The sequence below is a fragment of the Triturus cristatus genome, chromosome 5_2 (genome assembly GCF_964204655.1).
Source record: "Triturus cristatus chromosome 5_2, aTriCri1.1, whole genome shotgun sequence".
NCBI lineage: Eukaryota > Metazoa > Chordata > Amphibia > Caudata > Salamandridae > Triturus > Triturus cristatus.
In genome coordinates, this window is record NC_140588.1 from 454301063 (window position 1) to 454589420 (window position 288358).

At 45.9% G+C, this 288358-nt stretch overlaps 2 protein-coding genes across 3 annotated transcripts; one reads left to right on the forward strand and one right to left on the reverse strand.

Annotated features, from left to right (window-relative positions):
- Positions 1 to 65228: 65228 nt before the first annotated feature.
- Positions 65229 to 220535, reverse strand: PSMA2 (proteasome 20S subunit alpha 2). Its single transcript, XM_085607426.1, has 9 exons — positions 220277 to 220535; positions 219442 to 219528; positions 159739 to 159815; positions 145871 to 146003; positions 126190 to 126312; positions 100638 to 100719; positions 99205 to 99278; positions 65604 to 65661; positions 65229 to 65525 (listed from the first exon to the last, which is right to left on the reverse strand). The coding sequence occupies exons 2-9, from the start codon at positions 219483 to 219485 to the stop codon at positions 65409 to 65411; spliced, it is 708 nt and encodes a 235-aa protein (XP_085463552.1). The 5' UTR covers positions 219486 to 219528; positions 220277 to 220535; the 3' UTR covers positions 65229 to 65408.
- C5_2H7orf25 (chromosome 5_2 C7orf25 homolog) lies at positions 220527 to 226618 on the forward strand. Of its 2 annotated transcripts, none has more exons than XM_085607424.1 (2): positions 220527 to 220819; positions 225172 to 226618. In XM_085607424.1, exon 2 carries the CDS (start codon positions 225188 to 225190, stop codon positions 226457 to 226459), a length of 1272 nt encoding a protein of 423 aa, XP_085463550.1. In that variant the 5' UTR covers positions 220527 to 220819; positions 225172 to 225187; the 3' UTR covers positions 226460 to 226618. The 2 variants fall into 2 exon arrangements, with proteins under 2 accessions (XP_085463550.1, XP_085463551.1); XM_085607425.1 differs by having other exon boundaries at positions 220641 to 220811.
- Positions 226619 to 288358: the final 61740 nt, after the last annotated feature.

Below are 288358 nucleotides of genomic sequence, written 5' to 3' on the forward strand. Positions count from 1 at the left end.
CCATAAGAAGACCTCCTCGGCGTGATGACGTCAGTTCTGCCCCTTTTTTCCGTGCCTTCGAGGCACACGGACGGACTGACAGCAATATATATACACAGTATACACAGTATACAAAATGCATAGCAACACACACAGTGTGGAAAATAAGTAACAAAGCACAAGAAATAACAAAATGCCTTTGACAGCGATAAACACATTTGAAACACCATCAATAGAATCACAGGCATAGAACCACAGGTATAGAAGGATGGACAACCGGGAGACGGGTGGGTCAGTGAGGAATCCACAGGCAGATACTGTATCCACCAGAAAAAGCGTTACCGAAGGTAAGTAACTTGTTCTTCTGATGGATACATCTGCCAGTGGATTCCTCACCTTGTGAATAGATTCCACAGCAGTCCCCACTCCCGGAGGAGGGTGTCCACCCTTCTACACCAGAAAGTCCTGAAGGACGGATCGCGCAAAATGTCCGTCCCTCCTCACCTCGGTGTCCAAGCAATAATGTTTTGCGAAGGTGTGGAGGGAGGCCCAAGTTGCCGCCCTACAAATGTCCTCCACAGGAACACCCCTAGATAAAGCAGACGTAGAAGACTTTGCCCTGGTAGAATGAGCCCTCAAACCCTCCGGAGGCTCCTTACCAGCTAGGGAGTAGCAGATCTTGATGCATAGTACAATCCATCTGGACAGGGTGCGCTTGTGCACCGCACGACCCTTTCTGCAGCCAGCAAAGCCCACGAAGAGCTGATCATCAACTCTGATGTCCTTCGTCCTGTCCAGGTAAAAGCTCACCGCCCTCTTAGGGTCCAAACGGTGAAGTCTCTCCTCCTCCTTGGAAGTGTGAGGGGGAGGATATAAAGCAGGAAGGGTAATGGATTGCCGCAGATGGAAGGGAGTTACCACTTTAGGCAAAAATGCAGCCCTGGTCCGGAGCACCATTCGTTCAGCATGCACAGTCAAGAATGGGGGTTTTGAACTAAGAGCTTGAAGCTCACTTACCCTCCTTGCCGAGGTGATTGCAATGAGGAATACCATCTTAAAAGACAACAGTCTCAAGGGACATTTATGCAAGGGCTCAAAGGGAGAACCCATAAGATAAGTCAGTACAAGGTTTAAGTCCCATTGAGGTACAATAAAAGGAGTAGGAGGAAATTTATTCGTAAGGCCCTTAAGAAACCTAAGCACAATAGGTGATTTAAACAAGGACGGCTGATCCGGCAGGCATAGGAAAGCCGACAAAGCCGATAAATATCCTTTTACAGTAGCCACAGCAAAGCCTTGCTGAGCAAGAGAAAGGGCAAACTGCAGAATGTTAGACAAACGAGCCTTCAAGGGATCAATTGACCTCTCTCCGCACCAGAGAACGAATTTAGACCATCTATAGGAGTATATGGATTTGGTGGAGTGTCGCCTGGCCGATAAAATAACGTCCACCACATCAGGTGGGAGAGAGAAGGAACTCAGGTTGCCCCGTTCAATCTCCAGGCATGAAGGTGTAAGCTCTGGAGGTGGGGGTGTAGAACCTGCCCCTCCGACTGCGAGAGGAGGTCTGCCCTCAGAGGGAGACGGAGCGGAGGGCACGAGGAGAGGTGGAGAAGATCTGTATACCACACCCTTCTTGGCCAATCCGGGGCGATCAATATGACTTGGGCCCGGTCTTGGCGAATCTTCCTCAGAACCCGAGGAATCAAGGGTATGGGAGGAAACGCGTAAAGGAGTCGAGAGCCCCAACTCAACTGAAACGCATCCCCCAACGCTCCCTGCATCGGATACTGGAGACTGCAGAACAACAGACAGTGCGCGTTCTCGCGGGTGGCAAACAGATCCACCCGAGGAGTTCCCCACGTCCGAAAGACGTGACGAACCACCTCCGGATGGAGCCTCCACTCGTGGTCGGCGGAAAACTGCCGACTGAGACTGTCCGCACGCACGTTCAGAACCCCGGCCAGATGATTCGCCATCAGACAAATCTGATGGTCCTGAGCCCAGGACCATAGACGCAAGGCCTCTCTGCAGAGACAAAGAGACCCCACTCCTCCCTGTTTGTTTATATACCACATCGCGGTAGTGTTGTCCGTCAGGACCTGAATAGACTGACCGCGAAGGGAAGGGAGGAAGGCCTTGAGTGCCAAACGTATCGCCCGTAATTCCAGAAGGTTGATATGCAGCAACCTTTCCTCCGGAGACCAAAGACCTTTGATCTCCAGATCCCCCAGATGAGCACCCCACCCTAGAGTGGATGCATCCGTTATCACTGTGGTCACCGATGGAGGTAGATGAAAGGGCTTTCCTTGGGACAGATTGCCCTCCACGCCCCACCAAGACAGATCCGCTGCAGCTTCTCTGGAGATCCTCACAGACTCCCTGAGATCTCCCTTGTGCTGATACCACTGCTTGCGGAGGCACCACTGGAGTGCTCTCATGTGCCAGCGTGCATGGTTGACCAACAGGATGCAGGAGGCGAACAGACCGAGCAGGCGAAGGACCTTCAGAACTGGAACGACCGCTCCGTTGAAAAATAAAGGAATCATTTCCTGTATGTCGAGAATCCTTTGAGGAGGAGGGAATGCTCGACACACAGTAGTGTCCAGTACCGCACCTATGAACAGGTTGCGCTGAGAGGGCACCAGGTGAGATTTGGGCACATTGATCGAAAAACCCAATTTGTACAACAGCCGAGTTGTATCCTGCAGATGGAGCAGCACCTTCCCTGGCGACTCCGCCTTGATCAGCCAGTCGTCTAAATAAGGGAAAACCGAAATCCCCGACCTTCTGAGATGGGCTGCCACCACCGCCATCACATTTGTGAAGACTCGTGGTGCCGAAGTAAGACCAAACGGGAGGACCGCAAACTGATAATGTTGCGACCCTACCGTAAACCGGAGATACTTCTTGTGCGACTTCAGAATGGGGATGTGAAAATACGCATCCTGCAAGTCGAGCGACACCATCCAGTCCTCCTGATTCAGCGCCTGAAGAACCTGCGCAAGGGTGAGCATCTTGAACTTCTCTTGCTTCAGATAAAGATTCAAGATCCTGAGGTCCAATATCGGACGCAATCTGACGTCCTTTTTCGGAATCAGAAAATACCGGGAGTAGCATCCCTGACCCCTCTCCTGCTCTGGGACCACCTCTATCGCACCTTTCTGAAACAACTTCAGGACTTCCTCCTGCAGGAGAAGACGGTGGTCCTCCGAGCAAGCCCCTTGGCAAGGAGGATAATTTGGAGGGAATTCCCGAAAGGGAAGGGCATACCCATTTTCTACAAGATCTAGAACCCAGAGATCTGTAGTTACAGACTCCCAATCTTGTAGAAAATGGGTAAGCCGGCCCCCCACAGGACCAGCATGATCCGGAATGTCGAATCTAGGGCTGCTTTGCGGTGGTGGGAGGGGCTGAGGAAGAGGAAGAGGAGGAGGAGAGTTGACGGCCACGTGAGCGACCTCTAAGTCTTCCTCTATATCCCTTGGACAGAGAGCCTTGCTGCTGCTGCTGCTGTGTTGGTCTGTAGCAACGAAAACTCGCCCTTCCAAAGCCTCTGTACCTCTTAAAAGTACCCCTCGGCTGGGATTGAAGGCCCAACGACCTAGCCATAGCCTTACTCTCTTTGAAGCGCTCGAGAGCAGCATCAGCCTTCTTCCCGAACAGACCAGACCCATCAAAAGGTAAGTCCAACAAAGTTGACTGGACATCCGAAGAGAATTCGGAGGACTTAAGCCATGCACCCCTCCTGGTGGCAACTGATGACCCCATGACCCTGGCAACTGAGTCTGCTGTATCCAGGCCACTCTGTATAACCTGGCGAGCAGCCGCCTGGGCATCCGATAGAACTTCATTGAAGCCCCCTCTATCCTCCTCTGGCAGTTTTGGTGCCAACTTTTTAGCCGAATCCATAAGCGCATGGATATAGCGTCCCAACAGACCAGTCGCATTTGAAGATTTTAATGCCATACTGACTGATGAAAAGACCTTCTTGGCCGATTGGTCCACCTTCTTTGCCTCCCTGTCCCCTGGGACTTGAGGAAATGCCCCTTTCGACCGTCCAGAACAAGCCGCCTGAACTACTAGGCTTTCAGGTGAAGGGTGTGAAGATAAAAATTCAGGATCCCCTGGAGCCACCCTATACCTTCTTGCGACTACCTTGGAGACTGCAGGAGCTGAGAAAGGCTTGCGCCATACATCCAGCACAGGTTCCAAAATTGCTTCGTTGAAAGGCAACAGAGGCTCTGAGACCGCAGTTGGAGAATGTAACACCTCAGTTAAAATATTGGACTTGAATTCAGTAGATGGCAATTGAAGGTCCAACAACTCTGCAGCCTTTCTAATTACAGCATGATAGGGTGCCGCGTCTTTAGAGGGTTCATCCGATGGCGGAGTGATCTCCCACTCCGGAGACAAATCCAGACCACTTGCCTCCTTCAATTCGTCAAACACCTCATCAGATTCGACCAATTCCCCCTCTTCAGCCTCATCCATCAGAAAACGTCTCTCCTCCAGCACTCTCTGCGCCTCCCTTCTTGAACGGATCTGCACCTGCGGCGTCGGCGGCGCCGTGATCGAATCCGACGGCGCCGGCAGAGGCGTCGAACGCGGATCAGCTGGAGCAGCCGGCGTCGAACGAGGTCGAGTCGGCGCCGGCGAAGAGGGAAGCGGCGTCGATGTTCTCGGCGCCGGCATCTGCCAAGACGGCGTCGCTGGGAAGAACGGCATAAATGGTGCTTGAGGGTAAACCTGCGGCACACCCAGATTGAAAGCCATCGGACCCATAGGTGCACCAGAGGTATACATGGCCCGAGAGAACACCCCGTACATTGCATTGAGATAATGCGAGGGGTCCTGACCTGGATTAGGCAAAGCCGGATACTGGTCAGGTAACACCGGACTCGGGCCTGCCGGCGCCGACGGTGGAACTTGCGGCGCCACAGACTCACCCGGAGCCTGACAATCCTCATCCTGGGCCGGAGTCGGAGACGGAGCCCGAGGACTTGCAGGATCTGGAGATGGCACCGGCGCCGGAGAGGACGCCGGCACCGGGGATTCAGCCGGAGCCGGCGAAGACACCGGAGAAGATGGAACCGGAGGCGAAGCCGGGACAGGAGAAGGAGACACTGACTCCCTTCGACGCCGAGCAGGCGATTTCGACTTCGACGTCGAAGCCTTATGATGCGACGAATGCCTCCTCTTCTTCTTATGCTTCTTGCTCTTTGAAGCATGTCCCGAAGTCGACTTGGAAGCCGACCTCGACCTCGACCTGGATCTTCTTCTACCTCTTTTCTCCTTTTTCTTCATCCGGGCGATAAAGAGCTTTGCCTCTCTCTCCTTAAGAGCCTTCGAGCTCATTTTCCTGCAACTCGAACAACCTCCAACGTCATGGTCCGAGGACAAACACCAAACGCAATCGTCATGCGGGTCAGTGATGGACATGTGCTTGCCACATTCACGACAAGGCTTAAAACCAGACTTCCTTGTCGACATTCTCGAAGAAAGACAGAGAATCTTCAGAATAAACACAAAGTAACAGGTAAAGCTACCAGTAACGATTCCCGAAATCCGTTGGCGTCGTCGGCGCGGAAAAAAGGGAACTGACGTCATCACGCCGAGGAGGTCTTCTTATGGAGCCGGTGACGTCAGCGGAGTCGCGAGCGGAGCCGTGCCTCTGTGACGTCGTCTTCGACCTCATCGGCGTGGACTGCTACAAAAGTTTCCGAATGTTGCTGGCGCAGGGGATATTCACAAGGTGAGGAATCCACTGGCAGATGTATCCATCAGAAGTAAAATGCAGAGGTCCTTAATAAAACATACAATCATTTATGGTGTGCCAGGCAAGCCTCACCCTGCCCAGTAGTTTTGGGGTCTCACCCTCTCCAAGAATACTTTGAAAAGTGGCAGAAGATAGTATTTGTGGCTCAGTTTACATGAAAAGTGGTCAAGAAGCCACATCTGTGATCCATTCTATCTATTCTGTCCAACTTTCCTGGGCCTCATTCTCATATAAGAACTTCACTCCTGTCTTTTCCCTTCTTCTTTCTGTAATCCCCACTTTCCCATGTGCTCCATTTTACCCTTTCAATCAATATTCTTTCCTGTCTGCAACATTCTCCCCCAGTAATCACCTTTCCTTATTGCATACTGTTCTCTAGTCTGCTCTCTAACCTCTTGGTACACCATTATAACTCCATGTGTACACTCCCTAAATTGTCTCCTCCCTTCCTAGAGGACAAAACAGGAGCAAGCGCCATTTGCGTGTGGGTCCTAATGTAAACATTACCGCTAAATCAGGTGAAAATTCTTTGTGCAACTATTTTTGCCATACTTGGGTTAAAATTACCCTGGCCAAAGAGAATGCTAAAAGTTATCTCCATCTGGACTCAAAGTGTCAGGTTCCCCCGTTCTGAATCCTCGGGATGGTGCTGATGCTCAAATGGGTCCACCTCTCAACTGACCCAAGTCCGGAATATGATATAAACGTGGACTAGTGAGCTAGTTAAGCGAGGGAAGGAAAGGGAAGGAACAGCAGGGAGGGAGACCTACGGAAGACACAGAAAAACAAGGTAAGTGAACAATAGGGAACCCTCAGGATAAGTGCTACAACAGTGATTCCTAGGAGGAGTGTTCTAGAGCTCCCTACCTGTAAAGGAAACAAAGGAGATGTCCACCAGGAGAGAGGAGAGGGCGATAGCAGTTCTCTGCACAGGTCACTTGAGCTAAAGAAAGAACAGCTGTTACTAACACAACATTCCCCCTTTCGTCCTCCACCCTAATGTTGCGGCATCGCTCTGCAGTTCACATACCCTGATATGCGACAGTGAAGTCAATATACAATCTAGAGAATGCACAACGTTCTAGATATTCTCTCTCTCTCTCCCTAGGAAAATGGTGGAGAAAAACATAACGAAAAGAGATCAAAACAAAACGGTGCATAGGGTGTCTTTCATGCAGACAGTAATAATGTTTTCAATGCACCCCATGGATAGGACTTGTTGTTTTCCAGCCAACATTCATTGCTTTGAGGACAACCATGGAAGAGATTACCCCCTGCAAGCTTACCCCGGATCGCCGGGTATCGCCAACAGGAGTAAACAGAACAGTAGAGGGCGAGGCGAAGATAGATTCTCTCCCGCCTCCTGTAAGTCAAGGGATACAGTGGGGCGCGTTTACACACTCGCCCCCAGTGAAAACAAGCCAACAAAGTTCCGCTGCGTCCAGCCTTTTCCCTAGGACACAACGCTTGGTGATGCCCGTAAAGCTCCTCCGCACGTAACCCGCGGAAATAGCGGTTACAGCCAACGGAGAAGCACAGGCCAGGAGCGCCTGAGAAGGCGCGTTTCTCTTGTACGATAATTACAACGGTACTACCCCCATGAGTAGCGCAGTGCCTGCAATACTCCCCCGCACGTAACCCGCGGAAGTAGCGGTTACAACCAACGGGGAAGCACGGGCCAGGAACGCCTGAGAAGGCGTATTTATCGGGCACAGTATTAAAAACAGGATTACCCACGGTAGTAGAATGCGGTGCTGACAGCACCCTTACCGCCCGGGTCTCTCCAACCAGCAACTCCGCCACATCCGCTGAAAGCTCAAGAAACATCGGCAGCGGTCGCGGCGTCTGACGTCCCTATATCCGGGATCCGCCGTGAGTCTCATCACGTGTTACGTGCTCCTGTGAAGAACGCCGGGACATGTAGTTCCGCACGGTTCCTCTGGTGTGTTTGCGCTTTCTGGGGCGTCAGGGTGTTACCGGCCCCCAGAATCCTGACACAAAGTATATTGTCTACATTAGACAGGGAAACATCCAGGAATTTGACATTTCAACTTACTTCAGAATGCAGGTTTATTTAGGGGGTTAAATGTATTTAAATTTAAATTGCATTGGTCAGCAGGTCACAAGTTTCAGTTGACTATCAATCAAAACCTATTTACATAGCTTAGTACTGGTAAATGTGTATTAAGTGCTCTATAAAAAAGTTATTGTCCATTTATTTTTATTTATACTTGAAGTATTCCTATCCTCTGAAACGTATTCCTACTCATGGGTAGACATTGTCATTTTAAAATAGTTAAATCAAATTAATATATTACTGATTTACACCGAGGGCTCTTACTGTTTTGCACAAAATAGAAGTTTAAGATCAAACCCGGAATTAGGAAGTACTGTAGAACAGAAGGTACATGGGAGAATAGTGCCAACACACCACACTATTCCATTGTCCTAGCTTTTAAAATAAACTCAATGTACAATCATGGTTGCTACTTAAAGAATACATCTTTATTCACACATGCAGTAAAGCTATGTTATTGTCCACTCAAAAATCCAACATGCTTTGAAAGTCTTCTCAGGAATGTGAAACTGTATGATCATAGGTGATTCCAGGCTCAAAGATTTTTCACACAGTGATATTGTAGGCCAAGAAAGCTGATATATGTGTGACCACCTGCACAGCATGCCAAGGCTTTAGGGTGGAAACAAAAACCCTGGCCAGTGGGAAGAAAAATGGACAGGTGAAACCTCGAGCAGTGGACAGTCCAACTTACCAACTGGTACTGAGATAAGTTTCTAGATACCATCTCTTCCCTTCTCGTTCACTCAAGTCTGTGTCTCTGCATGTGAGTTTGCTGACAACCCTATCAGAAGACAGGATAGGATCAGGGGCTAACCCTTCTACAGCCCCACTCTATCATGGCTTCTGATAGGGCTTGGGGCTACATGGCTACAAATGCATCACCACACAAGCATACTCCTATATTTCACATGGGTGCATTTCAGGGAGCATGCACGGTTTCACTTTGGCTTGTGATAGTGTGAAGGGTGCAGAAGAATCGTAACACTGCAAACTGGCTGTTAGTTTGGGTGTTTATACTTTTTGCCTCTCAAAGATGTTGAAAGTAGCTTCTTTTTATGGCTGTTGATACTTTGCAGCTGTGCGCTAGCACCCTCTGGCACCAGCCGCCACTGGTAAAAGGATTGGGGAGAGTGGGACGGTGGAGGGCAGGGGTGGATGTAAGGGAGGAGAACAAGCAAAACAAGATAAGAGACTGGGGAGGAAAGTGGCGAAGATCAGCCCATGGAGAGGAGAGATAAATGTTATAGGGTCAAAACCAGCAAGAGGAGGGTAGAGGTGGGCGAGAGATGAAACATGATGAGTAGAGCATGGAGGGAAGAGGTGGATCTAAAGAGAGCAGAACCAGCGAAACAAAGTTGAGGCTGGAGGGAAAGGTAAAAGGTGCAAGATAGTGCATGTATGGGTGCAGCAGACATAAAAGAAGCAGAATCATGAGGAGAACTTAAGTGGCGGGCAGAGGGAAAGGCGAGAGGTGGATGTAAGAGGGCAGAATCAACAATAGCAGGTAAGAGGCTGTGTAGGGACCCAGGGGAAAAGTAACTGTTACAGGGGCAGAACCAGTGAGAAAAGATTAGAGGCTGGGGACAGATGAAAGATGAAGTGTGCAACAGGGAGGAGAGAGGGGAATGAAAGAGGAGCAGAATCAGCGAGAAAAATCAGAGTTGGGGAAGGATGAGGTAGAGTGTGGAGCATGGAAGTGGGGAATGGATGGAAGAGATTCAGAAACAGGGAGACAAGGGCTGGAGTTGAAAGTGGAGAGGTGGATTTAAAAGGGACTGATGAGCAAAAAAAGGTACAAGGCTGGAGTGAGAGATGAGAGGTGAAGGGTAGCACGTGGATGAGAGGTGGTCAGAGAGGAAAAACCAGCAGAGAACAGAAGTAAAGGGGGAGAGAGAGGGACTAGTGAGAGGCGCTTTTAAGAGGGGCAGAATCAATGGGACTCAGACAGGCAGAGAGATGAAGTGAGTGTAAAGCACCGTGGAGAGAATACTTTATTGTTTAAAGTTTACATAAAACTATAATCAATAATTACGTTACATAAAAGACATCACTAAATACTGAATAAAAAGCACAATTAAAAATCGATGCATTAAAAAAAAAAACACAAAGTTAAGTATTTTTCTCCGAGAGCTTAACTGCATGCCTCATGAACTTTACAAGGTTACCCACCACTATTATAGAACCGCCTTTAAAGCACAATAATACAACCTCAGGTATTGGTCTTATGCCCTCAGCATTAAATATTTGCTTTAAATAATTTTTCCTCATGTCTAGTAGGGTTGGGCATAGGCACATTATATGTTCAATGGACTCTTCGGTGACCTTGCATTTCCTACATGACCTGTCAGTGCAGCCTTTTAGTTTCCATTGGAATTGGAATTGGAATTGGAATTTGTGAAGTGCATTATCACCATGCGGTCTTTAAGCGCTGTGAGAGGGTGCTGCCTTAGTCCAGGTGGGGGATGGCACAAGTTACTGCGTGCCCCAAGCCTCCTGAAAGAGAACTGTCTTGAGCTTTTTCCTGAACGGGAGCAAGGAATGTTCCATGAACCATCAAAAGCCTTAAAAGAGACATAAAAAATACTTGAATCTCAGAAATGCGGTCTTGTTCTGAGGTCACAAATTAAAATCAAAGTAAGGTTGCAGTAAGTTAGAAAAGGATCTATAACAAAGCTGCTATGCTTATATCTGGAGGCTGTATCAATGTCCCTACTCAAGGTTAGGGTTTTCTCTCCCTTTTTTACCACTAATTTGTGTGCTGATCTAGGCATGAATGCCAGTGTCGCTATCAAGGGGAGCTTATATTTTTCCAGTAGCTGTTCTGTGGATAGAAGAGACCGAACTAGTAGGAAGCAGGACAATCCTGTGGGCATAGGAGAGATGGATGCAAGAGGGACAGAATACACAAGGTAAGGTAAGAGTCTGAGAGAAAGATGAGAAAAAGAGTAGAGCATTGATGGGGAGGTGGATTTAAGAGGGCCAGAATCTACAAGGAAAGATAAGACGGAAGGGGAGAGATGGATGTAAACGAAGCAGAGCAAGGAAAGAAGTTATGAGGCAGGGGGAGATTAGAGCATTGAAGGGGAGTGAATGGAGAAGATGTGTGGATGGAACCGAGACCAGCAAGGGCCCATGAGCAGACTGGAGAGAGAAATAATGATGAGGAGGATAGAAGAAAGCAGAACCACCCTAAGATGGTAAGAGGTTGGGTGGAGAGACACAGGAGTGGAGAGGTGGAAGTTAGGTAGGCAGACCCAGCAAGAGAAACTTGAAGCAAAAAAGTAAGCATCTGAAGGGGAGGTAATAATGCTCTAAAAATCTTCAGCTGGCTTAATACTTACCACCATCTTTGGGTATACGTTGTTGCATCTTTCTCAAACATCCTAGAAAAAAAAGTCAACTCAAACTTTTCATAAAAAGTAATTTACTAATTGGCATCATGCCGGTTAGCTTCTGACAACTCTACGAGATTGAAGTAGCAGTTGGTGTGCTGAGTCAGATGATTTGTGGCTGACTCTTGATCATGGATTAGAGAAACCATAATATTACTAATCCTTAGTGCCATATTTGGTACTGGTTCCCAGACAGTACTTATAAATCAACTAGTACAGCCTGGAATTTAAGGTATTCTCCTGGTGTAGCTTACCTCTATCCTATCTGGGAAATCTGAAACAATCCACTCGCCACCTATTTCTGTTACATACTAAACCTCTGGCTTGTGGATTTTATTGGGTCTCCGCTATTTAATCTTTATCATTGCCAGTAAGCCTTACTCATACAATCCTTTGGTTTCTTGCTGATATCTTGCGCATATTGATACCCAAACATAATTCCTTCAGTGGCAATCAGGTCTCTGCTGAACAATATATTTGTACGTGCATGCTAGCAGTTGATTTCTGAATGAAGACACATTCATTAAAACCTCATAGTGACAAATCAAGGGTTCTCATTTTTAAAGGATCTCATACCATATGGTTTTCTCTTTGGTGGCTGGTGGAAGTGGGTCAATCACCCACACTGGCAGAGTAAAAAAAAAAATCTTGGACTCATTTTCCAACATCTTCTCTTTTTTTCAGAACTTATTAACCATGTTTCATCCTCTTCCCTTTCCTACATCCAAGAGCAACAGAAAATCATCTCTTTTCTGCCCTCTCACTACCGTGAGGATGTTGTACTGTCAATTATGTTCTCACTAGATCATGCAAATACCCTCTTTCTTGGGCTTCCTGCCTTTTTGCGTTCAGTACCCTTCAAAACATTCAGAACCGTGCCAGGTTCCTCATCTGGGATGGCTGCATGGCTGTGCCATTTCTTCTCACCTTTCTGCTGTCTGTTGGGTTTTTGGTCCGAAACCCTCTATCTGCAAGGCACTATCCATTTGTCATTGTGCACTGCATGAAAAAGGATCTATCTTTCTACAGCACTCCTTACTTTCATTCCAGAACCCCATTCTCTGTGCCATCCTCAAATTTAGATGGCCCTGATTGGAGGCAGATCCTTCTCCTTTTTGCAAGACTGGAATTATCTCCCTCTTGAGCTGTGGTGTAACTCCAGTCTTTTCAAAAAACACTTAAAAGTGTCCTTTCTCCACATTAGTAAAGTCTGCACCTCTCCTTTGTACATCTTAGTGCCAGAATGCCCTGTTAGCTTATCACGCTCATTCATCCTATTCAATAGAATACCAGAGTTTAATCCATTTAATGTATTTCTACTTAATATAGATTTAATATCTATGTACATATTCTATTAGGATTATTAACCCTTTTGGTGCTTGCGTCGGCCAATGGCCGACGCAAACACTACCTCCCTGGTGCGGCGCATGTCCATTGGCCGTCACCAGGGAGGCCCCCCTTTAAAGCACCGGAGATTGGGGTTTTTTTTCATTCCCCCTGGGGGAGATATGGAAAGCTTTCCACGTCTCCCCCCGACCCCCTCCCGCCCATCTGTGACGTCAGCGTGCCGCGAGGCGCTCGGACGTCACTAATTTCCCCACCAGAGCAGAGGACAGCAGCAGGGGAAATCCGGCCGAAATCCGGCCGAAAACGGCCTCCCCAGCTTTCAGGGAGGCCTTGTTTGAAAGGGGAGAGTCTCCCCTTTCAAACGAAGCCTTCCTGAAAGCGTTTCCTGGCCATGGCCAGGAAACCCCACTAGACACCAGGGATGTCTTGGGGGGGAGGGAGGGGGGGTCGGCCCTCGTGGTAATGGGTGCCTCCCCCCCAGGCATATTTTGTTAAAAAATAATGTTGGCTTTCCTTGGGGGGCGCGATCACGCCTCAAAAAGTTTTTTTTTAAATCAATTAAAAAAATATGGCGGCAATATTGACAGGGGTTCGGTCCTCCTGCTCAGTGGCCGACCCCCTGTGGGGGCAATTTTATTTTTATAGTCATGAGCTTTCCGTTGGGGCCACAATCAGCACCCAGGGAAGCCATTGCTATAAAAAAAAATAGAGAAAGAGAGATATATATACATATATATATATATATATATATTCACTGAAAAAACCGTAGGTTTCAGGGGTGTTATAGTTAGCTGGACATTTCCCTCGTACAAAACCCTAGAAATTCCCCCGTTATAGTTAGTTCAGCTAACTATAACTCGCGTGCCCCCGCAATGCACTGCTGATGACGTCACATATTACATCACTCATGACATGGTCAGTGACATCACTGATTACATCACTGATGACATCTCAAATAACATCACTGATGACATCACTGATGACGTCATCCAGTGAGTTTGTGTTTTTGTAGAGTTGTAATATGTTTAATATATATAGGGAAAGACCTATGGAAGAATGAGTGGGTGTATAAGTGTGTGAATGGATGATTTTCTAGGTGTGTGACTGACTCTAAGTGAGTCATTAAATGTATCTTACTGCAGACTAGTGAGTAAACTGTGTGAATGTCTGTATCGGTCTGTCTGTTGGTGTATAAGTGGCTGCATGGTTTTGTGAATAGCTATACGAGTGTCTATATGGGTTATTGATTGGTTGAGTATCTGTATGGGTGCCTGAGTGTTTGTGTGGGTAGGGTGTGTGTGACTCTGTGCACAGATGTGTGAGTGGGTGATTCTATGGGTGCATGGTTTTAAGAGTGCATCTGTGATGGGTGTGTTAGTGATTGAATGTATATCTCAGTAGTACATGCGTGAGTAACTACATATGTGAAAGGCAGGGTATATGTGTGTAAGAGTATATAACTGGGTATATGTGAGTGTGTGATTGTGAGAGTGGCTGTATGGATGAGTGTGTGCTTGTATCAGTAATTGTATAAGAGCGTAAGAATGTGGTAGTATTTTTATGAGTACATGAACTTGTGTGTGTATAACTGTATAGGTGAGTAAATTGGAGTGTGATTAATTATTTGCATTATTGACTAGGTGTGTGAGTATGTCTTTGGATGATTGGCGGTGTCTGAGTGTCTATATAGGTGTTTAAATGCATATGATAGTCCTGTACTGAGTGACTAAGTATGAGTGACTCTACAGGTGAGTGAGTGGAGGTGTGTGTAGACCTAAGAGTCAATGAGTGTGTATGTAGATATTGGTATTGGAGTATCTATGGTTTTGAGAATGGCCGTCTGAAATTTTGAGTCGGTGTATCAAAGGTTATATTAGGGTGTGAGAAGATGCACTAATTTATTACATGGATGATGTCATCAGTGATGTCATCAGTGATGTCATTTGAGATGTCATCAGTGATGTCATCAGTGATGTCACTGACCATATCATGAGTGATGTAATATGTGACATCATCAGCAGTGCATTGCGGGGGCACGCGAGTTATAGTTAGCTGAACTAACTATAACGGGGAAATTTCTAGGGTTTTGTACGAGGGAAATGTCCAGCTAACTATAACACCCCTAAAACCTATGGTTTTTTCAGTGAATTTCTAAGGTTTTTTAAATGGCAATTCCTAACTATAACGTGCATGAAGCCTATGTTTTTTTCAGTGAATTTCAAAGGTTTTTTAAATGCTAATTCCTATCTATAATTTATCTCTAAAGCTATGATGTTTAATGATTTTCATTGAATTTCTAAATTTTTCAATTTCAGTGAGTCAATTCCTTTAATTATGTTTTTTTAAAATACTTTATCACCTTTTTTTAACTTATTTTTTCAATAAATTCTTTTAAAAATTAAAAAATATTTATTTTTATTAGGTTTTTTTAAAAACAATTGTTAATGTTTTAAAATATAGTTTTATATTTTTTTTAAAATATTTGTTAAACTATATTTTCAAAACTTTATTTTTTATTTATTTTTGCCATTTTTTTGGGATCCGCGCACCCAACTCGCTAGGAACCGCGCACCCTGCGCGCATTTCGCCGTTTAAAAAAAAAAAAGAAAAAGGGGGGCCCCCTAAGCAACACTAGAGGGTCAGAGTATTTCTACCCTGCCCCCTTTATATGTTTTAAACACTTATTTCTTCAGCCTCGCTTCTACCGAGGCAAAAAATGGCTGCCAACAGTTCCTGGTTTCGAATGTAGACAGACACTTTACAGCCAATTAGCATTCAGCGCGTGATCGGGAGGGTGCGCGCTCGGTTCGGGGAGGGTGCGCGGATCCTCCGAGGCCATAGATAGATATATCTATTTTACTCTAATTTTCTCAGGAACTACTGAACGGATTTACACCATTTATGCAAAAGGCACGAGTCTGAACTGAGGACTACCTCTTTGCCAAATTTGGTGTAATTTCGTTCAGCAGTTCGGGCTGTAGCTGCGTCAACAGGTCCTATGGGAAATTGCATGGGGAAAACACGTTTTTTCTCAGCCTCCGCTTGACGAATCACCACAAAACTTTCAGGATAGGAGCGGACCGGAGCTGGCCAAAAGGTTGGAAAATTTCACGAAGATTCGTCAACCGGCGCCAGACTTATTGGGAATAGAATGTTGCGGATTTCCTATGGAAAATAGGTCCTAACTATAACTACCTACTGGCGACCGCCAGTAGGTAATATATATAGTGAGAGAGTCTCTCTCTGTAGATGAAATATGTATATATATGTATACATTACCTAATGGCGGTCGCCAGTAGGTAGTTATAGTTAGGACTGTGTTTCCATAGGAAATCTCAAAATTCTATTTTGAATAACTTTGGCGCCGGTTGACGAATCCTCACGAAATTTTCAAAACTGATGGGGTGCTCCGCTCAGCTCCAACCCTGAAAGTTTCGGGGGGATTCGTCAAGCGGGGGCCGAAAAAAAGGGGGGTCCCAAAACGCGTTTTCCCCATGCATTTTTCCATAGGGACTTTAGTCGCAGCTACAGCCCGAACGGCTGAACAGAATTATGTGAAATTTGGCAGAGAGGTAGCCATAAGGTCCATGAAGTGCCTTTTGCAGGTTTGGTGTAAATCTGTTCAGTATTTCCTGAGAAATTAGCATTTAAATCAATATATATATCTGTACGCGCGTACCGTGCGCGCACTGAGCAAGTCCTGTGCGCGCACCTTGCCGTGCGCGAGCGCACTTCTGATTGGTTGTTAGATGTCAGTAAACATTCGAATCGGTGGAAATCAGGAAGCGGCGGCCGCCATTTTGTCTCTCGCATAAAGAGGGGGTGATAAACAAAGGGGGAGAACTTGAAACGGGGGCAGAGTGGGGAGATAATGACCCACTAGGCATTGTAAGGGGGTCACAGTAGGACCTTGTAGGGCAAAAAAAAAAGATTTATATTTTGAAAAAAAAATATCGCCGAGTGCGCGCACCCAGCGCGCACCCGAAAAAAACACTTTTTAAAACAAATAATAAAAAATCGCATTTAAGTGTTTAGATATAAGGTGGCTCTAAAAAGAGCCCTTGTGTTTGTTTGTTTGTTTTTTGGTACCTACAAGTAAGTACCGATGCAGAGTCTAAAGTTCAAGAGGAAGACTCTGTTGCCTTCATCAGTGAAGTGTACACCATCTCCTCTATAAATGTCTTGCATGTTGTAACGCAAGTTGTTGTGGTATATAGAACCCATACCATAGTCTCTGAGGAAAGCAGAAATAGATTTGTTGACGTGCTTCCTTGCTTTGTCAATCTGCGGACAAAATTGGTTGGACCAGTTCCACTTTTGCCTTTGGCATATGTTAGAATATACGAAGGCAGTTTGTGGAAAAAGCGACATCAATTGCACAAAGGTGTCCTTAACAAGCATTTCCAGACCTACCCCAGTTAAAGTGCCTAGGTCATTACCACCACAGTGCACAATAATAAGGTTAGGCTGTGGGAGATGTAGAAAGGTTTTCACCAAAGGCATTAATTGGTGCCACTTTAACCCTCTCTGACCAATCCATTTAATGTCTACATTTGGCAAAGCAAGGTCTCTCACCATACCTCTTTTTTCTGCAAATTTTTCACTCCAGAAGACATAGCTGTGACCTACAATCCACACTGTGAACATCTTCAAAGGAGATCTGGATGCACTCAGGAGGTGTCTTTCAGTAGAAAGGCAAAAAGAAATGAAAGACAGTTGAAAAATGGGGGCACATATACTTTTTTTTATAAAAAGAACTCATTGGCTGTTTCAAACCATTCTACACTAAAAACTAGGCTGTATGTTTAAATTTTAAAAAGCATGTTTTGTATTGGTTCAGAAAAATGTGTGAGCAAAGAACATTAGTTTGGATTTGCTGTTAGGTTTGAAAAGTCAAGCACTCTTGCTCTTTGGAAATGAAACATTGTCTGCTGAACTTCTGACCTCTCTGCTCACACCTGTGTTCCATGACCTGTTGCTATGGTAGCAGGCAGAAGTCAAGTTGGGGGAAGGGTACATTTGGAAAGGGGTTGAAGTTTTCAACCAATAGAAATGTGTGATTTAATTTGAAAAAAAGTGGGAAGCACTGAGATTTGTAATTAACATGTATATGTGTGAAAAAAGAGAGGGAAACTGTGCCATTAACTGGTTCTGCTGAGAGGAGAGAGGTGTTCAGCTCAGAGATTCTGGTCTGATAAACTGCTGTGTGACTGCCACATTTCTTTCCCAAATAACTAATTTTAAAGGTGAGTTATGAGTTTGAGAGGGGGTGTTTCTGGTTAATTTAGATATAAAAAAAGAATTGTGATTATTTGTTTAAAGTTGTGATTTACATTTTCTGTTTTGGGAGATATTTAACTGTCTTGAATATGTAAAATATTATGGAGTATGTTTTCACCATAAGTTAATGTGTACTGGTAACAATGAGGAATACTGTTTTGTGCCTACCATCAAACCATGAGTCTGTGTGCAGAGAAGAATTGTTGAAAGAGATTTAATTTGTGTTGCTGTTGAAAAGTAAGACTTGCAGTTGAAAGAAAAGGACAGCTTCTTTTTAATTGTGATGGTTAGGATTTAGCAGAAATCACTTTGAAAGAAAAGAGAGGAAAATGGCAGCACATTTGAAAAAAGCATTAGTTCTGTAAGAATTGATGACCCAGGAAAGGGGCAGCCTGTGCTTTGTGCCTACCAACACAGCATGAGTCTGTGTGCATATAGGAATTGTGGCCAGAGATGTATTTTGTGTTGCAGTTGATTTGTAAAACATGCACTTGCAGGAAAGGGACAGCTTGTTTTCTTCAAATGTGGTGGTTAGCACTCAGCAGAAATCCCTTAATCGCAAATTGGATGTAAAAGCTAAAAAATTTGAAACCAACAGGGTAGATTTCCCTTTCAAAATAGCAAAGGCACATGTAGATGCCATATGTTCAAAACTGAAAATAACCCTTAGCACACATGCACTGTTACATATATCTCTGCAGTATTCATGCAGTTCTGGAAGTCTCTTTGCTCATCTGTCTTGCACCAGACAATACACAGTCTTCAGAAACACACTCTTGGCACACACGCAGCAGCTTCTCCAACACTCTCATGTGTAGTACTCAGCTCTGTGTGCTGTTTCAGATAGCAATGTGTAATGCAAACACATTCAACGTCACCAAGGCCTCATTTAAATTGATCTAGTCTAATCACTCACCCTGTAACACATGGTCATGGTGTTAAGGAGCTGTTAGGACATGTGCTGTTTTCTGCTTCTGTAAATGATATGGGAAATGTGTCAGGCAGTAACAGTAATTTGGTACTATTCAGGGACACTGTTTTGTTCCAAAAAACATAGCATGAGTCTGTGTGCACACAGGAATTGTGGGCAGAGATTTAATTTGTGAAGATGTTGTTCAGTAAGAAATGCAGTCTCAGGAAAGGGGCAGCCTGTGTTATGTGCCTAAAATGATGGCATGACTCTGTGTGCACACAGGAATTGTGGGCAGAGATTTAATTTATGAAGTTGTAGTTCAGTAAGAAATGCAGTCCCAGGAAAGGGGCAGACTGTGTTATGTGCGTAAAATGATGGCATGAGTCTGTGTGCGCACAGGAATTGTGGGCAGAGATTTAATTTGTGAAGATGTTGTTCAGTAAGAAATGCAGTCCGAGGAAAGGGGCAGCCTGTTGTGTTTACACTAATTATCCCTTAGCACACATGCACTGTTACATACATTCCTGCAGTCTTCATGCAGTTCTGGAAGTCTCTTTGCTCATCTGTCTTGCACCAGACAATACACAGTCTTCAGAAACACACTCTTGGCACACACGCAGCAGCTTCTCCAACACTCATGTGTAGTACTCAGCTCTGTGTGCTGTTTCAGATAGCACTGTGTAATGCAAACACATTCAACGTCACCAAGGCCTCATTTAAATTCACTCACCCTGTAACACATGGTCATGGTCTTAAGGAGCTGTTAGGACATGTGCTGTTTTCTGCTTCTGTAAATGATAAGGGAAATGTGTCAGGCTGTAACAGTAATTTAGTACTATTCAGGGACACTGTTTTGTTCCAAAAAACATAGCATGAGTCTGTGTGCGCACAGGAATTGTGGGCATAGATTTAGTTTGTGAAGTTGTTGTTCAGTAAGAATTGCAGTCCCAGGAAAGGGGCAGCCTGTTGTGTTTACACAAATTATCCCTTAGCACACATGCACTGTTACGTACATCCCTGCAGTCTTCATGCAGTTCTGGAAATCTCCTTGCTCATGTCTCTTGCAGCTGACAATACATAGTCTGCAGAAACACACTCTTGGGACACACGCAGCAGCTTCTCCAACACTCCCATGCATACTACTCAGGTCTGTGTGTAATGCAAACACATTCAACGTCACCAAGGCCTCATTTTCTTTGCTCTACTCTAAACACTCACCCAGGTTGCAGATACTTATGGTATGAAGTAGCTGTTAGGAAATGTGCTCTTTTCTGCCTCTGTGATCTACAAGGAAAATGTGTAAGGCTGTAACAGCAATTATCACTTGATCTACCAGAGTAGTAAATGTGCTTTGAATTTGCAAATCAAATTCTGTTTTCTGGTTAGAAGCACAACATGAGGCTGTGTGCGCACAGGAATTGTGGCCACAGATATAATTTGTGTTGCAGTTGTTCTGTAAAACATGCACTTGCAGGAAAGGGGCAGCTTGTTTTTTTTCAACTGTGGTGGTTAGCACTGTGCACTAATTAGTAAATCACAAATGAGAGGCAAATGGAAAAACATTTGAAATTAATGAAAAGTAAAAAAAAATATTTTAATGAATTATAATTACAAAAAGGATTTTTTTTTAAGTTCCTTGCAGGTATTGCTGAGCAACAGTGAAAAAAAAAATGCCTTTAAGGACAAGAAAGAGGAACGAAAAGCAACAACAAGTATATCTGGACAAAACTGGGAAAAAAAATAGGAGGAGAAGCTGGTGATGGCAAAAAGAAAAAGTCTACTGGTAAGCAGAGCAGAGATTTCTTAAAAAAGATTTTCCAAAAACAAAAAAAGGGCAAAAATAACTGTAAAACAAACAGTGTTTTATGTACAAAGCAACAACACAGTCAACAGCAAAAAAAAAGCTAATGTACAATCAGAAGTATGTCAAACTGATTTAACACGAAAATTAGATTTTAAAAACATTCGTCAAAAAATGTTTCAGAGAAGAGTGATGTTAAATTTGCTAAAGGATGTGAAAAAATATAAGAAAAAAACAAAATTTATTAAGAAAAAATTTTTTATAGAAAATATTGTAAGTAAGGCTTTGGAAATAAAAAAAACTTTTTATTCTAATTTTGAATAGGATGCGTAGATTAGATGAATTACTGAATGCAATGAAGTCACAAAGCGAAAAGAGAAGTGAAAAAAAGTAACTTTTGTAAAGTGTTCTTGGGAGAATGGAAACACAGTTCAAGTACTGAACCATTTTTTAATGAAGAGAGTTATCTTCAAAGTAATAGTTTGTTGCATGCAGTTGACACCAATGGTAGAGCATATGAAGTTAAGGATGGTTGTGTGATGGAAAAAGAGAAAATGGTCCCAAGAAATGAGGAAGAAGTAATGGCTGCTGAGGCTATGGGGAGACGTCCAAAAGCCCCAGTGTACACTTGGAACTGTAGTAGTATTTGTACTGTGCGTCAGGAATCTATTGATAAATTACGTGACTTTCTAAGAGAATATAGTAAAAAGAGTGTAAAACAGAAGATGAAGGTGCTTCAAACACTAGATCCATGCAGAGTGAGAGAAAATACTGGTTTGCAGGGACATTCTCTGGCTTGTCTATCTAGAAAAGTGTGTAAAAGTGTTTTTCATCATTTTAGGATGCTGGCTGTTCATCATACTGAAATGAGAAAGTTTGTGAGAACATTGTATTTTGCTAAAAGTCCAGCAGTAAAGTTGAATGAGTTGAATAATGCTCTGTTCCGTGGATCTGTATCGGATGTAGTGAAGGTTACTGATGAGATTCAGTTTTGTTACTTTGGTCCAGAACAAGAAAGTGCAGAAAAGGACACAGTAAATGAGGAAAATGAGGAACAGAATGTAGAACTCATTATTACTAAAAATTTTGAGGATGAAATGACAAAATTTACTATCACCTCTAATGAAAGACCAAATATTACTTGTATTTGTTGCCGCAGAAGTCATTATAAAATTCAAACAAGGAATGTTGATCTGTATAAAAAAAGTGAAAATGAAGATAATTATAAGTGGAAGGATTTTGCAACATATATATTTCTTAAATTGTTTTGAATTGGGTGAAGATCAGCGTATTTGTAAATACTGTTATAACAAGTTAGAAGAAAATAGAATGCCGACCAGAGCTGTATATATTAATTTAGAATTGGATGCTATTCCTGCCGAACTTTCTGAATTAAATACATATGAGTCTATACTCATTCAATGTGTTCATCCGTTCCAGTCCATAGTACGTATGGAGCCCAAAACTGGTAAATTACCTCCTTCTGATTTACTGAGAGGTTTAAAAGGAAGAGTGGTGTATTTGCCCTTGGATTTGAAAAAAAATATGGAAACTATTGATGCAGATACATTGGAAACTGAACCATTAGTAATTCTGGTTAATGGTGTACCTACAAAGAATAAGAAGATTTGGCAGGAGCTGGTGGATGTACGAAAAGTACAAAGAGCAAATTTGTATTTGAAAAAAAATAATAAATGGTATGAATCAATTTATATAGATGAAGAAGAAGAAGATTTACAAGAAGACACAGAAACACCAACTGGTCAAATTGAAAAAGTGGACAAGTCAAAGGAAGAAGAAATTTATGAACATTTTAGCATACATCCTCTTCATTCAAAAGAAGTTATGGGAGACACTATTGATCTGTTTCAGATGAAGAAAGCAAAAGGAACTCCCGTTAGTGTATGGGAGAAGCGCTTGGAAGCTCGATGTTTTCCTCAGCTGTTTCCTACAGGAAAAGGTGGACGATACGATGAACGCCCAGAACAGATTCCTGCTTCTGAGTATCGGACTACAAGATTATATGCAAAAGATCCAAGATTTCGTCAAAGTATTCCTTATTTGTTCCATCTTTTATTTGAAAGCGACTTGTCTGCATTATCTTATGCAGTAAATCACATTTTAAAAAGTGGAGTACATTTACAAAATGTGTCTGCTAAGGATTTTATGGAGAAAGTGCAGCACCGAGATGATCATTTGGAAACACAACTGATCAATCTGATGGCTTGTCAGCGTGGGACAAATGAATATTGGTACCGGCGCCATGGTGAATTAAAATGAATGTTACGGAATTTAGGAACTCCTACATGGTTTCTAAACCTAAGCTGTGCCGAGTACGCTTGGGATGATTTACTGGATTTTCTACGAGAGGCAAATTCAAACATTAAAAACATTGAATACAAGACAGCAGGAGAACTGTGCTCATTGGATCCAGTTAATGTTTGCAGATATTTCAATCATAGATTTGAGGCTATGATGTCCTTCATCTGCAATAAAAAAAATCCACCTCTTGGAGAAGTAGTGGATTTCTTTTGGAGAAAAGAGTACCAGGCAAGAGGTGCTCCTCATATTCATATGCTGTTGTGGATCAAGGATGCCACAAAGTTTGGAACAGATGCTGATGAAGCAGTGTTATCTTTCATTGAAGAATATGCAACATGTGCTATACCTAAAAGCACAGAAGAGAAAAAGTTAAAAGAACACGTTTTACGTTTCCAAAGTCATCGGTGTGGAAAATACTGTCGACGGAAGTACAAGACCAAAGATAAATTCTACACAAAGTGTCGATTTGGATTTCCTAGACCTGTTCTTTCAAAAGGAAGAGTCAACAGTTTTATGTCAGCTGTGCGACATACTATAACCAGAAAATCTCCTAAAAATACCTACAACCTAAAAAGAAAAGAAGAGTCAAAATTTATAAATGACTTCAACCCAGTCATTTTATCCATGTGGAATGCTAACATGGATATTCAGTATGTGGCAGACAATTCTATTGCTGTTGCTCGGTATGTGACATCTTACATCACTAAATCTGAGAAAACAGAATTGAAGGAAATGTGGGAAGAGATTTCTCACGAGAAGACTGTCAGTAAGAAGCTGTACAGTTCCAGTTTAAAGATGTTATCGCATCGAGAAATTGGATCCTACGAATGCTCAGATAGGTTATCTTCTGCAAGTCTCTACTCGAAATCAAGAAGAATAATTTGGGCAAGTTTAGGCCTTGCAGCAATGAGAAATCGGGTACTGAAATCTGTTGGAGAAATTGAATATTTGGCCGAGAATGACCCAGAAAGTACAGATATTTTGAAATCAAACATGTTGGACACATATTACCCAAAGAGAAGTCATCATCTTGAGAACATGTGTCTCTATGAAGTGCTGCAGAACTACATTTTTTCACGGAAAGCCACAGAAGACATCAACAATGGAAAATATAAAGTCATTGGTGAGGAAGGATGTTTGATGAAGCAAACAAAAGGAAGTTTGATAAATCACAGGAAGCTCAGTTGCGAAACTACTGAGAAAAAGGAATTTTACTACTTGGCTCTTTTACAGCTGTTTAAACCATGGCGTTCAGAGGACGAACTACTGGGAGAATTTCAAAGCTATGAAGATTCTTTTAATGCTAGCAAAGACAGCATAGAATGCAGTATTTTCACAACTTATGTCCAAATGTTAAATGAAGAAAATGAACAGGAAGCAAAAATTGCAGCTGAAGTAGCTAGAGACACTTCTCAAGACAGCCAAAGTTCAGGAACACTTAGTCAAGATCCCCTAGGACAACCAATCATAGAAAATGAAGCTGCAGTAGCCATGACTGAAGTAGAAACGGCTATGAATCAAGCACAGGAAGATTCAATCGACTTACTAAATCTGGAACAACAACTGAATGAAGAACAAAAAGAAATTTATGAAGAAGTCACCAAAAAAATTGATCATGGATTACTACATGAAAAAGAGTGCTCATGCACATCATTTGAACCAATCAGGATGTATGTGAGTGGACAAGCTGGAACTGGTAAAAGTTTCTTAATAAAAGTCATCAGAAGCTACCTACAGCAAAAAACAGCTTCAAATTTGTCTTGTGTGGTAACTGCTCCAACTGGGTTAGCAGCCTATAACATAAAAGGAATTACCTTACATCGCTTGCTAATGTTACCAGTGGAGCATGAGAACAAAATAGAATACCACAAGCTAACTGGAGAAGCATGCCTCGAAGTTTCAAGAGTGTTGAAGAAGATGCAAGTTCTCATTATTGATGAGGTGAGCATGGTTTCAAATTTAATGCTTGCCTTTGTGCATTTAAGAATGCAACAATTTCTTAAGAGAGACTACGACGTGTTATTTGGAGGTAAACACGTCATAGTTTTTGGAGATCTTTTACAGCTCACTCCAGTTAAAGGACAACCAGTGTTTAATACTGTGACACATGAAGACACGAAGAAGTCATTAGGAAGCATTGGTAATGCGAATATTTGGTCGTTCTTTGAGTACAAAGAACTCACTACCAATATGAGACAAGCAAACGACGAAGATTATGCAAATATTCTGAAAGATATCAGAATTGGACTACTCACAGAAGTTGGCAAAAAAGCATTACAGAGTCGGTTGCTACATAAATTATTTCCAAATGAAGAAATAGTTGCAGAGAAAATATACCAGAACATTGCAGAAAAAAATACTGTAATCTGCTTAATGCCAACAATACGTGAGTGCTCAATATTCAATGAGGAACTTTTGAAATTGGAAAAGGAAGAGATTAAGAAAATGGAAGCAGAGGACAAAATTCAGCATGAAAGAATTACTTTTACATTAACAGGCAAACTGAAAAATAAATTGGATTCACTAGAGAAGAACATTTCCAAAACAGCTGGATTAGAAAAAAATCTATATGTTTGCATGAATTGTCGAGTGATTTTAAGGAGAAATTTGGATGTAGAAAAAGGTTTAGTGAATGGAGCTATGGGAAGAGTTGTGGGTTTTATTAATTATCAGAAAAAAGAAGGAATTGAATGTTTAAAAATAAAATTTGATCAGATAGAAGTTGAAGACATTTGTCGTTGTTCAGTTCGTTTCATGCTTGTGAAAGACTTATATGTGCGTAGGAAACAATTTCCGTTTTCTCTAGCATATGCTGTAACTATTCACAAGTCTCAAGGATTGACTGTAGATAGTGCTTTTGTAAACATTGGTTCTACTGTGTTCAAAGAAGGTATGGCATATGTTGCTTTGTCACGAGTGAAAACATTATCTGGTTTATTTATGATAGACTTTGATGACTCAAAAGTTAGTGCTGATACAAACTGTGTAAAGGAGTATAATAGATTAAGAAGAACCTATGCTCCTCATTTAGGTCAGTATCCTGTGATTGAAAAACATGTTGTTTGTCGGAAAAGGAGATTTGAGAATATCTGTAATGTGGATGAACAGAACAAAAAAAAAAAGGACAGTGATGTGATAGCAAGGAAAAAGAAAAAGAACAGTGTTGAAGAGGTTGTTGGTTGCCATTTTGAAAATAGCTCTGGTGTCAACTGCTATGCAAATGTAGTGCTGAATGTTGTATTTTATCTTGAAAAGTTGCTAGAACAGATAATAGTAAATCATGGAAAAAGATTGTGTTCTCTGCTGAGTCTCCTTTTTGAGAAGCTGAGTACTGATAAAACTGAAATAGAAAGTGCTTCTGATGTTAGAAATCTTTTAGATGTATGTTGTGGTTCTACACAGTTTAAAGAAAATGTCCAGCAAGATGCACAGGAATTCTTAATATATATTTTGAGTGTACTAGAAGATGAAGGAGTAGAAGTAGAAAACTTATTTGGTGTCTCTTACAAATGGGAACATTGCTGTGAAAACTGTATGAACACATGTAGTAGTAATGTTGATTCAGAAAGGTTCATATTTTTACCATTACCACAAAGTAAATCAGTGACTTTTAGTAAATTTTTTGATAAACAAATTTTTATTGTGTTTTGCGGCATAAAGAACAGCATCAAGAATGAGATACAGCAGTGCATTGAACAAGGCATCAGTAACTGCATTCGGATAAGCATCAATAAACCATTGCAAAGACCCTCCCACCCTCCCCCATCCTCCGTCCCCACCCCCTGCGTCCCCACCTTTCAAATCATGCCCCCCAGCCACTTCCCCCATATCCTGCGGAATTGTTTGGGGCAGCCCCGCGCAGCATACAACGACCGCTCCTGGGCCGCACACCAATCCACCCCTCTACTCCAGGTAGCCACTCTGGGCGGGTCCGGTTGTGACCATACTGCCGCTATGTCTCTCTTAGCCACCATAAGGGCAGTGGTGAGGAAGTACTTTTCGTTACGGGACCCGTCGGTCCCGTCCATGATGCCCAGCAGGGCCATTCTAGGCTCATGGGGAACCTCCCAACCCAAGACCTCCGCTAGCTCAGTTTCAATCGCTGCCCAGTAATCGTCTAGACGGGAACAAGACCACACCATGTGGAAAAAATCTGCCGGAGCCACCCCACAACGGGTGCAGGAGGCGTCCACACGGAGGCCCGCCCGGTACAGGCGGTCCGGAGTCAGATAGGCGGTGTGGAGGTAGTAGATTTGGATGAGCCGCAGCCTAGCGGAGGTGGTAAGCGACCGAGGGCCCATAAGGGCGTCCCTCCAGTCCGCCTCGTCCAGGGGTCCCACCCAGGCCTCCCATCGCTGTTTGAGCCCGCTCCAGTCCACCGGGGAATTGTTAATCAGGGATTTGTAAATGCGGGATATACCCCCCTTTCCCAGATACCCCAGCATCACCTGAGCTTCAGGTGGGCTATGGGGAGGCAGTCTGGAGTCTAGAGGGACGTGAGCCCGGACCGCGTGGCGCAGTTGAAGGTAGCGGTAGAATTGGGAGGGCCGCAGCGAGAAGCGGGACTGAAGCTCTTGGAAGGAACACATGCGGCTCCCACGCCATAAATCGCCCAGACAGGAGATACCAAGAAGATCCCACTGCCGAAAGCCCGCCAATCCCACCACCTCCCGCAGCCAGGTCCCGTGCCAAAGCGGAGTGAGTTGTGTGGACGTCCCCGACCATCTAGTGTGCCGCAGTGCCGCGCGCCACGCGAGGAAGGGAGCCCGCACGACGTCGGGGAGTGATAGGGGGACCGTTGTGCCATAGAGCATGTTTTGGATGGAGGAGAACCCAAGGCCTTGCACCTCGAGACGATAAGCCGGGTCGCCCCAGCCTCCCGAGAACCAGTCATGGATCACCAGTAACTGGGTGGCCAGATAATAAAGATATAGATTGGTCATGCTCAGGCCGCCATCATAGGAGGGGACCCTGCATCGATCCAAGGCCAGCCGAGGCCTACCGCCGCCCCAAAGGAATTTGGTCACCATTTTATCCAGGTCTCGGAACCACGGGCGCGGAAAAGGGCATGGAGTATTTTGTAGTATGTAAAGAAATTTGGGGAGGATCATCATCTTGTATAGAGCGACTCTCCCTAGCGGATTCAATGGGAGGGACTGCCACCGGAGCATGTCTGACCTGGTTTTGTTGACTACCGGAGCCACATTAAGGGCCCAGCATAGTTCCGGAAGGAGGGTGACCCAAATCCCCAGGTATTTAAAGGAGAGTCTCCGGAGGGGGATGTCCGACTGCCAGTCGAAACATTCCCGCGACGGGTGTAGCGGGACTAGGACGGATTTTTTGGGGTTCAGGTGAAGACCCGATGCTTGGCCAAATCGATGGAGGATCCGACGGACCCGGGGTCCCGAGGTCGCTGGGTCCGAGAGATAGAGGAGGACGTCGTCCGCGTATAGGGCGATCTTGTCGGGGGCCACATCTGGCCATTCCCATCCTCGAAGAACAGGATCCGCGCGAATCAGCACCGCCAGGGGTTCCATCGCCAGAGCGAAAAGGAGGGGCGAGAGCGGACAACCCTGGCGCGTCCCCCGGCCTATGGGAAACGGGCGAGAAAGTGCCCCATTGACCAACACACGGGCCCGCGGGTGCGCATAGAGGACCATTACCATGGCTCGGAACCGGGGACCGAAGCCCATACGCTCCAGGACCTCACCCAAGTACGCCCACCCCACGGAATCAAAGGCTTTTTCAAAGTCGACCAAGAGGAGGGCCAGATAGGGGGAAAGGCGGCCGCGGTGCGCCATCGCGAGGTGGAGGCGCCGTAGACAGTGTCTGGTCCCCCGCTCCGGCATAAAGCCACATTGGTCCGGATGGACCAGGGAGGCGAGCGATGGGCGTAACCGCTGTGCCAGGACCGTGGCATAGATTTTGAGTTCTGTGTTAATAAGGGATATCGGCCGGTAGTCGGAACAGGACTGCGAGGGAGGCTGTGTCTTGGGGAGTGCAACTATGGTTGCTGTATCCGTTTCGGGCCGGAACGAGCCCGTCTCCACCACGGCCGCAAAGAGGTCCCGAAGCCTCGGGCCAGTGTCTCGCGGTAGTGAGCGTAATATTCCTGGGGGAACCCGTCGGGTCCCGGGGTCTTCCCGGGTGCCAGGCGGCCGATCGCCTCTTCAATCTCCTGCAGCTCGATCGGCGAATCCAGGGTCTCAGAAATCTCAGGCTGCAGCCGCGCTAGTGTCGCCCCGTTTGTTCCCAGTAACTCATTCAGGGAGAGCGTGGACGGTCGGAGACGGTACAGCCGGGAGTAGTAGTCAGCGAATGCCTGGGCTATCGCCACTGAGACCGTGTGGACGCCACCTGCAGGGTCCGCGATGGCTGGAATGATCCTGCCCGCCCGGGGATAGGTCGCCAGGCGGTGGAGAAGAGTGCCGTTTTTGTCTCCCCAACCGTACACCCGGGCCACCGAGGAGCGCCATAGGATCTTCGCCGCTTCCAGGGAGTGCAGGCGAATCTCTTCCCGAAGGAAGGCCAAGCGACGAGACCGTGTGACATCGTCTAAGTTTCCCAGACCACGCTCCAGTTCCAAGGCTTGGGCCTCACAGTCCGCGAGCTTCTGGGATTGAGCCCGTCGTTGACGTTGCAGGTGCCCTTTAGCGGCGCCCCGAACAGTCGCCTTGCCGGCCTCCCAGAGGACGGCGGGGGAGACGACAGAGCCCTCATTATGAGAGTAGTAGTCGACTATCTCGCCCCCGACCGCCCTCCGAAAAGCCTTGTCGTGAAGGAACCAAGCGTTCAGACGCCATATCGGACGGGCAGAGAGGGGGGGGGGACCGAGAGCGAGGAGCACCGGCGAGTGGTCCGAAAGGCCCCTCGGAAGAATGCGTGCGTCCCGCACCCCCGCGCAGTCGGTAGAGGGCACGAAGATGAGGTCGATCCGGGCGTGGGAGTGATGGGCCGCCGACGTGTGGGTGTATTGGCGCGTCTGCGGGTGCCAGATCCTCCAGACATCGCAGAGGCCCTGGGATTCCGCCCAAGAGGAGAGTTGTTTTGCGCGGGCGACGCGGGTCGAAGAGACCGGACCCGTCGAGTCCATATGGGGCGAGTAGACAGCGTTAAAGTCCCCACCGAGTATCAGGGCACCTGCAGGAAGTGTCGGGAGGATATCCGCTGCGTGGGAAAGGGCCGACGGCAGGAGGGACGGCGCCGCGTAGAGGGACATCAGGGTAAGGGGTCGGCCCTCCAGAGTGCCACACACTACCAGTAGCATACCCTGGGGGTCCAAAAGCACCCGAGTCAGGACAAAGGGAAAGGACTTGCGAAGCAATATGGCCACCCCCCGGGATCCCCGAGCAAAACCTGAGTGCCATACCCTGTCATAACCGTAACGGCCAAGGAAGGGGCAGTTGTTACCCAACAAGTGAGTCTCCTGGAGGAGGAGTACATCGATCTCTGCCCGTTGTGCATATTTGAGGACCGCCATGCGTTTGAAACGGTCCAGGAGGCCATTGACGTTCCAGGAAAGTATGCGCATGGCGGCCCTAGGGACAGGTGGGTCAGCCATAGTCAAGGACAGAAGAATGGGCCAGTGGAGGCGCGTCCGAGCAGGTTCCCAGAGAGGAAGGACAGCGGAGCGTCGGGTGAGAGAGCGGGATAGACAGTACATGATACCTTAGCACAACAGATAAGAGGGAGTCACCCCCCACCAACAAAATCTCCCCAACAAGGAAGAAGCAACCCCAAACCAACCCCAACCCCCCACCCCCCGCCCTATACTTCAAAAACGGAAGCATCTGTCGCCCGAACCAAATGGAAGAACCACCAAACTAAAACGCTTGGGCTTGAGCGCTAGTGGACCCCTGATACACCAAAAGTCAAGCCTGATTTACCTGCCCTGGCCTAGAGCAACACTGACAGCGGGACGTTCCACCCCCGCCCAGGCATCTCCCACCCCCCCCACCCCAAAGGTAAGCAAATAAAGTCAAATGGTAGGGCTGCGAGACAGGTCCGAAGTGTCCACCAACCCGACCGGGTGGGTTGCAGGGCCTGTAAGCCGAGGTGACGCGGCCCGCTGCCCATCCGCCACGGGACTGGTGTGTGCGGCTGAGGAGGCCGATGAGGTTCTCGATCTCTGGCTTGGCCGGCCCCCAGAGCGCGTGGTGATCGCCTCCCCCGTTGTGCGCTCCCGGGGCAATGTCCGATGCCGCCGACGGGTCTTCGATGTCCGGGGTCTCCCCCGTCTCCCCCGTGGACCCAGAGGCGATCCGCGCCCAGAGCGCTGCAAGGGGTGCTCCTCCGCCAACCAGGTCCAGGCCGCCCGCGGTGTATCGAAGAAGAGAGTCTTTTGCTGGAAGACGACCCGGAGGCGGGCTGGGAATTGGAGCTGGTATTGGAGTCCCAGGGAGCGCAGTTTTTGTTTCACTTCAGTGTAGGAGCGGCGCAGCTCCTGGACTTCGCGGGTGTAGTCCGGGAAGACCATGATTTTGTGGTTCTGATAGTGGAGGGCATCCATGCGCCGGGCTTCACGGAGAATGGCATCTCGGTCACGGAAGTTCAAGAGCTTGATGATGAACGGCCGGGGTGGAGCCCCTGGGGGCCTGGGGGCCAGGGAGCGGTGGGCTCTCTCCACCACGAACGAAGCCGACAGGCTGTCCGCCGGCATCCAGGATCGGAACCAGCGCTCCATGAAGTCGTCCGCCCGGCCCGATTCAACTCCCTCCGGGAAACCCACTAAGCGCAGGTTGCTGCGTCGGGCGCGATTTTCTGCATCCTCGACCCGGCGGTGCAACTCCTTAGAGTGGGTGGTCAGCTCCCGAACCTGATCCTGCAGATGGCGGATGTCGTCCTCGGCCGTGGATATCCGGGACTCGGCTTCCGAAATGCGGGCGGTGGCGTTCCGCAGATCTTGCCGGAGAAGAGCGACGTCCACTTTGACCTCACCCACCATGCCCTCGAGCGAGGCGCGGGACGAGTTGATGGCCTGCAGGATGGCAGCCAGGTCTGCAGCAGGGGCTGGGGCCTGTTCGCCCGTGGGGCCGGGCCCCTTGTCGGAGGTTGTGAATTTGTCCATCCTGGTTTGGGTGGCCCCGGACGCCGGCTTGGCGGCTCTGTCCTTACCCATTTCTGGGCCGTCCGTCAGCGAAGGAGGGCAACTAGCCGGTGACACACCCGCGGGACGGCAACGGGCAGCCGGGCCGCCGCAGGACCAACAGGAGGCCCGTCCGGGAGGACCACCGGCCGGGAACGGCTTGGGAGCACCAGCCTCAGCGGTCAAGCCCCGCCGGGCATCTCAGCAAAGCGGGGTCCAGCAATGTAGGTCTCAGTTCCATGCCCCTGGCCGCTGCTCGGGGCCCCCCAGCCGGCCGTCGCAGGGCCGCAACCTCCGGCGCAGCCCAGGTCTCCAAGGGAACAATTAGCCGGATCTCCCCTCAGTCCCCAGGAGGGGCGAGGTGTCACTCGTCAGGGTCCGCAGCCGGGAGTCCAAGCGATGGAGGGGGGGGGGAGGAGGAGGGGGGGACAGCACGTACACCCCCTCCGGCCGCCGGTATGCGGCCCGAATCAGCGAGGGCCCCCCCGCACCCGGAGTCCGCAGCCGGTCTGGGGTCGATGGAGCCGGTTCCGCGCCGCCACCAGGAGGAGAGGGGAGGGAGAAGGGGGGGGGAGCCAGGGGCCCGGGCCCCCCGGCCGCCGACACACGGCCCGATGGGGGGGGGGCTCCCCGGACAGCCAACCCCGCAGTTGCCCCGATGAAGCGGTCGCGGCCAGCCCCACTCACCGCCTGATTCGCCGCTCTGCTCCACGCGGGGGGGGTCCGATCCAGCACCCCCGGGGCTCCGGACGGCGTCAGCGAAGCAGGGCAACACCGGGCCAGTGCCAGCAGCACCCGCGGCAGCCCCGCGGCCACCGCGTCCCTCAGTCCAGCAGTTTCAGGCCTGCACCCCTCGTGGGCGCCGCGGGCTAAATTTCTTCAGCGTGGCCGCGCCGCGGTTCCACAGCCGCCACTGCACGCCGTCGGTCTGGCTCCGCGACGGCTAGGGAGGCTCCCAGAGCCCGCAGCGCCCCAAGATTCGGTGCGGGGCGGCAGGGCAGCTTCGCGGACCCCCACACTCCGAGGGAGCCGGCCAGGGCAGTCCAGGAGAGGAGTAAGCCGGATTTGCGGGGACCGATGCCGGGAGCCTTAGTGAAAGGCGGCCATGCCGGTCAGGCGCCACCTAGCGCTCCCGACTTTTAGTAAATTAGTTAAAGATGCCAATCACAACATGGAATGTTCTGAATGTAAATCAGACATGTTTTCCACATTATTTTTACAGAAATATGGTCAGTATGTAATTTTAATGATGCAACGTTGTAGAGCTGATGGTTCAAAATTGGAAACTTTAATAAAGAAGTTTACAGTTTACAGGACAGCAATTATCAATTTCTGGAAAAACTTTTGTTACAGTTGCAATAATTTTTCATGAAGGACCTACTGTAACTTCTGGGCATTACACAGTTTATCTTAAATGTGAAAAAGGCTGGACACTGTGTAATGATTCCCAATTGATTTTCAAGCAACGTTTGCCTTATGATTTACCCAATTCTTATTTAATTTTTCTGAAACCTAAATTTTGAAAAGTAAAAACTGCATCTGAACAAAGCATTTTTTGTATTTTTAAAGGATTATAATTGAAGACATCACTTAAAAAGGATTTTAAAATTACTATTTGGCCTAAAGGAAAAGTAATAAAAACAACTGTGGACTCCTTTGACAGAAATTATTTTGGCATGTGTGCTTTTGCGACAAGGTTTAAAGACGGTTTGTCTAGAAAATTTTTATTCATCTAGAAAAGTACTTGTAATATATATGTAATATTTGTAACAAGGTATACTTTAGTGAGGAAAGTTTTAGGGCTTTTTTTAAACAATCTTTCAGATTGGTTTTTTTTTTGCCCGCTGTTAAATGATGAATACAATTGTTTTCACTATTTTAAGTGAAAATTAAAAAATTCTTAAAACAGCAAAAAAAGGGCAAAAAATTGCTTTGTAAAATATGTAAAAACATGCAATGCTTTTTGTAATGTATGATTGAATATTAATACTTTTTTTCTTTTTTGCAGAACTGGAAAGAAAAAAAAAAAAAGAAATTCTGTTCCCTTGCAAAATACTTTAAAAAAAAATTTTCCCCCCAATTTTTTTTTTTTTTTAAATAAGTGAAAAATATTTGTATTTCTCAAATCTCCCTTTTCATGCTTCCATTTCTTCACCTCTTTTTGTACATTAAATTTAAAAAAAAGATAAAAAAAAAAAATTTAAAAACCTTGGGTGCGCGCAGGGTGCGCGCACCCCCCCAAAAAAATAAAAATAAATCCCCCCAAAATATTTCTGGGATTTAGTATTTAAGTGGCTCTTAAAAGAGCCCTTGAGTTAATGGAGGGAAACAGGAAGAGAAAAACGAAAAAAAAGAAAAAACATCTATGGCCTACTGCACTCATGGGCATCAAATTTTCTCTGAATGATATCAAGACTGGTCTCACACACAGAAATAAGTTTACCACAATCAGTGCAGCGTGTGGACAACCTCGCAAAACAAGGTGGTCCAAAACGAGGTGAAGAAGAAGGCAAAGGCACCACTGCAGCTGAAGTGCTCGCCTGAGCTGCCGAAGATGTGCTCGGCTGAGCTGCTGCAGATGTCGTCGGTTGAGCAGGTGGAGGGTTTGCTCCAGATGCTCGACGAAAAGTCACTGGATGCATTTTGTCAACATGCCTCAACATAGTGTGAATGCTAAAAGAATACTTCTTGTTAGGATTCCCACGTGACAACACTTTTTGACAAAGTACACATGTAACTTTAGGTGCATTTACCTTTTTTTGTTCCTCTGGAAAAGTGAAAAACTGCCATATAAAGCTGTCTTTCTGCTTCCTGCTCCTCTGCCTCTCAAGAGTGTCCTGGTCACTGTCTGAAGATGGTTGCTGTTCAGCCATTGTCTCTCAACAACAGAATAGCTCCTTCTCCAAAGGAATCAGAACTAATAATGAGGGGAGTAGGTGTGGTTTGGGAAGAATCTGGAACTGAAAGTACTTCAAACCAATCAAAAGTGATGAATCTTGATCACATGACTAGCCATGAGGGGATTGGGTGTGGTGTTGAAACAATCAGAAACTGAAAGTAATGATAACCAATAAGAAGTGTTGTTTTATTATGCATATAATCCGAGGTGCGCGCACTGAGCAAGCTCAGAGCGCGCACCTCGTGATTACGCATGCGCGAACGCGTAGGAGCGCATGTACATACGTCATATGCGCGCACGTAACGCGCATACGTTGAACACGCGTATACGTGAACGTTATTGCGCGTAATTTATGCGGAAGTGAACCGCGTGGAGCGCGTATGACGCACACACGCATGCGTACGTACGCATACGTAATGGGTGCGCGCTCCCAGCGTGCACTAGAACGTATGTATGCGTACGTAAATTACGTACGACGGTATTCATAAAAAACTTACAAAAACGTACTAGGAGCGCGCTCAGAGCGCGCACCCAAAAAATGGATATAAAAATAAAAATGGAAAAAATAAATTGCAAAAATTAAATAAACTGTTCAACTTTATCCTAATTCAAATTTCAAAAAAACAAAAAAAAAACAAAAAAAAAAAGAATACAGATAATATATAAATCAATACATAGGATTTTTATTTATATTATAAAAAAAATATATTTAATTTTTCAAAAATTAGCATTTAAAAAACCGTACAAATCCACTGAAAAAACCAAAGGTTTCACACACGTTATAGTTAGGAATTAGCATTTAAAAAACCTTGCAAATTCACTGAAAAAACCATAGGTTTCACACATGTTATAATTAGCTGGACATTTCACTCGTGAAAAACCAATGAAATTCCCCCGTTATAGTTAGTTCAGCTAACTATAACTCGCGCCCCCGCAATGCACTGCTGATGACGTCACATATTACAACACTCATGACATGGTCAGTGACATCACTCATGACATCACTGATGACATCTCAAATGACATCACTGATGACATCATCCTTGTGGCAGACCTCCTCTCCCCCTATAACCTTTGATACACACATTCAAAAATAGAGACTAAAATTTTCAAAACAATGGACATACGAATACCAGTTACAACAACCTCTTCAGTAATTCTAAGATCCACATACACATCCACTCATTCACCAACAGTCCTATACAGTCACTCATACATGTACTCACTCATCATATGTACTCACACACCTATACATCCTGTTACACAACACCACTCATCCATAGAGTTACTCACACACATAGTCACTCATGCTAATAAAGAATCAAACATACATTTACTTGCATATACAGTTATACACACACCACCACACTTACTTCTACGGAAACTTACACATACTTAGTCTTTTAAACAAACACTTATAGAAACACATATTTATTCATACAGGAACTCTTTCAATCTCTCACTCTCACATATACTCAGTTATATACACCAATAGTCACATATACTAGTTTAAAACATATGTAGTTACTCATAGAGACACTATTGAGACAGTCATTCACTCACTAACACACCCATGCACACACTCATCCACCCATACAGTCCTGCAGACATGCTGTCTTCAACACATACAAACAGTGAGTCACTCATTCATGTACCTATGCAGTACATAATACCCCCCACCGAACCATACACACACTCACACTGATACTAAAAAAAACAACTAATAACCTATATAGACATTCATGTAGTTACTCACCAACCCATGCAGCCACTTATACACAAAGTGAGAGACTGATACAGATATTTACATATTTAAACATTACTCACTAAGCCATGTATTCACTAAGATACACTTAATCAGTCAGTTATACAATCAATTTTTCAAAAACAAATCATCCATTTAGACACTTATATACCCATTTATTCTTCCATCGTCCTTGAGATATACATATATAAAACATATTTAATTTTCAGAAAAATACACATTCACTGGATGCTGTCATCAGTGATGTCATTTGAGATGTCATCAGTGATGTCATGAGTGATGTCACTGACCATGTCATGAGTGATGTAATATGTGACGTCATCAGCAGTGCATTGCGGGGGCGCGAGTTATAGTTAGCTGAACTAACTATAACGGGGGAATTTCATTGGTTTTTCACGAGTGAAATGTCCAGCTAACTAGAACATGTGTGAAACCTATGGTTTTTTCAGTGAATATGTATATAGATACATATATATACATACGTCTACACAGTGAATGATCTATATATGTATCTATATACATATATATATATATATATATAAATATGTAGAGATAAAATCTTCTATGTAAAAAAAAAAAAGATATATATATATATTATCTACTGGCGGTCGCCAGTAGATAGTTATAGTTAGCACCGTGTTTCCATAGGAAATCCACAACATTCTATTTGGAATAACTTTGGCGCCGGTTGACGAATCCTCGCGAAATTTTCAAAATAGGTGGGGCGCTCCGCTCCTACCCTGAAAGTCTCGGGGGGATTCGTCAAGCGGGGGCTGAGAAAAAAGGGGGGTCCCAAAACGCGTTTTCCCTATGCAATTTTCCATAGGGACCTTTAGTCCAAGGTACAGCCCGAACGGCTGAACAGAATTACTTGAAATTTGGCAGGGAGGTAGTCCTCAGCTCAGGGAAGTGCCTTTTGCAGGTCTGGTGTCAATCTGTTCAGTAGTTCCTGAGAAAATCAAAAGTAAAATCATATATATATGTGGGCGGAGCCTAACCACACATCTCATCCTGAGATCTGATTGGCTGTCAGCACTTCATCCAAGAAGTGTTGGCAGCCATCTTGGGACAAATATACATGATAGCACCTCATTAAAAAGCATTGCAGTTAATAGAAGGTTTTAAGACTTTAGTTACATTATAAATCATTTGTTGATGGTACCATACTCATTTTAGGAATTGTGGTATGTTCTAAGGTGATTTCACCATGTGAAAAAGCCTTCTGCTGGGATATCATGATTGAGGGAAAAATATTTTCTCATGCTTTTCCCACAGAGGTTTGGAAGGTGATCTATAAGCTAAACTGAGAGCTTATTTTCTGTAAATTCACATTATCTTTCTCAGTCATGTGAGAATGAAGTCTGACATTCTCAGTAAAACATGTACGTCCAACAAGGGCAGAGACTGTCAGTTGATTCCTTTGTGTTCTACTGCAGCTTCCCAGAGTGTTCCAAAGAACAACTAGAGCGCTAACAGTCCTACTTATGATAAACGTATGGCACACCTGAAGCCATCTTGCTTGGATTAAAGTGGTAACTCTTAAAACATTTAATTTAAAAAGGAACAAAATGAGGGGGTTCATTTTTCCATAACAAGTATGATTAGTGCTGCAGAAAGAAAAACTAGGGCACATTTTGACTTCTGAAATCCTCTTTTATTTCATTAAAAAATTCTGACATGCAGACTGAAACATGCACTTTCAATACCAGCAGAAGTTTTCCCTGGTGAGCAGTAGCTTTACTACAGTGATCTAATGAGCAACTAGAGTGCTAACATTCTGAATTTATGGCAAATGTGTGACACATCTGAATTCCTTCTTTATGGAATCAAAGTAAAAAACTGAAAGTTTTTCCTACTGAGGAGACTGCAGTAAATGAGGAAATTAGGAAACTTCATAACAAATAAGTCTCTCAAGATGGCCACCAGAGACAAAAGAGCCCAAATGTAGCCCAAATAACACCCAGATGTAGCCCAAGTATAGCCCAATGACAGAATGTCCAGGAGTGTTCTTAAAAACAACTAGAGCGCTTACAGTCTTACTTATGACAAAAGTATGGCACACCTAAAGCTATCTTGATTGGAATAAAGTGGTAACACTTAAAACATTTAATTTACAATGGAACAAAATGAGGGGGTTCATTTTCCCATAGAAATTATGAATAGTTCTGCAGAAAGAAAAATTAGGGCACATTTTGACTTCTCAAATTCTCTTCTATTTCATAAAAATATTCTGACATGCAGACTGAAACATACACTTTTAATACCAGCAGCAGACTTCAGTGGTGAGCAGTAGCTTTACTACAGTGATCCAATGAGCAACTGGAGTGCTAACATTCAGAGTTTATGGCAAATGTGTGACATATCTGAATACCTTCTTGATGGAATCAAAGTAAAAAACTGAAAGCATTTCCTACTGAGGAGATTGCAGTACATGAGGAAATTAGGAAACTTCATAACAAATAAATCTCCCAAGATGGCCACGAGAGACAAAAGAGCCCAAATGCAACACAAATATCACCCAGATGTAGCCCACATGTAGCCCAATGACAGAAGTGTGCAAAACACTTATTTTTTGTGTATTTGCAGTTTTATATAGTGCAGACTTGTCAGGTATTGGAGTGCTTTACATGAGCATTGGTTACATCACACAAGAACAAATTCATTTTGGTTGTAGACATGGGGAGACTAAGTGATTTGACCAGAATCACAGAATGTTGAGCTGAAGCAGAAACTCCAACCTGGTTCCCCAGTTGCAAAGTCTGCAGTTCTGGAAGTAACACCACATCCTCTCCCCTAAGTGCAATATTTAATCAAGTGGTCAACTGGATAAAAAAACAAAGATAACAAATAATTTAAAAGTGCTTTGTCGCTATTTGAAAACTCAGAAAATATGTCCTTATTTTAGTCTTTTAGAGCCCTAACCATAATTTTGATGCCAATAAGACCCTCTCATATATGTAATTTCTAATGGAAATGCTCTAGGTATTACAGTTTTGATTACATCAAGATGACGTCAGGCGTTCCACCCTTTTGTAATAAATATAGAATGTTAGCAATCTAGTTGTTCATTAGGATACTGTTGAGAGGCAGAGGCCAGGGGCACGGACTCTGAAAATTGAAGGCAGGTAGGAGGGTGCAAAGGCAACAATTTAACCACACTGAGCAGGCAGGAAGGGCCGTAGCAGCACAACAAACCAACAATACAGGACTTGCAAGAGAGGCTGTGGCAATGTAATAGACCATTGTGGGCAGAAGGAAGAGGCAATGGTAGTACAACCATACATGCCAACACACCCGATTCAGCCAGGAAACGTCCAATGTTTTTAAGCTCAAATGGGCTTTATTTGATCTGTCTCCTGTCTACAATCTCCTCTTTTTCAATGTAACTCAAAGGGGAAAATCAATACCCCAGTTTTTTTCAAAATCTCCCTCTTACTAAGTTCAAAATGTTCGCAAGTATGGTACATTGGATCATGGAAGGAAATGGGGTAGGGATATGGACTTGGATAACAGAGGACAGGAGGGACATGGAGAGGTGCACAAAACTGACCCTGCAGGGCAGGCATCAGGGTTTGCAGCAGCACAATACACCACACAGGGCATGCGGGACCGGAGTGCAGCACAACAATTCATAGAAAGCAAGAGGGAGGGGACAGGAACATGGACAACAGAGAACAAAGGGGAAAGAGGCAATGGTAGCTAGCTGACCATAATGGACAGACAGGAGAGAAAGCTGCAGCATAACAGACCATAAAGGGCAGGAGGGACGGATCAGGGGCATTACAATGGAACAGGCAAGCCAGGAGGGAGGGAATAGGGGTCTGGACATGGAAAAAGAGGGCTGGGGCAAGGGGGCAGGGCAGGAGCAGCAAGATGACCATGGAGGTCAGGCAGTATGGGCACTAGAATGTAAATGTTGTAAACTTGCAAAGCTCACAGCTACCCCAGCAACGGGGCGTCCCGGCGCTGTAGACCGCTGGGGAACCCGTCCTGGCTATCCCTGTGAGATGGTCCCTTTCTGGGTATCTCCAAGGTGAAACCAGGCATCCCCGGCGTCTGTGGGGGGCCGTTGTAGAGATGAGGCAAGCTTAATGCCCAGAGTTGCCGAGTGTGTTCCTGGTTAGAGTAGGTACCGAGGCGAGAATTATCGAGTCCGTTTTGACCCTGGTCCATGACCCTGCCGCGTCGGGAATTGAACCCTGGTCCCTGGCCGATTCTCTGCTTACGGGTCTGCCGCCTCTAACTAGTGAGCCACACCTCTCCACCAGAAACAAGACACACCATGGAGAGCAACAATGAGACTATGATGTCATACACACAGACCATGGAGGGAAGGTGGGAGGGGGCAGGGGCAGCTAGCTGACCACACAGGGAAGGTGGGAGGGGCCATGGCAGCACAGAAGACCATGCATGGCAAGCAGGAAGGTTAGTGGCAGCACAATGGCTATGATGGGCAAGAAGGAGGGTGCAGGGGCATGCACAAAGGACCATGGAGGATAGAAGGGAGGGTCAGGACCTGGGCACAGACAAGAGAGTTCAGGGGAAGGGGCCTCACAACAGACCGCACGGGGCAGGCAGGAGGAGCAGCTGCAGCACAACAGACCAGGGAGGGCAGAAGGGTGTGGCAGTGAAATGGACCATGGAAGACAGGAGGAAGGGGATAGGGGCATGGCATGTGGACAGGCAGGGTGGAGGTGGCAGGGACAGGTTACAGTCATCTGACAATGCTAGGCAGGTGGGAGGGAAGTGGCAGCTCAACAGAACACGCAGAGTAGATAGGAGTGGCAGGTCCATGGGATGGAGCAGGGGCATGCACAAAGACATCGGATGGCAGGGGGAAGGAGAATAGGGGCAGCAAGCTAAGCACAGAGGCTAAGCAGGAGGTCAACGATGGGCCATAGAATTGGGCAATGGAGGGCAGGAGGAGTGGACTGGTACATCATGCTAAATGGAGGGCAGTGGCAGCACATCAGACCATGCATGGCAGGAGGGAGGAGGCTAGTCCATGGATTCAGACAGCAGAGGATAGGGAGGAGGTGGATGGGGCAGCAAGCTAACTGTTCAGAGAAGGTGGGTATTATGAACTTTATTGTTTTTAAAATGTGTGTCTGCGAACTACTTAAAATATGAACAAGTATGCAGCATAATCTCACTTTTATTCAGGAAGAAGAGGACGTTTGTGACTGTGACTCCGGGCTCACTTGGCAGAAACACCCCCTGACCCTCCACCCCCCATCGCAAAATGTAATGTCCGTGAAAAGGGTAGGTGGACGCAGTGTTATATAGAACATAGTCCTGAGAGCACGATTGAAAATGAAAACTAGATATAGTATAAACTATGCACCAAAAAGTGTGATATAAGATGAACCGGGGCGTGAAATATAATATGCAATACATTGCGCGCAATGACAGATTCATTGGAGAGCGCGAGATAGCACAGGCACTAGCTCGTGCTATGCGATATGCGCCTTGGAGTGTAATATGCACAGGGCAGTGTTGTGTAACCTAACTTGTCTCTAAAGTTGTAATATAAAATATGTGCTGGGGAGTGTAACGTTGCATATGCACTGTGACAAAGATATGGATCCCAGATTGTAATATGTATGGCATAGCGCTGTGCGTTATAACATAGGCATCGAGTAAGGCACGTTAGATGGGGCAATATAACCCGTGCGAAGGCAAGTGTGGCACGACATATTCACAGGGTGGTGTTACAGTGCACACGGGCTAGAGAGTGTCATAGCATACGCACTAGCTGGTGGAATACAACACAGAGGTGTGAGGCACTCGGCGGGCACTGGTGGGTGTAACACAGCATTGGGCTCAGCCAGGAGCACACTGACTCTCAAGTGAGGTTCGTCTCCTTTCCAGAGAGTAAAATAAAAAGTATTACACATCCGGCGGTGGATGTGTGTTTTATTAACCGTGAGGGGGGTTTCTTGCATAGTTTGGTCAAATTTTTGTGGAATCCCCTTTGAATGGCTTGGTGTGCGTGTATATTAAATGTGCCCGTCAATAGCTACCCATGTTTGTATAAATAAACGACAAGGGTGTCTACTTGGAGAGTACCCACCGGCGGGAGCGCCGGGATTAGGCACGGTAGGGCTTCACTAGCGGTGTAAATACATTCCATGTGGATTCATTCTATGCATAGTTGCCTTTTAATGATTATCACGCAAATCGTCATGGTGATAGGTACATACGGTTTGTCCAGCATGTCCTAAGTGTTTCTATAAATATATATTTTTTTTAAATAATAAAAAACAAAGGCGGCCCTGGGGGATGGGGTCCCCGGGCATAAGTGGCCTGAGGAGGGGGGCAACGCAGCCCCCTCCTAAAGAATAAAAAAAGAAAAAAAAAGGCCTTGACCCGGGGGTTGGGGTCCCCGGGGCCGATTAAGGCCTTGGGAGGACCACATTTTTTTTTTTAAACAAAAACATTAGGGTGCAGGCCCTGGGGGATGGGGTCCCCAGGGCCAGTAAATTAGAAAAAGAAGGGGGGCCACACAGCCCTCCTCCTTAAAAAAATAAATAAAAGACCGGCATCGCACCGGAGGCCACGCCCCCTCCTAGCAGCACTCTGCAAATGCACCCCCTGGCCAGTTGTAAGTTGGGGAATTAATTCCCCTTCAATACTGAGGGTCCCTGAGGGCCAACTAGCCCAACAGGTATCTCCAGTATGCGCCAGGGAGCTGCGTGGCAGACAGGTGTTCTGAGGCCATGCCCCTTTTTACACCTCTATGCAACGCAGCTCTGTGGCGCTTACTGGAGGTACTTAGTGGGCTAGTTTGACCCTAGGGACCCTTAGGATTCAAGGGGACTCAATCTCTCAACTTAGAACGGCCACAGGGCGCGTTTACACAGTGGTGAAGGGAGGGGACGGGGCCTGAGGTGACATGTGCAAACACGCCCTGTGGCACGTTTTAAGTTGGGGAAATAATTCCCTTTCAATCCTGAGGGACCCTGGGGGTCAACTAGCCCACCAGGGGCTTCCAGTAAGCGCCACTGCTCTGCGTTGCAGAGAGGTGGTGCAGGCCGTGCCCCTTTTTACACCTCTCTGCAATGCAGCTCTGTGGCGCTTACTGGAGGTACCTAGTGGGCTAGTTGGACCCTAGGGACCCTCAGGATTCAAAGGGACTTAATCTCCCAACTTAAAACGGCCACAGGGCGTGTTTACACAGTGGGGAAGTGAGGGGACGGGGCCTGAGATGACGTGTGCAAACACGCCCTGTGGCGCGTTTTAAGAGGTAGTTTTAATCACCTGCCCTATTATATACTAGGGGCTTACAGAGGCTGTCTTGCTGATCACAGGGGGACCCCAACGCATAGTGTTACCTAGTGTATGTAGGTGTTATCACTGTATTCTGAGTGTCTTTTAACATAGCACTGGCTCTAGGACTGGTTAGTCCGACTCAGTTAACACCAGTATTCGTCTGAAAAAGTTGAGGGTACAGGATGATTTTGCAACAAGGCTTCTTTCTGTTCTTCGGTTTGTTCTTTCTGCACGTTATCCTTCTTCCTGCACTTCCTGCACAACAAATCATCCACTTAGACACTCATATACCCATTTATTCTTCCATCGACCTTGAGATATACATATATAAAACCTATGTAATTTTCGGACAAACACACATTCACTGGATGATGTCATGAGTGATGTCATGAGTGATGTCTAGGCCTGGGCAAAAATTTCGTTCCGTTCGCGGAAATTGCGATAATTTGACATTTTTGCGTTCCGCGGAGAGCGCGAAAATGTCAAAAATTCCGGTTTCCGCAGCTTGGCGATAATTTGTTTCTTGCTCGCGCTGTAAAATGATACATGCGCGCGCGCGATCGCCTTACCTGAATCCCTGCGTTCGCCGACAAGTTTTCTTGATCCGGTCGCGTTCTCCATGAGATGTTGTATTGTTTTTAGCCATTTGCGCTGTCTCGCGACAGTTCGCGCCCGCAGTGACGTCATGCGTCGCGCGATCACGTCTTTCTTCTCGCGATCATGCACCGCGAGAACAACTCAAAACAAGATGGCCGCGCCCGCAAGCAACCACATGGGTAAGTTGGCGACCCGCAACCATGCAGAAAATCTCGCGAACATGCCGGAAAAAAACTTCCGCATCTTTGCGATATTTCTGCTTGTTTGCGATAATTTTAAACATTCTCGCGATAATTTGCGAAGGTTAATTCCGCAAATTCCGCCCACCCCTAGTGATGTCATGAGTGATGTCATGAGTGATGTCATGAGTGATGTCATGAGTGATGTCATAAGTGATGTAATATGTGACGTCATCAGCAGTGCATTGCGGGCGCACGAGTTATAGTTAGCTGAACTAACTATAACGGGGGAATTTCAATGGTTTTGTACGAGTGAAAAGTCCAGCTAACTATAACGCCCCTGAAAACTATGTTTTTTTCAGTGAATTTCTAATGTTTTTTAAATGCTAATTCCTAACTATAACGTGCCTGAAACCTATGGTTTTTTCAGTGAATTTCAAGAGTTTTTTAAATGCTAATTTCTAACTATGCCTACAGAGATAGGACATGTGAAGAAAGAAGAAAAAACGCACAGAAAGAAAAAAAAGAAATGCAGAAAGAAGCAACAGAAGTCCTCAAAGACGAAGAAAAGTGCCGGAAGAAGGATAACGTGCAGACAGAACAAGCAGAAGAGCAGAAAGAAGCCTTGTTGCAAAATCATCCTGTACCCTCAACTTTTTCAGACGGATACTGGTGGTAACTGAGTCTGACTAACCAGTCCTAGAGCCAGTGCTATGTTAAAAGACACTCAGAATACAGGGAAAACTCCTACATACACTAGGGAACACTATGCGTTGGGGTCCCCCTGTGATTAGCATGACCTCCTCTGTAAACCCCTAGTATATAATAGGGCAGGGGATTAAAACTACCTCTTAAAACGCGCCACAGGGCGTGTTTGCACACGTCACCTCAGACCCCGTTCCCTCCCTCCCCCACTGTGTAAACACGCCCTGTGACCGTTTTAAGTTGGGAGATTAAGTCCCCTTGAATCATGAGGGTCCCTATGGTCCAACTAGACCACTAGGTACCTCCAGTAAGCGCCACAGAGCTGCGTTGCAGAGATGTAAAAAGTGGCATGGCCTGCACCACCTCTCTGCAGCGCAGAGCAGTGGCGCTTACTGGAAGCACCTGGTGGGCTAGTTGTCCCCCAGGATTGAAAAGGAATTTTTTCCCCAACTTGAAACGCGCCACAGGGCGTGTTTGCACACATCACCTCAGGCCCCGTCCCCTCCCTTCACCACTGTGTAAACGCGCCCTGTGGCCATTCTAAGTTGAGAGATTTAGTCCAGTGAATATGTCATGCCACACTTGCCTTCGCACGGGTTACATTGCCCCATCTAACGTCCCTACCTCGATGCCTATGTTATAACGGACAGCGCTATGCCATACATATTACAATCTGGGATCCATATCTTTGTCACAGTGCATATGCAACGTTACACTCCCCAGCACATATTTTATATTACAACTTTAGAGACTAGTTAGGTTACACAACACTGCCCTGTGCATATTACACTCCAAGGCGCATATCGCATAGCACGCGCTAATGCCTGTGCTATCTCGCGCTCTCCAATTAATTTGTCATTGCGCACAATGTATTGCATATTATATTTCACGCCCCGGTTCATCTTATATCACACTTTTTGGTGCATAGTGTATACCATATACTATATCTAGTTTTCATTTTCAATCGTGCTCTCAGGACTATGTTCTATATAACACTGCGTCCACCTACACTTTTCACGGGCATTACATTTTGCGATGGGGGGTGGAGGGTCAGGGGGTGTTTCTGCCAAGTGAGCCCGGAGTCACAAACGTCCTCTTCTTCCTGAATAAAAGTGAGATTATGCTGCATACTTGTTCATATTTTAAGTAGTTCGCAGACACACATTTTAAAAACAATAAAGTTCCTAATACCCACCTTCTCTGAACAGTTAGCTTGCTGCCCCATCCACCTCCTCCCTATCCTCTGTTGTCTGAATCCATGGACTAGCCTCCTCCCTCCTGCCATGCATGGTCTGATGTGCTGCCACTGCCCTCCATTTAGCATGATGTACCAGTCCACTCCTACTGCCCTCCATTGCCCAATTCTATGGCCCATCATTGACCTTCTGCTTAGCCTCTGTGCTAAGCTTGCTGCCCCTATTCTCCTTTCCCCTGCCCTCCGATGTCTTTGTGCATGCCCCTGCTCCATCCTTTTTGCCCACCATGTTCCATGGACCTGCCACTCCTATCTACTCTGAGTGTTCTGTTGAGCTGCCACTCCCCTCCCACCTGCCTAGCATTGTCAGATGACTGTAACCTGTCCCTGCCACCTCCACCCTGCCTGTCCACATGCCATGCCCCTATCCCCTTTCTCCTCTCCTCCATGGTCCATTTTACTGCCACACCCTTCTGCCCTCCCTGGTCTGTTGTGCTGCGACCACTCCTCCTGCCTCCCCCGCGCAGTCTGTTGTGAGGCCCCTTCCCCTGAACACTTGTCTGTGCCCAGGTGCTGACCCTCCCTTCTATCCTCCATGGTCCTTTGTGCATGCCCCTGCACCCTCCTTCTTGCTCATCATAGCCATTGTGCTGCCACTAACACTCCTGCTTGCCATGCATGGTCTTCTGTGCTGCCATGGCCCATCCCACCTTCCCTGTGTGGTCAGCTACTTGCCCCTGACCCCCTCCCACCTTCCCTCCATGGTCTGTGTGTATGCCATCACAGTCTCACTGTTGCTCTTCATGGTGTGTCTTGCTTCTAGTGCCTATCCTGCCTGACCTCCATGGTCATCTTGCTGCTCCTGCCCTTCCCCCTTGCCCCCAGCCCTCTGCTTCCATGTGCAGACCCCTATTCCCTCCCTCCTGGCTTGTCTGTTCCATTGTAATGCCCCTGATCCGTCCCTCCTGCCCTTTATGGTCTGTTATGCTGCAGCTTTCTCTCCTGTCTGTCCATTATGGTCAGCTAGCTACCATTGCCTCTTTCCCCTCTGTTCTCTGCTGTCCATGTGCATGGTCCTGTCCCCTCCCTATTGCTTTCTATGGTTTTTTGTGCTGCACTCCCGTCCTGCATGCCCTGTGTGGTGTATTGTGCTGCTGCAAACCCAGATGTCTGCCCTGTAGGGTCAGTTTGGTGCACCTCTCTATGTCCCTCCTGTCCTCTGTTATCCGAGTCCATGTCCCTACCCCAATTCCTCCTGCCTAGCATGATCCAATGTACCATACTTGCGAACATTTTGAACTTGGTAAGAGGGAGATTTTGGAAAAAAAACTCTGGTATTGAGTTTCCCCTTTGAGTTACACTGAAAAAGAGGAGATTGTAGACAGGAGACAGATCAAATAAAGCCCATTTGAGCTTAAAACATTGGACGTTTCCTGGCTGAAACGGGTCTGTTGGCATGTATGGTTGTACTACCACTGCCTCTTCCTTCTGCCCACAATGGTCTATTATATTGCCACATACTCTTGCCAGTCCTGTATTGTTGGTTTGTTGCCCCTGCCCCCCTTTCCACTGCCCTCCATAGTCTGTTGTGCTGCCACTGCCCTTCCTGCCTGCCCAGTGTTGTCAAATTGTTGCCTCTGCACTCTCCTACCTGCCTTCAATTTTCAGAGTCCGTGCCCCTGGCCTCTGCCTCGCAACAGTATCCCAATGAACAACTAGATTGCTAACATTCTATATTTATTACAAAAGTGTGGAACGCCTGACGTCATCTTGATGTAATAAAAACCGTAATACCTGGAGCATTTCCTTTGGAAATTACATATATGAGAGGGTCTTATTTGCATCAAAAGTATGGTTAGTGCTCTAAAAAACTAAAATGAGGGCATATTTTCTGAGTTTTCAAATAGCGACAAAGCACTTTTAAATTATTTGTTATCTTTATGTTTTTTTATCCAGTTGACCACTTGATTAAATGTTGCACCTAGGGGAGAGGATGTGGTGTTACTTCCAGAGCTGCAGACTTTGCAACTGGGGAACCAGGTTGGAGTTTCTGCTTCAGCTCAACATTCTGTGATTCTGGTCAAATCACTCAATCTCCCCATGTCTACAACCAAAATGAATTTGATCTTGTGTGATGTAACCAATGCTCATGTAAAGCACTCCAATACCTGACAAGTCTGCAGTATATAAAACTGCAAATACACAAAAAATAAGTGTTTTGCACACTTCGGTCATTGGGCTACATCTGGGTGATATTTGTGCTGCATTTGGGCTCTTTTGTCTCTGGTGGCCATCTTGGGAGATTTGTTATGAAGTTTCCTAATTTCCTCATTTACTGCAGTCTCCTCATTAGGAAATGCTTTCAGTTTTTTACTTTGATTCCATCAAGAAGGTATTCAGACATGTCACACATTTGCCATAAATTCTGAATGTTAGCACTCTAGTTGCTCATTAGATCACTGTAGTAAAGCTACTGCTCACCACGGAAGTCTGCTGCTGGTATTAAAAGTGCATGTTTCAGTCTGCTTATCAGAATTTTTTTAATGAAATAGAAGAGCATTTGAAAAGTCACTCAAAATGTGCCCTAATTTTTCTTTCTTCAGCACTAAATCATACTTTCTATGGCCAAATGAACCCCCTCAGTGTGTTCCTTTTTACATTAAATGTTTTAAGTGTTATCAGTTTATTCCAATCAAGATGGCTTCAGGTGTGCCATACTTTTGTCACAAGTAAGACAGTAAGCGCTCTAGTTGTTCTTAAGAACACTCTGGGACATTCTGTCATTGGGCTATACTTGAGCTACATCTGGGTGATATTTGGGCTACATTTGGGCTCTTTTGTCTCTGGTGGCCATCTTGGGAGATTTATTTGTTATGAAGTTTCCTAATTACCTCATTTCCTGCAGTCTCCTCAGTAGGAAATACTGTTTTTTACTTTGATTCCATCAAGAAGGTATTCAGATATGTCACACATTTGCCATAAATTCTGAATGTTAGCACTCTAGTTGCTCATTAGATCACTGTAGTAAAGCTACTGCTCTCCACGGTAGTCTGCTGCTGGTATTCAAAGTGCACGTTTCAGTCTGCATGTCAGAATTTATTTATAAAATAGAAGAGGATTTGAGAAGTCAAAATGTGCCCCAATATTTCTTTCTGCAGCACTAATCATACTTTCTATGGCAAAATGAACCCCCTCATTTTGTTCCTTTTTAAATTAAATGTTTTAAGAGTTACCACTTTATTCCAATCAAGATGGCTTCAGGTGTGCAATACGTTTGTCATAAGTAGGACTGTTAGTGCTCTAGTTGTTCTTTAGAACACTCTGGGAAGCTGCAGTGGAACACAAATGAATCAACTGACAGTCTCTGCCCTTGTTGGATGTACATGTTTTACTCAGACTTCATTCTCACATGACTGAGAAAGATAATGTGAATTTACAGAAAATATGCTCTCAGTTTAGCTTATAGATCACCTTCCAAACCTCTGTGGGAAAAGCATGAGAAAATAGTTCTCTCAAACATGATTCATGATATCACAGCAGAAGGCTTTTTCACATGGTAAAATCACCTTAGAAAACACCACAATTCCTAAATTGAGTATGGTACCATCAACAAATGATTTATAATGTAACTAAAGTCTTAAAACCTTCTATTAACTGCAATACTTTTTAATGAGGTGCTATCATGTATATTGGTCCCAAGATGGCTGCCAACACTTCTTGGATGAAGTACTGACAGCCAATCAGATCTCACGATCAGATGTGTGGTTAGGCTCCGCCCAGATATATCTATCTTTTTAACTCTAATTTTCTCAGGAACTAATGAATGGATTTACACCATTTAAGCAAAAGGCACGAGTCTGAACTGAGGACTACCTCTTTGCCAAATTTGGTGTAATTCCGTTCAGCAGTTCGGGCTGTAGCTGCGTCAATAGGTCCAATGGGAAAATGCATGGGGAAAACGCGTTTTGGGACCCCCCTTTTTTCTCGGCTCCCGCTTAACGAATCACCGTGAAATTCTCAGGATAGGAGCAGACCGGAGCTGGCCAAAAGTTTGGAAAATTTCGCGAAGATTCGTCAATCGGCACCAACGTTATTCCAATTAGAATGTTGCGGATTTCCTATCGAAAATAGGTCCTAACTATAACTACCTACTGGCGACTGCCAGTAGGATATATATATATATATATATATATATATATATATATATATACACACACATATATACATACATACACACACACACACACACGTATATATATATACATACACACACACACATCTATAACACACGGTTGCACTGAACAGGTCAAGGGAAAGGAAAGGTGCCCCCTCCCTGATGTAGCTCAAAAAGTACATATCTATTAGTGCTATGGAGTGGTATGTAGTGGAGTTTAATGATGAGGTGTGCTGTTGAATCTTGTGGCATGATTTGGAATTCTGTGGTGTGGATTGGATGTAGGTGTGTATTGTGTTGTTGAGTTGAATTATATGGTTTGTTAGAATTATGTGGCGTGGCATGGAAATGTTTGGTGTAGGATTATGTGGTGTGGAATGGTGTGGCATAGAGTGCATTTATGTGGAATGTTGCTATGTGGCATAGGGTGGTTTTATGTGGGGTGTATTTATCTGGTATTGTGTAGAGCTTAATTATGTGGAATTGAATCATGTTGCGGTGAGTAGTATGTGAAGTATAATTATGTTCTGTGGTGTTGAATTGTGTGGTGGTGAATTGTGTAGTAAAGAAATGTCTGGTGTTATGTCGCAGTAAACATCCAGGTATGCCACAAGGTACCCAGGCGAGAGGAGCGATTCTGTTCATTTTGCATTTTATTCAGATTATTGAGCTAGGATTCACATTAATGTATATTACCGGATTTGCCCAAGGTTACACAATGTAGTCAAGTGAAAGAGTTGGGATTAAAACCTAAGTTAACTGGTTTCACAGTCCACAATTAAGGCTCCAGATGTTTAAGAAATCAAATGTATATATGGCTGATGTGTGGCTTTGTGTGCACCTATATTGTTATGAAGTGGCTGCCATTTTGGCATATTATTTGAAAACTTATTTATATTTCAAAGATGGCGGATTAAAACTTCAGAACAAAACATTTAAAAATAAAACGTTTACACAATGCCGCATAAATGTGCTGGTGTAAGAAGCACCAGAAAAGCTTGTGGGACATGGGCAGAGTGCTTAGCAGAGCAATCTGCAGCTGTAACAACTTTTAAGTCACCACAGAGCATTCCAGAGCTAAGGAAAAAGCAAGTATTGAATATGCGAATCCCGTTGTAGGTACCTCTGAAATGCTTAACACTCTGAATGCTGATTAATTCTTTTAATCGCCTTCTTTTAAATGTTTATGCCGTTTTTAAATCATTGTTATATTGTTGGCTGACTGATTGAGGGCTTGTATAATTTTACTGGGAGTCACTCGATTACGTTAAGGCAACTCTCCGGTCCACCACGGTCTCTGCACATGACCGATTGAGTGGAGAGAGGTAGCCAGAACTCATAGGGCCGTCTTTGGTCACCATTTTCGGTGCGGTTAGCGCTCTAGTGTTTTTCGGCCTTTCAGGGCATAAATTTACCAAGGACTCGCACAGCGGGCACGCCGAAGTCAAGCCCGTCTGCGCCCGTCCACGCCTGGATGCTGCAGGAAAGTGCTCGTTCTTATTCAGGTACTTCGAATGCCTCCATTAATCTATTCTAAAGCAGTGCTACTGGAATTAAGGGATAAGGCGTTTAGCACGGGGTGCAAAGGAAAAATATTAGTAGAAAATGGCCTCTATTGCAGTAACTGCTCGCAGTGTGACTGGGCTATAGGTCTCTCACAGCAAACAACAGGCCCTTTCTACCCTCACCCCGTAGGCCATCGAGTACCAAACGAGCAGACACCCAGGGAGGGAAAGTAGAATAAGGGAGGGCAAGTAGTCACCTTTCAAGGCCTGTACCTTAATGCCAGATCTATCCCCAAGCATGCAGCTGAAATCTGAGATTTGCTGGATGATTTGAAACCAGATAACTGCTTTTTCAGAGACATGGATGCATATGCAATCTACACCAGCTCTGGCAATTACTTTCCCTGCAGAAAATACAGTAGCAAGATTTAATAGAATAGGCAAGAGGGGAGGAGGTCTGGCGATAGCCACTCGTCTAGCCCAGCACATTAAATTCTTGGACACTGTTTCTACTCCCAGTTTGGAGTTAATGGTATTCAGGCTGGAGCTTGCTCAAGGCATTAGGTGGATGGGAGCTGTAGTTTACCATCTCCCTGGGGAAAGCAAGAAATCCTTCTGGTCTTCTTTATTGGAAAATCTTACCCCTTACACCTTGCAAGCGGATAATTTCCTACTCTTAGATGATTTTAATCATCATTTAGATTCCATCTCCAACCCAGATTCCGCATGTTTAATAGCGGCTATGGAGTCGCTAGGCCTTTTCCCCAGAGTAGGCAGCCCGACACATACGCTGGATAATATTTTTACGAACATCCGGGATCTTATAGTAGAACCCCCCTCTGCACTAAGCTGGACTGACCATCAGGCTCTAGGATTCTCCTGGGTTATTCCGAAACCATTAAGCCAGCCCCAATGCCGTAGGAGTTCCGGTAGATCCTGGAGGAAAGTGACATTAGCAGCATTTCGTTCGGCGTACATTCCCCTGTCATTTAACAACTGTACGGACAGCGACACAGCATTGGAAATGTTGGAGGCCACTGTAATTGAGGCCCTCGACACCATCGCCTCGCCCAGGGTAGTCACAGTCCAGGAAAGGGTTGCTCCTGCCCCATGATATTCCGAGAGCCTTAAGAAAGAAAATGCTACATGTAGAATCAGAGAGGAAATGGAGGAAAGCAAAGTTGGAGAGGGATAAACTGGCCTATAAAATAGCTCATAGAGCGTATCTTAATAATTGTAACCTAGCCAGGAGATCGCATCTAGATACACGAATCTCGTAAGCAAAGAACTCCTCTAAGAGCTCTTTAAGATCCTCAAGGAGTTTACCAACCCCAGAGCTAACAAGTTCTCCCTCCCATCTATGCAAGGGCTATGTGACGACCTAGCTAAGCATTTTAAACAAGATTGATAAAATCTACAACTTTTGACTTGGAAAAGGCGCTTAGGGTGGGAACACCGCCCTCGAAAGACCCTCTCTATTCCAGCCTACAGTCTTTCTCAGTCATCACCTCTGAGCAAGTACGGTCATTGTTGGCGCACACAAAATCAGGCTCCCCGTCAGACTTGCCCCCCATATTATTTTTTCAGATCTTGCACCGGCCTTGTCTTACCCGATTATGGAAATCTGTAACATCATTAGCTACAGCCACGTTTCCTTCTAAGTGGAAGAAGGTGCAAATTAAGCCACTGCTGAAGAAAGCATCAGCCGATCCTTCAGATCTACAAAATTATAGACCCATTTTGGTTCTCCCATGTTGCTCGAAAACTACTGAAACCCTGATTAATAAACAACTCTCGGGCTATCTGGAACAAAATAACCTGCTCAAACCTCAGTCAGGTTTCCGTGCTCGTTATAGCACCGAGTCCGCATTGACTGAGGTAACACTCGATAAGGATGTTACTGGACAAGGGAACCCCCAAGATGTTAGTTCTTCTTGATCTGTCAGCAGCTTTTGACACCATCTGTCATAGAATCCTATTGTATAGGCTAAGAGAGATTGAGGTCAGAGGAAGGGCCTTAAAATGGATGCAAAGGACAGGAGGAGCCTAGCGCGCAACCAAGATGGCCGCGTAGGTGCGAGGCTCCCGAGGACCTCTGCAACCTCCCACGACTATCCTGAATTTATCCTGTCTCGGATGAGGGGAATGTGTTGGTGAGCCTGAGCTGAGGTGGCACCCGTTTCCGGTTGTCAAATCGGACCTCGGACACCGGAGTGAGCACCGATTGAAGTCTGCGGCCTTCTCCTCGCCAGACCCCGGATTTGCGCTGAGGGGTGACCCAGTGACAAAGTGAACAACAGCGGCGGGCCGGGCCTGGCGAGTCGCGCACCCCGCGCTTTCGCACCCCCTTGCAATCACTGCAGGGTTGGGTCGCGGGGCTCTGTGTTGGTGTGGTCTCGCTGGGAGACTTGGCCTGCCCGCCGGCTGTGACCCACCCCGCCGATCGGGGGTGGCCCCCCCCGGAGCTTGTGGCCCTGATTGCCTGCCCTTCACGACGTGACTGGTGCGACCGGGAGACTAGTGGCCATGGCCACCAAACAAGATGGAGACCGGGCAAAGACCAAGCCGACCCGGCGTGGCACCACCCATCAGGCCAACAGTATGGACCGCTATACCCTCCAGAATGGATCTCCTGGCGGACCGCACAAATCCCCTGAGGACCCTCCTGATGCCCCGGACCTGCCCACGGATCTGACTCTGCGGGATGTCATGGGCGCCATTGCCGAGATGAAGGCCTCGGTAGGCCAGCGGTTCGACACACTGGCACAGAAGATCGACTCGGTCCTCGTGGATGTTGGCCTGGTGAGGGCCGATCTTTCCAAGACCAACGACCGAGTAGATTCTTTGGCCCACACCGCATCGGGCCTTACTACTGATGTGGCGGCGCTACAAACAGAGGTGCACCGGCTTAGTCAGGCGAGCGCGCTTATGGATCGGCGCCTGGAGGACTCCGAGAGTCGGGCCCGGAGAAACAACATCCGCATCATCGGAGTACCCGAGGGACGGGAGGAAGCGGCGGACCTATTTGTGGAGGACCTGATCGCTACCCATCTCCAGCCACGGGGGCTGAGTAAATTCTTCGCGGTGGAGCGGGCCCACAGGGTTCCTGGGGGAAGGCCGAAGGTCGGAGCCCCTCCGCGGCCCCTCATTGCCCGGATTTTCAACTTTCGGGACAGAGACGCTATCCTGCAAGCCTCCAGACTGTTGGGGCCGGTTAAGCTTGACAACATGGAGGTGAACTTTTATCCGGATTTCACCCCAGCGGTCCAGAAGCAGAGACTGAGCTTCCAAGGCGTCAAGCGCCGTCTTCGGGACTTGAACCTTAAATACGCAATGCTCTTCCCAGCCAAGCTGCGAGTGGAGGTAGAGGGTCGCACGCACTTTTTTGATCGCCCCGAAGCGGCCGGAGACTGGCTGGACACTCTGTCTGGGGATCGTGATCTGGGGGGTGGGGGGGGGGGCGGCGGGGGGAGACGGCACACTGGATCGGGACTGAGGGGGTGATGTTGGGCTTCACTCTGGACAAAAATGTTGCCACTCTCGATTAAGCATCTGTCTGTATAATTTCCCCTTCTATGGAGGTTGTGTGGGGTCTCTTGGGGGTTCTCCCTCCTCCTCTAGGGGGCTTAGCTAGTTTTTATTATATATATGGGGCGACAGGCACACTGCACGTTGGGGGGGCTGTTCGGGCTCATGCAGGGGTGCAGGGAGGGGGGAGTTTTGTTGGGGTGGGTGGGTAGGGATGGGGGGGTGTTGTTTGTTTTTACCACAAGGCAAAAGTATCATTGTGCTAGCTCTATAGTGCTCTCGGGGGGACGAATGGTGGCTCTTGTCTATGATGGGGGGTAGGGAACTAACTCTGTTGTCCTGGAACGTGAATGGACTGGGGGACAGGATTAAACGTGGGGTGGTCCTGCAGTTCTTGAAGCGAATCTCGCCCGATGTAGTTTTTCTGCAGGAGACACACCTCATTGGCAACTCCTTCTGCGCCATGAATCGGCGGGGCTATCGCTTAGTGGCCCATTCAGGCTTTACGTCTGGCTCAAGGGGTGTGGGCATCATGGTTAAGAACTCGCTTCCGCTGGAGATTGATGAGGTGCTCCATGACGACAGGGGACGTTACGTGGTCTTGGTGGGAAGGATGGAGGGCAAAGTGGTGGTTTTTGTGTCAGTATATGTCCCACCGGGGCTGCAGTCGACTACCTTTACGGACCTGGGGCGCCTCCTCCTTGGCCTTCCGGGGGGGATTCTGGTGGTGGGGGGGGGATTTCAATGCGGTGGTTTCCGGGACTGTGGATCGTCACCCCCCTAGGGACCTCCCCCGGGCCCAAGCGTGGCTCTCTGGTCTATTGGACACTTTGGGATTGGTGGATTGCTGGCGTTTAAAACATCCCACGCAGTTACAGTATACCTTCCATTCGGGGGCCCATGGTAGTCTCTCACGACTAGATTATGTCCTGGTCCCGGCGGCCTATGTTGGGAGGGTGGGAGAGGTGCGCCATTTGGCACGGGGTATCTCGGACCATTCCCCGCTCCTGTTACACCTGGACCTTTTCCCGAGGGGTGAGGGTAGGGTGGTCCCGATCAATCCCTGGTACTTGCGCGACCCCACTATTCGCGCTGAATTGATTAAATCCCTCCAGCGCTACTTTGACGAGAATGTGGGGTCCGTGCCTTCGGCTGTCTCACTGTGGGAGGCATTCAAGACAGTACTACGAGGAGAGGCCCTGTCCCTCATTTCCCACACCCGGAGGCGCGAGCGGGAGGAGGTGACGCGGGTGGAAGCTGAGATAGCCGAGTTGGAGGGTAATCTAGAAAGTGGGGTGACGGATGCCGTATTACATGTCCTCCAACTCAAGCAAGCAGCCTATAGGGCCCTCGTCACGGAGGCAGCCAGGGGCCTCAGTAGAGAGCAACAGGGGAGATTGTAGGATGTGGGTGATAAGGCTGGTAAATTGATTGCGTGGCTGGACAAAAAGGAGAGAGCGAGTCGTGTAGTCCCTCTGATTGAGAAAACAGACGGTGTGTGTGTTACTGAGCCGGAAGAAATGGTCTCCTGCTTCGCGGACTATTTCCGTGGGGTGTATTCCCCGGTGTCTTCCTGCTCTGAAGAGGATTCCCGTACCCTGCTCAGGGATATCGCGCTGCCTTCCCTTTCGGAGGAGGACAGAGTGTCGTTGGACGTCGCTCCAACCTCTAACGAAATCGCCCTCGCCATACGTTCGGTCGCTTCCGGCAAGGCCATGGGTCCTAATGGTCTCCCCATCGAGTTGTACAAATTGAGACCGGATACGCTGGCACCACATCTCCGATCGATGTTCCTGGAGGCCCATTCGGTGGGCTCCCTCCCGCTGGACCAGCGTCTGGCTGCAATCGTGGTTATCCACAAGGAGGGGAGACCTCGGGACCGGGTTACATCCTATCGGCCCATTTCGCTACTGAACGCGGAGCCTAAAATTCTCGCCAAGGTCCTGGCCAATCGGCTGGTCGGCGTGGTGGGCGAACTGGTTCACCAGGATCAGTCCGGCTTTATTCCCCATCGTAACACAGCGCTTAACTTGCGGCGTTTGCATGGGGTGCTTGCACGTGTTCAGTACATACGGGAGCCGGCCATTTTGGCATCCCTGGACGCCACTATGGCGTTTGATACGCTTGAATGGCCATACATCTGGGCGATGCTTGCGAAGTTTGGCTTTGGCGCAGGGTTCATCAGTTGGGTCAAATTGCTGTATTCGGGCCCATTGGCGCAGGTGGTGGTGAACGGTAGAGTATCGGCTCCGTTCGAGCTGTGCCGGGGCACGCGGCAGGGCTGCCCCTTATCGCCGCTACTTTTTTGCGCTTGCCTTGGAGCCCCTGGCAGAGTGGCTGCGGTGGGAGCCTTCCATCCGTGGTCTCCGTTGGACCCCCTGTTGTAAATTGGCAGCGATTGGATTAGCATTAGCGGAATCCATCTGGTATTTAGAGGCTATCTTGTCCATGTTGTAGAATCCATTTTGTATTTCTGGCAGCCATTTTGTTTGCCATGTGCTCACCATGTGCTTTGTCCTCCCTTAGTGTTAACTGCTCTTGTAATCTGCCTAGCAACAAACTATATTTAGTATCTCCTACTTCCGCACATGCCCAGTTGAGTTTGCAGCTGCTAGTATCATGTAACTGTCAGGATATGTTTACCAGTGTTAGCAAACTGTCAACTCCTCCCACTTGTCGACTGTGCAGTTTCTGTATGACCATATCTGTGCATAACTCCTCTCAAGTATATTTGTACCGTCCTCTTTTAGCCCCTGAGTGGGTATAAAAGGACCATGGCCCTGCTGTTCAGTGTGCTACTTCATTCAATACCGAAGGGTGCTGTCTGAATGTAGTTCCACCTCATGAGGTCTATTAAACTCTGCATTTTCTATTTCAGTTTCTGTGCCAACTTCTTTCCAATAGTCTGAGGACTCTGTGCAGAGAAGGGCGAACCCCTTGCACTGGTAGGCCTAGCTGAGGCCTATTTTCTACACCCCGAGCATGAGGACCGCGTATCCCTATACGCTGATGACATCCTCTTGTACCTAGCTTCCCCACGTAACTCACTTATAGTACTGGTTGATGTTTTGCATTCATTTGGTCGTAACTCCGGCCTTGTCATCAACTGGGCTAAATCGTGCGTGTATGTTCTCTCTGGGGAGGCGCCCATTCTCCCGCGGGGCTGTCCGATCCAGATCGCCCCGCGGGGATTTCGGTACCTGGGTGTCTTCATTACTCTGGACCCGGAGGCCCGGTATGATCGGAACTTGCTTCCCCCCCTCCAGCGCCTGAAGGAAGATGTCACGCGCTGGCGGCGCTTGCCGCTCTCGCCGCTCGGCCGGGCGGCATTGTTTAAGATGATGTCTCTGCCGCGCTTCCTCTACGCTTTGCAGAATACTATGGACCCCGTCCCAGCGCGCTACTTCCGTGAGGTGGAGAGTTTGCAGCGCCGCCTGTTCTGGGACGGGAGGCCGCGTATCGCCCTGGCGAAGCCGACGCTCCCATGGTATGACGGCGGGATTGCCCTCCCGGATATCAAACGATACTATTGGGCCTCCCAGCTGGCTGCGATGAATCACGGCCTGTATGGGCCCGCTTTAAACCCGGCATTCGAAATGGATAAGATGCTACTCCCGGGTGGGGACTATAATCGAGCGCTCTACTCCAGCACGCCCGACGCTCGGCTGACCGGCCCCACGCGTGTCATGGTGAGAGTGTGGCACGCGGCTAATGTGGCGATGGGGTGGAAGGATCGTCTGACCCGGGCGTCACCACTATACGCGTCCGAGCAGTTGGGCTCCCTGTGGACCTCGAAGGGCTTCGAGAAGTGGGACATGATAGGCATTAGCAAGGTGGGGGATCTCTGGACGAGGGGAGGATTTAAAACGTTCGAGATGCTGCAGACGGAATTCCACTTGCATGGCAGGGAGTACTTTCGGTATTTGCAGATCCGTCATGCACTGGGCTCCGTCTTCCCAGACGTTGCATCCATCCCGGAGTGTTCCCCCCTTGAGGATAGAGTGCTGGATGGACACGTTCCGGACAGCACGATCTCACTGATCTACAAAAAACTGATCAATGACCGCACGGGATTGCTGACTGCCCTTCGTGAGGCTTGGGTTGCCGATGGACTGGAGCTGGATGACGAGGACTGGACCCTTGCGGTGGCCTCCCCGAAAGAGGTGGCCATACCGGCCCGCCTTCGCTTCGTCCAGCTCAAGATACTCCACAGAGTCTACATGACGGGGCAGAGGCTTCTGCGTATGGGCTATGCTGTGGATGGGTTGTGTAAGCGTGGGTGTGGCGCTTTGGGGACCTTTCTGCATATATTGTGGGAATGCCCGGAGGTGGAGCGATTCTGGCGTGGTGTGCATGAGGTCCTGCGTGTGGTTACGCATGTGGTGCTGCTACCCGAAGCGAGGAGATGCCTGTTGAATGTGTGGGAACCTACCGACTACTCGGCGCCACAGACGTGGTGGGTGACTCTGGGATATATGGTGGCCAAGCGTGATATTGCTCAACTGTGGGGATCTCAGAGGTCCCCGACTGTCTCGGCCTGGAAGGAACATATGGATTGGTGCATGTTTCGGGAAAAGGTGGTGTATGTTGCGAGAGGTAAGCATGGGACATGGGTGAAAGTCTGGGGCCCCTGGAACGCCTACCGCGGGGGAATCTGTACTCCACCGTTATTGTCCGATCCGTCGCCTGCCCCATCCCCGTAGCCGACCCATCTTCCCTGTTCCGGGCATTGAGTTTTACCCAGCCCTAATCCTGATCTCTTCCCCTTCTTGATACTCCTATGGATTGGTAGGGTCCCCCTCTCAGGGGAGCACATGTTGCTATTTCTGATTGTAGATTGCCTTGTGGTTTTTGTTTTTTCTGGTTGTTATCTCAGTTTAAAATGAAACCGTACAGTGGGGTCCGGATGGTGTGGCTATCAACGCTGCTAACTCCTGTGCATCTTCCTCAGCCGCAACGCGCGCTCTACAATGTGTATCATATGCTCCTTTTGTTTACTAGCGGCCGGCCGGAAGGTTGTAGGCCCATCTTTGTATATTTTTTGAGTTTTGTAATAAACGGTTTCAAAAAAAAAAAAAAAAAAAAAAATGGATGCAAAGCTTTCTGACCGACAGAACACAATGTGTCCAACTGGACACTTTTGTGTCACAGACCACGGTAGTGGACAAGGTGGTACCGCAGGGTTCCATCTTAAGTTCCACCTTTTATTATTAGATCTTGCGGGTTCGATAAGATCTCGTATGCGGACGACACTCAGGTGATAGTCCCCATAGAGAAGGATCCCGCTTTGACCAGAGAAAAATTTAAAAAATGTATGCTAAAAATAGTAACATGGATGAGCAAGAATTTCCTACAGCTTAACTCTAATAAAATGGAGATTCTACTGTTTGGGAAAGCAGAGAAGTTATGGACCTCTGATTGGCGGCCTGTGGAACTAGGGGAAGCCCCTACACCCAAAAAGTGGGCGAAGAATCTGGGCATCATAATTGATGACAGACTTTCTATGGAGGACATTGTAAAAACATCTCAGGCACGTGCTTCGGCATGATGCGAATGCTGAGAAAAAATCTTTCCTTGGATTCTTCTTTCTGCCAGAAAAGTCCTTATACAGGAGCTTCTAGTCAGTAGACTAGACAAAGAAATTCCCTACTGCTAGGGATTAGAGAGGATTTATTATCACGGTTGCAAGTTGTCCAAAACACAGCAACGCGCCCAGCCCTCAATAAACCCGCACAAACTCTGTCACTACCCCGTTTGCGACAACTGCATTGACTCCCTATTAGAAAAAGATCAGTTTTTAAACTACTATGTCTAGTGTTTAAATCACTTCAGAGGATGGGTCCGGCCTATCTAATGAAAAAATTAAAACTTGACATTCCTGTGTGCCAACTGAGACTGAGCAGTCGAAATGTGCTCTGCACTCAGAGTACAGGAAAGCCAAAATGGGTGGGCGGGCTTTTTCTCATTTAGCCCCCGCCCACTGGAACAGACTGCCAGAGGATATCCGAGCCTGTTCCAATTTGGAACAATTTAAGAAACTGGTTAAAACTTGGCTGTTTTAATGAGCACTCCTTAACATGTCTGCTACCCAGGCACCGAGAGATCCCCCTGGGGATGATTCGCTGCGCCTTACAAATAATAATAAATTTGCGTTTATTTGTCATGAATTTGTTTTTACCAATGTTTTCTACTGCACACCACAGGTAAACCTATGGTCTCTGCAAGGCCCCCTAACACAAGTAACAGACACAGAACAGTTGGTTGCAGTGACTGTGAAATGTTACTAAACAAAAGGAGATAAGGTACAACACAGGCAGTGCACACTCACACAAACCAGATTAACTCGCACAAAATGTGTATTTATTTTTAGGTACGTTTATTGGCTTGGAGTTTCCAAGAGGTCAGAGACAAGCAGTCCAATGTGAATCATTCTGAAGCTGCCACCACTGAAGAGAAGGTTTTAACAGCTGCTGGTAGGTGAGTCCTGTGAAGATCCACAATAAGTAAGCTTTTGAGCGGTCATTCCAGTTCTTGGTGTAGAGGGAGAACAAACTAATTCTGCCTCCTTTAATTCCAAGAAAAACTGACAGGTGTCCACTGACCATGTCAAGAAGCACTTTAAGGCCAATTCCGTACAGCAGATGCCGTACAGCAGATTCTCACAGACATCAAGAAGGTTTCAGGGTAGAGTGTCTCCCTAAGCTGAATAAAATACGCCTAAAAGCACGGTGACATCCCTAGCTTGAGGATCCTGTCGGGAATAATTGAGCTTTACACCAACCAATGGATTCCATGGATAAATCTGAAGGTGCCATTCTTATAGTTACAAATGATCAGAACACAATGGTTCATTATGATCCTTATAATTGGGTCAACATTAATCGAAATTCTTTATGAAAATTAATCAAAATTATATCCAGAGGACTTTACATCACACTCCACAGTCACTCTATACAATCAATTGCTTGCTAATTATCATTGGTTTCGTGAAAGGTACCAGATACCATCATAGTTCTGTGTGTGGAACGCTCCAGGACTGTTTCCATCATGTTGCTGACAACACCTTTATTCTACTGCTACTGTACAGACATTAGGTCTCTGAAAGAACTGTACTGTTCAACAACACGTGGTCCGAGAATCTCAACCACATCTCATATCCCACAGAGCTCGACGAGATCTCGATGTTGCAAACATCCCAGCTTATGTGTCTGAGGGCATAGTCTGGGAAAGGGTTCCTGATCAAATTATGGGATCCACTGACACTGCAATTGCCATATGTGTTGAAAGTTTCAATGAATGACGTGCTTATTCCTAGTTCTGTTTCAGATGACTGGGATACAGAGACTGTAAAACTGATGATGTCTGATTTACACGTGTATACCACTTTGAACAATGAAGATCCTTATTTGAATGCATTGCATTATAAAGAAACGTATTGTCTTCATTATTATGCACACTATTACATACATAGAACTGGTGATCCTAGAGAGATATACAATTACACTCAATGTGAGCATTGTGAACCTCCGCCCCTTAATGGTCATCCAAATTTATTGAAGAAATTTCCCTATTTTCAGGGTGAAGATCGTCACATGCCTCAGCTTTCCATCTTTCACTACATCTCGGGTGAACTTAATCACACTACTAACAAATTGATTTCATCTGAGGAATTAAATCAGAATGTAGACATGCAGGGATTGTAGTCTTTAGGGTGCCCAATGACAGTCCAACAATATTAGAAACGTTCATACTATTTTCGTGGTTGGTGACATGCATCAGTGCTGTTTTAATGATATTCTGTGTGGTTATTATTAATGTGCTAAGCAACAGGATGAGACGGTTGAAATAAACACTTTTTAGCAGAAAGGGTCTTTTCTTAGTGCAGTACATGTGATATTCAAAAGAACGAAATTGAGTGAATTATCACTGCTTCCCTAACCCCTTTTAAGGGACTGTTAGTAACCATTAAGCACATACACCACATCAACAAGAATGTATGTGTGGGGCGTCCACAAGCTTGACCTTCATGCTCACGCTTGGGTGCAATGAACCAAGTTCAGGCATCTGTAGGTGGGAAAGTCAAAGCTTGTAAAACTAAGTAAAATCCTTAGTTTACACAGTACCTTTTTTGTGTCTCCTTAGTCTGAGCTCACCTACAGTCAGGACTGAATAATAGCGGTGGTCTTAGCAGATAAAGTGCTCACACGCCTAAACAGCCTTTAATGCGAGATGAAATGGTTTTCATTTGTTTGGCAGCTCGTGTACAATCAGTTTCCCCATTTGTAGTGGTTTTCCATTAATCAATAAAGGCCTGTTAAAACATTTAGCTGTGTTTACCATAGAATGTTTTCAGTTAAATGCCCAACACAACAAATGTGACAAAAATGGGATCACAAAGAAACACAACATAAGAAGTTATTGTCAGGGAGAAGATTATCAAAAATAAGGGAATCAAATAACAAGTAGGTAGGATCACCACTGAATGGTAACAAATCCGAGGGGACAGTGGGTGTATGAACTGAACTGGTCACAGTAATTACAGACAAGAATTCTCTCACGATGGCACCAGGCTGCCACCTTGGGATCTGGGCTGAACGGAGAGACTTCAACAAATTATCTTTAAAAGGTTGGGTTATTGGTGTAATTACTGAAAAAGCTGAAGGGAACATCATATGGAAAAGTAATGAGACAATTCACTTTTGTCTACAAAGCTTGCTCCAAAGTGCTCCAGACTTCTGGGTATAGATGTATATCAAGTGTGCTTTCCTTACTTACGGCTCTCCCGCTTGTAGCTTACATACAGCTCTCCCACTTGCATGTGCTTGCTATTCTACTTCATGATTAATGAAGATCCCATGAAAAAAGGAAAACTGACTTACCTCTCAAACAAATGCTATATCGTGTATCTTTGTTAAATTCATAACAACTCCCCAGGGGGAACAAAATGAATGCAGGCAGGATTGGGCATGTCAAATCATGGGTCCTTCTGTAGAAATTCAAGACAATCTGAGATATTATCAGTATGTTGTATGCTTGGAGGTGCTTGGCTGCCTAAATTAGAAGTGCAATTTGTTTCTCGAAGTGAGGCTCAATGCCGATAGAATCAATTGACTTATTTTTCTCTTTAGGAGGTGAAGGCCAATCCTGCTGTGTAAGTTCTTAAACATTTCTATAGGTCTTTTCTAAAAAATATTTTTACTGTGTTCATTTCACTGTGTTCTCTAAAAGATAAAAAGATGGAAAGAAATCATATTGCCTTTACATTGGCATTTTTTTTTTGCTTCAATACTATCTTTGCACTATAATCACATTCTGTGTTAGGGGAAGCTTAGAGTTGACTGGCTTCATCAAGTAAAGCTTGGGTTTAAAAGCACCACATTTCAAGTAAATATTTAATTTAGAGATTTCAATTAGACAAAACTACAACTGAATTAATCTGATATCGTTTATTGTGATTTGCACGCATACCATTTTAAAAAGATCCGTCAGACAAACCATGTAGAAATAAGTATTCAAAAGAGCTGCAAATTAAACCTTTTATACATTGTAATTCACCTGTGGTAGAAATAAATGTTTTTCTACAAATTCCCAGTTGGTCTAATGTACAATTATTATGCTATAGCAGACAGATAATCCTTTACTTCAGCTGGAGTGAGCCTTTTAAATCCTGCTTCATTGCAGATGCCGACTTCAATGTTGTCTTCTGTCATCTGTCCTTCAAAGCTTTCCTGTAAGAGAGATAGTTTTCAATACAGGTAATGTTACAGGAAGACAATGTTTGCTAGTGCTTGTATTAAATACCATACCTTTAATGTTAAAATGGCTGTGTGAATGGCATCTTCAAGTTCTAGTTCTTCATTATACCTGTAACATGAAAAATTCTTATTTTATTCAACAGGTCTGGGATAGGTTCCTTTTCTCCCAGGTTCATATCCTTTTTGCGTACCAACCCCTAAACACATACAATCCAGCTAATCTATTTCCGCATTTTGGTGCTAAAAAAGTTAAGTCACGTGAATTCTATACCTGCCTTTTCTGATCAATTCCCATGTGCATTCAGCGTGTAATACCTTTCGGATATTAAGATGTATTCACCATCCAGTCTAGTATTGTCTAGTCTAGGTCAAACAGTCTGTTGGTAGTTTTCACTTTGGATATTTAATTATGGTATAATCAGATATAGCAAGTGTTCGTCCCTCTATTTACTTTCAATGTTTGCCCAACTTTTAGTTTTCACTTCACAGTGCAGCTGCCTGTAAAAACCATTTCTCTTTCAAATACACACAAAGTTGGCTTTGGCTCCTCACAGAGTAGTTTGCTTCGCTCACCTCATTCTACTGCCTGTTTGCTTCATCATTCTACCTCCACTGAAACGCCTGAGAAACTGTATTACATTTTAAATGTACAGTGAACTATCAAGTTAAATTCTTTATTTCACAAATGCAGTGTATAAAGAACACTCCATTTTTAGGTCGAGCATTTGAGACCTCTTGTATATACACTTTAGCATATACTTCTATGTGTATGTACTTTGTGGGCTCTGGAGATCAGCCCTAGGACTTGTCTGCTTCCGCTTAGTGACTTTTTTTCTGGTGAACTGCCTCTATTTAACTGTCTTGACAGAAAACGACCAGCAGAGGTCAGTAAAATACCAGAATTGCTTTCTGCTGAGGGACTTTCTTTTTTAAAAAAAAAAGAATTCTGCCAACTGCCTCTATTTAACTTTCTTGATATTAAACGACCAGGAGAGGTCGGTATAATACCAGAATCACTTTAGTATTTTCTAGATTCCAGTCCATAGAAATGGTCTTCCACGAACACCTGTAGACAATATTATTTTCAAATCTTGTATTTTCAGTGATATGACAACCGAAGGACCTGATTTCATATTAAAAACAAAGCTTTATACTATACCATTTCCCGCTGAAAGCCAAAATTTCTCTCCATGTGTTCCAATACCTGGCATGTCACGCAATTTGGTGCTTACTTTCCCTCCATGTTAAAGAACAGTAGATGTTTCAGCACCCAGGTTAATGTGCTCCATAGCTAAATACATAAGCTCGCAAAGGCGAGACCGATTGCATTGCAAATGCTTGTTTCTTTTGTTTTCAACTGCTTAATTCTTTCTTATGTTTTAGTCAGGACTTGCAATGCAACCTACTAGCTTTGATGGTTTGAAATTTCTGCCCAGTTTTGTATTACAATAGTTAACTTCCAGCGGGTGTTTTGTACTTTTATTGTTGTACAGTAAATGAACAAATTATTTTATGTTCTTGAGGCATAACAATTGTATTGTTAGCAGAGAACATTTATCGCCAAGTACTACAAGGCCAACACTTGGCACCATAGTATTGAATATTGACTCCAAGGTGTATGAGTAATTACTTTATTTTATATGTGGTTATATAATTGCATCAAGAACTCGCAAACTTAATGATCCATAATATTATCCTTGGATCGTAGTGCATTGTACAGCTATTCAACTTTCTGTACATTCAGTGCAGGCTGATTTTATTGAGTAATTCCATATTTGGATTGAATTCCACTGGTAATTTGATTTTAAAATCAAAACAAAGAACAATGCCCTGTTCAAAATAAAGTCTTTACTTTAGACCGTGAACGAGTTTAGTTTAAAAAAAAAAATAATAATAATAAAAGGATCCAGATGGTACAAGTGATTCGGTGCAAAGGCTTCCACCTTTTTTAAGGGGACTTTGTCCACTTTTAGGGCAGAGGATTGAATACCATTTGGGTGTGGGTGGAGCCAGTTCCATCATGGATTCTCTGAGCTTAAGCTCCGTGGCAGCCTCGCGCTCAACAACCTAGCGCAGTGCTTCAATCGCCACAAAACCAGCCGAAAGGGCTAACCCCCGACATCGGAAGATTGGGAGCGTCTGCTGCTGTGGTCGCCGTTCCACCTAGCTGCTGCATTGCCGTCATTTCGGCTTTATTCTCGCCAGGCGATCGCGCCTCAAGATGGCGCCTAGGATTGAGCGGACACGCCCTTGGTGTTAGATGAGCGGGGGCCGTGACATCGGGAGCGGGCCCCCGGGACTCTACTCCGGACCGTGTGGCAATCGACCTTATGCTGCCGCGACGAAAAGCCAACATCCTGGACCCGGACCCTTACAGCGCTGCTCCCTCTCCTACCGCACTCCGAACACCCAAATCCCTGATGCTGAGTCCGTGCTCGGGCCCTCAGGGCGGGCGATCCCGTTTAAATTGGGTTCTTCGTGGTAAGGTAAAATCTATGTAAAATTTACCTCTGATGAGGTAACATCTCCTTTGCGACAGTTTGAATGATGCTTGAAGTTGCGAGGGAAATTATCGATGCAGCCTAACCTTAAGATGGCGGCCGTTCGACAGGATACTGTCCCAGATAAAAAGTGGCAAGGAGGTGGTGACATCAGTCAACAAAACATGCCACCTCTACATGCCACCTCTACCCCATCGTGTCCCACAGAAAGAAACCTCACCAGAGCAGGTAGCCTGAATCCAACATGGCGCCCGCTTTGAACAATAATAACCGACAACTCCAACAACGTAATGCTCCGTGATGCCACTGTCCTGTTCCAATCTGCAATCCAACGCCCCCACCCCTCGGCCCTCACCTCTTCATGCCGGCTGACTCCACAGGGGTGATTTAGCCGAACTGCTCATTTATGGTGTGGCTGAGGCTGGAGAGGGTGAGACACTAGCACGACCTGCAACGTTCCCCAAGTTAAACAGCGGTTGCTCTTCAGAGGCGGTGGGTGGGGGAGCGGAAATCATCCACCAGCAATCCCAATGGGGGTTTAAAGGATCTGCTAGCGCCCAAATTAATCCCCTACAATAAACTTTGCCAATACTTCTATGCCGGGATCCACCAAGCCTGACCTCAAAATGGCGCCAGCATAGGTTATTCCACCAGAGAGGTAGGATGTCCCATAAGTCGAGGGGGTACAGATGTTTTATCCGGATTAAAATCACAGCTGTGTGAAGGAATGAGCCAAGCCTCTGGAAGCCGGCTTCTAACTGCTGTTTAGGCCGTAGAGAGTGGCCAAGCCTGCCTGACACTAAGATGGCACCTAATGCGGATTACATTCAAGCCCAGCAAATCAACGAGCCCGTTCTCCAAGGGGGAGACATCAGCTTCAGGTTTGCAGGAGAGGAGTAGTGATGGACGATGGCCATGCCACACAGAGGGTGAAAATATGACAGCACGTAGAGTGGTCATCAACCAGACCTCGTGCATTTCCCCCACCCCGATCCGGCTCACCCTTCTGGACCTTGAATCTGTGATCTTGCCACCGACAGCGGAGACCTAGCACTTTGACCGATGCCCGGTGGAGCTACCTTGATAGCTACAGAGGAGATGAGCTGTGGACTTCCCCCTCAGCCGTCACCTACCCAGCCGGACATTGGGCAAACATTTTCCTTCGTCTCCCCTCTGCATCTCCCTCCTAGTTTCCCCTTTTACCCTTACTTTCCTCACGCCATTAATCTCGTCTTATATGCTATTTAAATGTTTCGAGCAACCAATGTAACCTGTAACTGATGTAAGCTAGAGACCCAGCTATCTGACCGATGCCCGATGGAGCTACCTTGAGAGCTAAAAGGGAGACTGGCTGTGGATTCCCTCCTAAGCCGTCACCTACCCAGTCGGTCATTGAGCAGACTTTCCCTTCGTCTCTCATACCGTCTACCTCCTCTTCCTCTCCCTTCTCACTCCCCCTCTCCGCTCTATTTGTCTCCCCTTCTCGCTCTCTGTGTCGCATATATTTATCTATACCCCCATACCATTCTAAGCTCCATTTATTTCGTCTTCTACTCTCTTGAAATGTTTTTCTAGTAACTGATGTAACATGTAACTGATGTAATTTTGTAATTTCTGTGGAACCTTATGTAAAGTGCTCCGATACCTCCGGGTCTAGCCAGCGCTATATAAAACTCTCAAAATAAATAAATAAATAAAAATACCATTTACTGTGACCCAATGTGCAGTAGAGGTAATGATGTAAGGAGTATGAACAAATCCCTTTATCTCCAAGTGGATATAGTGTCTATTTTGCGAAAAAGGCTTTTTTAATTGTCTAATGCAGTGATTGGTACAGGTGGGGAGGAGGGGGGGGGGCGTGTGTGCGCGCGTGTGTGTGTGTGAGTTTTGAATAATGGTAGTGTGTGTGTTGGTGTGTGTAACCATTTTGCTTATAACCTTTGGGCCATTTGACAAATCTGCGTGAAACTCTACAACAAACTCTGGCCTAGTTTTAGGATGTGAATATTCGTTAAGCTCCATCTTGGGGTCTAAAAAGTAAAAAGGAAGGCGGGGGGGTTGTAGAGGGCAAGAAAGGAGTTTACCATTTTAGCACCCATTGGAAACTTTATTCCCTGGTACAGAAAAACATGCTAAACAAACCAAGGCTCCCGCATCTGCCAGGCAAGCTAACTTACACACTAAGTGCAAAGCTTATGGCTTCACAAAATAAGAGGTCTTCACACCACCTCTTTAAATTTCAACACAGCGATCAGTCTTATTGTATCCATACATTTATCATTCTTAATGTTAATGGTACAGTAATATATCATGTCACCAGTTGATCACTGATGTAATTTGTGAAATCATCTGTTACAGATGTCTGAGGTAAGAAATTGCATTGCATTCTGGGGACTGCGAGCTATGGTTTGTGTGTGTGAGCTAACTATAACTGAGGAATTTCAGGGGTTCTTTAGTTTTACTGCATATCTTAACTGATCTGTAACAGTTTCTTAAGTGAAAATATAATTTTTTTCATATATATTACATACACAACCATGAACAAAACCATCAATGGAAAACTAACAAACGTGTACTTTTTAGTCTCAAGTATTAGGTGGTAGACTATGCACAGCATGTGTGTGCTGACCAAACTTTTAATGTTTTTGCAACGCTAGGGTGAAACATATTATAAAAGAGCAAAAGAGGAGTTGGATAGCATCCTACCAAAATACACCATTCTACGTTTGCCAAGGAGAAAGACAGACCATTGCCGTCTGAGATCATGTAGCTTGTCCTGGTGTAAACCAGGCTCTATGACTCATTACAGTACAAATGTTTCACATGAAGTGAATGCTTTGGGTACTGGCAAATTGTCATTGGGGACTGCATTCCAAGATTTAAGAGTGTGTGCAATAAAACAGATTACTGTGACAAAATGGAAGGCTTTAATCAACACCAATCGCTATACTTGGAGAATGCTTCAGAACATCTTTTGTTGGTTGTGAAAATGTGACCAAAGTCAAAAGGATATCACACCTTGCTCATGCCTCAGCAGTGCAATAGGAAAAAATTACTCTCCTTCAGTAACGTTCTTTTTGGTGGATACTCTATGAAACCGTCGATTCCTCAGTGTGAATATTTCCCCTGCATCAGGTAGGATCTGGAAGCTCAAAAGCAGTACTCATGCGTGCCAGTAGGTGACAATGTGCATCTCTGCACTGACATTCTGCTCTGGAAGTGGTGAGTGGGACAGCATTTAAGTGTCACCAGGCACACCAAAGTCAGTTGCTTTCAAATGCTTGACCAGAACCTCAGACGCAGAGCAGATCGGTAAACTGGCTTGACCAGTGTGGAGATCTCTAGTCTGAGACCCTTTTTGATAGAAATATGGCCATTCTAGAGAACGGGGAGGTAGGAGGGTGGTGAGGAATCTGGGGTTCGAGTTTTCCCTAGAAAGAGCATTACAGAAGGCAACTTTATTCTGATGGATACTTCTAACCGCGGGCTCCTCTCAAAGCAGTACCTCTCTAGATGGTGGGTCTGTGTAATGTCTCCGACCACAAAGTCCAGCAGAACCGAACCTGCAAATTGCCAAAGTCAGGTCCTTAAACATGGGCAAGGGGGAGGGGGGAATATAGCGTTTCTGCTTAAGTTTAGCATATTATAATTCACATTGAGAGAGGTATTTGCTGCACTGGCTTTCCCTTCTTTGTCCCAGAGAAATGCACAAAAAGCTGTTCGCCCAATTGTTGTTTCCTGGTGCGATCAATATAAAAACCAAGGACTCTCGCATGATCGAAGCAGTCTCTACTCCTTTCTCAAAGGGCGAGACGGGGCAAAGAGCACGAGAAGGGCGATAGCCGGTCCTACATAAAATGGTGTTACCATATTAGGCGTGTCCTCAAAACCAGCTTGTCATGGAAAAACAAAGTGTGGGAGGGTGGACTGAGGGTGCCCGAGACCCACTCACCTGCCAAGCCAACAGTATGATAACTCAAGAGTTTTTTTATGTTAAAAGATGCAGTGGATAACTGTTAATCTGCTCAGAAAGGGTACACATGAGGGAGGTAAGTACTAGATTTAAGTCCAACAGTGTCATCAAACTGCTTTGGTTGGAAAAAATGCAGCAAACCTTTAAGAAACTTAGAACAACAGGTGATTTAAACGAAGAAGGCTGATCTGGCAACCATAAAAAGTCTAAAAAAGACAATTATCCTTTATTAGTGTCCAAAACAAATAACAGTACATCAGACAATATAGTTTGTAGCAAGTCAATCGGGAGGGTTCTGCACAAAGTCACAAATTTGTCCATGAGTCCAGTGTACATGGATTTCATAAAAGGAGGCCTGGCTGCCAGAATAACATCTACGACCACAGGAGGAAGCTTGAAGAAACTAGCTGCCGCTGCTCAATCTCCACCCACGAGGGTGTAGATTGTGGAGGCTCAAGTGCAGGACCCTACCCTGTTGCTGCAACAGCAGATCCTCCCGAAGATGCAGCATGATCAGAGAACAGATGCTCACATCCAGAGGTTCTGGGTTAGACACCATCTTGGCCCAATTTTGAGCCACTAGAATAACTTGGGCCCACTAGAATGACTTGGGCCCCGTCGGCCCTGATCATCTTCAGAACTCCAGCCAAATTGGGTTTGAGTTGGAAGACATACAGAAGTCCCATGCTCCACTCCAGATGGAATGCGTCTCTGAGAGAGCTGTCTTGGGTACTCTAGAGTGCAACAACACTATCAATGCAAGTTCTCAGTGGAATAGAAAAGACAGAGCAAGGGTTTTCCCAACTGCTGGAAAAAGCTCTGTGTCACCTCTGGGTATAAAAGCCATTCATATTCGACTAGGCATTAGCAACTGGGTTTTTCCGCACTAGCGTTTAGAGATCCTGCAGGTGGTTCACAACTAGAAAGATGCCTTGGCGATTCGGCCACTTCTAGAGGCACAGAGCCTCCTGACACACGATCAAAGACCCCACCCTGCTTGTTGCAGTACCACATAGTGATGGTGTTGTCTATGAGAACCAGCACCAGCATCCCTTTGATAGTTGGTGGGAAAGTATTTAAGCCAAACAGATCACCCGTAACTCCAACAAATTGATGCTGAGGCGGTTTTCTGCCAGAGACCAGAATCCTCTGTTCTCTACCTCTCCCAGATGGCCTCCCCAGCCCAGTAGGGATGCATCTATCACCACCAGCTGCTCTGACTCAAGTAATGGGAGGAGTCTGCCACTGGCCCACCCAAAGTGTAGCAGTCACCACAGCAGATTGTTTGCATTCTCCTCCAGAACCTGGATGGAATCCAATAGGTTCCTTTTGTGCGGTGTCCACTGGGTCTTCAGATCCCACTTCACAGAGCGTGCATGTACTGTCTGGTGTGGTCGACTAGCAGAATGTCAATAGGTCTCACTACCACAAGGAAACCCTCACCAAGATCTAGGATGGGGGTAGGCGGGAGCATAAAACTGCACTATATCAAGAACAGCTTTGATAACCAGAGCATCTGTGAAGGATTCAGGTGCGACTCTGGCACAATGACACTGAAGCCAAATGATGTTAGGAGGTTTACCATAGTCTGGACGTGGTCTACAATTGCCTGGGGAGAGTTCGCCTTCAAGAGCCAAGTGTCGAGATGAGGAAAGCCTGTCATAGCCGAGCACTGAAGGTGCGCTGCTACCATCGCCATTACTTTCGCAAATAACCAAGGGGCACTGGTGAGGCTATATGGCAACACAGTAAATTTAAAATGCTCTTGGCCCACTGTGTACCAAAGATTATAACTGTGAGCCTCCAGGACAGGAATAAGGAAATAAGTGTCCTGCAGGTCCAAAGCTACCATCCGGTCTCCAGGATCCAGGGCAGACAAAACCTGGGTTTTGAATCTGGAGCTAGAGTATCTACCATAAACGTTAATTTACTTGTTCTTCTGATAGATACTTCTAACAGCTGATTTCTCACCTTTTGAATAGATACCAAAGCAGTACTTTCCAGGTGGTGTTTCTATTAAGTGCCTCAAACCAAAAGGTTCTGCAGGACTAAGTGGCCAAAATCGACAGGCCTGCCTGTTCAGACAGTAGTGCTTCGTGAACATGTGGCGTGATGTCCATGAAATCAGCCTGGCAGATTTCCACAACAGGCACTTTGCTGGTCAATGCAGCGGTAGTAGTGGCTTAGTGGACCGAGCCCCCAATCCTTCCGGGGCTGCTTCGTGGCCAGTGATATTCCCTGGTATGATCAATGTAAAAGCTAAAAACTTTTAGTATCCAGCCGATGCAGTCTCTCTTATTTAGAGAAGTGTGGGGAGTGAAGAACGCAAGCAGAGTGATGTTTTGTCCGACATGGAAAGGAGTTTAGAAAGTAATGAAGTTCGGTTTCTCAGGACCAGCTTGTCTGGGAAAAAAGTAGTGTATGTTGGCTTGAAGGTCAGAACTTGATGCTCATTACCTGCCGATGTTATAGCGATAAGGAACGCTGTCTTATGGGTGAGCAGTCATATTGGACAGCTGTGTAGTGGTTCAAACTGAGTGCACATCAGGAAGATCAGGATCAACTTAAGATCCTACGAAGGCACAATAAAGGAAGAGGGTGGAAATAGGTGCTGCATCACACCCTGGGATTTAAAAAAAGAGGGTTGATCCATCAGTCACAAAAAGACAGAAAGACAAAAGATACAGTTGAACTGTGCCCAAGGTAAGTCCTTCCTGGGCTCAGGACTACAAAAAGCAAGACTATTTCAGATGACCTAGATTGAAGTGCGTCAATCTCTATAGTACTTCACCAAGCCACAAACTTGTCCCAACTGTAAGTGTACTGATTTGGTTGAAGGAGGCTGCCCGACAAATTAACATGTACAACCTCAGAAGGGAGATCACAGGCAGTCAGCTGTTTGCCACTCAATCTCCAAGCATGGTAGTTAATACTGTGCAGGTCTAGGTGCAGGACCCACCCCTGCTGCTGCAGACAGAAACCCTCCCACCACCCCCTCCAAAGTGGCAGCCTGATCTGAGGAAATATGTTCATGCCCAGGAGTTCTTGAAACCCCACTCTCCTTGCCCAATCCAGTGTCACTAGGATAACTTGGGCTTTGTCATTCCTGATCTATTTTAGAACTCTTGGCAGGAGAGGTATCAGCAGGTAGGCATACAGGAGTCAAGAGTTCCAGTCTAAGAGGAAAGCATCCCCAAGGGAGAAACGCCTTGAAAGCTCCAGCGAGAGAAAGTGTGCGTTATCAGAAGTGGCAAACAGATTTAGCCACGGTTCACCCCACTTGTGGAAGAGACCTTGCACCACCTCTGGATGTAACTGCCATTCGTAACCCACTATACGTCAGCGGCTGAGTTTGTCTGACATGGTGTTCAGAGAGCCCTCCAGGTGGTGTACTACCGGGAAAATCAGATAGTGTTCGACTCTAAAAGGTTGCTGTGAAGCAAACACTCTGCTGCATACTAGATGTCCTCTCCCAGACGGCCACACAGAACAAAAAGGGTCAGCTACTTTCAGTCCAGTAAACACCACTGCAGGTTTTTTGCAGTCTCCTCTGAAAATCTGAAATCTAGACTTGGAGAGGTCCGCTTTATGCTGTGCCCACTGGGACTTCAGATCCCACTGCAGAGCTTGCATGTGTCACCTGGAATGCTCGACCAACAGTATGATGCAGGAAGCCATCAATCACAGCAGCTGCGGATTCATCCTCACTGAGATCCAAGATAGAGGCTGAAACTTCAGGATCATAGCCAGATTGTCATGGACTTTTCGTTCTGGGGGAAGACACGAAAGTGCACTGTGTCCAGAATGGCTCCAATGAAGGGGAGCGTCTGCGAAGGAGTTAGGTGCGGCTTCAGCATGCTGATAGTGAACCCCAATGAACTGAGTAGGTTCACTGTAGTCTGGAGGTGGGTGACAACTGCCTCAAACGAGCCCGCCTTCAACAGCCAGACATCGAGGGAGTGGGAACACTGAACCCCTGACCTTCAAAGATGTGCTGCAACAATTGCCCTCACTTTTGTGAACAACAGAGGGTGAGGCTAAAATGGAGCACAGCACACTGAATATGCTCCTGCCCCACTGTGAACCGCAGTCAGCTTCTGTGGGCCTGCAGATAGCCTCTGTGGGCCTGCAGGAGAGTGTGAAAATAAGCGGGTCCAACGCCACCATTCATTCAACAGGGTTGAGGACGGACAATGATCAGGGTCAGCAGCTTGAATTTACTCATCCACAGGAAGACATTCAGAGGGCCAAGGCCTAAAATAGGACTAAGGTCTCGGTTTTTCTTCAGCACCAGAAAGGAGCTGGGGTAACAACCACAGCCACTGCCGGCCTCTGCTCTATGGCTCCTTTGGCCAGAATAGCCTGCACTTCCTGCTGCCAGAGGGAGAGGTGGTCCTTCATCAGCCATACAGGGATGGTATAAGGTGCAGCAGAGTTCCAAGAAATGGTATGGGCGTAACCTGGCGGGAAAAACTGCAGCCTAACTTTTTTAAAGTTATTTTCTGCCCCCCCCGGCAGAAGAGGTCAGACCCCTCCTCAGACAGGGTGACTGTGTGCCTCAAAGGACCCATTAAAGAGGCTTTGAGGCTGCAGCAGCAGGAGGGAAGGACGGCCAAGGCAGTTCCCCCCCGCCCCCTGCCTTGGTCGGATCATTTCCTGGTGTCAGGGGAGTTGAATGTCAGCTTGGACCCTTTTCTCTCTCCGTACCAGAAGACACCTCCTATTTATAAGAGAATTTGGTCTCAACTCTCTATTGACAATCTCTCACGTACCCTTGCTGAGTCTACCCCCTCCCCTGGACGTGGTCCTGTGGAAGCTGACATTGCTTTCCATGACTGGCTTTGCCAAGCTTTAGATGCTGTTTTGCCTTTCAAAAAGATCACAAATAAAAGTAACAGCCACAAGTCGTCTTGGTATACCCCAGAGCTGGGTAGGATGAGAAAGAATTGCAAAAGGCTTGAACGGGAATGGCGGAAGAACTGGGCCACTAATAGCAAAGACAATTATCGTGAAGCCATAAGATCCTACAAGGCGGCCCGTAAATCAACTAAGGCCGCCCATCTTGAGGATAGAATAAGCAAGGCAGGCAAGTCTTCAAGGGAAACCTATAAGATTCTTAAAGAACTTCTCACGGTCCCCACTCCCCCGACCACTCAGGTGGTGAATTCTAACAAATGCAATCAGCTGGCTCAGTTTTTTGACACCAAAATACGGCACATCTTAGCCAGCCTTCCCCCTAGTTCGGGAAAGATGGGCATAGCAGCCCCTGAGGTGGTCTCAGTTGAGAAGGGGCTAGATATAATCTCTCCCATTTCAAGGGAGGATTTCTGTAAGGAGCTCTCAGCTCTGAAGAGTGGTTCCCCGTCGGACCCCATGCCCATCCGGATCCTCAAACAATTTGTGGATCTCATTGCCGATCCTGCAACTGACCTTCTGAATGCCTCTTTCACCCATGGCATAGTTCCACCTAGCTGGAAGCAGGCCACTGTCAAGGCACTCTTGAAAAAGCCTGACCTTGACCCTACTGATCTGCGAAATTACCGTTCCATCTCGCTTCTGCCTGGCATGAATAAGATCGCTGAGAAGTATGTCAATCGCCAGCTCTCATGCTTCCTGGAAGCTAATAAACTTGCTAGGTCGGACGCAGACTGGCTTCCGTCCAGGCCAGGGAACCGACTCGGCTTTGATATCGATGGTTGAGGAAGGCAGATGCATCTTAGATTCGGGAGGATCCGCGGCGATGGTCCTCCTGGATCTAAGCGCTGCATTCGACACGGTGGACCATAATATTCTACTTTAAAGTTGGAGGGTCGGCCCTTCAATGGTTTAAGTCATATTTGAGTGGTCGTTCCTATCAGGTTTGCGATGGCAATTTTAGATCTTTGCCTACCCTCCTTCAGTGTGGAGTCCCGCAGGGCTCTTCACTGAGCCCTACGCTCTAACGTCTATATGGCCCCACTGGAGGAGGTGGTTGCACCCTTTGGGGTGAAAATCGCAACCTATGCGGACGACACTCAATTGATTGTCTCTCTGTCCCTGTCTGAAAGCCAGGGGGTGAAGTTTGCCGCATGCCTTACCAACATCATGGCATGGATGTCGGATTCCCGGCTAAAATTGAATGGGACCAAAACGGAGCTGATGCTCCTTGGCAATCTGTGCACGTCACTGCCCAAATGTATGTGGCCGGCCAGTTTGGGTGTCCCCCCCAGCCCCTAAGGAGGCCATAAAAAGTCTCGGGGTATGGCTGGAACCTGAGCTGTCTATGACTACTCAAGCCAAACGAGTGGCGGGGACGTGCTACGGACTGCTCCGTTCAGCACGGAAAATATTGTCGCTTCTCCCTGATAATTCCAGGAAACTATTGGTGCAGGGATTGGTGCGCTCGAGGCTTGACTACAGTAATGCCCTTTTTCTTGCGGCACCTGAATCCACATTGAATGTGCTCCAAAGAGCGCAGAATGCAGCTGCGCATATGCTCACTAGCATTGCCAAAAGATATTCGGCTCGGCCTGCCTTGAAGGCCTTGCATTGGCTACCAATTCGAGCGCGTATTAAATTCAAATCCCTCTGTATAGTGTTTAAAGCTTTGCAAGGATCGGGTCCCCCGATTCTAAGAGATTTGGTCCGCTCCTATAAACCTGCGCGAGCCCTTCGCTCTGATGATGGGAACTTGGTAGTGATACCCAAGGTGAAAACGGGTGGCCGCCGGTTTTCCATTAATGCGGGTCAATTATGGAATGCTTTACCGCTGGCCCTGCGTAAAGAACCAAATTTGGCAAAATTCCGTAAAGGATTGAAGACTTACCTTTTCCCTCTGTAGGTTCCTCTTGGTGTCCTGGGGTAGTGGCTTTGTGTATTGTTTAGCGCTGGGACGCTCGAGGGCAGCCATGCGCTTTAGAAATCCTTTTTCATTTCATTTCATGGAACACTGTGCTGCATGCTGCCCCTGTTGACCATGTGGTCTGTAGGTACAGCGGCCTTGGCCATGAAAAGGCTGAATGGTTTTTAGGTCTAGCCTGAGTGCTAGCGCATGCGCTAGCTCAGGCGAGACCTTTAGTAAGTGGGTTTTCAAAGTGCTACCAGAGTGGTCTAAAGCCTGCGTGCATGTGAGCATGAACGTGCACAGGCCTCTCCTTTCGTGCGCACCACTCGTGTTGTTTTTTGTGTGCATGCACACAACTCCCGGGCTTATTGCTTGCGCTTCTTGTTACTTTAGATGTAATAATTAATCTTAGGGCAGCCCCAGTGCTCCTGGCACCAGAGATCACCTTCACCCCCAGAGTGGGCGTTTGCCGTATTCAGGCTCTCTAGATGAAGTTCTTTTGAAGTTGAAAAATGGTACTGTCTATAAAGGTTGCAAACGTAGCACAACTTTGCCCGTGGGTGAAGCTTCGCACCAACAAAAAAATGCTTTTCATGGCAAAACATCCCCCTTTCCCCCGGCTACAGACTTCATGCAGAGAATGTTCCTGTTGAACGTGGATTTGAATCCCCCAAAAGGAATATGCTACTTACCAGTATGCATCTGTTCTTGGCATGTAGAGCTGCAGATCTATACACTGTGCATAGATCGCCATCTGGTGTTGGGCCCGGATGTTTGCAGTTTGTTTTTCCTCTTGGAAAGTCTTTGGAATTCATGAGGTTGGTGACTCTTCCTTTGGTTCGTATTGCGCATGGGCTTCGGCTCCATCCTCAGATTGCTTTTCGCCAGCAGGGAAAGATGGAGCGTAGTAATAACAGTAAAGAAACCCATGTGTGTTGTATCTAAATAAGATAGACTGGAACAGATACAGGTAGCCGGGGAGGCGGGTGGGCGTGTATAGATCTGCAGCTCTACATGCCAAGAACAGATGCATACTGGTAAGTAGCATATTCCGTTCGAGGCATCTGAGCTGCAGATTATACACTGTGCATAGACTATATAGCAGTACCCAACCCTAGCGGCGACCACCGGCATCCGTTGCAGTTGTTTGGAACAGTGTTTTTAGTACAGACTGGCCCACACTAGCCTGTTGCTTGGTTTGCACATCTACACAGTAATGTTTTGTGAAAGTGTGCGGTGTTGACCATGTCGCTGCTTTGCAGAGGTCATCTAGTGGTATGTTTCCTAGAAAAGACATAGAAGCCCCTATCTTCCTTGTAGAGTGGGCTTTAGGGGGAACAGATAGCGTTCGTTTTGCTTTGTGGTAGCAAATCTGTATGCATTTTACAATCCACCTAGCTATCCCCGATTTAGAAATAGGGTTGCCTTTATGTGGTGGAGAGAAAAAGACAAATAGATGTTTGGTTTTTCTGAAAGGTTGTGTTCTTTGGATGTAGTAAAGTAAGGCCCTTTTAACATCCAGTGTGTGTAAAGCGCTTTCCGCAACGGTTTGAGGTTGTGAGAAAAAGACTGGTAATTCTACCGACTGGTTTAGATGGAAGGGAGAAATGACTTTGGGTAAAAATTTTGGGTTGGTGCGGAGTACAACCTTGTTCTGATGTATTTGAAGAAAAGGTTCCTGTATGGTGAACGCTTGTATTTCACTAACCCTTCTAAGGGAAGTGATGGCCACTAGGAATGCTGTTTTCCATGTGAGGAATTGCAGCTCACATTTATGTAATGGTTCGAAAGGGGGTCCCATTAGCCTTGTGAGAACTATATTCAGTTCCAGACAGGTGAGGGTGGTACCCTGGGTGGAATTACTCTTTTGAGGCTTTCCATAAAGGCTTTGATGGCAGGCACCCTGAAAAGTGATAGGTGCTGCCTGTTCTGTAAGTAGGCAGCAATTGCTGCAAGGTGTAACCGAATGGCTGTATATGCTAGGTTACACCTTTGTAGATGGAGCAAGTAACATATGATGTGCTGTATGGACGCATTTAGAGGATGGATTGTGTTGTTGTGGCAGTAGACAACAAATCTTTTCCACTTTGCAGCATAGCATGCCCTAGTAGAAGGGCGTCTAGCTTCCCTGATAATATTCATGCAATCAGGGGGAAGGTTAAGGTATCCGAATTCTAGGACCTCAGAAGCCAGATCGCAAGGTTGAGCTGAGCTGGGTCCGGGTGCCTGATCTCTCCATGGTTCTGGGTTAGGAGGCATGGAGAGAGGTGTAGCTTTTGGTGTGGTACTACCGAGAGTTCCAGCAGTGTGGTGTACCACGGTTGTCTGGCCCATGTTGGAGCTACTAGGATCAGTGTTAGGGAATGCTGTTGTAGCTTTCGCACCACTAATGGAATTAGTGGGAGAGGTGGAAAAGCGTATGCAAATTTATTTGACCAGTTCATCCAAATCGCATTGCCTTTGGACAATGGGTGTGGATATCTGGCGGCGAAGCTTGGGCATTTTTTGTTTTCGTGGGTGGCGAATAGGTCTATGTGTGGGTGCCCCCACTTCTGAAAGAACGGGTGAAGAACCTGTGGGTGAATTTCCCATTCGTGAATCTGTTGCGTTTGTCTGCTGAGCAGGTCTGCCACGGTGGTTTGGACTCCTGGGACATGTTGGGCCAGGAGAAAGATTTTCTGTGGAATTGCCCATCTCCATATGCTCTGTGCTAATTGAGAGAGCTGTGGAGAGTGTGTGCCCCCCTGTTTTTGAATGTAGTACATGGCAGTCATGTTGTCTGTGCGAATGAGGACTGCCTTGCCTGAAATCTGCGTCTGGAAGGATTTTAGGGCTAGGAAGATTGCCAGTAACTCCAAATGGTTGATGTAGAGTAACTTCTGTTGCGGTGTCCATGTGCCCTGTACTGTGAGATGTAACAGATGAGCTCCCCAGCCGGAGAGCGACGTGTGTTGTCAGGATTATTTGTGGAACCGGGTCCAGGAACGGTCGACCTCTGGAAAGGTTTGTGGTCTTCCACCACTGCAGAGAGCGATGGGTGCGACCGTCTACCAACACCAGATCTGTCAGTTGCCCCTGGGCCTGGTTCCACTGGCGCGCTAAACACTCTTGGAGTGGACGCATCTGGAGTCTTGCATGGGGCACTATGAAAATGCAAGAGGCCATCATCCCTATCAGTTGCATAAACACTCTTGCTGGGAGAGTGTTGAAATATGAATTTCTGACGCAGAGCCTGTATGTTTGCAATCCTGGCAGGATTGGGATAAGCTATGGCTTTTGAGGTGTCTATGGTAGCACCGAGGTATTGTTTTGTGTGTGATGGTACCAGGTGGGTCTTTTAGTGGTTCACTGTGAAGCCTAGCTGGTGAAGCAGTTGGATTGTAGCGGCGGTGTGTTGCACACATTGTTCGTAGGACGTGGCTCTTATTAGCCAGTCGTCCAAGTATGGGAAGACGTGAATGTGCTGTCTTCTGAGGTGTGCAGTCACTACTGCTAGGCACTTGGTGAATACCCTTGGTGCTGTTACCCCGAACTGGAGCACCTTGAACTGGTAGTGTTGCCTGTCCACCACAAATCTGAGGTACTTTCCGTGAGCCTGGTGTACTGGGATGTGAAAGTATGCGTCTTTCAAGTCCAGAGTGGTGAGGAAGTCGTTCTGGGAGAGGAGTGGAACCACCTGTTGAAGGGTTCCCATGTGAAAATGGTCTGAATGTATGTAAGTATTTAGAGGTCTGAGATCTAGGATAGGTCGTAGTCTCGTCTCTCTTTTGAATTAGAAAGTACAGGGAGTAGACCCCTAAAGTTTGTTGATTGATGGGGACCTGCTCTATGGCTTGTGTTTGCAGGAGGGAGATTACCTCCTGTTTTAGTAATGTAGCATGTTCTTGAGACATAGGGCGGTGCCTGGGTGGAATGTTGGGGGGGGGGGTAGATGTTAATTCTAGGCAATACTCTGAATGAATAATTTGGGTCACCCATCTGTCTGAGGTGATTGTCTCCCAGACGTGAAGGAAATGTTGTATTCTGCCCCCGACCAGAGTGGAATGGTCTGGAGGGAGCAGGGGAAAGTCATTGGGTAGATAGTGTGGCAGAGCGGGCGGTATTTGTCTTGCCTCTGCCTTTATTATTATTACCTCTGTATCCGCCTCTTTGATAACCCTTTGTGAAGGTAGATTGAGGAGGGGATTTGTAGAACGTGGATGCACTATCCGAGGAGTAGCCCCTGCCCGTGCCCCGAAAGGAAGAGCGGCGAAAAGAGCGCCTAGGAGTGTGTGACTGTAGGGCTCCCATGGATTTCGCCGTGTCAGTATCTTTTTTCATCTTTGAGGGCTTCATCAACTTTTGGGCCAAATAGATGATCTTGGTCGAATGGGTGGTTCAATATAGAGGCTTGTACCTCCGGTTTAAAACCTGAAACTCTGAGCCAGGCATGGCGACGGAGAAGGACACTGGTGTTTATGGCCCTGGAGGCTGTATCTGCTGCATCTAGGGCACAGCGTATAGAGGTATTGGTTATTGTTTTTCCCTCTTGGATCAGTTCATTAGCCCTATTCCTGTATTTTTCAGGGAGATGGTGCATGATGGTCTCTAACTCATCATAATGCGCCCTGTCGTATCTGGCCAATAGCACTTGTGTGTTGGTGATACGCCATATATTGGCGGCTTGTGACGCAGTGCGCTTCCCTGACGCGTCTAGGAGCTTGGACTCTTTGTCAGGTTGTGGTGCTTCACCTGACGCCTGAGAATTTGAGCGCTTCCTAGCTGTAGATACCACTAGGGAATCCAATGCTGCAGGACCTTTAATGTATGAAGGGTCTGTGGGGGCGGCTTTGTATTTTTTCTCTATACGGGGGTTTAGGACCCTGGCCCTGACTGGGTCTTTAAAAACCTCTGGTGCATGTTTGATTACTCCCTTTAACATAGGTAGAATGGCAGTAGACCTATGTGCATTATCGAAGGTGTCTAGGAGAAAATCTTACTCCACTGGGTCAGTGTGTAACTCCACCCCGTGGTAATGTGCCGCCCTTTGTAGTAGGTGTTGAAAGCCTAACGAATCTTCAGGTGGGGATGGCCTAGATGGGTAAAGGTCATCCTGTGGGACATCTGGGATGTCCGGATTGCTATAGTCGTCCCATGGGTCTGGAGATCCAGTAGGGGTGGGGTCTTGTGGCACATCTGCTGGATCACAATAAGGGTCTCCTAGATCGTCTAGGACTGGAGACAAGGTTGGAGAACGATGAGGCAGGGGTGGAGAAGGTGGAGGTGGGGAGGGTGGAGGAGGTGGGGAAGGCACCCTGAAAGGGGAGGTAGCAGTGTCCTTCCTCTTTGGAGGTGGAGCTGGTTTGTCCAAGTGTCTCTTTTTTGAAGACAGTGTCAAATGTCCAGTTTTTCGATCCTTGGTAAGTGTCTTTTGCAGAGGATCCGGTGTGAAAAGTTCTTGCGACACTGGTTGTTCGGTCGGCGCCGAAGTTTTTGGGGCCGACGGCTTTTTAGGTTTGTCTAAGCCGTGCTTCTTTGGGACCTCCGATTTTTTGGTCGGTGCCGAAGAAGGCTTCGGCACGGGAGTGTCAGTGCCGAGGGCCTTGTGATGTTTGGTCGGCACCGGAAGGGTAGGTTTCGACACCGAAGGCTTTGGTGCTGGGTTCGGTGTGGAGGTGGAGGCCGATCTTTTTTTCGGTGCCGCTGGTAGGCTGGCTCGAGCCTGAGCTGCCGGAAGGCTTAATAGGCTTCTTTACCGGGCCCGAAGGTGGGTGTGAGAAGCAGTATACTTGGTCTTGCCTAGGCCCGAAGGCGTAGGTGTGACCGAAGCCTTTTTGGGTATCGGCGTGGGAGGGGGAATTGTACTCACGACCCTCTGCGCCGGGGTGATGTCCTCCACATCCGAGTCGTCGGCCTCGGAAGCACTGACGAGGTCGTCGTCCTCTTCTTCGATGTTCTGCTGTCCCTGAGCTTCGACGTCGTCCCCGAAGATGTCGACTGGAGCGGAGGTCGAGGAGTGCGCCATGTTGCGTCTAGCCTGTCGATCTCGGATAGTCTTTTTAGATCGAAAAGACTTGAAGGCGGGACAGTCTCGGGCCTCGTGTTCAGGGGAGAGGCAGAGGTTGCACACCTCATGAAGATCGGTGTGCGGAAACTTGGACCCACATCGAGGGCACTTCTTGGAAGGGAGTTCTTTCCATCAGCCGAGACCGGAGCCGGAATAGGCCCGAAGGCCGCCGTCGACGACCGTAATCGAAGAAGTGCCGAAGAGAAGGTGATTAAGATGATTTATTATCTGAAGGATCTCGATGAGCGAGGATTTTTGCGTCGATCGTTGAACTGGAAAAGTTCGGAACCGGAGCGCGAAGTATTACATCCGAGCCCAATGGCGGATAAAAACAATCTGAGGATGGAGCCGAAGCCCATGCGCAATACGAACCAAAGGAGGAGTCACCAACCTCGTGACTTCCAAAGACTTTCCAAGAGGAAAAACAAACTGCAAACATCCAGGCCCAACACCAGATGGCGAACTATGCACAGTGTATAATCTGCAGCTCAGATGCCTCGAACACACAATTTTCTTTCTTTTTTCCATCTGGTGTATTTTAAACATTGAAAGGGTTGTGTAGTTCATATCTTCACATGTGTGTGCACTACATGGCACCGAACATGCCCACCAAATCAGACCTACAATTCATGCCCAAGCAGGTAACTTACCTGACCTGTAGTAACTCCACAACTTCTGGGTCACCCAAAAAGCATGGCCAAGTAGCTGTGACTGTCAGACTCCAGGGGAGGCCAGAGTTCTCAAACCCTTGCAGGCTTATAAACACAGCCACATGTAAATGGCTGGTGATGAAAGTGAGAACGGCGCAATTGGTCCATGAAGACATAAGCCATCATTCTGAGTGCCGGAATTTCACCTAGATGGATAAATCGGGTGAAATTCAGTTACCCAGCCTTTCATTATTTTGGGGCCCGGAATCATCAGGTTCTCTAAGCGCCAGACCCACTAAATCAAAGCAGGAGACACAGGACCAGTGTGATGCTATAGAGGCGGGGTCTGTGAGCCACCAGAGCCTTCAGAAGTACAGGGGCTGCAGACAAGGCCCCCCACCCCCTGCTGGACAGACAAGCCCACTAACCCTTTTCTAGACATTTCAGCCTGCACAGGGCAAGCAGAAAATGTCTGTAGTTTTCTCACCAGCATCAGTCAAAACCACATGGAAAACAACCCCTACCTCCGGGTCTGTGTGTTTATTCACTATTCTGTAAACAAAACCAGAGGTTGCCTTGATTTAGTGTGGAGATACCAGTGGGAACTGGAGCGCCGCCACGGTATCTTCGCATCAATTTCCCGTAATCTCATAATGGCCACAACTGCCAATGTACCCTTTTCAGCGCCCTGTCGAGCACTGACACGCCTCTCCTCCTGGGTACTGAAGAAGGGCAGAACCGCGATGACAGTGAAAAGCCGGCGAGCCCTGAAGAAGGCCACCTTTTTTAGAGGAGGCGTATCTTACCTCTCTGAGACACGGTATGGGCTTTTGCAACCTGAGCCTGCGCAGCCGCTCTGGTCAGCAGCTCTTGAGAGGCATTACTCGCCTTTGAACCCTCTTGCCTCACAGCAAGGATGAGGCCAATACTGCACCCATGGTCTCCAGATCATGCTGTCATCAGATCCCACTTTCTTTCATGTTACTCTCACCTGGAGTTCCGTCACTCCCAAGGTGTCAACTGAGAATTCTTTACAAAATCAAGTTCTCCCTGACGCAGATCTCAGTGCTAGGGCCAGGATTGATTCTTTCCTAAACTAAAGGTGACTATGGACTACTGGCCAGGTACCTGGGACCACCTGACACCCAGGAAGTCATATTGGGTGCATCTACCACTGGTCAAATTTAGGACAACTACCGGTCCCACAGTGAGGGAACCGGACAACCTTCCAGGACCAGCATCATTTCATCCAAAGCCAGCTATATGAAAAAAACAACAGAAAGAAGCCAGACGTTCCCAAAAATACCACTTCTGAAGTACAAAGAGTCATAACCCAACAAGACTGGACGGCAACAGTTATCTTAAAAGGATAAAAGACAAGCCATCTCTATATGTGCACCTGGACTCTGGAATGGACTTATCACTCTACAGGAGTGATGTAGAGTTGGAATTAACAGATAATACTTCCATCTCTGGAGTAAGGGGTGAAGCTGTTGGAGAGCCTTCCATTTCATCATACTTTAACTAGGGCAGCAGTAAACCAGCCAGAACAATCAGCAGTCGTGAGAAAGTGCCATCTTTCTTGCATGGTATGCCCCCACTTTTTGCTGAATTGCTGAATGTACTTTGAGTGTGCCCTGGACTCCTGCCAAGCAGGTGCCCAGGGCCTATGTTCCTTCCCTAAACAAAAAACTCCAAATTGGCAAACCCTGGCCACATGTCAGCCCCTGGTAAATGGTACCTTAGGTACCCAGGGCCTTGTGACCAGGGAAGGACTCTAAGGGCTGCAGCACTCATTGTGCCACCCTTAGAGGCCCTGTACCCCAACACACACACACACTGCCCTTGCAGGCTGAGTGTCTGGGTACAAGACAAAACAAAGTCGACATGGCACACCTCCCTGTGTGCCATGCCCACCACCTACACTGCCCTGGCATACATCAGCCGTCCCTCTAGCTGGGTGCCCTATGCCAGTGGTGTGGGCACAGGAGCATGAGCCCTGTGCCCCTACAGTACTCCGGTCCATTCCTGGGCACTGTAAGTACAGTGCTGCCATTTAAGAGTACATGGTGCCGAGAGCTTGTCAAACACGAACTCCACAGCACCATAATGGCAACACTGAGGACTGAGAAGTTTGGTATCAAACATCTCAGCACATTAAACCCACACTGATGCCAGTGTGGGATTTAATGTACCAAGCACCACAGAGGGCATATTAGAGGTGCCCCCTGAAACCTAACTTACAATCCACCTCTGGCCTGAGAGGCTGCCACACAGCAGACATGTTGCTGGACCCCTGGGTAGGAGAGCCCCTGCTCTCCTGGGCCTGCAACAATGCACATCCTGGGCGAGGTGCTAGGTCTCCTCCCCCAGGATGGACAGGGGGAAGCTTCAAAGGCATGCCGCCTCTGTGAGCTTCCCCAGACCACTTGCAACCCCCTCTCTGGCGGGAAGCCTGGCCGGAAACCCCAAATGAGGAGAGGGGATGTGCCAGCCTGCCAACCCCACCCCTCAGGTGGGGGAGGCGAGGTGAAGCACATCTCCGGGCGCTCGCCATCTTGAAGATGGGAGGCCCTACCCAATCAGGACTAGGCTACTGCCCCCCTCCCACAGGAGAGTGGCAGAATAGGGGGTGTACCCACCCCAGGACAGGGAGTCATTGGTCCCTGCCCTTTACCTACCTGCAACGCCCCTAAATCTAGTATTTAAGGGCACCCTGAACCTTCCTTCCCCAGATTCCAGATTCCGAAATACAGAGAAGAGCAAGAAGAAAGAAGACCTGCCCTGCAGCTGCTAAGAAGAGGAAGACACCACCTGCTTTGGCCCCAGCCCTACCGGCCTGTCGACCCTCGAACCTGCTCCTGCTACAACCCGGCCTCTCTTGTGGCCAGCAACCTCACAAACCCCGGAGGACCTGGCTACCTTCTGGCTCTAAGCACCTGAGACTCCCATGAGTAGAGGCTCTACTCAAAAACTGCTTCTAATCCTTGGCATCAGCCCGGAACCGCGAACCCTTCACACTGCACCCGCCAAGCCTGGCCTGTGTCAGGGTGAACAAAGACCACGAGGACGACCCCACGGCGACTGTGACCCCGAGTCACGCACCCAAGGACTTCCCTTGACGCTCCTGACGACACCAGCAGTGTCAGAACCAGGTACCCCCCCCCAACCGCGATCAACAGAGGGTAAGATTTTCCGACACCAAAAGGCACCCCAGCGCCCTGCGGCCCCCTGTGCCCAACTCCTGGGTACCTACCTATCCTCCAACTACCCAACTTACCTCTCGAAGTGGTGGTGGCACCTGAAGAATCTTCGTCCCCGAGCTTGCAGTCTTTTTCTAAACCGGAGCTTTCCCATTGAAATCAATTGAGTGCCCGAAGGCTCAAAAGCACCCTGCACCTAGCCGCCCGAGTGGCCCTGGCAGTGTAACCTTTGCACCTATCTACTTCCCCATGTGCCCTGAGCAAGTGACCAGGAGCCCAGCTCCCACAGCCACTTGGCCTTCTAGTCAGCAGCCCCCAACCAAGGCCCCCCTGCCTCCCATATGATAACATTGGGCCTAACTCTCTCCGCCCCCGGCTGCCCCTGTGCCGCTGAGGGTGTAACAACTGTACCTACCTGACCCTGGGAGACTCCAGAGTCTATGCCCAGAACCTTAACTCTGCCAGTCGAGTACTTACCTTAAAGCCGATAACTCAATTTTCTCCATAGGGTAACATTGACTGGTTTCTTCTCAAATTTCTTCCAAGTGTGGAGTTTTCAAAACTTTAAATATTCACCAAAAATCAGCCGAGTAACGAAAACGAAAATACTCACCTGCTATTAGGTGAGCTCCCAGTGCTGGATCTTGGTGCCCAGCACTGACACTGGAAACTATTCACAACTGTACTTGCCAGTAACCCAATTTTCTTCCATAGGAAATCATTGACTGTTTTTCTGTGAAAAAAAAATCGTACAAATTCTGAAAACGTAATTACTTACCTGTTTTGGATAAAGGTCCCAGTACTGAGTCTCGGCACCCAGTACTGGATTACAAAAGTAACGAGAACATACTATACCTGCAACTTGAATTTTCCTCCATAGGAATCATTGACTGTTTTCTATGAAATATTTTCTAAGTGTCAACTTTTAAAATAGCAAAATATTATCTAAAAATCATAACACTAACTAAGTCGACTTTTATCACTTGTTCCTAAGAACTGATCCAAGACTGAATCTAGGATCCAGTCCTGGAATTACAAAAGTAATCCTGAAAGTAATCTATTGCAAATAACTTGAAACTTCCATTGAACTCAATGCATTATTGTGTTTAAAATTGTGTTGCCTATTGCAACAACCTGTAACTTTCTACAGAAGCCAATTGCAAAAACTTATCTAAAGCATCTCATTCCGAGAAAGTATATTTTGATACCTATTGTTGGTTCTAAAATAAAACAAGCATATATTTTTTATATATAAACCATTGGCCTAGAGTTCAGTTATTGAGTGTGTGAGACCATTTGCTGACAGTGTGTGCAACAAATGCTTTACACTGTCCTCTGATACTGCCTTACTGCTCGACCAAGCTACAACTTTAGAGAGTAAGGTTATATCTAACTTTAGCCTCTACCAAACCTCTGGGGACTGTGGACTCTGTACTCCCTGTACCTATTTGGGAACAGTATATACAGAGCCACTTTCTCACAGCAGTAAAAAGCCATCTCTAACTAGGATGTCCCAACAGACCTATTTCACCAGAATTTTAGCAACCACAATCCATAGTGATTAACCTGAAACAGAATACTGCCTCTATGAAGGGCAGCCCTGTGATATGTTCTCCAATCATCAAAAGGCCATGAAACTCTGTGCACTCGTATAGCCCACCTCTCAACATGCAATACGCCTCGCCAAGCACACCCCACTGCTTTGCACAACCTACCGACATAAAAAAAAAACATAAGCTTAAGAGTACCTTTGTATATCACAGATGAGATTCCCACCTCGGTTTTGCCACGGTATCCTATCCACCAAACTCTAAATAAAGCCTGGTGTGTTCAGGAGCATCTTTGGGTCCCTGGCACTGGGTTGGAGAGAATAAGAGCGGAGGCAGATTTGACACTCATGACCCAGGATCATCTCAGTCCTGGTATCACACCAAAAGTCTCAAACCTTCAGCGGAGCAAAGAGTGAGTAAATGTTTCCACAGTTGCAGATCACAGTAAAATGTCTGTAGTGCTTAATTTGTAAAACAGTGAGTGCCAGGGCTGCCATCAGGCGGCCACTGCACCTTGCACCACACATTGCCCTGATGTGATGGTCATAACCCCCCCCCCCCCGTCACATTTTGGCAGGTCAAACCTTCCGGCATTTATTAGCATCAAAAGGGCAAGTTTACCAGGACAAGTGGATATTGGTGCAGTAGGCACCGAAATATTCATGTTATTTCCCATTACTGGGAAACACTTGGAATAGGAGCTCTTTATCCGATCCATTTGTACTTGAGACCCCAGCCAAACATGTTTGCACAGAGGCCATTAATTGCCAGGGCACTCACAGGTGATGCATAAAGGCGACCTGCAGCACTAAACAAGCCTGGTCCTCCCATCTGGCCTCAGTCGCTTTCTGTGGATGTAGCAGTCCCCTTAGTTACTGAGAATCGATAGTGATGTGTGGATTCGAGGTTTCTTGTAAATAATCATGGTGATTCCTACTAAAAACAAGCATTTGCAATGCAATAGGTCTCGCATTTACGCGAGTTTGAGCTATTGACATTGCAAATTACAATGCCTTTTATTTTTGTTTTTTAAACATAAATAAAAGGCAGTGTCATTTACCATGCCAGTAGCTTAAACTCACGTAAATGCGAGACCTATTGCATTGCAAATGCTTGTTAAGGGTTTACTGGGCAGACTGAACTGGTGATATATGGATAGTAGGGAGACCTATGCGATGGATTACCAGAGGGCGAGAGTATCCCGCCTTAACAGGCAGAGGGCGTTAACAGAACAGAGCTAAAATGGTTGATAAAAACGTGCTTTCCAAAGATTTCAGTGCGCCTTGACGGGCTGGAGGCGTGGCCGGGAATTCATTAGGGCTGACCTTGCTCGAGGCATTCACGACTAGGCTCTCAGGGGTGGGATCCTGAGCCAAGAAGTCAAGGTACATCTGGGACTGGATGATGACACTGTGCTATCTGTCTACTCACTGGAGGTGCAGAGCAGGGTTTTGCCCAAGCCCCGAGAATGGTGTCTGTCAAGCCTTCATTGAGTGGAAGGAGAGGCTCAGTATTTGTTTGCCCAGGCTGAAGAACCTCAGTTAGTCTTGAGCCCCACTGTAGGTAACTGGAGTTCGAGAACCTCAGCAGTCCTTTGTACGACTATCGAGAAGGAGTCACTTTCTTCTGTGGAGTGGCCCAAAGGCAAAATTAGCACAGTAGTTTATGAGGTGCCCAGACCACTGGAATCCTGGAGGTCTTCATGCCAATTTACGTCCATGCATGGTAGAATAAATTCATCCCCAGCATCATAATGCATGGTCCGAGTCACCTCCAAATGATGTATGAAGGGTCTGGGCAAAATATTATAATCTGATGGGTTCGCCAAAGGCTACAGCCCATGGGGATCTGGGTGCAGCCTCAGTCAAAGGTGCGCAGACTAAGTCAGACAGCATGATACGTTACGCATCAAAATCAGGCATCAATGCTTCAGGATCGGTCGTGGCACCAGGATCGGAGTCAGCAGGAAATCCAGCGTGGAGCCGGTCCAGAGGGTTAAGGCGGCACAGAGGGTTGTCTACCAGCAGAGGCCTAGCGGAGGCCCTTACGGCCCTTGGGGGGCCTAGAGGCACACCAGAGGGAGCATGTGAGGAGTCTAAGAGCACAGCATAGCTTCACAGAAACAGATTTGCTGCAGCATCGCCAACAGCCCTGGAAATTCAAGTTCCCTTTACACAAGGGTTGGAATCCGTTCCGAAGGGGCACAGTTTGGGAGCAGGACCAGGAGGCACATCAATACCCTTGCGCCTTCTCTGCAGTTCAAGAGTGGGGGGAATAGGCTTGGGCATTTGGATGCTTTTTCTCAAGACTTATCCCAAGGCTTTAACCGCAATAATGATTGGCCATAGGAACAAGGCCTTCTGTTCGACTATGCTCAGTCACAGTGTGGAGTCTCTTGGTGTTTGGTGACGCAGAGCTTCATCTCACGGCCCATTATGGCCTCGGGATTTTTCAAGGTGCAGTAAGGCATATCTGATTGAGGCCTGCTACAGCCCTTTGCTGTGACAGTCCCTACAGAGTTCAAACTTTGGGAGGTGAAGTTTTTCCTTGCACATCCTGTGAGCCTCTAAGTGCTTCCCCTGAGTGACTTTGGAAGTGTACTCCTATGGCGGATTTAGACTCAAAGGACTATGGGGCCTGATTTATAACTTAGTGGACGGAGGTTTGGTAGTTAGGACGATGGAGTAATTTACTCCGCCGCCATGACTGCACCTCGGTCTGCCCAATTATGAAATGACCTCCCAGCAGGTGGTAATTCACTAAAGCATTGCTAGGAACTGCTGCCACAGCGGGTCCTGGCAATGTTTTTTTTTGCCATGATGGAGCCGTACAGAAAACGTTTTACTTATTTTTTTTCCAAACAGAAAATCTCGAAGCAGAATTTTTTTTGTGTAAATAAAAAAAGTCAAAGCTCACCTTCCCATGGGAGTCCTCTCCCACGGACAGGGGAGCATTTTGTAGTTTTCACTGTCCCTTACTGCCAGGCAGTCACTTCAGAGCTCCATTTCTACCCATCTAAATTAGGTAGGCAGAACTAGGGGTCAACTGCCAACAACCCCTACTTCTTGGTGCTGTTCCTACTTAAAACTTTAAAAATTCATATCTCCGGTTCTCCTTTTGGAACGTTGGTGTCATTTTGCTCACTGAATTTTAATCCATTTTTCCAGATCTTTTTGGGACTTTCATTATTTTGCGGTTTTACTTTATTACTCTTTTGGTACTACATAAATTCTTTACAAACTGTTCTATGGTAAGCCTGTCTGGTCTGTGCCATAGCTACTGGGGGGATGGGGGTTGAACTCCGGCTAATTTAGTGACTTTAAGGGTTTACCTTGACATGGATTGTAATTAGTCCTTGAGGTGGGTAGTCACCCACCTTTAATAATAATTCAGTTTCTTACAATGACTTTATACTGACAGTTACCCTGTGGGAAAGCTTATGCAGAATAGAGTCTGCATGAGCCGGCTATGATGACAAGTCATTCACAAAGGCTATAGGCCTAATTGTTTTATTTGAAAAGGTTGTCAGAGGGCATAGGTCTAATCTTTTTATTACGAACATTTACAAAAGCAGAAGGTTTGACATTTTTGGGGAAAATCATGAGAATGTGTACTCAATTTAAGAGAAGGATTTGTTGAATAAGGTAGGTCCTAAAACAAATTAACTCCCCCACCATGTTTCTTGTAAGGTTTGGCCATATCCCGATAACCTACAGGCATCATCATCTCCCTTTTCCGAATACTAGAATAGCATTTGATTTACAATAGAAAATAAACCCAGTATTTTTAAGTTGTGAAAAAGCATGATAACTACACACAAATGCAACTGGAATCATATTTTGTCAAGCACAGTAAGCTTTAACAACCATGGTTGAAAGCCCTCCTTACGTACAAGAGATATTTGGCAACCGACTTAGTGAAACTTCAAGGGACTGTGGCTAAGTCGGTACAAGTTCATTCAAACACCAAGCACTTCTGAAACTGGATGGACACAACATAATCCACACAAGTTAATAACTAAAACTAGTATCTGCAAGGTACATAGACAAATTATGCCGACAATCGGATCAGCGACTCATTTCAGACTACGATTTATTTCAGGCTCCATCAGTGGATGGGTAAAAACACTAGTGAATGTGTCTGTACGATGTAGAGAGCAGAAATGGTGAACAGAGGGAAGGTTTATTATCTGGTCTTTAAAATCTGCAAAGGTTCTGTTCAAATTCATCAGGAGATGATTTTTCACCATGTTGTTTGCACTGAATATATAAAACCCATTATGGATATAAACCCCAACAACCCAACTTGAAAATGTTTTTAAAAACAGAACAGGGACAGATTAACTTTTCATGAATGCATCCTGAAACCTAAACGCATACAGTGTCTTTGGAACACACATTTGATGACCTGTAAAACTATTAACACGTTTTGTGTGTCTTTAGAACAGGAAAGGCAACATGCTAGCAAGCATTAAATAAAATAGCAGAAACCTTTAAATTAATTCCACACAACACTTTTTACATGGGTAAAAAAGCTAAACCGAATCAGCTAAATAAACTGACATTTGTAACTCACATTGAACACTTCCTCCCTAGAAGCACCATTAACAGTACTGGGAGATTTTATAGAGGGAGGCAATCGACTAGTTGTTCCATAGCAAGTGCATATTTCATTTAACCCCCAGCTCCCATTCTAAAGATTCTCAATTGGCTTGAAAACATTAGAAACTTTTCATGCATGTTGTGAATTGCCCATACACATCAAGCTAGAGCGTAAACACATTTCAAGATGTGTAGGGATAATTAATTCCTTTCATGACTCAAAACAAGCATTGGCATAGCCAATAGGTCTCACCTTTGGGACCTTGTAAGTGTTTAGCCATGCAACAGTTGGCATTGTTGCACCAAGGATATTGTGCTGTTTAACTAAATACTTATAAGGTCCCAAAAGCGAGACCTATTGGCTATGCCAATGCTTGGATGCAAGGCGGAGGGGCGAAGGGTGCAAGGCGGAGGGGCGAAGGGTGCAAGGCGGAAGGGTGCAAGGCGGAAGGGGAGAAGGGTGCAAGGCGGAAGGGGAGAGGGGGGGGAGAAGTGCAAGGCGGAAGGGGAGAGGGGGGGGGAGAAGTGCAAGGCGGAAGGGGAGAAGGGGGGGGAGAAGTGCACGGCGGAAGGGGAGAAGGGTGCAAGGCGGAAGGGGAGAAGGGGGGAGAAGGGTGGAAGGGGAGAAGGGTGGAAGGGGAGAAGGGTGCAAGGCGGAAGGGGAGAAGGGTGCAAGGCGGAAGGGGAGAAGGGTGCAAGGCGGAAGGGGAGAAGGGTGCAAGGCGGAAGGGTGCAAGGCGGAAGGGGAGAAGGGTGCAAGGCGGAAGGGGCGAAGGGTGGAAGGGGCGAAGGGTGGAAGGGGCGAAGGGTGGAAGGGGCGAAGGGTGGAAGGGGCGAAGGGTGGAAGGGGCGAAGGGTGGAAGGGGCGAAGGGTGGAAGGGGCGAAGGGTGGAAGGGGCGAAGGGTGGAAGGGGCGAAGGGTGCAAGGGGCGAAGGGTGCAAGGGGCGAAGGGTGCAAGGCGGAAGGGGCGAAGGGTGCAAGGCGGAAGGGGCGAAGGGTGCAAGGCGGAAGGGGCGAAGGGTGCAAGGCGGAAGGGGCGAAGGGTGCAAGGCGGAAGGGGCGAAGGGTGCAAGGCGGAAGGGGCGAAGGGTGCAAGGCGGAAGGGGCGAAGGGTGCAAGGCGGAAGGGGCGAAGGGTGCAAGGCGGAAGGGGCGAAGGGTGCAAGGCGGAAGGGGCGAAGGGTGCAAGGCGGAAGGGGCGAAGGGTGCAAGGCGGAAGGGGCGAAGGGTGCAAGGCGGAAGGGGCGAAGGGTGCAAGGCGGAAGGGGCGAAGGGTGCAAGGCGGAAGGGGCGAAGGGTGCAAGGCGGAAGGGGCGAAGGGTGCAAGGCGGAGGGGCGAAGGGTGCAAGGCGGAGGGGCGAAGGGTGCAAGGCGGAGGGGCGAAGGGTGCAAGGCGGAGAAGGGTGCGAGGGGAAGAATGGTGCAAGGCGGAGAAGGGTGCGAGGGGAAGAATGGTGCAAGGCAGAGGGGGATATAGGGTGCGAGGGGAAGAATGGTGCAAGGCAGAGGGGGATATAGGGTGCAAGGGGGAGCAGGGTGCAAGGGGGAGAAGGGTGCAAGGGGGAGAAGGGTACAAGGGGGAGAAGGGTGCAAGGGGGAGGGGGAGAAGGGTGCAAGGGGGAGAAGGGTGCAAGGCAGAGGGGGAGATTGGTTCAAGGTGGAGAAGGGTGCAAGGCAGAGGGGGAGATTGGTTCAAGGTGGAGAAGGGTGCAAGGCGGAAGGGGAGAAGGGTGCAAGGCGGAAGGGGAGAAGGGTGCAAGGCAGGGGGGTAGAAGGGTGCAAGGCAGGGGGGTAGAAGGGTGCAAGGCAGGGGGGTAGAAGGGTGCAAGGCAGAGCATGAGGAGCGTCTAGCAGCACCAGGCCTATCGGCAGTTTTTACGGAACCCTATACAAACAACTATGCAGGGCCCCAAGTCACAAGCGCCTGTTTCAAAGTTTAAAAATAAAGTGTTATGGGAAAGAGAAAACACAGTAGCTCCAGTCTCCGCCACCAACTAATGATTCAAATGTGCCAGCTGATATGAAAAAACACAAAATGCTAGCTTCAAAACCTATGCATAGATTTTATAGCACAAGCACTGGTGCTGTAAAAGCGCAGGGTCTGAGGAAAAGAGTCGCTTTGGCAGTCCTTGAGTGTCTGTATCAAGGTGTGACTGAATCAGTGCTCCCTTACACACGGTATCGCATTCAGCGGCTGTCTCCTCCCACGGGTGGCGGTGTCTGGGGCCTCAGAATATATTATGATGGTGCCGAGGCCTCTAAACAGTAGCAGGCTCGGTATTAGCGAGAACATGCTCTGCATACAGCGTGGACCCGTTCTCATCAGAGCCGGTGCGGGCCAGACACGGCTGGGGCTGGAAGCTTCTCATCACAGCCAGTGTGTTTACCAAGGAAACGTGTCCTTGGCAACCACTGGCCCCAAATTAATTCTCTGCAGGTCTCACTAGGGAAGTAGCCGATCCCGAACTGGTGGGGGCCCAAGGGGCGGCCGCACAGGGCTAAAGTCAGAGGGGCCCTTATGAGGGCAGCAACTTCTGCTGGTAGCGAGAGGAGGGGGGCGGGGGTGCACAGCGAGGCATATCGGTGAGGGGGGGGGGGGGGAAGTGTGTGGAGGGATAGAAGGAACAGAAGGTGAGAAGGGGGTGAGAGTGGGCATGAAAAGAGGGAGGGCGCAGAGAAATTCAAAAAGGGGCTCTGGTGAAAAGGGGCGAGCAAGAGGGTTTCAAGGTTGGGAGGGGTGAATATAGCAGAGAGGAGGAGAAACAGGAGACAGGTGTGACAGGTGGAAGGGGGCACAGGGAGGGATACAGGTGAGAAGGGTGTAAAGGAGTGGGGAGGGGAGGTAGCAAAACGAAGTAAAGAGAGGAGCCAGGTGAGTAAGAGAGATGTAAATATATTAGAAAAAGAAGGCATTACGGAGCGAGAGAGAGACAGGGATGGGGCTTGTGAAAAGGGGCAACGCGAGAGAAAGTGACTGAATATGAAACCGATGCAGACAGGGTGTGAGACAGTGAGCAGGTGGGTAAATGAGGTATGGGGGAAGAAGGAAGTGGGTGAGCGTAAGTCCTTGGAGAGATATCGAGGAACGAGGAAAAAGAGAGGCCAGAGGGAGCATATGTGACTGGAAGGCAGGGTATCCAGAGGCCGCGAGAAGGGGGTGCAGGGCAAGATGAGAGAGGGTCAGCAGCGGGGAAACAGGTGGGGGCGAAGGGGAACAGGAATATATAGAGACGGACAAGGGGGGGGCCGACGAGCAGGAGAGAAGGGGAGATCAGAGGGGCGAGGAGGCAAAAGAGAGGGGGGCTAAGTGAGTGGGTGAATTGTGGAGAAGGTGGAAGGGGAAGCAGCGAAAAGGAGAACAGGTGGGGGAAAAAAAGGAGCTCAAGGAAATCTGATGCTGGAGGGGAAAGAACGACAGATGTAGAGAAGCGCGGGGTGAGTTAGGGTTGAAGCGAAGACCGGGATCAATAGGAAAGAGGTGTGTAGACTGTAGCAAGAGGAAGGGGAGGAGAGGTGGACGAAAATGAGGGAGGAAGAAGGGATCACAACGGAGCCATGAAAGAAAAGGGAGATAAGAAGTGCAAAAAGGAGGTAAAGGGGAGGGGAGTGGTGAAGAAGGGAAGGTTCACAAAGCAGCGGAGAGACACTAAAATGTTATGAAAGACTGTGCAGGAAGAAAGTGCAGGGGGTGGGATAAAGGTGAGAGAGGTAAGAGGTAAGATCGCAGGTTAGGAGAGCTACAGAGAACCAAAGAGGACGGAGAATAGAAAGACAAGAAGAAACAGGGTGCCGCTCGTGCCAGGGATAACAGGAGGAGAGGCACAGATAACACACGGCCGTAAAAGTAACGCGCGAAAATACTGGCTCACTGATAACAGCAAAGCGCCCGCGAAAGTGATCGCGATCACGCACGGCGAGCAATGCGCTTAATGAGCATGACTAGGAAAGCCATATGGTGTCCCTGCTCATAAGCGCGCGCCCATGTACGCAAACTGTAGGCCGGCCATGGTAGCATTTTTTGAAGCCCTTACTAAAAGTCTCGCCAGACCAGCGCATGCGCTGGGTCAGGCGAGACCTAAAAAGGAATCAGCGTAACTTTAAAATATCAACAATTTGATCTCATTTACCCCAGTCTTAGATCAGCCCATTCCTATCCTGAGCAAAGTCTCAATGCAGGCTTGAAGTTCTTGGGTTCAGCTGGCACCTAACATCTGGTATAGCAACTTAAAGTCTTGCAAAAACAACTATAATCACAAAACATGCAAATGTTTGGCTCAAGGACAATATTAAATTTACCAACATTACCTTTTCTCAAGGAAAGTTTTTCCATTCACGTAATTTTTCCCCATAGCTGTTGCTTTCCATGCAAAATAGGCACCCTGAACATAGAAAAAAGATTTAGTGAAATAATCTAAATATTGACTGTACATTTTTTTTTTTTAAATTAACGATTTTCTAATTTATAATCAAAAAGATACAGATCAAGCATGCAAGACCATGTTATTAGCAAAAAGACTAGACAAACTTTAAATGTCACTGAGCCATGGGTATTTGCTGAGTCTTTCAGGGCTAAATCCAACCAGGCTATCAGCATTCCTGCTATGTTCATAAAATACGATTTAAAGCAAAGCATATGAATTGGGTTAACCTACAAAGCCATTGGTTATTAGATAACTGACTTGTTTTACCCTCTTTATAGCACACTTTTAACTGCTCTTTCTACTTAACTGTAAATAACAGTCTGAATCTTTGTAGCCATTGAACTTTGAGAGCTATTTACTGTGTAATTCTATATTTGAAGTTCTAACAACCATCACCTAATGTAAACCAAAGCCTCAACTCTGGTGTCTCTCAAGAGTCAACTGCCTAAAGGGAGTAATTTGGTTATCCACTTAGAGTAAAACGTTACTGGTGGCTATGGGACACTACTGGTAACTAACATCCACACAAGATGTAGCTCAGGACCCCCACTAATTCAGGACCCCAAGAAAAGGCTTCATACAATATTTTTTCAACTCAGGAAGGAACAGGGACGAGGGTGTGAGAGATAGCCTGATCTTTGTACCATTTCATTCAAATGTAGACCGGTTCATTAGAATAGCAGTTCAGCTTAGTTTACGACAACATGGACAGCATCCTGTAGGAAGGTGCTACTCTGAGTCAGCACATTTGGAGAAGGACAAAGATTTGGCTCTGGACCTTTAGTTCCTTTTGTTTTTTTTCCTACTGTTTGGGAGAAGGACGTGGCGATGAGAGTTATCCAAAAAAGGGGTAAAGTGAATCTCTTTGCCAGGTGGTGAATACCTATATACACTTTAACCAAAAGATCACTGATGACTGAGTTGTGGGCAGAGTCACAAATGGCCAAACATTATGGGGTCATAGACCCCTTACATAAAGGTTTGAAAGGGATCTGAAAGACGCCTTGCCTCCAGGCTTTAAATTCCAGGATCATTTGAGGAAGTACAGACATGGCCAAAACCTAAGAAAGAATGAAAGTTTGCAGCAAAAAAAGTGGTAAATAAAATGTTTATTAAGCTCTGGATCCTGGGTTATGAACCGCATGAAAAAAGGAACCGTTGTCAACAGCAAGTTTATATGGGCTGTGCACATCATCCACAATAATCTCCAACGTGTTACCCAAATATTCATGGTCTTTTTAAATATGTGGATATTTTTAAAATGAGGAAACCTTTATTTCATTAACAGTTATGTTTGAAGCACTGTTTGATACTTACAGAAGGATCAGACTGGAATAAATATGGCCTTTCCTCATCCCAACCAGCAATTAACAACGATACACCAAATGGACGAACACCACTGTGGAAAGAAAACAGATCATAAATGCATTGAACTAAACTAGCCGTTAAATATCTATTGTGCAGCAGAGAGCACATGTCCAGGAATAGAGTCCAACTACCCCAAACAATGAGTGGTCTGGCACCGGAGAGGATTCACTTACATCTAAAATATGAGGGCAATTAAAGAACCTTGCATTTTTTTGAACCACTACACAAAGGACAAGTATACATTCATTTATTACTAGTGTTATAGGGGAAATGAAACATGAAGGAATTACGCTACAGCAGACACCAGTAGAAAATGATATACAAGTATACGAGGTGAAAGAGCAGTGTAGGCCTAAAATTCATGCCGATGCTAGAGAAGTGAAGAGTTCACTTGAAAATAGTGTATGACCTCCAAGGTCTTAGTTAAAGAAAAACGGGTGTTTGTAAGCTCAAAGGAATTTATGGTCTTAGCACACAGGTAAGTATTCTGTGTACTCTGCAAATTGAAAACATGATTGAACAATAGGAGCAAGAAATTAAATTAGCATACAGAATCATATAAGATGTTTTGGGAGCAGAATGCTAATGCACACACACACAAATACACGTGCATTCAAGAGTAGAGAATAGTTAGTTTATTGTTAGAAATTACAATGAAGAATGTGCACAGAGAAGTCATAAGGATAGGGACACATTGGGATTGAACGTTTTTGTACCCGAAATGTAACTTAAGTAATTAATAATTTTACCTTTTGTAACCAGCATTGTCGGAGTATAAAAGTGGCTGCCTGTGAATCAGCTGATTGAGACCATCGGTTTGCCTGTGTGAAGGTAGCTACTCTCCCTGTAGTGACAGTATAAAGCTGTGTTTTCCTTGCCAAAGAGGAGTCTTGTCTTGGTTTTTTTTTTTAAAGTTTCCCCGCAACATTTGGCGAGCCAGAACAGGAGTCCCTTTTGCCCTTAACCGACTGCTGCCACCGGAGTATCTCCTTCCCCGCTGCATAGATCATTGTATATGTTTGATGAGGGAAGCAGACCCTGTGTTCTCGAAAGCTCTGAGGCTATGATTTAGTGATTGCGGTCTTTAAGGTGAGGGCATTGCGGACTCGTCTCGCTAGCAATGGTAAAAGCAGATAAAATGTCAATTTAAGGTTACTCTAGTTTTGTAACTTTCATAGATTCCCATGCTTGAATCATCCTCAGTCACCTTGCACAAGTAAGGTCACAATAGACATAGAAATAGAGGCCTTAGGACTTTTCATTTAGTAACATATCCTAGTCATTATTTAAAAAAAGGAGCAAACTTAAGAGTCAACCAATTAGGTCACACCACCCCGTAGAACCTTCCTGAGAAGCTCCAATCCCGCAGATTTTCTACCGCATGTCAAGCTAGGGAGTCTCAAATGAGCTCTGCTCAGTTGTTTTTGTCAACTTTTTTTTGAAGACTTTCTCTACACTTTTCTCTTCAAAATTTACAGACCTACTCCAAGACTCTGTATCTGTTGGTTGGGTGTCTCAAAATGCCTTTCAATATGTCAGGCACATATGAAAAAGGCTCTCCAGGCCCTGTGGCACTTGCAGGAAGAAGAGGCCACACATTGATGACCATCATCAGGACTGCATATATTCATATATTGTCTTTACCCTGGGCATAAGATGAAAGACTGCAAGGTATGTTGCACGTTTTTCTCTAAAACTGAAGAACCGTGAGGGGAGACTCCTTCTAGGGCTGCAAAAGCTTAAGACCAGAGAAAATTCTGTCTCATGAGGAGAGTGGCACTAGGTCTTCCTCCAAAACACCTCTAAAGAGTTAGGGATGATTCTGCTGCCCATTCCTCTCATGCATGAACCACCAAAAAGGGAATCTTAAAAGACCGCTTAGGTCTCTCATAGACATTGCAGCTCTTCCAAATTACCTCATGAAAGTGCCGTTTCTTCAGCACGAATGGCGAAAAAAAAAAATCAAGGTCCTCCTCCTAAGAGCCTCAAAAATCAACTTCGGAGCCTCTGACACGCCCACCTCAGATGAGGCACACATTCAAAAAGCCAGCTGCTGCTCCACTGACGGATGGCGCGTCGACAGCATCTCCGCCCATGAGAAAATCGTCAACTCCTCCGTTGACAACAAGAACTGTCACAGCAGCATCAACGGCATCCACCACCAACACTATCACAGTGTTCACGGCAGCGTTTTCATCATCGACCAGCCATACATTCTATATCAACTACCGTCAACACAGTCATCTACGAAGACAACCCTACTGTTGATGGTGTCTACCTTGTCAACCGCAATTCTCTCCTCCACTAGGAGACAGAAATCACTCATGTTGACACTAACATCCTCGACAACTACAGAAAAAATGGTATCTAAGCAAAGACTAGCTAAAAAAGGCTCACAACGGTTCATACATCTCCAAGTAAGGTGCCTTCGCTGCTGCCTTCCCATCTACTGGACGATGAAGTCTCTTAAGAGGATAGCCTCTTTGATGCAGCATGTAGCCTTACACAGCTTAATGTTAAATGCCAGGACTTTACTAATGAAGGTGATAATTATCAACAAGAGTATTACGTGCCTCAAGAGCACTACCTACACCCTCAACAACACCAATTAGACAAGTTATGTCTTCCATCAGTGCTTGTATCAGACTTACAATGTATGCTGTGAGATTACAGGAAAAGGTCTCCAACCGCTACACCTGTTCAACAGATTCCAGCTACAACAGATTAACAGATTCCAGCTACCACAGCTTCAGCGCCTCTCGCCTGCGCAACAGTTGCCTACGCCTCCACCAGTAGTCTGTTATCCACAAGTATCGCAACAACAGGATCCCCCCCTCATCTGAGGAGGAAAGAGAAGGTGGTGAACTCTGTCATTTCGGTGACTGCGTGTTGCCAACACAATCATCTCCATCACCGCCACAGTAAATTCTCCTTTTGAGGACGGGGGGGGGGGGGGGGGGGGGGGGGGAGGGGGAGGGTTAGAAAGAGCAGCAAACGCTTTGAATTGTCTATGCCCGCAAAACAAACTGACTCTTTCCCTTATGGTTTCACGGAACCTTTTCGGAAAGCGGTTTGGGCCATGCTCATCATTGATTACATTTAGATGAGGGCTTGAAGGTTATGCACAACCCAGCCTCAGTACGAGCAGTATTGCCTCAACTTGATAAAAAGTTAAAGGCCCTGGAGGACGCACCACCAGCCTGCCTAATAGTGACCTCAAACCAGAATCTTATTTCCCAGGTAGCACAACAAATATCTAGCAATCCCTCTTCATCCCTATATATGGTGCTGGGAGCTAGTCAAACAGCACCATAATGGTAACACTGAAGACTGAGAAGTTTAGTATCAAACTACTCAGCACATTAAACCCGCACTGATGCCAGTGTAGGATTTAATGTACAAAACACTACAGAGGGCACCTTAGAGATGCCCCCTGAAACCTAACCTACAATCCACGTCTTGTCTGAGAGGCTGCCTAGGCTACCACACAGCAGACATGTTGCTGGACCCCTGGGTGGAGAGCCCCCGCTCTCCTGGGCCTGCAACAAAAGACATCCTGGTGCTAGGTCTCCTCCCCCAGGATGGGCAGGGGGAAGCTTTAAAGGCATGCAGCCTTTGCGAGCTTCTCCAGGCCACTTGCTGTACTCAGCAACTGGCCACCACCGGTTCTGACCTACACGCTGGCAGGAAGACTGGCCGTAAACTCCAAGTAAGGACAGGGGATGTGCCAGCCCTGCCAACCCCACCCCTCAGGTGGGGGAGGCGAGGTGAAGCACATCTCCGGGCCCTCGCCATCTTGAAGATGGGGAGCCCTACCCAATCAGGACTAGGCCACTGATCCCCTCCCACAGGAGAGTGGCAGGATAGGGGGTGTACCCACCCAACGACAGGGACCCAGTGGTCCCTGCCCTTTACATACCTGTAACTCTTCGATATTTAGTATTTAGGGGCACCCTGAACCTTCCTTCCTGAGATTCCAGATTCTAAAATAGCAAAGAAGATCAAGACAAAAGAAGACCTGCTGTGCAGCTGCTAAGAAGAGGAAGACACCAACTGCTTTGGCCCCAGCCCTACCGGCCTGTCGACCCTCGAGCCTGCTCCTGCTAAATCCTGGCACCTCCTGTGGCCAGCAACCTCACAAACCCCGGAGGACCTGGCTACCTTGTGACTCAGAGCACCTGGGACTCCCACGAGCAGTGGTTTTGCTCAAAGCATGCATCAAACTCCTGGCATCAGCCCGGAACCGCGAACCCTGCGCACACTGCACCTGCCAAGCCTGGACTGTGCCGGAGTGGACAAAGACCCAGAGGACGTCCCCCCGGCGACTGTGGCCCCGAATCCGGCACCCAAGAACCCACCTCGGCGCTCCTGATGACGCCTGCAGCCTCAGAACCAGGGACCCCCCCCAACCGCGATCAACAGAGGGTAAGATTTCCTGACACCAATAGGCACCCCTGCACTTGGCGCCCCCGTGCCCGACTCCTGGGTACCTACCTATCCTCCAACTACACAACTTACCTCTCGAAGTGGTGGTGGCACCTGAAGAATCTTCGTCCCCGAGCTTGCAGCCTTTGTTAGTCCTTGAGCTTTTCATAGCAATCCATTGAGCGCCCGAAGGCTCAAAAGCACCCTGAACCCAGTGCAACTTCTACTCCTATCTAATTCCCCATTTGCCCTGAGCAAGTGACCAGGAGCCCAGCTCCCACAGCCGCGTGGCCTGCTAGTCAGCAGCCACCAACCAAGGCCCCCCTGCCTTCCATAGGATAACACTGGGCCTAACTCACTCTGAACCCGGCTGCCCCTGTGCCGCTGAGGGTGCAACAACTGTACTTACCTGACCCTGGGAGGTTATATCTAACGTTAACCTCTGCCAAACCTCTGGGGACTGTGGACTCTGTACACACTATCTGTTTGGGAACAGTATATACAGAGCCACTTTCTTACATTGGTGGATCAGCGGTGGGATACAAACTTGCATTTGGTGGACTACTTGGTTACCATCTGATCACACAACAGAACTCTTAAAATTGCCTTTAGAATTTGGATTGGTCTTTCCCAAAATACTAAAAAGTCTTGTCAGGGCCTTGCTCAAGTTCCATTATAATTTTAGAAAAATAAAAGTCACTATAGTCAGGGTAGAGGATTAGAACTGTCAGGTTAGAATGACTCAAACAAACCCAGCTATTAGTGAAGATAATACCATGCAGGACCTGGTGGAGGAGCTCGACCTCACACCTTACTTACACTTGTCTTTCAAGGAATTGAGGTCCCTATGCAAACTTATAAATTTACCAATGGCCCTGCATCCAACCAAACTAGGGCTCCAGGAGCTCTTGGCTGAGTATGCTAAGGACCACCCATCTGAACATGGTGATGGCCAGTCAGATGAGGAAAGGGGAGAGGAGGAGGATAATAACCCCCCCACACTATTCCCTAGGGAGGAGAGGGCCCCCATACCCATGAATCCAAGAATTAGCATCTGGGAACCTAGATTTCACACAGGTGAACCAGGTACCAGAGAGTTCACTGGGGGACCCACCAGTGAAGAGGACAGCTTTTTAGCAAAGCTGGCCAAAAGGATGGATCTAGAGTCCAGGCTCCTGGCTCTAGAAAAAGAAAGGAGAGAGATGGGTTTAGCACCAATCAATGGTGGCAGCAATAATAAAAACAAGGATAGGGAGGAAGCTTCTGATCCTAAAACCCCCAAAGGGATTGTTCCTAAATTTGTGGAAGGTGATGACATCACCAAGTGGTTCTCAGCCTTTGAGAGTGCTTGTGAAATAAGAAGAGTAAAGACAACTCTCTGGGGAGCACTCCTGTGGGAACTGTTCTCTGGTAACTGCAGAGACAGGCTTAAGGCTCTCTCTGGGCCAGATGCAGGATCCTATGACCTTATGAGGAAGACTCAGGCATTTGGATTCACTACTGAGGAGTATAGAATTGGAATCAGGGGGGCTCACAAAACCCAGACCTAGTCCTGGACTTCGTAGACTTCACTAAAGACACTGGATGGTTGGTTAGCTGGACATGGTGTGCATGATTTTACTGGATTGTACGATTTGTTCATGAAGGAACATATATTAAGTAATTGCACAAATGAAAAGTAGTATCAGCATTTGGTAGACCTAGGTCTAATTTCTCCCCAAGAATTGGGAAAAAAGGCAGACCACTGGGTCAAGACTAGGGTGACAAGGACAGTCACTGGGGGTGACCAGAAGAAGGTGGTCACAAAACCTCCCCAGGGGAAAGGTGGTGAGAATCCCCAAGATAAAAAGTCTGAGTCTTCCAAAGGGTCCCAAGAACCTGTTCAGGGGGGTGGGACGCAAACTACTCCCTATGTGCCTCAACCCTATAGGGGGAAGAACTTTGATCCCTTAAAGGCCTGGTGTAATAACTGTAGGAGGTCAGGACACCTAACTGTAGATACATCTTGCCCCCACAACAAAGCCCCTAAGGCACCCAGTACAGCTACTCCTGGGGCAGCAAATTTACAGATGGGATCAGAAATGTACCCTGATCAAATCTGGGAACACACGGAGGCAAGTCTAGTCTCACTGGGGGAAGTGGAGTTTGCCACTGAAGCTGTGTGGCCACCCAACTTAAATATTTGCAGTACCCCTGGGTGAATGGAACTAGGGTAGAAGCTCTGAGGGATACAAGTGCCAGTGTCGCTATGGTGAAAGACACACTGTTTTACCCTGAGCAATATTTGATTGGGAAAACTTACCCAGTCACCAATGCTGACAGTGTCACAACTAGTCATCCCATGGCGACATTAGGCTGGGGGGATACTAGCCTGAAACAGGTAGTGGTCTCTCCAAAGTTGCCAGCTGCATGTCTGCTAGGAAATGATCTGGAAACCTCAGCCTGGGCTGAGGTTGAGCTAAAGGCCCATGCAGCCATGCGGGGCATCCCTGAATTGGTGTGTGTGCAAACCACAGCAGAGAGCAAGAGGAAGGGTGAAACAGTAGGTCTGGAGCCTGAAATAATGGCCCAACCAACCAAGAGAAAAGGTAAGAAGACTGGGGAACCAGCTTCTGTACAGCAGAACACTCAGGACCCCTCTCCACAGGGAGAGGACTTGGATACCCCTGAGGGAACTGAGCCCATGGAGCTTGACCCTTACCAGGTTTAACTATTGGGCCCAGAGGGACCCTCTAAGGAAGAGCTGTGCCAGGGTCAGCAAGACGGTGCCACTCTTGAAAGCCTGAGGCAGCAAGCTGCTTCAGAAGCAAAGGGAGATGTCAGTGGTACCCACAGAGCTTATTGGGAAGAGAGATTACTGTATGCTGAGGCAAGAGACCCCACTCCTGGAACCACCAGGAGGGTGGTAGTGCCACATAAGTACAGGGAGTTCCTCCTAACTTTGGCTCATGACATCCCACTAGCTGGACATCTGGGGCAATCCAAAACTTGGGAAAGGCTAGTTAGTCACTTTTACTGGTCCCAGATGCACCGACAGGTGAAGGAGTTTGTCAGCTCCTGTGTTACCAGTCAAGCCAGTGGCAAGAGAGGTGGCCACCCAAAGGCACCCCTAATCCCACTACCAGTGGTGGGGTGCCCCTTGAAAGGGTAGGTGTGGCCACTTGAACCTTCCACAGCCTTAGGGAACAAATTCATTCTAGTAGTAGTGGATCATGCTACTAGGTACCCTGAGGCAATTCCACTTAAGACTACTACAGCTCCTGCAGTAGCCAAGGCCCTCCTGGGTGTCTTCACCAGGGTAGGGTTTCCTAAGGAGGTGGTTTCAGACAGAGGTTCCAACTTCATGTCTGCTTACCTGACACACATGTGGAAGGAGTGTGGAGTGCAGTACAAGTTTACTACACCCTACCATCCACAAACCAATGGTTTGTTGAGAGATTCAACAAGACATTGAAAGGCATGATCATGGGACTCCCTGAAAAACTCGTAAGGAGATGGGATGTCCTGTTGACATGACTGCTTTTGTTCCTAAGGAGGTGGTTTCAGACAGAGGTTCCAACTTCATGTCTGCTTACCTGACACACATGTGGAAGGAGTGTGGAGTGCAGTACAAGTTTACTACACCCTACCATCCACAAACCAATGGTTTGTTGAGAGATTCAACAAGACATTGAAAGGCATGATCATGGGACTCCCTGAAAAACTCGTAAGGAGATGGGATGTCCTGTTGACATGACTGCTTTTGCTTACAGCGAAGTGCTACAGAAGGGAGTAGGTTTCTCACCCTTTGAACTTATGTTTGGTCATCCTGTGAGGGGACCACTTTGTCTTGTAAAAGAGGGCTGGGAGAGACCTCTCCAAGAGCCCAAACAAGACATAGTGGACTATGTGCTTGGCCTAAGGTCCAGAATGGCTGGGTACATGGAAAAAAGCATCCAAAAATCTTGAGGCCAGCCAGGAGCTTCAGAAGCACTGGTATGACCAAAAAGCTGCTCTGGTTGAATTTCAACCTGGGCAATAGGTGTGGGTTTTGGAGCCAGTGGCACCAAGGGCACTCCAAGATAGATGGAGTGACCCTTACCCTATCCTAGAAAAAAAAAAAAAAAAAAAAAAAAAAAAAAGAGTGTGCTCACCTACTTAGTTGACCTGGACACTAGCAGGACCCCCAAAATGAGTTAGCCATGTGAACCGCCTTAAACTCTACAATGACAGGGCTGACATCACCATGCTAATGGTGACTGATGAGGAACAGGAAGCAGAGAGTGAACCTCTCCCTGATCTCCTCTCCTACGGCCCACAAGATGGGTCAGTGGATGGTGTAGTCTTTTCAGACACCCTCTCTGCCCAACAGCAGACTGACTGCAAGCAAGTCTTGCAACAGTATGCTAGCCTCTTTTCCCTGACCCCTGGTCTGACAAACTGGTGTACCCATGATGTGGACAATGGTGACCGTGCACCTGTCAAAAACAAGATCTATCGTCAGTCAGACCAAGTCAGGGAAAGCATCAAGGCTGAGGTCAGCAAGATGCTGGAGTTAGGGGGTCATTGAACCCTCCGAGAGCCCCGTGGTTCTGGTCCCCAAACCTCATCAACAGGGTGGAAAGAGAGATGAGGTTCTGTGTGGACTATAGAGGGCTCAACTCTGTCACCAAGACAGATGCTCACCCTATTCCAAGAGCAGATGAACTGATAGATAAATTGGGGGAAGCCAAATTCCTCAGTACCTTCGACTTAACTGCAGGGTACTGGCAGATTGGCATGGCCCCAGGAGCAAAAGAGAAAACGGCATTCTCCACACCTGATGGGCATCATCAGTTTACTGTGATGCCTTTTGGGTTAAAGAATGCCCCTGCCACCTTCCAGAGGTTGGTGAACCATTTCCTGGCTGGGTTGGAATCCTTTAGTGCAGCTTATCTTGATATTGCTGTCTTTAGCTCCACCTGGCAGGATCACCTGATCCACCTTGGGAAGGCTTTAGAGGCTCTGCAAAATGCAGGCCTCACTATCAAGGCATCCAAATGCCAGATAGGGCAGGGCACTGTAGTATAATTGGGCCACCTTGTAGGTGGAGGCCAGGTACAACCCTTACAACCCAAGATCCAGGCCATCCTGGACTGGGTAGCTCGAACAACCCAGACCCAAGTCAGGGCATTCCTTGGCTTGACTGGGTACTACAGGAGGTTTGTGAAGGGATATGGGTCCATTATGACTCCTCTCTCAGAACTCACCTCCAAGAAGATGCCCAAGAAGGTTAACTGGACAGTTAGTTGCCAAAAGAATTTTGACACCCTGAAAGAAGCAATGTGCTCAGCACCAATTCTAAAAGGCTCCAGATTATGCCAAGCAGTTCATAGTGCAGACTGATGCCTCTGAGCTAGGGATAGGAGCGGTCCTATCCCAGACCAATGATGAAGGCCAAGACCAACCTGTTGCTTTTATAAGCAGGAGGCTACTCCCCAGGGAGCAGTTGGAGTGCCATTGAGAGGGAGGCCTTTGCTGTGGTTTGGTCCCTGAAGAAGTTGAGGCCAAACTAGATTGGTACTCACTTCCTGGTTCAAACTGACCACAGACCTCTCAGATGGCTAATGCAGATGAAAGGGGAAAATCCAAAACTACTAAGGTGGTCCATCTCCCTACAGGGAAAGGACTTTGAAGTTGAACACAGACCAGGTACTGCCCATGCAAACGCAGATGGACTTTCCAGGTTCTTCCACTTAGACAATGAAGACTCCATAGGGCAAGGTTAGTGTCTCATCACCTTTCGTTTGGGGGGTGGGGAGGGGGGGGGGGTGGTTGTGTGTGAAAGTGCCATCTTTCTTGCATGGTATGCCCCCACTTTTTGCTGAATGTACTTTGACTGAGTGTGCCCTGGACTCCTGCCAATCAGGTGCCCAGGGCCTATGTTCCTTCCCTAAAACCTAAATTGGCAAACCCGGGCCACATGTCAGCCCCTGCTAAATGGTACCCTAGGTACCTAGGGCCTTGTGACCAGGGAAGGCCTCTAAGGGCTGAGGCACTTATTGTGCCATCCTTAGAGGCCCTGTACCCTAACACAAACACACTGCCCTTGCAGGCTGTCTGGGTACAAGACAAAACAAAGAGTCTACATGGCACACATCCCTGTGTGCCATGCCCACAACCTACACTGCCCTGGCATACATCAGCCACCCCTCTAGCTGGATGCCCTATGCCAGTGGTGTGGGCACAGGAGCATGAACACCTACAGTACCCAGGTCCATTCCTGGGCACAGTAAGTGTAGTGCTGCAATTTAAGAGTATATGGTGCTGGGAGCTCATCAAACACGAACTCCACAGCACCATAATGGCAACTCTGAAGACTGAGAAGTTTAGTATCAAACTTCTCAGCACATTAAACCCGCACTAATGCCAGTGTGAGATTTAATGTACAAAACACTAGAGGGCATCTTAGAGATGTCCCCTGAAACCTAACCTACAATCCACGTCTTGTCTGAGAGGCTGCCTAGGCTGTCGCACAGCAGACATGTTGCTGGACCCCTGGGTGGAGAGCCCCCGCTCTTCTGGGCCTGCAACAATGCACATCCTGGGCGAGGTGCTAGGTCTTCTCCCCCAGGATGGGCAGGGGGAAGCTTAAAAGGCATGCTGCCTTTGTGAGCTTCTCCAGGCCACTGGCTGTACTCAGCAACTGGCCCCCACTGATTCTGACCACCACTCTGGCGGGAAGACTGGCCGGAAACTCCAAGTAAGGACAGGGGATGTGCCAGCCCTGTCCACCCCACCCCTCAGGTGAGGGAGGCGAGCTGAAGCACATCTCCGGGCCCTCGCCATCTTGAAGATGGGGAGCCCTACCCAATCAGGACTAGGCCACTGCCCCCCTCCCACAGGAGAGTGACAGGATAGGGGGTGTACCCACCCCAGGACAGGGATCCAGTGGTCCCTGCCCTTTACCTACCTGTAATGCCCCTAAATTTAGTATTTAGGGGCACCCTGAACCTTCCTTCCTGAGAGTCCAGATTCTAAAACAGCAAAGAAAATCAAGACGAAAGAAGACCTGCTGTGCAGCTGCTAAGAAGAGGAAGACACCAACTGCTTTGGCCCCAGCCCTACTGGCCTGTGGACCTTGAACCTGCTCCTGCTATGTGCCTCCTGTGGCCAGCAACCTCACAAACCCCGGAGGACCTGACTACCTTGCGACTGAGCACCTGGGACTCCCACGAACAGTCGCTCTGCTCAAACTAAGTATCTATCCCCTGGCATCAGCCTGGAACCGTGAACCCTGCACACACTGCACCCGCCAAGCCGGGCCTGTGCCGGAGTGGACAAAGACCCTGAGGACGTCCCCCCGTCAACTGTCACCCCGAATTCGGCACCCAAGAACCCACCTAGACGCTCCTGAAGACGCCTGCAGCCTCAGAACCAGGGACCCCCCCAACCGCGATCAACAGAGGGTAAGATTTCCCGACACCAAAAGGCACCCCTGCACCCAGCGCCCTGCACCCCGACTCCTGGGTACCTACCTATCCTCCAACTACCCAACTTACCTCTCGAAGTGGTGGTGGCACCTGAAGAATCTTCGTCCCTGAGCTTGCAGCTTTGTTAGTCCTTGAGCTTTTCTATAGCAATCCATTGAGTACCCGAAGGCTCAAAAGCACCCGGCACGCAGCCGCCCGAGTGGCCCTGGCAGTGCAACTTCTACTCCTATCCACTTCCCCATTTGCCCTGAGCAAGTGACCAGGAGCCAGCTCTCACAGCCACGTGACCTGCTAGTCAGCAGCCACCAACCAAGGACCCCTGCCTTCCATAGGATAACATTGGGCCTAACTCATCCTGCACCCAGCTGCCCCTGTGGGTGCAACAACTTTACTTACCTGACCCTGGGAGAACCCCGAGTCTATGCCCAGAACCTTAACTCTGCCGGTCGAGTACTTACCCAAAAGTCGATAACTCACTTTTCTACCATAGGGTAACATTGACTGGTTTCTCTTGAATTTTCTTCTAAGTGTGGAGTTTCTAAACTTTACAATATTCACCTAAAATCAACCAAGTAACGAAAACGGAAATCCTCACCTGCTCTTAGGAGAGATCTCAGTGATGGATCTTGGTGCCCAGCACGGACCCTGAAAAGTACTTACAACCGTACTTACCACTAACTCAATTTTCTCCCATAGGAAACCATTGACTGTTTTTCCGTGAAATTTCTGATGTCCATTTTTGCAAACTACAGATATTCTTTAAAAATCGTACCAACTGTGAAAACGTAATTACTTACCTGTTTTAGATAGATGCCCCAGTACTGAGCCTAGGAGCCCAGCACTGGATTACAAAAGTAACGGGAACATACTTTACCCGTAGCTTGAATTTTCTTCCATAGGAAACCAATGACTGTTTTTCTGTGAAAATTCTTTTAAGTGTCGATTTTGCAAACTTATGAATATTCCTTAAAAATTGCCTGTGAAACTTAAACGCAGTTTCTCAACTGCTTACAGGTGGTACACTAGTGCTGGATCTAGGATCCAACACTGAACTAGAAAAAGTAACCATAACTCCACTTACCTGCTGAGTGAATTTCCTTCCATAGGATAACATTGATCATTTGATTAGAAAAAGTTTGTCAACTTTTAAAATAGCAAAATATTGCTTAAAAATCACAACAGTAACTAAAACAAATTTACTCACTTGTTTCCAAGAACTGTCCCAGGACTGAATCTAGGATCCAGTCCTGGAGTTAGAAAAGTAATCCTGAAAGTAAAAAATTCCCATTGAGCTCAATGTATTATTGTGTTTGAAATTGTGTTACTTATTGCAACAAACTAACTATTACCTGCAAAAGTCAATTGCCTATTGCAAAGTATTTACCTAAAGCATCTCATTCTGAGAAAGTATATTTTGTTACCTATTGTTGGTTCCAAAATAAAACAACCATATATTTTTTTTATACAAACCATTGGCCTAGAGTTCAGTTCTTGAGTGTGAGAGACCATTTGCTGACAGTGTGTACAACAAATGCTTTACACTGTCCTCTGATACTGCCTTACTGCTCGACCAAGCTACCACTTTGGAGAGTAAGGTTATATCTAACTTTATCCTCTGCCAAACCTCAGGGGACTGTGGACTCTGTACACACTGTACCTATTTGGGACCAGTATATACAGAGCGACTTTCTTACAAAGGGTTCCAGGCATTTCATAAAAATGTGGGGAGCAGACTGGAGACCGAAGGGAAGCCTCCAGAATTGAAAGTGGCTGCCACCACTGTGAAGCTGAGGAACTTTGTGTTTGGGGTAGATGGGTACATGAAAATAGGCGCCTTGAAGGTGCAGGGATGACATGTAATATCCCTTGTTGAGGAGTTTCAATATATGTGCAACATGATTGTTTTTTTTAGGTATTTGTTGAGGTTGCTAAAGTCGAGGATTGGTTTCCACCGCCTTGACTTCTTGTGGATTAAGAAGGAACCGGAGTAGAAAACGTTTCCTCGGAGGACGGGGTACTCTCTCGATCGCTTGCTTTTGCAACATGGTTTTGACCTTCCTGGGGGTGGCACAAATAATTTTGGGTGCATGGTTGAGGGGATGTTGAGGGAGGTATTTGTATGAATTCCAACAGGTGTCCATATTGAACTAGTTTCAGGACCCATTAATTGGTCAACATCAGTTTCCAACGGTGTAGGTGATTGGAGATTCTTGCTGGTACCCTGGGTGGAAGAGAGTTGTAGTAGCTGGCGCCTGGCTGGAGTCATTGTCTGTGATTTTTCTCTTTGGCCTGTCATCTGGATTTTCCTCTGAGAGGAGGGCGATGATATGCACCCGATAGTGGTTGTGACTAATGGCATGGGGAGCAGAATTGTTAAGTATTGGAACAATATGTGGGGTATCGGTACTGTTGATATCCTACACAAAGGAAGGCTGGACTCTTCCTTGAGCTCCGCGAAAAGGCACCTTTTTGGACTGCAGAGTTCCCAGTGATTTGGCAGTGTTGGTGTTCGTTTTGATTGTTTGTAGAGCTTTGTCAACATGCTTTCTGAACAATGCCTCTCTGTCATAAGGCAAATCTAGTATCTTTGTCTGGACTTCCAGTGTCAAGTTGGTCGACTTGAGCCATCCTTGACGGCAAAGGATCACTCTGCCAGCAAGCTGCCTGAACCTGGTGGAGGCAATGTCCATGGCACAGTCTATGATCTCAGAGGATTGTTGACCTTCCAGCAATGCTTTCTTTGCGTCCCCTCTAATGTGTTCAGGAAGGTGGTCCAGATATGGGGCGATTGGTCAGTCATAGCAGCCAAGGAGCGCATGGAAATTGCGGCCCTCCCCGTGAGGGCGGGCATGGAACAAAACCATTTGCCGATGTTTTCTAGACGCCTGCCATCTTTGTCTGGGGGTGCTGAAAGGGGCATGGAAGGATTCCTTGATCTTCTTTGTGCCACCTGTGAGATGACAGTCTGGTTTACGTTGGCCCGTGAGGCAAGCTGGAGCATCCTCTGGGGCCTTGTACTTTTTGTCTAGCTTAGGCATTATGGCTGGTAAGCGCATGATGTTTAGGCTGTGGGTCCACACGTAATCAATGATGGGTATGGCTTTGACTGTTTTCCAAAAGAGTTCCTCAAAGTCATAAAGGAAACAGTCTTGTTGCTTGGCAGGCATAGGTAGTACGAAACGGGTGGCAGCCCTTTCTAAGAGGTTGTGGAAATCTCCTATATCCTCCGGAGGTTAATAAACATTTGGTGGTAATGGAGAGGCTGGTGTAGGCAGGACAGTCGTCCAATTTATCGTGATGATCTTCAAGCTCACCTTCTTCCTTCTCTCCCTCAGATGATGTTGGATCCTGCAAGGGCACTACTAGCAGAGAATGGTATGCTGGCTTAGTAGGAGGCAGACCTTATGGCTGAGGAGTGGCTGTTGAGGAGGCGCAGAGACTGTGGAGACTGGGCATGTTGAACCGGAGTAGACGCTGGAAGAAAGCAGGTCCTGTAGTCTACCAACATAGATTGCAAATCTGTTAAAAGAGTGGATGGTACACATATCACTTCTTGTTGGTATTGTTGAGGGCGATGATAGCATCTGGCTCATAGTATTCCACTGCATCCGAGTATTCCTGACATTTTAAATGAAGCTCTGAAGGGCTTTAAGCTGCCCCATAGAGGCTGTCCTTAGTCATTACCCAAGATGTGGGATGGCACCCAACTCAGAGTTAAGGGATGGCATGATCTTCTTCTTTAGATGGTCACCGTTTGGCTCGTCAACGAGGAAAGAGGCAGTGTGGATGGCCTCTGCGCCGGCGGTGGAATTATCATCGACTTGTCCATGGACAGGAGATCACCATCAGTGGTGATGTCCCTGGTTGCTCAGTCATCGGCGGCGGAGACACCGACGAGCACACCGTAGGCAGGGTCTGCTGTCGACGAGTGTCAACGAAGGTGAAATCTTACCAGTCAACGATGACTGTCGATGAAGATGCTGCCGCTGACACCGTAATAGTGGTGATGATAGATGCCTCTGAAGAGACTGTGGACAGTCGCCGATGTCCTCATCGATGGGAATGCCGATGACCTATCCATCTGCGGGGCTAAACAAGTTTTTTTTTTAAAAAACATGCTTTGCGTAAGGTGGAGGTGTTGGGGTCTCTAAAGTCTATTTCTGAAGCGATTTTGAGGGAAATCTGACTTTTTTTATCCTTTCTAGGTGGAAGAAGGGCATGTTTGTAGGAAGCTGGCTCTGTATATGGTATGCAACTAGGTGGTTATACCGTGTACGGAGTACAGGGCTTCCCTAAAAGTGTACAGGGCTCAAAGTTAAACCCAAAGGGGCACATGCATCAAGCCATTTTGCGATCGCAAACAGTGCGATTTTCAAAAATCGCCTGTTTGAGATCACAAAATGGCTTTTTCTAATGCATGAAAGATTTTTTACATTTGCAATCTAGGTAACCGCAATTTTTTGTGATTCACAAAGTGCGAATGCAAATAGGGAATCGCAATTTGCGATTCCCTAATGCACATGAAAGTAGCCTTTCCTAAATTTAGGAAACGCTTATTAACATCAACTTGAAGTTGATGTTAACCATGTGCATACTTTGAAAAATGCACAAAACTGTATTTTTCAAAGTGCCATGTGGCACGCACACATGCCTCTAGGGCACGTGTGTGCCTTACATGTGCACCTTTTTTTTATAGGGGCTCCTATGCATTACCTAATTTTACCAGTGAGGTCATCGCAGTTTAGGTAATGCAAGACCATTCTCACATATGGGCCTTGGCCCATAGGAAAGAATAGAGTTGCAATTGCAAATAGTGATTCCCCAATTGCACTTGAGATTCTTAAGGAATCGCAAGTAGAGAATCGCTATTTGCTGCCTGTTTTGTTGCACTGCATTTTGTGCTTACCAAATAGTGATTTCTTAAAAATTGCTATTTGGTAGTCGCAAAATGTAATTTGATGCATGTGCCCCAAAGTGCTCTATTAGTAGTAGTGTGGGCGAGCAGCCTTAGGCCCAACACAGAGGAGTGTAAGACATTTATTAGACAACACTGACCAATATTGGAGACACAACTCGAAAAGGAGATGCACACCAATTTTAGGGCACTATTACGATTCTGGCGGTCCATCGACCACCAGAATCATGGGGGTGTGACGGTCCGACCGCCCCATTATGAGTTGGATGGTCGGACAGGCATTTCGCCAACACGGAACCGTCGCTCCCTTGCGATGGTGCATCGGTCTGGAGTCCGAAATAAGCTTGCTGGTGCCCTGAGGCACCAGCAAGAATATTATGACTTTCATCACTGCCAGAGCTATGATGGAGGTTCTTCCTCCATGAAAAGGCTGGCTGTGAGGAAGTGCACGGGGATGCACGCAGGGAGGTACATGTTGGCCCCCTATATTTCTGCACGCCCAGTTCCAGCAGGACATGATGCATTTCTTCCTGTGCAGGAATAGGCACTGGCAGTCCTGCAGCGGTGCGGTTTCAGGCTCACATTGAGCCTTTAAACAGCACCGCCGCAGGACCGCCACGCCCCCGCCAGACCATAAAATTACTTGTGAACTGGCGGGCAGGCGGCAGCGACTCTTGGCAGTGCGGGAGCATGGCGGTGACGTGCCGTCCACTCCAACAAAACCAAATGTAATAATCTGGCCCTTGGAAAAATAATCTTTGTTTGTACTTTATTTAAAGACCGAGGTCTTTGCAATAAGGTAAGTAAGTTTTTGAATAAAAATAACTTTCACTTTCAAAAGTCGAAGAATTTCTGAACAGTTCAAGGTTATCCTAAGGGGGGGGGGGGGGGGGGGAGGGGGGGGAGGGACTGGTGGTTAAACATGCAAGTATTACACTTACAGTTCCAGTCTTCGGGACCAAAGTTCAGCAAGGGTCAGGTGAGTACCAACACTGCAACACCAGTGGCGCAGGCGGGTGCAAAGGTCAAAATCAAAGTTCGGCCGAATGCGTTTCAATGGAGACTGCCGTGGTCGAAGCCACACTGATTGCAGGTAAGTGTATTGGTTGCAGGGGCCAAGCTATGGGGTTAGGTTAAGCACAGGTGGGGCCACAAAGGTGTAGCAAACATACACCATGAGCTGCACAGGGGCAGCCGGGTGTACGGTGCAATTTCAGCGTTGGGCGCCCAATGCTCTTTAAAGGGCATTCTGTTGTTGACAAACAGGCTGCAGGCGTTGCACCGGAGGTTCAGAACGGAGACCAGCGACAACACAGGTAAGTAGAGGTGTAGGGGGCCATACGGGCACCGTCTGTTCAGCTCACCAAGGCCCAGGAGCTTCAGGTGCAGGAGTGCCTTTCGACGTCAGTCGTCTTACCGGAGACAGTCGTGGTCAGGGGGGGGCCTCTGAGTTCACACTTCAGGCGCCATCGTGGAGATCAGCCAACGCTGCACTCGAGGTCAGGATCATTGGTGAGACTTCACTGGACAGGTGAGCCACTAAGACTCTGGCTGTGGGCGTCGGGTGCAGTAGATTTCTACTGGGCAGGTCTAATGTCCTTGGGAGATAGGAGTCTTTTTCGAAGGCAGCAGTCCTCCTAAGGTGTTTGGAGGTCGCAAGACAGGGTGCCTTTTGGTCACAGGATCTTCGAAGCTGGAGACTCTGCAGGGTCTTCTTTCTTCTTAGTTTTTCGCAGATCTAGTTTCCAGGTCTGGGTTAGCCATTTAAATACTAAATTTAGGGGCGTTTTAGGGGAGTAGCAGGTAGGGCCAATGGGGACCTTATTTGGGGTGACTACACCCTCAATTATGCCAACCTCCTATGGGAGGGGGCAGTGACCTAGACCTGTTGGAGGGGTCATCCCTTCTTTAAGATGAAGGGGACTGAAAATTAGCTTAACTTCGCCTTCTCTGCCTGAGGGGTGGAGCTTGCAAACATGGGCACACCTTCTAGCTTTTCTAAGTTTTTCCGCTGGTTTTCCTGCTTAAAGTGGGGGTGTAAACCAGGGACTGCCATCGGCTGCTAGCAACAGAGGCTGTGGGTCGCATTACAAAGCCGGCAGGCCTTTTGAAGCCTACCCTTTGAGCACTGGCCCATCCTGGGGGAGGAGGTGTGACATCTCTGCCAAGGATGTGCATGGGTCTGGTCCCAGAGAGAAGATGCTCTCCACCCAGGAGTCCAGAAACCTGTGTGTGGCAGGCTGCCTAAAGCCAGTCAGTGCCAACACCAGGGTCAGTAGGTTTTCAAGGGGCACCTCAGAGATGCACTAGGAGTATGTTACAATAAACCCCATATTGGCATCAGTGTGGGTTTATTGTGAGGAGTACTTTGATACCAAACACTCCTGTGTTCAGTGAAGCCATCATGGTGCTTTGGAGCTCGAGTTGTCAAGTTCCTAGCCAATGTACTCTCTATGGATTCACTGGCACTTACAATATTAGGGAATAGACCTCAATATTGTAGAGGCGTATATGCACATGCAGATATGCCCACACCTGGGCTATAGTGCACCCTGCCGTAGGGCTGGTAAGGCCTGCTAGAGTGGTGACTTACGTATATCTTAGGCAGTGCTAACTTGCATGGCACACAGGTAGTGTGCCATGTCGACTGGCATTTTGTCTGTACTAGGCTATGCGTGCTGCAGTGGCAATCTGCATGGCCTTGGTGAGGGGTCCCTAGGGGACCCTCTTTAGTCCCAATGCCCTTGGTACCCAGGTACCTTTTACTAGGGACTTACAGGGTGGCCTGAAGGGCCAATTGGGGAATATATTTTATGGATGAAGCACTGACACAGGGAATCCAATTGGCAGGGACGCTGTGAACTACAATCAAAATCACATCAATGTCCAGGCAAAAAGTGGGGGCTAACCATGTAGTAGAAAAGTATACACGAATATGGGATGATGTTGCAGGTTACACTTGGATAGATAGTACAGTAAATCCTCAGATAGTCATGAGATTACTTTTGTCAGAGGCAATACAAACAGAAGAAAATGTTAGATGAAGGAGGTGCCCCAGATAATTGGATAAACAGATGGTTTTCTTTACTACCATCCTGGATGTCGGGACTGTTGGGAGCCTTGTTGCCAGCTCTTGTGTCATTAATATATTTTGGTATTCAATTGATTTTAGCATGTTGTAGGAGGATTAGTACAAAGGCGGCAGGAATGTTTGTTAGGACATTAACACAAGTAGTAGATGCTCAGGGAAATACTTATCACTTAGTGCCAAGTACAGACCAAGGATTAGAACCAGTAGTTGAAATATCAACTAGAGGGGGGAATGTTCTAGAGGGAATGAAACATGAAAAAAATTACACTACAGCAGACACCAGTAGAAAACGATATAAACGTACAAGAGGTGAAAGAGCAGGGTAGGCCTAAAATTCATGCTAATGCCAGAGAAGTGATGCATTCACTTGAAAATCGAGTGCATGACCTGCAAGGTCTTAGTTAAGGGGAAACCTGTGTTCGTAAGCTTGAAGGAATTTCTAGTATTCGCACAGAGGCAAGTATTCTGTATTCTTAGCAAGTTGGAAACATAATTAAACAACAAGTGCAGGAGAATGAATTAGCGTAGAGCACACAGAGGTCTTGGGAGTGGAATGATAAAGCGCACACACAAAAATACACATGCATTTAAGAGTAGAGAATAGTTAGTTTGTTAAGTATGGTTAGAAATTACAATGAATAATGTGCAGAGAGAAGTCATAATGTTAGGAACACAAGTGATTAAATGTTGTTGTAACCAATGAGTGATTTCTAAGTAATGAATTATTTGACCTTATGTAGCAAACATTGTCTGAGTATAAAAACGGCTACATGTGAAGCAGCAGATTGAGACCAGCTGTTTGCCTTTGTAAGGATAGCTACTCTTCCAGTTGCGACACTATAAAGCTGTGTTTGCCTTGCCAAAGGAGTCTTGTCTTTTTATTCAACTTTCCATGCAATACTAGCTGTAAAGAAGAGCTCATTTAGAAATGCACTTTGACAAAGAGATTAAAGAATGCAAAAAGCAATAACAGCATGGATTTAATATTGTGTAGTTTAGTCCCAGAGCCGCCACCCTCGTTCAAATCCAACACAAACTGGCCATTCTTTATTTACATAGGTCACTAATAATGAGGACATCCTCCTTTCAGGTCAGAGGAATAGGTGTAGCATATTATTTTGAGTAGTGACCTTTGGATGATTCCTGCTGCAGCATCTTGTCCTTTCTATTGCTCAAAAACAGCAGTGTTGGCAATGAAAATCAGGTTTTCCTATAAGTATAATGCCTTCAGAATCACAGGAAAAACCTGCAGTTTTTAAAAACTGAGAAAATAGTCACCACATCCCTTCACATATTGAGGTGATGTGTTCATTGGTTTGATTATTTTAACATTAATGATACTACCCAGAAGCTTTTCTTTGTCGCTCACTTTAATGATTATGATGTAGTTTCGAGCTCTTGAGGATCTCATGCCACAAACTTGGTAAGTTTGCGAGTTAACGGATGCTGAGCTACTCTTCAAAAGTTTCAGTAAAAATATACGTGACCTGAAGTTTTCCCTTGGGTTTACTGTATATAATGGTAAATGTGTGTACACTTTTTGGCTGTTTTGGTTTTGCTGAAATAGTTTACATTTTGTACAAAAGTCTGCCTTCTCAAAGGGACCAAGAGCAGATAGTACTAGGAAAAAAACTGTCTTAACTGCCTTCACAGACGCTTTTCTGCTCAACCACTGAATAACTGATACCAGTTTCTTAGAGGCCTATGCGATATACATTTGGCTAATGAATAAGTACTGAGAAAGTTGATAGATTTGGATCCTTGCAAGTCAGCGGTTTAGATTTAATTATTGTGTGTACATTTTATAAAATAGGCATCAAGAAGTTTTAAATGATAAAAAAAATATATAAACACCAGTATCTCAAGATGGCATGCACGTTTGCAAAAAAAGAAATTTGGACAAAAAGCAGGAATTTACCCCATACCCTGGCACTAAAATCTCTCACAATGGAGAGTCATTGGCTGATGTGGACTGACCCACTGACCAACATGGTTGGCAGAAGCAAAATGTGAAGGGCACTTGAACAAATCAATGGATCCAGAGAGTTTACAAAGAGTGCAGGTACCTATTTTCTGTATTCATAGTTGAGAAACATGAGACTGGTGAGACAGTATATCTCAACCTATAGCACTTTTTCCTTTAGAAAGAAGCACAGGCAAAGCCACACAATCTGGTGTTGGCGGACAACCTTGGAGCTGCATACGCTGGAGTGGCATAAAGTGTAATAGCGTACAGTGGAATGGGTTAGAGTAAAGTGGCACAGAGTGGCGTATGGTACTTGAAACATACGTAGCCTGAAAGTGGGTGAATGTACGTAGATGTAATGAGGTAGTGTTGCAGGGATTCTGCTCATGCACAGAACTATGCGCAGGAAACCAGGACCTCAGTTAATTGTGGTGTACCAAAAACTCACCTCAGTACCCAGAACCCCTATCCGAACAGCATCAGTGTCCCATTCGTTATCCGTATTATCTCGGAGGTCCCAATGTATAGACAACCCAGAACAAGCGACTTAGAGTATTCTCAGGAATGGTGGGAATCAGAAGTACCTGTTCGCTATTATTCATATATCAATCCACAACATAAGTAATCAGAGACACGGTAAAGTTGAAAAGGTTTATTTTATAAAATACGTGTCCTAAGATGCAGTACTTTAGCTAACATAAGCAGACAAATGATTATAATTAAAACCATTAGCATCGTTACAATACCACAGAAAATGAAAGGAGAAATCATAGTATAAATGACAGTGGAATACAGCCACCTTCATTTCGCTAGTAAACTAATATTATTAGACTAGTAGAAGGTCTCTAGGCTTGAGTGGGGAACCCCATACCGTAAAGATCAGCTTTAGGTGGATCACATCACAGGATCAGCTTTGCTCTGCGCCTGGAAATGTTCTTCTCCAGAATGTGTTTCAAACGCATGCAAACTGTAATATTAAAGGCTCTCGACATTCAGATATTTGCAGCTGTGTGCATATTATGACTAGAGAGTGGGCCGATCAACCTGGACTCAAAAACATACATTGTCTGGCGGCTCAGAGTGTTTTGAACACAATGTTCAGACCAAGGTCGCAGCGCACGTCTAGGGATGTGAACAGACAGTTCTCAAGTGAAGAAAAAGCAAGCAAGCAGTTCTCAAATAATAACATGTCTCAGCAGTGTCGTGTGCAAAAGCAGCAAAAGTGGCAAGATGGCTTTCTAAAAGAAACGCGCTTATGCTAACATAGCAATGTATGCATCTAAATCGCTACCTTCACTACAGCAGGAATCTAGAATAGGAGGTGTAAATGGTAATTTTAGGTAGGTTTAGATAGTCCAAGTGGTGTTATAGTTATAAGTGTTAAAAAATGTCGTTATATAGTCTGCCACACTATACCGTGGTAACTTTGTTATACAGTGGTAGATGCTAATTTACAAGGCAGAATGTGATTGGCAAATGGATGTCTTTACAAAACGAAAAAGGGAGTGGTTTAGTTTTTAGCAGACTTTCGCTATTGCATTAGAATTAAGCCCTACCAAGACATCTATTTTTCCATTAGAGGAATTAATTATTTACCTGTTTTACACTTATCAGCATTTTTTTTTTACAGTATCTTCTGGTTTAATGAAGTCTACCACAGCAACTACAGTCACAAACTGCTTATGAGTGCGGTGGATGACATGTTAATCATCCACCACACTGCCACCATAGTATATGGACACCAACAGGTTGTTGCTTTTTTTCCCATTTACTCTCACCAGCAGCACGCACAGCATTCCGACATCAAAACAAAGTAAAAGTGAAAGATACCACGATGATACTGCGGTCAGCTATAATCTTTTAATTGGTGCTGGGGCCTAATTCTACCCCTCCCCCCACCCACACATAAGCAACAATCAACAAGGGCAAGGCAGTGTTGGAAATTGGAGAATGTCCCCTAGCCAGTGCTCTCTCTGCCTAGTGGAGCCCACTAGGTCACCAGGAAATATATGGACCTGGGCCAGTGACCCCTGTCCCCGGAACAAGGCTTTCTGCCCTTCTTTGGGTTACCCCCAACTTGCCAGGCCGTGGGGAGAGGGGTAGAAAACCTACAGGATCACAAAGGATTATTTGTAATTTACTGTTGTGGGGGTGAATGTGCCCCCCTCAAGTCCCCATGGTCAGATGAGTCTTTCTGCTAGGGGCATTTACCCCAATATGGCCCTGAGAAGTAGACCGCCCACAAGACTAGAGAACCTCTTACTTATTGTCTTTGCTGGGGAAGGTATGGATAAGAAGGGGGACCCCTGGGCATGGGTCTGTGATTCCCCAACCCAAAGTCTTTTTACATGCCATCGGGAAGGTAGATAAAATACTTTTACCCGGAATTTGTCCACCAAGAGCAAGGGGGCAGAAAATCCACTATACCAGTCTAACGTTTTTGTTTGTTCATTGAGGGAGCAGCCTCCCTGGGCATGGGGCTTTGTACCCACTTGCCTCTGGGCACAATCTGACAATCTTTCCACCTGTTCCGGAGTTTCATCTAGGGGCGGGGATGAGGGGGATTACCATAACTCTGCCTTTAGAGGGCAAAAAGCAAACTAGACACAACATATAAATTATTTTAGAAAAAAAACGATATGGAGTGGGATCTGGCCTATACCCAAACAGTAAAGCCCTAAAGTCTTACTACAAAAAGGGTGCGAACAGCATCCCCATAGCCAGCGAAAGTAAATTTGTGTTATTTTTGGCATCGTTTTGACATAAGGACCAGCAGAGTGGGGGTAAATGCAAAATGTGCATGTTCACTGATTTGATAAGCTCCTGTTGCATGCTCTAGGCCTAGCCATACAAGTGAAGTACTACTTTTATTGGGAGAAGTGTGGGAACACTAGGTGGTATGTAATGGGTGGATCAGTGCAGATTACAGATGTTTCCATCACAGAAATAGGAGGCAGATGTGTGATTTTATCCAGGGTTTGAGTACTCCAGGATCTGTGAGCAAGAACATATCATGGGATCCAGGCAAGGGAAACCGCCATTGACGCTCCTGGACATCTAGATTTCTAGAATGCCAGGCCAAAATACCACCACTAACCCTATAGTCAAAATAGGTAAAATAATTTGACAGCATTATTGGTGCCTCGATGTTGCATTTTGCAGCCTCCTGTGTTGCTTGCTCTAGATCGAACCACACAAGTGGGGTAGCGTTTTTAAGTAGGAGAGGTGTGGGAATGCTGGGTGGGAGAAATTGTGGTTCTCCGCAAATTCTGGAAGTTTCCATCACCGAAATGCGAGGAAATGTGTGATTTTAGGCAAAGTGTGAGGTATGCCAGGCATTGAGTGTAAGAAAATGTTGGTGGGTAAATATACCTAGTATAGCAAAAGCTTTATTTGGCATAAAAATCAAGTGTATTTACAGTGCTATAGAGCAAGGTGTATAAAAACCCATTATTTCCACATGCATGGAAAAGCGTAATAAAATGTTCCCACTGGTATATGAACAAACTATTTTCCAGCAAGCGGGACTACAGACACTTCTAGACAAAGGACAAGTAACCACCAATATCGCTTATTGGATAGCTTGACAATTATAAAAAAACAAGTTGGCTCATTTTGACAAAACCATACAAAATAAATACAAAACAGCTTACCCGGACTGTGTGTACTCTTGCATTACTGAAGCAACTCTCTGTACTAGCTGTGCTGTTGGAATTGGTTCCTGGTAAACCAAGAAATATTGCTGAGCCAACTTCCGAGCCCTCCGTACCAGTACCCTGTTGATAGAAAACAACTTTTAATGCAGGCATCCCAAAGAATGAGGGATAGATCACGCAAGCTCATCAATCAAATGAAAACGTTTATGCTTTTGAGTACTGAATTTATAGGACACAAATGCAATCATTTTTTTCCAGAAGCCAGACAAATGTTAAATGTTTTTTGCAAGATTAACAAAACGTCATAATATCTTAGCATGGAATTTGTTTCTTTAGATGAGGCATCAAAACTGGTATTCTGATGGGTCCTAGGATTCAGACAGTGGAACCAGCTAAGGCTTTGCTGTCATAAACATAGCAGTTCCTCGCCTCTAAATCAGTCAGGGGAGTCGCACGTTTGGTGGGAAGGAGAGCACAAATCTCTAAAATCAAATAAATTTCTCTCATATTTTCACCTTCCAACTATAACACGATTGGTTGAATACTAGATTGAAGAAATGATCTCCTAGATGAGGTAAATGGCAGGTACGCATTCAGTGCATTTAAAATGTAATCGATTAGTAAACTCAGTCTTTCATTAATTGACATGCACCTATATTCCAACTTGTGGGGTCTCGGGACAGAATCCAAGATGTCGAGTCGGAGAGTGTGTGAGAGTGTGTGTGAGAGTGTGTGTGTGTATGTATATATATATATATATATATATATATATAAATAAAAAAAACACACTTGTAATTAAGCCGGAGGAGAACACCGAGTGGAAAGCACACATTCTCAGAATAACTCAAAAGAAAGGCAGGTTATAAAAAGGGGTGGGGTTAGCCACTTATAGCAACAAAGGTGTAGCTAAAAAACAAAAAAAAAAAAGACGGTGGTTGACAGTAATCTTTTTTTGTGGCCTTCTACTGTGACAGCCCGCCAAGAAGCATGGTATGTCCACAGGATGACTAACTGGTTGTGACTACGCTGAGGGTTGAAAAGTAAGGTACATCAGAAGGTGGTCTAGGGGAGGGTAGTATTGGGTGCCCTTTAGCAAACTACCCTCTGGGACTTGCTTATTATAGAATTCAGTAACCAAGTGGTGTATTCAAATCATCTTTTTAATAACCTGTTACTACAGCACTCATTACCACAGTTTGAGGTCCATTAAAAATATAGTGCTATACATAAAAAGTGTTGCTATTGCACAATTTAATAGTACTCAATTTATAAACCTCAGAATGACAAGGAGAGGAGCTGGCTTGAGCAGGATGGAAACCAGTAATCTGCAGTCCATACAAAATGTCTTCCTTGAGCACCTTGTCACAGGTTTAAATACAATTAAGACACCAAGTTGCCAGGCAGTTATTCCTTCAATTACAAGTCATCCAAAGAGATTACTGCATTGCAATGATTAAACCATCCATTTAAAGTTTTCATATCCTTTCACCAACCATGTTATATCATACATCACAACAGTCAGTCACTATAGAGGCTCAGAAGCTTGTTTTACACTTTCCACTAAACAGGATTTATGGAGTTCCAATTGCCACCATAATACGAGCTACAGTTCTTATATGCCACACGTTTTGTATAGTAGCATTTGCCTAACATAAGGATCATAAAGTCTGTATTTGACATGCTCAAAAACATTTTAAATTCCACATTGATGGCCAACACAGTGGCATAGTTGGTAAAAAATACAAAGGCATGAAAGTAACTCACTAAGCCACTGAGTGTAAAGCTGTACTTCTGAATATAGGCAGCACTAACTTGAATCAGTCCGCCCCAATTGAAGTTCAAATAGACATGTGTTAGCATGCTGAACAGAAATTACAAAGTGGTTTGCCAACTTCAGCTGATGGACTTGAAATTAAAGCTCTCCTCCGATGCGGACTATGAAAACACTTTGCTAGGCACATACGTCTAAAATAATTTAATAACATTCATGATCTCTTTGACTGATCAAGACCTCGCTATATGCAGATGGCTATTTTCTCTCTTCTCTTCTACATCAGATCTAGAGATTTTCATTAGAGGAGAGAAAAAAGATTCAGAATATACAGTGAGCGTCAGCATGCACGACGGTCTATAGTAAATACTATGGATGAGCAGTGAGTAGAAATAGTTTCACAAATCAGAGGAGCAAAGCATTTAAGTTTTGTGGAAATATGCTCTTTCCATCCTCTAGAATGCTATTCTAGAGAAGTGGCCTAATTCTATGAAGTCCACGAGTAGTAATACAAATGAAAAGTAGATATCTTTCACCTTGCCGCTAGAAAAACAGAACAGAGGAAAGAAAAGCCAAATTTCTTTTTTGTTCTTTATAGTGCCGCACAACTTATAGTAATTTCAAGGTGATGTGTTAAGTTATAGTGTAAGTTATAAGTAACTGTATATGTAGGTGGGTGACTTATAGTAATGTGAAGGTGGTGTGTAAATTAAAGTTTTAACTTTGAATAATGTTTGTGTAGGTTAGGTATAGTTTGTATGGAAAGTAGAAGGCAAATGCTACTTACCAGTATGCATCTGTTCTTGGAATGTAGTGCTGCAGATCTACACATTGTGCATAGATCGCCATCTGGTGTTGGGCCCGGATGTTTGCAGTTGATGTCCTCTTGGAAAGTCTTTGGAAGTCACGAGGTATGCGACTCCTCCTTTGGATCGTATTGCGCATGGGCTTTGGCTCCATCTTCAGATTGTTTTTTCGCCAGCAGGGAAATGATGGAGTGTGTAATAAGCAGTGAAGATGCCCATGTGTGCTGTATCTAAATAAGATAAACTGGAACAGATAAAGGTAGCCGGGGAGGCGGGTGGGCGTGTGTAGATCCGCAGCTCTACATGCCAAGAACAGATACATATTGGTAAGTAGCATTTGCCGTTCGAGGCATATGAGCTGCAGATTACACACTGTGCATAGATTATATAGCAGTACTCGCTCCTAGCGGCGACCACCAGTATCTGTTGCAGTGGTTTGAAACAATGTTTTGAGTACAGCCTGGCCCACACTAGCTTGTTGCTTAGTTTGCACATCTACACAATAGTGTTTAGTGAAAGTGTGCGGTGTAGACCATGTAGCTGCTATGCAGATGTCATCTAAGGGAATGTTTCCTAAAAATGCCATGGGAGCCCCTATCTTATGTGTAGAGTGGGCTTTAGGGGGAACAGATAGCGTTCGTTTTGCTTTGTGGTAGCAAATCTGTATGCATTTACCAATCCACCTAGCTATCCCAGATTTGGAGATGGGGTTGCTTTTGTGTGGTGGTGAGAAAGATACGAACAGTTGTTTGGTCTTACGAAAGGGTTGTGTTCTCTCAATGTAGTAGAGTAAGGCTTGTTTGATATCTAGTGTGTGGAGAGCTCTTTCTGCAATGGTCTGTGGTTACGAGAAGAATACGGGCAGTTCCACAGATTGGTTTAGATAAAAGGGAGAAATTACTTTAGGGAGAAATTTTGGATTAGTGTGGAGAACAACTTTGTTATGATGCATTTGCAGAAAAGGTTCTTGAATGGTGAGTGCTTGTATCTCACTTCTGAGGGAAGTAATGGCTACCAGAAAAGCAGTTTTCCATGTTAGGAATTAAAGTTCACATTTGTTTAGAGGTTCAAAGGGAGGCCCCATTAGTCTGGTGAGAACGATATTTAGGTTCCACACAGGTGAGGGTGGCACTTTGGGGGGAATTATTCTTTTGAGGTCTTCCATGAAAGCTTTTATGGCAGGTACTCTAAAGAGTGATAGATGTTGTCTGTTTTGTAGATAGGCCGCTATGGCCTCAAGGTGCAGTCGAATAGACGTGTAGACTAGGTTGCATCTTTGTAGGTGTAGTAAATAGCCTATGATGTGTTGAATGGACACATCTAGGGGATTGAAGTTATTGTTGTGACAATAGACCACAAAACGCATCCACTTGGCTGCATAGCAAGCTCTAGTGGTAGGTCGTCTAGCTTCTCTAATGACGTTCATACAGTCAGGGGGAAGATTTAGATAACCAAATTCTAGGATTTCAGGAGCCAGATCGCAACGTTGAGCTGAGCTTGGTCCAGGTGCCTGATCTTTCCATGGTTCTGGGTTAAGAGGCGTGGAGAGAGGTGTAACTTTGGTGCGGTACTACAGATAGTTCCAGCAGTGTGGTGTACCACGGTTGTCTGGCCCAAGTTGGAGCTACTAGGATGAGAGTGAGGGAGTGTTGTTGTAGTTTGCGCACCACTAATGGAATGAGTGGGAGAGGCAGAAAGGCGTACGCAAATCTGCCTGACCAGTTCATCCAGATAGCATTGCCTTTGGACGATGGGTGTGGATACCTGGCGGTGAAGCTTGGGCATTTGGCGTTTTCGTGGGTGGCGAAGAGGTCTATCTGTGGATGCCCCCACATTTGAAAGTACGGGTGAAGAACTTGTGGATGGAGTTCCCACTCGTGGATCTGTTGTGTTTATCTGCTCAGCAGATCTGCCATAGTGTTTTGGACTTCTGGGACATGTTGGGCTAGGAGAAAGATTTTTTGGGGTATGGCCCATCTCCATATGCTCTGTGCTAGCTGAGAGAGCTGCGGAGTGTGTGTGCCGCCTTGTTTTTGTATATAGTACATGGCTGTCATGTTGTCGGTGCGGACTAAGACAGCCTTGCCCGAGACATGCGTTTGAAAAGCCTTTAGGGCTAAGAATATGGCTAGTAACTCCAGATGGTTGATGTGGAGTAACTTTGGTTGAGGCGTCCACCTGCCTGCATGGTGTGATGTAGTAGGTGAGCTCCCCAGCCGGAGAGCGATGTGTCAGCTGTCAGTACTATCTGAGGAACCGGTTCCAGGAATGGTCGCCCTTTAGAAAGGTTCTTACTGGTCCACCACTGCAGAGAGCGATGGGCACGACAGTCTACCAACACCAGATCTGTCAATTGACCCTGGGCCTGGTTCCATTGGCGCGCTAAGCACTCTTGGAGAGGACGCATCTGGAGTCTTGCGTGAGGTACTATGAATATGCAAGAGGCCATCATTCCTCGAGCTGGAAGAGTGTTCTGGTTGAAATTTGGCGCGTAGAGCTTGAATGCTTGCTATCCTGGCAGGACTGGGATAGGCTAGCGCTTTTGAGGTGTCTATGGTGGCACCGAGGTATTGTTTTATGTGGGACGGTTGCAGATGGGACTTCATGTGATTTACTGTAAAGCCCAGTTCGTGAAGTAGTTGGATAGTGGCGCGAGTGTGTTGTACACACTGGCGGTATGAGTTGGCTTTTATGAGCCTGTCGTCTAGGTATGGGAAGACATGGATGTGTTGTCTTCGCTGGTGTGCTGCCACTACCGCTAGGCACTTGGTAAAGACCCGTGGTGCTGTGGTGACTCCAAAGGGGAGCACTTTGAATTGATAGTGTTGACCGTCCACTACAAATCTGAGAAACTTCCTGCGAGTGTTGTGAACAGGAATGTTGAAATAGGCGTCCTTGAGGTCTAAGTTGGCAAAGAAGTCGTTTTGGGAGAGCAGGGGAAGTACCTGGTGGAGTGTGACCATGTGAAAATGGTCTGAGTGTATATAGTGATTTAGGGGTCTAGGGTGGGCCTTAGAGTGTCGTCCCTTTTTGGTATGAGAAAATATAGGGAGTAAACTCCCATATTTTGTTGGTGGGTAGGAACTAGTTCTATCGCACTCTTTTGTAGGAGGGAAATTACCTCCTGCTTTAGTAGTGACAAATGTTCCTGTGACATTGGGCATTGTTTGGGTGGAATGTTTGGGGGGGGGGGGGGGGGGGGGGGGGGTAGATGTTAGTTTGAGACAGTAGCCTGACCGAATTATTTGTGTTACCCATTTGTCTGAGGTGATAGTAGTCCAGACAGGAAGGAAATTGTGGGGTCTGCCCCCGACCAGAGTGGGATCGTCTGGGGGAGTGGAGGGAAGTTATTGGGTAGGGGTGGAGGCAGAGCGGGAGGTGTTAGTCTTGCCTCTGCCTTTATTATTGTTGCCCCTGTAGCCGCCTCTTTGGTAACCCCTTGTGAAGGTGGATTGGGTAGGGGCTTTATAGGAAGTAGAAGCGGTATCGGAGGAATAGCCTCTGGAGGTGCTTCGAACGGAAGAGCGGCGAAAGGAGCGCCTGGGAGGGTGCAACTGTAAGGCTCCCATAGACTTCCCCGTATCTGTGTCTTTTTTCATTTTTTCCAGGGCATCGTCAACTTTTGGGCCGAACAGATGTTCCTGCTCAAAGGGGTGGTTCAGGATGGAAGCCTGCACCTCTGGTTTGAAACCTGAAATACGTAGCCAGGCATGCCGACGGAGGAGGACGCTGGTGTTAATTGCCCTAGAGGCGGTGTCAGCTGCATCTAGAGCGCAGCGAATGGAGGTGTTAGTGATGGTTTTACCCTCCTGGATTAGCTCATTGGCTCTATTTTTGTATTTGTCAGTGAGGTGTTGCATTATGGCTTCCAGTTCATCATAAAGTGCCCAGTCATAGCTGGCCAAAAGCGCTTGTGTGTTTGCGATGCGCCATATGTTGGCAGCCTGGGATGCAGTGCGCTTGCCAGAGGCGTCCAGGAGTTTGGACTCCTTATCAGGTGGTGTCTGCGGTCTTGAAGGGAAAAGCTAGTCCTGCGGGACGTTAGGGATGTCTAGAATGTTATAGTCGTCCCATGGGTCTGAGGAGCCTGTAGAAGTTGGGTCCCCTGTGGGTTGGTCATGGGGCTCGTCCCCTGGGTCATCGTAGACATCGTCATCATCCTCATCCGGAGAGGGTGTGGGGGAAATGATGAGGTGGGGGAGGAGAAGGAGGTGAAGGTTCTCTCAAAGGGGTGGTAGCAAAGTCTTTCCTCTTTGGAGGTGGAGCTGGGGCAGGCTTGTCCAGCGATCTCTTTTTGATGCGGAGCATCAAATGTCCAGTTTTAGGGTCCTTGACAAGTGTTTTTTGTAGTGGATCAGGCCGAAATAGTTCTTCAGTGAGTGGCCGATACGTCGGCGCCGAAAGCGTCGGGCCGTAGGTTTTTTAGTCTTGGAGTCGGCATCAGTTCGTTGTTTTGAACTGTGTGGCGCCGAGATGACTTTCGGCTTTGAGGTGTGGGTGTCGATGGCCTTGGGTTTTTTGCTCGGCTCCGGGGACGGTGTCGGTACCGAGGAGCTGGTGCTTGTCTTCGGCGCAGAGTGCTTCGGTGTGGAGCTCGGTGCGGAGGAGGAGGACATTTTCTTTTTCGGCGTCGGTGCGGAGGAGTGTTTCTCGGCACCAACAGTGGGCTGGCTCGAGCCCGAGCCGCCAGAAGGCTTGATAGGCTTCTTAACTGGGCCCGAAGGCGAGGTGTGGGAAGCAATGTCTTTGGCCATGCCTAGGCCCGAGGGCGAAGGCGTGACCGAAGCCTTTTTCGATGCCGTCGAGGGTCTGGGTGGATGTTAGTACTCACGCCCCTCTGTGCCGGAGTGATGTCCTCGATATCTGAGTCGTAGGCCTCGGAGGCGCTGACTAGGCCCTCTTCGGTGTGCTGTTCTTCTGGAGCATCAACGCCTTCTCCGAAGAGGTCATCTGGGATCGCTGTAGACTAGTGTGCCATGGCTCTCCTCGCCCTTCGGTCTCGAATGGTCTTCTTGGACCGGAAGGATTTGCACGCCGGACAGTCTCGAGCCTCGTGTTCCCGGGGAGAGGCAGAGGTTGCACACCTCATGGAGATCGGTGTGGGGAAATTTGGACCCACATCGAGGACACTTCTTGAATGGAGTCCTTTCCATGAGCCAGGACCGGAGCTTAGGTAGGCCCCTAGGCCTTCGCCGACGACCGGAATCGAAGACTTTGAACGATGAGTCGTGTCAAGTGTGGAGATCGCGATCTAAAACAATACCGCGAAAGGGGGAGGATTGCGCGCCGATCAGAAGAACTGGAAACTGTTCGGAACCGGAGCGCGAAGATCATATCCGAGCCAGATGGCGGAAAAAAAACAATCTGAGGATGGTGCTGAAGCCCATGAGCAATACGATCCAAAGGAGTAGTCACATACCTCATGACTTCCAAAGACTTTCCAAGAGGAAAAACAACTGCAAACATCTGGGCCCAACACCAGATGGCGATCTATGCACAGTGTGTAATCTGCAGCTCATATGCCTAGAACAAGTTTCCCTAACTAACATATTTGTAACATTGTTTTTTTCCCCATAGAATTTCAATTGTTTCAATGTTTTTAAAGATAATGTGTTTCAAATCGTAGTATTAAGTGTAATTTATTAAGGTATCGTTAACTGGTCTGTCGGACAGTAATATGAAGAAGAGAGTCATAACAGTAGTGTCGTAGAGTGGAGTACTGCATAAGGGAATTGAGTGCAGTGTAGTAGAATGCAGTAGGGTAGAGTATTAAACAGTGTAGTAGTGTTGTAGATTGGATTTGTAAAGCGTAGAGTAGGTACAGTGGAGCTGCGTAGAGTGGATAATTAGTCAGTGGTGAAGTGAGAGGTATAGTCTCATACAGTGCAGTAGAGTGGAGTAGAGTTCAGGAGTAAAGTGCAATACAATGTATTAGCATGTCGTACAGCTGCGTAGAGTGGATTACAATGTAGCCTAGCGTATAGTCGAGTAAACTCTTATAAACTGGAGTGGGGTCTCATAGTACAGTGGAGGGCTGTATGGTACATTATTGAAAAGTGTTTAGTCAAATAGAGTGTTGTACAATGGAGTGTCCAGGCACAGATTGGACTGTACGGTTAAGACAGTGAAGTGCACGTGGACAGAGTGAAGTACAGTCACGTAGAGTACCATACAGTGCAGTATAGTTTTATAGAGTGCAGTTCTAGAGGGGAGCAGAGCGATGTAGAGTGAGCCACAGAGTGCAGTGGCATATACTGTAGTGCCGTAAAGTGGAGTGTCGTACAGTGCAGAAGTATATACCGGAATAGCGTTCACTGGAATACTGTGCAGTCTAATAGATTACAGTGGAGTGGCAAAAAGTTGAACAGCATACACTAGACTGTCGTAGAGTGGCAGTCATACACTGGAATAGTATACAGTGCAGTGGAGTACAATGCATTAGCACATAGTGTATTGGTATTTTTTAAAGGTCTTGTTAAGGGACTTGGGTAAGTCCCTTTAGTATTTTTTAAAGTTTAAAAGCCTTTAGTTAGCGGTAAAAGTGCTTAGAAGTTGTTGTTTTTTGTTCTTTTAAAAAGGCCCCATCTATTAGCAAAACTTTGGAAGATGCAGAGAATGTGGTTGTATAACTCAACCTGACCACTTATCTCCATCTTGGATGGAAGGAGCTTAGAACCCTCTGCAAACATAGAATCTTTTGTAAACTGGTTCCAATCCTACCAAGGTTAAGTTCCAGGAGCTCTTGGCAGAATATGTTAAGTAAAACCCTCCTGAAGAGGATTTCCTCCCTGCAGGAGAGAGTAATGAAGAGGACGACATACTATCCCCCTCACCTACACAGAGAAGATGTGGTCCCTTCACCCATCCTCCCAAAAGTAGTGATTAGGGTACCTAGACCCCACACAGGTGGGACAGGCACCCAAAGTGACATTGAGGACAGCCTCAATGAGGAGGACATCCTTTTAGTAAGGTTGATTCGAAGACTAGCCCTGGAGGATAGACTTCTGGCTATAGAAAAGGAAAGAGCAAAAATGGGTCTAGCACCCATAAATGGTGGCAGCAATATAATGACTAGGGTCAGAGAGAATTCTTATAACCGTAAAATCCCCAAAGGGATTGTCCCCAAATATGAGGAAGGTGATGAAATCAAAAACGGTTCATAACCTTTGTGAGGGTCTGTGCATGGAGATGTGAAGATCTCACACTGGGGAGCATTGCTTTGGGAACTGTTCTCTGGTAATTGCAGGGACAGACTCCTGACCCTTACTGTGGCAGATGCTAAGTCATATGACCTCGTGGAGGGCACCCGGATTGAGGGCTTTGGACTCACCACTGAGGAATATAGAATTAGATTCAGGTGAGGGTCACAAAACCAAGTCAGTCCTGAGTTGACTTTGTAGACTACTCAGTGAAAACACTAGATGGATGGTTAACTGGAATTGAACTGCATAACTATGATGGCGTTGTAATGTTTATGAAACACATTTTGAGTAATTGCATTAATGAAAAGTTGCATCAGTATCTGGTAGACCTAGGTCCAATTTCTCCCCAGGAATTGGGAAAGAAGGCAGACCACTGGGTCAAGACTAGGGTGACCAAGAACAACAGTGGGGAAGATCTAAAGAAAGGGGTTGCAAACCCTTCCCAGGGGAAGGTAGTTGATCAGCCTAAAGATAAAAAATAAGTCTTCTAAAGGCCTCCAAAAACCTGCACAGGAGGGTGGGCTCCAGACCTCTTCACAACCCAGCAGTGGGTACAAAGGAAAACATTTTGATCACCTTAAGGCCTGGTGTTACAACTGTAATGAGTTGGAACACAGGACTGGAGACTCTGCCTGTCGCAAAAATAATGTCCCTAGTCCTCTTCCAGTTAGCACTGGTATGGCAAGTCTCCAGGTGGTATCAATAGTGTGCCCAGACCAAAACAGGGTTCACACTGAAGCTACTTTAATGTCTGAGGGTGGGGTAGATTTGACCAGTCTTGCTGTCTGGACAACCAATATGAAGATGCAACAGCATCAGTCCATGGTGAAAGAAACACTGGTTTCCCCAGGACAATATTTGGCTGTAAAAACCTACTCAGCCAAAAACGCGGATCGTGTCACAACAGTCCACCCCATGGCTGAAGTGACATTAGAATGGGGATGGGCTACTGGCCTGAAACAGGTAGTGGTCTCATTCAAGATCCCAGTTGAATGTATGTTAGGGAATGATCTGGAGGCCTCAGCATGGGCTGAGGTAGAACTGAAAACCCATGCAGCCTTGCTGGGAAGCACTGATTTGGAGTGTGTAAAATCAAGGGCACAGAGCCGAGCACAGGGTATAAAAGAAGTGTTGGAGTCTGGAATAATGGGACAACCTTGTAAGAGGAAAGGTAAGAAAACTGGGGAACCAGTTTCTGTACAGCAAAAAGCTCAGGACCACTCTCCTCAGGGAGAGGACTGGTCAACCAGAGAGGAAACGGAGCCTATAGAACTGGAACCTTACCAAGTTGAGCTCCTAGGTCCAGGGCGAGCCTCTAGGGAACAGCTGTGCCTTGGACAGAGGAAATGCCCAACTCTTGAAAGCCTGCAACAGCAAGCTGCTGCACAGCAAAAGGGAGATGTCTATGGCTCTTACAGGACCTATTGGGAGGAGGGGCTCCTTCACACAGAGCTAAAGACCCCAAACCTGGTGCCACTAGGAGAGTGGTGTGTCTCAGCAGCTTAGAGAAGTTCTCTTCAGATTGGCATATGACGTACCCCTAGCTGGTCATCTTGGCCACACTAAAACCTGGAATAGCCTTGTCAGCCATTTCTAGTGGCCAAACATTTCCAAGTAAGTAAAGGAGTTTTGCAGCTTCCGTGTCACCTGTCAAGCCAGTGCAAGACAGGTGGACACTCAAAGGCCCCCTTAATTCCACTCACAGTGGTTGCGGTTCCCTTTGAAAGGGTAGGTGTGGACATAGTGGGTCCACTTAAACCACCCACAGCATCAGAAAACAAATTCATACTGGTAGCAGTGGATCATGCTACCAGGAATCCTGAGGCAATTCCCCTAAGAACTACTACAGTCCCTGCAGTAGCCAAAGCCCTCATTGGTACATTTACCAGGGTAGGATTTCCTAAGGAGGTGGTATCAGCCAGAGGTACCAACTTCATGTCTGCATACCTGACACATGTGGAATGCGTGTGGGGGACCTATTGTAGGAAAGCTCTCATTTTGCATAGTTGCTCCATCCCCCACACTTTGTGCCTAATGTTGATGCTCCTTGACTGAGTGTGCCCTGGGTTACTGCCAACGAGGTACACAGGGCCTATGTTCTTTCCCTAAACTGTACTGTTGCAAAACCCAATTGGCAACTCTCTGGCCACATGCAAGTCCCTTGTAAAAGGTACCAGGGAAGGCCTCTAAGGGATGCAGAACTTATTGTGCCACCTTTAGAAGCCCTGTACCTTTACACACACTGCCATTGCAGGCTGCGTGTTTTGGTGCAGAACAAAGTGAAGAGTTGACATGGCGCACATCCCTGTGTGCCATGCCTACAATCCACAGCCATGGCATAGGTAAGCCACCCCTCTAGCTGGGTGCACTATACCAGTGGTGAGGGTACAGGCGCTTGAGCCCTGTACCACTATAGTGTCTAAGTCCATTCTTAGACATTGTAAGTGCAGTAAAGCCATAGAGAGTATATGGCCTGGGAATATGTCATTAAGAGCTCCACGGATACTAACTGCAGGAGTAAACCCGTTAACCCAGTTGAGACCGGGTAAAGTGTATACCAAACACAATGGCTCAACCAGTAACCATTAATAAAGACAGTTACATTAAGTGTCCCAGTGCAAACACATACCCCTGTGACCCCCCCCCCCCCCGCCCCGACGATCCACTCGCCCGGCTCTTTGGGCTGTGAATAACACACGCCCTCTGGATTCATTTAGTTTTTTTTCCCCCGGGGCAGCACACTCAGGTCAAGCTGACATCCTGGCCTGAGCTTATTCGAACTGGGATCCACCCTTTGCCCTTTCAAGTCTGATCACCCCACCCCCCCCCCAGCCACACTCCACGCCTGATCTCTTCATCCTGCAACTGGGCAGCTTTGATTACTGCAACGTAGTGCTACCAGCACTATTTCAGAAATCAGTAACCATCGTCATGACGATAACCTTAATTTGAACAGGTCGAAACGCCGTCTACTATGCAGCGCCAATCTCTGCTCCTACGGGGGCAAACAAACCTGCTTAAAACATAATACCTTACTTGTATTGACCTAATTTCTATCATTGACCCCTGAATTATTTGGTTTTACTTGTTTTTCGCCGTTCACACTGCTTTATCACCTGTGTGTCACTGCGCCGTTCACTTACAACAGCACATTCAGTGCACACTTGGTTGTTATGGTTACTCTAAATTTAATTGTATCGTAGTGCTGTTCTAACTACCTACAAATAACAACCCTTCCAAAACTACTCTTTTTTTCCCTTCAAGTGATTTATACATTTACTGTAACGGTCTTTATTAATGGTTACCGGTTGAGACACTGTTATGTTTGCTATTACGAACTCCCCAGCACCATAATGGCTTTACTGAAAACTGAGAAGTTTGATTATCAACCTTCTCAGCACATTAAGCCCACACGGATGCCAGGTGTGATTTAATGAAAAATGCACTCAGAGGGCATCTTGGAGATGACCCCTGAAAACCGACCTTACTCTAGTGTAATGGCTGAGTGGCTACTCGCCAGCTGCCACCCCCAGACATGTTTCAGAACCAGTGAGTCGAAAGCCTGCCGCTCTCGGGGTCCTGAAACAGAGCACATCTTGGGTCAAGGTGCCAAGCCTCCTCCCCTAGGATGGGCAGGGTCTACAACGGGGAAGCTTTAAAGGCTTGCCGCCTTTGTTAGCTGACCCAACCCTTTGCTGTTACCAGCAACTGGCCCCTACTGGTTCTGACCCACACTTCGGGCGGGAAAAATCGGCAAGAAAACCAAGATAGGAGGAGAGGTGTGCCCACCTCTGCCAACACCAGCCCTTATGTGGAGAAGGCGAGACGAAGAACAACTCTCAGTCACTGCCAGCTTGAAGATGGTGGGAGGGGGGGGGGGGGGGACCCAGCCAACTAGAGTGAGGCTAATGCCCCCTTCCCCTGGAGGGTGGCATACTAAGGGATGTAGCGACAAAGAAGGGTACAAAGTTCCTCATGTACAGTGACGAAGAAGAGCCATTAAGAGAATCTCTCAGCTGGTTAGTGCTAAGAAAGGCCGGTCAGAAAAAGGGGAAGGAATTCCCCTAATTTGAACTAGTGCTCTCACACACCCAGCAAGCTAGGTGTCATGCTTCATCATAGGAGCACTGCCCCTCGTCAAGTCGGCGCTGCAATCCTGGACGGGCTCCCGAAACCGGGGCTCTTTATCGGGGATCTTTTGTTCGAGCCGAGGGTGCTTGGGGGTGAGGGGCCTAGTGTGGTGTAATGTAGCGGAGAAATGTGAATTAAAAGGGGTTAGTTGGTCCTAATTCAACTTTATTCCAAAGGTCAACTACCCTATTAAAAATGTGTAGAGTGGCTGATATGCTAGGAGTTAGGTGTCTAGGTAAAAGCACAATATGTGGTAAGGTGCTATCTACATACCACTTCTTATAGTTTGTTCCTAAAAAGGTTCCGGGTTCCTGGCGGTTTGGGTAGGTCATTTCCCTGGACGTGAATCCACGTCGGACCCAATTGGGTTCCTTTTTACCGCCAGCACCGTTGCTAACAACTGTAGCAACCTTTTTTAGGAACAAACTATAAGAAGTGGTATGTAGATAGCACCTTGCCACATATTGTTGTAGACAGTATTACCTTGATCCTGACGAATTGCCCTGATCCTCCTGACGTCTGTGGCAAGAAACATGTTGATCACATAGAGTAGAGCTTTTACCTAGACACCTAACTCCTAGCATATCAGCCACTCTACACATTTTTAATAGGGTAGTTGACCTTTGGAATAAAGTTGAATTAGGACCAACTAACCCCTTTTAATTCACATTTCTCTGCTACATTACACCACACTAGGCCCCTCACCCCCAAGCACCCTCGGCTCGAACAAAAGATCCCCGATAAAGAGCCCCGGTTTCGGGAGCCCGTCAAGGATTGCAGCGCCGACTTGACGAGGGGCAGTGCTCATATGATGAAGCATGACACCTAGCTTGCTGGGTGTGTGAGAGCACTAGTTCAAATTAGGGGAATTCCTTCCCCTTTTTCTGACCGGCCTTTCTTAGCACTAACCAGCTGAGAGATTCTCTTAATGGCTCTTCTTCGTCACTGTACATGAGGAACTTTGTACCCTTCTTTGTCGCTAGTCATATGGGGTATGTACACTGGACCTCTCTAAATAACAACACCCCTAGTCCCTACTTTTGATATAATACTAAGGGATGTACCCATCTCAAGGAAGGGAGCGATTGGTCCCAACCTTTACCTACCTGAAACGCCCCTAAATTTAGTATTTAAGGCAAACCTGAACCTGGTCGTTTCAGATAAGAAGATACAAGCAGAAGGACCAAAGAGCCGTGCTAAAGGAAGAGGAGGAGGAGACCAATTGACTTGGTGGCAGCCCTATCGGCCTGTCCCGACGTTGACCTGCTCCAGAGGAATCCCGGTGTGCTCTGTAGCCAGCAGCCCCCCAGAACTCAGATGACATGCCCTGCCTTCACCAAGAAGACTGTCTACTGTGAGCATTGGATTTGCTCACCAACAGACTGGCTCCAGCCAAATCCACGAGTCTGCATACCTCTGCAGCTGACGCCCATGGCCTGAGTGGCCCACCACAGCGAAGAGGTCTCCCTGGCAATCCTGACCTGTGATCCCTGACCTTTCTCAAGTCTCCAACCGACACCTGCAGACTCTTTCGGGAGGATTCCGCGACCAGAGTTGGTAAGAGAAACCAGACACCAAAAGACACCCCTGCACCCGATGCCCCATGGCCTTGGGTGGCCCAAACGATGGTGTCCCGGCATACCTCTCCAATAAGTAGTCGCATTCAGAAGATCATTATCCCCGAGCCTGCAGTATTTGTTGCAAAAGGAGAATCCCCATTGAGAACAGGGCACCTGACGCTAAAAGCACCCTGCACCTGGCCACCCGAGTGCCGCTTTGAGTGCACCTTGGGTGCTAACTTGAACCCCCCTTTGCCATGAGCTTAAGTCCAGGATCTTTGCTCCCTCAACCCTGTGGTTTGCCCATGAGCAGCCACCAACCGGATGCCCCCATCCCCTGATGGATAACATTGGGCCTCAGGACTCTGCACCCAGCCGCCCTAGTGCCACTGAGGGTGCTTTGAGAGTGCATCCTTGAACCTGGGGGAACCCTTGTTCTAACCCCAGAAACTCAACTCCCAAAACAAAGTACTTACCTTAAACCGATAACTTCATTTCCTCCCATAGGATTGCACTGACTGCTTTTCTGTGAAAAATGTTTCAAGTGTGGAGTTGCAAAATTGTATGAAACAAAAGAAACAGTATTTTAAAAAATGTTTTACTTACCTTTTATCTACGAAATGTCCCAGTGTGATATCTAGGCATATCATACGGAGCAGTAAAAGTAACTTAGGTCGTCATACAGTAACTATAAAGTCACTGAAAAGTAATTGTAACTGAATAATTGACATAACTATCAAAACCAATTGCATTCAACTGCATTTCAACTGTATTCAACTGCACTATTCTTGCAAAGTGTTATTCCACTTCCCTGCACCACGACTGGCTTGGTTTTAGAAATAAAATACAACTAAATAATATTTTTACTCAAACAAATTGGTCTGAGTTCCGTCTTGGAGTGTGACACCTCATTCCTTGTCTGACTGTGTACAATAAATGATTAACACTACCCTCTGATAAAGCCTTACTGCTCGCCCACACTACCACAAATATAGAGTAAAGGTATTATCTACTTTTACCTCTGCCTACCTTTGGGGATCCACTGGACTCCATGCACACTATACTTTGGTATAGTATATACAGAGCCACAGTGTATGGAGGTGCGCAAGTTATAATTTGAAAGTGCTACATAAATTAGGAATTAAAGATATAAGTATAAGTTTAGAATTGTAATTTTTTCTTTAGTTTAAGTTTAGTTTGTAGACAGAATAAATACATTTATATTAATTTCAGGGTAACGGCTAGGTAATACATTTGAGATACAACTATAACTTAAGAATTTGTAATGTTAGTGTATTTTAAATTTGGCTAGTATAGGAAGAATGAAGTTTTCCTAACTATAAAAAGTACAACCTTTGGTTTTTTTCATTGAAAAAAAATATATATATGTATATAATGTTCACTGAAATATGCAAAGGTTAAAGTGACGTTATAGTTTAGTGAACATTTCAGTGCCACTAACATTTTAAATTTAAAAAAACACTGAAATTCACCAGTCAGTTATAGTTCTATCTAGTAACTATAACTCGTGCCTTAAGGTAACTATATCACATGAACATTTTTTGTCATCAATGTCATTTCACATGTTGCAGTGATGTGATCAATGATGTCATAGAATATGTCATGACTGATGTAACAAGGGAGGTAATTAGCAGTGCATGATGAGGGCACGAGTTACAGTTACCTTAGGGCATGGGTAAGTTACTAGAAATAACTATAACTGGTGGATTTCAGTTTTTTTTTTTTAGTTTGATACGTTACATTGGCACTGAAATTGTCACCCAACTATAATATCGCTTTAACCTTTGTTTTTTTTCAGTGAATTTCTAGTTTTGTTTTTGAACAAAGTAATATTTACTACTAGATTTAAAGGCAACCCTCCGCAGGGCACAGCTTTTGGCCTGACCCTGCAAGCAACCCCCCAGCCAGCAGCCAACCTCCCTTCGGCAGTGGGAGGTGAAGAGTTGGCCCCCACCCCACCAGAGATCACAGTCCCCTCCCCAAGTGTTTAGGACTCCATGCCTAGGGCCATTTTATTTAATTAAGCGAAGGGGGAGCACAGACTCCCTCCCCAAGCCTTTACAGGCTTCATGGCCAAAATTCTTATTGATAGGGGATGGCAGGTGGGCACACAGACCCTCTTCCAAGCCTCTTTAGGCCCTGGGGACCCTTTAATAAGGGGAGGGGGCTGCTGATCAGAGGTTCGAATTGACATATATAATTAAGCCTTTAATCCATACAAGAAAAACAGAGATACCAGCATGTGTTTCAATAACAGGAAATCATTTTTACTGTGCTACGGATGTGGATGCAAATGATAGGCATGTAGTGCTACATGCACTACTATGTATTGGGACCACATGATGACCTTTGACTACCATTGTTTTAATTGACGTTAGGCTTTTAACTTACTCTATCTTGAATGTACAACATCATTGTTTCTGCATTTGCCTTGGGATTTTAGTTTGTGTCTCCTTGTAGCTTCAGAGTGGGAGTGTTTCACAGGGCAGGACTGTTGTGCCATGTGGGGGTGGGAGGGGAGAAAGAGAGAGAAAGAGAGAAAGAGAGAAAGAGAGAGAGAGAGAGAGAGAGAGAGAGAAAGAGAGAAAGAGAAATGCGTGGAATGTACTTTTCTGTCTCAGAGTATAGTGCTGTAGGCAGTGGTGTGCATATGTGCATTATTTTGTACATTGTGAAATGGAGTTTTACCTAGGGGGTTTAACTTGATGTAAGATCCATCCTGAATTCTGACTCTGTATAGCTTGAGCTCTGCACAAACACACAGGCCCCCAGTTTACTCACAGTTATTTAGGTTATTCACATTCAAGATTGTTTTTCTGTACTTTGAGAGGTTTTCTAATTTTGCAAGCTTCACTATGATAAGGGACTTGAATGCGTGGAAGAGCAGGAGAATACGTGAGAACTCTTTTGCCTTGGGAAGGCTTGCATGGAGCTGGACCAGCACCAGTAAGTTTCCTTGCTATAGAAGATGTCTTCTCATGCATTGCTAATATTAAAGTTTCCTTGATATAGAAGATGTCTTCTCATGCATTGATAATATTAAAAACCGGGGGTTTCTTGGCTTGGAAGCTGGATTTCTCCCGAGAGACGGACACTTCTGCTCAGTGCTGCATTTCCCGGCTTGAGTACTCTCTTGACCCCAGGGCTGTGATTTGGAATCCCTCAGTCTTGTGTGGGCTAAGATGAAGATATTGCAGCCGGAGAGGAATTTTCTATGATCATTAGTACTGAGATATATGTATGGATATAGAGTTATTTATACATGTGTTTCTGTCTGTGTGCTGAGTGATCAGCGTGTGAAGTATTTTTATTCATTGGTTCTTGTTCATTGGCATTATTTGATGTATTCTGTGTATATATGCTCTTTATATTTGAGCCTTTCATTTGATAGTATTTATTGTATTTGATTACTTGCATTGGACAGCACTTGTTTCTTGCATTGGACGTCCATTATTATTATTATTATTAATATATTTGCTCTCTTGCTCTGCTTATGTTTTGGCAGCACAGTTTAACAGGTTTTTTTTTTTTAATCCTTGGAAAATATGTGCTTGCCGATTAGATCTGTGCAGCTGAAAGGGCAAAGGTTGGAAAGCGGCTTCCAGACTTCAATAAACGGTGTACCACAGTTTGCTCCCAAAATGTTTTATTATAGGGTATTGCTTCCAGTAATGATGAAGAGAGCAGAGTTATCACTAAAGTCACACAGACCACCTTTCAGAACAGATGGAAGTACATAAATAAAAACACAAATTGAATAACGTGAGGTGAAGTATATGTTCAAAAACGATTGTGTCCTTGCTACATGCTTGCTAAACAGAACACACTATATGGCTTTATGCAACCCTAGAAATCTTTAGAAAAAAATGTAAAATATTTTTAGAAATGTGTATTGGCATGCATACGAGACAAAGATATTAAATAGGTATTCTGTTTCCCAAGCTTTGGGGTGCCACAACCTCTTTATCAACTAATATGAAGCTGAAAGAAGTGCAGACATCTCCTATTGCAGGGAATGGATCACAAAAGAAAATTAGGATGGAAATAAAGTATGATCCTCACAGAGGAAGTCCAACAGTTAAATACATAGTACATACTGGCTTGTGCTCCATTATCATTAAGAAGCTGAGTATCAACAACATTGCTTACACACAACACAATCCATAAAAACATGTCTATGTTGCATACCTGTAGTCAGGACCCATACCGCTGTACACCATGCCTATGTGTTTCGTTATTGGTTCCACTTTATGTACACTCTGTTCATCATAGAGGATAGATTTCTGTTTCTTCTCTGTTGCCAACACGACACCATTTGCAGCTGTAAGAAAAAATTTCCAGGAATGCTCAATCACTATATGAACATTTAACATCTCTACACAGCAACATAAAAGTTTGGGAATCTGTATTCTATGTTACCTCTTAATTATGTGGGCTTATCCACTCTGACTCCGGCCAACAACCCCTACGAGAAGAACAAGTTACTTACCTTCGGTAACGCTTTTTCTGGTGGATACAGTATCTGCCTGTGGATTCCTCACCTTGTGAATATCCCCTGCGCCAGCATTCCACGGAACTTTTCTTCCCCAGCATTCCACGTCGGCGTGATGACGTCAGTTCCACCCATTTTTTCCGTGCCTTCGAGGCGAACAGGTGAACCAACGACAACTCCAAGTATACACAGTATATAGAATACCAATACATATACATAGCATACAAAACAAAGGAATGCTAATCAAACAAGCATTTCCTACAAATGTACAAGAGAATATACAAACATCTCAAACAAGACCTATTCCATGGTATACAAAGGTGGACAACGGGGAGGCGGGTGGGTCAGTGAGGAATCCACAGGCAGATACTGTATCCACCAGAAAAAGCGTTACCGAAGGTAAGTAACTTGTTCTTCTGATGGATACATCTGCCAGTGGATTCCTCACCTTGTGAATAGATTCCCACAGCAGTCCCCACTCCCGGAGGAGGGTGTCCACCTTTCTATACCAGAAAGTCTTGCAAGACAGAGCGCGCGAAGTGGCCCTCCCTCCTCATCTCAGAGTCCAAGCAATAATGCTTTGCGAAAGTATGGAGGGAGGCCCAAGTCGCGGCCTTACAAATATCTGCCACAGGAACACCCCGGGCCAGAGCAGATGTTGAAGACTTAGCTCTAGTAGAGTGAGCATGAATACCCTCAGGAGGAGTCTTACCAGCCAGGGCGTAGCAGATCTAGATGGTCAGTATTATCCATCTTGACAGCGTGCGCTTGTGCACCGCTTTACCTTTAGAACGACCAACGTAGCCAATAAAAAGCTGGTCATCAATACGAAAGTCCTTGGTCCTGTCCAAATAAAAACTCATAGCCCTCTTCGGGTCAAGGCGATGGAGTCTTTCCTCTTCTTTGGAAGGATGAGGGGGTGGATAGAAAACAGGGAGGGTAATAGACTGCCCCAAATGGAAAGGAGTAACAACTTTTTGCAGGAAAGCAGCCCTGGTCCTGAGAACCATCCTTTCAGCATGTAAGGTAAGAAAAGGAGGTTTGGAACTAAGAGCTTGAAGCTCACTCACCCTCCTTGCCGAGGTTATGGCTACAAGAAAAACCACCTTAAAGGACAACAGCCTCAAAGGACAACTATGAAGAGGCTCAAATGGGGACCCCATTAAAAAGGTTAAGACAAGATTAAGGTCCCACTGAGGCATTACAAATGGAGTGGGAGGAAACACGTTTGTAAGGCCCTTGATGAACCTCAGAACAACCGGAGATTTAAATAGCGAAGGTTGATCTGGGAGGCACAGAAATGCCGATAAGGCCGATAGATAGCCTTTAACCGTGGCCACAGCACAGCCCTGCTGAGCCAAGGAAAGGGCAAACTGGAGCACCTCGGAAAGATGCGCTTTTAAAGGGTCAATGGATCTCTCTCCACACCATTTAACAAACTTGGACCACCTGTAGGAGTAAATGGACTTGGTGGAGTGTCGCCTGGCCGATAAAATAACGTCCACCACATCAGGTGGGAGAGAGAAGGAACTCAGGTTGCCCCGTTCAATCTCCAGGCATGAAGGTGTAAGCTCTGGAGGTGGGGGTGTAGAACCTGCCCCTCTGACTGCGAGAGGAGGTCTGCCCTCAGAGGGAGACGGAGCGGAGGGCACAAGGAGAGGTGGAGAAGATCTGTATACCACACCCTTCTTGGCCAATCCGGGGCGACCAAAATAACTTGGGCCCGGTCTTGGCGAATCTTCCTCAGAACCCGAGGAATCAAGGGTATGGGAGGAAACGCATAAAGGAGTTGTGAGCTCCAACTCAACTGAAACGCGTCCCCCAACGCCCCCTGCATCGGAAACTGGAGACTGCAGAATGACAGGCAGTGCGTGTTCTCGCGGGTGGCGAACAGGTGCACCCGAGGTGACCCCCACATTCGAAAGACGTGACGAACCACCTCCGGATGGAGCCTCCACTCGTGATCGGCGTAGAACTGCCGACTGAGACTGTCCGCACGTACGTTCAGCACCCCGGCCAGATGATTTGCCATCAGACAAATCTGATGGTCCTGAACCCAGGACCACAGACGCAAGGCCTCTCTGCAGAGACAAAGAGACCCCACTCCTCCCTGTTTGTTTACATACCACATCGCGGTCGTGTTGTCTGTCAGGACTTGAATCGACTGACCGCGAAGGGAAGGAAGGAAGGCCTTGAGCGCCAAACGAATCGCCCGCAATTCCAGAAGGTTGATGTGAAGCAACCTTTCCTCCGGAGACCAAAGTCCTTTGATCTCCAGATCCCCCAGATGCACACCCCACCCTAAAGTGGATGCATCCGTTATCACTGTGGCCACCGATGGAGGTAGATGGAAGGGCTTTCCCTGAGACAGATTGCCCTCCACGCTCCACCAAGACAGATCCGCTGCAGCTTCTCCGGAGATCTTGAACGACTCCCCGAGATCCCCGTTGTGCTGATACCACTGCTTGCGGAGGCACCACTGGAGCGCCCTCATATGCCAGCGTGCATGGTTGACCAACAGAATGCAGGAAGCGAACAGACCGAGCAGGCGAAGGACCTTCAGAACTGGAACAACCGCTCCACTGTGGAATAAAGGGACCATTTCCTGAATGTCGAGAATCCTTTGAGGAGGAGGGAATGCTCGACACACAGTAGTGTCCAGTACTGCCCCTATAAACAGGTTGCGTTGAGAGGGCACCAGGTGAGATTTGGGCACATTGATCGAAAAACCCAAGTCGAACAACAGCTGAGCTGTCACCTGCAGATGACTCTGCACCATCTCCGGGGACTCTGCCTTCAGAAGCCAGTCGTCCAGGTAGGGAAAAACCGGAATCCCCGACCTCCTGAGATGAGCAGCCACCACTGCCATCACCTTTGTGAAGACTCGAAGTGCGGTAGTAAGACCAAACGGGAGGACCGCAAACTGATAATGTTGCGACCCAACCGTAAAACGGAGATACTTCCTGTGCGACTTCAGGATTGGGACATGAAAGTACGCGTCCTGCAAGTCGAGCGACACCATCCAGTCTCCTTGCTGCAACGCTTGAAGAACCTGCGCAAGGGTCAGCATCTTGAACTTCTCCTGTTTCAGGTAAAAATTCAAGATTCTGAGGTCCAGAATCGGACGCAATCTGCCGTCCTTTTTGGGGATCAGGAAATACCGGGAGTAGCATCCCTGACCCCTTTCCTGCTCCGGAACCACCTCTATTGCACCCTTCTGAAACAAGGCCAGAACTTCTTTCTGCAGGAGAAGCAGGTGGTCCTCCGAGCAATAACCTTGGCAAGGAGGGTAAGGGGGAGGAAACTCCCGAAAGGGAAGGGCGTACCCAGTCTCTACGAGGTTCAAAACCCAAAGGTCGGTTGTAACAGATTTCCAACCCCGTAGAAAGTAGGACACCCGACCCCCCACAGGTCTTACATGATCCGGGATGGGGGATCTAGGGCTGCTTCCCTGAAGCCTCATTTGGAGCAGAGGAGGAGGAGGAAGAAGAGGGGTTGCGACCAGAACCTCTCCGACCCCTTTGCTTCCCTCTATAGGAGCGATAGAGGGGATTCTGCTGCTGTTGTTGCTGCTGCTGTTGTGGCTGTCGGAAGGAGCGAAAGGATGATCTTCCGAATCCCCTAGCCTTACGGAAAGTTGAACTCTTAGCAGGAGCCTGCAGACCCAAGGACTTCGCCGTCAACCTACTGTCCTTAAAACGTTGAAGGGCAGAATCTGCCTTCTCCCCAAACAACTTTTGTCCATCAAAGGGCAGATCCACCAGCGTGGCCTGGACATCTGCAGAAAAACCTGAGGAGCGGAGCCAAGCCTGTCTCCTTGCGGCAATGGACGACCCCATAATCCTCGCCACAGAGTCCGCCGTATCCAGCCCAGACTGGATCACCTGTCTGGCAGCTGCCTGAGTGTCCGCCACAACCTCCAAGAAGGACGACTTATCCCCCTCAGGTAACTTAGGGGCCAAAGTTTTTATAGAGTCCATCAGGGCATGAACATAACGCCCCAGCAAGCATGTGGCATTTGATGACTTCAACGCCATACTTCCTGAGGAGAATGTCTTTTTGGCCGCCTGATCAACTTTCTTTGACTCCCCATCAGCAGGAGATTGGGGAAAAGCACCCGAAGCATGTTTAGAACATGAAGCCTGCACCACTAGGCTCTCCGGAGAAGGATGCGTGGATAAAAAATCCGGGTCTCCTGGCGCAACAATGTACCTCCTTGCCACCTGTCTGCAAACCGCCGGTGCTGATAGAGGCTTCTTCCACACCTCCAACACTGGTTCCAAGAGAGCCTCATTGAAAGGTAACAAAGGCTCCGAAGCCGACGGAGAGTGCAACACCTCTGTAAGTAGGTTGGACTTGTACTCCACAGAGGGCAGCTGCAGATCTAACAACTCAGCGGCCTTCTTGATCACAACGTGGTAGGGCGCCAATTCCTGTGGTGGAGAAGACCTTGCAGAAGCATGCTCCCACTCCGGGGTGGTATCCAAACCACTTGCTACCTCTATTCCTCCAAACTCATCCGAAGAAGAGTCGACTTCACCTTCTTCCACCTCAGCCCGATATCTTTCTTCCTCCAAAACCCTTTGGGCCTCCCGCCTCGATCGGATCCGGGGAGCCGGCGTCGTCGACGCCGTACACGGCGTCGGTGGAGCCAAAGGCACCGGCGTCGGAGGCGCCACAGGTGGAGTCGGCGGCGCCGGATGCGGCGCCGATGGAGTCGGCCTCGGCGTCAGAGAAGGCTCCGAAGATTGACGGTCCATCCGAGGTCGAGCCGGATTCCCAACCGGCGCCGGAAACTGCCAAGAAGGCACCATCGGCATAAAGGGCAGAAAAGGAGCCTGAGCGTATTGCTGCGGCACTCCCAGTGAAAACGCCATCGGACCCACGGGACCTGTTGGTGCTCCGGATGGGAAAGATGCCTTCTGAAAAATGCCATACATGGCATTCAGAAATCCCGAAGGATCCGTACCTGGAGCCGGGAATTGGGGATAAGGAACCGCCCCTGTATCCTCCTGTGGAGTCACCGGCGTCGGCTCCTCAGAATCATCCACCGGAGCCGCGGAGTCACCAGGCACCGGAACAGACTCTTCCTGCTCCTGCTCATCCAAATGCACATCAGATTCCACCCGACCCGGAGTCGAAGCCTTGGACGGCGCCGGTGATGGCGTCGGGGAACGAGCTGGAGTCCGCTTCGGCGAGGGAGACTTCGGAGACTTATCAGGAGAAGGCGAAGGAGACAAGGCCTTGCTCTGACGTCGACGAGGCGAAGCCGACCTCGACCTCTTAGACTTCGAGGACCGACGCCGAGAAGAATGCTTCCTCTTCTTGTGGTGCTTCTTCGACTTCGACGACCTCGAGGTCGAGGTCGAAGACTCTCGCCTGGACTTCTCCTTTTTTCTCCCTCTCTTCTCCTCACCGATCTTCTTCATGAAGAGTTTGGTCTTCCTCTCCTTCAGCGCTTTAGGATTCATGCTCCTACAGCACCCGCACTCATCCACGTCATGATCAGAGGAAAGACACCATAAACAGTTCTGATGCGGATCCGTCATGGACATCAGGCCTCCGCACTCCCTACAGGGCTTAAAGCCCGACTTCCTCGTCGAAGACATACCGATTTTAACAAAAATACACCACTAGACTACAAAGTATCTAGAGAGCACTGGGAAAAAACCGTTGCGCGTCGACGGCGCGGAAAAAAGGGAACTGACGTCATCACGCCGACGTGGGCTTCTTATGGCTCCGATGACGTCGTACGGAGTCGCGTGCGGAGCCGATGCATTGTGACGTCGCCCACGTCGACGTGGAATGCTGGGGAAGAAAAGTTCCGTGGAATGCTGGCGCAGGGGATATTCACAAGGTGAGGAATCCACTGGCAGATGTATCCATCAGAAGTGCCTATGCCTTAGTATGTAATAAAAAATAAATGCAACGGGTACTGCACATGAAATGTTCCCTAATACAATACAACAGAGCTGAAGGATAGAATAGCTAGAAGACAGAAGAGCAGTGTTACTCTTCAGAAAAGTGGAGTAGGATAACAACTCAGGGCTAATGTCTCCACTATATGTTTACGCATGGCTGGTATTCACATATGCATTTCCATTAGATATATTAGTGCAGAGGCAAGTCTTAAATATACTCAAAATAGCTCTGCGGAAGTGCAATGCAGTTAGAGCTGGATGGGACAAAGTGCTGAATCTGGGCATCTGAGAGGAGGTTTGGTCTGCTCTACAGAAGCATATTGCACGAACAAAAATCTTCTATAGGGAAACAGCGTGTAAAGTCATGTATCAGTGTCACCAAGAAGCACAGCTCCTACATAAAATGTTCCCAACATAGCTAGATATATGCTGCTTCAGCAGGTATTGTTCATTAATGCACATCTGGAGGGAATGCTCCCTTATACTGGAAAAAATCTTGGATATGTAAGGGGAGAGGGGCTCACAGGAGTTCCTGGCCTAATGAACTGAGATTAATAGTACTGGCACTCCTAGCTGGAGGGCTTAAATAATAGAAAACTGGGCACCACTGTCACATATGCGGCGCACTATTAAATGTTGCTAACTGTTGGAAAATCAAAAGATGCTACAGATGAAATGTGAAAGTTCTGTAAACTTTGGCAACTCAGTGATTGAGAAGTTGACACAGTTTGTTGGGCAATGGGGTAAAGTTCCAAAGGACCTAGGCACCGTTTCTGATCTACAGCTTCCTTTTCGAACAATTGTTTTATCCAGTTCGGCTGAGGGTTTTACCTTGTTAGTAGAAGCTGGATTGAGATAAGTGGCACCATCTCTTATTTACTTGAAGAAGAGTTGAAGACAACCCAAATGCATTATTTATACTGCCCTCCAGGTGTTGTGCTGCGCTAGGATAGGTTTTTTTTTATTGTTTTCATCTTTCCATCAGAGTTAAGTATATCCGTCCAGAGTGAAGTATACAACACATTAGTGTTATAGCAAGTTAGGAAAACTTTCAATTGCGACATGTTTTTGGGGTCAGAGCACAAGCAGTGGGGCCTGGTTAGCAGAATCCCAGTGCACAGAGTTAAAAAATAGTAGCATCGGGCACAAGAAAATGGAAGTGATCATGCAAAAAGGGGCATTTTCCTACAGTTATCATATGAAAACGTATTTTCCTATGTCTTTTGTGCTTCCCATCTTCTCCTGGAACTCCGAAAAGAAAAGAAAAGGAACACAAAAAACTATGGACCAGAGTGGTCTACAAACAAGATGAAACTAGTAGGTTTGTCCCATGTTTAGCGCTCCTAATTTTATGACATTTGTTGGACATTTTAATCTGTATTTATCTATATGTATGTTTGGATAATTTTAGCTGTATTTCATTCATATTTATTTTAGGTATTGTGTAATAGAGAAGTTGAAGTAAAATATGTACACATTAATTTAACCGATCATGTGCGCGCATGAATGCCTGACCTGTTTTAATGATACGGACACCCACATATGATAAATTAACGCACTTCTAAGCAAAGAAGAAAATCTTAGTTTCACCAATGTGCAGATCTACAGCTGTTTAAGCCTCTTTACTAACATTTCTTTCTTTTGTAACCCCCATGCTTGTCAATCACAACAGCTATTGGCCTGCCAGCAGGGCACAAGTCCTTAAAAAAAGAAGTGGGGGACACGGACGTCACGACAGGAAGTGACGTCACACAAGGTGGCTTGCACCCTCAGACTCATTGCCTCCCCTCGCTCACCCCTTGGATGCGATTGCATCAGAGAAGCCAGCACGTGAGCTGCGCTCTGAACGAACTGCGATCTCACCCCAGAGAGGCCAAAGAGTGAATGTGTGGCTCCATTTGCTCCAGTTATCAAGCTCCCGGTAAAATAAGTGGGGGGACGCCGTTCACCCACATGGTACCCCAACTCGAGCCCTGCCTGCCAGTCAGGATGTCAGCATTTAGAATCTCTCGAAACAACCCAACTTCTATTTTTATCAACATTTTAAAAGAAATTAGACTGGAAAACTAAGGGTTTTCTGTTTGTATTTATCTGTAAAAATCAACAAAACATTGAAAACAGGGAGCCGTACCCATGATCCACTGTAAACAAACAAACTGTTTAAATAAAAAAAAGGTTGCAACTCCTCCAATTTGGCCACATCACGTACAAACCCTTAAATCAACTAACAATATTATAGGAAGAGTTGCAGTTTCTCTAATTATTTAATTCCCCTTATATTCCACAACACATACCATTTTGCGTCTTAAGTTTCTAAATTTCCACTCTCATCCCCTCTCCTTTCCAAAATTGATTTTTGTTGCTTCTCTCCTCCTCTTTGTTCACTATACTTTTCATATACTATAGCTAGCATTACCCACCACTCCTGTTTTTATTGGCTAGTTTTACAGCATAGCTATCACTAGACAAGTGAATGATTACTACTAGAGGGGGGTTTGGCTCTGACCACGTTAGGAGCCAGGAGTATGTGTTTTGATTGGGCAGAAGAAGTGTGCTTCCACAAAACAAGTGCTTGCCCTCCAAACAGCTGTAATCATTTTATTTATCCAGCTGCCTAGGCTTGAACTTTCAAGGGCACACAACTGACATTGGGATGCTATTATAGTATCCTAGATAACTGGATAATGTATGTTCTTTTTCACAGGCAGCAGCACAGGAGGGTTGTAGTTATCCTACATGCATTTTTAGGTCTGGCTTGACAGTGTAACTGTCACCTGACCTTTAAACCAACACCAATTTGTTGCTTCCACACAAATACATATCTATTTACTTGTAATGCTTCACATTGCCAAACAGTGGTTCTTTATCTTTTGCCTATTGAGGACCCCAACTGTATCTTTTCTGGAACCAGCCCCCCCCCCCCCCCCCCCCAACCCAACCCCACACAGTCATTATTGGAATCCAGGGCTCTTACCGGGTCATTATAGGAAGGTAGGTACCCTAGCTAAGCATTTTCGATGATTTGGACCGCAAAACAATACACAAAGTACAGAAACAAGCATTCAAACAAATACACACATTATGAAATATTTTAATTTTCAAACAAATAAAATCTAAATTTTAATTGTAAATGGGAAGGTTTGAGATATCCTATATTCAAATGAGGCCACTCGTCATCACCACTATATTTTGTTGATGCATTTTCACTGCTTCAACGTATCAGAGGATACTTAATTTTTAGCCTCCATTTTCAAATTCCTTTGCATTTACATGTTTAATCATTTTCAATTTTACATTTGCTTCTTGATTTATATGCATTTTATCAAACTGTTAATATTTTTTAGTTTTCTAAGTAGTCGCTGACCCTTTTAGAAGGTTTCGCAGACCCCCATAGGTCCCCGCAACCAGTGCTTAAGAACCAGTCATACACCATGCCTTTGAAATCAGACCTATTGGCACAGCCAATGCTTGTTCCTTTGCTCTCTCAATCTCTTGTGTTCTGTCCTTGTGGAAATGTACAACTTGTTGAACTGACAACTGACATTACAGCAGCCTTAGTTGTGCAGCGAATAGGGTATGCTTAATGCAGCATTCTCAATATGTTAACCAGAAAAGCATGTTCTCAATCAGGGTGTTAAAGAGCTGGGCTACAAACTAATGAGATTAAGCCAAGTAGGAAATACAGGAACAGGTTTATCACCTTTCTAGTGGAGTCTGCAGAAGCCGTACATGGGCATCGGACTACCTGACCGCCTTTTCCAAGCAAAGAGAGACTATAGTTGTTATGAAAAATGCTTACTATTCACCCCCAATGAAAATTCCATTAACTGTTACACAATAACCAAGTGGGTATTAAGAGGTCATGAAGATAGAAAAAAATCTCTCATAATAGGAGCAAAATAAGGATAGTAATATCATACATTGATATCGACAAGAGAGGAGTTATGGGAGGCTGGACCACTTACCCTGGTTAATCAGAGTATCAACACCGGGGATCCCCGGTGCCAGGCCAAAATAGGTAATGATGGTGGGCAGCAGACCTTGATGACTGTTTGACTACAGGCACCGCCCCCTCCCCGGGATCCATGTCGCGGTAAAAATTTATCATCAAGTAAACAACTACTGAAAACGAATGTGTTTTCTTATTTAGCTTTTCGCACCCGAGCGTGTGCACACTCTTTTTCACTCTTAGACTGAGGACATCTCCACAGTCTATTTTTCACAATTTTTGGCCCGGACAAAAGCTTGCTAATGGAATCTACTGGCTGAAACGTGTAGATCCTTTTTTTAGATACATGAGCTAAACCCAAACTCGCAAAGTATCCGCCTTCATTTATTTTTAACCCCACCTTAGGGCCCAGTTATTAAAATTTACTCTTGTTTAGGGGGACCCTATAGAGTTTTAAACCACTCCATCACCTCACCACCCAAAAAAAACGCTCCGCTGTAGTTTATGCGTCATAGCACACCCAAGGTCCACTCGCACCTTGGTTGGGAACCCAATGACGAAGCATGCCACTGTGAGAAAGAGGCCTCTTTCTTGCATGGTATGCTCCCACTTTTTGCTGAATTGCTGATGTTCTTTTACTAAGTGTGCCCTGGGCTCCTGCTAATCAGGTACCCATGGCCTATGTTCCTTCCCTAAAACTGCATTGAAGGCTAAAACCAATTGGCATCTCTGGCCACATGTCAGCCCCTGGTGAATGGTACCACAGGTACCCAGGGCACTGTGACCAGAGAAGGCCTCTAAGGGCTGCAGCACTTATTGAGCCACCCATAGAGGCCCTGTACCCTGACACTCGCACACTGCCTTTGCAGGCTGCGTGTCTTGGTGCAGAACAAAGTGAAGAGGCACACATCCCTGTGTTTCATGCCCACAAACCACTGCCCTGGCATTCATCAGTCACCCCTCTAGCTGGGTGCCCTATGCTAGTGGTGAGGGTACAGATACATGAGCCCTGTACCCCTACAGTGCCCAAGTCCATTCCTGGGCATTGTAAGTGCAGTGCTACCATAAAGAGTACATGGTGCTTGGAGTCTGTCATTACGAACTTCACAGCACCATAATGGCAACACTGAAGACTGGGAAGTTTGGTATCAAACTTCTCAGCACATTAAACCCACACTGATGCCAGTGTGGGATTTAATGTAAAATGCACAACAGAGGGCATCTTAGAGATGCCCCCTAAAACTCGACCAACTCCTAGTGACCTGACTGAGTGGCTGCTTAGGCTGCCACAACCAGACATGTTTCTGGACCCCTGGGTCGAGAGCTTGCTGCTCTCGGGGCCTAAAACAATGCACATCCTGGGAAGAGGTACCAAGCCTCCTCCCCCATGATGGTCAGGGTTCACGAAAGAGAAGCTTCAAAGGCATGCCACCTTTGTGAGCCTCTCCAGACCATTTGCTGCTTTCAGCAACTGGTCCCCACTGGTTCTACCCCCCCCCCCCCCACACTTCGTGCGGGAGCACCGGCGGGAAAAACATGTGAGGAAAAGAGGTGTGCCCACCTCTGCCAACTCCACCCCTCAGGTGGGGGAGGCGAGGTCAAGCACAACCTCGAGTCCCTGCTATCTTGAGGATGGGGGGGGACTCAGCCAACCAGGGACAGGCTCATGCCGCCCTCCCACTGTGAGTGGCAGAGTAGGGGGTGTACCCACCCCAAGGAAGGGACCCGAAATTTAGTGGGCACCCTGAACCTTCCTTCCTCAGATCCAGCCTGCCTACAAGAAGAAAAGAAGGACGAAGGGCCGTGCAGAGCTAACAAGAGGACGACGCCCACTGACTTGGCCCCAGCCCTAGAGGTATGTTTCCCCTCGAACCTGCTCCTGCGAAATACCAGAGTGTCCAGCAGCCAGAAACCTCACAAACCCCGGAGGACCTGCCTGCCTTCACTTCCCAGACTGTTTCTCCCATGAACACCGGGCGTGTTTAAACTGCAGCTTCTGGTGCCAGCCAGAGACTGCAAATCCAGCCCACTCTGCACCCGCTGAACCCGGCCCAAGCTCGAGTGGAAAAACACCACGAGGAGGTCCCCCCGGCAAGCCCGACCCAAGATCCGGTGACCCCTGACCTGCCTCACGCCTCCAGACGACGCCCGCATCCTCAATCCAGAGGACCCCCCCCTACCACGACCAGAACGGGTAAGAAAATCAGACGTCACAAGTCACCCCTGCACCCGACATCCCATGGCTTTGTGTGCCCAAACCAACGGTGCCTAACCAAGCCACAACATACCAACTTACCCCTTGAAGTGGTGGTCGCACCCAGAAGATCCTCGTCCCCAAGCCTGCAGTGTTTCTTTGTCCCTGTGGTTCTCCATTGAAAATTACAGGGCACCCGACCTCAAAACAGCACCCGGCCGCCCTAGTGCCGCTGAGGGTGCACCTTTGGTGCTACTTTGGCCCCCAACTTACCCGGAGCTTAACCCTAGGAGCTTTGCTCCCACAACCCAGTGGCCCGCTTGCCTGCATCCACCAACCGGAGGCCCTTTATCCCCCATTGGATAACATTGGTCCTCAACACTCTGCACCCGGCCGCCCTAGTTCCGCTGACGGTGCAACAGTGCATCACTGACCCTGGGAGACCCCTGAGTCTAAGCCCAGAACCTTAACTCCCACAGCCGATTACTTACCTGTGAACCCTTAACCGGTTTGCCTTCCATAGGATAACATTGACACTTTTTCTATAAAAAGTTTCTAAGTGACTATTCTTTAAAAATCACAAATAACCAAAATGTGTTTCCTCACCCATTTGCAGGAAATGTCCCAATGCTGAATCTAGGTATCCAGCACCGAGTTAGAAAAGTCAAGTGAAAAGTAACTTACCTGCAATTTACTGTAGAAGCCCATTCATTTCAATGTATTGCTCCAAAAGGTTTTTAAGTGTGGAGTTTTGAAAACTGAAAATATTCTTTAAAAATCATGCGAATAACCAAAAAGTAATTACTTACCTGTTTCTAGGAAATGTCCCAGGGCTGAATCTAGGTATCCAGCACTGAGTTAGAAAAGTAACGTAAAAAGTAACTTACCTGCAATTTACTGAAAAAGCCTATTCATTCCAATGTACTGTATTTGCTAAGTGTTGCATACTACTGCTCCCCTAAAAACCAAACAAAGTACAATTTCTATTGCATTTTGTAACTGTCCTATATCCAGTAACTTATTACTGAAAAGTACTTAATTCTTACCCGTAGCAGGCCTGCTTGGTCCTAAAAATAAACAGTATTTTTTTTATACAACAACAATTGGCCTAGAGTTCAGTTCTTGAGTGTGTGAATTCATTTGCTGACTGAGTGGGTACATAAATGCTTAACACTGTTCTCGGATACTGCCTTACTGCTCGACCAAGCTACCACTGTTCGAGAGTAAGGTTCTATCTCACTTCAACCTCTGCCTACCTCTGGGGACACTTGGACTCTATACACACTATACCTCATTTTGGTGTAGTATATATAGAGCCAGTTTCTTACAGCCACCAACTAGGTTGGTGGGCGAGGGTTCTTTAAGAAAACCAAATTGTTTTTCTTTTTGGACACACACTGATTATTCCTTGGTTGGCCAGTCCTTGTTTATACTCTGCCCCCCCCCCCCTAGTAATATCATACAACAGAACTTATATGTGAAGTAAGAAAAGTGACTTACCTTTAATTCCCACGGAAGGGGCTCCTGCAGCTACAGCGGCTAGCGCATATTCAATCTGGACAAGTTTGCCAGATGGGCTAGAAAAAGAAGAACATCCAATTTTAAATGTGTCTTCTTGGCCAACATACTGGGATATCTACATACAATCCACGGAAAGCACCAATTAGTACAGTGCATGGTCAAAACATTTAGAATGCTACACTGCTGAACTTTCCTTGAATTATGGTGAACAACACTTTACAAAAGAATTAGTTTTATTACAAAACGTATATTTTTTTTACAATCTAGTATCTAATCATAAGTAATTTAATGGGGTGTTCTGTACCATTGAATACATAGAGGTATGCTTTTGTTGTAAAAAATGTAATATATTTGCTGCTGAAAACATCCAATATCAGAAATAGTAAATTTCTACATTAATAGTATTCTATCCACAGTTAGGAAGAAAAGGGGACCATAGGGAAGATTTAGGTTGGCACTAATCAGATCCCTGAAAGTGTGCTTGGAAGCAATTCTGTTTTGCTACTACATTAAATGTATTACCAACGTCCTTCTTGAACCGCGTCACTTGACTGAGCAACAAAATAAAATAGTAGATAAAAAAAACATACTTTAAACCTTTCTGATGCATGTTAAGCTTGCTCAAGGGTTTCTAAATCCTGCTACAATCTACCAAGTCGGGGACAATCACCAAGACAATGCAAGACACCATAAGAGTAAGACACTGGACGTACGGTGATATATGTAGACTACAGACATCTTCATTTGGAGCTACTCTCCCAGCCTCCAAAACCAATGCAATATAGAGCAGTAGAGCTATTACACATTTAGGAAGAGATTTAATCAACCAAGAATTTCACAGAAAAGTTAGGTTCACTCCCCAAAGAAGTGTACAGAAGACAGGATAGGAAACAATCTATCTTTCTAAATACCATACAATTCTTAGCCTAAATAAGCCCTTGTTCCAACCTGGAAAACCCCACTGCTTGCTCACTCACATACCCAACCTGCTCCCATCTTTCCAACGCTTCACTTTTCCCTAGTGACCTTTTATGGCCTTCCAGGGTGTGCAGTCTCTTTGCCTAATTAATAATCACTAAAGCGGCTTGACACTCAATGGAGCTGGCGGTCCGCAGGTAAAGCTCTCCGGCGGATTACGGAGACATCGCGCTTTTCACCCGTTTCGCGGCAATGTGAAGACAGACATGTAATTATGAAGGCTGGCTGACAAAGTTGGTGTCTTTGGCGTATTTCTACTTCCTCAGCAAGTATCTTTATTTTACACACCTTGCAACGCATCGGTCGCGTTCACCCGCGGCCGCCATTTTGAAAATTTGCCGCGATCGCGCTCTATCTCCAAATACAACAATAACTCGCTTTCAGTGTCTCCTGATGTTAATACTTGTTGCACTCCTGTCCTATGCTTTTTCTCCTTTTATGGCACTGAGGTTTGTTACTACACAGCGCTCCTGTGTAAATTTTGCATGCTCTGAGGTGCTGAGGTTTGGCAGTCATTTTGAGATGCTCCCTCAGATATATTAATAGTTACAGCGCCCTGCTCTTTGTATAGCTGACTGAGAATTGGCTCCTGATGTTAATGGCTCTGATCACTGGCTGCACTATAGGATTGTGGCACCATCGTTTGGCATTTTGAGTACTTCAGGAAACTTGCTGCTGGTGTTACCTTTGATAAGGATTTTGTGACTTTTGTATTTGAGCGGCCATTTTGCGACCTTCACCACGTCCTCTCAGGAAATACTTCTCTATATCTTTTGGAGTTTTTTTTTTTTCAGTCAGCGTTATATGGGCAGAACAAAGTTGACTCGTCCTCCTTCTTCCAAAAAGCACATCTTCATAAAAAATTCCAAACTTTTTACTGAATTCTTGAAATTTGAAGACTCTGTCATCTAACTCTCAGTGCCTTGCGACAAATATGGATTCTCCCTCTGGTGCCCCTGGGAAGTCTCTCTCTAAACGCCTTAAAAAAGACCCTCCCTCACCGCCTAAGTCTGCTTCACCCGTCTCTATGGAGCGTCTGCTTGAGGAGATCAGAGCCCTTCGGCCTTTTATGGAAGAGACTAACACTAAATTGCAAACTCTCACAGATAATTGGTCTCAAATGGATGCGAGGGTTTCTGCGGTTGAGAGCACTGTTGCTTCTTTAAAAGAATCTTGCGTTACAGTCTCTCAACTAAATTCTCAGGTATGCATGCTTCAGAAACAGGTTGAGGATCTTGAAAATCGCAATAGACTAAACAACCTACGCATTTATGGCCTGGGAGAGGGTCTTGAAGGGTCTGACCCAATCAACTTTTTCAAATCATTCCTTCCTAAGCTTCTTCATTTACCTGATGGAACTTTACTGACCATCCAAAGAGCTCATCGGTTGGGACGTCTTCCATCTCATGTTTCGTCTCCACAAAGACCAAGAGGAGTCATTTTATATTTCCTGGAGTACACTGATCTGTTGAAGGTTCTTTCTGCGGTCAAAGCTTCCCCAAAAATTACATGGTCAGGCTCGTCTTTATTCTTCACGCAGAACTACGCTAAAGCTACTGCAAATAGACGCAAGGCTTTCCTTGGCATGAAAGCTGATCTACGTGCCATGGGAGCTCGTTATGGCCTTTTTCATCCATGTCTTTTCAAAGTTACGTATAATAACAGAACGACAACGTACGAAGATCCGACGCGTCTGCAAAGCTTCATTAATTCTTGCAAAACGAACCTCATGGATTTTTCTGGACCCTCGACTTCTTCCAATACATAACAGTTTTTCTTTTCACAGGTTCCTCAATTTTTCTTATGATATCCCGATCCTTGCTAATGGATTTTACTTGCTGTTTCTACAAAATTCTGTTTCGCACCCAAGTTCATCTTCGTTTATGCTATTTTTATAAATATTTGATTCATTGTTTGTTCCAACCTCCTCTTTTTTAAAAATCTATTTGACCTTATTCTTTCACTTGTCGCCTACACAGATTCTACAATGCCTTATCGTGGTGTCTCCTTGATCCTCCGTTTGGCTGCCCCCGGATTTGTGGCCTTCTCCAAGTGGTTTCATCCCCCCTCTCGTGTTTTTGTGTCTTCCCTTTGTAGGTATGTTACCTTCATGTCATATTTTTGATTTGTTGGTTGTAGTTTTTTTTGTTCTCTGTTTTGTTACAATGATTCGTATCTTTTTTTCTGATGGTGTCTTTTGTTTGCTCATCCCTTTCTATCTTCACTTATGTTGATATTAAGGTCATTACAATAGTCATTTCTTTTACCTTTTTGTCTTCTTATTACCCATCTACTTGGTCACTTCCTTTCTTCCTTCCTATCTTCTTTTCTTGTTCTTTTTCCTGGTTGCTTGATATCTTTATCCCATTTCACTCTAACATTTCATTTATTCTTTTCAATCTCTTTTCCTTCTTTCACACTTTTTATAGTTATCTTATTGAATTGGATTTATATTTGACAATTTTGGTTCATTTTCTTCCTCATTACTTAGGTTATTAAAGTTGATTACATGGAACGTTAAGGGTTTACATTCTCCCATCAAGAGGCAGAGTGTGTTGACTCATTTGGCTAAATTAGATGCCGATATTGTTCTTTTGCAAGAAACTCATCTCTCGGCCCCAGAGTCAATAAAGTTAAAGAGGGGTTGGGTAGGAGAGATTCTCTTTTGCCCAGGGGATAGGAGGCGTAATGGAGTAATGATACTATGCCGCAAGTCCCTTTCATTTTCACTTACATCTCAAGAGTCAGATACTGATGGTAGATGGGTCAGTGTCAAATCATCTTTGAAGGGGATTCCTGTTTCTCTTTTAAATGTTTATGCCCCTACAGGTGGTATACCCTCCTTTTGGCCCACGCTGGCTAAACAATACTTATTTTAGTTTAGCTAGCGACTGCAATCAAATTTTTGATCCGTTTCTTGACAGGAACTCCAAAGTCTCCTTTGTCCCCAACAAAGTACACAAATCCTTTGTGCATGCTATCTCCCAACATAAACTTTTAGATGCCTGGCGTCTTTGCAATCCGACTACTAGAGAATATACTTTGTATTCCCCTTCTCACCACATGCAGTCAAGAATTGACTATAGATTTGTCTCACACATTATCTCGCAAACTCTTACAAGTGCTGAGATTGGCCCTATTTTATTGTCAGATCATGCCCCAGTTTCAATTGGCTTAGACATCCTTCCCCCGGTGGTTGGTCCTAGAAGATGGCGTTTTAATAATGCCCTCCTCTTAGATCCGAAATTTACTAATTCCTTTATTAACTTTTCCAACGAGTTCTTTGAATTAAATCAAACCCCTTCTATGCCTCCTGTCATGGTATGGGATGCTTTCAAGGCCTCAGCAAGGGATTTCATAATAAGCTTGGTTACCTCAAAACGGAAAACTTCGTAAACTCACTAGAGATCTCCTTCAGGACATTAAGCGTTTGGAACATACTTTTTACACCTCAGCCTCGAAAGATTGTCTCAATACCCTCATAAGTGCCAAATTACAATTTAATAAAAGGTCAATGGAAGATGCATCAATAGATTTGTTAAAATCGAGCGCAACATTTTATGGGGGGGGGGGGGGGGGGGGGAAGAATAAAGCTGAGAAAATACTGGCCAACTATTTGAAGGTTAAACAAAGTAAGTTAAATATTGAATATTTATGATACTCAGTTTTAAAATTTAAAGATGCTGAGATTTTGAATGAGTTTTCCCTTTTTTATAAATCACTATACACTTCTGAAATACAACCCTCTAATATCTCGCTTTCCAATTTTTTCTCCACTATCCAGAAATCTACATACAGTATACCTGATTTTTCCTCCCTAGAGTTAGATTTAACATGTCAAGAATTATTAACAGCTCTGCAACATCTTAAAAAAGACCAAGCCCCAGGACCGGATGGTTTCACTGTAGAATTTTACCAACATTTCTCTACACTTTTATTGCCCAAGTTACACTCCCTACTTATTTCATTCAATACGCTGGGTAGTTCCTCAGGCTCTTTCTCAGAAGCAAATATATGTCTCATCCCTAAACCAGGCAAGGATTCTAAACATTGTAAGAACTATAGGCCCATATCCTTGGTCGATATCAACTATAAAATCTTTGCTAAAGCATTGGCCATTCGATTAGACTCTTTTTTACCTGATGTTAGGGAAAGAGCAATCTGGATTTGTCAAAGGTAGATTCATCACTGATAATACGTGACTCCTTTTTAATGTTTTATCTAAGTCCTCTCGTCTCAACTACTCCCTAGCGGCGATAGCATTAGATGCTGAAAAAGCGTTCGATAGAGTTGAGTGGACTTATTTGTTCCATACCCTTAATTGGTTTGGCTTCGTCCCTAAATTTATATCCCCGATTTCTCTTCTCTACTCTAACCCTCGGGCGGCTGTTTGCGCGAATGGGTTGGTCTCCCCATTTTTTGATTTACAGAGAGGAGTGCGTCAAGGTTGCCCTCTTTCCCCTTTCCTTTTTAATTTGGCATTGGAACCTTTTCTTTCTAAATTACGTCAGAACCCAAATTTACATGGCTTTCATACTCCCAATTCCCACATTAAACTTGCGGCTTATGCTGATGACATTCTGATTTTTATATCGAAACCCAATGATTCGATTCCTGCCTTTCTAGCAGAAGTACGAGCTTACTCTCGTATCTCTGGATACAAATTGAACGAAGATAAGTGCGAAATCCTACCTTTAAATAAATTCACTTTTAAATCTGATTTTAGTACTTCTAATTTTACTTGGAGCCCCAATCACATTAAATACTTAGGTCTCCATATCACTTCTTCCATATCTGATACAGTAGCTTTATGTATGCATAAAACCATACAAAAGATTTCGGATTTAACTGCTAAATGGCACCCTCTTTACTTATCCTGGTGGGGCCGTCTAGATACTATAAAAATGATGTTGTCGCCTATAATATTATATGTCATCTCTAATATCCCGGTGCCTATCCCCATTAAATTCTTAAAGAAAATTAATTCATCTCTCTCTTCCTTCTTATGGAATAAAAAGAAGTCCCGAATGTCACTATTCAGGCTGACTTGACTTAAAATAGAAGGAGGGGTTAATTTTCCTGACTTCAAAGCCTATCACAAGGCATTTCTTTTACGTCAAGCTTCTCTTTGGTTACTTAGTCCCTCAGATGATTGCCCTTTATGGACTACAGTTGAGCGTCTTTTCCTAGCCCCTTTCTATTTTTCTGAATACCTTTCTTTCTCACGCAAACCACAGATTGTATCCACTCCCATAATTAAGCTGACCTCTAAATTCATGGAACCTACACTTCCTCCCCCACCTGTTACCGTCAATTCCTTTCTCAATTCAACCATATGGCATAACAAAACCCTGACTATCAATAGTAAACCATTTTATTGGAAAACCTGGCGACAAAGAGGTTTTATATGGATACATCAGTTATTTTCTAATTCAGATTTCTTGCCCTTTTCTTCACTTAGTCAATCATTTAATTTGCCGTCCACATTTATACATAAATACAATTCACTTAAGAAAGTAGTGATGAATACCTACACTCAGTTATCTGCCATTCCTGCCGCTCCCACCACTTCCGCACCTTCCTCACATCTTCACGTTTTGTTAAAAACCATCCCTAAAGCCTCTGCTATTTACAGAACACAGGTAATACTAGACAGAAATTTAAAATAGAAGAGGCATGGGAAAGAGATTTAGTAGTATCTTGGCCAGTGTCTTTATGGAACAATTTATGGATTAAAATACGCAAATCCTCTAGAGCAGCTAACATAGTACAAACGTTACTTTGTTTATAATAGACTTTTATTCACACCGAATGTCCTAAGCAAAAGATTTACAAATGTACCAGATAATTGCTGGATATGTTCTTCTTCAAATGCAGATTTATTACATATGTTATTTTTATGCCCAACTGATTACCATTTTTGGGAACAGGTATGGTCCCAAGTTAAGCTAATTTTTGAAACCGACATTTCTTTTTCCATTGCCCATGTTTTCCTAGGTAGTCTCTCATCCTGTTGGGAGGAAATTATACTCAATGTTAAAATTGATTTATTGCTTGTGGTTGCTTTTCAGCAAATTACTGTCAATTGGAAAGATTTCACAAAAGTTTCCTATAAAAGCATGGTGGTACGCTGTTTGCCATAATCATAGATTAGACACCTCTTTTGTTTATCCTTTACATTTGGCTCCGAAACGTCTAGATCTGTGGTCTCCTGTTACATTGTACTTAGATATGTGTGCCAGTCGTCATTTTCATTTGACACCATCCCAGCAAGAAGTTCTTAAACCCCCTTGATTCCCTTATATGTTCCTAGCTTATTTGTTATTACATGGTTTTTATGATGCTTCATCTATATTGTTTTATTTTCTGTGCTTGTACTTACAAATCTAATTCATTTGTTCTTTTCTATTGTAATACATGTTATTGTACTGATTTGACCTTAACAATGCGAATTATGTATCGACACCTTTATTTTTTACCAATAAAGTTACCCTTCGAACTTTAAAAATATAATCACTAAAGCCATACTTAACCAACCTGTGTCTTAATAAGCTCTTCAGCTAACTTGGGAAACAGCTTTTTCCTCACTTGACTTGACTACCTAAGCAATATGCAATCTGCCCATATACAAGGTGGTGTGGGTCTTATTTATAGGGAGTTTTTGGATTTCGCCCAGCTTGAGACTAAGATTATCTCTGGCTGTGCGGTATTAGGCTTTTCCCTGAAAGGACAGGGAGGTACTCTCTACTCGGGGTTGTTGTGTTATCGACCCCCTGCTAGTACTTTGTCAGCAGTACCTGAGCTAATCGATACCATCTATGATCTTTAATACCCATGCCAGGATTCTGATTTTGGGAGACTTCAATTTACGGCCAGATGGGTCTACAGGGTCTGCTTTCCCGGACCTAGTTCAGGCCTGCAGCAACATTCATCTGCAGCAGTTGGTGTCCTCACAGACTCACATTAAGGACCATATTCTCGATTTGATCTTTGCAGATGCCAGTCAGGTTTCTGTTCGAGACATCCTCCCCCAGTGTTGGACGGACCATGCCCTAGTCCATTTTTCCATCGCACTCCCTGTGGAGACATCTAGGAGTGGGAGCACTGGTATCATGACCAAGATTGGTAGGCAGTGGTCGAGGCTACTGAAACAATCTTGCCGGTCGTCTCTGCTGGGAGGGGGTATCCTTCTAGGAGATTGTGTGGATGAGAGCTACGAGTCTCTTAGCCGGAAAATCCTAGACTCTCTGGAAGTATTGGCTCCCCTGCGGAAAATTAGGGATAGGTCCAAAATCGCTATGCCTTGGTTTACAGCTGAGTTGTTGCAGCTGAAACTTCGATGCAGGCGGGCAGAGCGGACCTGGAGAAAACAATACCTCGAGCCGGATAAAGTCCTCTTTAAACAGGCACTGACGGACTATAAGACGCAGATTAAGGGTGCCAAAGTGAGATTTCTCGAGGAGTCGCTACTACAAGTAGCGAATAAATCACAGACCTTATTTAAGATCTTTAGAGACCTTTCTCGACCTGTCTGTGCTGCTAATGACATCCCAGCCTCTCACGCTCTGTGCGACTCTCTGGCACAGGCCTTTGAAGATAAGATCGCTCTAATTTTGAGCAAGCTTGCTTTGTTGACCACGCCTGCCACTCATCCTGTGCCTGTTCCCGTGCCGGTGACTGATTCAGAGACCGCAGAGGTAGATGGCAGACAGGTACGGCTGGACAGCTTTCCACCCCCGTCCTTTGAGGATTTCTGTTCTTTGGCCAACAGTGTATCCTCTGGCTCCCCCGGGACCCATTGCCACACAAATATTGGAAATTGTTCCAAGTGGAGCTTTTTCCTCCGCTGTATGCTATCTGCTGTCAGTCCCTTACCACGGCTCGAGTTCCGGATAGTTGGAAACTCGCGGTGGTTTCCCCATTGCTGAAGAAAGAAACACTGGATCCCACCTGTCCCGCGAATTATAGACCCATATTGCTGCTCCCTTTTCCCATTAAGATTCTGAAGAAACTGGTCACTAAACATCTGTCCGGTTTTATGGAGACCAACATCTGTCTGGACGTGACCCAGTTTGGCTTCAGACCAGCTCACGGTACTGAGTCCGCCTTGGTGACCGTCCTGGACGATCTTCGTTCACGAGTCGACATTGGACGGGCAGCCTTTTTAGTGCTGCTCGACATGTCGGCCGCGTTCGATACGGTCAACCACGCCATCCTGGTCAGTAGACTAGAGGAAATCGGAGTGACGGGTTTGGCCCGTGAGTGGCTGGTCTCTTATCTGGGGGCAGACGTCAGGTGGTAGCCTTGCCACCGTTTCAGTCTGATATCAAGGCAGTTGGGCAGGGTGTTCCTCAAGGGTCTGCCATCAGCCCCATTCTGTTTAATCTTTATCTTCGGCCCTTGGTGAGCTTGATTAAATCATTTGGCATTGCGGTCATCAACTACGCTGATGACACGCAGCTTATTTTTTCTATCGAGGGTAAGGACGCGGTGTCTCTGGAGACCTTCCATCGTTGCATGGCAGCAACCGCAGATTGGTTGAGGCAAAACTCCCTGCTATTCAATAGCTCCAAAACAGAGGTACTGCTTTGCTCGATGGATCGTGCCCCCCGTCCGCTGCCATTTGATTTCTGGCCCACCTCCTCCCAGGTTGCTCCTTTGGCAGCAGGTTCCGTCCGGAACCTGGGTGTGATGTTCGGGCCCAATCTTCAGCTAGACGTATTTGTAAACAAGACTGTGGCCACTTGTATGGCGCTGCTCCGTATGCCATGGAAAATCCTTCCGTTGCTACCGGTCCATGCTCGGCCAGAGGTGGTGCGTGGCATTATATTGAGCAGGTTGGACTATTGCAACGCACTGCTGTTAGGAGCACCCGCCAATTTGGTGGGTAAACTGCAACGAGTGCAGAATACGGCTGCTAAGTTGGCCCTTTCTCGGCGGCGTTCTGATTCTTCCACCACGGCGCTGGCGGACCTTCATTGGTTGCCTACCTTGCAGCGGATCGTTTTTAAGGCACTGTGTTTGGTGTTTAAGGCGCTTCATGGGCAAGGCCCTGTCCCGCTGCAGGAAATGTTCACGTGGTATGTACCCGCACGTTCTCTCCGATCATTGTCAGCCTATCTACTGGTGGTTTTGAGGGCCCGGATGGGCGGACGGTCCTTTAGATTTGTGGCAGCCAAATGTTGGAACTCCTACCTCTGTCGCTGAGAAGTACGGGGGATCTTTCCTCCTTTAGGAAAGGATTAAAAATTAATCTTTTTCCTAGGTCAGGTTAATTTGTCTGGATATTGTAACATCGCGTGTTGTTGGTAAAAAGTCAAAGTGCCAGGATACCCTTTGGGTGACAGTTTTTTGCACTATATAAATACGCGATACAATACAATACAATACAAGTCTTGTGTAGCCATGATGTTGGTGGATACTTAAAATGCCATGTGGTGGGGCTCATGGAAAAGTTGCTTGGACATTATGCAGTAACCATCCATCAAGCAACGCGCACCAAGCAGCCTGTATAGAGTTGGGTAAACAAGCAGACATTGCAACAAAACTCTCGTCCAAATGTCTGCAAATGTATAACAACCTAGGAACATCCATGATTTATTGGCCAGCTACAATAATGTACACTGGTGCTCTTCACAACTGCACGCTCCTGAAGGTGACTTTGTAGTTCCCAGTACATCGCTCATATTTGGATGCTATGCATTTGAAGATCATGATGTCCTCAAATTGCTGACTGATCACGCCTGCATTATTTTTAGGACATCTAAGTTGGTCAGCAGGTGGTAATTTGTGCCCTGCCTTGGGAACAGTTTAAGTCAGTATGGACTGTGAATGCATGGTGGTCCATATCAAGTACTTGAGATATTAGCGCATCTAACTCGGAGACAGAGTGGCATGCAACTCAAATTCCACTGTAGACAGTAATATTTCAGCACAGACACCTACTTCACTGCAAAAATGCAGACAAAAACAGGAATATCAAAAAAAACTGAAATGGACATATTTGCAGAAATTGTTTGCAGGGTTCTGAATGAAACTGGAAAGAGAACAGTGAAAGTGGCCAGAATACGAAACAGAGGTTATTCTCAAGGGCAGTCAATGTGCTAACGGGAGAAGACAGTTTTGATACATTGTGCAACCTGGTTACGTGTTTTTTGGCAGACCTGAGATAGCCTAAAAAGAAAAAAACATATAAAGCCTTCAAGGAGTAGCTATAAAGTTTGCAGATTGCTTGAGCTTAGGTAAACTTAACATGACAGCCACATACGGTGCCTTATATTTAAACAAAAATAAAAAAATCACTTTGGAAGCTGTAAAATGAGCATAGATTTGCTTTGTTTCCATGCTACACAGTAAAAGCCATAAGGGAAGACGTCCAGTTATACAAGAAAATGAGATATATTGCAACATGCCGACTCAAAGAATGGGGTCCAGTTTGAAACAGATCCTTTGTAACTGGTGGACCTGGCTTGGCTGTTCGGGCTGGGCTGTTTCCATGAGGCACAGGGTCAAGACTGATTTGCAAATGGCCAGGTCTAAACTGGGGTGGCATGGGGAGCAAAAGAATGATGGTTTTAAACCAGATCTCTTGACTGGGGTGAATGTTTTGATTTGTTCTGCATTCTGTCCATCAATTTTGTGTCTTTTGCCCTTCTCGCCCAAAGTGCAACAGGTATGCCCAGACGTGGGTCCTGGGCTCACTGTGCCACTGGAATCAAGCTATCCTGGCTGAAGAGGGTTGAAACCCCGAAACCGGTCCTACGATGCTTGTTTCCGGTCCAGGGAGGACCTGGCTTGGCAGTTTGGGCTGGACTGTTGCCATGAGGCACAGGGTCAAGACTGATTTGCATATGGCCCGGTCTAAACTGGGGTGGCTTGGTGAGCAAAAGAATGATGGTTCTAACCCAGATCTCTTGACTGGGGTGAATGTTTTGATTTGGTCTGCATTCTGTCCATCAATGTTGTGCCTTTTGCTTATTAGTCAGAGTAGCCAGATAAGCTTTTAGGAAGAATATGAATCTGAAGCTCAAAAACAGAGTAAACAACCCTCCATCCTACGGTAATTTAAGGAGAGAAAAATAAATAGCATGTAAGTACTAGAGAAAAATAGAAGAGGATTCCATGCTGCTGAAGAAACTTTGACACTTTCCCACTGGAAAGCATGACAGCACAAAGTTCCAGTGAGAAAACATGCGTATATAATCAACTAAATTTAATGAAGAAGATGATTTCCAAGATCATGCGGTCAATGATAGTAGAACAAGATAAAACTACCCTATTTAGACAGATTAAGTGCAAGAACCAAGATGCAGAAAAGAGTAGTTTGGAAACAAAATCCAAGCATTGACGTTTCGGTCACACACAATGAAAATTAATCAATCAGGGGTTTGTATAGCGCGCTACTCACCCGTGAGGGTGTCAAGACGCTGGGGGTGGGGGGGAAGCAGCTCCGGATCATTCAAAGAGCCTGGTCTTGATGTCCTGCCTGAACGTGTGCAGGGTCGGGAGCGTCGGATGTTCACAGGGAGCTCGTTCCAGGTCTGGACTGCGCTGCAGTAGAAGGCTCTCCCTCTGGCTTTGTTTCTGCGGATGCGGGTGACCTCTGCCAGGGTGAGGTCGGCGGTTCCTCTTGGGTACATCGAAGGATACTCTCACATTGAGGTATTTGGGTCCGATGTTGTTGAGGGCTTTGTAGGCGTGGGTGAGGAGTTTGAAGGTGACCCCCTTCTCGACGGGGAGCCAGTGGAGGCTGCATAGGTGTTGGGTTATGCGCTCGTGGCGCGGAGTCCAGAGGACGAGTCCAGCTGCGGTGTTCTGGATGGTTTGGAGTTTGTGTAGAAGAGTTCTGTTGATTCCGGCGTAGAGGGCGTTGCCGTAGTCCAGTCTGCTGGTTAGGAGTGCGTGGGTGACAGTCCTTCTGTAGTTGGGGTGGATCCATTGAAAAGGTCTCACGTAGGATGCGAAGGCAGTTGAAACTAGTGGAAGGGACAGCATTGATCTGGCGGTTCTGGAGAGGGAGGAGTCGAGGATGATGCCAAGGTTCCGAGCGTGGTCTGTAGGGGTGGGTGCACTCCCGAGGGCAGAGGGCCACCAGGTGTTGTCCCAGGCGGCGGTGCAGGGTCCGAGGATGAGGACCTGTCTCTTCTCTGAGTTGAGCTTCAGGCAGCTGTCTTTCATCCAGGCTGCCACGTTCTTCATTTCTTCCTGGAAGCAAAGGCTGGTGTCTTCGGGATTCTTCATGAGTGAGAGGATGAGCTGTGTGTCATCGGCGTAGGATACGATGCTGAGCCCATGCTGTCTGATGATGGCGGCGAGGGGGGCCATGTAGATGTTGAAGAGCGTGGGGCTGAGAGATGATCCCTGGGGTACTCCGCAGTTGATTTCCGTGGGTTCGGAGAGGAAGGGAGTCAAATCCTCTAGGATCTGCCGGCGAAGAAGGATTGGATCCAGTCGAGGGCGGCTCCTTGTATACCCGTGTTAAGTCTGGCAGCGAGCGTGCGATGTGAGACTGTCAAAGGCTGCGGAGAGGTCTAGAAGGATGAGGGCCGCAGTGTGTCTCTGGTCCAGTAGCATGCGGATGTCAGTGGCAGCGAGGAGGGCGTCTCGGTGCTTTGGTTGCTACGGAATCCAGACTGGGAGGCGTCTAGGATGGAGTTCTCTTCGATGAAGGCAGTCAGCTGGGCGTTTACGAGTCTCTCGGTGGCTGTGGCTGCAAAGGGGGAGGAGAGAGATAGGCCGGTAGTTTTTCAGGTCCGTTGGGTCGGCTGTTGGTTTCTTGAGGAGGGGTTTCACCTCCGCCCGTTTCCAGTCTGGGCAGATGCCGGATCCAATGGTACGTCCTAGTTCGGGTGCGATGACTGCGACGGCCCTGTGGAGTATGTGCGGTGGGCAGTGGTCCGTTGGTGCTCCCGAGTGTGTTTTCTTCATGGTCGCGGTGATGAATTTGAAGGTAGCGGGATCCCAGGACGTGATGGTTGGCTTGTCTGCGGCGGTGGGTAGGGGGATGGTGTCCGGGGGCTCTCCACTGAAGTGGGCGTAGAGGGCCTTGATCTTCCGATGGAAGTAGGAGCTGAGCTTGTCGCACAGTTCCTGGGAAGGTGTGACGTCTGTGGCTACGCAGGTGGGTTTTGCGAACTGCTGTAGACGTTGAACAGTTCCTTGGCATTGGTCGCGTTGGTCTGGACTTTGTCTCTTATGAAGGTTTGTTTGGTGTCTCTTATGCGCTGGTGGTATTCCTTCAGGGCGCTATTGGGGTTGTTCAGCGCTTCTGTGATTTTCTGGTTTCGCCAGGTTTTCTCAAGGCGTCTGCAGGAGCGTCTGGCTTCTTGAAGTTCTGTGGTGAACCTGGCTGCCTTCAGAGGGCGTTGTTTGGCGGGGAGGTGGAGAGGTGCGAGCTTGTCCGCAGAGCTGGACACCCATCGGTGGAATTCCCTGGCTGCGGTATGTGTGTCGGTCGTGACGACAGGGGGATTTTGACGGAGGGTGGTTGTTGGACTTGGCCCTTTTTGCAGGGCCATCCCTGAACTTTTTGCCTTCCTCCTGTATTTTGTCTGACCTGTTGTTGGATGTTTTAGGACTCTGGGCACTTTACCACTGCTGATCAGTGCTAAAGTGCATATGCTCTCTATTGTAAATTCATGTATTGGATTAGTGACTCCATGATTGGCTTATTTGGTTTACCTGTCAGACCCTAGTCAAGTGCACTGCGTGTGCCCAGGGTGTGTAAATCAAATGCTGCTGGTGGGCTTGCAGCACGGATTGTGCCACCCACCGGAGCAGCTTGTAAAGTGTGTCTCAGGCCTGCCATTGCAGAGCCTGTGTGCAGTCTGGTATTGCCAGGTTGACTTGGCAAGTGCACCCACTTCCCAGTCCCTAAACGGACGCATCACCTCCCCTGTGCTGCAGTAAGGAACCGACGCATCACCTCCCCAGAAGAAAGAAAACAACGCATCACCATTCTTGCGTGTAAGGAATCGCCGCATCACCTTCCCTGCGCCCCTTTGGTTTGCTTTGCGTTCCACAGCCAAGGTACTTTGAGAGAAAAGTGTCGCATTTACAATCTTAAGAGAACAGAGCTATTTCCTACAATTTAAAGTCTATTTTTGAGTACAGTATTGTGGATTTTAGTCGTTGGTCTTGTGATAAGTCTATATATAAAAATACTTATTTTTATAATACAACAGGTCTGGAGTCCATCTGTAGTGTTGTCACTGTATTAGTGCATGTGTTCACAAATGCTTTACACACTGCCTTTGAGATAAGCCTGCCTGCTTGTGCCAAGCTACCAAGGGGGTGAGCAGGCAAGGGTCCCTATTTGGTCTACCTCTGCCAACTAGAGACCCCCAAATCTAACAGTGGTGTTGGGGTGTTCCTCTGTGACCTTGCTCCAGTTCCATCGTGGCTGGCGCGGGTGCGGTGGTGGTGTTGAAGGTGAAGTGGACGCAGTGGTGGTCAGTCCAAAGGGGATGGGTGGTATGGCTGAAGCGGATGTCTGATCCTCCCGCAGAGATGGGGTTCGAGGGTGTGACCAGCTCTGTGGGTGGGCGTGTTGACGAGCTGCTTCATTCCTAGGTTGATGAGGAGAGTGATTGAGTTGGGGGTCGTTGCAGTTGTCGAGGTGGAAGTTCAGGTCCCAGAGTAGAATGTAAGGGTCCCAGAGTAGAATGTAGTCCGTGGAGGTGATGGCATGGGGTGCGGCAAGCTCGGCGATGATAGTTGCATGCTGGGTGCAAGGTCCTGGCAGTCTGTAGATGAGGGTGCAGCGTAGCGTGGTCTTGGAGCTGGTCTGGATCTGGAAGTGGAGGTGTTCTGTGTTGGACTGGGGGTCACTCATGCTGGGGGTAAAGAGTTGGAGGGGGGTCTTGGGTGCGATGGAGAGTCCTCCTCCTGGGCAGTGCGGGCGGTCCTTTCTCTGGATCTTGTAGCCGTCGGGGATGGCAGTGGCGATGTCGGGGCCAGAGGTGGAGTTGGTCCAGGGTTTAAGTGAAGAAAGCGATGTCAGGCGAGAGTGTATCGATCAGGTCCCAGATTTCTACGGCGAGTCGGTGCAGGGAGCGCACGTTGAGAAGGAAGTAAGTCAGGGTTTCGGTGGTGCGTGCATCAGGCGGGCCTTCGGCGGCCATGGGAGCTTTGTCGATGGTGAAGGATCTGCGGCAGGGTCTGCATGAGAACTGCCAATGGGTGGTGTTCGGCGAGGATCTTGCGCAGTCAGCGTGTCTTCCGGGGTTGAGTGTGTGGAGGGTGGTTGAGTCGTAGCGGTGGGGTCCAGGAGAACCAGGGTTCCTGGCGCTGGTCGGGTCGCGGACAGGCACAGACAGGCTTGCCTTCGGTCTGCCCGCTGCGCGACCGCACAGCGGTCGCCATTTAGTAGTGGAGGGGGGCGGGAGCAGAGGTAGGGAGGCGAGAGCGAGGCTGAATCAGGGAGTGGGGCTCAATCATGGGGCGGGGCTGCAGGGGCAGCAGCAGTGGGAAAGGTATGACCAAGAAAGCGGGTGAAAAGAAAACACAGTAAATACAGCAAACAGAGGAACTCAATGAGCAAACAGTGAGGAAGCAATTCAGGGCAAAACAAGGAGAAATACCACTGGAACGGACTGCAGGCAAAGTTGAACCAGCGGCCCGGCTCGAACCCTGCTGGGAGAAGGGCTCTGTGCTGGAACAGTCCGGCTATAAGGCGGAGCTGCTGGGGAGAGTGCTGGCCTTGGACCAAGAGGTCAAGGTTTCACACAAGCCATAGATATTACTTTTCCAATCCAAATCAAAAATGTAATAAAGATTGACATAACTTTTTGATTTGCATATCTTTGACACATCTTCCCTATAGAGTAATGTTTGCCGAATATTTTTCTTTAGTTTGACCACATACGGTAACAAAGTTATCCACATGCCCATCTGTAAAGGTGGATCGATTAATGTGGTTACTAATACCCTGCTTATTTTATCCATGGTGGATCCCAATTCTATAACTTGTCTAAAAACATAGAAATCTTTTTGAATCCATAAATTTCACAAGCATAAATCTAGACTTTGTGGCAACCAAGTCAAAGAAAATCAAAATACTTTAAGACTCTAGAGCAAATGTTCTTGGAGCAACATTTGTAACCTCTCAAAGAATTTGCAAATATATTAATATTTTTAACCTGATTAACTGGTTATAGATTTGACTATTCAAGCACTGCTGTTGACACTAAGATGAAGGGCTTAAATAATAGTTTGGCAGAGTACCATCTCCGCAAAACTGCTAGTCCACTCACTATCATGAGCTGAGTGAAACACTGTTTCCATCGGTGGAGTCTCCACTAGCATCCCTGGAGGAAACTACTGATTGGATAATGGGCCATAGGACAACGGATGTCTGATCATCTGCTCTCTTTAAGATAGAGGAGTTCAAACACAATTTCTCCCTGCTCAGGACTGTCAGGAAAAGTGTGACGGTCCCAAACATGAAAAATAACAAGCACTGGGAAAGCCAATAAGTTTCACCTTAGAAACATATTGGCTTTACCAATGGTTTTAGCGTCGAGGAACAGGATCCCGGATGCTGTGCGGCATGGCTAAAGAGTTTAGAAATAAAAAAGCTTTTGACCCAGCCGGCCTCGTCATTTTGAAGACATGTGCATCACAAATGTGCCTACAAAATAACACTGCCACTTTTTTACCCCCTTATTAGTAACCGATCGGAGTTGGAATGGTAACTAAAAAGGAAAAAAAAGTGGGAAAGTATTTTTTTTAAGTGGGTGGGGGAGGCAACACAGGGTACGAAAGGTGGAAGCTACACAGGGGCAAATATGGGAGTGGGTTTTTAAAGTGGGTGAAAGAATTACACGGGCGGAAGTAACAAGGAGTCAGACGCAACTAGTGAGGGTGCAGGTAGCGAAGGAGCAACACAGGGGACGAGGAGTGGAAGCAACAAGTAGGGCTTGTGTGGGAGTGACGGATTTTAAAACCTGGAGGGAGGAACAACACAGGTGGCAGAATCAACAAGTGGGGGCCTGGGAGACGCAATACGAGGTTGTGAGGGGATTAAGCAGGTGAAAGACAGCAATATGGAGCTGGCAGTGGGAAAGCACACAGGTGAGACCCAATGCAGGTGGGTAGGGCAGAAGCACATAGGCAAGAAAGAAAACTGAGTGCATCAAAGGTGAGGAGAGAAGCACACAAGAGACAACAGGAAAAGACATGCACTCCCATAAAGTGGTCAAACAAAAAGATATATGTAGCAACTGGAAAAAAAAAAAGCAGTGGACATAAATAGTATTGCGTCAATGCCCAAGAAGAGGAAGGAAAGGCTACACACCTAATGAATGAGATGCAAGCAAATTAAAGTGACAATGCTGTGGTGATGGCTGCACTGAATAGACTGGTCTGGTGGCTCAGTGGACTAATGCGTCCACTGTAGGGGGCTTGTGTTCGACCTCATGGTCACAGGTTCAAATCTTGGCTGGTCCACTCAGCCATTCATCCTTCTGAATTCGATAAAATGAGTAACATGGAGTTGGGTAACAATAAACATGTGTCATTCAGCACCAAGATACCCTTCTGGGTGAAAGTGCGCTTTACAAATACGCGTCATGATTAGGTTATGTTTATGAAGGCACAAAGATCTCCATTAGGTAAGTGAAGCCTTGCACTGCCAAGCAGTGTCTATAATGGCACTAATGTCTACTAAGATCAGAAAGGACAAAATGCTTGAATTTAGAAACACAATATGCTCCACTCTTTCTAAGATTGAAATATTTTGCGCTCTCTCTCTCACCAATGCGCTACTTTCACCACATGTAATCCAGGTTTTGATAATACAGCTGCCTCTTCTAACAATGCAAGTGTACAGTTTGTTTAATTTGACAAAAGAGATTGTTATAAGTATGTTCATGTGCTAATTTACAGTATTCTAACAGCCATACATAGAACTGCTTTCTGTTGCCTCATCTGTACGTACAAAATGATCACAGCATTATTCCTATCTACCGTGGTAAACTGATCAACATTTTAATATAAACTAAATCATCTTCATCCTTACTTGATTAATTAAAATAGCATTCCATTTTATTTTACATTGTCTAAAGTGACCGTTTATTAATACTACTATGTGCAACCCCTCAACTTCTGGGGGAAGTGTTCACGGTGCGCACTTTTTAAAGTGTCATTACAGGAGCAATTAACATTTTTAAGTTGAGAGTCGAAATACTTAATACTCAAAATATCTTTCCCTACTCAACCCATCGTATCTTCAGGCAGTGGAATATCAATCCACAAACTACTTGTTCAGACCAAAATCCAGCAGTATTTTGTGCCTTATGAAAGAAATAGAGCACTTTGCAAAATTAATTTTATGCATTAGCTGTGAGGACAAAGTAAAGTTTTACCTATGCATTGGCCCTTACTTTATTGCAAAATAGCTTAAACTTCCCCACTCTGCCAACCCTACTGACTGGGCACTGCAGCAGTTCAAAAGAAGCTTTCCAGAAAACAGGACATAAGAAAAAGTGTGAAGAGCAACCAACACATGCCAATTTGTCCATCAGGCACGTAAAAAAAAAAGGTGACTACTTTAGAATTCAAACTTAGATCTAACAAGCAATTGCAATGCAGTAGGTCTCGCATTTGCCAGAGTTTAAGCTATTGGCATTGTAAATGACAATTCCTTTTATTTATCTGTTTTGAAAACCAACACAAATAAAAAGCAATGTCATTTACAATGCCAATAGCTCAAAATCTCGCAAATTCAAGACCTATTGCATTGCAAATGCTTGCTCTATACTAGGCTGTAGCTCGATGGCATCCACCGTTTATGGGTCAAACCCGCAGTCCAAGTCGGTCAGAAACTTCCAGCTGGAACTTGATTTTCAGGCTGAGATTGACAGGTGTTTGCTCACTTCTGTGCAAGTCATTTACATCATTCCAGAGAAAGGCATGCTTATTACACTCTAAGGAACAGCAATTCAACATTCTATTCAGGATTGTAAAATAAAGACGCTCCCCGACGACAGACTACGCAGATTGGTGCAAATTGCCTAAATGAAGCACGCTCATTTACACAAGTGGGTGTGCACGGAGGGCGTGCGTATTTTGGCTCTGACACAAGAAAGTGGCTCTCAAAAAGAGTGCTTGTGCTAGCGTCTCACGCTTGCGCGCGTGTGACCATGTGTGCATGTATATGTGGGTTTAAGTCAGAGTGTGTCTGTGCGTGAAGTATGTATATTTAGGTGAATACGTTTGCCAATGTTTACGACTGCCTGTATCTCTGTGTGTCTCTGTGTAGGTGGGGCCAGTGTCTGTGACGTGTGTGCCTGCCTGTGCCAACATGTTTGGATGTGTGTTTGCAGATGAATGCCACTGTCTGACGTGTGTGCAGGACTGTGCCAACGTGTATGTTTGTAGGTGGATGTGATCGCGGGGCACAAGCCCGCAGCCAGCCCGAGCCGCCACTCAGACCTTAATCACAGCTTCCACCTGTACAGCGCGTACCATCAGTCTCAGGGGTTCTGGGCATTTCTATAACAGCTTCAGAAGGATGAAAGGCAGGATTGGCACCAATGTCGCAAACTGCGGGGGTCTTAGCAGGCACTCAGCCCACAGCGCTACATTATCCGGTCTGTCCGGAATTACTTTTTAGTATGCTACTTTACTTAAACACACGTGAGAACTGAATCATGTGAACAAGTTGATGCATGTGATGTTACCAACACAGACCTATAAGCAGGTATACTTATTTATATTACAAACACGGTAATTAAAAGAAAGTAAAGGAAAGCTTCTTTTACCCCAAAAAATGTTTCCACCACAACCACAAAAAAAATGATTACGCAAAAAACGAAACATACGTTTGAAAAGAGAAGGCCTACAGCACACTTAAAAATCTGAAATTATTATTGGTAAGTTTCCTTTTCATGACGTGGGTGTTTTTCTAACTTGAAAGGAAATTAACTAGTGCATTATATAATGTGCTGTAGCCTAAGCTATTTTGTGTGTCTGTGCCTGTGTGTATTGGGTTGTGTCTGTGTATTTTGTTGTCGCTTCCGAGTGTATAGTTGTGTTTTCACAGGTGCATGTATATTACTTCGCTCTTGGTTTTCTCTGTGAGGTGCTTGTGATGTTCAATACAAAGCTGGACCTCTCATGGCCGCCGTCTTCCCTTTCCATGCTGTTGAATGTTGCACAAGTACGGCCCCGCGCGTGAGGCACGCGCCCCTCTCTTCAGACCCCCAGGGAAAGTGAGTTGTCTCTCCACCTCAGCTGTATTTTTCTATCTCGCCAGGACTCTCTTTTACCTATTGCCATTTTATGGCATCTGGGGTCCCAGTCAAGGCAAAGCATGGCTGCTTTTGTGTGACCCCCGTTTCTGATAATTTGACATATAATTCAGTATTGTTTTCCTGCAAGCGTGAATTGGCACGAGATAGACGATAAAAACAAAGGTTTTCCAAACAGGTACCCTAAAATATGCTTTTCCAGGGCCACAAAATCCTTAATTGTATAGAGCAAACTCCACCCCAAGCTACTGAAGCGCTTTACATGAGCACAAGCTGTATTGCAGAAGGTGACATTCATGTTTTAGGCACCGTGCGCGCATTGTGCTGAATGCGTGAGCCGTATGAGTGCACATCGCCTGTCTGGGTGTGTGCGTGCACGCACGCCTGTCCGGGCACATGCACATCTCCTGTACCTTTTCGCTACCAAAACCGACGACAACAGATCTCGCCAAGGCGAGCAACGCATGCGCTGCGTCGCTAGGCGAGACCTAAAAACAAACAGCTGGCAAAGGACCTAAAAACAAACAGCTGAAAAGGATTTGTGTTTCTGGTAGACTGTTGTGCTACCAGTGTTGCTGTAACATTGCTCTATGTCGTTTTGATCTTTAGCTTGTCTGAAACAAGCAGTGGCAAAACCAATGTGCCTGAATGTATTTCAGAACCATGCATTGAATTCAACATTTTCAAGCTTTATAAATAGCACGTTTTATTTTACAAATACTTTTCACTCATGAAATGCTGAACAGAATTTAAAAATAAGGAAGTGTAAGGATATAAAGGACAATTATTGACCAGGCTTAATTGACTTTCCACTGACAACCAAGCAAACAAATGCTCCAGCAATTCAGCCCTTTGCAGTTGTTCACAGTCAGATTTATGGGTCACCAAGAAGAGAGAAATCTCCTTTCAGTCATGCTAACTAATCTTCTGCCTCAAACACCACCTTAGTGAGTGAAGCAGCCTGCCCGTCTCCTGCAACTGATGGAGCAAGGACTCGTATAAAAAACTTGCTCGGAAGCAATTCTCTCAAATAACTTGTAACACTATATTAATCATGTTTGTAAAGACTAATATGCACCACATTCCATATAATTAGCTTAGAGGAAGCTTGCATGTGTGTCTTACTAACAAGTAACCAGAGAGAAACTTAAAATGGCTGCTAACGCGGGAATTTGCACTGCGCATGCGTCAACTGCATCTATGCATGATGACGAACTAAAGCTTGGAGGGAATTTTCTGCATCTGCGCACTTGCTTTTAATATGGCCTCTTGATGGCTCACATGCTAAGCATCTGCCTCGCTGAAACTAAAAAATGCTATTTACTAAATGCTAATGCAGGGAGATTTATTTTAAGTAAATGGGATTAGAGTAGAGATAAGTGGTATACAGTGAAATCATTTTATTTTGATTTTAACATATCTATCCTGTCCTGAAACCTTTGTCACCTGAACTGTCCCAGGGGCCCTTCCCAGCTCCTTGGCCAAGGAGTTGCTTTCCACACCATCCTAGGTAACTATAATTATGTGTAGTATGTCCGTGTACTACTCGCTTTATTTTCTCCTCTCCAGGTACTGTCATTGCAATAATATTGTTTAGATAATTTACTGACATTTGATAATTGATTTTCCTTCCTTGGGGAAAACGGTGTTTTTAATTGTATTTTTGCTTTGGCTCACATGAATTTAACTAGATAAACATTTAAACTCTTCCAGAGTCTGTGGTTATTTAAAATTTTCATTTTACGTCATTTCACCTTATACTAGCTTAACTAGAAGGTCCATTGACCAGAGGAAAGTACTTTTGATTTAGGAATATATTAAAGAAAATGTCAAGGTAAATTAAACTTGAAAGCATATCACCCAAATTGATCCCAGTGGCACTTTACCAGCTTATGTGAATGTGTGTTTTTGAGCCCAGGTGAGTATGTGGATTGTGAGCATCTCTAGCTGGTAACCCGCTGGATCCGTTTTTTCTGGTAGCAGTGCTATGGTTTTTATTAACTAGTTAGGTGAAAAGATCGACATTTGAGGTATTGATTATGTATTAACTAACCCATTTGTATTTAGTTTTAGGTTGTCTGGAAATTCCCAGGAAAATTGAATAGCGGGTGGTGAATGGAAGCCACACTGCAGTGAGGTTACTCGTCTGTTGGAATAGCACTGAAAAGATATGCAGGGCTGGCAGTGCTAATTTAGGGATTATTTTTCGTCTAAAGTGAGTGATTGATAGCAAAAAAAGAGTTCACTGTTGAAACTTTGGTCTTATATCACCTAGAAAGGGTAATACCGAAGGAGTAGCAGGTTCATCGGAGCTTGAGTGAAGAGTAAGAGGCAGAGTTTTTACTCGTAGTGTGTGAGGAGTAAGCGGAAAGGTTTACTCGCAGTAAAAGAAAGACACTATTCTTTGGTTTTAGCGGAGCAGACAGAGTAGCGAATGTTTCTACGTCGTCATTAATTAAATTTGTATGAAAATTGTAAGAAAATAGGTTTTCGTAAAGGAGGGGTCAGTTGCTGGAGTTGCACTGACGTCACAGAGGGCCTCACTGGGAGTGGTTGAAGCAGTAGGCGTGTAACTGATGCGAAATTGTAAAGGAGGGGTCAGTAGAAAGGAGTGATACTGACGTCACAGAAAGGCCACGCTAGTTTTGGTTAGACGAATAGTGTGAGCTTGAATTTGATTGGTTGAAAGAATAAGAAGCCGCGCTGGGATTGGTCAAACCTTAAGTGTAAGACAGAATCTCATTGGTTGCCAGAAATAGAAGCCATAATAGTATTGGCCAGTGGAGTTTGTATGTGGAAATAGGATCGAACACTAATAGGGAATCGCCCAGACAGGAGATATTTAGGATTTGCCAGAGACGAATATATAAAAAGATCTTCACTTAAAATATACGGAGAAAAGAGAAAGATGTCTTTAATGCAGAAGATTAAGAATTATTTTAAGAAGGATAAACCCATTAAGAGTAGAGAGGGAATTCTTATCCCTCCCCCGAAAATGCCCGCATGATTCATGATGATGGAAAGATTTTATCATACCTGTGTATGGTTAGAAAATTGTATAGAATATACTAAAAGTGATGGAGTGTTAGCTTTACCAGAAAATTGAATATTCAATGGGAGGATACTACATAATTTAAGAATGCGAATGAATGAATTAGAGCCCAGCCCTACATTAACACAGTATGAGGCTTTAGACGAATGAGAAACAGGCATTTGAGTGCGACAGACCTAGAAGTAGTAGAAGTTGAAGAGGATTTTTCCCTAGACAGATGCGCATAATCACGAGATAGCCAGATGAAACAATGGAGAAAAGCAATGGTTACAGAAGGACTGTATCCTGTATTAATGACGGAGGAACAGTCGGGAGGAAAATGTACAGAGAAATCCAGACATTTGACAAGGACAGGTTGTGGGGAATCAGAAGATAGTTCATGGAGGACATTTTAAAGAGAAACCCTCCACCATACCGGGAAGGACCCAGTAGAAACACTCCTAGTAGCCCTGTTTTGGGAACACCTTTGGTTCCGCAAGTCATACTTGAGCCAATGAATGGAAGGGTACTTCACGAGAAGGAAAGAGAAGCAATAAATAAAAATAGAGAAGAACTAGTACAGAAAATAACTCAATTGAATACACACTCTGAAGCACTGACTATACCAGTGATCATAGGTCCGGTTGTTCCATTGTATGGAGATAAAACGATCTGTCCAAAACCACCAGTCATGACCACACCTATAATGGAGCCTAGAAAAGAAAATATCATAATTGATGATCAAGGCAGTGAGTGCGATTCGGAAAGATCATTGATGGATTTACCGATAAGATGACAGATAAATGAAACCCCGAAAAGTTACACCTAGTTGTTCAAAAGAAATACGATTAGGAACTTCAACAGGAGTTAAGAATGCCACACTAGTATCTCCAGAAGAAATAGAAAGATGGGCGCAGGTAAGAGATAAGCCGAAACAGCCAATAAAGATATTAGATATTTACTTATTTAGAGTGGAAGAGATGATAGCTGGAAATGTGGGACTGGACCGATTAAATGCCTACAGTGAAGAAGAATTGCTGTTTATTTGTAGAAGTATTACTAGAAACACAAAGATATTACATGAGAAACTGACAGATCTAGCCTTCGAAATGGGAATTGAGATAGGGAAATCAAAGGTACTACAGAAACCATATAGAGCAGAATTTGGTGAGAAGGATTTGGAAAACATGAATGTGTCAGGGAGAAAATTACAGATTAAGGAATTAACATTTTGCAAAAATGGGGAGATTTAGAGAAATGGAAATCAAGGTGGATAGGTAAAAAGGAGGAAGCACAGGCAAATCGAACAACTTCAGAATTTTTATTGAAAGAAAGAACAGGAAGTGAGAGAAGTTCCTAGAGGAGGATATGTACATGTTCCATGGACCAGATATTTTGTCATTTACTAATGATTTCCCGAGGTTAAGAGAAAATCCAGTTGAATGGTACTGACAAGTTGAAAGGTTTATGAAGGTTTCAAGGTTTTGTTGAAGGACTCGGATGGTCTATTTGATATAGTGGTGACTGTTGATTTATGGACAGAATGTAAAATTACAGTTGATTGGCCTAATGAAGAGTACCCAAGAGATGAGAAAACAGGAGCCACTTCAGAAGAGGTAATGAAGAAATATCACCAGGTAATCACTTTCTTGAAAGGAAAGATTCCACCGAAAGACACAGATTAAGTTAAACTAGATAGGACGACACAAGAAATAAATGAGACTGTACATGCTTATTATGAACGTCTATTGCAGGTGTTCAAGCAGTATAGCGGATTTGAGAATATTGGAGACAAGGGTATGGGTCATTTTGTATATCGCTTTGTGGCAGGTTAAAGACCAGAAATTACTCAGATGATTCAGCAGCACATGTTGAGCTGGCAAAGCAAAACCGATTGATAAGGTTCTCAAGTACGCCAAGTACTGCAGAGATGACATTGATAATGGACGAAAAAGTTTGAAGAAAAGGTAATGTGGGCCCAAGTGAAATTAGCAGAGAACCAAGAACTAAAATTAAACAGTTAGACAGGGGATCAAGGGAAAGGACAAGGTCAGAATGAAAATAATGAGGGAAAACAAAGAGTATGAATGAGTAGAAAGGAGGCAAAGAAGAAGTTTCCCTGTCATGGGTGCGGAAAATGGGGCATTGGAAAAACAAGTGTAAAAATATTCAGAATAATAATGGCCCAAATCAAAGTTTAAATCCACAGATGCAGAATGAGGTGATCAGTCAACTGCAGCAGGTTGTAAATCAGCAGAGTCAGTTGCCACCTGCCCCTTTGCCAAATTTTGGGAACAGAGCCAAGCACAGTGTGGACACCGGATTCCAAGAAGGAAGTGGTAAGAAAAATTCTGTAACTTCACAATTTCTTTTACAGAATAGTTATCTGGACGACAATGACCAATGACGGTGCCTGAGGAGGGAGGAAAAGGAGTGCGCACTTGGCGCTTCCTTACCGGTAGATCAGTCAGGTCCATACATTGATGGTAAAGTAGAAGGAAAAGATATTACCTTTTTGTTGGACACTGGTACTACCTGTTCTACTGTGAGAACAGCAGACATTCCAAACCAACCCCTCTCGGGAGAAGCGAATCAAGTAGTGGGCGTTTCAAATAAACAGATTAGAACACCTATTACAAAACCAATGGAGGTGCGTATTGGCAATTTTAGGGAAAAGCATAAGTTTGTGGTATGCGACTCTAGTTCAGTAAACGTACTAGGAAGAGACCTATTGTGCAAAATTAGTTGCACTATATTTTGCACACCGGACGGTGTTGCAATTCAGACCCCAGAGGAAGACGGCGTCTTCAAAATCATGTTAGCTAAACAAGGCACAGAGGTAGACGAGATGTATTCCATAATGTCAGAAGACGATTTACCAGATGAATTAAAAGCAACCATAATTCCCGATGTGTGGGACGTTACAGGAAAAGAAGTAGGGTTAATGGCAAATGTAGACCCAGTGAAGGTGACTGAAGGAAGGTGCAGTTTACCCAAACACACTACAATACAAAATTAATCCTGACGTCAAAGCTGGTGTTGCAGCAGCAATTGATCGAATGATTAAACAAGGCATTCTGAAAGAAATAATGAGCAGTCTCTGTAATTCACCTATAATTGGCATTAAGAAACCTCGTGGGAAATACAGGATAGTTCAAGATTTAAGAAAGATTAATAAGATTATCGTGCCTTGTTGCCCCATAGTGCCCAATCCAGCAGTAATTCTGTATGAGATACCATGGAAGGCAGGATGGTTTACTGCAATTGATCTATGCCAAGCCTTTTTCTCCATTCCATTACACCCAGACAGCCAGTATCTCTTTTCATTTAAGTTTGAGGACCGTATTTTAGTATGGAATCGAGTTCCTCAAGGGTATACAGAAAGTCCTTCAATCTTCAATCAGATTTTGAAAAAGTGTCTAGAGACACTAGTACTGCCCAGGAAGTCAGTTCTAGTCCAATACATTGATGACTTGTTAGTCGCATCAAAAACAAAAGATGACTGTGTTACTGATTCAATTGGTTTGTTAAGTCATTTGGCTGATGGACATAAAGTGCCCCCATAGAAATTGCAATTTTGCAGGACAGGAGTCCGATATCTAGAACATCAAATAGAACGAGGAGTGAGGAAAGTGACCCCTGAAAGAATAAAGATAATAAAACAAATGCAGTTACCACAAACCCAGAGAGAGATTAGAATGTTCCTTGGAGTGGTAGGATACTGTAGACAGTGGATTGTAGGGTTTTCGCTACTAGCCAAACCCTTAATCCAAATGACAAAGAAACAAGCAAAGGATCCAATAGAATGGAATGATGAAAGTATGAAAGTCTTTGTGAGGTTGCGAAATTGTTTGTGTGAAGCCCCTGCCTTAGGTATGCCAGATTACACAAAAGAATTTGCACTATTCTGTTGTGAGAGAGAAAGCTGTGCACTCAGTTTTAACACAAAGACATGCTTTGATGACACGTCCAGTAGCATACTTCTCTGCTACTTTGGATCCTGTAGCATCAGCGTTACCTGGTTGTTTGAAAGCAGTAGCTGCAACTTTGATGAGTCTGGAACAAAGTGAATCAATTGTAATGGAACATCCTGTAAAAGTGTAAGTCCCACATTCATTCGAGATTCTTTTAACAAGAACCCGAACACAGTACCTTACTCCCAGTTGGATGACTAAGTATTAAAGAATCATATTGGGAGCTGTAAATGTGCCAATAGTCCGGTGTACTGTATTAAACCCTGCTACTTTATTGCAAGATGTACAAGGAGAGGAAGTTGAGCATAACTGTTTGGATGTGACTGAACTATGTACTAAACCCCGTCCAGACATTCAGGAATAGCCACTGAAAAATGCTGAACATGACCTATTTGTAGATGGCTCGTGTTTGAGACATGAGGAGGGAGAATTAAGTGCTGCTTACACAGTGTGCACATTGGCTGGAATAGTTGAAGCATCCCATTTACCCGGAGTCAAATCTGCACAAGGGGAACTTTCCAGCTCCTTGGTCAAGGGGTTGGTTTCCACACCATCCTAGGTAACTATATTTCTGTGTAGTATGTCATTGTACTACTCTCTCCATTTTCTCCTCTCCGGGTACTGTCATTGCAATAATATTTAGATGATTTACTGACATATTTGATAGATTGATTTTCCTTCCTTGGAGAAAAAGGTGTACAAATTGTATTTTTGCTTTGGCTCACATGAATTTAACTCGATAAACATTTAAACTCTTCCTGAGTCTGTGGTTATTTAAAATATTCAATTTACATAATTTCACCTTATACTAGCTTAACTAAAAGGTCCATTGACCAGAGGAAAGTACTTTTGATTAAGAAAGATATTAAAGAAAATGTTAAGGTAAATTAAACTTGAAAGCATATCGCACAAATTGACCCCAGTGGCACTTTACCAGCTCACGTGAATGTGTGTTTTTTGGGCCCAGGTGAGTATGTGGATTGTGAGTATCTCTAGCTGGTAACCCGCTGGATCACAACACTATAAATGTCTGGGTGTGCCAGGGCCTGCGCTTTCATGCAATATGTGGAATAAAAGAAAGAAAACAAAAACCCTTAACATCTGCTCTTAGTTCATAACCCAGCAAAACATTCCTCTTGATGTGGTTTTACAGAGAAGCTGAAAGGTGTGAGGGGGCAATCCAGAGTGTTGTTAGCAGGCGTTTGAGGGGACAAACAGCACACAAGTGAGAAATCAAGAAAACACAAACGCTCAAGAAGTGCTGAATAAAAACAAAAAAAAGTTGTTCCCTGAATATAAGCAGTGAAAGAACACAAGGCTTCTAATGAAAAGAATGGCAAAGAGGGTTGTTTGGGGTAGTAAACAAAAGAGGAGGAAGGAACACTTCTGAATAAGAAGCAAGCAAATGTAAGTAGCAAGAACGCCAACCATGAGCTGGCAGAAAGTCCAGAACATTTTTGGTGTGGCCCGCAAGAGGTCATTCAACAACAGATGTCTGTAGGCAAGAACTAAAAAGAAAGGAGTCTTATTGGTGCTGTGCTCACCAAAAAACTACAAAAACACTATTACCCATTATACCTCTGTCTATAATAATCGGGGAACCAGGAAGACAATGTCACTGGGTGAAACATGATTTAAAGGCACTTTCATTATTTTTACAGCAACAAAAAAATATATATATTTTTTAAGTCCCTAAACGAGACGAGCAGGGACTCTACTTACCTATATTAAGACAGGAAGCTTGTGTTTCCTATTTATAGAGTTACTACTAGATGGCACCTGGCTTCATATATTTAAAAAAAGTCACTTCAGAAACGCATAAGATGCTTAATTCAATACCAGAAGCGGCCCAGCTAGGCCTGGGTGAGGCTTGCGTGCTTCCGGTGGGCCTCGCTCAGCCTCACATGCCCCAGCATTGCGGACTCCCGGCCACCTATCTGTCTGCAACCCTGCTGCTAACTCCCCGCTCATAATCTGCTTTGCCAACGCACCTGAACAAACAAAATTGAAGGAAAAGCCATGTTAGCAAGCCATAAACCCGAACGGCTGGCCTCTCATATATTCTACCACCCCCAGTTTCCGCGCAGGTGGCGCACATCTGTGGTGGCATCCTTGGTGACCAACAGACAAAGAGGCTCATTGGAGCCCACAGCAGACACTACACCGCCGCCATGGTACTGGAGCAAAACTCCTTGAAGCCACCACTGTCACACCATCTCTTTGCCTCTGCTGCCTTTTGTCTTCACCACTGAATATATTGACCGACCCAACAGAAGCCTTTTCAATAACAATGAGGTCAGGTAGGTCAAGGGGCAACCACTCTCTGATTCAGCGCAAAAGGCGTTGAAGGCAGTGCCCCAATTACACAAACTGGAGCAAAACCTCCCAACTTCTTTACGCTGAGCATTAAAGGTTAATCTACTGCACAGTCAATCAGTTTACTTACCTTATGGCCCACGACTCAAAAACAACAAGCTGGAAAGATTTGCATTTATGAAAAACGAGAGTACCAACTGTTAACCATCTCCGGAGGAGGTTAGAGAGGTACTCCCAGTACCAGTGGCGGCTGGTCCATAGGGGCGCGGAGGCAGGGCCCCACTAGGCAATCGGGCAGCAAGAAATGTAAGCAGATGAATTGACAGCTTTGACAATTCGTCTGTTTACATTTCCGGCCTGACCTGTGCTGGCAGCTGCTTCACAGCCTCAAGTGCGCATAAGTCAACAACAAACGAACAGCGCACACAGGCGAGTCGAGCAGCAGGAGTCCAGACTCAGACTGCGCATCTGCGAGAAGAGCGCTTTTTATTTTAGCAGCCCACTCCATTGACATTACATTAGGTATGCTGCCCATGCCTAGTGTTGTGCAGGAGTATGAAGATAGGCTACTGCTCGGGCGGTGACATACAGTCGCTCCATGCCCTGTAAAATGCCAGGATACAGCCGAGTAGCCAGCCCCAGTCGCATCCAGTCTTCTGATTTGCCACTTGCCAGTCAAGCAAAAGGGCGGGGAGAAGTTAGTACCACGTCTGTGAGAGGAGACGTGATGACATGCGATGCGGTAATAGCGGAGGAGATGCCTGGTAAGTTTGTTTTATTTTATTTATTCATTCATTTAATTAAACACCTTCCCCCCCCCCCTCCCCGAGTCATTGGCCGTGGCTCGTTAGGTGAGCTGGCCGGAGTCAGGAGACTGATCTAAGCCATTCTGAAGCCGGTCCCATCAGAGGCAGACTAGAGACGCCCGAGCGAGGAATCGTGCAAGGCAGAGGTGAAGAACAGCTGTGCATGGAACTAATGGGGAATGGGGTAATACGCAGACACCTGCTCGGAGCCGAGCCCACTTCTGAGCACTGGTCATGCTGACTGCTCCTCTGCCACAAACACTCTGCAGTGCTCCAACTGGGCGTTATTGCACCAGTGCACTGACACCAGCAACTGTGCGCCAGCACAACTCTGTACTATTATTCATACAGCACACTACCACGGCTGTACACAATTTGTGCGGTGTACCTCTTCGTGCACAAGTGACAGTGCACTAACAAATATGTGCATGTCACACCTACCATGATAGTTTCAAACCCCGGAAGACCTCTGCAGACCTCACCGCACCGGACCCACCGCCCACGACACCCTGACAACCTGGGCCAACGTGAGCATCGAGGACATAATCAAGACCATGGGCACAATCCACTCCGGATCCCCGTCTGACCCTCTCCCGCACCACACCTTCAACAAAGCCAGCAACTCCATCGCACCCCACCTGCACAAAATCATCAACCACTCCTTCGAGACCGCCACCTTCCCAGAGAGCTGGAAGCACGCCGAGATCAACGCCCTACTGAAGAAACCCAAGGCGGATCCGACCCATCTCTCTGCTTCCTTTCCCAGCCAAGGTCATTGAGAAGATAGTTAACACCCAGCTCACCCGTCACCTCGAAGATAACATCCTGGACCCGTCCCAATCACGATTCCGCAGCAACCACAGTACCGAGACCACCCTCATCGCCGCCACAGACATCAGGATCCTTCTAGACAACGGCAAGACAGCGGCCCTCATCCTCCTGGATCTCTCCGCCGCCTTCGACACCGTCTGCCACCGCACACTACGCACGCGACTCCAAGACACAGGTATCCGGGAGAAGGCCCTAGACTGGACCACCTCCTTCCTCTCCGGCAGAACTCAGAGTCCGCCTCCCCCCGTTCCGGTCCGAGGTCTTCAAGATCATCTGCGGCATCCCTCAAGGATCTTCCCTCAGCCCGACTCTGTTCGACGTCTACATGGCACCACTCGCACGTATCGCCCGACAGCACGACCTCAACATAATCTCCTACGCCGACGACACGCAGCTGATCCTCTCCCTCACCAAGGACCCTCTCACCGCCAAATCCAACTTCCACCAGGGAATGAAGGCAATCGCCGACTGGATGAAGGAAAGTAGACTCAAGCTGAACTCTGACAAGACGGGGAGCCTCATCCTCGGGTCCAACCCCTAAGCATGGGAGGACTCATGGTGGCCCGCAGCAGTGGGGACCCCCCCCCCCGGCCCCCACCGACCACGCACTCAACCTAGGAATCATCCTTGACTCAAAACTCACCATGACCAAACAAGTCAACGCAGTCTCCTCCACCTGCTTCAACACCCTCCGCATGATCTACAGATGGATCTCAACAAACACGAGGAAAACAGTCACCCAGGCCCTAGTCAGCAGCAGACTCGACTACGGAAACGCCCTCTACGCCGGAGCCTCGTCCAAGCTGGTCAACAGACTGCAGAGAATCCAGGACGCCTCTGCACGCCCGATCCTCGACGTATCGCCCCCCACCTGAGGAACCTGCACTGGCTCCCCGTCGACAGGAGAATCTCCTTCAAGCTCCTGATTCACGCACACAAGGCACTCCACAAGACCGGACCAGCCTATCTCAACAATCGACTCTCCTTCTACGTACCCAATAGGAAACTCCGCTCTGCTGACCACGCCCTGGCCACGGTCCCGCACATCCGTATAACAACATCCTTCTCCCACCGCGCCGCCAGGACCTGGAACCCCCTCCCCCTCTACCTACGACAAACCGAAGACCTGCTGACCTTCAGGAGACAACTGAAGACCTGGCTCTTCGACCAGTTATGTTATGTTATGTTATAATAGTTTATAGAGCGCACGATTACCTTGTGGTGTCCTGGCGCTAAACACTGAAAAGCCTGCGCTGGCGTGAAGAATTAGAACTCGGAAAAGAACCAGGTTTTGAGAGTCTTCCTAAAGGAGGTGAGATCTGAAGCATTTCTCAGTGTGAACGGCAATCCATTCCAGACTTTAGCGGCTGCATAGGTAAAGCTCCTTCCTCCCCAATTTACCTTGTTTATGTAAGGAACTTTTACCCGCTTGGCTCCAGATGATCTGAGCGTTCTACCTGGTCTATACCAGGAGAACTTATTTTTGAGAAATTCGGGAGCTGTCCCGTTCAAGGCTCTGAACACAATACACGAGGCCTTGAACCTGGCTCTAATATGGATGGGGAGCCAGTGCAGTTTTTTCAACTCGTCTTTAACTGATACCCATCTAGGGGTTCGAGTCAGGAGTCTGGCTGCGGCGTTTTGGATGACCTGCAGCCTGTTTTGATATTGTAACTGCATATTCAAATAAAGACTGTTACAATAGTCAAGTCGGGATAGTATGAGTGCGGTCACTACAGTGCGAAGGCATCCCTCAGTCAGATAGGGCCTGATTTTCCTAATCATTCTAAGTACAAAGGAACAGCCTGAAGTGACACTGCTCACCTGGTCGCCCATATTGAGTTTATCGTCAATCATCACTCCCAGGTTTTTTGCCTTCCTACAGGGAATGGGGCAGAGGCCTAGTGAGTCAGGCCACCAGTCAGGAGTCCACATCCGGAGGTTATTGCCAAACCTCACCACTTCTGTTTTAGCCGAGTTCAGCTTAAGACAGTTAGCTGACATCCACCTGGAAATGGATAGCATACAATTCGAGAAGCGATTGCCTGTTTCGTTCTCAGCCCCCTCCCTTACCGATAGCACAATTTGCGTGTCATCGGCGTAGGAGGTAAGCTGGAAGCCGAATGACCTGATGATACCGGCTAAGGGGGCCACATAAACATTAAAGAGGGTGGGGCTTAGTGAGGAGCCTTGCGGCACCCCACATGGCAAAGAAAAAGCTTCAGATGTAGTGTCGTTTAATTCGACTGTTTGAAGCCTGTCTTTTAGGAAGGACTCCAGGAGCTTCCAGGCTTGTCCTGTTATCCCGGTCTTTGACAGCCGATTTAACAAAATTTCGTGATGCACGGTGTCAAAGGCCGCGGATAGATCTAAAAGGATTAGCATAGCACTTCCTCCTTTGTCCAAGGTTTCTCTAATCTCCTCTGTTGTTTTAATGAGCGCCAGCTCCGTGCTATGATTTGGTCTGAAACCATATTGTGAGTGATCAAGAGAATCATTCAACTGAAGAAAATTGCTGAGTGGTCTGTTCATAGCTCTTTCGAGCATTTTCGCTGGTAGAGGGAGTCTGGAGATGGGGCGATAGTTAGATGGATCTTTGGGGTCCAAGGATTGTTTCTTTAGAAGAGGAAGTACTGAGGCCTTTTTCCATAGGGTAGGAAAAGTGGCCGTTTGAAATATATTATTGAAGAGGGGTGTGAGGGCCCTGCAGGAAATATCTGCCACCTGTTTCATCATCCAGGTGGGGCAGGGATCGCTGGGCGCACCCGATTTGATATTATTCATAAGATCCTTAGTTTCCTCTAAATTCAGAGGAATAAAGTGATCTAATGTGTTAACCAGGGGAGGGGGGATGTTGGTCTCTAAAACCTCATCATTTTTATTAATCATGTCTGATAGAGAGGAAAAAATGATTTCCATTTTGGATTTAAAAAATGCCGCCACCGTATTGCAGAAATTGGGTGCGATTGGACCATTGGACTTCCTAGGGTTAGAGAGTTTAATGACAGTTTTAAAAAGCTCCTTTGAGTCAGATTTGGCATTAGAAATTTGGCGCGAAAAGAAGTCTCTCTTGGCTTCCAAGAGAGATTGTTTGTATGTTGCGATGGTTACTTTAAGTTCCAGTTTATCGGCTATTATATAGTTTTTTCGCCACAATCTTTCAGCCCGTTTACATAAAAGTTTTTCCCCCGGGCCTCTTCTGAGTACCAAGGAGCCGTAGGTATGACCCTTCTCGGTATCCATTTTCTGGGGGGGGCTGCTTGTAAACATGCCTCTTCCAACCAGTTGTTATACTGTCGGCTTGCTACCTCAGGGTCAGGTGAAATTATGGGTAGTTTTTCCTGAAGGGAGGATTCTAGGTGTAAAACATCTACTTTCCCCCAAGCTCTAGTTGTGATCTCCTTTTTAACTTTTAAACATGTAGAATCCCTCGTAACATGTTTAAGTTCAAAGGTGATTGCAACATGGTCCGACCAGGTTATGGGAAGAGCAGCAATGTTACCCAGATCACAATTGTTCGAGAAAATCCCATCTAGGGTATGTCCCTTTATGTGGGTGGGGAAGGAGACCAGCTGTTCTAGGCTTCCCAAGGCCATTGTGCTTTGGAGATTAGCCGTATCAGGGTCTTCCAGTTTTTCCAGGTGGAAATTAAAATCGCCCAGAACAACAAAAGATTGTTGAGTCAGACCATCTTCTAGTAATGTATTGAGAGAATTAAGAAAATTGGTCTTACTTCCAGGACGACGATAGATGAGAATACCTTTAAAAGGTCTGCAATGTTCAGACGTAATATTAAAGGAGAGGGCTTCACAACCTTGATCGTACACCGGTTGGAAATACGGGGTGAGTGAGTCGTGGTAAATCACTGCAAGCCCTCCTCCCCTTTTATGAGTTCGATCTAAAGAGTAGCAACAAAAACCTGTGGGGGTAGCCTTCACCAGGTCAGGGCCAGAGGTGTTGTCTAACCAAGACTCAGTGATAAATGCGAGTTTAACATTGTGATTTTCTAAAAAAAGAGCGCATTCTACTGAGTGTTTAACAAGCGATCTTGCGTTAAATAAAACACATTTGAGGTGATTATCCTTACCTAAGGCTTTGTCCATGGCATGCCCAGATTTAGTATCTTGGATAGAATGGTTAAGTGGCAGCAGCACCCCCCTCCCCCAGCGCCTTGAACCCCTCACAGGTATGTAGTGCGCTTGATTGATTGACCAGTACACTGCATCCGATCACTGTCACAAGGAAATGTCCTCTGCCCCGATTGTGTACTACCAACAACTTTTTATTATTCAAACTATGCACTACCACAAATGTGCTACAATTCCCACGGTGTGCCCCCACAGCTGTGCACCACTGCAACTCTGCACTTTTCAAACACGGTACTACCACAAACACACACTACTCCGATGTTCTAACTCTCGAACTGTTCACTGGCATTGCTCAACTGTCAGTGCGCTGCAAAACCGGTGCACTGCCTACCACAACTAAACATGCACCATCACATTTGAGCACTCCCAAAAGCAACCGTCCACTGCTCCAACTCTCCACTACCAAAATTCAGTGAGACTTCAACTGTGCACTAGTCCATGCCAGTGAAAGTTATCACTTCTTTAAGCAACCGTACACTAGTAATTAAGCAAACCTCCACGAGTAACTGTGTGACAGTATTGCACCAGAGGATTAACACAAGTAAGTTCTAGTCCAACTGTGCATGACCACGGCTGCACACTATTCTAACAATGTGCCACTGCAGCAGTGCACTGTGCGAGTGACAGTGCTTAAGAAGAAGGTGCACTGCCACAAGTAACGGTGTGTCACCACATCTTGGACGTTTCAAAAGTTAATGTCTATTACTTTGACTGTGCACTACTACAGATGTGCACCAGTCCAACTGTATCCTGCCCCAACTTTGCACTACTCTAAGTAACTGTGTACTGTGCACTGCCACATTTGGACACTACAATAAGCAACTCTTTTCTACTGGCATCTGGGCATTGTACACCACTGTGCACTACCACGAGCTACTGTGAACTACATCACCTGTGCGCTATGATTAGCACTTGTGCAGTTCCCCAAGTAACTGTTCACTGCCAAAACAACGCATTGTAACACTTCTCAGGTCTATTTTAAAGCGTGTGTGCCTTTTTCATTTCTAAGCTGGAGCGTGTTGCAGGCAGTGCCTCTTTCAGACAGCCTTTCGGCTGCTGGTGTCTACAGTGGGAGAGTCACGAAAATGGTTGACAGCGAAGGAGTTATGCTCTTTTGAATGTGGGATTTCCTTTAATGGAATAGACAGACACCCCAGGCCCCCCCTGCACATTACTCGCTCCTTTAGAAGTGGAGCTGCGGCATTTGCTCCCTTGTGAAATGGATCCAAATATCCGAGTCAGGCCCAAAGCGAGAGATATTTGCTTACTGTGTAACGTGCTTACAGTGGCCAGTCCTCTGATGTATGGTATTAAAACTGGCCCTGTGTTCATGCCCCCTAAGTTAACACTCATGCCAAAAACATGGATTGACTGAATGAATGTTAAAAACGTTGAGGTAACGCATTTCGGCGATTTAGTTCCTCTCTTATTTTACATGTTTACTTGATATTGCATTCCCCAGGAGTTAGCTATTTTATAATGTTGTTTATCTGTATTTTTTTCTGTGCATACTTTGAGGCTTGAGACATGCCATGTGCTTATGAGGGGCTTTGATTGTTTGGCTTTAGCCTTAGCGCCTGCGTGCTCAAAGTGCCTGCCAGTGGGTTGGCCTCTCTGCAGAGCACACAGAACAATATTTGTGTATTCCATTTGCAACTGAAATTCTGGGGAAATGTGTGTGAAGGGGATACACTGAAGTCAAAATATATGCAAGGCAAAAGTAAGAGAAATTGAAGTGCTTATATTTGAGGGAGTGCAGTGCATGTTGGGGGCGGTGAAGTGACAGATGTGAGGATGAGCATTCAGGGAAGAGTGAAAAGAGGATGCTGAAGAGGAAATAGAGGGGGTTGAAGTGCAGATGTACAAGATATGCAGAGAAAAAGAGGATATATATCTAACATAAAGCACGCATAATTGAAGGCCAAAACTCCTTCCACAGGCCTCAATACTATTTAGTTCACAGACTCGCTATTTCAGAATTTCAACATTTTCAATGCTAATTATTTATAAGAAATCATTCTTGTTACTCATTTATCTTAAACAGCTAACACCCAGTGACAAAGCCAGTCATACTGACAGGCTTTAGGTGTATGTCAGTTGCTGTGCCGTTTATCTGGATAAAATTACATCTCAGAGAGAAACCAAAATACCGGTCTGATGGCACACTATGGGAATCACAGAAATGTATTTGGCATGTTCCTTTATAGAGAGAACCCACTTTTTTCATCTCACTTAAAGAACTGTCTGCACATATTTCTATATGACTGGTTACAGCCAGCAGCTGTGGGTGCTTCCCGAAGTCTGGTTAGAGCATATTTTTCCAAAGATAATGCTGCATGCAGTGCAAGACACTGGGCAAGCATACATTTTAAAGGGCTAAAGTTGTCATGCAGAACAATTTACTTATTACAGTAACTGTTGAACAAATTAATGCAAGAAGATACAGGGCAATTTTTAATATGTTTAATATTTCAAGACTATACGTTCCCACTGCTTAACAAGCCTTGCTTTATCGCTGCAAAAATGCACCATTTGCCAATCGTTTTTAAATTTCTTTCTCAGGAGAGGGACTCTCCCTAGACTCCAGATTTGTCCATTGAACTTGTTCACATCCCTAACTAGTGTTTTCTATAGGAAAGGGTAGAGCCAAAGCAGTCTTGCTTAGTACCCTACCCCTCTTCAGAAGTCAGACTTGCTTGGCAACCCAGAAATTCTCTGAAATAATGTAGGTTTTCTTTTATGAATCAAAAACCAAAGGAAATGATGGACGGAGTGTTGAACATTGCAAGCACTCACCCCCAGTCAACTGATCTGGGTTTAATCCATCACCATTCTCTAGCCCACTCTGCCACCCCAGCCCAGACACGGCCATATGCAAATCAGTCTGACCCTGTGCCTCATGGGAACAGCCCAGCCCGAACCGCCAACCCATGTCCTCCCTGGACCGGAAACAAGCCCCCCAGGACCGGTCCCTGGCTCTCCAGCCGTCTTCAGCCAAGCTTGCTTGAATCCAGTGGCAAAGTGAGCGAGGGACTCACGTCTGAGCATACCCTGCCAACTTATGGCGAACAAAGCAAAAACCAAAGGAAATGATGGACGGAGTGTTGAACATTGCAAGCACTCACCCCCAGTCAACTGATCTGGGTTTAATCCATCACCATTCTCTAGCCCACTCTGCCACCCCAGCCCAGACACGGCCATATGCAAATCAGTCTGACCCTGTGCCTCATGGGAACAGCCCAGCCCGAACTGCCAAGCCATGCCTTCCCTGGACCGGAAACAAGCTTCCTAGGACCGGTTTCTGGCACTCCAGCCGTCTTCAGCCAGGCTTGCTTGAATCCAGTGGCAAAGTGAGCAAGGGACTCACGTCTGAGCATACCCTGCCAACTTATGGTCCAGGGAAGACATGGCTTGGCAGTTCGGGCTGGACTGTTCCCATGAAGCACAGGGTCAGACTGATTTGCATATGGCCATGTCTGAACTGGGGTGGCAGAGTGGGCTAAAGAACGTGATGGATTAAACCCAGATCAGTTGACTGGGGGTGAGTGCTTGCAATGTTCAACACTCCGTCCATCATTTCCTTTGGTTTTTGCTTTGTTCGCCATAAGTTGGCAGGGTGTGCTCAGACGTGAGTCCCTTGCTCACTTTGCCACTGGATTCAAGCAAGCCTGGCTGAAGACGGCTGAAATGCCAGAAACCGGTCCTAGGAAGCTTGTTTCCGGTCCAAGGAAGACTGGGCTTGGCAGTTCGGGCTGGACTGTTCCCATGAAGCACAGGGTCAGACTGATTTGCATATGGCCATGTCTGAACTGCGGTGGCAGAGTGGGCTAAAGAACGGTGATGGATTAAACCCAGATCAGTTGACTGGGGGTGAGTGCTTGCAATGTCCAACACTCCGTCCATCATTTCCTTTGGTTTTTGCTTTCTTTTATGAATGCCTAGAAGAACTGAATTTTTAGTCTATTTATCACAGAAATAGTGCTGAAAATTGCACCAAAAACATGACAATTAAAAAAAAAAAAAATTCTTCACGGGTGGAGAACCCTCCCCCCCCCCCCCCCCCCCCCCCGAACCCCCCTTATTGGCATCAGTCTTGGTCACTGCGCTCGCTCGCATACGTTGATTCGTTCCGCATACGCCGCACCAGTTTCAAATTCCACCAGCCACCCCTGCCTAGTGCTACAACCGCCTTCGTCCCTAATCCCAGCATACTGGACAAGGAAGCCAGCCCAGGCCTACTAATACAAGCTGACATTTCAACTGACCAGCACTGCTTGCAAAATTCCTCTCCCCCAAACTAAATGTATCTCACGTGCAATAACAGGAGCCCAGAACTCCATCAGATCCCTCAACTCATAACACAAATATTACACAAGCTTTTTCAGCTGAGTATCCAAACCTGCAATTACTCTCAGCCTGGACTCCGCCCAAAGTAAAAGATTAAACAATGCACAGCACTAAAAAGGATGTAACTAACATCTTCTCCACTATCCCAACTTCAACCTGGGCAGCATGAAGGGGTTATTCTGCATCCACCATCAGATCTTTCCAAATGCTGTACGATGCCTCCAAGTATCAGACATGAGCAGGGAATCCAGGCCCCTCTCTCCCCTATGACAGTCCTTGTCATTTCCTCTCCTTCACACAAATGAACTTTTATTGGAGACCTCCAAATCGGGTCCCTGGTTTAAAAATGCAGTTTAAACTCATCCATTGATACAAGGACTTGGCAACGACTAATTAACACTCTCGACAAGACTGCCATGGTGCAGGAATACCACTCTAATAAGTTTCATATTCAAATCTCCCTGCTAGAGACACCAGCCCAGAACACTTGATCTAGTGACACTCGGTTTGAATGCCTCAACAACACTATCAGCAGCCTGGTATCAACTGCCCATAACACCGTAGGCCTGAAACACGCAACTTTCAGTATGCCTAGCCCACAAGAATGTGTTGAATATGACTCCTTACAACGCGAGCCATTATTCCGCGTGCCATTACAACGACGCGTTGTTACCACGCAAAGCCATTACTACGCAAGTCATTATATCGACTTGCAGTAGATGGCACACTGACATTAGAAATTTATAATTTACTATTCCCACTCCAGCCTACGTAACAGTAGGGAAGGTGTTGGAATAGTAAACTATACTATTTCTAATGTTAGCACGCCATCTACTGCAAGTCGATGTAACGACTTGCTTAGTAATGGCATTGCATGGTTACAACGCGGTCGTTGTAACGACCGAGTTGTAATGGCATCGCAATGTGATGCCCGCGTTGTTAGGGTTGTTTCCCGAATGTGTCTGTTTAACCTTACAAGAAAAGGTACTTGCCTTATCATCAATATTCGGCGATTTACTTCAGGAAGTCAAATTAATCAGAAATGTTCAGACCCTCCCATGCAACAGTCGAACTGTGCCATCTTCAACAGTTAGGTCAAGCCCAGATGCACCAACTTAAACTTCGGCAACAGTGGCACCCTCTTGAACAAACATGGACTCAAACAACGTAACAGAACATAGCAAAGTTCACCCGATCCCACGGCTCCTCAAAAAACCAGATGCCAATATGCTAATAATCAATGCGGACATTGACGCAATCACGCCATGCAATAGCGCATCCTATCTACCAATAACGGAGGACAATGCCATTGCCCCCAGCACATCTCCTTTCCAATTACCAAAGCGCAAAAGAAAGCGAATAAGGAAACAAAATAATAAACAGGAAAAAATCCTAAGAGCGGCTGATCAGGCATCTAAGACCAAAAACCTCTTGCATCCCAAAGTGAACGAGGCCCATGCGAAAACTACATCACCTGCAAACTCGTTGAGTAGGAATAACAAAATAGTTAATCAAATTTCTGGCAACTCAACAACGCTTCAGGAAGCAGCAGGAGCACGTCACCCTGCAAAGCCAGAGACCAAAATACTAGCCAGAGCTGCTCCGCAGGTGCCTCTGGTCCAAGAATTCCAGCCCGGTCGCACTCTTTCACCAAGTGAGCCAGTCGCAGAGACACTCACCCCTACCACTGCTCCCCAACCATTAAAGGAGAATGACCAATTTATCAGTGCTACTAGCTATACCATCAATTGTCACCCCAGAGGTAGCGCCCCCAGTGAACAACGGCTTGTCCTGCCAGCGCCTTTGATCAAGTCTGGCTCTGCTTTAGCTCAAAACCATTTATCCCAAGAATTCAGAGCACTAATAACAATTTTGTGCCTGGAGTACACTTCCTAATATTTCAACGATAAACTGAACCGGGACAATATGGTCAAGCTTCTGGCTTCTCATCCAATGTCTGCCACTTTAACTCCAGCAATATTTGGAGTATACATGTTATTCCTTCAGCCATATTCCCCAGAAGGAAGCAACTACTGTGACTTGGACTACTCACTCAGCAGTCAGCACAATATGCGAAAATCAAAGTCTCCTAGAAGAATGGGGGCTCATGATAACATTACCTCCAAAGCCTCGCGATCTCTCGCTCTCATTCGACAAGATGCTGAGCGAGTCCCCTGTAAGCCCTCCTTTGACCATGACAAAATCAAAAGCCCCTGCAGGCAACACATATCAAGAACCTCATCCATGCTCAAAAAAGCAATAGGCCCCCTGTACTTTAGTGCCGCCAGCAAAAGGAAAGCACTCTGCTCACAAACAAACAGGAAGACTTTGTAAGTTTGCTGGGGGGTTGAGGTAGGCTGGCTCCCACTCTGGCTAGTCCCTCTTCATCAAACTGACATTCATTTAAAAAGCACTCTACCTCGCTCCAAAAATCAGAGGAAGAGCCTAAGCACATAAGTCTACTTTCCTGGAACGTGGCTGGCCTTCAGAACATCCTAACAGACCCGGATGCAAAGTCTTTTTTAACAGCACACAACATTATTTGCATCCAGGAATCATGGTGAGAGGCAGAAACCCCCATTAGAAGGCTACAATGAATTCTTAAACCCTGCCTTGAGACAATTCGCCATGGGCCACGCAATGGGTAGCCCATCTATTTTCTTATCATGCTGGGACTTCATGGCCTCAGCCCATCCCACCGGTCATTGCAACCTTTTATGTGTGGAACTCAAGAACTAGAATCAGAACGCTTCAACAAATAGATTCAATCTTGATAAATGTGCATATTCACCCAGCAGCCACTGGGAAAAAGCAACAAGTCAAGCAACTAGGGCTCCTGATCATGGATATCAGAGCCATCAGCCCCATAGACCATCTCATTTTGACCGGAGACTTTAATCTACATTTGCTTCAAACCCCGTTTCGAAATCCCTGCAGCGAAATAGCAGACTCTAGGTGGCTAATCCCAGCACAGGTTATAATCTCACAAAGAGCAGATGTCACAGGACAGAATCTGACAGCGGCTTTAGAGGGAATGTCACTGTGGGCTCTGAAAGGACGATATTCCGGTGATCAGCCAACCCGATGCACACACTTCTTAATAAAAAGATCTGTGGTGCAAGACTAAACTTTCTGTTCGATTCCACTGATCAAGGCGGTCAACTCCTTCTCCATTATTCTACGCGGTAAAAGCAGGCACATGCTTCAGAGCATGACCATAGACCCTTGGAATAAGGCACGTAACATCCCAAGGGCTGCTGGCTCTAGCGGCACACACCAAAACTGGAAGCAAATTAAATGGTCCTCAGATGTCGCAGCAAAATACTCAACATGGAAATCTATTGTAGCTAACCAGAGTCTTCCACTGTGGCAAGCAGCCTATGACTGGGAATCCTTTGTGCAGCAGATTCTCTCTGCCCTTATCAGCGCTCTACCACAGAGCCCTGGATCTAGTCTCTTAGGACCCCCTTTGCCATGCCCTTAAGATCTTAAAATCGTGACTAGCTCTTTGAATAAAAAGATCAGATCGATGAAATCTGGACCTAACATTTCTCTGGACGAAATCAATACTCTCTGCAGTCATTACAAAAAACAAATATGGCAACAGAAACACACACGAGGAAGCACTTCTGTTAGAACTCTTTATGGCCTGCTGAATTAAAAATTCCAAGGAGTTTTACATTATCATTAACCACTTAAACAGAGAAATTGGATCGGTCAAACTAAATGGAAACAATGTCATGGTTGAAAGTTGGACCATGTACATCAGCACCCTTTACAAAACTAAACTGGACAGTCTCAGCCTGCCACGCTGTATCTCAAGTTTAATCAGGCACAGATAAGATCTGAGAACTCTGAAGCACAAAGCTACGAATAATTACTGAATTTCGCGGCCAAAAGATTAGCCACTCTGATCACTAAAGGCAGAGCCGATGGTGTCCCTGGACCCAACTGCATCCTTTTCTCGGTATATGCACAAGACGTGGAGTCCTGGTCTCGACTGATGAGAAGGTGGTTCAGAACCTGCCTCTACTGACTCCATCCCCTTGTCCTGGAAAGGATCAATATTGCACCCCATCAAAAAAAAAAACAAGCATTGCCATAGCCAATAGGTCTCGCCTTTGTGACCTTCTAAGTGTTTAGCCATGCAACAGTTGCATAACTAAGTACTTATAAGGTCCCAAAAGCGAGACCTATTGGCTATGCCAAGTGGCCGCGAAAGTGATCCAGATCGCGATCAAACAAAGCGGCCGCAAAAGTGAAAGTAATCGCGGTAAAAGCAGCGCACGCGCCCGCGCACATGCACTATAGCTCTAGGCTGGCCTGGTAGCACTTTTTGGAGCCCTCTCAATAAGTCTCGCCAGACCAGCGCATGCGCTGGGTCAGGCGAGACCTAAAAAGGGACTGGTGGGGAGCCTGAGAGCTACCGCCTTATAGCTCTCCTGGATGTTGAAGCCAATTACTTTGCTTCCCTACTAAGAAGACTTGGAAGTATGGACTAACTCGAAAAAACTGATCCCCTTCAACCAAAATGGGCTCTACGCCCATGTTGGGCACCACTGATAATTTAGAGGCAATCAGGATGCTGGTGGCAAAGCAAGAAAAGGAAACAAGCATTGGCATAGCCAATAGGACTCGCCTTTGGGACCTTATAAGTGTTAAGCCATGCAACAGTTGATGTTGTTGCACTGAGGATAGTGAGCTGCATAACTAAATACTTATAAGGTCCCAAAAGCGAGACCTATTGCCAACAAAAAAACAAAAAAAACAAAAAAAAGAATTCGGGCCTGCTGCCCGTGGGCATGCGGTGGGACCAGCTGGGGTCAATTTAGGTTTGGTTTTTAAAAAGAAACAAAAATAATTTGCGGCTAAAAATCCTACACAATTTCAATTTTTGTACCGCTAAATTCCCGTTTTTTGCTGCAAATTTACAAATTTATGTTGCAATATCCTGAGGATCTGTATAGAAAGTAACAGAGGCCCCCAGGCCCCCGCAACATAGAAATGTGCAAAACTGTTCCATTATGGGGTAAATAGCTAGAACAGTTTAACACTCTGTTTTCAGCAAAAGACCGGTCCTGTCTCAGAAGAATATACTAAAGTTACCTACCAGCTATATGGACTTACTCCCAGCCCTGAATGTCCACGTGTAGGTATACGATATCTAGCTGGTATCCTGACTTTATTGGCCCCGGCATTACATTCATCTAAGCATGTGCGGAGAGGGCTAAGCCAGTCTCCGCCTATGTGAGTCCCGGACCTGTCCAGTGATATGGAGGGGCACATCAAGAATACCCACGTTTCCGTCAGCATACTTCCGTCCCAATTGTGGGTATAGGCCGTAAAGCAGTGGTTAACAGCATACCTTGATCAAGGAAAATAAACCGTGAGACCAGACCTTTTTATCTGGGTCACTGGGATTGATGTCATAAGACGTCTACACTGATAAGAGTGTCAGAAAGTGAGCAGAGCAGAAGGTTGAAGAGACAACAGCCACACCATCATGTTTCAATCTATCCTAGCTGACAGTATAAAACATTTTCTACCGTCCAGGGTCATTGACCAGACACTACCGGACTGTGCAAAAAGTGCTTTAAAAGCCCCCATTTATTGGGGGAAGTAAAGCCACGTCAGGGACAACTCGTCAAACTCACACTTAGTCTTGTAAATAAAGTACTGCAGCATTCTAGTTTTACACGTGTACTGACCTCTGGGATGGGTAATAAAAGCGGCACTTTTTTTAATCGCACTTTCATTAATTACAGAGTCATAGGGTGCAACCCTCACCAGTTACGTCAAGCACTCCCAGCATTCACAAGAAAAGGTACAGAACAATGTGGGTCACAGAACACAAGCTTTTCAAATGGGATGGAAAACCACGTTGAGATGATAGAATTTGATTATGCAGAAGTGGTCTGCCCTAATGAACTCGATACATATGAAGTGTTGACTGCTGTAGAAATGTGTACTGCCTGCTGGTCATATATTCAAATCTCAGGGAACGTACCAGAGTTGGTATTAACGTGAACTATCTCGACCATACCGGTTTGTGGAGATTAATGCACAGGTGGTTGGCCAGTCATTAGTCAATGACTGTGCTCTGACAATCGCCTCAGTAACATGGACTGCCTTTTCAAGGCTGTACGTACCAGCCATTACCTGTGAACTGTGGTGCTCAGCGCTGTACCCGCTCTGTGTGAGAGAAGATTGTACTGCTGCTGTCCAGGTGGTTCCTGGTTTGTGACAATTACTGAAGCTTGGGAAAACTTTTCACTATACAAAACACCGAATGACTGGATCTATCTACCTTTGTTTATAAGAGTTGAGATTAAGTGGACACCTGCAAAACTTGATAAAGGTGGTGCACATATACACACAGCTGCCGAATTTACGGTCAGCCTGCACTGAACAAACAAAGCTTTGGGTCCGTCCCTATAAACCGATCTCTGTGCTGTTCATTGAAGAAATAATGCTCTTTCTTATGTGCAGTTAAATGAAGGTGAAGGGTGCATGCACCAAACGAACGAAGACTGTACTGTGGGTCAATTATAAATGTGGCCACAATAAAACAAGGTGCATCAGAACATAAAAGCCACTATCAGTGTAACGAGTCGCATAAAAGCAAGCAGGGCAATGTACAAATTAAAGTTTACAAGAAATATAAAAGAAAATAATCACAAAATGTGCACCCTAGTAGCAACAAGCATTTGCAATGCAATAGGTCTCGCATTAGTAAAAGTTTGAGCTTTTGGCGTTGCAAATAATAATGCAATACCAATAGCTCTAATTTTTAGTAATGCGAGGCCTATTGCCAACAGACAGCTACACAAAAATAACGATGAACACAAAAATCACTCTCAATAGAAAGCAACAAGCTCCAGACTCCAATGCCAAACAATTGCTTAACCTCAGGGTGACGGGGTGCCAGGTCGAACATTCGCAAAATGTTTCAGTTACTCTCTCCATCTCGACGGCAGGATACAGTATTGTTGCATAATAACAAAATAATTAATCATAAATAATTTGTAAAACGTGAAAACTTGTGCCGTGGTTGCGTTGAAAGGTGGGCCAGGCGTTCCTCCAGTGATTGCGGCCTTCAAATGCACAGGATGTCTTTTTAATTCAACTGCTGATTAATGTAATTAAATTCAATTAAAGAAACGAAACAAAAAGCTGAATGCTGGCAGTACTGACCCAGCCTGAATCGCCCGGGGACGTGTGTAGGTTTCCAATAAATTTTTGTTCCATTTACTGCTGCGCTGTGAAAGGCGTTAACGAAGGGGTTGTGTGGTGCCCGAGGCGGATTCTTAGATCTTAATCATAAAAGCCTTACGCACGCACACCCAGATTGACTTAGATAGAGTGGCACAGACATCCATGCCCATGCACTTTTAAAGAAATACACAAACCCGCACACTCAGCTAGAAGGGAATTCACACACAAAGGCGGCCAAAAAGATTACATTATGGACTTGGCCCATTTAGAGGTGCTGGCAATGGTAAAATCGACCGAAAATTATGTTTTTACTAAATGTAAATGCAGGAACGTAGCTTCAGATGGGCTGTTTGGGCGGGACACCCCCTTATGATTTCTCAGTCCGGTCATGCTGCGAATTGCCATGCCAGGGTGCAAGGCGGGCGATCAATGGGCAGGTACCGCCGCCATGGCACCTCATTTACGAAGAGTCAAGAGAACAGTTAATGCAATTTACAACCAGCTCTGATAATATGAAAAGACAAGCGTGACCAAGGCGGACCGCACTGAAAGCAGACCACGCTGAAAATAAAGATACACAATACCATCACAAAACACATGCCAGCAGGGGGAGGAGACGCTGTCAGGCCGGGGGCACCCACCTTCCTGCGCAGCCGCAGCTGGCCGGTAAGGATCGCCAGCAGGGTGGGGTCAGGCTCCTTCACACTCACATGCCAGCACGGGGTGTCAGGCCGATCACGTGCACATGCCAGCAGGGGGTGTCAGGCTTGTCCACACTCACTCACACATGCCAGCAAGGGGGGAGTCAGGCTCGTTCCAACTCACTCACACATGCCAGCAGGGGGGTGCCAGGCTCGTTCACACTCACTCACACATGCCAGCAGGGGTGTGCCAGGCTCGTTCACACACTCACTCACACATGCCAGCAGGGGTGTGCCAGGCTCGTTCACACTCACTCACACATGCCAGCAGGAGTGTGCCAGGCTCGTTCACACTCACACATGCCAGCAGGGGGTGTCCGGCCGATCACTCTCACATGCCAGGAGGGGGTGGGGAGGGTGTCTGCCGGGGGCACCCACCTTCCTGCGCAGCCTCAGCTGGCCGGTAAGGATCGCCAGCAGGAGCATCTTGAGCAGCAGTGTGTTCTCCATCCTCGTGGCCGTGCGAGGGCTGCTCTCTGCCGAGGGTCACCGAGCAGTGCGTGGCTGCGCTGGGAAGAGGCACTAGGTAGTCAAAGGGGGGAGGAAGGTGACTCAAAGGGCAGGGAGTAAGACAAAAGGGGGTCGAAGAGGAGGCAGGGAGAGGAGGGGAGGGGAGAGAGCTCCGAGGGAGGAAGAGAGGGGGCATCAACGGGCGGGAGAACCTGAGCGTGGGCTGAAACGCCAGAGGGAGGGAAAGCGAAAGCACGCCATGCGCGCGTTGAGGGATACGCATGCACTGGCTGAGGGCGGCTGGTGCGTGTGTTTTTGTTGGCGCAGGGGGCGTAGAACTCGGCGAAGCAGGAGTTCAGCAGGTGAGAGCAGGCCGAGTCGGAGTACAAGATGACCACCGGGTCTTCCCGGGAGTACATGCCGGCCCAGCGACTGCGAAATATTCGTTGTTGCTTTGAATTGCGCTTGCATTAGTGGTTTGCCTACCAGGCACTAGGACCGGGGGCTCATGCCGATATGTTTAGCTGCCCGGGGACTGCCCCAGGGTAGCCAGCGATGGGGGTGGCTGGCCCGCTTTGGATTACACTCGGGCAAGACTGCCCGCGAGTTCTCTCCTCGCTTCCCCCTTCAGCCAGACCGGGTTTCCTGACAGCCGGGATCACAGATCCTTTATCCTGTCCCTAGGGGGGGGTGATAGCGCGACGGCCTAGGGGTGCAAGGCACACTACACGCGTTGTGTAGAGCAACACAACATAATGGCTAGAGCGTGGGACTTTGAAGCTGGGGAATCCAGTTCGAGTCTCGGCACCGACCCTCAAACATCCGGTGATTCTGGGCAAATCGCCTAGCTCCCAGCGCTAAAAAGGAATGGGCCTGCTTGTTTACGCTTGAATGAAGAAGGCAGTATAGGGCGCCCTGAGCACCAACCCTCCCGTTCGCTATTAGCGGATGTAGCGCGGCATGTAGTATGACGGAGCGCGCATAAGGCCTGTTATATGTACACATTGAAATGGCGCAAGGGGCGCGAGCACTGGAGTTCGAGGGCTAGGTAATTACCGCAGCATGTGGGTACCAAGGTACAGGTCCATCGTACCTCTCTGGTGTGGTTCTTGTATTTTTACCGCTGCGCCATAGCCATAGTTCAGGAATTGAGAGGGGCCCGAGTCTTTATGAGCGCGTTCACAAAGAAACTACTGCCTCGAGCCTAATTAACACGGCACCAAGCACCAGCTGTACACGTTACATGCAAGCGCCAAAAGCCCTGCGGATGCCCAAATGCTGTGTTTTTAACGAGTGAATGTTCACGAAAGTGAAACTGCATGCTGACTTGCGAGGGAAGGGGGACAGGAGATGTACACGCCGCGTGGCTGTAAGCGCGTACACCAACTCAAATCCGCCAAGAGCCTGCGCGTGCCCATCTCCTGTCCCACTTCCGAGGCAAGTCAGCAACAATAGATCTCGCTGGCGACAGCGCTTCGCGCTGCGTTTGCCAGGCGAGACCTAAAAAGGGATAAAGCTTCGCTATGGAAACATCCGAACACGCCCACACTGGTGGCGTAGCGCAGAGAAGTGGATTGGTGCGCACAACAGGAAGAACCTATAATACATGGCAAGGAGCTGTCCAGAGAAAGATTCCAAAGTGTGCTCAATGTTATGAAACCCACATCAAACACGTAAAATGTCTGATGGCATTGGCATTTACAGTTGGGATTCATTAATTGGCTAATATTGTACAAAACCCCCAAAAATTGGATTAAAAATGTGTGCTTAAAATAAAGGAATAGCCGACATTTGTCCTAACATACGTCAAAGACCAGGGAAAGGCGTTGATTGGTTCATAGGGAAAGAGGTTGTTAAACGCTGTAATTTTTTGCAGGACTCTATGGATTCCTAGCCACTCTTCTCTAGGGCAAGGGTGGTAACAGACTGCATGTATGAAGCATCAGTGCCAACAGATGAAGTGATGCTGGGATGGCGCGAGTTGTTGCCTAGCAGCCCATCTGCAATGGCCCACAAGATGGTAAGAGAATGCAGAGGAATGGGACCCCGAGGCCAGCATTGCCCAACACTGCACTAGCCCTTAGCACCTAGAAGCTGGTAAATACTGTAATAAAGTACTGCTGGAAACTAAGCACCAAGTACACGAGTGCTACAGCAGCTTTTGCACCAGCAATCCCAATATAGTGTCTACCACACTTCTGAATAGGAGACAAGCGCCAATAGATAGGTGTAAAATATATGCTTACAGGCAAACTATAGGAGACCGAAGTCCTTCGCTAGTTTGACAAGGTAAGAAAACAAATTTGGAACAATAATACAATTTATGACATACAATGCTCAAGTAAGACCAACACAGGTGACATAGGGTTCAAAGGCAAACGAATCCCAAACCTCTCAACTTATGTAACTCATGCTGATATTTAGAGAGTGAAAAGACTGTTTCCTCATGTTAAGGAGCACTGCTTAAGTTGCCCCAGTTGAACACCACAAAAAACAGCAACGATGAAGCTAAAGTATCAGGAGGGAATAAGACAGAATAGAACGGATTGGAATACTTTTATATAAAAAAATAATGTATAGGAATCCTAGGTTCAAATTTACACAGTTAAACCATTTACACCAGACCTACCTATCCCCCCAAGCACACATGCAAAATATACCCGGGAGGCGACCTGTCCAAGAGGCAGGGAAACCAAGCCAGTCTTCTACCACATGGTGTGGGAATTCCATCAGAGCAGGAAATACTGGAACACAGTGGAAACGGATCGGTGTCTAGCATGTGGCCCAGAATCCCGCCTGTTGGAATTATTGCCTAGAGATCGAGGAAATATAAATCCATAAATACGTCTTCCGACTTGGCATATATTCTGGCTATAAGAATAGCCATGACATGGGAGGAAGTAACAGCACCTCCCATACTTCTCTGGTTTAGAAACGTGGAGATGGTGGAAGGCCGAGAATACCACTTACTAGGATGCAAAGACGTAGAAAGGGAAAGGTGGAAATCAACACTTGGGGCACGATTTGGTTGACCTTTACCGAAAAGACAGAATGGGTCCCCGTGGAGAGCATCTGTTCCACACGCAGCAAAATGGTATAACACGTCATAGGTCTCTTGATAACGAGGTGGGCCGAGAAAACTACTGGGAGAGCAAACTACTAACAAATATAAAGAGTTTGAAGCTGGATATTGATATCAACTTCAACTAACTTGAGAATTGTTAGATTCTTGTCGCTAATGTTATCTATGTCAGATGCTTGTGATATATATACCAATTTCTTTATCGATTGATGCATTTATACTACGACATTTTTATTTTTGAGCAAACCGATAGTGATTTAAAACAAATAAGCAACAAGCATTGGCTGCGCGGCAGTAAAATTAACGCTGCGCGGCCGTGAAAGCAAAAGTGATCACAATCACTCTGAAAGCGAAAGTGATCGCGATGACGTGCTTAAGCACGTGAGGGATTCACACGCAGCAGCACTTGTGCGCGTGACAGCAAGCTGGTGGCCGCTTTGGTAGCACTTCGAAAAGCCGCTACTAAATGTCTTGCCAGCTGGCTCAGGCAAGACCTAAAAAAAAGCTCCTCTACTGCTGCTTTGTAGATTACAGCAAGGCCTTCGATCATGTTAACCGTCAACTACATTGGTCATTCCTAACCCATTCAATTGCTCCATTTCGGAACTTGGTTCAGGGTAAAATTGGGCAGCAATTGCTTAGTTTCCAACAACATAAAAATAAAACAAGGTCTTAGCCCCAGCCCTGTCTAAATCTGCTCATGTGTGATCTGGCACCTGAACTGGTCTTGATAATCAATGATGAACCAAAATTAGTGAATTGCCCCATCACTTCCTTGCTCCACTTCGAAGGTGTCATCCACTTAAGCCAAACAGTGAAAGGTCTGAAAAGGTTGATTGACTCTTTACAGCAGCACCAATGGAATGACAAACTATGAAAAGATAAATGCTGTCATTTTCGGCTGGAAAAAGAAAAAAAACGTCACATGGGACCTAAGCAACCACTGCATGACTGTAGCATCAAATTACAAATATCTGGGACGCTGGCTGGGCGATAAGGGAGGACACTTAACACATTTAAACGCTCTAAAACCCAAATTCACATCACTAAAATTCGCCTTTCATACCATCTTCAAACGAACAAAGCACCCCACTTCGGAGCCCCTGCTGAAGATAGTAAAAGCCAAACTCATTACCACACTAGGTTAGGGCCTGGAGGCTTTCTTTGGGAAATTGAGCACTTTTTTTTAAACACTGCCCAGAGTTCTGTTGTTTAAGCTCCCTCGCCACACCTCTACAGCACAGATCAGACTGAAATTCATGCTATGTAATCAATCTTTGTGCTAAGGCAACAAATGAAGGACGGAATGCTGATTGAAATAAACATTTACCTCCAGTCAAGAGATCTGGGTTAAATAAATCGTTCTTTTGCTCACTGCGCTACCCCAAATTGGACCCAGCCATATGCAAATCAGTCTTGACCCTGTTCCTCATGGGAACAGTCCGGCCCGAAAAAGCAAAAGAATGATGTATTTAACCCAGATCTCTTGACTGGACGTGAATGTATGATTTATTCAGCATTCCGTTCATCATTTGTTTGCGTAGCACTTTCGCCCTAAGTGGGATGGATATGCTGAGATGTGGGTCCCTTGCTCACTGTGCCACTGGATTCAAGCTAGCATGGCTGATGAGGAGCAATACCCCAAAACCGTTCCCAGGATGCTTGTTTCTGGTACAGGGTGGACCTGGCTTGGCAGTTCGGACTGGACAGTTCCAATGAGGAACAGGGTCAAGACTAATTTGCAAATGGCTGGGCCAAACTGGGGTGGCGTAGTGAGAAAAACAATGGATTTAACCCAGATCTCATAACTGGGGGTTAATGTATGATTTATTCAGTGTTCCATCCATCATTTGTTTACGCAGCATGTAATCAATCTTTAGCATAGAAAACCAGCCTCCTTACTCCGCCTCCTGCACTCAGCATGCGCGACAAATGTAGGAACTCTGAAGAATCTAATCCTGCTGGAAATAATATCAAAAAACAAATCAGCACCTCAAAACCCCTGGAAGCTTGCACTTCATGATGCCCTGGAGCTCAAAAACACAGCACATACTGGAACCAAAATCTTCCTCACCAGCGTTTTAAACTTGCTGTAAACAAATCACTCCATAAACAATACTTTGAACAGGACCATCAGACTCTTACGAGCAGAAAGCACTCAGAGTTTGTACTAAGAAGTAGAAAAAAATCTTTATTGTATGATTACCTAAAATCATTTACAAGAACAACGTAGATTATGTCATAAAACAAACATCCGTTAATAAAGAAATATATACAATTGTTAAAATAGTTGTGGCCCGTATAAAATTAAAAAGTGCGCCAGCACAATGATAGGGGTGCAGCGAATAGCTCAAGGTTATTTTGTGTAGCAAATGCAAAAAGGCATCACCAGTCAAAGCTAAAAGGCATAGGTATGTGAATGTGTGATGTTGTGTCATGCAAACATGCACATAGCTTTTATATATGTGAGCATGCATCGACAGATTGCAAGGATTAATCCAGGGTTACTTTGAGGCCCTCTGTATTTTACATCCAGACCATTCATGTATCACAGAGTGACTCGTGCCCAAGAGACAAAAGGGTAAGCCCGGTGCATCCAAATGCCGGAGAGAGTATGCATAGGACATATGCTGCCAAGATGTAACCAACTGAAATATTGTAAAAGACATATGATACGACTTAGAAACAGTACTCCTACCAAGTCAAAGAAAAATAAAGTGTTAAAAAAAAAAAGCAGACCTTGTACTAGGGAGTTACGATAAAAGAGAAGTACAAAAATACATCACAAAAACATTCTCCTTGTATTATAAAACCAAGTTCTGCTCTATTCGAATGGGCAATTTCTCTTCGTTAGACCTTCTCCCATGGTCAATTCGCACTTCCATCAGTAAGTGCCGCTTTTGCAGACAGAACCAAGAGACTTCATCCCATCTGCCCTAATCAAAGACCGCAAAAGATTCCTCCGTCATCAACTGGTTAAACAACGGATTCGAACAATACAGGCAGCTGTGAACTTTTTCCTGAATGATACACACCCTCGAGCGATAACATTTTTGGACAAAGTGGATAAAATGTTAAGAAATTTAGATCTACTTTCAACCATTTCAGGATTGTAGGGCGATGTGCCTGGAACATGTTGTAGAACTCAAACCATGACCTTGAGCGTGCAATAGTCGTGCTTTTGTTAGTGTACGATATTGAAGGTAGGCTGCTAAGTGAGTTCAGCCAGCTGGCTAGGGTTACAAACTGCACTTGCACATCACTTCCCGTTGATTCTGTGCCGAATCACACCTATCCTACCACTTTGACATTTCCCCCTTGCCTGGTGGTCGATTCGTGCCAGTTTTATTCTGCACTGCTACTATAACAGTCACACAAACTTCCTTTAACTCCAACATTTTAAGCCTAACCCCTGGTTTTTAAACACTCCGGCTTTATTCTTGCGTTAATTGAAAGAATTTTGTATCCGTAACTGGCTGCAGACCCCGGCCAGCCCCTGCCATGCTGCCCAAATCTACAGCGATCACACCACTGCCTGGTCAAGAGACTCGTTACTGGACTTGAATACCAACACTGCCTTGGTAAGGCTAAAGTCAGCCTTACGACTGAGGAAACAAAATACTGCTGCAAAGTGTATAATTTTAAACTGATGAAAGTGGCAGGGTTATCAAGACAGTATACGGCCCCACAGGTCCCAGCACCAACTATCAGCTGGCAGTTAGAGTCTGCTTAATCAATTGTAGATCTCTCCTGAAGCATGCGGAGGACATCTGGCTCTCCATAGACACGAACAGCTGGGACTTAATGTTGCTAACGGAAACCTGGCTAAAGGAGAGCTCTAACCCTAACCTAATGTTGCCCCCCCCCCCCCGCTTACAGATAGTGTGTGCCAACAGAGGGGAGAACAAGACTGAAGGTGGTATTGCAGTTGTCCTCAGAGACAAGTGGAAGATTAACTCAGAGAGAGTGGGTCCTATTGGGAACATTGAAGCTCTCTCTTTTTTGCATTTGTCTCTCATCAGTTACCTCCTTGGCTGGATTATTATTATATAGACCCCACAGTCAGCCCTGCCATTCACCTGGCAGAGAGGTTAGCGATATGATCGCTCAACTCTCTCTCCAATACGCCAACTTTAGAGTCTTAGATGATATTAACTTGCATGCAGACGACCACGGCTGCACCGAGGCAGCCCCGTTTTTGGAGAGTTTGGATGGCTTCAACCTCTGGTCTCTGCACCTACACACAGTGCGGGCCACATGCAAGATTTGATGTTCTCTAACACTGCGAACCTCAGAGTAGGTGCCCCACTATGTCTGACCAGGTCTGACCACTCACTAGTACCATTTCATTTTAGCTTAGAGGCCAGACCCTCAGAACTACGGCCAAATGTTGAAAGGATAAGGGATTGGCACTTCAGAGACACTGGGACCTGCACTTCTAAAGTCGCAGCCACGGTTGACAGGGGACCCAGATATTTACTCAGTTGGGTTAAACGAATGGGTAGCGACTGCCTTGGAGACTGTAGCGCCCGTAAATCTGGTCTCTAGGAAAAGATCCAAACATTCCGCCTCTTGGTTCTCTGAGGAACTGAGAAGGGTGACGAGTGACTGTATGAAGCTGGAACGGACTTGGAGAAGGTCCTATAATCAGGTTGAGAAGGACCTTTATTAAGAAGGCTTGAAAGAATTTCATAGGCTTAAGCGCCGCAAGCGGAGGGAATATTTTGCCAACTACATTGAGAGCGCAGATAACTCCGGCAAGGAAAACTTTAAAATTGTGAAATCTTTCACTAACCCTACAGCCTTGGACCGTCCTTTTCTTCCTTCCCCAACACTCTGCTCAAACTTGTCGGATTTTTTTTAAAACTAAGATTCCCGATATCTATTCCACATTTCCCCTAGAAGTGGAACTCCCCCACCCCACTGCCATTCTCAGACTTTCACACATCGATGTCAGATTATGTCCCCCTGCCTCTTGATGAAACGCTAGCTGAACTACTGAGATGCAAATCAGGTCCTACAGGAGACCCCTGCCCGCTCCTTCAGCATGCTTGCGTATTGGCTAAACCCAATACTCAATCAGAACTGGAACATATCCTTGAAATCAGGCATCTTTCCTGAGGTTTGGAAGTATGCCTTCCTACTTCCGCTTCTACAAAAACCAGCAGCTGATCTGGGTTTCCTTAGTAATTTCAGACCTATTTCACGGCTACCTGTCCCTGCCAAAATATTGGAGAGGTTGGTACATAAGCAACTGGCAACCTTCATAGAAAACAACAGTCTTCTTCATGCTTCCCAATCAGGCTTTAGAGCTGGCCATAGTTCCGAAACAGATCTATTAGAAGTCTCTGAATCCATACGAGGATCCATGGATCTAGGCGCTTCGGCCATGCTGGTGCTGCTGGACCTATCAACAGCATTTGATACGGTTTAACACCTAATCTTACTCAATGGACTTAATCAGGCCGGAGTGCGTGGTATGGCACTAGCCTGGCTACGATCATTTTTGGAGAAGCACTGCCAACAGGTGTTTCTTCGCTCTTTTCTCTCATCGCAGAAACCTCTGAGGTGCGGGGTGCTGCAGTGCTCGGCACACAGCCCGCTGCTCCTTAACAACTACCTCGCCTCATTGGCCACTCTGATTGAATCCTGGGGCGTGAAAGCGGTGTCTTATGCGGACAACAGGCAATTGGTGTTCTCCTTTAAAGAACACTTAGTGGAGTCTTTTCACAGTTTTAAGGCATGCCTTAAAGACATCTCTGTGTGGATGAGTAAGAACTGCCTGAAATGAAACGCAGATAAAACGAAGTCCTGTTTTTTAGCCAAGTGACCCCTCTTCCACTCGTTCTGTGGTGGCTGTCAGAATTGAACTTACCCACACTCCCCTCAGAGTCAGACAGGAATCAGGCTGGATAAGGAGCTCTTTTTCTCCTCCCAGATACGACATATCTCGTCCACATGTTTTTTGTAGATGAGTGCAATAAGGAAATGGATACACTTTCTGCCGGAGGAACACAGGAAGACAGCGGTCCATGCATTGGTCACGTCTCACTTGGGCTATGCAAACAGCCTATACTGTATACTTATTGCGCAGACTACAAATTATCTAAAACTCTGTGGCAAGACTAATCAGGAGGGTACCTTTGCGCGACCACATCTCTCCGCATCTGAAGCAATTTCATTGGCTCCCTTTAATCAGGAGGATAGAATTCAAGTAACTGATCCTTGTATTTAGGGCCACCAGAAGTTTGGGACCTAGGTACCTCCAAAAGAGGCTGCAGCTGTACCCTCAAAAGTGAGTCTTGAGATCCAACAATCTGCGACCCCTGGAAGTCCCACGATACCGTAAAGCATGACTAGGCGGTAGATCCTTTGCGGTGCGGTCTTCTAAACTATGAAACTCCTTCCCACTCTACCTGAGCGTGCTGGTATCAGAAACAGAATTCCAGGAAGCTTTAAAAACCTGGCTCTTCAGGCAGGAATAGCTGGTCCACAAGACCCACAAAAGAGCTCTCCGCTAGCGCCGGGACACCTCCGCTAAGGTGGCTGTGCGCTCTTGAAATAATTATTCAGACTAATATCACGCTCACCCCTGCTATTAACAAATACTCCCCCATATCACCTACAGCACACACCACTTTACGAACTGGCCCGCTCTGCCAACCGGAGGAAAACAATAGCAAATCCCCACGCATTTTTGGTTTGACAAGACTGCAGACATTTGCGTAAAGACCTGCATTTACGATCTAATTTGGCTGTTTTTGCACTTGTACTGCCAGTATAGCTGGATACTTTCTCAGACATTTGTTTGCACAGTCATGCCACGTGCTATTTATTGTGCCCTTGGGTCTTATCCTAAATACAGTTTACATCAATTTATGAACTGCCTGTTTCAGCCATGAAGTCTTCTATGTCTCTTTTTGCATGCGGTCTATACAGCTGGGTATTTCGTTATATAACTGTTTGCATTTACCATATCACCCTCCACTTCTGGCGTAAATCCGTTTATGAATTGTACCACCTATGGAGTTTCTATGACTTTTTATTCATTGTATTAGTTTTTAATTACAGTTGCACTACGCTGTTCTCGCGTTGATGAATTGGATTGTTTAAATAAAGTATGATTAAACTTGAAGCCTAATTCAATACATTAATGTGCTGTGGGAGACAGGAAAACCATAAGAACACCAAAATGTGTAAACGAATAGGTAGACAGGAAACCTGGTACCCCAGTTGACAGACACAATGCCACTGCTCTTGTGTGATATCAGTCTTCACTTGCCGAACAACTGTGAGCAAAGACGTGACCCCAGTGCTCTCATCCACGGCTCCTCCGTCCCCGGTACTTAGAAAGTTTCTATTATCCTCCGAGGATTGGTGATAGCAAGAAGGTTGGAATGGGTCGTGACTCTGCAGTATCCCGGACGAGGCCGCAAACTGTTAGTACATGTCTCAGCGCAGCAGCGTTAGCTGTATAGATAAGGCGCAGGTAAGCTGCTCACTTACTCTCCCCCATGTCCACGACACCGGCTACAGCCTCACTGTAATTACCTGAAAGTGGTCAGAGAGAAGCTGTAACCGCGCTCCGCCGCCATCTTCTCATCAGTAGTGAATGTGAAACACCAGAGAACCCGGCTCCTACCGCGTGGAAATAGATAGAGGACAACAAGGAAGTATCAACTCGAGAAGAAGCAGCCTCCATATTGGAAAAGCATTTACGTTCATGCCCATTACTAAATCCTCAGCATGTCCGTTTTGATTTTTCAATAATATTTATAAGAATCTTCGAATTACTATATTATACTACTTTAGTTAATTAAAAAAACAAAACATACATTTGGGTTATAGTTTCCAACCCCACTACATGCATATATGCCCTCGAAGACAAATACATCAATCATATCAAAAAACATAAAGTGTATTTCAATTAGAATATCACTTGTCTAATTGTTTAACCACTTAAGTTTACCATTCAAAATGGCCACTTATTTTCCATCCTTAGAGGAGGATGTTGTGCTCCTGCTGATGTACTTTTGGGCTGAATTGAGCTCGCAGTCTATTAGTACTGCGCAAGCGTCAACACCAAGCAGTGTTGCAAAGCCTGACTCCTATGGCTCGATTTTCAACAAATGCTGGTGCTCAAATTAATACCAAACCTTTCTTCTACAACGCTACATAATTGAGAAATAAAAAAGGACTACACCACCCAGAAGGACACGTGAAAAAAGAGTAACAATCCCCAAAAACTGTATATCGTTCTTTGAACTTAAACTTGACCTCACAGTTGAAACGCTGGCATTTCCAGTTCAGTTAATAAAGAACACAGAAACAAATTAACCTGGTTTACTTGACTGACTCCAGAGCCTGCAACAATTTATTTTCTTACTTTATGTAGTTCTTGAAAACTGCAGCATGTAACGCTTCTCGTGGAGCTGTCGTAAGTAACTCATAAGAAAATAATTTAAATTTGTCATTCAATTTTGGATTTCCTATGGAGCTTCCCTTGATAGTGTTTATATAGATAATAATTCAAAACAGAAGCAATATTTGAAGGCACTTTCACTGGATTTGCCTTCACAGACCCCTAGGTAAACTAGGAGGTAAACAAATGTACTGTTCCTTCACTGGGAATAGTTGAAAGGGAGAACAGCTTGCCCCGGAAGAAGCCTTACCAACTTCAGGAAGGATCGCACAAAAGCAACCACGCAGAAAGATGCTGCTTCATCGACCCGGAAATGACGTCCCAAGTAGGCGGTGCCGGTAGTCGGTATCCATAAGTGCTTTAATGGAGTGGCTGAGTGGTTCGCATTCCGATTGACTGAAGCGTTGTGAATTACCAACGCGTAGAGGTAAAAGTGTCCCGTACGGAGCTCGCGGGACAGCCTGGAACAAGACAGAAGAAAACACAGTGACGTTGTCTGGTCAGTGAGTAAGTAGAACTGAGTTTTGTGCTCGTTCTTTTCGTTCCTTCTAATTGATATTTGTACTGTCACTTGTCCCTCACTTGGAGAGGCGCACAGATCTGTGAAATATCATTTTAGAAATTAGGCCCATCGTTTGCAATGTAACGTAGTTGCAGTGCTTTCAAAATTATAGTGTGTAAAGCTTTTAACTTACTTCACTTAGGGTGTGTAGCAATCTACGGTAGTTCTTGGTGTAACCCTTTCAACAATGGCCCACGGTAGGAGTTATTCTCTTTAATAAAGATGGGCAAGGTAACATAGTACAACGCCGGTGGTCTGGCTTTGTTCTAAGAGTCAAAGCACAAATTGAGTCAGAATTGGTATGTAAATGAGTAATCAGAGGACATTACAAATCACTTTTTCAAACCTTTCACGGCTGGGATGTTCATGCATCACTGCTGGTGCTTTTTTTCAAGAGTTTTTTCCCTCCAAGCATGTTCAAGTCTATATGTTACCTCAAATCCTTTATTAATATCTCATTGCAGCCCGAATAATGACCTACATGAAGATATATTTTTAAAATACATTTTCTCCCTATTTTGTTCTGTTTCTCCAATCAACAAGCCTAAATCCTGGAACAACAAACATTGTGGCAGTATAACTTCTTTGTTCGCTTTTCATTTGGTGACAGATTCGGGACTATATGGAAAATATAAGAACTATAAGCTGTTTTAAATCTGTATGATGTAAAGAATGCATTAGTGCAAGTTAGACCTTCCTTGCCCTGACTCTCTTGCTGGTAGACCGCAAAGAATACGAGGTTAGTCAGATTTTTTGCGATTTTGTTTACCTGTATAAGATAATTCCCTCCGGCATTAACATATTCCTGCCAAGACTTGATGCCAAACCTTTGTTCTTCTGGGCCATATATGTGTAGGGATATGAAAAAGGTATAGGTGTTCTATGGGCCCAAGGTGCAGGCAGTAAAGTGGGAGCACTGCATTTTGGAAGTTTAGAAAGCTACTGAAAGCATAATATCGTTTTAGTCTACCTGTCTTTTTGGTAACTAGTATCACCCCTGAACTCTACGGATACATACTTCAGCCATGTATTTTTAACTTTGAGAAACCCTAAGCTTTATTTCATTGTCTGCCAGATCTCCCTCATGCTTGTTGGCTGGCTGTGAGGCGCATTGAGCTCGCCCTATAACCGATTTTAAGCAACCTTTACCCCCCCCCCCCCCCCCCCCCCCCCAAAATGATAATTGTCTCCTTCACGTTGGAAACACATTCCCCGATGATCCTCGTAACCACCAGATTTGTTACTCTGGTCTTCTGAGGAAGTGTGTTCCAGAAACCTGTGGATTTTCTATTGATTTGGGATACTAACTGGCAATAAACTTGGTATAGTGCATTTGGGAAGTTTGTAAAGCGGCCTAAAGTGAAATGCCGCTTTAGGCAACCTGTCTTCTTGTTCTCACGTGCATTTTGAGATTTTTGTTAACTTATGTTTTTGTGCATTATTTACTTGCAGGATGTACATTTACACTCTATATTACATGTACACACCCTATGATGTGTATAAGTGTGTTTTCCCGCCCCTTATTAACTAGGCCTCAATCTGGGTCTGGGAGCCATCTTTTTCAAAATGGATGTATTCACCCTTCACTGTCTGTTATTTCCTCCACACAAAGTCGAGCAGAATTTATATTAGGTATTTACATTGTCATTATTTATGCTTTTTTCAATTAATCTGCCCTGGCCCAGTCACACGCCATATCTTTACTTCAAGGACCTTCTGTTAACAGACTGTACCCAATTTAGTCATAATGACTTGCTGTTAAGCATGTATCTAGTTTGTTCCAGCATCTCTGGAAAGCATAGAGTGAGCAGAATAAATATTAATGCATTGGGATAGTTCTTAGGTGCTAAGGCAATGTGCTGTTTAATAAGACTGCTTTGATTTGCTGCATTTTTGATAATTTCATATGCAAATTTTTTTTAAACCCTGTATTTTTGGGGTGAGCCAAAGATTTTTTTTTTTTTTCTGTGCTACTTGGATTACTGTCCGTTGCTCTCCTGATTTTGCTGCCCACTTGGGTTTTAGTTTAGAATATTTTTGATTTTGCATCTCTGTAATGTTTCATGTGCTGAAAGATTTCATGGCAATTATTCTGTACAGTATTTTTTTTTCTCCAAATAAATCCTTTAAATTATTCTGCTGATCTAAAATACAGTTGCCCCTGTTACTTAATTGAGTCTATTTTTAATGTGTAGATAGGGTCCTCTCCTCAGGGACACATTGCTTTATCACTGTCTCGGATTCAGCACATTTTGGCCACTCTGTTGAAGTAAATATTAGTCTGCAAAATTGTACGGTCCCTGGGCAGGATGGAGACCTACCATATCTTTTCAACATCTGTACTTCTTGAGGTTGCTATCACTGGGTGTCAAAATGCCCCTATTTGCTTCTCGGAACAATGTATTCAATAATAGCTTGGCCAGCATTATAGCATTTATCCCAAAAGAAAACACAGTAATTGCCTTCAGCCTTTCTCACACAGAAACATATCCATGCCAAGATTTTACCCAAATCTGCATTCCTTTAGGTCTTCTAAGTGCAGTATTATCGGACGTGTGTATATTCCATGCTTTAAGCAGGGATCTGCAAATCCGACATTATGGTATGTTTTTGATGGGCACAGGGCTTTTTTTAGGAGAGATTCCTTTGCTGAAATCTGCATCTTTGGGTCGGCAAGTTCCAATGGGAACCTACCTCACAAACATTTCTTAAAACTAGTGTGACAGGTAATTCATGGTGATGTCTACGAGAAAAGCACTTTCATTTGTACAGAATCCTCTAAATGTCAAAGTATGTGTTTAAAAAAAAAAAAATTCTAAACCCACAATTTCTTCAGTTTTCTGTTACAGAAAACTTTATGCAAATGCCAAAAGTTCTACCATCTAGTGTACCCACACTTCTCCCAATAATAACGGTACCTGATGTGTGGGTTGGGCCTGTTGCATTGGATAGCAATAGTCTAAAATTATTTAGTTTACCCATTGTTTTACCTGTTCAGGGCATCCTTTGTTAGAAAAAGTGGTGGTAACCAAGAAGGCCACTTCACCCAGAATTTCTCCATTTGTCTAGTGTTCAGAAATGTCTGGTTTACATTGGTTTGCCTACATGCTGGATGATTCAGGCCCTAAATAGCTCTGCTACCCACATCCCCAAAACAACTTGATTCAAAGCTTATTTCTTGTGGTTTCCATGGACTCGTTCAGAATCTTTTTGTGTCCCAAGCAGCTCGCTTGTGGGCTCCCATTTTAATCTAGAGAATTTTGGGAATGCACTATTGTTAGATAAGTACTATTATCTTTTGATTTTTCTCTTTATTTTTGACTTTCTATTATAAGTCTGTGTCCACATAATGCACTTTCTGTAATAATGTCTGCAGAAACATCCTGCATTTTGGGATATACAGAATATACAAATGTTCTCTAGTCATAAGCCCAGGTTCAGGTGTATATTAGAAAAATACATATCTTTCACTAATCCAGAATTTCTAGTCCTATATATTTTTGCAGTTGGTGGATTCATATCTGGTACACAGTGAGAAACCATTGTAAACTCTAGCTTGATTGTTGGCCCTTGGTATTGTGGGCTTTTGAACAAACTACAAAAAACGCTATGTTTGTCTACTACTTGAAGAGTTTGTTTAAAGTAATGATACATTCGTTTTAAGGCTCTGTCTTCTGTGCAAAAACTTACAGATACAAATCTTCTGACGATTTTCTGGGCTTTCCCCACAATTCTCTGCCTTAGCTAGGATCCAGGTGCCATTTGGATTTTTAATTAGCATTAAGGAAAGTCCATCCCGCATCCAGCTCCTCTGTGGGTCACAGACGTGGTCTGTGCTCCATCAAGGAGCCAGGCACATAATTTGTAGGAGATTATCACCGTCCACCCTGCACCTGGGACACACTAAGGAAAGCAAGTCGTATTGTATATTATTTGGAGCCTGCTATAGGCATCCGGACGGCCTCTGGAGGATACTAAATGGAAGTAATTTGAGTCTAGAGACTTTGGGGGCTTATGAAAGCTTGAAAGGCCAGTCCTACAGACTGTTGATTGCACTATAATATTCACTGTCTGTGATGTATTTGAAGATCTTAAACCATTTTACTGAATAGATTTAGTCTGTGAGATGCACTCTATTTCTTTCCACTTTGTGGACTGCTTTGCTCGTTTGGACACTTGAATTGCTAACTAAAGTAGGCCACAAATAAATTCTGAGATTTAAGTGTTTTAAAAAAAAAAAAACCTGTATTTTGATTAAATAATAATTATGCATTTGATTCATGTTTGTTATTTTTAGGAATAATGCCACAGACATGTCTGTACATTCCATGCTGTGTGACCGAATTGCGGTGGCCAAGGATCTGATGAAAAGAGCCGAAACCATCTCAAAATCTCGAATTGGTGGCGTGGAAGGTGGAGCAAAATTATGCAGCAAACTGAAGGCAGAGTTAAAATTCTTGCAGAAAGTGGAGACTGGTAAAGTGGTCATCAAGGAATCTCACCTCCAGAGCACAAATCTAACACACCTCCGAGCTATTGTTGAGTCAGCGGAGAGCCTCGAAGAAGTGGTTAATATTCTCCATGTTTTCAGTTATGAAGATCAATGTGGAGAAAAACAAACACTCGTCGTTGATGTTGTTGCAAATGGTGGCCACACCTGGGTAAAAGCCATTGGACGAAAGGCAGAAGCTCTGCATAATATTTGGCTCGGAAGAGGCCAGTATGGAGACAAAAGCATTATTAAGCAGGCTGAGGATTACTTGCGAGCTAGTCACCAGCAGCCTGTTCAGTATAGCAACCCCCATATTATATTTGCTTTTTACAATGGGGTTTCCAGCCCTATGGCAGAAAAGTTGAATGATATGGGCATATCGGTTCGAGGGGACATAGTTGCTGTTAACTCCACATTGGAGCACTCTAAAGAAGAATGTTACGTAAGCAGTAGCGAGTCAGATGAGGAGGAGAGTACAGAGCTGTTGCAGGTTAGCAGAGTAGACCGAGAGACTGTTGTGGCCAGTGTTGCATTTCCTACAGAAATAAAGGTAGATGTGTGTAATCGGGTTAATTTGGATATTACATCATTAATTGCCTATGTGTCAGCCCTCAGCCATGGAGGCTGCTCTCTTATCTTTAAGCAGAAAGTATTGACTGAGCAGGCAGCTCAGGAAAGACAAGAAAAGGTCCTACCTCAGTTGGAAGAGTTCATGAAGGGTAAGGAGCTCTTTGCTTGTGAATCCGCTGTGAAGGATTTCCAGTGCATTTTGGAAACATTAGGTGGACGAGGTGAGAGACAGCGAGCTGCAGTATTTATGGATAAAATTCATGTGGTACCAGACCAGCCATCCGAACGTGCCTTGAGACTCGTAGAAAGTTCAAAAATAAATAGTCGCTCTATAATGATTTTTGGCACTGGAGATCACTTAAAGGCCATTACAATGACTGCAAACAGTGGTTTTGTCAGGGCAGCGGCTAACCAAGGAGTCAAGTTTAGTGTATTTATTCACCAGCCAAGGGCCCTGACCGAGAGCAAGGAGCCAACAGCCACACCTTTACCAAAGATCTGCTCAAGTAGCAATGGTTTTTGATTCCTTTTACCTTGCTGACACTCAGGGTAATGGCTAAGTTCAATTTTGTGTAAAACCTTATTGCAGTCACCTTAAAATTAATATTGAAAAAATAACTGCGCGCTGTCTTGTCAAATTAAAATTGCTAAGATTTGTTTTAATTAAAGGACTTGAACATCATTTAATGTCTGTGAATCTTTTTTTTTTTTTTTTTTTTTTACACTTGAGCATTACATCAATATTTCTCTCCAGCTTTTACCACCGCTTTTCATTTAAATCGCAGGTCTGTCTTAAAAGCTACCAGCCAGTTGCATTGGGGACAGAATGAAGTGCAGGATGGCCACCAAAAGCTGCTCCCAGAGCCACAGTCTAGGCAGGGTAATACAATTCAAATTAATTTTGTGACCTCACCTATGGCCCTCAGCTGTCTTACAGTTTGACAGTTGAGGCTTTGTCTATTAGGCTAACCAACAACACCCTCTGAGAAAATTATGTCATAATTACATTAAATGAAACACCTCACCAAAAGATTTGTCCTTGAAAACATGACTCATAAATACTACCCACACCTATCACTACAAACCGTCTTCTGATTTCTAGTTCCTTTTATCTGTTAGTCCATTTATACCACAGAGCAAGCAGTACAGTCTTTTGGAATACTATCCCCTCTGACCTCTAATGGCATTTTTACTATTGAGTACTAAACAACATTGTGAACCCCACCATGGTCTAGGTGGACTTAAAATAGTCTGTTTGCCTGTTAGTATTACAACACAGATGTTAAACTGCTGGATATTACTACAGTGCAACAAAATTGCCACGAGAATTTTTTTTTACTGCCTCAAAGACTGTATATTACATTAACTGTATACAGGACACAACTCTCCTAATAGTCACAAGACTTTGTCAATGAGATTTTTTTCGTTTACGTGCGGCACAAATTGAACCCCTTGACCCTTGGTTTAAAATTTTTTTTTTTAAAAGGCATATGGAAAAAAAGGCCATGCCATAAACCGTTTATTCAGATGTTCAGTGTTTGATATGCCATTGATCACCATTGTTAAGGCCGGTGAAGGGGATCATGACCCACTTGAGGCTTTGCGTGGTCACGGTCCCGCCCCAAATTGTTGATAAATAGGATATTTCACTCTGCACATCTGCATGTATGCTAAAATAGTGCATATTTTATAATAAATTGGTATTGTTTGTCCCATATCTCCAATCCAAGAATGTCCCACAGCCATTGAAACCAGAGCAGTAACTCAGTTGTTAGTCCCTGCTTATGTTTCTGGAGTACTTTCTCTTTTGTAAATTTTGAGACTTTAAACAAAAAATGATATTGACAAGGAGTGCGTTGCTGGGAGAGAGGCGGGCCGCTGCAGGCCTTCCTGCCTTTCTCTACTGCTTCTCCCTCACATAATTTCCTCCACCTCTGCCCCTCTTCGTGCCCAAGCCTCTCCCCCTCTTTCTCCCCATAACTTTTCTTGCCGAGAATTGGTGGGTTGACAAAACCTAGTACCTGAGCGGCTAACCACCAATATCTATTGCGGAGTTCTTTGCTAATTATCACTGTTCCTTGGCACCCAGTGGTGAAGACTAAAAGTTGAACTTTACGAGAGATGTGATTTATTAGAGAATTTCCTTTGCAGCGTGAGGACGGGCTGATTTACCCTTTAGCTACCGCAACCTCCAAGTGGTTAATAGGGCTCTTGTTTCCCTTTCGAGACGCAAGGCTTACCAACGGAGTCCTCGTTCGTCTGTTTAGCAGGAGTCCGCTTAATTACAGATTCTACCAGTGCTGCCTTTTTTCTTTTGTGTGCACTTGGATAAACAGTTTGGGCAGTGTGAGACAATTTCGTATAGTGTTAACGGACACTGGATACAAGGACTTTGCCAATATTTTTTTGTATTCGCAACTTTATTGAGCGCAATTTCTCCCAGGACACTCCTGAATTAACCAGTTCTAGTTATTGTTGATTCTCGACTAAAGCACCTATTTGAACGCCCCAAAGGCAGACGTATGCCTCTGGTTCATCTATTGAGGTGCATCACTCGCTCTGCTATTTGAAAGAGCCGTTTTATATTTTTAGTTTTTTGGAAGAGACTTCATATTGAATTGGACACATGGGAGACTTTCATGCTGCCAGAACGACGGTGCTTGCCTACCTGGGGGAATATATTTGAAGCGCTGGGCTGCTGCTGAACGGCCCGGTGTCCTAGAAGCCTTCCCTCCCGCTGCTATCGGTGATCACTGCGGTCGCTGTGCGTAGGGAAGGACTACGCTTCCCATAATCAATGCCTGAGACACCGCCCCCTGATGCTCCCACTTTCGCGCCCGGAGGCGCCAAATACGAACGGCTTCCTCCGCGTCGCGGGACGCGCGTGGGCAGCGCCGGGCAAAGGGCGGGCCGTCTGTGGCCGGAGTAGGCTGTGCTGGGCCACCACTCTTGGTCCTCCCCTAAATCCGTAGTGTTAAACGAGGCATAAATTTGTTGACACAATAGTATTGTACGCTTGTAAGTGTTGATAGAAAATATGGGTAAAAACACTCCCATGCATACCCGTTCAACTTCGAGACAGAAAAAAGATGTTACCACACCGCTCCCCAGCCTGACTGCAATTGATAGAATGTTGCAGAAGACTATAGGCGTAGTTGCTACTGCAATTGAGAACACTGAGAGACGTCTCACTCCCTCCAACTATGTGTTTCCCAACTCAACAGATAAATACATCTACAGCAACGGGATATTCTTGTGATTCCATCCTTATGGATTCCTATGCAGACTTTCCAGGGAAAGATAGTAACTGTGTTGCCCAGTTAGAACAAAATTCATCTAATGATTTTTCATGTCGTGTTAGTAGGCTTTCTACTACACCGATGATGCGGTCACCACAGCCAAGCCAGGAATCACTTCTCCTCATTAACGAACCAGAAATTGTAGAGGAGAATGATGCCTGTTCTATTGTTGATTCCAATCTAATAGATACGGCAAACAATGAGAGCCACCCACAAATATCTAGAGGGCGAAAACATAAAGGTAAAGGAAAAAAATTATCTAGCAGGAAAGAACAGTCTGTAAATAAATCTAGGGGGAAAGCTAAAGGTGATTGTAAGAAAATAGTACCCAACCCATCGGCAGAAAAAGGGGATAAAAGTGAAGCCCAGTTAGCCACTGTTGAAGGACAGATTAATGAAGAGAGATGTAGTGTTCACCAAGATACTTTACCGCCAAACCCAGTGAGTTTTATGATTTATCTAGAGCAGCTAATTAAATCTGTAACTTTACCGCTGCTGGGAAGAATAAAGGACCTAGCAGAGAAAATAGGGAACCTAGAAAAGCTGGTTATAACAAACGCAGATCTTTTGAAACAACTTGAAACCTATGGTAGACCCGCTGTTAAACCCAGTTCCGGTTCAGCTGTAAGTACAGCCAGGGTTGCTCAAAAACAACCACCTAACCTAGGTATACTAGAGGCAAAGAGTGATAATTGTCAGGCTCAACATATTTTATCTGTAGGGACTAATGCACAGGTTTATAAAAATCCTGGGCGTAAGGGGGTTGAAAGGGAGACGGTAAAAGAGACGATGGGGAAGGAACGGACCAGGGATCGTAGTAAAAGAAATTCAGAAAAGAATAGCTGTGAGTTTGAGCGGGCCAACTTTCCATGTATTGATCTTCCTCCACAGTCTACCCCTTATACTGTCGTGTTGACGGGGGTGCCAGAGTTAAAAAAAGATAGAGGGGAATCTTACTCGGAATTAAAGAACAAAGTTTTATTTCGGTTAAATACCAATAGACCCTTACCAGGGCATGTGCAAGTTGAAATTGTACATGTCCGTAGGGTAAGTTGGATAGGATCTACAAAAAAAGATCTCACCGGGGACTGTATAATTAATTTTAGAGACAGTCATGCAGTAAGATTCATATGTGGCTGGAACAATCATTGCAGAAATAGTGGGATCCAAACCTTGAATTTGTCTAAATTTTAACCTCCCACGAATTCTATGATGACCAAATTTAACTCATGGCAACAAGAGGGCTAGAAACAGAGATAATTATGATTTACCAACATCGAATCGATATCACATTTTGCAGGGTTTAGAGGATATTGACTGACTCAATTCAGATACCCGGTCTACTAATTCTATAAAGCCGATGACATTTTGTGGACACCGGACAGTCACTGATGAACGAGGTGTGGACATGACTAATGTAACGGATGACATAGGTACGGTGGTTGTAAGATGAGCAAAGAGCAGATGTTCATGAGTGATAATACCCCACTTGATAAGTTATACTTAGGGGTTATACCGGAGCTTACTGGCAATACGGACGCTCTGGTTAGACAAACAAGTAAGGGTACGTGGTCTTTTATGAGCTGGAATATTGCAGGGTTAAGGTCAAAACTGGATAATGAAAACTGGGTTAACTTGTTGAATAATTATGATGTTGTCAGTCTTCAAGAAACCTGGACATTGGATCCAGATCATGTGAATGGTTTTAGGACTTATTTTTCCCCTGCAATTAGTTCGGCCCATGGTAGGGCCAAAGGAGGTTTATGCACCTATATTTCTAACATATTGTTATGTACTAAAGTGGAAATGGTATTTGTTCTATCATGTTATCAGGATCACAATTAACAATACGTTTTTTTTTAGTTTTGGTAAATTTTTATAATAATGTCCCGGGATGGGACGTGGATAAAGTTTTTAAATTATTAGGGGGTAATATTAAATCCATGCTGGAAGGAAGATTAAGAGAGGTCTGTGTTATATGGTTGGGATATTTTAACTGCCCTATATGTATGAAAGGAGAGAGAAAAACGTGGGGTAATGCTGGATAAAGATAACAGTTTTAGCCATTTTGAACATACTAAATCTGGGGATTACCTACATGAAATTATATTTGGCTGAGATATGAATTTTGTTAACCGAATGACCAGCCCTGAGATTCCATTTCTCCCCACTTTTAATGGAAGGGGAGCGAATACAACAATTGATTTTGTGATTATGACTTCTAGACACGGGGGAATGATTGAGGAATTTACCATTCTTGATAACTCATTGAGCGACCATTTTCCCCTTAGTTTAGTTTTACAAAGTAGACAAAAGGTGATAAGTAGAAAGGATATACCCAATATACTAGTAGATAACATCTTTATGGCCAGGAAAAGCGGTTATTCTTTAAAGTGGACAAAACTTGTCCCGGAAGACTTTTTGCAAAAATTAGTAAAAAGTACTGTGCTTCAATTCTATGCTTGCACAGATGCGAATACTGATGATCCTGACATTTATTAAGAACTTTCTAACGATTATTGCAGAAGTCAAAAAATTACTATGGGTCGAAACAAAAATGGTAATAAGGCCAAAAAGGGGTGGTTTGATACGGCCTGTACTAAGGCCTATTCAAAATTAAAACATGTTCTAAACGCCCCAGTAAGAGATACTATCTTAATTAGAGAGTGTAGAAACCTCTATAAGCAGACCATAAAAAGGAGGAAGGTGACTTTAAAGAAAGAAGCTTGGGATGCCCTGTGTGCAGCGTCATTAAGTAAAGATACTGCATCATTTTGGAAAGTTGTTAATTCCCCATTCCTGGATTATAATAACATTGCTACAATAGAAGTTGCAATACCGGAGAGAGTGGGTGAAACACTTTTCAGAATTGTATTCTGCTAAGACTCAAGAAGAGGACTGTTCAATAGAGAAAGATCCAGTGTGTAACTGTTCCTATTTAAAGAATAATTTAGTCCCTGATATTACTGTAGCAGAAGTAAATGCATGTATTTATGCAAGTCTGGGGGGGGCAAGGTACCGGGCCCTGACGGGGTTCCGGTGGACCTATATAAAAATAATAGAGAACTTTGGGCCCCGATTCTCACACGACTTTTTAATGTTACATTTCAAAACGGCCTTCTTCCTTTTTGGTGTGAATCATTGATAGTTCCTATATTTAAAAAGGGTGATAGAGCGAGCTGTCAATGCTATCGCCCAATATCCCTTTTGGATTCAACCATTAAGGTTTTTGGTCGGGTAATTTTAAATAGACTTCAAACCTGGGCAGAGGAGAATATGAAACTTAGTGACTTGCAGTATGGTTTTTAGAAAAGGGCTTGGCACGATTGACCAATGTTTGAATTTGCACCTTCTAATAGAGAAATACACAAAAGCAAAGGAGGGTCTAATGTTTTTAACTTTTATAGATTTAACTTCTGCATTCGACTGTGTTTCACATAGTAAACTTTGGCTGGCTATGGACAAAATGGGAGTACATCCTACAATTATAAACTTCCTTCGGGAACTCTATTTGGGTGCATCAGCCAGAGTCAGATATGGGCGAAATGGCGAATGTACAGAATCTTTTAAAATTGCAAGGGGAGTACGTCAAGGCTGTGTCCTTGCCCCGTTTCTTTTCACATTATATATTAATGATGTAGAGAACATCTTATTGAACGAGTGCAGGGATATGCCAATGGTGGGGGAAAGACCGATCCCAACCTTGCTGTACGCCGATGACGCTGTCCTGATGGCCAGAACCCCCCAGGCTATGCAAAGGTTAGTGACCTTCTTTGCAAATTTTATGGCAGGGCTAGATCTGAGCATTAACTGTTCAAAAACTTTCACCATGAACTGTGGTTTGGGCGTACATAAAAAGCGAAAGATGGTTTTGATTGGTTCATCCCCAGTGGATTTTACTTCAACCTTTTCCTATTTAGGGGTTTTATTAGATCGTACAGGTTTATGGAATACCATAATTAATACTAGGAAATTACTGTATTGTAAATCAATTATGGCATTAAAAGTTTTTAGCCATAAAGTAGGCAGGAAACCAATTGGGGAAATGTTAACTGTGTATAAAGCTACTTGTGTAGCAATTGTAACATATGGTGCGGGTTTGTGGGGCCATGCGAACGTGTCCTCTTTGCAGGTGGAGGAAAACCTCTTTATGAAATATCTTCTAGCCGTCCCAAAAAGTGTATCCACATATGTCTGCCAAGTAGAGCTTGGGGAACCATATCTGGAAGATATTCTAAAGACTGCTCTAGTACTACTATGGCACAGAGTCTGGACGACTGATGAATGTGGGTTAAATCGCTTGATTATGAATAATGTGATTGGGCTAGAAAAGAGTGGTAAAATAAGATGGTTGTGTTACGTGAGGAATTTCCTCACGGACCTGGGTATGGGGAACTATTTCTCTGAACCATCTTCTCTCTGTAACATTTCAAGAAAGTTCTTGAAGGAAAAGTGTATGACTTACCTACATGTTCGCAGAACATCAATTGAAATGAAGAAAACGACGGTGGTGGCCAATGAACAAATAGTGATTTCTAGAAAAATGCAGCCATATGTTAAGTTACAAATGAGTGATCATGAGAAGTTCTTATTAACCCGATTTAGATTTAATTTATTGTATAGGTTATTCAGTTTTTCTGTTATGAATGATTGGTCTAAAAGTTTGATTAAGTGTCCCTGTGATGATATGTCAGATCAATCGGATATACATGTACAATTTTTTTGTAAATTTTACACAATGCCGAGATGACGGTGGGTTGTTCCCTTACTGAAGACAATGGAATTTAATCGCTGTCGCCCTGCTTTTTTGGCTGTACAAAAATTGGACAATATTTTAACTATTGTATATATTTCTTCATTTTTAAAAAGTGTTTTTAAATCAATTGTATCCTGAACTATGATGGCTTAATTTTGGTGTACTAGATGAAATTAATTGTGATATTTATATGTACTTTTATGGTTACTCTGTTTTAATAACCCAATAAAGAAAGAATTGAATTGATATTGACACATAATAAAGTAAGTTAATTGAGCAGCCTGACTTCAATCAAGAGATAGATATCTATCACTTAGAAATACCTCATTGGCTGGTCACATGGTCCTCCAGTTGAACATCACACTTTATAATTTTTCTATGTTCTTAATGTGAAGAAAGTATAATGAAAATATGCCCCTGAGCAACTACACTTTTACATAGACTTAGTATACAAAGTAGATGCATTCCCTTTCCAATTACCGTATGGTCCTAGGGTATCAACTTGCACTGGTGACCTCTGGGCAGTGAAAATTGCTGTACTGAGGTGGCAAATAAAAAACGGGCTATACTTTGGATTTATGTGCATTAAATCGGGATAACCATTCAAATGAGCTCATTTCCCACTGCAATCTGTCCTTCCTGCCACCTGTTTCCATGTCCGATGTTCACAAACTCACTGACTGCACTGAGTGCAATTGCCCCCCTTCAACTAAAAAATAAGTCCAACAAAGACTCCAAGCCATGGTTCAATGACAGTCTAAACGATAATAGATGCAACCTGAGACTAGCAGAATGCTCCTGCAGTTCAGCTCAATCGATTGACCGCCTTAAGATTCTAGGACTAAGAAGGAGTAGCTACAACAAGCCCATCAGATCAGCTAAAGCGACTTTCTTCAAATCCCAACTGGACAAAGCTAAAAATCGACCCAAAAGACTTTTTGAACGGATTAAGTCACAAGCCAATAACACGCCTATCCAATCTCCTCTCCTGCCCTCAGCCTCACTGCGATGACTTTGCGGACTTCTTCTTTGAAAAGTCAAACAAGATTGAATCGGACCTAAGGTTGGCCCTGATTGATCTATCACTTGCTCCTGACTCCTCCTTACCCGAGCTGCCTCTCATGGTCCCCTGTCACTCTCCTAAACAATGCTTCTTGGAGTCAATTCATACCCCTCCGCGACACATCCATCTTCAGCACTCTTGCTACCTTGAAACCTTCAAATCACTTCAATGACCCCCCCCCCTCCCCCCAACCCCCCCATCTCTTTAAAGACATAAGATCACTAGTACCCTTCTGGGCCAAGATTATCAATGCTTCTCTCCTTCAAGGTGAAATCCCGGACTGCCTAAAGTCAGGTCTGGTTCTACCTATTCTTAAAAAAAAAAAGACAGCTGACCCTGATCTAAATTTTTGTCCAATCACAAACATCCCTACTCTGGCAAAACTCCTAGAGAAATGCGTTCATGAACAATTGTGTAACCACAGTGAGAAATCCCTACTCCTGGATCAATTCCAATCTGGCTTCCGGCACGGCCACAGCACAGAAACAGCCAGCACTCACATTGTTGACGACGCTATCACAATGCTTGACCAGAACAAATCTTGCCTACTAATCCTACTCTACCTCTCATCGGCATTTGACACTGTCAAACATGACAACCTACTGAGCCTTCTGGAATGCAGGATGGGGCTCACTGGCACTGTACTAAAATGGTTTGCCCCCTTTCTCAATAACAGAACGCAGAGAGTCAAATCCTATCAAACTCTATCCAACTCCAGTCCCTGCACTCTGGGGGTGCCCCAAGAGTCCTCTCTCTCTCTCTCTCCCCCACGCTTTTCAATCTATTCATGGAACCTCTTACTGTAATCCTCTGAGCATCTAACATCCAATATCACATGTATGTGGATGACACCCAATTGTACATGAAAATCTCTTCCCCTGACGAAATTAAGATACTCGACGGAATCCTGCTCAAAACTCAATAGTGGTTAACCTCCAACCACCTCAAACTTAACACCCTCAAAACGTAATTCTTACTTGTTTCACCGTCCAAGCAAACTCCCATCGTGGAGAAATATTTGAAAAACCTCTCCGCTCTCATCTGCACACCCCACATCTTGGACTTGACGAAATCGCTTGGAAAAGTGCTGGATAAGAACTTAAACCTGCAGGATCACATCAGCACTTCTATCAAAGGAGCACATTTCCAACTGAGCATCCTTAGGAAACCTAAACCCTTCCTTCCCCATGAGGACTTCCAATCTGTGGTGCAATCATTAGTCATCTCACGGTTGGAATATGGTAGTGCCACACTCTGTGGGCTTCCTAGATCCAGATTAGCCCCCCTCAGAGCATCTCTGAATGCGGCGACTAGGCTTATCACCGGCTCCAAGAAATCCAACCACATTTCTCCTGACCTGAAATCTCTCACCTGGCTTCTGTTTGAGACAAGTATTCTATTAAAAATTGCATCTATGACTCCTAATGCACTGCATTTCAGTACCCCTTTGTACCTGGCAAATAAGCTCAAACTATCGGGCGGTGCCCATTCCTCAAGGAGCTCCAGCACCTTGCTTCTCAAGTCGAAGAAATATAAAAAAATGAAAACCTACAATCGTACTTTCTCAGGCATTACCTGAGAATCTGGAACTCCCTGCCTCCAGAAACTAAACTGATTTCCCCCTTCGATCTCCTTCAAAAGGAAAGTGAAATCTTCACTGATGAACACCGCTCTGAGCTAGAAACTCTCTTACCCTTCGTCATGTAACGCTGACTTTGGCCTACTTGGCAATTGTATTACCCATTGCCTCACTCCTCTTTTTTTTTCTTTTTTTTTCTCTCTCCTCCTCACCAGCTGTATTGGTTTTGTATTTTGCCTTCTATCATTATATTGGTTGTCATTGCTTTATATCTCTGCCTTTTGGAGTTCTCAACTCTTATGTAAAGCGCTCTGATACCCACTTGGGTCATGTTCGCTCTATATAAAACTTTAAAAATAAATAAATGTGAGTTGGAGATGATGTAACACACAGAGGGAGAGCGGAAGTGTAGAAAAACCTAGTCGCATCATCCTAAACCCAACACAAAGCACCCTTGGGCAACTAGGTTTGACTAGGGCCTGTAGAGAATCCAAATATATTTGGAATAGATTCCTCACCCACTTTGGATAGTGGCATGGTTATAACTGGCGCCTATCCGCACCATGGTAGGATAATACTACCCTGGCTGGCTCAACCAAAGTTGGGAGTTTTTATATAAATCGCTGCTTTATTTGAAGCAGGAATCCAGAGAAAAATGAAACAATACAAATGTCTCTGGGTATGCACAAGGGAATTTCCTTTATTTTTTTGGGTACTGTATACCTGAATAAAAATGAGTTTAGTTCTTTTTTGAGTTTCAATGAGTCGCCTGCCCATGCATAAGTGAACATGTTTCGGCAATCATTTAAAGCCCATACGCGCCTTCTTCAGGGTTATTCGCGTGTCTGCATATCTACTCATTCATTCCCTGCATAACAGTGAGGCCTAAGGCTCTCCCCTTTTATTAAAACTCCTCTTGGATGGAACCTAAGTTCAACAGTGGATGCAGCCATTGAATGATTCAATACAGGAACGCAGATACAATATACAATCCTAATCAATGTCTGTATATTGTATAATATACAAGATTGGGGATCAAAGCATAGATACCTGCACCAGTCTTAACGTCCCTAATTATATGAGTAGAAAAAAGGTGCAAAGAGGGCTTGAGACCCAACCCCCTAGGTCCCAATGTGAAGAAACCAAAGACAACCCACTTGGTCCCCCCAATAACATACAAAAACCAACAGCCCTGCACACTTATAAAGAATTGATCATGTATAATACACAGACAGTAATTTTTGACACAACTGTTTTCCCAAAGAAAGATCGATGTCATCTTGTGCTTTTTTGATTTTATCCTTTATTCATTTTTCGGACTTCTTCAGGGCTCACAATATATGTTATAATGCGTTTTTCTTATCCCGATGTATTAAGGCCAGTTGATTTAGAGCAACATTCTGGGCGGTAGAGTTGTATCCACTCAGAGGTATACAGTGATAACCGTCTGTCAGTACATAGAAGCAAGCATCCGTCTTCACAAAATCGGCTCGGCTCGAAAAGTGATACAACTCTACCGCCCAGAATGTTGCTCTAAATCAACTGGCCTTAATACATCGGGATAAGAAAAACGCATTATAACATATATTGTGAGCCCCGAAGAAGTCCGATTGTGGACAAAACGCGTTGGCGGTTGCAAAAAACGTTTTAAAAGATTAAGAAAAATGAATAAAGGATCAAATCAAAAAAGCACAAGATGACCTCGATCTTTCTTTGGGAAAACAGTTGTGTCAAAAATTACTGTCTGTGTATTATACATGATTAATTCTTTATAAGTGTGCTGGGCTGTTTGTTTTTGAATGTCTGTATATAGTACAGGCTAGAGTTCGATTAATAATGACAGCTGTTGGCTGGGGGGGCTGTCATTATTAATTTACCACCCCCCAACCTGTTTATTTTACTGACCTTGATTATGATTGTTTGCGATTCTGTACTGAATCATTTAATGGCTGTATCTATTGTTGAATCTAGTTTCCCTCCAAGAGGAGTTTTAATAAAAGGTTCGAGCCTTAGGCCTCATTGTTATGCATGGTACGAACCCAGAAGAAGACCGTAGACCCTTATGGGCTTTAAATGATGGCCGAAACATGTTTGCTTATGCATGGGCAGTCGAGTCATTGACACTCAAAAACAGCCCAAAGCAGATGTTCAATCATTTCTAGGTTACCCCAACAAAGGAAATTTCCTTTGGTATACCATGAGACTTTTTTATTCTTTCTTTTTTCTCCGTATCCTTGCTTCAAATCCAGTAGTGATTTATACAAGAACTTCCAACCTTGATTGAGTTCACCATGGTGGTATTATCCTGCCATTGTGTGGATAAGCAACAATGATAAATCATGCCACTGTACAAAGTGAATAAGACCTCTTTTCCAAATATATTTGGATCCTCTATCGGCTGTTAATGTTACTGGGTATTTGTAAAGCGCACGGCTATTCCCAGGAGTGTCCCGGCTGTAGTCAAACCTAGTTGCACATAGGCATTAGGAGTTGGAAATGCTGACCAGATTATGTCGCAGAAACTCATACTTGGCTGTGGTGCCCAGTTGCAATATTGTCTGTTAGTCGGTCATTTTATGGAGACTTTCAGGAACCTGGGCATGAGTGTGAATTTTACCTGGCCTGGCAAATCAGTTCTATTGTCCGATGACATTCTTGGGTATCTTGTTGGGAGTGAGTGGTGGTTATCATTGTCTCATGCTTTGGACCAAAATGGGCACAGGTATATATTTTGTGTTGTAAGTCATAACCATCTGCTGGGCACTCCCAGCAGGCGGCCTCCATTCTAAGCCTTACTTTTCATTTTATTTTGACTGTAACTTAACGAGTGGCTATTTTCATGTATTGTTTCTTTGTTTAGGAACACTTCTGGGGATCCTGGTGTACAGCTACTAGTGCCCTTATTGCATTCGTTACTTCCAACTGACCTTTGAAACAGTGTTCACTGTTTTGTTTGAGACACTAAGAACTGTTTTATTTGGACAAGTTTTTCTTTATACGGGACTAGTGTATTGAGTACATGACAGCAGTTGGACTAGTCTCTGTGATGTCCTATTTTGAATGTTGAGGGGTATCAAACTGATTTGAATGAATGAATGACAGTTTGAATCCAAAAGAGTAAGCAACGGGTCACACAAGGCACGTCCTGCAAGTCTCACTGCATTTGTCATATGCTTAGAATTTCTCTAACAGCGAAGTTTCCGTGGTATGCGAGACCTTCGCCATGCTTATTTGAGCTGCTCATTGTCTTTCCCACCGCTATTCACACCCCCTACCTCCCATACTCCCTGTTTCATGGCCTGAACTTGTGAGGCCAACACCGTGGTCCGTAATAATAAGCATAGATGAAAGACAAAACCAGAGTTTCAAATGAAATGTTCAATCCATTTTGGTGCCATTGACAATGTGGTACCCTGCTGCTGTCAAAAACTGCAGTTGACGAGGTACTGAATGGATTAAGAGAGGTGACCGAATGATACCTTGGAGAAATGGGTGAAATGATTAAATCCATTTTAGCTTCGCAGATAACCTGCATTTTGGCAGAGATTTCCACTTTGGAAGTAGGGTTCATGATGGTTTTACCACCACCGTATATACTGACTCTGGTTTACTTGCGCAGCTGCAACTTGTATCTTGGTCCAAGATTCCTAGCAATACTTTTAGGAGGTGAGCATCATAAAAGAGCACTGTGCAAGTACCAAAAAGAGTTGCCATTGGCAACTGCAATACACAAATCATTCTAAAATACACAGGATAAGTAAGACCTCGATTTACTTCTGAGCTCTGACAAAGTGATCATTGCGACCCTTTGTTGAAATGGATAGCCTGAACGTTTAAATGAATTCATGGACTTTTATTATTTCTGTGTCAATACTAAGCTCATCCCTGAGCATTGGTAGTTGTATCTATTTTGGGGGCTAAAATCATTAATCATGAGGTTTTTCTTTTTGTTTAAACTTTATTTACCATTTTTTCATATTTATGTAACCAACATATGCAGCAATTTACTCAATGCAGCAGTACATCAATTACAATAAGGATTCGCAGTGTCGCATATATACATCTTTCCATGAGAGCGTCGCACATCAACCAGGAACTACAACATCTAAGTAGAAATAAGTTACCATAATACATCCTTGCTGTAACCAATTCTACCTACTTGTAGCCTTGTGTATTTAGTACAGGTATCGTAGCAAGTGAGCCCACACCGGCGGGTACAATTCCATCAGGAGGTTGCGATGACAAAACCGAGATCTCAAGCAGGTAGTTCTTTAAAGGACCCCATATGTCCTTGGGCCGAGACGATGGTGGCATCATGGTAGCAAATAAATCACAGTTGGTTTTGCACTATTGATGATCATAAAGTTGATCCAACAGAAAGGGATTGTGAAAATGTTCTTCATCTGGACCCCTTTTAATACCCAACAGTCCCTTTCACTCTACATGAGTTTAAAACATTTTACCCATTTTCTACCATCTATGTTATCCTCCTTCTCCAGTGAATCTATAGTGGGTAGGGATTGGCAAAGATGTGACAGAATTCTCAATAAGAACCAAAATAAAGGAATATCCAATTGACATTAATAAAGACAAACTCAATTTTCATATCGATATGCTTCATCTTAATAAATGTGAATGCTCATCAAGTACAATACAGGTCGAATCATAGAGCATCACACGAGAACAACAATATTGTAATGCACAATTATACATCTCAAATATTCGTGTTGTGAGAGTAGATAGGTGAAGAGACAAAAGAATAAAGACATTTGCAAATAAGATTAATGCAAATTCAGAATATCATACAAACCTACTGCGCAAATTACTAGAAGTATGAAAAGCTATTCTTTGGCCGAGAGAGTAAGATGGGGCATCCTCAAGAAGGTTTGAGGAGCAAAGTTAGAGAGTCAGGATCAGCAGAACAACAGCCAGCCAATTAAGTTAGGAAACAGCAACACTGCTCTCCCCTGATAAATGAACGTGTGCGCGCGCACACACTTTTCCAGTACTAATAGTTATACACTTAATTCACTAAAGATCAAACCCCTCCCACCCCCCCCATGTATCATCACACGGAAAATTCTTGAATATCATTGGTTTAAACTAGGGGGTGTCTAGTCATTCCACTTTTGATGTTTAACTTTTCAACAGTTCCTTTTGTCTTTAGACAACTTTTGTCATCAACCTTCAGCAGAGGAAACTCAGATAATTTCTTCCGCGGCTTGCACATTCTCCATCTCGCTAATGTATCAAACTCGTAGTACAAGTGTCCATATACTTCACTCGGCAAAGAATTTCCATTCATAATGTTCATTGTTTCCTCTACACAACCTTGGCCATCATCAGGAACTCACAAAGGACAGATTACATGTTTTTGCAGTCTATGTTCTAATAAGCAAATCAACCCTAAAAAGACTATTGAGGCCTTCTGAGCAGAACAGTAAAACACGCTTGCTGTCATTTTACAAAACTCCACTATTACTGCTCTAGAAATTCTTTGCTTGCATTTTCTTACGTTATGTAGATTAAAGTATGTCTCTTTTAAACTTGTGGCTTATGGCTGTTATTTCTGAACTAATTGTGTGCATTTGCGCCATACTACAAAAGAACAAACAAAAAAACCCACTAATTTCTCGCAGCACACACTTGCGCAGTTTTCATCTTTCCCCTTTTTAGTTTTGCACTTTTAATTTTCACAACATGTTTTTGAAAATCCACACAATGAGGCGTTCAATCCGAGCAGGTTTTATTTTGCAAAAGCCGGCTAACTGATGTGCATATGCCAAGTCTGTGCTGCAGGGAAACTGTGACCTGTAATTCAGTTGTATAGGTGGGTAATGGTAGAATTCAGCAGGCGAATTAAGGCTGTTAGACCTGGCACCTTGGCACCTTCCATTTTTTTTTGCTGTTGCCTTGTGTATTTTCTGGTGTTTGACGCTTTGGGCACTGTGCCACTGCTGTCCAGTGCCACAGTGCAAGTGCTCCCTATTGTAAATTGATGTATGAATTAGTGATTCCATGAATGGCTGATTTGGTTTACTTGTCAGACCCTAGTACAGTGCACCGGGAGTGCCAAGGGCTTGTAAATCCAAATGCTGCTGGTGGGCTTGCAGCACTGGTTGTACCACCCACAGAGGCAGCCTGTAAAAGTGTGTCTAAGGCCTGCCATTGCAGAGCCTGTGTGCAGTCTGGAACTGCCATGCTGAATAGGCAAGTGCACCCACTTGCCAGTCCCTAAACCTTCCCTTTTCTTCATATCAGACACCCCTATAATAGGCCCAAGGGCAGGGTGCATTGTAAGTATAAGGTAGGACATGCCCTGGTGTGTATGGCATGTTCTAATAGTGAATTACAGCCATTTTCATTTTTCACTATTGCAAGGCTAACTGTTCCCCATAGGCAAGAACGGGCAGTTTGATTATTACATCTTATAATCCTAACTGACTCAGGGAACATGGTAGAAATTCGAGTTTAGTATGCCTGAACTCAGAATGATAAAATACATCCTTTAGTGAAGTTGGTTTTAACATTCTGTGTTTGAAAATACCACTTTTAGAAAGTAGGTATTTACTTGTCTAACCATCCAAACCTGCTTCTGCTAGACTGTGTACACCTTGTCTGGAGTTTGAGTGACAGGAGCTGGGGAAATTCCAGGAGATAGGGTGAGTCAGCACAGGGCTGAATCGAGAGATCTGCATCTAGATGGGTGGGAGGAGTTGCACCTGGGACCTGAATAGGGCTGTGCCTTCCCTCCACAATGCTGGCTCCACCTCCTGTGGTGCGTCTGATGTCTCTGCCCTGCACTCTGAAAGAAAAGGAGTCTTGTCAACAAAGTGCTCCAGAACTGGTTTGGACTAGGCAAAGGCCTCTCTGCCTTCAGAGAACAAAGAGAAACTGGGTATAAATATTGGGACCCAAACCCAAGAACGTTAGATCACTTTGGAAAACAAGAAGAAACCTTTGCTGAGGAGCGGAACCAGAAGAGACTGAGGAGAGACTATCCCTAAGGTGAAGTGCTACTTGGGGGATTGGCCTGCAGTGGTTGCCTGACTGCCAAAGAAAGGAGAAAGGACTTTGTGTGCACTTTATTCAACTTGTGAAGGATCACCAAGGGCTTGCCTCCTGCTGAAGTCTCATGGACAACAGACTTCACCCACCAGCTCCCCAAGAGTTCTTTGGAAGTGCCTGCTGTTTTGCGCGGCTTTCTGAGGGACTGCGTGTCTCAAGGAGCTGGAAGCGCGACTCACGAACAAGAAGCTTGTCGCCGAACTGCCGCTGCCGCTTCACAACATGAAGCGCCTCACATCGCCGGGGAAGAGGATCGACGTTGCATCAGACGCCGCCGCATCACCAGGAAGCGTGTTGCAGAAGAATCTTTGAGTCATCGCAGGTCCACCGAAGCGCCTCGCTGGAGAAGAGGATCAACATCACATCAGGTGCTGCCGCATCTCCGGGAAGCATGTTGCAGGGCCTGTCACAGCTCATCACCGGTGAAGAGGATCGACGTCGCATCAGACGCCGCCGCATCACCGGGAAGAGTGTCGCAGAGCTTGTTGCTCCTCGCATCGTTGTGGAAGCAACTCGCATCACATGGGGGGAGGATCGACGTCGCAGCAGACGCCGCCGCATCACTGGGAAGTGTGTCGCGGGGCCTGTCGCGGCTCGCATCGTGAGGAAACATCTCGCATTGCCGGAGAAGAGGATCAATGTCGCAGCAGACACCGCCGCATCACTGGGAAGCGTGTCGCATCAAGAAGAAAGCACCATCTTTGTTTCTTTGCACCAGATCTTCAACGCATCACCGTTCTTGCAACACTTTCGTTGTCTTGCGTTAAGCATCTTAAGGTACATTGAACTCGGAGTGTTGCATTTACCATCTTAAGATAACTAAGCTAATTCTACCATTTTAAAGTACAGTATTGTGGATGTTTGTCGGTGGTCTTGTGATAAGTCTATATAAAGAATGCTTATTTCTTATATAAAACTTGTGTGGTGTCCATCTGTAGTGTTGTCACTTGATTACTGTATGTGTTCACAAATGCTTTACACACTGCCTCTGAGATAAGCCTGTCTGCTCATGCCAAGCTACCAAGGGGCTGAGCAGGGGTTATTTTAGGAGTGTACCCCCTTACCCTGACTAGACTCAAGGGTCCCTATTTGTCAAAGGTACCTACCTCAGCCAACTAGAGACCCCCAAATCTAACATTGGTGGTCAGCGGTGAGGATTCTGGACTTGCATTTGTGACTCATGTACAGTGATTGGTGAACACTACTAGTGAGTGCAGACCAAAAGGCGACCACATACTTTTGGTAGATTGCTTTTTCTGGGACTTTCTATTTTTGAAAAGAACTGCCAAGTCTAATCACCATGGAGAAAGCAGCATCCATAGCATCGATTGATTGTGATTGGGAAGAGGAGAGACTAGAATGCTACACTGTTAACCAGCTCAAGCATTTCTGCAGGAGGTTCAAAGTTTCTATGACCGGTATCTCCAGAAAGGAGAATTTCCAAAAGGCGCTGAGATAATGCAGATGAGCTGTTAGGTGGGCCATTGGGTCCAGGAGGGAGGAGAGCAGTCTCCCCAACAGGTAGCAGTTATTTTTGCCAGAGGCCTGTCCCCAGAAGAGCTGGCGGACAGGAAAGAAAACAGGATGCATAAGATGGAGCTGGCCAAGCTCAAGTTGGGTGAGCAACTTGAGTCAGAAAATAGGAAACTGGCCCTAGAGGAAAAGAAAATGCAGTTTGATCATGAGAAAAGTTTGAGGGAGTTGGAATTGGAAGCCAGGAGCTTAGAGATTGCTCCCTCTGGTGACAGCACACCGTCATTGCCTGTTGAATCTAGAGTGTATATTCCCAAGGATGTGGTAAACGAAGTTTACAAGCATGATGATATTGGGCAGTGGTTCAAGGCCTATGAGGTAGCCATGTCTTCCCACCGGGTCCCTGAGAAGAATTGGGGAGCGGGGTTGTGGGAGCGGTTCCTTAGTGAGGGTCGGGATACACTGTTAGACTTACCTTCTGATGTCCATAATTCTTATAGCCACATGAAAGATGCATTACTGTCCAGGTATGGTTTAACTCCTGAATTGTGTAGGCAGAGGTTGCAAGAAGATAGAGAACAGTACCTGGGTGGAATATGTCACTTTTTTCTGCAGAGCATTGGATGGTTGGGTGAAGGGTAGCAAAGTTGATGATTTTCAGGGGCTCCTTGATTTGATTGCATGGGAGCACTTGTCCAGTAATTGTTTTCCAGAGCTATGACAGCACCTGATTGATAGTAGGCTGACGAATCCTAGGAAGCTTGCTGCGGACCACTGGGTCAGTACCAGGGTCCACAAGGGTCACGTGGGAGATTCAGCCAAGACTGGGCAGGGTCCCCAGCAGAAGAGTGGGGGGGACAAGGGTAAATAGAGGGAGTTCCATAGAAGGCCCCAAAGTAATCCCCAAGGGAAAGGTTCCCTCCCTCCCCCCCCCCCCCCCCCGAAACAATCAGGGGCCCGACACGTCCACCTGTTCAAGGGGGACCCCTGAGATGCTACAAATGTGGGGACCTGGGTAATAGAGCGAATGATTCCAGGTGCCGCCGGTTTGTAAAGACAGCACCCCCTGGTGCAGCCCCCCCGGCAGATGGCTAGTCTAGCTCTGGGTGAGGAGATGGGTGCCCAAGGTGGGTGGGGTCCCACAGAGATGTCCCTTGTCTCTTTAGGAGACTGTGAGGTGGTCCCCAGGACCCAGCTGCCTGATAACACTAAGAAATACAGGCAATGGGTGACCATCAATGGCCATAGAGTGGAGGCTCTTAGAGATACAGGAGCCAGTGTGACAGCTGTCAAGTGTCACCTGGTATCTCAAGAGCAGGTTGTCCCCAATGCATTCTATCCAGTTGTTGCCACTGACAACACAAAGCCACAGCAAGGTGGCTCAGGTTCCCTTTGAGTGGGAGGGGGTCTCTGGTACTCTTCAGGTAGCTGTGAGGCCCGCCATGCATGTTGACTGTTTGTTAGGGAACGATCTGGAGAGCTCACCTTGGGCGAAGGTGGAGCGAAGTGCTCATTTGGAAATGTTGGGTCTGCCTTACTGAGCGTGTGTCACCACACGGTCCATGGTAGCCAGTAGGGGTTCTCAATAGGAACTGGAGCCTGAGAGGGGGGCCTAGGTGCCTGCCTTAGAGAGAGGAGGCAGGGGGCGTGGGAAACTGGCCCCAGAAGTTCCCACGGTCCAGGAGGAAGCAGACCCTGAGGGGGATGCCCTGGAGCCTACAGGGGAACAGGTAGCTGAACTGGGGGACCTGCCTAAGCTGACCCATTGGCAGCAGGAAGGAGGACCCTCCAGTGAGGAGTTCTGTGAGGAGCAGAACAAGTGCCGCAGAACAAGTGCCCTTCTCTCGTGGGTCTGCGGCAGCAGGCTGCAGACCAGGCAGCAGGTGATCAGTCTGGCTCACATTGGGTCTACTAGGAGAATGGTCTCCTGTATTCTGAGCCTAAGGTTGCTGATCCTGGTTCAGCCCGTGTGCTGGTGGTACCCCAGCGCTTCAGAGCCTTCCTACTGGGGCTGGCTCATGATGTGCCATTGGCAGGACATTTGGGTCAGGACACGACCTTTGAAAGGCTTGTCACCCACTTTTATTGGCCCCAAATGCGCAGGAGTTCAGACACTCACTGCAGGACATGTCAGACTTGCCAGGCAAGTGGAAAGAGTGGGAGGAAGCAAAAGGCTCCTCTCCAGCCATTCCCTGTGGTCAGCACCCCCTTTGAACGGGTGGGTATTGACATTGTGGGGCCACTGGACCCCAAGACAGCCATGGGCAATAGCTTTATCCTGGTCTTGGTGGACCATGCCACCCGGTAGCCATACCTCTGAGGACAGTGACGGCCCCCGTGGTGGGACGAGCACTGATGGCAATTTTCTCCAGAGTGGGATTCCCTCGCGAGGTAGTGTCTGACCGAGGTACCAACTTCATTTCCAAGTATATGAAGTCCCTGTGGCAGGAGTGTGGGGTAACCTACAAGTTTACCACTCCTTACCACCCCCAAGGAAATGGGTTGGTTGAAAGGTTCAACCGAACCCTGAAGGGCATGATTATGGGTCTTGAGGAACCTATGAGGCGTAAGTGGGGCGTCCTCTTACCATGCCTACTCTTTGCATACTGTGAGGTGCCACAGAAATCTTTAGGGTTCAGCCCCTTTAAGCTTCTCTATGGACACCCAGCAAGAGGACCTCTAAGTTTGGTCAAAGAAGGCTGGGAGCATTCTCCCAGGAAACCTCCCCAGGATGTATACAGCTACATGCTGGCCTTTAGGAACCAAACTAGGTGTTTCAGGCAACTCGCTGAGGCGAATCTGGAAACCAGCCAGGAGGAGATGAAGCGGTGGTACGACCAGAATGCCACTCTGGTAGTACTTCAGCCTGGTCAGAAAGTGTGGGTCATGGCCCCAGTGAAGCCCAGCGCGCTCCAGGATAAGTGGACCAGACCGTTTGAGGTTGTGGAGCGCAAAAGTTCGGATACCTACTTGGTTGACTTGCGGTCTCCCAGGAACCCCTTGAGGGTCCTGCATGTGAACCGCCTGAAGCCCCACTTGGAGAGGTCCCAAGTGGGCATGCTCTTAGCGACAGATGGTAGAATGGAGGAGACCAAGCCTCTTCCGAGCCTCCTGTCGGCGACAGAGCAAGATGGGTCAGTGGATGGTGTCAACCTCTCTTCCACCCTGACCCCTGAGCAACAGAATGACTGCCGCCAGTTGCTGGGACAGTCTTCTGATCTGTTCTCCCTGATTCCCACTGATTGGTGCGTCCAAGATGTGGACACTGGGGATAGTATACCTGTGAGGCACATAATCTACAGGGTGACTGACCTGGTGAGAGCTTGCATCAAGGAGTAGGTCTCCAAGATGCTTGCGTTAGGGGTGATTGAGTCCTCTAACAGTCCTTAGGCCAGCCTAGTGGTCTTGGTCCCAAAGGCTGCCACACCGGGTGCCACTCCAGAACTCCGGTTCTGTGTGGACTACCGAGGGCTCAATTCAGTCACCAGTACTGACGCGCACCACATCCCCAGAGCTGATAAGCTCATAGATCGGCTAGGGGCTGCACGGTACCTCAGCACGTTTGACTTAACGTCTGGGTACTGGCAGATCCCCTTGACTGATGGGGCAATAGAGAGGTCAGCATTCTCCACACCAGATGGGCACTACCAGTTCCGGGTTATGCCCTTTGGGATGAAGAATGCCCCTGCCACCTTTCAGAGGTTGGTCAACCAGGTGTTGGCTGGATTGGACGAGTTCAGTGCCGCCTACCTGGATGATATCGCAGTGTTCAGCGTCCGTTGGGAAGAACATCTGCGCCACCTCTGAGAAGTGTTGATGGTGCTGCGGAGGGCAGGCCTCACGATCAAGGCAAGTAAGTGCCAGATCGGACAGGGTTCCATGGTGTACTTGGGACACCAGGTTGGGAGCGGCCAGGTGGTGCCCCTGCAGCCCAAGATTGAAACCATCCTGGCTTGGGAGCCCCCCAAAACCCAGACAGAGGTGAGAGCCTTTTTAGGACTCACGGGTTACTACAGGAGGTTTGTCAAGTGGTATGGCAACATTGTTGCACCCTTGACCGCGCTTACTTCCAGGAAGCAGCCCAAGAAAGTGATTCGGACTGACACCTGTCAGAAAGCTTTTGAAGCCCTGAAAACTGCTATGTGCACGGCGCCCGTGCTCCTGGCACCCAACTTCTCCAGAGAGTTCATAGTACAAACAGACGCTTCAGAGCACGGTGTGGGGGCTGTTTTGGCACAGATGAATGAGGAGGGCCTAGATCAACCCGTAGCCTTCATCAGTAGGAGGTTACTTCCACAGGAACAGAGGTGGAGTGCTATTGAGCGTGAGGCATTTGCTGTGGTCTGGGCACTGAAGAAGCTGAGACCATACCTGTTTGGGACTCACTTCCTGGTTCAGACAGACCACAGGCCCCTCAGATGGTTGATGCAGATGTGGGGTGAGAATCCAAAGCTGTTGAGGTGGTTCATTTCCCTACTGGGCATGGATTTCACGGTGGAACACCGCCCTGCTACAGAACACACCAACGCTGATGGTCTGTCCAGATTTTTCCGCCTTAGTGATGAGAACTCCCAGGAGGTAGGGTAGTTCTCCCCACATTTCAGCTGGAGGGGACACGTGTTAGACCTGGCACCTTGGCGTGGTTCTCCCTTCCATTTTTTGCTGTTGCCTCATGTGTTTTTTCTGGTGTTAGATGCTTTGGGCACTGTGCCACTGCTGTCCAGTGCCACAGTGCAAGTGCTCCCTATTGTAAATTGATGTATGAATTAGTGATTCCATGATTGGCTGATTTGGTTTACTTGTCAGACCATAGTACAGTGCACCAGGAGTGCCCAGGGCTTGTAAATCCAAATGCTGCTGATGGGCTTGCAGCACTGGGTGTGCCACCCACAGAGGCAGCCTGTAAAAGTGTGTCTAAGGCCTTCCATTGCAGAGCCTGTGTGCAGTCTGGTACTGCCATGCTGACTGGGCAAGAACACCCACTTGCCAGTCCCTAAACCATCCCTTTTCTTCATATCAGACACCCCTATGGTAGGCCCAAGGGCAGTGTGCATTGTAACTATAAGGTAGGACATGCCCTGGTGTGTGTGGCATGTTCTAATTGTGAATTACAGCCATTTTCGTTTTTCACTATTGCAAGGCTACCTGTTCCCCATAGGCCAGAATTGGCAGTTTGATTATTACATTTTATAATCCTAACTGACTCAGGGAACATGATAGAAATTCAAATTTAGTATGCCTGAACTCAGAATGATAAAATACATTCTTTAGTGAGGTTGATTTTAACATTCTGTGTTTGAAAATACTACTTTTAGAACGTAGGTATTTTCTTGTCTAACCATCCAAACCTGCTTCTGCTAGACTGTGTACACCTTGTCTGGAGTTTGAGTGACAGGAGCTGGGGAAATTCCAGGAGATAGGGTGAGTCAGCACAGGGCTGAATCGAGAGATCTGCATCTAGATGGGTGGGAGGAGTTGCACCTGGGACCTGAATAGGGCTGTGCCTTCCCTCCACAATGCTGGCTCCACCTCCTGTGGTGCGTCTGATGTCTCTGCCCTGCACTCTGAAAGGAAAGGAGTCTTGTCAACAAAGTGCTCCAGAACTGGTTTGGACTAGGCAAAGGCCTCTCTGCCTTCAGAGAACAAAGAGAAACTGGGTATAAATATTGGGACCCAAACCCAAGAACTTTAGATCACTTTGGGAAACAAGAAGAAACCTTTGCTGAGGAGCGGAACCAGAAGAGACTGAGGAGAGACTATCCCTAAGCTGAAGTGCTGCTTTGGGGATTTGCCTGCAGTGGTTGCCTGACTGCCAAAGAAAGGAGAAAGGACTTTGTGTGCACTTTATTCAACATGTGAAGGATCTCCAAAGGCTTGGAAAAGAGCTTGCCTCCTGCTGAAGTCTCATGGACAACAGACTTCACCCACCAGCTCCCCAAGAGTTCTTTGGAAGTGCCTGCTGTTTTGCGAGGCTTTCTGAGGGACTTCGTGTCGCAAGGAGCTGGAAGCGCGACTCACGAACAAGAAGCGTGTCGCCGTACTGCCGCTTCACAACATGAAGTGCCTCGCATCGCCGGAGAAGAGGATCGACTTCTCATCAAACGCCGCCGCATCACCGGGAAGCGTGTCGCAGAAGAATCTTTGAGTCATTGCAGGTCCACCGAAGCGCCTCGCCGGAGAAGACGATCGACGTCGCATCAGATGCAGCCGCAACTCCGGGAAGCGTGTCACAGGGCCTGTCGCGGCTCATCGCCAGAGAAGAGGATTGACGTTGCATCAGGCGCCACCTCATCTCCGGGAAGCGAGTCGCAGGGCCTGTCACTGCTCATCACCGGAGAAGAGGATCGACGTCGCATCAGACGCCGCCGCATCTCGGAAAGAGTGTTGCAGGGCCTGTCGCGGCTCGCATCGTTGTGGTAGCAACTCTCATCGCCAGGGGTGAGGATCGACGTTGCAGCAGATGCCGCCGCATCAGCGGGAAGCGTATTGCATCAAGAAGAAAGCGCCAGCTTTGTTTCTTTGCACCAGATCTTCAACGCATCACCGTTCTTGCAACACTTTCGTTGTCTTGCGTTACACATCTTAAGGTACAATGAACTCTGAGTGTTGCATTTACCATCTTAAGAGAACTAAGCTAATTCTATCATTTTAAAGTACAGTATAGTAGATTTTTGTCATTTGTGGTCTTGTGATAAGTCTATATAAAGAGTACTTATTTTTGATATAAAACTTGTGTGGTGGCCATCTGTAGTGTTGTCACTTGAACAACTGAGGGGGGATCTCTGGTGTCAGCGGTTCCCCACTCACCACTGGTCCCAGACCAGACCGCCGCCAAGCCCAGCCCCTTGTTAGGTAATGGCAAGGGTAGAATGGTGTAGTCGTGGGAGGATCCCTTACTATAGTATGGAAAGGGAGGTAAGTCATCTGGGCTCAGGGGTCCTAGCTGTGTGGATGGCACAGGAGGATGAAGAGGATCTAGTGATGAGCGGGACACAAGGCCCAATAAGGAAGCAAACAGGGCACATGCAATAAACAGGTCCCAGAGGATGAGCCCAGCTAGCAGCTCCAAGGTGTCAGCAGCAATGGCAAGGAGCCCTGCGCCGGAGTGGGTTCACGCCAGGCTGGCTCCACGACCGTGGTCAAAGACCCAGGCCCTCCCCAATGGAACAGAAGAGGTCTTTTAGCTCACAAGCATGGATCTCACAGCAGGAAAGGCCTGAGCGCAGCAGAGTAGAACAACTGGGATGCCTCAGATAGAAGATAGTGGCTCTCGTGTAGAGCACAAAGCCCTGCCTGGCCATCGGACTGCGGATGCTTGACCCTGGGTAGATTGAGATGGTGGGTGTATAGCTAAGCAGGTCCATAGAGCAGCTCCAACATCGCGACTGGCTGCCCCTAAGACTCCCTTTCGCTGGAGCAAAAAAAATCAGACACTCCCAAAGTGGGCTGCACAGGTGGCCTGCGGCAGCCCCATTAGGCCAACAGCACACTCCAGGCAGAGGGAGATGCTGCCAATAGATCGCACTTCCGTGATAGCTGTGGTCCATGGTCAGGGGCAGATTAAGTAGGACCGCAATTTACATGTGTTGATGACAAGCTGCAGCGATTCAAAGGAGCCGTCCACCTACTGTTAGGTAGCCATCTTCTCAGTTGGTTCTCTAGCGCCCCCGCCCCCAGTTGAATTCTTCAAATGGCTGCCTCAGGTCCATTTCCATCCCTTATGTTCATTAGTCATGATACTGATGACCAAGAGCATGATCTCTGCGCGTTAGCAGGAGGCTGCTGCCTTTTCCAGCTGTGTTAATCCGCTGTCCTATCTCGCTCATAAACATTGAGGATAAAGTTGTGGCCAAAATACTTGCCCCTCGATTCACAGTTGCTGTTTAATACATCTTGATATAAATGACTTTACATCTAAGTGCTCCATGTGACACAATTTTTGCTGATTCCATAATATGTTGACATACATGCTGGAGGGTCCCCTTGCGGTCCTGCTGCTCGATACATAAAAGTCTTTGGGTTCTCTGGCTTGACAGTACTTATTTGCAGTTCTGCATATAAAGATCTTTGGCCCTACCTATTTTTTAAATATACATGTGATTAGCTTTTCTACAGAGCCCCTTTGGTGAGGGTATTTGTGGATGTCCAAGCTACATGACCAGTTCCCCATAGGGCATGGCATGATGCCATTGTTGGCCTTGTTGTTCATGCTAGCTATTAAGCCATTGCTTGAGTTGATGAAGGATAATGCTTAGGTCAGAGTCTGTAAGTGGTTGTAGAGGATGGAAGATGGGGGTCGCTTTATGCGGATGGCCTTTTCATTTATCTCAACAAGGGAGACCCAAGCATCATTAAGGACCTAGAGTAATAACTATAACAAAAATACACTGTTCCCTAGAAACAATACTTTAGATGTAAAGCACCAAGTCAAGTAGTTTATTTGCAAAGTTAATTAAAACCATTGCAGTACAAAAAATATGTTCACGTACATACATATATACAACTCTTGTATTTAAAAATTGTGCTAAAAAAGCTTTCTAATTTTGTGCAGATATAGTAGCATAAATAACTTGTCCGTTTTACCAACTTGAATTATATGTTCGAAGTGTCCTCAGACCCCTTGCATGTTTACATATATTTTTTCTGACTAGGTTCCTATTGTCTGCATTTCTGGCATTTTGCTACCGCACAGTCTCAAATATTTTACTGATCTGCAGTTCAATTGTGGATCACTAGGTGCAAAACATGCCAGCAGAGCTTGCCTCCTGGTGCGAATCCCTCGTTTCAGAAATTTCTTTCGTGCTGTTGTGAGTTCTTTACCGGAGCATAGTAGGTGCAGCATGTCTTCCCAAGCCGATCCACATAAGCGGCACACAGAGCCTGCTTTGTTGCGAAGCCAGGGCGGGAGATGCTCGGCGCAGGGGAGCTGTCCAAATCTATATCTCATAAAAGCAATTTTTATGTTTTTATCATATCCCAAGTTGAAGTAGGCTTGGGTGCCCGGCTTTGTATATGTATTCAGGGTCATCCAACCATGGGCTCTCTTTGAGAGTGCGTCCTTGTCCTCCAGCCATGAGAGGAGTTTCACTGTCTTCCACACTAGTTTTTTAAAGGTTTGGGTGGTTGTCAGTGTTGCACCAAATAGCGAATACAATTTATTAGAATGAGTTTATGGAAAACAATTTCATGACACATCGGTGCAGTGAATATTAGTGCAAAATAAACGTTCTTGGTGCTCCCTTTAGGTGATGCACTTGTTGATCATAATTTATCACTTGAGTGTCAACAAATACATGAGCAGCATAGCCCGTTACAGCAAGTTCTTAACAATTATATAGGTCTGTGTTTCGATTCCAATAAATCAATGGCGGAATCATCATCAGGAATCGGGGGGATACAACGAGCCCGAGCGAAAGATTATGAACTCAGTGATGCTGAGGATGCCAGGGGCTAATTTTGAGGGAATTTGGTTCACACATTTCAGGTGGGTGCAGTGATGTCGCTCACGCGGGCACGTCAGGCGCAGGGGTGGGCTGTTATTTAGTGGGTCAGTGCAGCGTGCTTCAAATGTTGAGGGTACCCTGGGTCTGTTGCAGTGCTCCGCCACTTCTTCACTTGGACAGACAGCTGTAGGCAGGGCAACTTGCAAACGCCTCGGTGGGTGGGGGGCATAACCAGTCTCATACTCAACCGTTCCTCAAGGGGTGTTCAGGGCTCATGACGCTGCCTTCTGTTCATGCCAGGACTCGGCAGGTAGTTGGTAATGCGAGCACCGGACTGTGATCACGCCATCATGCTCACAGTTGGTGCATGGGTGTCTCCTAATCTGGCAACTCTACCCCCTCCACGAGGAACAGCTGAGCAGCAGCCATCGTACATGCAAGGTTAGACCCGCTTGTCGCCAATGTAAAATCATGGGCCCTAGGCCCACATACTAAGTAAATGAAGACACGGGCACATCAGTATGGTACTTAGAACTGGCCACAAGCATGTACGCTCAGACCTTTTTATTGGCAGGATCACCTAACCAGTGACATTTGTGTTGGATGGGTGTGAGGTGGTAGTAAAAGCCAGCCCTCTGGGAGTGGCTGGTAAAAAACACTAGAATGTGTCCAGCAGTACACTACAGAAAAAAGAAGGATGGGAGAGAAGGTGACGACGAATACACCAATGGAGGAAGGTGGGGCTGGTGGGTGGAAATCGAGCCAGGTGCATTGAAAAGATCCAGCAGGAGTAGATGAGCCACAGATGTAAAGTAGTCTCTTATGTAATTCAGTGCACACACTGAAACGAAGACCGAAGCATACAGAGAAACGGTCAACAAGCAAATGGCTGAAAGAAACTGATTGAAGTAAGCAGGAGGTTTAAAGGGGCGGACCTATTATATGTGTATTTCTAGCAATATTTTTTTTACACCTGTGTTGTCACATAGTTTGTAATACTGCTGACCCCTGCCCAATTCCCAATGACCCCAATCAGTCACCCCCAGTGAAAAGGGGTTAGATTAATTGCAACAGTAGGCTTTGCTACCTGAAAGATAAATTTAACATCATAGGGACCGGCACGCATGGAGCCAAAATATTGCCAAATTGGAAGTGCAGAAAACAGAAATATGGATGCAGGTCTTCTGCTATGCATCTAGAGTATGGAATAACATCCCTCTGTGTTTAAGGCAAATGTTAGCGTTCCTTCAATTAAGTAAAGAGCAACAGAACAGCTCATCTGTAGCCATTGGAGAGTCCTAGATTTCAAACTTGGTCTCCACTCAGAAAAGACCCACCACTTCCCTTTGCATTTTGACTATTATGCATAATGATATTTCATGCCTTTACTTTGTTGTACAGTGCTCTGTTACTGATTAACTTTGTAATTTATCCCTGAACTAAGTGTTACCTTTGTAACCCTTTTTTGTTACGATAACATCCAGGTAAATTATTTATTTCAGAATTTGTGTCATAGTATGCCAATGTAAAGCTTTTTTTAATTAATGTAAGAACCTCCTTATGTTTTTTTGTGCTTACTGCCAACAGGCTGTATTAAAATTAATATATGAATAAAGCCTTCTAGCAGAGGATGTGTACTAGTTTTACAGTGCATCTCACCCCAAGCACATGCAGAAAGGTGCTAAATATTGAGGCGGTAGACCCACATATCTTGGTGAGCAATGTTCTGGGACGTCGATATCCATTCTTTCCTTTTTTTTATTAATGGACATGTTTTATTGTAGTCTGCTCTGGGATATGTAGTGTCGCCCTTGTATCATAGATGACGCAGACACTACGTTTCTTATATGAGCTTTATTTCCCTGCTTCCTTCTCGTTCCTGACCCTACTCTACTCTGCCCTTTCCTCGCTCCTCCTCTCCCACAGCCCCTCACTCTCCTCCCATATCCCCTTCTCATGTGCTGGTCCTAGCGCCCAGCACATGTCACGACATTACATCTCCCCCTTCTTAAACCCTTTTAACTGTGTTACCTGGATCCATGCATGTCAGAGGTACAATGTAATATGAACTAATATAGTTACAGTTCTTCAATTAGGCGAACTGGCCTTCTATGAGTTCGTTGCGGCCGGAGATGAACATTCCGATCCACCTGTTCTCTTTCATCAGGAGGCATGGACGGTCGATGATCACTTACTGACCCAGATGCATCTCCTGTTTCTACACTGATGGGCGTAGTCAACGCTTCTCGGATATTGGGTGTGCATTTCTGAAAATGCGTCACATTCCTCGTGACCCTCTTGTTCTCCGCCTCAGCCGTAATCATGGTTCCCTTTTGTTTTGTCACCAGGAGTGGGCAGGCTTGATATCGACAGTCCGCTTTTCTCTGTTGTTCTTGTCTCACCAATACCCAGTCCCCTTCATGGATAGACGGCTGTGCAGCTTTTCTCCGTCGGTCAGCATATTCCTTCATTTTCTCCTTTTTCAGTTTGTCTGTGGCTGCTAATTCTTCGTGCTCAGAGTCTTGAGACAAACCACTAGTTGCATCCTCCCAAGTTGGTATTCTGGTGCGCACAGTGCGACCCAACATTAAGGTTGCTGGACACTTGCCTGTGGTCATGTGCGGTGTGGTTCGATAGGCGCGTAATACTTCATTTAGAGCTACTTGCACATCACGCTTTGAAAGCTCTGCCTGCTGTATTGTCTTCTTTAAAGTGGCCATAAATCTTTCTACCATTCCATTGGCCTGGGGCCACAGAGGCGTGATCTTCCGGTGTGTGAAATTGAGATGTCTGGCAAATTCAGCGAAGTCTTGTCCATTGAATGGAGGGCCGTTATCTGTTTTTACGACCTTCGGTATGCCCCATGCTGCGAATACCTCATCAAGTACCGGTATAACAGTGGCCGCTTTGGTTGACGCTATGAGATGCGCAATTGGGAAATGTGAGTATTTGTCCATGATAACTAGGACATACTTGCTGGATTGTAGCGGTTCAAAGAAATCCACTGCAACATGATGCCACACACCATCCGGCAGTTCAGACATCTGAAGCGGCGCAGGGGGATCCTCTCGACTTACTAGCCGACACTGTGGACAGTCCTTCAGTGTAAGTTCCACCATTTGATCCAGCATAGGGAACCAGACCCGTTCCCGCAGCGCTCGCTTCGTGGCTACGATGCCTCTGTGTCCTTCATGTGCTAGGTTGATGACTCCTTGACGCAGCTGTTTCGGAATGATAATACGCTTGTCCCTTAGTATGAGGCCGTCGGTGGTGATGGACAGTTCCTCCCTCACATGTTTGAAAGAAGCCAGTTCCTGATTGTCGATCCGTTCACTCTGTCCTACTTCTTCCAAGTGCCTCCAGCTGTTTGCCCGAATGCGATGTTTTACATCTTGAAGTGTGACATCTTCATTTGTAGCTTCCAGGATGGCCTCTAAGGGAACTGCGGGCAATTTTGCTTGAGCCACTACAAAGTGGATGTACTCCTCAGCCAGTGATGGATTGGATTTGGACGTTGCCTTGGGATGTCGAGACATGTAGTCAGCAGTGTTTGCAGCTTTTCCTGGCTTGTGGATTATAGTATAAGTGTATTCCTGAAGGCGGATGCCCCGAGCGCTCTATTCTGGGTGGCATTTTGGCTAGGGGATTTCCGAAGATGGTTATCAGGGCCTGGTGATCCGTGATAAGAGTGAATTGCTTCCCATAGATGAAAATCTGGAAATGCTCGCAGGCCCAGACTACCGCCAGGCTTTCCTTTTCAGGCTGGGAGTAGGCTCTCTCTGTGTCCGTCAGGCTCCTACTGGCATATGCGACAATATACTGTTGGTCACTCTCATTGTCCTATTGAGCTAATATCGCCCCCAATCCTACGGGACTTGCATCCACAGTGATTTCGGTTTTTCTTCTTGGATTGAAATATGCCAGATTGTTGGCAGATTCAACCGCAGTTATGATTTCATGAAATGCTTGATCACATCTTGTGGTCCATTGAAATGGGTGTCCTTGTTTGGTCAGTTTTCTCAGAGGGTAGCTAATGGTGGCATAGTCCTTGACATATCGTGCACAGTAGCTTGCCATGCCTAGGAAGGAACGTACATCCCCCGCATCTCGCGGCCTGGGGGTGTCATTCAGCGCGGCAATCTTTTCTGGATCTGGTTTAATCCCTGCGCCTGAGAAGATGTGTCCGAAGAATTTCAAAGTGGACTTATGGAATTCACATTTGTCCTTATTTAAAGTAAGATTGGCCTCCGATAGAGCATGGCAAACTCGGTCCAGCGCTGTGTCGTGTTCTTGCATGGTTGCACCATATATCAGGATGCCGTCACTGTAATTTAGAGTGTTGGGAATGTGCTGGATTACCTTTCTGATGGCCTCCTGGAATATCTCAGCAGCCGAAGAGACCCCAAAGCTGAGCCTTTTGTATCTAAATAGACCTTGGTGAGTCGAGAAGGTGGTAATATATCTCGATTTTTCATGAAGTTCCAATTGGTGATAGCCCTTGTTGAGATCTAATTTGGAAAATATTTGCGCACCATTGAGTGACGCAATCATGTCGCTAATATGAGGTCCTGGGTGTCTTTCTCGTTCAAGGGCGGTGTTGGGTACCCTCATATCGACGCAGAGGCGCACTTTGCCAGGAGAGCCCTTCTTAGGCACAACGACCACCAGAGAGACCCAGGGCGTGGGTCCTGACGTTCTCTCAATAATGTCAGCCTGGAGAAGATCCTGTAGTTCCTCCTCTACGGACTGTTGCAGGTGAAATGGAATTTTCCGGTGATGTTGCGCTATGGGAGTCACTCGTTCATTTATGTGCAGTCGAACTTGGCAGTGAGCCATCTTTCCAAGGCCGGTGAATAATTTTGGAAACTTGTGGACTATGTCCGGTTCATCATCTACTTTATACAAAATGTCCACTAGTCGAAGTCGTTCCGCCATGGGCAAACTGAGAAGACAATCCGCTTCTGGACCATCAATAACATGAATGTGAGCTGAATAGTTCTGTCCTTGTAGGTAAGATTAGTCGGGAATTGTCCTAAACACGTAAGAGGTTTCTTCGACATCCAGGTGTACACTCGCACGTTGGCTTTATGCAAGTATGGTGATGGACTCATTTTCTTGTATTCTGCAACTGAAATGTAGTTGAAAGACGCTCCACTATCCAGAACAAACGTGGCCCAGTGTGTGTCCATTTCAAAATCTAGTTGCGGATATTTCTTCAGCCGGTGCGGGTCCGCAACCATGCAGACGTACTCATCACTGTCCTGAGATATTGGTGACAGTGACCTTGACTCACGAGATGGTGATCGACGAGATCGATATGTCCCATGAGACTGACGACTGGACTGTGAAGACCGAGTGGAAGAATCTCTGTAGTCCCACACTGCTTTAGCATGATGGCGAGTGTTAGGCTGTCTGGATTGTCTGTAATTGTCTCTGTGGGTGTCTTTGCGATAGGCTCCGCAAGCGTTTTCAAAGTGGTTATCCCGACCACACTTCCTGCATTTCTGGCCTAAGGCAGGGCATGTCTCCGTGTGAGGGAAGTCATATCCACAGCGATAGCATTTAAGTTGGCACGCCTGTCACTTATCAGTCCGGCTAGAACTGCGACGCCGGCGACTTGCATAATGTGACTGAAATTTGGATCTAGAAGATCTTTGCTTTGTAGGGGAGGACCTGTTGGTGTTACGGGATTGGAGCTGAAATGCTTGTTCACATTTTTCGCCTCTTCCAGCCTCCATTTTCTTGGCATGTTCTTCTGCCTGATCATGTACTCGCGTCATTTACTCCATCTCATCCAGCGAGTAGCTCTTCTTTAGCAGACGTCTACATAACGACTCAGACTGACATCCTTCTATAATTCCCAGGCGAAGTTCGTCTTCCGTCGAGAAAGAATCAAATTCACAGTAGCAGGCCAAACGTCGCGTGATGAAAGTGTTCATGGGTTCATCTTTTTCTTGCGAAGCCAAATTGAATGTATATCTTTCGTAGTCAACATTCCGTTTGTGAAGAAATTTTCTGTTTAGTGCGTCACGCACATTGACATAGGACGAAGCAGCCACGGCCGGAAGCTCCTTTATAATCTGACCAACGTCTTTCCCTATTAAATTGCGTAATGCAATCAGTTGCTGCTCTTCCTCGTTTACATGGGACCCTTTCATGAAGTCTTCGAAGTCTTCTAGCCACTCCTGCCAGCGAAGGCCCATACCTCCACCCGATATGAGGACCAGGGGTTCCGGTGGGCGTAGAAAAGAGACTCCGATCACGCCGAGTCTGGGTCCAGCCATGTGCCCGGTGGATGTAGACGAGTCCGGCCTGGTGCTGGCGCTGGCATGACCCTGTTGTGACGTTGGCGATCCCGATATGGCGTATGAAACTGGTGAAGCAGATGCTTTGCGAAAATGTGCAAGTCACAGGGGTCCTCAAGCGCTTGCCACTCAGGCCAGAATGGCACCGTCAACGCCCCTCTTTAGTGTCGCTAGTATGTAGGAGCAGTAGTAAGGCGCCTAAGGCGCAAAGAACAGTCCACCAGCCACTGGACAGATATGACTGGTCACTCGTACCACTGGACATTGAGGGTATGCACCTAGATGTGCAGGCAGTCCCATACGTCTGTTAAATGGCCTTGAAATTTACTTATATGCATCAGAAATCGTCTCCCATAGCCATTTGCCAATGCTTGTTTTCAATGACAGCAAACGCCTGACCTTAAAATGGCCGCTGGGTCCTCCTCGCAGGGTATTGGGTGAGGCGCCTGACTTTAAGATGGCCGCCGGTGAGATCTCGCTCCTCGCGAGATTTGGGCCTTATTCCTACGAGAGCAGCCATTCACACGGGCAGCAGGAGTTCGGGACTGCAGCCTCCTCACCACACGCGACCGGGGTGGGCTCCTGGATAGCGATCAGACCAGCGACCTCACCGGGACAACTGCACGCGGCTGGGGTGGCCTCCCAGGGCGCGCAACAAGGATTCTTCAGCTCCGAGGCAGTGGAGCGAGGCAGCGCGACGGCAGGCACAATGCGGCCGGGATGGGCACCCGGTCCGCAGCACAGCTCCAAGGCAGCGGAGCGCACGCACAACAGGAAGCAGGTAAGCAGTACGCACAGGTTGTGACCACCTTCGTCGCCAGTTGTAGTGTGGCCCTTGTATCATAGATGACGCAGACACTACGTTTCTTAAATGAGCTTCATTTCCCTGCTTCCTTCTCGTTCCTAACCCTACTCTACTCTGCCCTTTCCTCGCTCCTCCTCTTCCGCAGCCCTCACTCTCCTCCCATATCCCCTTCTCATGTGCTGGTCCTAGCGCCCAGCACATGTCACAACATTACAGGATAGTGGTGAGAAAATGGCTCATGCAACGGTAGTAGAGGTGCTGATTTTGAAGGCAGTGCAAATTTGGAATTTATTGTAATCTCATTTGTTGCCTTTTCTCAATTTTGTCTTTATTTCTGTGTATTTGAAGGCATACTGGGCTGATCTGGAATCCCGCTTGACCTGATTAAATCAGATTGGGATCCTAAATGCCATATTAACTCTTCGTCCATTGGTCAAGTTTCTGGCAGTGCCAAAATTTGTAATGACTGAGGTGTTGATGGCAATGCTGTAGTGTGCTGCAGTCTGCTTTTTGTTGCATTTTACTGAGCATTTTGAATTCAGTGCTCAAGCATGTCTCTAGGTTCATTTCGCTCCCTAAAACACTTGGATAACTCACTAACTAGTGTGAAAAGTGTTTTTATGCCCTTGGAGGATTGCTGAAAGTTATGGAGCCATTGACAATACACTTGTGTACCTTTCACTACTTTGTGCCTAGCAGCAAATATTTCGCAATCGGAAGATGCATTATTCCATCAATTTGCAGATCACTTGCATGTGGGTCACGTCTTTCAACTTTGTATTGCTTGTTACTTGCGGTCTATCTACAATTCTTTTCTAATCCAGAGTAGTAGCATACTTGCTGTAATGGCATCTTTCTTTTGAGCAAGAAAGGATCTGCCGACACGGAGATTAAGAATGTGTTTGCCTTATTCCGCAAAGAAGGTTCGTCAGGTGTCTAAACCGAACAAGAGCAGTTATGCCAACTTCTGGAATTTCTTTCACCCCAAGTTTTAATTTCGTCTTTTACTAGTGAAGGTGCGTACCCACTTAAACCATGGTTTCTATCCCCATTCTGCGTGCCAGGTAGTCTAGGTGACAGCAGCTACACTACAATGCGGCACAATTGGAACAGCTACTGCCACCGATCACATACAGTTCGTGACTCCTCTTTGTATTCGGTTCACAGGGTTGTTCTTTTCAGTTTGGAAAGGTGTGTCAAATTGAAGAGCTGTACTCCGGCCCCACTCCAGGAATTTTTTGTTGGGTGGGCCAAGGGTGCATTTGGGTGGGCCACTGCGGGCCCAATTTGTCGCTTCTTGTGGTAGCCTACAAACCCTAGATTGCATTATATTTACTTGCAAACAGTCACCAGTATGCAACGGATCAATTCTGTGTGTACACAGAGCATGTGGAGAGTTATTTGAAAGTAAGAGCGATGTCTGGACGTAAGTGCAAACCTTCAAATTCCAACAGGTCAGGTTTCAGTACAAGTACTTCCAGGCCCGATTATCCACTTTTCGACCATCCCTCTCCTGTGTACCTTATCTCACAGCTGACCTTCGGGCCCCAGCCCCCTATCAGCCACCATCCAGCTCTACTTCATTATTCCCGTAAAAAACATTAGTAAAATCACCTTCAAACTTAAAACATTGAATATAGCAGTAAATATAATTAGCACACACTTTAAAATATGTTCCACAGGTGCCCTAATGACCTGATTGCTAATTAAATAAAAACAGAAAGGCAATGACAGGGACGGTTTTATCGCTAGTGCAATAGCCTTTTTTGGCGCCTCACCAATGAACATTTTCTCTGCAGATACCATTACTACCACCCTCCAACAGTACCCTTCATGTCTCTGTAGCCTCCTCTCATATAAATTTCATTTGTTGTATAGCGCTACTCATATCAGTGTAGGGTGTCACAGTACTTTACATCACACACACATTATACAGAGACAAAAAATCATACAAGTATGTAATTTCGTCTATAGGGAATGGCACATGAGCCAATGAGGATTACAAAGTGTAGGAATTACATGTCATCCATACTGGTGAGCAGTATACTTTAAGAGGGTTTGGGCTGGGGAAGCACAAACTCAGGATTTAAAGCATACCCCAGTGGTTGGGGCTTGGCTTTACTAATAAAAATGTATATCGACCCAAACTCTTTTTAGCAACATTAAAATAATTAAAGACTGGGGAATTTCTAACTTTATAGTAACACAAAAAAAGTGGAGTTCTAACTATACCATTCATGTTTGTACGCAGCTCTTTGATGACAGTTCATAGGCCACTGTCCTATTTTAGGATTGCAACTTCTGATCTGCAAGTAACACAAAAATCTCTCTGACAAAGGCAGTAACCCACTGAGCTATCCAAATAAAATACAGTTTATCTGCATTTCAAAACTACCAACAGGCAAAGGACTACTCTCCAGCAGGATCATTAAGAACCAGTTCTCTGGACATGTTTTATTGTTGCCTTGCATCCATGGCCATGATAATTATGTGCCTTGCAGGGCCTGTGCATATTTTTAAAATAAAAACGAACAGTAACACATTCTCTTACCTACTTCTTGTGTCACAGCCTGATCTGATAAGCAGCTGCAGGAGTCAGGAAAGGTGAATCAGAATAAACAAACTTCTTTTCTCAAATGCTGAACAGAAATGGAAATATCCACGCAGCAGCACAGGACGGTAAGCAAAAGTTACTCTGTGTCAAAGAATTTGTTCCCTTCGCCATACCCCTATTGTACTGGCACGACACAGCCCACCTGAACCCAGGCCCAATAACGCATCTCCCAGAATATGAAGAAAAACAACGTTCGGAGGAACGTTTTAAATTAAAGTGCCCATTTTCTATTGGCCTTCATATCCTCACTGCGAGGGCCAAGGCTCATGTTTGGGTGGGCCAGGCTCATGTTTGGGTGGGCTTGGCCCACCCGGCCCACCCTCTAGAACCGGGCCTGGCTGTACTGCATGCAGAACAACATGGCTACCAAGGGATACGCTTCTACCAGAGGCGACCGTCACCCTTGACGATGTGGTCCGTCGTATTAAATTGCCGACTTTGGTGCAGGAAACCAGGGTTCGAGCCTCGAGGTCGCGTCCACATCCTGTGATTCTGGGCAAATCACTTAATCTCCCCGTGCCTGAATATGTAATGTAAATACGGTGCTCATGTACAGGCTCCAATACCTTCGGGTCGAGTTCGCGCTATATAAAAGATGCACAAAAAAGAAAATATGGTGATAGCGTGCAAGGGGATGCAGAAGCCATGGAAAGGGAAACAGTGAAAGACGGATTGGCGCAGAACCTGATTGGCTGCAAAAGTTAATTTTGGAATCCTTTCAGTACGAGATTGCCCAAAGAAAGTCTACATTTTGTTTTCAAAATTGCGCAAGCCCTGCAGCCAACAGAGTGCTTATGCGAAAGTGCATTGTTAAACCCACTCTTCTGTCAGATAAATGTGACAGTATTAGCAACACGTTCTTAACATAAACTTCATATTTTATAGCCTAAAATATCGGTTTTCATTTTTTTTTCAGCACCAGTATGGTTCTTGTGTTTTTTATCTTTAGCACAACGCTCGGCATCCACGAGAAAACATAAGTGGCCAGGTAAATGCGTCAGGAAGATATGAATTGTCATACCAAACGAGATAATGGCAAAAAAGAGCAACATAATTGTTTGCCCAAATAAGCCTCCAAGGTAACAAATGGTGAACACTTTGGGCCCGACTTTAGACTTCAGGTCTTAAGTAGGGCTTCAGGTCTAAACTAAGGGTCCGATTCACAAAGGTAAAGTTAGACCAAAAGTGTAACTTAGACCAAAAGTCTGGGGGCGCTAGAGGGCGCACGGCGAGATGGCCGCCTGCTAAGACGGCTCCGCTGGTCGGTGTAAGGAAACGGCAAATATCGACGACATGCGGAGATCCTAGAGGCATGTAAACGGCATACCAGGGTGGCGGAACAGTTGGGCATGCTGGAGAACGTATGTGGTGACTGGCAGCTCCGGAGATAAGGTTCCACGCAGCAAACTGTACTCCGGGCGGACATGGCTGGCTCTGGGTCAGGCAATATGGCGGCGCTGGCTGAGACACTCGGACTGTGACGAGCTTGACGGGCGTCTGCTGCAGGGACGGAGAGGCTACCTACACTGCGCGGAGGAGCTCCCTGCAAGCGGTGATGATACCTGGCGCAGAAACTAAGGATAGGCGCTAAGACAGATCAAGGGGAAGAGCGCGGAAGAGAGGACGGCGCCGGACGCAAAATGGCGCCTGTCGTAACGGAGCCTGATGCCTTCAAGCGGACAACGAGTGAGTAGCGGAGCGGGGCACTAGACGTGCAGCTGCTACATGCAATGTGAGGGCGAGGACTTGCTCAAGATAACGGGATTTGGAGGCAGGTGGCGGATGCGAGCGGAGAACGGCTGGACCTGGTGACGCGACACGTGCGTGGACTGCCGGGCAGCTAACGGGCTGTGCGTGGAGGTGCGGGTGTGCGCTGCTTGGGAGGACGAACATGCTGGACAAGAGGAGGGTGCATTGAACGCCTGCGAGGACGACCTGCGAGATCGCCTGCCCTCGAAGCGCTACTGGAGCCGGTGACACGGAGGCGGTGTGTGGGATGCAGTGGCACTCCCAGAGCACTCGATATAGCAGTGGTGAGGAGGTACGAGCTCCGGAGCGATCCTTCACGAACCACAGTGCGCGGGTGAAGGGGTTCGGCGCGCACGTGGAGGTGATCGTCACAATGGGAAAGAACGACCGAGGCCAGACAAAGCTGCAGTTTGATGCAAAAAAATCTGCAAAAGCGCATTCAGAGACTCCGGAGGCGGCTGAGGAGGCTGTGCAGGCAGCGCCAGTAGGTATGGAGGGTGCCCTGCAGGCTATACAGCAAAGCTTGCAGGACATACATGGCAAGCTAGACTCTATCACATTACGAGTGGACAACATGGCTGCAAAGCTGGATGGACACGGGGAGCGACTGGTGGAAGCGGAGACCCGGATATCGGCGGTGGAAGACGAATCGCACGCCACAGCCCGAAAATGTACGGACATGGAGCGGCTGCTGGATGTTATTAAAAACAAGGCGGAGGATTTGGAAGCGAGGTCCCGTCGCAATAACGTACGAATCGCGGGCGTTCCGGAGTCCACGAACATTGCCAAGATGGAAACCTATGTGGAGGAATTGATCAAAAACGTGTTTGGAGTAGAATCCCTCTCACCCATCTTCCTGGTGGAACGCGCGCATAGAACGCTGGCCCCGAGACCGAAACCTGGCCTGCCTCCGAGACCTATAGTGGCGCGGATCATGAACTATCGAGATCGCGACACCATTCTCCGCATGGCACGAGACAAACGCAAGATCAGCTATCAGGGCAACGAGCTGGAGTTCTACCCGGACTTCACGGTGACGGTCCAGATGGCACGTAAAGAGTTCAATCCGGTCAAAAAGAAACTCCGGGAGCTGCAAATTGAGTATGCTATGCTATACCCAGCGCGTTTGAAGGTCACCTGTGACGGGAAAACGGCACTTCTACAGACGCCCAAGGAGGCACAAGACTTTATCAAGCGGATCATTACTCGGCGAAAGGAGCAACGACGAGTGGATCAAGGCATGGACTCGAACTGAGGACAAATATGTGGGACAGTGTAATATTTGTGATGGTAGACGCCAAGGGACACGGCTGAGACGGAGGTCGCGGAAGGTGAGATGGACGCTGCTGCACAGAAGATGAGGACTATGGGGGGTGGGTGTCGGCCGGGAAGCGGTATGCAAGATAGAGCATGCATGGGAGGTAAGCTGAAGGCTATGCTGCTTAACTGGTGGACACGGGCTCTCTAGCAAGCGTTCAGGGGCATGCGGCATGGTGGGTGAGATTACGGGAGGTCTGTTGGGAAGGAAAAGCCGGGCGATCTTATGGCGCACGATGCATTGGTTCACCACATACACCGTCACTGCTGGGATATATGCCCGCTGAACTAGCTGCAAAGAGGTGTACTAGGATCTTGCATGTATTTCGACTGAACACCTGACCACATCCATTAGGTTGGATGGAAGAGTGCGCTCTTGGTGGATCCCCCGCGCGGGTGTTCCCCAAATCCAGTTGGGTTGAAATGTTTCATAGTAATGGGGAGTGTCTTTGGCAGAGTTGGGTTGCTGAAGTGGGTGGGGGGTGGTGGGGGGGTGTTGGGGGTCGTTTACTAGGTTATGGTACGAAGGGGGCATCACAGATACAAAGGGTGGTATTGAGACACGCGGTCAGAGAAGGACTGAAGGGGTTGACTGTAGTAGAGGTGGCGGTGGGACAGATGCCGTTATAATGCGAGACAAGTGGGTGGACGATGAAAGACAGCATGATACGTGATACCAGGTTATCATTTCTGACGTGGAATGTACGGGGGCTGAATAACCCCAAGAAAATAAGACAGGTGTTGGCATACTTAGATCGGCATCGCATTGATGTTGCTATGTTACAGGAGACGCACACGACGCCAGCAGCGCCTATGCGAATTGGGAGTAGATGGGCGGAGACGGTGCATTACTCGTCGTACTCCTCTTATTCCAGAGGGGTCATGATATTGATCAGGAAGGGGGTACAGTTTGATGTGGACACTACGTATAAGGATGAGGTGGGACGCTTTGTTCTCGTAGCGGGGAGACTGCGGGGACATCAAGTAGCATTAGTTACTACATATGGACCAAATGTAGACGACCCGGACTTCTATACTGCGGTGTGGAATAAACTGGGTGAACTGCCTGACATACCACTGATCTGGGGGGGGAGATTTCAATATCGCACTGCAGGATGGGTGGGACAGGTCATGTAATGCAATTGAACCTCATACCAGGGCTAGGAGAAAATTGCTGGCTATAATGGCTGATAGGGAACTTGCGGATATATGGAGAGCGAGGAACCGGGAGAGCAGAGAGGCGACGCATACGACAGCGGTTAGTAACAGCTGGTCCAGGATAGATTACTGGTTGGGGTCTGCGGCAGATCCGTGTGCCATTTACCTAGAACCCTATCGGATCATAATCCGGTCAATCCGGTCAAACTCACCATTGAGCTGCCGAATTATACACCCCCCCGTTTAGTTGGAGTTTCAATGCGAGAGCACTGACTGACCCATTATATGCTGACGCAATCGGTAAGGCTGTGACGGAGTACTTTGAACTGAATGCGCCAACCACGGAGGACCCTGGGTTGCTATGGGAGGCGTTTAAGGCTACCATTAGGGGGATCTGCATTGGAACGAGTGCTGGAATATTGAAAGATATTCGCCAGCAATTGCTATCCCGTGAGGAGAAAATTAGCAAGTTAGAGAGAGAATACGAGAGTACGCAAAACACTAAGCTGTTAGGCGACATACGACACATCATCACTGAATACCAAACACTTGCAGAGGACGAGCTAAAGTACATATCGAAGCGACAGGTAGCCAGAAATTATGGCGAGGGTGGTAGGCCAGGTAAAACTCTAGCAGCCAAAATATGTGCGGGGAGAACACCACAGATAGTGCGTGGGGTGCGTGATGAGAGGGGGGACATGCAGTATGGGGCACAGGATATCCTAAGGGAATTTAGAGCCACATATGGAAATTTGTACGAGACACAGCAGACAGCATCGGAAGAGGAGATAGGGGACTATCTAGAGGAGGTGGCGATAGCATGGCTGTCGGATGCACAAAGAGAGTACTTAGCGGAACCCATTACAGTGGAGGAGGTGTCGGAGGTGATTAAAACGCTACCAAACGGGAAGACACCAGGCCCAGATGGGTTCACGGGTGAATTCTACAAGGCATTCATTGACCAAGTAGCACCCCATCTGGTTGGGATGTACGGACATGCTCACGATCAGATGCTGCTGCCGCCCACGCTGCGTGAAGCGCTTATCATTGCGTTATTGAAGCCAAACAAGGACCCTGAGAGTTGCGAATCGTATAGGCCTCTATCCCTAATTAATGTTGACGTGAAGATTCTGGCCAAACTATTGGCGAAACGGCTCCAGCCGCTAATGACCCGATTGGTCTTGCCGGATCAGTCGGGATTTATCCCCACCAGATCCACCACACACAACACGCGAACATTATTTGCATTGTCGCACTATTTACGGTCAACGACCAGGGCGGCTGCGGTCCTCCTGGATGCTGCGAAAGCATTCGATTCCCTAGAATGGCCATATTTACACAAGGTGCTGCGGCGGATGGGATTTCCGTTGCGCTTTCTGCAGTGGATGCAGCTGCTGTACACGGCCCCGATGGCACGAGTTAGAGTAAACAGATTTGTGTCTGACCCGATACCTATTCGAAGGGGGACGAGGCAAGGCTGCCCGCTGTCCCCCTTGCTATTCGCGCTGGCGATGGAGCCGTTGGCGTGTAGAGTGCGGCAGAGGCATCACTATTCGGCGCTGCAGTTTCCTCAGCGGCCGCTCCATATATCGCTATATGCAGACGATATGCTGCTGTATGTGCGCGATCCTGAGGTCAGTTTAAATGCATTACTGCGGGAGTATGTTCGGTTTGCACAGACATCCGGGATAAGCATTAATTGGGCGAAATCGGTCATTGTCCCTTTATCGGACACTACCCACCCACACCAGCTGGACTACCCAATTGAATGGCAAACGGACCCGGTGCGATATCTGGGAGTGTGGTATCATAGGGACCCGGAGGTGGTGATTCGAACAAACTATGGCAGGGCGGTAGGAGCGCTGGAAGGGAAAATAGATAGATGGATACAGCTGCCACTATCGCTGGCAGATAGGCTGGCCATTGTCAAGATGGTCGTCTTACCCAAGTTGTTGTATTTATTCAATAGTATACCGATACAACCACCGGCCGAAGTGTTCCGTAGAATATCAGCGATGGTGCTTAGACTGATTTGGGCGGGTAAACAAGCCAGGATTGAACTGCGAGCACTGACGCTACCGTATGCTAAAGGCGGGTTTAGAGTGCCGGATTTTCTGCTATACTATCTATGCGCGCAGGCGCAGTTTGCACACTACTGGTACCATCCCGTCCCGTTCCTGACACACACGGCGGTAGAGGAGAGGGATGCGGCGCCAGTTCCGCTACGGGCAGTCCTTACGCATGTGCGCGCTCCGCTGCATAAGCGCGATACAAATACAATAGATACGACAAATAGGGCGTGGCGAGGAATGGGGAAGAAAGCACATAAACTGCCATTATACGCGCCGGCTTTGCCTCTATTGCACCATCCAGAATTGTCGGTGATGCAAGAGAAGGTAGGGATGGGGCTTTTGCGGCAGGTAGGCATAACCACAATGGGGGACCTGTTTAATAATGGAACGTTTCAGACAATAAGCGAGCTTACATATATTAGTAATCAAACGTTGCTGTTTAAGTTTACATATTACAGATTGCAAAATGCACTGAGGACACTCTACCCTCCGTTTCCTGAGGAGCCGCCACAGATGCTGGCTTTGCAGTTTCTGATAACAACACCCACTGCCACTAAACTGGTGTCGAGACTCTATAGTAAATTGCAAGAAGACATGGCAGGAAATACGCAGAAGTCAATGGAAAAATGGAATAGTGCATTAGATGACCCACTGACACTGGAAGAATGGGAGATAGCCTGTTCACTGACTGAAATGCTGACACCTAATAGTAATCTTAGAATGCTGCATTACAAATATCTACACCAGACCTATTATACACCGGCTAGACTATGCAGGTATGGGTTACGGGAAGACTCGCGCTGCTGCAGATGTGGGGAAGAGGGGGCGGACTTCGGTCACCTGGCTTGGAGGTGCACGGCGGTGGCGGATTATTGGGTAAAGGTGGCAGGGATGGTGGGCGAAATGGTGGGAATAGAGCTGGAATGTTCAGAAAAGACTTGTTTGTTGGGGATTCTGCCTGAATTGCGCTCTCTGAAACGTAAATTTACTGTGATTGCACTCTTGTTGGCCAAACGGCGAATATCGCTATGCTGGAACAGTAGGCTAGCACCTACGATTAAGCAATGGATCAAAGACTTAACATTCTGTAAGGACACTCTCGAAACGTATGAGGAGGAGCTTCCCGGAGGGTCGAGGCCCCGAGACTACTGGGTGTACTTAATTGACTATTTACGACTTCATCCGATTGCGTGATAATGCAGGACTAAAACGGGATGATGCGGCTGCTTACTATTATTGTGACACTGACCGCAGGGGGCTGGTGTGGCCCTGGCGGCTGGATGATATTGTAACATGACCTATTTGTTTTGGTTTTGTATGTTGAAATGTTGATTACATTTCCAAAATGTTAATAAAAAATAAAAAAAAAAAATAAAAAAAAACTTAGACCAAAAGTCTAACTTTACTACTTTTGGGTAGTCACAAAGGTAAGTTAATACTAGTACCTTGACTACTAGTAGATTTGCTAGTTGTAAAGTTACTAGTAGTAACTTACCTATGTGAATACTGAAAAGTAGTAAAGCTATAGATTTGGTCTAAGTTAGACTTTTGGTCCAACTTTATCTTTATGGATCGGGCCCAGTATGATTTTTTTTTTTTGCATGCAGCTCCATATCTTCGCTCACTGTGATGTGGTCTATAAAGAGGCTCATTTTTATACTGGTGTGAGAAAATGTCCTTAGTTTGTTCACTGCCTCTAGGTAATTAATATATATATATAGATTTATTACAAAAACATTATTACAAAAGTGGTTATCGTGCCTCTGTAGTTATGGCTGAGTAAGGGCATTTTTGTGGTTTCTATAATAACAGCGAATTTGCACAAAACTTTCTGAAAATAAGTTCATCCTTCGTGCAACTTTCATGCAGATTCGTCAAGTGAGGGTCAAGAAAAAGGGGTGTTCCAAAAGTGCAATTTTCTGCTTTTATTCCCATTGGAAGATTTTCTCTTTGATACAGAAATAACTCCTGAACCTAATTGCACCAAATTTGCTGAAAAGTTAGAGCTTTACTCAAGATACAACTTTTTTTTGGGTTTGGTGACAATCGGTTTAGTAGTTTTAGACAATTTTCCATTTAACTAGGGGCTCAAGTTGGAAATGAAGAGCTTGAACTTCGGAACATTTGATTGATATTTGGACTCTTCAGGATTATCGGATATCTTCAAATTCAAGAATTAAAAAAATAGTCAAATCCTATTGGCTGTGAGAGCCTATTCTCCCAGCAGCCATTTTCGATCTGCAGCTCACAAGTTGGATCCAAAAGCATTTAATTGGCTGGCCCCAATATGAGAGAAACTGCTGCAGCCACAATTACCGCACCTAGTCACCAAGTCCTGGAAATTTTGTTTACAGTGCACATACGGTGACAGGATTAGCACACCCTGACTCTTCAGACCCATGTTGAGGAACACCAAAGGACACCCCACCTGAATTTAAAATTTTAAAAAGTATATTTTTCCCACAATATTCATAGATGCAGCACCACAGTCCTGTGTGGCGGTTTTGCAGATCCTCCTCAGATTTCAGTTCCTGGAAAGGATCTGCAGGTCCAAAAATAAATTGGAAAGAAATAAGGGTCTCACCATTGATCAGATACGGCGGCCAGCCCACATTGTTCAGGCCTTGCAGAATGGGGTTTACCCACCTGTGGAGTGTTGGGTGCAGGGCCTCACTGAAGACTGTGCACTTGGTGGGGGTTGCACCCAACTTTGCTCCCAACATTGCTGATTACTGCTGAAGTTCTGCATGGTGGGGGGATAGGCGTGGCTTCCTGTAGGGGAATGGGTGTAAGGAACTCTTAAATGTGAATATGATTTAAAGAAATTAATGATTTACAGAGCACAACCAGTATTAAGTTTCGCTACTGACCTTGTTGTCAGTTATTTCATTAATAGATAAAACACCATTCAGTGTATCTTACTAGAAACAGTAGTCATCCAAGTACAAAAAAAGAAGACCAAGAAGACATGTATGTTCTTGGTTATGTTGACACGAAGTAAATATTATTGATGCAGACAGCCGACACGTGTTTCGTCGGAAGACGACTTCTTCCAGGCCCAAAAAAACAGTTGAGAGAGTCTTGGCAAATATCCTAGGGATCCCTCAAAGGTAGGGGATATATCACGGCTGGTAGACCTGGTACCATTGGTATTTTTCTCTGTTGTCTCCTCTGTTTTTTATATGTTTTTGCTGGTTACATGCTCTGGACACTGTGCCACTGCTATTCAGGGCCACAGTGCAAGTGCTCCCTATTTTAAATTATTGTAATGGATTAATGACTCCAGGATTGGCTTATTTGATTTACCTGTCAGACCCTAGTACAGTGCACCATGTGTGCCCAGGGCCTCTAGATCATATGCTGCTAGTGGGCTTGCAGCTCTATCGTGCCACCCACAGAAACAGCTTGTAAACTGTGTCTCAGGCCTGCCATTTCAGAGCCTGTGTGCAGTCTAGTACTGCCATGTCGACTTAATTAGTGCACCCACTTACCAGTCCCTAATCCTTCCCTTTTCTACATGGTAGCCACCCCTAAGATAGGTCCAAGGGCAGGATGCATTGTAAGTAAGAGGTAGGACATGCCCTGATGTGTGTGGTCTGTGCTGATAGTGAATTACAGCCAATTTCGTTTTTCACTATTGCAAGGCTACCTGTCCCCATAGGCCGGAATGGGCAGTTTGATTATAACATCTTATAATCCTAACTGACCCAGGGAACATGGTAGAAAAACGAATTTATTATGCCTGAACTCAGAATGATAAAATACATCTTTTAGTAAAGTTTGTTTTAACATTCTATGCTTGAAAATACCACTTTTAGAAAGTAGGTATTTTCTTACCTAACCATCCAGCCTGCCTCTGATAGGTTGTGTATTGCATGTCTGGTTTGTGAGTGACAGGAGGGCTTGGGCTCCAGCAGTCTGATGAGTCAGGGCTGGGCTGAATAGGACCTTGGCTGCATAGAGAGTGGGGGGCAGAATTTCCTTTCACTCCCCTGAGCCCTCATAGAATAGAGAGTAAGGGGGAGATTTCATTTCAGCTACCTGGACCTGGTCTGCTTTCAACAATGCTGTCTCCACATCCTGCCAGGAAGCTGCACAGAACTGGGTTTGGCTAGGTACAGGCACCCTCTGCCTTCAGAGGACAAAGGATTTACTACTATAAATATTGGGGCCCAGACCCCAAGACTGTAGATCACTTCTGGGAATCAAGACGGACCTTTTGTCAAGGAGATGAACCAGAGAGTCAGCAGGAGTTTGACTGCTCCTCTGCCAGTGTGCTATTTTCATAACACCTTAACTTGAAGTGTAGTTATGGTTACAAATAAGGGTGTTGAAATTCAAGCAATTTGCTTTCATTTAATTGCGTAAAATGATGGCACGATTCCACAAAATGGTGTGTAATTACGTGAAATGCAAATCCGTCATTTCATGTTATATTTTAAGGCAAAATGCATCATTGCCTCAGTTTCTGGCACGAAGCCGCTTTTAAATTAAAATACCGCCAACAACAGACACTCTTATTCCGTTATTCCCATACATTCACTCTAGAATTTTACTGCTGATTGGGTTATTTGCAGTAAATAATGGCACGCAATTGCACAAAGGAATGCAATGGTGTAATTTTGAGAATTTTGCCTAAAAAGCGTAACATAAAATTCTGAAATTACAAAAATGATGTCAGTGTAATATAAATTTGCCCAAGCCTACTTATAAATTAAAAGTACAAAAAACACAGAAAGTTGAAAGTTATCATTAGAATCGGAATCCCTAACTCGCACAAAATCCCCACAAATCATACCTTACAAACCAAATGCAATACCTATGACCTCACGATATTTATAACAATCAATAACAACACCTAAAAGTGAAATGCAATTAAACAACAACACATCATCTAGCCAATTATTGTTACTAAATTCATAGTCATCTCTGCAAATTGGTAAAGGCAATGTTAAATGTGTTATCATCTGTAAAATGATTCACAACATTTGTAAATCATCTGTAAGATGATTTACAACATTTGTAATTGCATCTGTTTCATTAAGGGTGAAGTCATGAAAATGGTGTGTCAGTTAAGGTTTGCATGTCTGTTGTGCGAATTTGCACTAAAAAAATTGAAATGTGCAAGTTCTAGTTATCACAAAAGAGTAGACTGGATACTTTGTTTCTGGTTTTTTTGGTGGACACTCTCTGTGTGCACTATGCTATTTGTAGCTGTTTTCAACAGAGCAAAAGGAACATCATAGATCACTGACTGAATATCAGTAACAGAAATTTTGTGTGGGCAGAATATTGTGTCAAAAGTATCGAGGACCAAAATATCAAGAAGGTAAGTGCAAATAGGTAAGTATAGCCTTACTATTCTTAACTCTACACGTAAGTACCTTAAAACTATATATATATATATATATATATATATATATATATATATATATATATATATATATAAAGGATTTTTCCGTGTAAAGCCCTCAGAAATTATCACCAGGTCCCGGAGGGTCACAGGAAGGCAGCACACCAAACAGCAGATTCAGGTTAGTTTCAAGTTGCTCACTTCGTGTTTATTTGCCTTTTTTCTCTTCTTAGATTTTCAACATGCAAAGTGCATCAGGTAACAACAAAACGACCTACGCGTTTCGGCCAAAGGCCTTCGTCCGGGTCATGTGATAATCAGTGAAGGGTGATTATAAAGGGGTTGGTTTGACCCGCCCCCAATTAACAAAGAATCCCAAATTTAAAAGTAAAAAATACATCCTAAAGGGGAACAAACAAGCACATTTGATTTTAAGCTTGAACATTCTTAGAAAGCGACATAAATGCATATATAAACTTGTGAAGTACTCAGTTCCAATTGCATTATGTGGCATAAATGTATACTGTTCTTATTGCAACGAAAAAGAGAGTTTTTTCCATCAGGCACTACATAACATTTAAGTCTCATGTATGATGTGTGTGTGGTCCTAAACTTTATACATCCTTTTCACTTATGAGAGTGTGTGAGGCGCAACGTCACATCAGTTGTGGTCCCTTAACAGATTAATTCATTTGAGAATTCAACCATATATGTAAACATGATCTTAAGGTACTAGAGCAATTTATGGATGTTGTAACAGATGTGCAAAATCCTACCTAAAGTGTATAATGAAATTAATAGTACAAAGTAAAGTACAATGTAGGAATGATTCTCATCTGTAATAGTCTAATCATGGTAAAGTACCCGATTTGAGAAATAAATATATGAAAGAGACCATTGTATGATATCAAGGTACACAGGGTGATATGGAATACGACTAATTCCAAACCTAATTCTTTCCTATTATTAAGAAGTAGGCAGGGAACTTCAAAAGCCCAACAAGTTAATGCACAAATTCTGATACAAAGCATGTTCCTAATTCCCATGGTCACCTTGTACGACACTTTAGAATGCTCTAGAAAAAAGTAAATATGTGAATGAATGCAAATTGCCTATAATGGTTCAGTTGACTTTAATTGGCCACCATAATTCTACTAGCTTTTAACTCTTTTTACATCATCTCAAAAACTGAAAATAAACTTATAAGAACATAACATCAATGACTAAACAGTTAAATTCTCAGACATGTGTAACTTGGTTAGACATTCATTTTTCATTGCGGATCTATGTCTGTGAATTAAAGTTGTTCCAAGTTCTCATAGGAAGTTATATAATTCAGCATCTGCATTTAAACCCCATTGTAACTCTATTCCTTTAAGGATAATCCATTTTGATTCAGCTTGTCTCAGAAGACGATCACGATCTCCTCCTCTAATATTTTGAGGGATATGTTCAACTCCATAGTATTTTAAGTTGTCAAAATTGCCATCATGCACATTCCAAATATGTTTTGAGTTTGCATAGGAGAAATCTTTGTTCTTTGTATTGTGTGGACAGAATATTGTGTCAAAAGTATCGAGGGCCAAAATATCAAGAAGGTAAGTGCAAATAGGTAAGTATAGCTTTACTATTCTTAACTCTACATCTTTTTTGTTCAAGATATATGTATGTGACGTTGGTGATGGAGCAAGGACTCGTATAAAAGAGACTTGCTTGTATGCAAGCCTTTCATATAACTTGAAACATTTTACTAAAAAAGTATTGTGTAAATTAATTTACACCACATTACATTTTAGTAAAAGATGAAGCTTGCTTACGTGTCTTACTAACGAGTAACCAGAGTGAAACTTAAACCGGCTGCTAACGAGGGAAACTGTACTGCGCATGCGTCAACTACATCTGGGCAGTATGTTACTAATAAAGTATTGTGTAAATTAATATACACCACATTACATTTTAGTAAAAGATTAAGCTTGCTTACGTGTCTTACTAACAAGTAACCAGAGTGAAACTTAAAATGGCTGCTAACGAGGGAAACTGTACTGCGCATGCGTCAACTGCATCTGGGCAGTATGACGTTCTTTCGCTTGGAGGGAAATTTCTGCACCTGCACAAATGCACCGAAAATGGCCCCTTGAAAGCTCACATGCTAAGCATCTGTTTTGCTGAAACTAAAACAAGCTATTTACTAATTGCTAATGCGGTGAGAGCTTTTATAAGTAAATGGTAATATAGTAGATAGGTGGTATACAGTGAAATCATTTTATTTTGAAATTAAGATGTTTCTTTTTAACCTCTTTATTAGTTCGTATTTGGGCCTCCGAGTGAGACACAAGTCCATATCACATGTGACTTTCACACAGGTGCAGTAATAAAAAGCCTGGAAGCCATGATGTCATTTTTGAAACCCGCCTAAGGCCATCATTGTTACATGTCCTGGGAACCTGTTGGACATCATGAATGTTGAATAGAAATGAATGTCATATGTGTACTTTTGTGTGATAAAGATGTGAATACGGGTGGGAAATAAAGCTTGGGAATAAGAATTAAGGGGCGGGAACATAAAACAAAGAACCCCCAAAAAAATATTAAACTTACCATGGTGTGGTGATCATCCCCCCTTGCCTGTCCAATCAGAATTAGGAGTTTCATAAAGTTGAAACATTAATGGGTGGTACACGAGCAATTAAAGGTATAATTGAGGTAGTTTAGATAGTTAGAACACATCATGAAGTGATGCTGAGAGACCGGGATGCTGTCCGAGACATGAGCGAATGCTGAAGAAGAATCGATTTGCAGACTTGGAATTTAAACCAATTAATTGGAAGAAGATCGCGGAAGAATCGAGGAGGGATGTAAGCCAATTAATTAGAAGAAGATCGCGGAAGAATTGAGGAGGAAGATAGTGCCAGAGCAGGGTGCGACGCAGGCATCGGAGCTAGAAGAGGTCATCTATCCTGTCCTGACCCTGTCCTGATGTCTCTGTCACCTGATCTTTCCCAGAGGACCCTTCCAGCTCCTTGGCCAAGGGGTTGGTTTCCACACCATTCTAGGTAATTATACTTCTGTGTAGTATGTAATTGTACTGCTCTCTCTATCCTCTCTTTCCTGAGTACTGTCATTGTGAAACTTCGTTCTAATATAGGTGACTGATTATTGAAATAATTTACTTTGCCTTCGTTGGAGAAACGGAGTTCGTACTGTATTTTTAATTTTGGCTCACATGAATCTAACTAGATAAAACATTTAAACTTTTCCCGAGTCTGTGGTTATTTCAAATTAGTAAGAAATAATATTCTATTTTATTTCACCATCAACTAGTTCCAACTAATAGGTCCATTGACCAGAGGGAATAACTTTTTGATCAGTGAAAGATTAGTTAAAATTTGACAGGTAACTAATCTCATAAAAGGTATTAATAAAAAATTGACCCCCAGCGGTATTTACTAGCCTATGTGAATGTGTGTGTTTATGGGCCCAGATGAGTATATGGTGTTTGAGTATCTGAGGCTGGTAACCAGCTGGATCAGTTTTCTGGTAGAAGAGCTATGGTTATTATTGACTAGTTTGGTGATTATTGATGATTGATTTTATGTTTTAACAAACCCGTTTGTATTTTGTTTTATGTTGTCTGGAAATTCCCGGGAAGTGAATAGCGGGTGGTAAATCGAAGCCACACTGCAGTGAGGTTACTTGTCTGTTGGAATAGCACTGAGAAACTATGCAGGGCTGGCAGTGTTAAATTAGGGACCATTTGCGTATAAAAGTGAGAATGATTGATAGCAAAATAGTTTGCTGGTAAAACGTTGGTCTTTTATCATCTAGAAAGGGTAACACCGAAGAAGTAACAGGTTTGTCTGAGTTTGAGTGAAGGGTAAGCGGAAGGTTTTACTCGCAGTGTATGAAGAGTAAGCGGTCTTACTTGCAGCAACAGAAAGAAACTATTCTTTGGATTTAGTGGAACAGACAGAGTAGCGAATGTTTTTACGTCGTTATTAATGAAAATTTGATGCAAAGTTGTAAGAAAATAAGTTTTCGTGTTACCTTGTGCAGGGAGGGTCAGTTGCCGGAGTTGCACTGACGTCACAGAGGGCCGCGCTGGGATTGGTTGAAACAGTGGGTGTGTGACTGACGCGAATTTGTAAAGGAGGGGTCAGTAGTAAGGAGTGATACTGACTTCACAACAAGGCCGCGCTAGTATTGGTTAAACGAATTGCATGAGCCTGAGCTTGATTGGATGAAAGAGTAGAAGCCACACTGGGATTGGTGAAACCCCTAGTGTGAGCAAGAATCTAATTGGTTGTCGAAAATAGAAGCCATAATAGTATTTGACAGTTGAGTTTGTGTGTGTAAATACGATCCGACCTTAATAGGGAATCGCCCAGACAGAAGGTATTTAGGATTTGCAAGAGCCGAATATATAAAAAGATCATCACCTAAAATGAAAAAATATCGTTAATGCAGAAAATTCAAAATTACTTCAAGAAAGATAAGCCCATTAAGACTAGAGAGGGAATTCTTATCCCACCACCGAAGACACCTGCCTCATTTATGATGATGGAGAGAGGCTACCATACCTGTGTGTGGTTAGAAAATTGGATAGAATACACCAAAAGTGATGGAATGTTAGCTTTCCCGGAAAATGGTACTTTCAATGGGAGAATGCTTCATAATTTGAGAATGCAGATAAATGAATTAGAGCCCAGACCTAGATTAACACAGTATGAGGCATTAGAAGAATGGGAAACTGAGTCATTTGAGCGCGACAGATCTAGAAGTAGTAGGAGTTATAGAGGATTTTTCCCTAAATAGATGTGTGATTCACGAGAAAGTCAGATGAAACAATGGAGACAAGCAATGAGGACTGTATCCTGTATTAATGGCTGAGGAATAGTTGGGAAGCAAGTGTACAGGGAAAACTAAGCATTTAACAATGACAGGTTGTGGGGAATCAGAAGATTAGTTTATGGAAGACATGCTAACGAAAAATCCTCCACCATATGAGGAAGGACCTAGTAGAAATACTCCAAGTGCCCCTGTTTTGGGAACGCTTTTGGTTCCACGGGTTATGCATGATCCAATAAATGGAAGGGTACTTCAGGGAAAGGAAAGAGAATCAATAAATAAAAATAGAGAAGAATTGATACAGAAAATAACCCAATTGAATACACACCCTGAAGCATTGACTATACCGGTGACTATAGGTCCTGTTGTTCCATTGTATGAGGGATATGTTGAATTGTCCCAAACCACCAGTTATGACAACTCCCATAATCGAACCTAGAAAAGAAAATATAATAATTGAGGATCAAGCCAGTGAATGCGATTCAGTAATTTAATGAATGGATTTGCCGATAAGAGGACAGATAAATGAAACCCCGAAAAGAGTTACACCTAGCTGTTCAAAAGAAATATGATTAGAAACATCTACAGGAACCAAAAGTGCCACAATAGTATCCCCGGAAGAATTAGAGAGATGGGCACAGGGAATAGACATACCGAACCAACAATCAAAGATTTTAGATATTTACAAATTGAAAGTCGAATTAGAAGAAATGATAGCAGGAAACGTGGGACTAGATGGGCTAAATACTTACAGTGAAGAAGAGTTACTGTTCATTTGTAGAAGTATCACTAGAAGTGCAAAAATATTTAATGAAAAATTGACCGATCTTGCCTTCGAAATGGGAATTGAAATATGGAGATCAAAGGTATTACAGAAACCATATAGAGCAGAATTTACTGATAAGGATTTGGAAAATATGAATGTGTCTGGAAGAAAATTGCAGATTAAGGAGTTAATGACCATCTTACAAAAGTGGGGAGACGTAGACCAGTAGAAAGCAAGGTGGATGAGGAAAAAGGAGGAAGCACAGGCAAGTCGAACAACATCTGAATTCTTGTTGAAAGAATCAGGAAAAGCAGAGAGATTGTGCCCAATGAGAGAAGTTCCAGTAGGGGGATATGTACATGTCCCATGGACTCGACAAGATATTTGTCATTTACGAATGATTTTCCAAAGTTAAGAGAAAAACCATTTGAATGGTACAGGCAGGTTGAAAGGTTTGTGAAGGTTTCTAAAGTTTTGTTGAAAGATTTAGATGGTCTATTTGATATAGTGGTGCCTGCTGATTTATGGACAGAATGTAAAATCACAGTTGATTGGCCTAGTGATGAGTACCCAAGAGATGAAAAAACAGGAGCCCCTTCAGAAGAGGTAATGAAAAATATCACCAGGTGATCACTTTCTTAAAAGGGAAAATTCCTGGTGGGGACTGGAACGATGTGCTGGATCTTGCTCTTGACAGGCGGAGGCCTGATGGAGCCCCGATGGTTCGCAATCCCACCAAGCTTCATTCCCTCGTGGTGGGCCAGGATTGGGCTGACCCATGGCGTCGATTGCATGACTCCGGGGTTCACCTATCTCTCGGCGGTCCACGACTCCTTCTCTCGTATTTATTATATCTTCGTGTCTCGGGCCGACGCTGGCAGGGTGGTGGAGGCCGACATTCTCCCCCGAGGGTTATCTGATCATTCACCGGTGGCCATTGCACTGCGTGCTGGCCCTGCGCGAAGACCATTCCGGTGGCGCCTCTCCGTGTGAAACCTCCAACAGGCGGAATATAGGGAACACATGGGGGACGCCATAGATAAATATTTGCTGCACAATGTGGGAACGGTTTCGGCGGCGGCGTCCGTGTGGGAGGCGATGAGGCCCACACTCTGTGGGGTTGATATCTCCTTCTGTGTGGCGGCCCGCAGGGAATCTCTTGTTCGGGCAGAGGCAAAGATCGTAGACCTAGAAGCGCGCAGTGGAGACGAAAGGGGGCGGCTAGTCGGCCGCCAGCTGTTGCTGGCGCAACAGGATCACGCGTCCCTTTTGTTGGACGAAGCCCGCCAGGCATGGTTGGCAACCCGCAGCAGGATATATCAGTGGGGGGACAAGTCGAGCAAACTCAAACATAGATTGTGCCTAGGGGCAACAGGCTCCCTTGTCCTCCCTGGTGAGGTTAGACCCGATGGAGTACCGATCTCGGATCCGTCGGCCATCACAGAAAGTTTCGCGGCCTATTACGCGGACCTCTATGCTTCCCGAGAATGTCTGCCGGCAGAGGTTATTGCCCGATTTTTGGATGATCTTCCGCCCAGAACTCTGACTGACGAGGTAAGCGCGGACCTTGATCGCCCATTCGCAGTAGATTAACTAAACTCTGCTCTTCAAGAGCTGCAGCCTGGTAAGGTGCCGGGCCCTAATGGATTCCCGAACAAATTCTTTAAACAGTACTTCCAGCAGCTTGGTCCTCATTATTGTAGGGTGGTGGAAGAGGCTATGGAGGTTGGTCGTTTGCCCAGAGACTGGCGGCATGCTGAGGTGGTGGTTTTCCACAAACCCGGCCGGCCTCCTGAACACCATTCATCCTACCGTCCCATCTCCCTTCTCAACGTCGAGGCTAAGGTTTTGGCCAAGGCGCTTGCTAATCGTCTCCGTCCCCACATCTCGTCTATTGTTCATCCAGACCAGGCCGGGTTTATGCCTCAGCGGGCGACCCGCCATAATATTCGTAGAGCCCATACAGCAATTGCGGCAGCAGAGAGCTTGGGGGTACGCACGGCCTTATTGCTTGCGGATATGGATCGAGCCTTTGATTCATTGAGCTGGGAATATTTATTTGCCCTCCTACGCAGATTGAATTTAGGACCTCGCTTTCTCTCCTATCTGACTTTGCTTTACACGGACATAACAGCGTCTGTGCGCGTGGCTGGTTATGTCTCGTCGGTCTTTTCCATTGGTCGAGGCACCAGGCAGGGGTGCCCCCTGTCACCCTATCTGTTCACCCTGGCAATGGAGCCCCTAGCCGCTTGGGAGCGTGTTGATGCGCAGGTGTCAGGGCTTGAATGGGCCAATGGCTAGTCGGATCGTATAGCTTTATATGCAGACGATGTGCTATTCTTTCTTACACAACTGAATAGGACTGGCCCGCGGTTGCTGTGTATCATGCAGGTGTTTGGGGAGACTACCGGCTTGTATATGAATGAGCGTAAGTCTACCCTGTGGGTCCTGGGTGGAGGGACTGACCCTGGTGCTTGGGCCTCCGCGGTGCAGGTGGCGCATGGGGGGCTGAAATATTTGGGTGTTTTCCTCTTGGACACTCAGTCGATTTCCTGGGAAAAGAACTTGGTGCGTGAAGATCTTAGAGTCTGGTCCCAAATGCCCCTATCTATATATGGCCGCTCGGCCATTTTCAAGATGGTTGCTCTTCCTCGCTTGCTATACCAGCTGCAAAACCATCCATATCCTATCTCCTCGTGTTGGTTCCGCCAGGTTAATGCGACTTTGGGCCAGGTTCTCTGGGGCGGGGGAGTCGTTAGGGTGGCTCTCCGTACTTGCTTTAAATCCACGTATTGCGGGGGACTCGCTACTTCCGACATTCTCTCGTACTATATGGCCTCCCACCTGTTGGTCCTTAATGAATGGTGGTATGGCGATAGGTCGGATCCGGCGCATCTTCTAGAGCGCCGGTTAATGGGAGACCATTCACTGCATACGCTCCTTTATTCTGCGCCTTTGAGGCGCTCTTTGCCATGTGTGACACGACTGGTGTTTCAGGGTTGGAGACAGGCGTTGCGGAGGATGGGCTGGTGGAATCGCCTAACTCGAGAGAAGCCTCTTTGGCAAAATGGAGGCCTGCCGCAGTTGGAGGCCTTGCCCGGCTTCCAGGACTGGGATGCGATTGGGATCTCCACTTTCAGGATTTGCAGCAGGACTTTCAAATGCCGCGCACTTCATTTTTTAAATACTTGCAATTTCGGCATGCTCTCTCTCTCCTAGCTTGGTGGGTCTGGGGAGCTAGCCGACTTCAGTCCAATAGAGGCGAAAGTTTTCATGGGGGACCTGCGGGACCATAAGATATCAAAAATATACCAGTCCCTTGTGACACACTGCTCCCCATCTTTACAGCGTCTCCGTGGGGTATGGGAGGAGGATGTGGGCCCACTTGAGGAGGAGGACAGGACGGAGGCCCTGCCCTCCCCACGCGGGGCGGCCATCGCTATGAGCCTTCGACTTATCCAGTTTAAATACCTCCATAGAGTATATTTTACTAGAGTTAGACTGTACAGGGCTGGTCTGGTGGCATCCCCGAATTGCCTTCGCTGCTTGCGTGAAGAAGGGACTCTGCTGCATACTATATGGGATTGTTCTGCGCTAGGTCGGTTCTGGCGGGGTGTACTGGCATGCCTCTCGGAAGTTCTGGGTTGGGATCTCCCGCGGTCTCCTAAACTAGTGCTCCTGCATGTTATGGAGGATATATGGGGCAATGTCTACAAGCGCCACCTGATGCTCCTAGGCTTTACCCTTGCCAAGCGCGACATTGCGAGGGCTTGGAAGGCGACGGCCGTACCCTCCGTATCAGTGTGGAAGGCAGGGCTGGATTTCTGCATGGGCCTGGGGATTGGAATTGGAGCCCACTCCAGCGTAGGGATTGTGTGGGTTGTAGTCCTTTCCTCCTTTGTCGTGGGAGGGCATGTAACGTATGAGTATTGGGCGGCGTGGTGTCTTTTGGACATGTTTCATAGCGAGGGTAGAAATGTAGCTCCAAATATACTTGCTGATTTTGCTGGGTTGGCTGTGCGATAGGGTGGGGGGTGAGGGATGTTCTTTGTTATTTTGTTTTATTGGGTTGCAGTTTATATGCATGTCCCTTCTGTATTTCTTTTTTGTTATTTCATTAGAAAACTGTCAAAGTCAGGATTTTGTCCATTGATGCTCCGGAAGTCTCTGGGTTACAGAGCTCCGTTGAATGTGCATTTGACAAATACAATTTGTTTACAAAAAAACAAAAAAAGGGAAAATTCCACCAAAGGAAACAGATTGGGTAATAATAGATAGAACAACCCAAAAAATAAGTGAGTCTGTACATGCTTATTACGAACGCCTATTACAGGTATTCAAACAGTATAGCGGATTTGAGAACATCGGAGATAAAGATATGGGTCATTTTGAGTATCGGTTTGTGTCTGGTTTAAGGCCAGAAATTTCCCAAATGATTCAGCAGCATATGTTGTGCTGGCAGGGAAAACCTATTGATGAGATTCTAAAGTATGCCAAGTACTGTGGAGAAGATATTGAGAATAGATGTAAAACGTTGGCAGAAAAAGTGATGTGGGCACAAATGAAATTGGCAGAACATCAAGAGCTTACATTAAACAGGGTCAGAATGATAAAAATGGGGGAAAACCGAGAGGACGAATGAGTAGAGAGGAAGCAAAGAAGAATTTTCCTTGTCATGGGTGCGGAAAATTGGGACATTGGAAAAACAAGTGTAAAATTATTCAGAATAATAATGGCCCAAATCAAAATTTAAATCCACAGACGCAGAATGAGGTGATAATGAGTCAACCGCAGCAGGTTGTTAATCAGCAGAGTCAGTTGCCACCTGCCCCTATGCCAAATTTTGTGAACAGGGCAAAGTACAGAGCGGACACCGGATTTCCAGCTGAAAATGGTAAGAAAAATTCTGTAACTTCACAGTTTCTTTTGCAGAACAGTTACCTTCACGAAGAAGATCAATGATGGTGCCTGAGGGGGGAGGAAGAGGAGTGCGTACTTGGCGCATCCTTACCGGTAGATCAGTCAGGTCCATATATTGATGGGAAGGTAGAAGGAAAAGATATTACCTTTTTGTTGGATACTGGTGCTACCTATTCTACTGTGAGAACAGTAGACATCCCAAACCTACCCCTCTCGGGAGAAGCCATCCAAGTAGTAGGCATTTCAAACAAACAGATTCGAACACCAATAACAGAACCCATGGAGGTGCGCATTGGCAATTTCAGAGAAATGCACAAATATTGTGGTGTGCGATTCTAGTCCAGTAAACTTGCTAGGAAGAGACTTGTTGTGCAAAATGAACTGCACAATATATTGCACACCGGATGGTGTTGCGATTCAGGCCCCTGATGAAGACGGTGTCTATAAAATAATGCTGGCAAAACAAGGCACAGAAGTAGACAAGATGTATTCAATGATGACAAAAGATGATTTATCAGATGAATTAAAAACGACTGTGAATCCAGAGGTGTGGGATTTCACTGGAAAAGAAGTAGGGTTAAAGATAAATGTAGACCCAGTAAAGGTGACTGTAAAAGAAGGTGCAGTCTACCCAAATACTAGGCAATACAAGATGAGCCCGGAAGTTAAAGCAGGTGTTGCAGCAGAAATTGATCGAATGATTAAACAAGGCATTTTAAAGGAAATAATGAGTAGTCCTTGTAATTCACCTATAATTTGCATAAAAAAGCCTAGCAGAAAATACCGGATAGTGCAAGATTTGACTTGTGAGTCTTGAACAAATGGAGTCCATTGTGATGGGACATCCTGTGAAAGTATTCGTTCCACATTCAGTGGAAATTCTTTTGACTAGAACACAAACACAGTACCTTACCCCTAGTCGAATGACTAAGTACGAAAGAATCATTTTAGGAGCAGAAAACGTGACAGTGGTCAGGTGTACTATACTAAACCCTGCTACTTTATTGCCAGATGTCCGTGGGAAGAAGTAAGAGATGAAGTTGAACATGACTGTCTGGATGTCACTGAGTTATGTACCAAGCCTTGTCTAGACATACAGGAGGAACCCCTGAAAGAATTAGAACATGAGCTATTTGTAGATGGCTCGTGTATGAGACATGCGGAAGGAGGATTAAGTACAGCTTATGCTGTATGCACTTTGGCTGGAATAGTCGAATCATCCTATTTACCTGGAGTCAAGTCTGCACAAGTAGCCAAATTGATAGCTTTAATTAAAGCATGCAACATTGGGAAGAACTGGAAAGTAACCATTTACACTGATAGCCAGTAGGGTTACGGGTTTGTGCATGACTTTGGCCAGCTCTGGATGCAGAGGGATTTTATGACTTCTTCAGGATCCCCTATTAAAAATGGAAAATTTGTGAAAGAACTGTTGGAAGCAATACAATTGCCAAAAAGAAGTGGCAGTGGTCAAGTGTGCTGCACGTCAGTCAGGAAATGACTATGTGGTAGCTGGTAATCAATATGCTGACCAGGTTGCCCAGTACTGTGCCAAAAATATTATGGCACTAAACAGGAAAATTGAAACTAGTGGAATTAGATGCCAACTTATTCTACTCTCAGCACTAGAAACATGGGATGAAGTCCGACAATTACAGGATGAGCTGGAAGTGAGTGAGAAGTAGGAGTGGATAAAAGCAGGGTGTCAAAGGAGAACAGAGGATGATGTGTGGATTTACCAAGATGGCAGACCAGTAATGCCAAATTGTTTACTCTCTCAAATGGCCAAAATGTATCATGGAGACACACACGTGGGCAGGGACGCCATGATCAGGAT

Coding starts and splice junctions, on each gene's coding strand:
- PSMA2 (XM_085607426.1), bottom strand. CDS start 219,485: ATGGCGGCGGAGCGCGGTTACAGCTTCTCTCTGACCACTTTCAG. Junction 159,816..219,441: donor TTCTCTCTGACCACTTTCAG/GTAATTACAGTG, acceptor TTCTTTTTCTAG/CCCATCTGGCAAACTTGTCC. Junction 100,720..126,189: donor CAAGAGTACACACAGTCCGG/GTAAGCTGTTTT, acceptor TTCTTTCCACAG/TGGTGTTCGTCCATTTGGTG.
- C5_2H7orf25 (XM_085607424.1), top strand. CDS start 225,188: ATGTCTGTACATTCCATGCTGTGTGACCGAATTGCGGTGGCCAAGGAT.